The sequence below is a fragment of the Vidua macroura genome, chromosome 4 (assembly GCF_024509145.1).
Source record: "Vidua macroura isolate BioBank_ID:100142 chromosome 4, ASM2450914v1, whole genome shotgun sequence".
Classification (NCBI taxonomy): domain Eukaryota; kingdom Metazoa; phylum Chordata; class Aves; order Passeriformes; family Viduidae; genus Vidua; species Vidua macroura.
In genome coordinates, this window is record NC_071574.1 from 29,063,285 (window position 1) to 29,326,231 (window position 262,947).

Sequence of the window (262,947 nt, forward strand, 5' to 3'; positions counted from 1 at the left end):
GAAGAAGAAATGAGTGAGGTGAAACTAGAAATGTTCTTTCTCTATGAAGGCTGCAGCTCCCTTGCAAGCCCTGCTCCCCCATTCTCAGGGGTGAGGGGAGTACGCCCTGCAGGTCAGCAGAGGAGTGTCATTTGTGTAACAATGGTGACAGTCCAACAGGTCCTGGGCAGACAGTGTCTCACTGACAATGAGGGCTCACACTTGGCTCCTGCTCACACTCACCCTGGAGTGTACTTTCATAGCCTGCTTTTAAGCCCTGAGACATATCTGCAAAGATGAGAGAATGAGGCTGGTCAGAATCATGATTGCTCCCCACTGCGTGAATGCCAGTAGGTTATTTCACTCCAGAGCACTGCTAATCCCCTGGGACATCCCCCAGCTTGCTGTCAGGGGAGCTGCTCAGTCACTGGGTGCTCCTGCTGGGTGCCTAGGGAAAACAAAACCATTGTGTGCACTCTTCTGTGCAGCCCACGTTCAGTTCCACTACCTTTCCCTGCCTATTCCTGGCCAACAAGGACTACCTTACCCACAGTCACTGCACAGCATAGCAGGGCACCCCAGAGCTACATTTCTGACAGCATTTGGGGAGGTCATTCATGCTGTATGTACCAAAGAAAGATGGTCTATATGGAATTTTTTTTTTTTTTTTTGTTCTTGGACCATATGTATTTGTGATACTATGCTCAGGTTCTCTACTTGAGGAGAGTTTTGACAGCCAAGGCAGCTTGTTTTGTTTCAAAAAGAATTCAAAGCAGAATTATTTTAAAAGATAATAAAGCTACATGTTGGGACAGCCCCATGTATTTCCAGGCAGAGACTCCCACGCATTTTAAGAGCTTCTCAAATAGGTATATGATCACCTTTAAATCATGAGCCTTTAAATTTCTGTAGGCCAAATAAATCCCCACTACTGTAGTACCTGATGTTGCCCCCATCCTTCCACAGCCTCACAATATCAAAAAGCACTACCAACCAAATTGGAGACGAACATGAGGTCCAGAGGAAATCAGGGCAACCTTTTATGGCTGGACTGCAGCCAGCTTGAGAGAAGTCACACAGGAAGCACCTAGCAGAGCTAGGAAGCAAGGATTAGGCACACATATACTGATACATGTGTGCTAACACTATATTGCACCACCCCTCCCCTTCAGTGAAATATTCCATTTACTTTGTCTTCAGGCTCTATGCTTTGCCATATGGGGATTTTCACCAGGAAAGGAGCCTATGAGCATCCATTCACACATACAGAAGCTGTGCAGGTGAACATAGAATTTTAAAAGCACACTAGACATTACATAGCTTTAACTTATCAGAAGTCTACCATAGACCATGCTTTCATGCTCCTGCCAAAACGATGATCTGGATGCAGATCAGGGGCTTCGACTGCAGATGTTAGGAGTGCACCATTCCTAACAGATGCATAATCTGATTAAATATGAAATGCAATGATATTGTCAAAACCCATTAATCACTCTTTCAAGACACATTAACGTAGGCCTAACTGACAGCTGTGATGATTTTAGTGTCTCTACAGGTACTGTTGCTCATCGAAGTTACCCATTGGGTCTCAAAGAAGAAAAGGTATTCAGTATGCAGAATATTCTTCAGTGCACAGTACCAATATTGTTTTCATGAAAAGTGTTGGTATTGCTTATATTCCTGCATCTTTCTCTAGATTATTATCTGATTTCTATGTACATCTCCTAATCTGCACCTTGTGCAAAAATAGTGATAACTTGTCAAAAATAACTGGAAATTAGAAACGAGCAGCAAGCACGGCAGGTCCATAAGAGAGGAACACAGCAGGAAGAAGAATTCATAGGGCTGTTGTGTCAGCTGAGATAGCCTCTCCTTTAGCAGAGGCACCCAAATATTTAGCTTTTTGGCCTGGGAATGAAGTATGGCTGCTCTCCCTTATTTTATCTCAGTGGGTCCAAAAGAGACAGGTCATGAATCCATCTCGATCCATGCAAACTTCTTTTATTCTGGCCTTCCATGCCTGTGATGCATCTACCACTGTAAACCATCCATTGCCAAATATATCTGCATGCTTATGCACAACTAGAATTTATAACTACATCTGCTTTTAGCCTTTTTTTAGCTTCATTTGTTTGTTTCCAGCCTTGTTATAGGACTTTCTAGACCTCTGAAGTAGTTACATTGAATTCAGTGTAGGAGAAACAGCACCTCCCTGGACCAGTATACATTAGGAATGTCAACAGGAGATAGAATTTGGAAATAGTTGAGGGATCAGGTCCAACTGATTGGCACAGTAGGGACATGCCCATTTACTTTAAGAGTTTGGCCATGACAAGCTGCCCAAGAGCAATGGCTCATTTACAGGAATGACCAACTGTGTGTTGAGGAATAAAGGGCAATAAAGGCCAGTGTTTGTTCACAAAGCAAAACATTTTGGCAAATTTGACAGTAATAAAGTCTAGTGGCTACCATTACATTAGCATACCAGACTTCCCCAAGAAGATGATGACAAATAAAAAAGAACAGAATGATAATACTAAGATGTGCCATCTCACAGCAAAGACTAATGTTCCATAACAGGCAGTGGCTAGACATGATATTGGCAAACATAAGGGGTTAAAACTGGAGAGCAAAGTTGTTACTTCATGGCCCACTGGAAATTTGTTTCCCAATCCTGTGCCAGAGGAAACACCTCTCTCTAATCTCCTGCAATATCTTTTTATTGCATTAATTTGTCCAGTGACACTTTGAGCCCACAGAAGATTTCTGCATGTCCAAGTATCCTGTGGCAAGTACATCAACAGCTTAACTACCCATTGCATGACAGATTATTATCTCCTTTAACTCTCCCTTCACTTTTACCTACTAGCCACCTACTAGGTTACCACAATGCCTTGTAGCTCTAATGTTAGAACAGGCAACATCCCTTATTTTCATTCACCATATAATTCATTACTATGTACCTGTCACATCTTCAGTCATTTTTCAAATGTTTAACCATTGCTAAGTTACAAAACCTACTCCATCATTTTTGTTTCTCTTATTTCCACTGTACTTCTCTATTTCCTCCCATCTCAGCCATCTTGTCAATCTTGGCCTCCATTCTGCAATTTACAGGATCAAATAGAGGATAAATTAGAAGCCTGAGAGTTTTGGAAGGGACCAAGATTGGCACAGCAGTCTACTGTGTATTGTTGATCAAAGGAATAGAGTTTATATTGAAACTCTTCAAAGCAGGGATTTTTACTATGTATTTACCCAGTACTTGTCTCAGTGGGACCTTGCCTTATCTAGGACTCAGGGGTGTTGTTCAAACAAATAATTAATAAATAGCTCAAATAGGTACAACAGTGCTAGACAGGCATTTAAGGAGAATAAACACTTGTAGCTGTGGGCTTTCAGGCATGCTAAAACAAACATTAAGGTGGTCATAAGTGAAGGAAAGGACACAAGCATATTTTGTGAAGTGGCATGAGAATGGCTTTTGTCATTGAGATGTTTCAGGTCAGCTGCATATAAATACATATACACACATAACTGGCATACATAGAGACGGCAGTATTTTGTACCACGTAGGTTGGACAAAATCCTTACCAAAAAAACATCTTTCTGCACTGCCATTAATGCAAGACCATAAAGGCTTGAGAGAGGCAGCACTACACAGTACTGTCAGAAATAGTGGAGAGGCTTTTCTTAGCTTGAAACTGATGCATTGGGGACCAAGAACTGTTAATGGGGACCAAGAACATCCACATTAGCCTTATGGATTTATGAGAGAATCACTAAAGTGAAAACTAACAAAACCTGCCGTACAAAAGCTTAGCAATATTCTCTTTATACTTACCTCATTGTAATCTAAGATTCTGTTTGCCTACATGATCAGAAAAAACATTCTGGATTGTGGTTTCAAAACCACTATAGAAACTGTTACCTGACACACCACAGCCTGAAGAATTCCTAACACCACCTCCTCAGTAAACACCTCTAATGATGTTCCACAAAAGCAGAACAGAAATCCATGTGACAGAGCAGCTAGAAGCATAATAAAGTCAGAGCATTCTAGAAAAATTGGGAATTTTTTTTTTTTTTTTTCAGAAAGGATCCATTGGGAAATACTGAAAGAAATCATCCTTCTAGTCTACAATCTCAGCCATGGTCATGCTTCATTGGAACTGTTCTTGCAGTTTTGTTTTCCAAATTTGAATGTGCAAAGTGGAACTCTCCTGAACAAGTGCTTGCAGAAACTCACAGTAATGTCTGTTACTTCTAAGCAGAGGTTGGCATCCTGAAAGGCGCTGTGCATGAAGTTTTAATAAGAAATGCTGTCCCACAGGTGGAACTGAGAATGAGTTGTCTATGCATAGACAGTTTCTTAAATAATAATTTTGGCACCCATAAGTCTTCTTCTCCAGACCCTTCAGCATCCTCACAGCCATCCTTTGGACACTCTCTAACAGTTCAATTTCTTTTTATATTGTGGCACACAGAACTGCCCCCAGCACTGGAGGTGAGGCCACTCCAGTGCAGAGCAGAGCAGGACAATCCCCTCCCTTGCCCAGCTGGGGCCTTAAGTTTTAGCTTTGATATTTTTCAGATTCTGTGTTGCTTTCGTGTGTAGTTCTGAGCTTCATATTAAGCAAATACTTAATATGAAGCTCAGAATATATCTTATTAAGTATATGATACTTAATACTTCACAGAGTAGGTAGAGGAAACAATTCCTTTTCTAGCTTGGGACCAAGGACAACCAATCCAAATCTCAGGCCCAAGAGCATAAACAACATGGACTAAAGAGAGAAAACAAGAAGGATGGGACTTCATAATATGAAGCTGTAACTGGACAATTAACTCCAATATACATATGGACCAAAATTTACAAGAGTGAGAGACCTCGTGACCAGTCACCCATCTTGTGACCATTTTGGGTTCATCTTGGGTGTAGCCCTGGCCAGGCTCCTACACTGTCCAAGGTGTATCCATTGAGGTCTTTAAATAAATACTTACTTTATTCTTTAACTCTGTCTAGCCTCTGTTCTAGGCCAGCCTTCTCAAGGCATCAGTGATGCTGTGCCTGATGTCTCCCAGGACATGCTTGGCCCTCCTGGCTGCCAGGGCACAACAATTCATATTCAGCTTGCCATTGACCAGGCCCCCCAGGTCCCTGTCTGTGGGACTGCATCCACATTATTAATGAAAATGTTGAAGTGAACTGGGATGAAGATGGAGCCCTGCAGAACCCAACTAGTGACCGGTCACCAGCCTGATGTTACTCCATTCACTCTAACCCTTTGTGCCCAACCATTATAAACCATCTATTAAAATCACTGAAGTTAGTATGAGAATTTGGGGCTTTCTGATCTCCATCTCAAACCAAAAGTCACTGTAATGGTAAAAACTAGTACTCTCTCACACTCCACATCATGCACTAACAATGCCATTTTTTGCATTTTTATTCAAAGCAGCTTTCAATGATGGTTCAATATCAAGGAACATTGAAATAGATGTATTCTCCCTCTCTAGCTTCATGTTTCTTAAGAGCACAAAACCCTTCCACTGCAGAAAGCAGAGACACAAACATGTGATATTAGAATACTGGCTTTGTCCTTCATCAGGCCGCTGTAGTCTTGTAAAGGGCTGGAAGAAAAATCTTGCCTTGCTGCCACCTCTGTGCAGAGATCACCAGAAATAATATTTTATTGCAAAGTAAGGCATGACCCTAGCCTGGCTCAGGATAACGACACTGTGAATAGCACAGCTTGAGAATGAGCCAAAGCATACTCAGAGACTGCCAGTCTCTTCTCAAGCATCCTTAACAGCCCACATGTCTGAAGGTGAAGATCATGGTAAAGAAAGTATATTGGAAAGCCAGCGATAACACTATTTCCCACTGTTCCCTGTCATGGAAAAGTCATTCCATTATGCCAGCAGCTCCTGAGACATTCACCAAGAGTGGAACCTGTGGAAGGTTTTTCTTTTTCCATGTATTTACACACACAGTTCCAAGAACAGACATGTAACCATACTTCTTTCACATGGAGAAATATCCAGGCTCCCAGTGTCCTTTCCAAAAAAACAGGTTCTAAGAGGTTCAGCTTGTGAACTGTAGCACTGGTATTCTGGCAGGGACCATCTCCTCATGGTACAGTAGTCAGTACCCAGCTGAGGGCTGACTCAAACACTTGCTGGTTTTGGGTGACTCACCCAGTTAGGAGATGACTCATTCCATGAGGGTAGTGGTTTAACTCCCTCACGGACCCCAAAATCTAAAGCAAGCCTTCAGCAGCTGCATCCATCCTGAACACAACTCACAAACTGAAAAAAAAACTCAGCAGCATGGGTACTTTGATTTTCATTCACCCTCCTGGAACTCACTAGTCACTACTCAAACACCAAGGATCAAGGAATCCAAGGCATACACCTGTTAGCTTGTTTTCTTTTAGAGACAGCAAGTTCCCAAATAAAAAACGGAAGCTTCATGGAAGAGCAAAGTTTTATGCACTTGCAAACATATATCATGCTGGAGTAGAGGGAAAAGGACTCCCATAAGAGCGGGAAGCGATGTTACACTTAAAGATCTGTACTGGTTTGCACCTCAGCAAAAAACCTCTTCCACAGCAGGAGACTGCTAAAAACTTCAGCAAGTTCAAGACAATATTTTCTTCCCACTGAGAAAAATACTGACAGGATCAAAGTATAATGAAAACCTCTGCATCTTAGAGGGGAAAACAAGAAAATCCAGGAACAGTCTGAAGTGAACCTGTTAAAATAGAAAATCCCTGGAAGCAAAACCACTGGAAGTGTTTTTCTGGCCATTTTAAACTATACACCTGTTCTGGGATCAACTTGCAACAAGCTGAAGAGGAGGGAAGGTGCTGCTGTGTCACCTGGATGCAGAACAGCCCAGAGCTGCTATTTGTCCATTGTGCCTTACTGAACTAATGTAAGATTTTGGGAACTCACATGGACTGCCCATCAAATCCAAGGATTTAGGCTAACTTTTATGAAAGCAATTTATTGACTGGATTTGGACATAGCTAAAACATTTCAGGGAATCTGTGTGACTGATGCACAGCCTGAGAAAATTATTCTATTCTTTTTCACCCCATATCAAGATGAATGCATGTAGGGTTTGTAACAGGAGCTATCTTTCAAATATCAAATTTAACACATAACTGTCACAGAAAAACAAATAGCCCACACAGCATAATCTACTGCGATAGCTAAAATCTGCTTAAAAGCAGGGCAAGAGTTGGAACAAAAATCTCTGCCAATTGTTGGCATTGGCAGAGTACAGTTCCTGGAATAACATTGCATAAGCAGGAGAATTACTCACAGAAGATAACATGGTCTGAATTTTTATTATTCTGGAATTTGCTGAAACACACAGCTTGGAGAGGAGTAGCCAGGCTGTCGATGTGTGTGACAATAGCTGGGAACGTTGTCTGTATTTCAGAGACAACATGCTGTCCCCTTCAATAGCATCAGCTCCATATCTCCATATAATCACTCTAGTTTAAAATTAGAATGGGAGCCTGTGGCCAGAGAGTTTTATCACTTCTGCAGCACTTAAACAGTCAACATTTGGAAGAAAAAAATGGATCAGGTGATCCATAGTGCATGCACTTTGCTAGCTGTCAGGAGGTTAATGGTGTGCCTCAAGCACAAGGCTAAATTAGGATGTGAACACCTTAATCTGCAGTTGCAAATGCTGACAGCAATGGCACTTCATCAACTATTTTTGCAGTCTTATTTGCTGCATATCTCCCTGATTTCTCAAGCCTGTGCCACCAACCTTCCCTCATCTCCACATAAATTAGCTAAATGACCTCTTGTAGCCTGCTTGAAATGAAAATTGTCATCTGAAGGAGAAAATAGCTGTTCTAAATGTTTGCAGAGAATGGAGAGGGTGTTGAGGATTGCAAGATTTTCTGCAATACAAAACCTTCAAAAAGTCCTGTGCCAGAAATTAGACTTATCTGATATTCAGAGTCAAGTAATGAATAATTTTCCCTAAAAATAAAAAAAAAAAACAAACCAGCAGATCCCTTCCTTATATTTGAATTTAACATTTTCAGGTCTGCAATGCATAAAAAATCCTATGGATATTGCTTAAGAAAAAAATATTCTTGTAGCAGAGCTGAAATTTACATGTTTATTACATGGGCTTTATAACACAGACTGTGCCATACTATGGAAACTAATGGATAAGAGGTATCTGAGGAGCCACCATAAATGCACTGATACTATGCTCTAAAAACTTTATTGCAGGAGTGCATTAAACAAAGCTGAATGATAGAGACAGCTTCAACTGTATGCTGGCACCATTTGAGGGGGAAGAGAGATACTGAAATCACAAAATAGAAATTAATATATTTGCCATAAGTATAATACCAGCAATTCTCCAATTTCTTACATATAGCCCTGAAAAGATTAATTTAAGGGCAACAACAGAAACAAGTAAAAATGAATTTATCTGGAAGTGAATTTTCTCCTCCAGGATAGCTGCCTCTGAAGACATGACATGAAGAAGTTTCGCCTAAACAGCAAAGTTCCTAAAAACCTTATCACAGGTCCTATGGCCCATCAGGTAGGAGAGGGGGATATCACCTCACTTCACCTGCTCTTAGGCAGTGACAGCAGAGAAATAGAGAGAAAGCTCTCAGGGTGCAAGAAATATGACACTGATTGTGAGGAGGATTATGAGAAGACCTATGGCTAAACACAGTATCTAAATATTTCCAATGCAGTATATAATACTCTAAAGGTTTATATTATAAAGTAGGTTTGGCTAGAAATGTACAGATTTGCAGTCTTTGGCCCTGCAGAAGTCACAATAACAGAGCACCTATGGAGCTACTTTGGAATTTGATGTCTGTGTGTGATCAGTCTTAGAGCTTGCTTCATCCTCATGAGTGTTACCCATCTCCGGTCTGGATGTACCCTGCAGGCATCACTATCAGTGTGAGGAATACCCCTGGAAGCTGCCTGTAACCTTGGAGGGCCACTTTGCACAGTTAGCCCAGTCTCCAGCAGCATTTTATACACTTTGGAAGGGTGATGTGTACCAAAGTCAATTGCAATCCCCACAGCTTCCTCATCTCTGCAATGCATTTATTACCTGAGCATCCAGAAAGCTCCTCCTGCAATTCCCATCTGGCGCTCTTAGGACAATTACCACCTGGTATTCTTATCCTGGGACAATTCACACTATCCATCAGGGACAGGAAAGGGTGAATATGTGGGACAGGATACAAGAGAAAACCTGACCACCTTTCCTTGCCTGCAGCCACAACAGTTCAAGATGCCAGTGTCCTTCTCCACTTCCAGGGCAGATATCTCCCCCCACACCCAGTTCCTCAATAACTCTACCAAAACTTGAGAGCCTTAGGAAACTGCAAAACCATTTGCTCTGGCAAGCTGGGGTATTGCCTTGCTTATGCCTGCTTCCCCAGGAGGAGGGGAGGCTATACAGCAGGCAGCATGGGCAATGGAGAAATATAAAGGAACATGATTGCCCTGACAATTCTCATATTCAACTTACTGTTGACCAGGTCTCCCAGATCCCTTTTCACAATTCTGCTCTCCATCATCTTGTTCCCCAGTCTGTACACACATCCAGAGTTGCCCCATCTCAGTGCAGAATCCAGCACTGGCCCTTGATAAATTTAATTTCTTTTTATATATTATGGAGTGTCCCTATAATGCACTTATGCAATTCTATGCAAACCCAAACTCCGGGATGCAACACAAACTGGGTTAAATTTCATCCTTAGCTGAGTCATAAAACCAGACACAATGGAGAAAGAAAAATATTCATGTACTCATGGTCACCTTTGTTCAGAAAGGCCATTAATACAAGGTTGCTAAGCAAGTAGTTACATTTATGCCTGAAGATTCCTTTCAAATAATGATTTTCTAGATTGAAATCAAATAAAAAAAGAAAAAACATTATTCGTGTCCTGAGATTCTAAGTATAGCAATACCCAGCAAAATTTAAGTGTCCTACAAGGGAAAACTTTCTAGTGTAAATTTAGAGTACTTCATCCAAATAAATTCAGAGTACACCCGCCAATTGCTAAGATGTTTATTTTTGCACACTTGCCGCAGGGCTATTGCTAGCACCTTTTGCACTGAAATCCTTGGCCTCATAGCAACTCAGTTCAGGTAGCCCTGGCCTCAGTATTCACTTGTTTTCAGTAAGGCCTCATCAGTCAGAGAGGCAGTGTTCCCAGACCCCATGGAAGCTTTAGAAGGGACTGTTCTGCACAGCCATCAAATCTATTCTCTAGTTTTTGCACACACCTCAGAGGGACCCATGGTTTGAAAGAACTGGGACAGTGATTCCGATGGTTTTCATTACTGTCCCAGAGACTGGTGAGATGCTCCCAGAATCACCCTCGCTAATTTCACAGAGATGCAGCAAAAGAGAGGTTTCAGAGAAGTAAAAGATTCATGTCTTTGCCTAAGCAGCAGAGAGTACTTCATCAGATATTTCCCAGACTAATAGTGAGGGGCTTGTATTCAGAGCAGTAACCACTGGCAAACCTCCCACAGCAGGTTTGCTGAGTATTTTGGTGCCAGAGAAATTTTCATATTTTTGGTGATTCCAGACCAGCAAGCAGAAGATGTAAGAAGATAACTTTCATTATTACAATTGAATGTTTTTTCATAGCAGTTGTTACCCCATTTGGAAAATACTGCTTGATATCCTGCAATCCCTCTGTATCTGTCATTTCAGTTTATTAGTTTCTCAAGTATATTCAAAGCTGTAAATGGAGAAACTGAGCTGTCCGTGTTTCAAATTGAAGATGGGAGACAACTGACAAAATACCATGTAGCCGTTCCAGTTTAATAATCCCACATGGACAGACAATGCATCTACTATTTCTTTAGAAGCTTATTTCCCAAACTTGGTTATCATGCAGATGGTAAAATCTATTCTTTGAGGGTCAGGATTAAAGCCAATGGAAAGTACCATGTAATTCTTTGAGGAAAAATAGCTATTACTGCTACCTGGAAGGTAATATCTATTTCCAATACAAAACACTCTACATTTTATGACAGCTAACATTTTCCCAAACCTTCCTAAGCAGCTAAACTTTAAAAAATAATCTAATTTCAGACACGGCACAGAAGCAGCAAACAAGTAAAGGTCAATATAACCACAAATGCTTTCCATGCTATATAATCCAAATAAACAGATGCCCTTACACGAAGGCCATTACCTCTCTTTAAAATCCCAAATGCCTCAGCACCCAAAGCAGGACTTGGACACCCAGTCTGCCAAAACTCAAAAGTGAATGAATAACTTCTGCACATGCCAAAGCCTTCCCAGCACAAGAAACCAAACACCTTCTGTGCCCAGCCTTCACAAGGACTCAGCACAGGTGGAGTCATGCCTATGGCCCGTGAAGGCTCCTGGCATCCTTCCTCTGGCCAGAGAAATGGACATATTCCCCAGGGCTCGCTGACATGATGCGTCAATCAAGCAATGCAACTGATCTAACAGCTGCACTAGAAAAAAATGCAGACCCCTCTGTGGCATCTCTCCAGCATGCCAGAGCATATGTAAAAATTGGCTAATGGTCTAAAACCAGAAAAATATTATCACAGTGTGTCTTAGAATAAGTTCATAATATTTATTACTTTGGAAATTATTATTTCATATAGATGGTGCACTTTTATTTTTACTGCGAAAAAAAGGCATTTATTTTAACCCTACCATTAAAATACACTTGTTAAATGCAGCAGCAGTGCATTGTTGAGGACAAATGAATTTAAACATGAGCCTGACTCTATAAAACATCAGAATCACCCTTCCAAAGCAAAAAATGCTTTAAGGACATTTAAGTCTTTAAAAACAAAATTAGTCAGTGACTTAAAACATCTCTTCGTCACAAAAAAAATGCAGTTCTCTAGCTCAGCTGTATTTCTGCTATTTATATACCTGCAAAACACGCAGAGGCCAAAGTTCCACTTTTTATTATTCCCCTCATCTACAGAACTGGCTAACGCTCAGTTTTACCTGAAGGAATTTGCAGACTTAAGGTGTGACCTGCTTGCCTGCTCATGGAAGCAAACTGTGATTATCAAAGGGAAATCCATGGGGCATTCACCATTAAAAACTGAATTAACAAGACATTCTGCATTTCCTCTGTAGAATTTTCTTTGAGGGAGGATTTAAGGGGTGCTCTGAACGCGGTACCTCAATAAATACATTGCTCTGTCACAGCAAAGCTTCCAAAGCACATCCTGACCTACACATTGGCACGGTACCACACCAAGACAGGCATGTAGCACTTGCTAGCAAGGAACAGTACAATGCAAGACAAGGTCCTAAAGTTCCTCAAAATCTGGACCTTGGCCAATTTGTTTAGATAAAACAAACGCAGCTTTGAGCAACAGACAAGGGCGATCTTCTACACAGAAAAGCATCAGGCATATTTGCCTCCTACCCCGCCCCAAGAAGCTCAGATTAGACCACAGCCCTACTTTGTCAGGTCTCAGCAGGGAGAGGTGGAAGCATCAATGAGGGGTTTCCCTGACATTACAGCCACAACACTAATTTCTACTGTCAGGGAAAGTTTAGAGTCTGCTGGGGTGGAGGTGGGGGGATTGGTGGGGGTTTTTGTACAATACAGCTTTTACCCGAAAGTTAATGCACTCCTCACAGACCTTTTTGGCTAGAAGGTATCATGTTTTAAATCTACATTCCCTGTAGAGGGATACACACTATCAATATCTTTGAGCAACTCACCACTGCAGACAGCAGGGAATTCTGCTCAGAAAAGAAATCAATGGTATAACCAAGCCTATGGTTGTTGGAACTGTTTTATATATATTGTTTTATAGCTTTTAAATGAATCCTGACATTGATCCTCAGAAAAAATAATGAAAAATTAAATGAAAAGGAGAAAAAGATGACAAAATACTGCAACCAAAAGGCTGGTAAGGCCAAAGACAGTAACATATTGTGCTGCTGGAATATTAAATGTAGATTCCTGGAAGTATCATAAAATAACTTTGCTGGAAGCCCGGCAGGTGTTTGTGGGATCTGTCTGCATACTTTAATTATTTATTGTAGAATCAGTCTTTAAAAATAGAGTAGGGCTACCACTATCAGAAGTGAAGGACTACAGAAAGCTAGCCAAAGGGAAGATATTTGACATGTGGAATCCTTCAAGAACCTCTCCACTTCTAAAAGGAAAGGGACCAGATTTCCTAAATCCTTCAAGTACATGAACAATCTTACCTATTCTGTGCAAAAAAAACTAGCCAAGCACAGAAGCTTTGCCAACATGCCAGTCCCAGAAGCTACAAAAAGAAAATCCAATTTTACTGGCTAAGAAGCCACCCCTACCTCTCCAAGCTTTAATGGAGTAGTGATTAATTGCACCAAAGTGGATCTGGCCCAGTCCTTTCAATGCAACACTATTGATTTACTCCTGCAGCACACGTAGCCCACCAGATTTTGACGTTGAAATATGATCTCCTTTAATGACGCCCACTCTTAGTAATATCTTCCAGCTTTCTCTGTTATTCATTCTGGGATTTAGATTTAATTTGGATGCTGTTATGTTGCATATACTTTTATTGTGCTCTGTTTACAAAATGATTCTTGCAATTAATTACAGTAATGAGATCATGGCTAAAAGACTTGCAGAATGCTGATTAGATATTTAATGATTGGTTGTTTTTTGTAGCATTTTATTGAATATATACTCAGGGTTGGTCTCTCCCCTTTCCTTTTTTGGTCTTTCTTGCCTGAGTTCTAATAGGTAATTGAATAAATGATTAGTGGGAAAGTAGATTACATGAATCATATTTAACCCCTCGGCACTTAGACAGGAATCCAGAGTAATATAACGTGAGGAATATATGAAATCAATTTCTTTGGTATTTTCACTGTAGTAATTACAGGCTGAAAATAATTTTAAATCAGACATTAGTTCAAAATTGTCAAATAGGCTGGACCCAACATAAGGAGTCTCTCTGTAGAAGCAAGTGATATTAAAATAGTTGCCTGCCAGCAAGAACAGGACTGATCATCCTGAAAAGGGGCTGGCCAGGACAAAGCAGAGCTTGACCACTCAAACTAACATGGCCAAGTTTACAGTCAAATGGCTGACCATGAAAAAACATTTTGTTTCTGGGCCTGGAATGGACAGAAAGGATCAGGTCACCCTTCCCCTACTCTCAGTAACCTCCTGTGAAACCTTCAGCCATGCCAAAAGGCCCATTGCTCTTCAGGGCCAAGACATACCACAGGCAATAACACTACTGCCAGGAACTGGACGATGAACTGGCACAGTCAAATTCTAGACTGATCAAAACCACACATCCAAATGCCACTGACTCAATCTGGTTTGCTTTCAAAAGACTAGATTGACTAAAGGCACAAAAGTGAGCACTTGGTCTGTGCATATATGATGATACAGTCTAATTAAGATAACTCCCATCAACTTCAACCTCAACATGAGAGTCAAACACACAGATCTCCAGAAGGAATATAGAAAATGAGGAACCTGTTTCCAGGCCAGCAAAGTAAAATTACTCCCAGCTGTCTTCTTTTGATCATGCTCCAGAGAGAGTCCTCTTCGTATCTTGGTACGCTTCGGACTTCATAGCAAAAACCAGGCTGTAGTTAGATAATTGGGCAAACTTCATTTGCAAAAATTAGCCAAAGGAAAGGGGCTGGGCAGACTTAACTACTATCTTATTGAAAAAGCAGAGCACATTTTCCCAGTTATTTGGCTTGTTTCTTTTTTCAAGTCTCAAATTTTTAATTAAAAAGGGTTGTTTTCAGAGTTTTGTTGAAGTGTTTAGGTCTTCTTGAATAGCTGAAAAGAATTGAAATAGCTGAAAGGAAAGCTAATCACAGTTTACTTTCAGCTTCTAATGTTGCCAACCAGATGAAATACAGAATAAGTCATCATGAGACACTGATAAATTACATTTATTTATGGGGACAAAGGTCTAAAAAGGAATTGTGGTAGTTCCCGAATATTCTGTAGAAAAAAACACTAAGCCATGATCAATCTTCATCTGTCCCACAATTACTTCCATGTGATTTTTAATGCCAATAAGCACACATAGCATTCCCAGCAAAACACAAGATCTGATACAACATTTGAACTTGGTCCTGCAACTGCAGGGAGTTTCAACAAGCCCAAGTGCCAGGTCCTGGCCTTTGGCCACGACTACCCCAGGTATTGCTACAGGCTTGGGCAGAGTGGCTGAAAAGCTGCCCAGCAGAAAAGGACCTGGGGTTACTGGTCGACAGCAGCTGAACATGAGCCAGGGTGTGCCCCAGTGGCCAAGAAGGCCAATGGCAACCTGGCCTGGATCAAGAACAGTGGGGCCAGCAGAACCAGGGCAGTGATTGTCCCCCTGTTCTTCAGCACTGGTGAGGCTGCACCTCAAACCCTGTGTTCAGTTCTGGGTGTCTCACAATCAGAAGGACATTGAAGTGCTGGAACTTATCAAGAGAAGGGCAACGGAGCCCTGGAAGGGTCTGGATCATAAGTCTGATGAGGAACGACTGAGAGACCTAGGACTGCTTAGCTTGGAGAAAAGACAGTTTGGGGGGGCACTTTCTCATTCTCTACAACTATCTGAAAGCAGCTTGTATCAAGATGTGGTCGGCCTCTTGTCACCAGTAAGAAATAGTAGGACAAGAGGAAATGGTCTCAAGTTGCACCAGTGAACGTTTAGATCTGATATTAGGGAAAATTTCTTCAAGGAAAGAGCAGTCAGGCATTGGAACAGGCTGCCCAGGGAAGCAGTGAAACACAATCTCTAGTCAGAAGAGTGTGGACGTGGCACTTAGGGACAAGGTTTAGTGGTGGACTCAGCAGTGCTAATGTTAATGGTTGGACTCTACTTTAGAGGTCTTTTCCTTAACAATTCTATGATTATTCCACTACTGAATCAAACCACCCAGACCACAGGATATGCCATGCCAATGTATTTTGAATACATTCTCAAACTGATTTAATGAACAAGGGTGAATTATCCTGTCTGCATATACTACCAAAGACACAGGCCTCCACAGATAAATTCCTACAAGACAGACCTATTCACTCATAGACAAACAGATTAAGCTATCGAATGCCTAAGGCACAAAACTTTCTCATCATCCTCCTGTATTTCTTCAGCTGTCAGCTCAGTAGCTTTCCAATGAAACACAGAGATCTTACAATTCATTTTCAGAAGAGAAATAAACTAGTAGAAGAAAAGTCAGCAAGTTCTCTCCAGCCATCATAAAAAAAGAAACATTACCAAGTGGGTAGGAGAGCCGTACATTTAAGGGAAGTTACATACTGCACACAATTTTTTTCTACACAGCATGATTATAGATAATTAGCATACATGATTGCTAAGAACACAATTTTAAGACCCTGGATAGAGCTGAATTTTGCCAGAATCCAATTCAAATCAGGGGGTATGAGGGTCACAATCTGTTCTGATTATATCATATGTTATAGATGCTTCCAATATGTTTAAGATGAGGAACAGGATCACTACTAATGCAACACAAGGTTTTTCATGAGCTACAGTAGCTGGATATCTTGGAGTAAAATCAAAGTCGAGCAACATTGCTTGTTTGGTGAGAATAGTTAACAACAAAGTTGCTCAAGATGCTTTTTGATAACCCACATACAGCACCTAACACCTGATGAGTCATTGCATTAAGATATTAAGGGATTAACATCTACCTTGAATGAGAAAAAGCATACAAAAGATTTGATTTGATTTTATTTATAACTGTCCTGCAGTGACACAACAGTCTGTGGCAGGCTGCTGGCAGCTTGCCTGCACTCTAACCACATTTATCTTGTACTCCTGCAAAGTAGTTTTTTGCATACAAGATTTGAATGACTTCTACAGCTCCCAGTTAAGAGCTAGACCCTTGCACTCACCTTAACTCACCTTCTGTGACCACTATGAATGAACTGCACAGCAAGCCAGAAGTACATTTGAGAAGGTTTTTTTAAGTTTCTGTATACTCTAGATACTGCTGTTGTAGAATACCTGCTTGCAAACTAGCAGAGAAACTACCGTAGAAGAAGACTCTGTGTCTGGCACTTCATTCATACAGTGACATTCAAAGAAAGCCATTGCTCCAGCATGGGTCCCTTCCATGGGATACCATCCTTCAAGAGCAGGCTGCTCTGGCATGACTCTTCTGAGGGTCACCAGTCCTGACAGCAAACCAGCTCCAGTGTGGCTCCTCTCTCCATGGAGCCACAGGAGGCTGCCAAGGAGGCTGCTCCAGCATGGCCTTCCAATGAGGTAACAACCTCCTTAGGGCATCCACCTGCTTCACTGTGGACCCCCAGGGGCACAGCTGGCTCACCACTGTCTTCCCCATGGGCTGCAGGGGAATCACAGCTCTGATGCCCACAGCACCTCCTGCCCCTCCTTCATTGACCTGTGTGTCTGCAGGGCTGTTCCTCTCACGTGTTCTCACTGCTCTCTCTGGCTGCATTTGCTCTTGCACAGCTATTTCCCCCCATTCTTAACTCTGTTATCCCAGAGGTGCTATCACCAGCACTGATGGGCTCGGCCTTGGAGAGCAGCAGGTCCATCTGAGAGCTGGCTGGCATTGGCTCTATCAAACATGGGGGAAGCTGATGCCCCCTTATCACAGAAGCCACCTCTGCAGCCACCTCCCACCTCTGAAACAGCCTGCTGGCTAAACCAAAGGCCAGTCACTTGCTCATAATTATAAACCCAGGATGTCGCTGAACTGCCTACCACAGCACACATGATCCAGGCTTCTGCTGTGAGTAAAGCTCAAAATAACTTTTAGTTCACCATATCTAGAATTCCAAATAGACAAAAAAATAAGTCAATTTAATTAAACCAGGAAGAAGATACTGTGGCTTTGGTATAAGTCATACATTTCACTACAAGCAGTCTCAGTCAGTCTTCATTTTGGAAAACCCCATGGGTGTTTGGGTCAGCCATTGAACAAGAGTGTCAGTCCAACGATTTGCCAAACTAATGTTTACATCAGGCAAACCTCTTAAGCCAAGGCTAACCTCTCCACTTCACCAAGAAGTATATTATACAGTTAACCACTGGCACTGCAATTTCCCTCAAGTTGGAGTATATAGTTTGGGGAAAACCTGTGAGCATTCTCACCATCTGAGATGAAAGTTGCTGAATATTTTGCCCTGAAGCCAGACTGCAAAGTGCTACAGAAGCAAGAGAAAAATCAGAAACTTGACAGGAGAAAATACTTGCAGCTAGTTCTTTTAAAAAGAACCCTGTACATCACAGATACCACGATAGCAACTTCTGTTCTTCTTAGTTATAAAACAGGGAAGCAATGCTACCTAAATATTCAGCCCACTTCCACAAAGCAGTTGAAAACACCTATCATTCCTGGACATACAACAACCTCAATCACACTACTGCTTAACTACCTGCTCCCTCCCTAGTTGCAGTCACACCACTTTGGTCCCATGAAGGACAGTTAAACATAACATAAAAGCAGATGAAATAGAGCCAAACAGTCATATTAAACTGAAGAGCAGGACTTCAGCTGAAGGATGCAGCTTCCCATCCACATATGGCAAGTGGATGTACCAAGTTTGCTTGACAAATATCACCTGATTTTTTTTTTTTTTTTATTTACTAGACATTTGAGATGGAAATCCTACTCCTTTGTCCTTATATACACTCAGGTCTAAATAGAAGATATTGACTTAGGTGGTCATTTACATCAGAACTCAGAGTTCACATTCACAGGCTATGAGGCATTTCCATGGTCTGTGCCATGTCTGATGTGATGAGCTAACTCCCAAATCAGTATTTCTTACTTTGATTAATAAGACATAAGGTAGACCTTATCGGCACACTACAGGAATTAAATGCTTATTTTATAATTATTTGCCTGTTGACACACCACATTTATACTAGCTGATACAGCATTAGTATGAGGAAGAAAAAAAACTTGAAGCCCTAGGACCAGTACAAAATGGAGAGACCATAAAAATCAACTGGCCATCACAGCTATATGCTAAAGGAACATTATTCAATCAATTATCTTTTTCATTAGAGTAGCATCTATAAAAGAGATTTTTTTCAGGTATTAATTACTAATTTAAGAAATACTATAGAAACATTACCAAGGAAAGTAAAATTATCAAAGGAAAACCCAGGCATGAGTTCAGTTTCTTGAAGTTAAACTTGTGAAGGGGTTGAGTTTTACAGCATGAACAAGCACTTCTAGTGAAGTGAAACTTTCCTCAGATGCTGCACATTACAGAGACAAAGGCACTAAAGATCACTTTTAAGATGTCCGATGTAGCTTCTATATGTTACCTTTCTAAATCCTTCAGGTAGATCCATGTTTGTCTTTTGCAAGTTTCAGAGAATTTTCCCATTGGAAGGCCTTAATTTCACCTTAATTTCAATTCTAGACTCAACAGCTAAAGAGACAATAACTCTTCTGAAGTGCATGACAGTTGCTTTCTGTGCTCTTCGGTCTCATTTAACATGAATATGTACAGTTAAGCAGAAAGAATCCATCTTTTCTATCCTACAACCTGCATATATCCTATTTACCACTGGTGAGACAAACAGATTCATAAACCCCACATTTGGCTAAGAAAAAGTTTTCCCTGTTGGGGAATTATGAGCCCTATCCTTTCCACATACATATCACTCACCCTCCTCATCCAGGAGCATATAACTCATGGAGCAGTTTAAAGCACTTACCAATTATTGTTAGCACAGCACAAATCCTTAGGGATCCTGCCAAGAAAGCACCTTATCACACACACCACATAACAGGAGCAAGGAATCAATCACTAGAGACTTTGTCAAATGCCTCTACACACATCTAGATGGAGAACTTGCTATAAACAGATCAAAACCAGAATGAAATTAAGTGAAAGGGTTAAGTGTTATTGAACAGGTTTACAAAAATAGCACACTAGTAGCAAAAGGAAAGCCATTCAGTTCTGTGCAACTGTATCTGTGAGAAACCATTTCCAAGATTTTATTTAGAGAAGAGCATATGTGAAGTCTTGGTGGCAGCCCCTGCTCTACACATAATAAACCCCAGGAAACTGCAAGTCGATAAACAGACCATCAAAGATTCAAACAATCCTTTCAGGCTCATAGGTATGACCACATGCATCTTAAGACTCCTCAGTTCTGCTTTAAAACACCAACTCACAAACAGAGAGTATGAATGAGGTCCCTAGACCATATCATAGTATGATAAACAGTCTGAATCAAATCTCCAGACCTTTAGAGGAACAAAAATATACATCAGTTAAGCTAATCACATCAAGCATTATCAACAAACCACATTTCTTCGGCACTCCCAAAGAACCAAGTCTCTTTCCTGTGGTTTCTTGCATATGCTTCATTTTATGCATCTGAACCAGCACCAATACGTCTATAAAATTCTCCTCACCATGAAGTTCTGTGTATGCTTAAGTAGAGAAACAAATCTTGATCAATATATTAGCAACTCTGGATAGAAGCTCCCTGCATTGAGGATGAACCTATACCTAGCAGGTAAAGCTTCACTAACAATTAGGGTAACAATCAGACTGCCCAAGGAAGGCACAAAGTTTTAACTACTTTTCTGAAACAACAATTTTCTGAAACAACTAATTTCAGCAGTCACCCTCTCTCTCTCTAATGCCCCAGGGAAGAAGAAATAAAAAAAAAAAAAAAAAAAAAAAGCCTGTTCTTATCAGAAAAACACAAAACTGAATAGAGAATAAACATCTCTGCTTTCTAGAATATGAAAAGGTTTCTTTAGCTCCCAAAACTGAGAATCCTTATTGTCCACTTTATGTTTTAAACATGCTCTAGTATCAGAGCCCACCTACACAGGTGAGAAGCCCCAGGCTACTCATGAACAACAGCTGCTTATGGAGAAAGCCCAATTATTTTGTTGACAAAAAGAAACCAAAGGGCTATTAACACCATTGCCACCAACCACAGACCTCTTGTAAAGGTTTCCCTACTACTTAAAACCATAAAATAGATATTATCTACTATCTATTGCTTGGATGCATGATGGAAGCTCTTGCTTATTCTTGCAAGAGAGTAGTAGAGTAGAAGGTGACTTGTAGCCTTTTTTTTTTATTTAATTTTGGGATAGGTTGCATTTGTTAGCTTTTTCAGTGTCTGGAAGGAAAGTGCTAGTTTAAATTCAAGTCTTTGAATTCTGTTGACAACAGGATTTCAGCACTTTGATTTTATTCCTTTCATTTCATTCCATTCCTCTTGTATTTCTCCATAAGGCAGAAGACTGAAGCTGTTGATTGTTTCTTGTGGAAAAGGCATTGCAGGCATATGGTTCATCTAATACTGTAGCTTCATGAGTGCATCCCAAAGGTATGTTATGTTATTAACTGATATTAGCTTTTGATTGTGGAGGAAAAGAAGCAACTTTTAATTATGGGTTATATATAATATGTTTAATTCTTCTAGTGGTTTTACTTACCTTTTTTTTTTTTAACTTCTTGCCTATACCTCCAACAGGCTTACAGAATCATTAATAGCTTATTAAATATTCATAAAGTGAATTTTTTTTTCAGAGGACTGAGTGCTTGTTTAAAATGAAAGTAAAAGCCATCAAAAGTTGTTTTCAAACTTAATCTCTGAAATACCTCAGTTACTTTAACATTTCCTTTTATAGTTCTAGTTTTCTAATTAAGATTATTAGCCAATGTATTAATTAAAATTTTAATGAAGATTGATATTTTCCAATGTTGGAAAATGAATGGACAGGAAAAAAAAATGTTCTAAAACTTGGCCTTATCTGGAAGACTGTTATTTTTAAAAACATAATTTTAATAATTTTCTTGAGAGTCTTAATTTTAGTCTAGATTCTAGTCTTAATGGTATTTTAAATTACTCAGAAGAATTAATGATAATTAACTGGTGAAAAATTTTATCACTGTTTTAACATTCTGAAAGGATCAGTCTGAATATCTCCAGGTCTACATGAGTAAGATGCAGACAACAATTTTGTAAAAGAATCAGGACCTTTTTTATTACATTTGTGATAGCAAAGAGTACTAGAGGAGGTTTAAGTTCAAGTAACAGCTTCTTGGTCCATAACACATTTGCAGTGTACATGTCACTAAATTTCAGCTTTGAGCAGAGTCATAGTGATGCCAAGATGATTTCTTGCCTTTTCTTTTATATACCTTTTATGTACCCTCAGTACTCCTAGCATGCCTATTTGTAATTCCTTAAGTCTGATAACTTAGCATTGTCCTAGTATTTTGTTAGGCCAGGAGACCAAACACCCTGAAGGCCTCGCAGCTGGAGCCTGGGAAGCCCTCTGCTATCCTGAGAAACCAAGGCCCCTCTAGAACATATCCTGTAAACCAGAGGTTTGGCCCATCCAGGGGGGATTGCCTCGGGATGGGAGGATATCACGCTATTCATTCAAGCCTCTCATTGGGGCATCCTTGTTCGATAGGCTAATTTGTAAGGTCTATAAACTGTGCACGTGATTTATCGTCTCTGTGCATTGTAGCACATCCCACCTTAGCAAAACGGTGCACAAGGATCCTTATTAAAATACTGAGGTAGAAATCCCTTATCCCTTAACCATGTCTGGCTCTCAATTTTTAAGACCAGGAAAAGACATCAATAGCACAAAAAAACTTTCACTAGTTAGTGATACACGTGCTTTTGTATTTACAGTGTTTCTGGTTCTTTGATGTTTTAACACTAAATAGGACATTTTTGTAAATGCAAAAGGGAGAAGGACTGAAACTGGCAGCTCATGGTTGACTCCCTTGTACTTGAATGAGAATCACACTTCTCCTAGCCTAAAAATGATGATGCTTTTCCACGTTCTATAACTTTAACCTGGTATGCCTGTGCAATGTGCCTTCCAGTTTGCTGGCAACCCATCTTGCTCAGAGTGGTTGTAAACAGTGATGCTGGTATTTTTATTGGCTAATTTTACAAGCTGGCATCTGCTGTCAGCAGCTTCATGTAAACACGCTCCTGCCACAGCATCTGTTCTGCTGCATATTGCCCTTACCTTAGTGCTTGCATGGAGCTGAGGAGGGAGTGATAAAGCTCTCTTCTGAAAGGAGGTATGTGGTGGGAAACAGGAGCTGAATAAGACTTCCTCCTGGGACAGAGTTTCTAGAAACAGACTACTTGAGTCAATTCAAGGACACTGTTTTTCAAATGGCTTTGAAACCTTCACTTAGAGTCCAGCCCTGCTCAGCATGTGAGCAAGCACATGCTTTCCTAATATAAGGCCAGGAAATATGATAGCTATCAGAACAGTGGTTTTCTGTAGTGAATGAAAGTTTTTTGTGAATAAAACTTGACTAAGATGACATGACTGAATTGCTAGCTGAATGCAATTAAACTAAGATTGATATTGTGGAACCCAGCTATAACCTAGTCGGGTATGAGTATCAGGAGAGAACAGATCACAGTGAAAGCAGGGACTCTTGTGCAAGGAGCTGGATACATACATAAACACAAACCTTTGTTCTCAATGGAGACAATAAAAGATAACTATGATCTGCAGTTTCCCAATAGATTCTCAAGCTATCTACTTATAGCAATGTATGTTCTAAGACCAAGACAAATCAGTAGCAATGCCACAGAAAGTCCAGCTTGCTTTGGTCTCAGGACAAAGAAGAGACCTAGGTAAAATCTGAATAGTTGTACACAATACAGCAAGTTATGACATAGTACCATGACCTCGGCATCTTTTGCTGCTTTTCTAGTGTAAACACAGTTCCTTTGAGTGTCTTGGATTTTTTTTTTTTTTTTTTTTTGTGTGTGCTTGTCACCATTAGCTTTTTTTTTCCAGCAGAGCACTAAGGGATGATTCAGATAGAGGTGCTAGAGAAAGAAATTAAGGAATCAGCACTGAATTTTTTTTGGAGGTGTTGAGGGCTTTTGGGTTTAGAAGTTCATGTAAGGTCTTGAATCGGTCCTAGGAAAAAAGTCAGTTGCAGAATGGAGAGAGCTGTATTGATGTAGAAGTGTGGCCTAGGAAGTAGAGGTCTTTTCTCCCGTGTTCAACAGTGCCCAAATGAGATCTTATGGCTGGTATAGCTCTCCTGTTCCACTCAGTGTGTCTTTCTGCCTCCAGGGTTTGTGGAGTGGTAAAACCCAAATACTGAAAAAGTAGCTACTAATCTAAAAATAAACTGAGCCTGTTCCATTCTCCTGGAGGTGTGGGCATACCTGCAGCAGCCTCTTCTCCATGTATGTGACACGATGTGAATGTCCCATCTTCTGGATTGGGGGCTAGCTCAGACACAGAGTAGGTACCCAACGCAGAGGTGCCCAGTTCCTGGGGTGGTGGTTGTGAAAAGCATTAATGGGATGGAGCTTGCTGTAAACAAAATGGGGAGAGCCTGGTATGGAGAAAATTAATATGCAACACCCACCAGCAACAAAGCAGAAGAGAACAGAGGTTTAGCTGCTACACTGTGCACAGAATTTTAGTATATACTCAGCTTTTGTGCAGATGCCTGTGCTGGCCAGGGGATAATGACTGGTGCAAATCCCTGTCGTTCTGAGATGCTCCTATTTTCTGAATAATTGTCATTTAGTTAGGGGGACTTGACCAGAAAGGAGGGGCTGTGGATTTGATGTTTCCCTCAAAAGACAGAAAAAGCTTATTTAGTATTGAAATGTTTGTTTGGAATAATTCTATTTGAGTTGGTTCAGAAATATAAAACATAAATGATCAACTAGTTAGTTTAACAAGATAGAGAGGTAGAATTGCATCTCCTCCTGACTGGACTCTTCTCTTTCCTGTAAATGCTTATTTATCTTTCTATTCTGTGGACAGAGTCACGTTTGTCACTTGAAATATGACAAGCTAACTTGTCATACTTAAACACAACTTGTTTGTTAGTGTCAAAGTGTTTCTGAGCAGAAACAGCAAGAAGCTCCCAATGATATAATGTTATTTTTTTAATTTAATGTTGTATTGAGATGTGTAAGGGGTCTGGATACTGTGAAAACAAAATAGAAGTGAATATACTGGTTCTTGATTTAACTTCTTTAAATACACTGATCCTGCAAAGGACAATGTGTGTCTGAGATGGGATATGTTTTGAGATGGCTTTTGCTCAGTGAGTAGTTCTTGGATATGGATAAGGCATTGACCTCACCAAGGGTGAGCTCTCAGTAAATCTTTATGTAAGTGGCCTGATATTGTCTTCTGCTCACTTCCCTATGTCTGAAGTCTTCACTGTCTAAGGGAGCTATGCAATCAGTGCATCTGTAATTGTTTTATTAAAGTTTAAATGTTTATACTAGGCTCAGTATTTTCTGAAGTAAATGTCTTTGGGTGACTATGGCACTCTGGGTAAAATGTCTATTATGTGCCCTGGACCAGAGACCCATTATAAATTCACATTATGAAGAATTGTGCTCTAGGCTACAGCTGTAATCTGATTGCCACTCCTTTCTCAGCTTGCTGTGCATGTGTCCTATCTCCTTCACCTCCTGATTGAATGAAATTGTAATCACCTACTCTTCTGTTTAGCTGGGGGCAGAATTAGAGGCAGAAAATGGAGAATTGTCTGGGACAGCACATGCAGGGTGAACTGAGTGGAGACTGAGCAAAGGTGCCACAGCCCAGATCTCACAAGAGACAGAAAGGGAAGTAATGTTTAGAGAGCAAAGAGAAGTGGCTATAAAAGAGAAATAACAGGAAATAAGCTGCCAGTTCTCATTTATAGGCATGTCATGATGCATGGTGTATTTACACCTCAGTACTGTCCAGTAATACCTCAGTGAAATCTGTGAGGAATACAAACATTGTCTGAGCACGCAGAGATGATGTGAGAAAAGCCAATGTCCTACTGGAATTTGATCTAGCAAGGGATATCAGAGGTCATGAGAAGGACTGGCTTCTCTGAGGACCTGAGTGACAAGTAGGGATGGACAATGGTTATCTTGAAGGGCAGTTGTGCTTGAAAGAGGAGGCAAAGGGTGTGTGGCAAGGGAATGGTGCACTCAGAAGAATAGGGAGGTATTTGAGGCACACCAGTGATAGCAATCGTTGGATTTGTCTTGTCAGGATACTGCTTAGAATCATAAAATATCCTGAGTTAGAAAGGGGCCAGAAGGATAATTCAAGTTCAACTCCTGGCCCTTATTGAAGAATACTTTTGGTCCAGAAAGCTTGGTTTGTAAGCTACAGTGCCAGCTCTGGGTGGGCAGGAGCTCAGGCAAGAGGTCCTGAGCTGGTGCCAACCCTTTGCATAACAAAGGGCACAGGGACCTGTGGCTCAGCCAGGTAACCGGGCACTCGGAGACACAGCAGGAGCTGGTGTCTGAGGAGGAAGAGCAGAGACCTTGAGGGTATAAAAGCCCAGGGATTCCATTGCTGGGGGTCCTTCTCAGAGGCACCAGCTCCAGGTGTTTCTGTGTTACTGTGCCATGAGTAAATGGCTTTATGGAACAAGACATCTGAGACTCTGCTGTGGGAAACCTGGGGTCAAGCCAGTGAGGAAACCTGGTCTGACTGTGTGTGAGTGAGGTGTGCAGGGAGTCACAGGGGGCACCTGTTGGGTCACTGGAGCCACCCACCATGAAAGGGCTTTAGTCTCAGCATTTAAAATGTCTGGTAGTAGGAGTGTGACTGCCAGATTCCCATGAATAGTCAGACAGGAAAATTTCCTTAACACCCTGCAGAGGACAATCCCAAGAATCACACCATGTGCCTGACAGAGTTGTTTAGGTTTGGTGTTGTGACCAAATCTCTGGAGAGATGTTCCAATGTCCAACCACCCTCTGGGTGAAGAGCGCTTGTTTAACATCTAACCTAAATCTCCCCTGACACAATTTCAGGCCATTCCCTTGTGTCCTGTCACTGGTCACCAGAGAGGAGAGATCAGTGCCTGGCTTGTTAAATCATGCTGACACCAAACATTAATGAAAAAATGCTACTGGGATAGTCATGGTTCAAGAGTCAGGCTGGCTGATAATCCCTTTCAGCCTCACCTCGGGTCTAATGACCCTTTCAGGCACATGTCTTTTAACAGGGTATTAATTACATCTTGAGACCATGCCACTGAGCATTGAGAAAAGGGTTGTTCTCAGCTGAGAAACAGCTTCCTTGGGATTATGCAGGGTGTCTGTGTTGGAAGCAAGACTTACATCAATGCATCTGAGTCTTATAGCTTGATTGCAATACCACCTAATTGCTCCAGCTCTTCTGGTGTGGGCACTTTATCTCGTAATGAGCAGAAATCTGTCTGGAAGACTTGGTCCTTTATGGTAAGTAAGCCCTCAATTTGAGAAGTTCGTGTCTGCACGTCCAGCCAGTTGATGGCTGGATTTCTTTCCTTTTCTTTCCATTTTTAAAACTCTAGCTCTTTTCAGCAGTATTTTGTTTGTGATTCTAGGGTGGGATAAGGAAAGAAACACTGAAAGCTAAGAGTGACAGTAGGAAACACATGGTATGTCACTGTGCAATATTTGTCAGAATTTGTCACATGAAACAGTCTGTCCCAGAAAGGTGGCATTGATCCTACTTTATCATTCTGTTGTTTAAAAATTACTTAGCAGACCGCATGCCAGAAAATTATTTATACTTACTGAAGTAGTTCTCTGAGTAGACACTGGAGTTTTGCAAGTGAAGGATTTCTGAGTTTGGAATGGAAGACTTACCTAAAGGCACAACTTGAGCACTGCAGAAGAAGGAGAAAAATAAATATGCTCCTGCATTTCACAAACAGTTGCAATTAACTGATGGAAAGGACTCAAAGACGATAGCTGTGATTCAGATGGCATCTCCCAAGAACATAAATTAGTGTGTTGGCAGCTGAAATTACTAAGCATTTGCAAGTATTTGAGATACGATGTGATTGACAATGATGTGATTTATTTTGGAAATCATTTGGGTTAGATTGAAATCAAGAAGTCAGTATCAAACAGTTCTGCTTGGAGGAGCGAGGTGAGATGAAAAGGATTTGCTTTCCTAAAACAAGAGGAAAATAGACATAGTTGGCCTCAATGTGGAATGCATGGCAGTGGCTGAAGCTAATGAAACTAGTCTGCCTATAATAAAAAAAAATTCAGGGTAGCCATCCAGCCTGCTCTTAGAAATTAAGGAACGCATTATTGACCTTATGAAACATAGTTCAGAAAGGAAGTGGGTTCTGGATAGTACTGTATGCAGGAGATTAATGTAGTTCACTATTAAATGATATACTGAATTTCATCATTATATCCATTATTGTATTTGTGCCTTGAAAGAATGTGCATTTAATGAGTGAAGTGCTGAATGTGAACCCTACAGTAATGTCTACATTTGATAGCATAGATCCTGATCCAAAATGACATGCTGGAAAAGGAAAAGTGAGAATCAAAAGCAAATGGATGCTCTAATGTCTTTTCAACTTGATTCAGGTCTGCCACACACCTTCCGTGTGACCTTGAACAAGTTATTCAAGGGCTAGACTTTCACAGAGCACTTCGGTACTTGCAAATGCACCCAAGTCACTGGCACAAGGTTGTGCAGAGTCTGCTATAGCTCATGACTGAGTGTCCTGAGGAGACAACCCAGTTCCTTTTAATATTGCTGATTCTTATTCTGATAGAAGAATAAGATAACTTCATTAGTATTTAGAGAACATTGTTCCAGATCTAGAGAAGCCATAATCAATTCAGTAATGTTTATCTGAATCTTTAACATCTCCTTTGTCTCTGTCTATCTGTGCAGTAGTAATGTTCCTCTTCCTCACAGGGGTGGATTGGGAAGACTGGCTCAGGAGTGTGAGGTGCAGAGCTACTGCAGTTAGTGGATGCATGTAAATAGGTTATGATGAGAAATGTGGAAGCAAGTCCATTATTAAATTTATACAGGCCTAACAGTGTAATCAAATTAGCCTTTGCACTTTCTCCTGTGCTCCACTTTCTACATTAGAAAATCTCTATAAATCTCTGCAAAGCCATTTCATTTGTTCCCTTTAATGCTCTCCTTTGGTGTGATGCAAAGAAACACCTCAATACTTACTAAGTAGAGGGTGGGCTGCAAGTGGTGCCAGCTGTGTCTGCTCCTCTTGGTGCTCACAAGTGTATACTTCCATATCTGACCTGGAATATTTTCCTGATCAGTCTAATCCACATTGGCATGTGAAGTGAAATACACTGTCCCCTCGGGGACAGGGAACATTCCTCTGCCTGCAGTGGTCTGCTAACACCTGGGATCTGGCTCCATGGGGGTCACTGTAAGGCAGTGAGAGGGAAGCAGTGACACAGCATTTGCAAAGGGAAGAGTGTGCTGCCAGGTCATGGGCTTTTGGAAGGACTCTTATCAGGACCGAGGGCTGGTGATGAAGCACTCCAAAAGAAAATGCCAGGCTGAAATGTCATGCTTTCTCCAAGCCTTTTCTGACTGAAACAAATATTCACATGTTTTTCCCATGTATTTTCACGGGTTTTGATCTAATTTCAGGCTGTAAATGAAGTGAGCAGATTTTCCTTAGTGCACAGTTGCCAAGAGCTCCTGTGTCTTGTGGGGGTGGCAAAAGATAAATCGGCGCTGAGACCATACAAGTGACTGGGTTGCGAACTTGCACAGGCAGTGCTTTATTTACCACTTGCTCATTTTTCTTCATGCAAATTATGAGTGTGTTGGTGAACATCTTTCTCCACACTGCAGAGTAAAGATTCCAGCAGCCCGAGGGGCACAGTCACGGACATACTTCCTCTGGCCAAGTGGCGGCCCACCTGCACTGGCTCTGTAACATTCCTGTCCCTGCTGCTCCTGGCACTGATTTGTCTGTTGTCCACTGGGGCTCTGGCGATTGCTCTCTGCAGCCTGAAAAGGCTGCTGTGGTGTGAGTTGAACAACAGCCATTTTGTGTTCAAATTGTAGTTGCAGTCATGGTACTAATCCAAATATATCTACTATGCAAAGCTGCTTAGCTGCTCCTGGATTGCTTTTTCTTTTAATATGCATCTAGTTTTGGAACAGAAGGTAATTCTTCTGTTTCAAAGAGCTTGTGGGGAAAAAACAAAAAAAAACAAATTACTAAATTTCATTAGGGTATTCCTTAAAGGTGTTGTCTTCTCTGACTCTTGAAAGAAAAGGACTTTTCAAAGGAAAGTGGAAATGCTTATATGCCTAACTAATTAAACAGTTTGCTGCATTACAGTGGGTCTTCTATTCCATTACTGCAATGAACTAAAGCCAATGAAGACATGCCTTTAGTGGGACTGTTTACACTTAAATTTAAAGTATGAAACTGAATCTTTTCTCAGATGAAGGCCATGTTGAATATGGAGATGTAATAAGTATTTTGCCCTTACACTTCAGTAAAGGATAATGATATAGGCAATAGATTTGGCTGGCAGTTTTTGGTTGCTGAAATAATCTGAAGGATAGACTCATTTATTTTTCAAGTGTATCCTGTTGATGACAGGATAAACAGCACACTAATGAAATGAATTGGCAATGCAGAATTAGAAGCCAGTCAGAACACAGAAATTATATGAAGGGAACTACCTACACAAGAGAGAAAATAAACTTGGAAATAATGAGCTTTTGCATATCTAAGTGGAAACAATCAGAAATGCACTAACTCCAAAGACGTCTGGTTTAATAAATAGTTTAAAACACATGTAATAGCTGATAGCAGATTGCATGTGAAGTGGCAAGTTACACAGGGTAAAGCTGTCATTTCAGTTTCAGATACTATATTGAAAAGCATTTTAGAGACAGCTGTTTATTATGGCACTAGTATGACTACAATTCTGAGCAAAATGTTATGATGGAGAAGCTGGGAAAACTGGAGGGACTTTGTAGTATAACAGCATTACTATCACTCTACAGGAATGACTCATGAGAAAAAGATATAAAAGATGAAATATAGATCTTAACTGAGTGATGATTAAGAGGAAATGCTATTTGCATAGGTGAAAAGACACAAATGTAAGGGGCAGGAAAAAGTTAATGAGGTGCAGGGAGAAAAAAATTGAAACTTAAGACAAAATATAGGCTAGATATGGGGAGAAAAGGCATGATTCTGAAATGGTTTAGGTTCCTGAATAGTTTGCAAGGTGATCAACCCCTTGTGATTTCCACAGTAAATTTGCTCAAAGCAATAGAAGATACACTCTTCGATGGGAAATAGGAAGGGATCCCATGTGATTGTCCAGTTTCTCTCTGATTACCCATCAAGGCTACCTGGGAGGCTGCAGCACTTTGCTAGAATTTCTGTCCTCTCTTTAAGAGCCTGCTGGGTGCACTGATGAGGCAAAATGTGGGTGGAGGGAGTTGCCTGCTGCAGATTACGAATAAGATTAGTGGCAAAACCAGGAGGAGAGTTTTAGAGGACTGAGCTCCCAGCAGATGCGCTATAAGGTGCATAAAATTGCACCTTATATCCTGCATTTGGTAACAAGGCACTACTCCCTTTATAAGGAAGTATTTCCTTTTTTTATCAGTATTCAATGATGTCCAGTGAGATGAGGCGGGATACTCTTGCTGTGTGACAAGCAGGGTGGGGAACAAAACAAATGTCATGGACTAGGATTTTGTTTCCTGTAGGAGAAAAAGAGGCAGCTAGAATGAAACGTAAAGCATGGTGGCTATTCTTAAATAGCTTATGAATCATACGAAGCTCATCTCAGTGTTTCCTAGAAAATTAAGATGTCACTAACATATCATCTGAAATGCCTCTAAATTATAAGTCTGGCAGTCCAAACAGCAGTTAGTGACTGTCAAACAGCATTGAAAATCGGGAGTACACAGCAATTTGACATGAGATTCTGTTAAGAGACTTGTCTAACTACAGCAGCCTTGCCCCTCATCCAGCAGAGGTGCCCATCCAGCTTGCCATTTTACTTGTTCTTTGTCATCTGATAATTTTTACTGTGCTAGCAAGGTGTTTTTTCTGGTATCTTTTTTTTTTTTTTTTTTTTTTTTTTTTTTCCTGCATTGTACTGATTTCTGGATGGCAAAACTTACCATTGCTTTTATGGATGGCAAATCCCTAGAAATTACTATACTCCATGGTGCTACTCTCCTCCTTAATCTGATGCAGGGCTGGGGTCAGACATTCTCAGCTGTGATTTATTACAGCTGAGGATCCAGTTATTTGCCATTTGTGGTGTGATAGCAAGCCTCCTTTCAAACTTTGGACTAGGAGGGTATTCAAATAGTGAAGATCTGAGGCAGTGCTGTGAAGAGATGCATGCCACGCTTTATATCTGGCTGGCAACTCTACTGTTGTACCTCGTGTAAAGTAACAGTCCTTGCCTTGTCCTCCTGGTGGCAGTAAAAATGTTGAATAGCTTGAGGTAGAAAATCCTCTTGCAACAGGAGCCAACACTTTTGAAAATAATACGCGTGAACAGCTTAGGACAATGTTTATGGAAGTAGCAGAGGCGTTTATATGGTGTAAAGGCACAGAGAAATATGCTGTCCAGCTAATAAGGAATAAAAGATGAGTAGTCAGTGTAGAGGGTTGTTATCTGAAGTTCCCCAGCTGAAAACTACTTGTCCTCTTCAAATTGGCTTTGGGGATTGTATATTTTAATTGCAACTTGCTTGGGACCCTAGTCCTGGACATTGCACCTTGAAGACAGAGGGAGCCTTTTGCAGGTGCTCAACCTTTGCTTAACCTTTTTATAATATAAATCAACAGGGGTGAAATGGAGAAGGCAGCATGAGGTGAGCAGGGCTCTGGTTAACCTTGTCTTGCTGCTTATGCACCTGCAAGGCTGGGTTTGGTCTTTATTGGCTCATCTGGAAGAAGTTTCCTCAAGCAAGGAACCAGTGTGAGTGAATAAACCTCCCAGAATTAATTTCTTTGGGGGATTATTTTTTTTTTAGAGAGATGGCCTGGGTGACACATAGGGTTCTGAGAGGTAAGAAACATCTCAGTGTAGAAGTGTTTGAACAATTCTCTCGGGCACATAGTGTAATTCTTGGGAAAGGCCTTGGGCAGGGCTAGGAGTTGGATTTGATTATCCTTGCGGGTCTCTTCCAATTCAGCACATTCTGTGATTCTCTAAAACTAGCTGTGCTGGATTCAAAGCTGTGCTCTGGTGGTGGCTCGGGGTAAAATACACCTGAAACTCATCTTTCTATCGGCTCCATTACAGAGTTTGTGGCATTTTTGCTTACCTGGCCAGGGGTGAGCCTTCCTCTCAGGCTTGCTAGCCTCGTGAGATCGCGGCTTTCCCGGTTCTGGGCTGTGGTGTGCGTGTGTAGGTTTTGGCACTGTGACCGGGGGCTGCTGCGGGGAGATGTGGTGTCCCCCGTCCCCCCTGAGCGGGCTCGAGGGGCGCCTCGCAGGGGCAGCGCTGCCGCCCGCTCCCTCGCACGGGCATCGCGGGCTGCGACAGACGTCCCTCAGGGCGGACACTCGCGGAGCGGTACCCGGGGCTCCCCGGGATCCGGGAGGCGGGGGGGGGGCGCCGTCCCTCGCACACGGCGGCGACGGCGGCGGGTCCGCCCCGTCGGGGGCGTCTCCGCGGCGGCGCGGGGCCACCTCCCCATCCCCGCCCCCTGCATCCCCAGTCGCGTCGGCGGCTGGACGGGAGCGGAGGGGAGCGCGTCCATCCGCGCTGCCAGCCCGCCCCGTCCCGTCCTGAGCCGGCCCGAGCGGGCAGCGCTGGGGGGGAGCCGCCGCCCCATGCGCTGAGCGGCGGCGGGATGGGGCCGCGGGGCACCGGCGGCTGGGCCGGCCGCGCCGGGGCGCCGGCTCCCGGTCGGACGTGCCTCCTGCCGCTGCTGCTGTGCGCCGCGCTCCGGAGCCTGCGGGCCAGCCCCGGCAGCGAGGGTGAGCGGACACGGGGCGGCCGGGCCGTCGGGGCAGCGCCCACCCGGGAGGGTGGCTGCCCGGCGGTGCGCGGCTTCAGACTCGGCGGATTCAATTTTGGGACATTTTGGGGGAAGTGGAGACGGGCTCTGCCCGCGGGAAGGCGGGTGCCGCGGCGGGGATGCGGGCGGCGCTGCCGATGGGGCAGGGGGCTCCCGGCGAAGGGAGGCGGCGGTGGCCGCGGGCGGCAGCGCCGCACGGGGCGCGGGCAGGCTGGCACGGGTGGGTGTGCACAGATGCCTTGGCACGGGCGCGTTTGGCGGCGGGTGTTCCCTTTTTGCGGGGGGATGGATGTGCGCGGGGTGGGTGCCTTTGCGCGGGTGGGCGCGCACGGCGTGCCTGCTCGCGCTTTGCCCCGGGAGTCGCACAGGTGCATCGGAGCGGGAGGGTGCCGGGGCTGGCACGGGGCAGTTCGCACGGAGCAGGGAGTCAGGCGGGGCTGGCCGGCGCTCGGCGGGGCAGGGGAGGCTCCCGGTGGGGAGCCCTGCAAGCGCTGGCCGCAGTGCGCTTACTTCGTGGCTTAAAATACACGTATGAAAAGGAGAGGAAGCCGCGGCGGTGGCGGTGTGTAACCCGCAGCGGAGCGCGGCCGCTGGGGACGGATTTTTTTATGCCTTTGATCTCTGCGAGGCCAGTGGCCGAAAACGCGTCCAGGCTTCTTGTCTAGCAGGATGCTTCCAGTCTTTGAAATTGGACTGGGATTTTTTCTCCGTGCCTGGTGTGGGCACTGCTTGGGGCTTTCTAATATTTTTGGATCCGCGGGCAGGCTATAATGTGAAAGCAATGGGTGGAGAAGTTCAGCATCTGCAGGAGATGCCAGCGGCTCGAAGCAGGCTGGCGTCGTGATGCACCGTAATTATTTGTGAAACTCCTTTAAAGGAGGAGGAGGTATGCAGGGCTCAGTAAAGGAAAACCGTACCAGAATTTCAAAGATGTGGCCTGAGGTAACCAACTAGCTGTAATTTATTTTCGAGAGCGAGAATAATGTGAATTGCAGTTTTCTTAAAAAAAAAGTGCAGGGAAGGGGGAAATACTGTTCCTCTGTGTACAAAGATATCAAATGTTCAGGAAGTACATTGGTTTGGGAGATGATTGAATTGGTTTGGCTTTGCCTTGGTGAGATAACAGTGGGCCCAATCCTTCTGCCCCCATGCAATTTCAGATGATTTCACCCATGGGAGCAGTGCTGTTGAGATGGCATGGCTGATTTAGAAGGGCTTTCCCCGGTTACTCACCTTCGTTTTAGGAAGCACGCTGTCCTGTGTGAGCTAGTCTGCCATGATACCGTGCTGAGAGACCAGCAGATGCTCCAAGCCCCGTCTCAGTCATCCTTGCCAGTTCTCGGAAAAGCTGGATATTACTGACTGAGTGAACGGGACCATTTGCTGAGCACAGAGGTGTCTCTGCGTGAACAGGCAGCTGCAGAATAGGACTTCTACACAATAGGAAACTAGTGGAAAGGATTAATGAAGCTGCCTGGCAAATGGGTTTAGTGGCATCTTTACAGGGAGGTTGCAAGGGAATATTACAGTAATGACGAGCAGCGCGAGCGCTTGCTTCACGGTGTCTCTGCTGCTACTTTTCTGACTGCTGCTCTGTAATTTCCATCTTCTCAGTAAATGCAAAGCTAAAAGGCTGCTGCTAGGAGGGGTCTGACTGTGGACCTGAACTTTTTTTTCAGGAAGTGTTGTCCTTCGCTGCGAGGAGATTTATTTGTAAACAAGCGTTATTTGACAAGTGCTTCTCGCAGCATGTCTGCTTTGCCAATTGCTACGGAGCAGCTCCGTGCCTGGGAATGGCTCACCCTGCAGTACGTGGAGCCCAGTGCATGAGAAGCCTCGGGCGCCGAAGCCTTCCTGCCTGGCGGCGTGCGAGTTGTCACTTGTCGCCGGTTTGGGTTTGAGCTTGGCTGCTTCTGGGCTCTCATGAGGGGGCTTCTCCCCTGGGGTTGATTCTTCGGCTGGTTGGGAACTTTATCTTTGCTGAGATGGAGGTAGCCATCTTAGACCAGTGAATAATGATTTCAAAAGTTGGTGGTATTGGGTTTTCTGGGTTTATTTTTGATTTATTATCACTCATCCTACTCAGCGTGGGTAAGCAGCTAGCCAATAACCTGTGCTGTGTAGGCATGGAGCACATAAGTAGTTGCATAGATGATGACAAATTCTTAAAATATTTTTTTCTTTACCCCTGCATAGTGGTTTTCGTTTCTCTAAACCTTACTGTAACCCACAATGACTTAGTGGGATAAAATACATGCAGTTAACAATTCACAGTATGTGATGCTCTATTTTACCCTCTAGTGGAGGGAACTTAGGGGAAAATGCTTTAAAAAATCTAACTTATGATTCAGAGGGGGAAACAAAGTAAATTCATTGTTTTAGTTCTTTATCCTGGAAGTAGCTTTTTCCACGGGCAGCTGAGTGTCAGAAGCTCCTGCCATTTTTATGGAGAAGTATTGAGTGCCCAACCTATCACAAATCTAGTCACCTTCATAGATATCTTCAAAAATGAATTGAAGGATATACATTGGGAAAAATGAATTAATTATTCTCCAGCCTTTCCTGTAATAGTGAAATAAACCAGATTTTTATTTTAATCACCTTCCCTCAGTTTATGTATTAAAAGCAAAACATGTAGTGAAAGATGAAGGCTCAATACAGTTTCATGCATTTTCAAGTGTTGTTTAGCCATTATTTTTAACTCTTTAACAAAGTTCATTGTTAAAACCAGATGCATGCTTTTTGCTTTGTGTAATGTTAAAAATTCAGAAATTAGTCCTGATAAAAATATTCCAAAGAGTACCCTGAAAGTATCACGCAGCTTTGTGAAGTGCTGGTATTCCAGAAGTGCATTATTGCTTTAAAATGCACTCCCTATGATCATACAGTCTGAGAGGCAGCCCTGCAAAATGTGACTGGGCTTCCTGCACTGCCTTTGGTTTAAAAATGCATGTGTTTTAAATCTTTCTGTTGTAAGTACTAGGGTTTGGGAAGTGGCTTGTATAAATTATTTACGTGAAACACAATGAATGACGGATTTGGTTGAAGACTCCCCCCCTTCGCCCTAAACTGTATGATTTGTTACACATCGCCTCTGGATTTGAAGAGGTTTGTGGATCACGTTTGGTCATGACTTAGATGACCTTAAAAAGTGTCATATGGGCAAATTATTAAAATAATGGAATGTGTTATATCTGATTGCTTGTAACAAAGTAATTCCACAAGATATTTGCATAATTGTAATTAAATACAAAGTATATTTCATTTTAGGGCTTTTCAGCAGAAGTGCTGATGAGGCAGTGCTTAACAATGAAGTGTACTGTTAAGCAAATCAAAAGAAATGCAGTTTGAAAGAATAACATTGGCTTAAATAGACAGAGGTGGGAAAGACAAAATGGATCTTTGGTGTGTGTTGTATTTGTTTTAAGACTAGAATGATATTATTATTTTTTATGAACTTCTGCTTTGGTCCTTTCCCTCTTAATTGTTTCAGGGCTTTTTGAAGCTTGTTTTATCTCAATGTATCATTTGTTATTTGAATGAATGAATAAATGAGTACAATTAAAAGGGTGGGTCTGGTGCTGGCAAAAGGAAAGGAAGGTTGTAATTTGCAAATTATTCATGCCAGAGCCTGAAATGAGCCTACCTGTTCTCAGTGTGTTGATTTGTGTGTCGAAGTGTTGTCTTATAGTGGTATATAATTTCTGTGTCATAGCACAGAGATAAATGCATATTTAGCTATAATATCACAATGTTTATCTTTAATTAGTTACTGAAGCCTTTTGCAGGAAGTTTTTTTTTTTTGTGTAGTAAATGCAGGTGGGAAAATAGTCTTAATTTTCATATCTATGTATATAAATTATCTAATGTATCAGATAAAAATACACACTATCAGAACATTCTGCTTATTAGGTTGTACTTTGTAGCTTGGCTTAGTATGTCATGCATTCACACAACTGTAGCATTTTGTGCAATTCTGTAGGTGTTGAGTGCTGCTGGCATGCATATGCCTTGTGTATGCGGAACAGGTAAGTCTGGACACATTTCAGTGTGCTCACAGTGCCTTAAGGAGGCTTTAAAGTTACCAGTTCTGTGTTTGGTGTATTGGAATGGTTCCCTGTGTGCTTTCCATGAGAGCAGAGCATAGCCTCAGTGCCATGTGTTTATTTTACTCACTGGAGTAGTCCCATTAACTTTTAAATTTACTGCAGCGGAATTACTGGTATGAGGAAGGACAGCTCATGTCTAATGGTCTTTTTGGGATCTGTCTGATGTGTGATTTATGGCTTTTCAGGGGGTTTAGAATGACTCAGTCATGGCTTTAAAATGGAACTACTATCCTTTTGACAGTAAAACAACATTTGAAACTCAGCACTTTTAAGTATATGACTAAAAGCTTTGCTGCCTAATGACACATTTTAAAAAGGGGAAATAAACAATAGCAAAGATTGACTCCAAGATAGTGCCTGTTTCCTTTTGAAGCTCATCTTAAAAATTGTGATGAATAGTAGAAAACAGTCAAACTGTCTCAAACAGTAACTGACTGCTTATAATGTGGTAAATGTTGATGCTCTAATTTGATGTATAAAGCAGCTATTTGCACATCAATATACAGAGAGGTTAACTGGCAGCTAGCATGGAAGGAAGGGAAGTTATTGGGCTTGTGTGACAGATTCTTCCCCCTCCACTGTTAACTCTCCCACCATTGCCTCACTTTTTAGCTCCAATATACAGTCTAGTTCCATGTCTGCTGTTCTCTTTCTGCTAAATAAGAAAATCTTGCCCATGGTGAAATGTTTATTTTTTGCACTAAAAAATACAAAGCTTTTTGAAGCAGGCTTGAAGGAGGCAGAGGTGGTGAGATAAGAGCAGGATTTCATAAACTGTCCCACCTTTTCAACTTCTGCTATATTTTATGACGTGGTACCCTGCACTCTGTTCTTGCTGGTTTTATGCTTTATTGTTCCAAGGATTTCCATGCTCCTTCTACAGGAATCCTGGTGCTGAGCAAGCTCAGAGCCCTTGACCTGGGAAAGTCCAGCTGAATTAACACAGCTTAGTGATGTTGACTTCAGGGTCTGAGCAGACTGGGTCTGCTAGATCTGGGTCTGTTAGATCCCCCAGTCTTTCTGACTTGGAGCTAAATTTCTAGTGGCCCATTCCTCTAAGTGTGAAAGTATGCATATACTTGAGTAGAGATGAGCTTTAGGGGTTGCTCAGGGATGTCAGGGATATTAAGCCCTGCCCCAAAATAAAAAGAAAACAAACTTTTTTTGCAATTTAAAAAAAGATTCTCGCTTCCTCTTCAGGAATAAATTGAAGTCTGTATATGGAATAAGGGTGAAATGAGAGGAAACCCAAACACACACAGATTGGTCACTTTGTAGAAGCACTGAATTTCTTAGTTAAGTGCTTGCTTTTATGGAGGAAAAAGTACTTGGCTCTTCAGTAGATACTCAACCTACTGCTGTCCATTAAAAAGGTTTAAAAAAGAACGTTGTTCTTATAGTAAAACATGTAAACACATAATTGAAATCTGTCACAAATGCACCTTTCTCAGTGACCAAAAGTGCTGCTGAGAGATGAGACCTCATTTCAACCCAGATGGACTTGAACTAGGTATTTTTCTTTACTCAGAGAATGTTGCAGAAATACTGTGTTAATTACTGCATTGGAATGAACAATTTTTTTTTAACTTTCTCTTCACTAATTTGGGTTTCTTTGATCTCTGCTAGAAAAATTTATGTGTATTTAAAAAGCTTGTAGAGAATTCTTTTTTTCCTCTGAAAATATCTTTTATTCTTAAGATGTGCCTGGTTTTTGGCCCAGGCAGAACGGAGAGCTGGATTGTCCTTTATGTTCACATTGTGCCTGCCCCTCGTTCTGCTCTGTGACTAGCTGGACATTGAGGTGACAGGTGAAAGCATTTGCTGCCCCACTTGCTTTCACAGCCAGCTGTATTGGCAAACCTGAGTGCTGGCCTTCAGTAGCTTAGTTCTCTCTAGGGATTTGTTACCCTTTGAGTTGTCTCTTTGACCTATTATATCTCTTACAGTCTCAGTTTTGGTATTTGCTATCTCTTTGGTCAGTGCATTATCTGAACCTCTCCCAAGGTTTAATGCACTTATCCTCTTGGAGGTGGAAAGCAATTATCCCTGTCTCCTGCAAGGAAGCTGGTCCAGAGCAGACAATCAGGAGGAGATGCAAGCTCTGTGATTCACAGCACCTGGCTGCTCCTGGGTATGGTAGGTGATGGGTGGGTGGCTGTTTGCAGAGATGCAGACCATATTGCCTGCTTTGGGAAAGGGTGCTGGGAGTTGCAAGCTGCCCTGGGCTGTGTGTATGAGCACAGCTTTCCTGCTTCTGCCTTGCAGAGAGGGCTGAAGATGCTTTGGGCCAGAATAATTGCCATGGGAACATTTCAGCGTGTGCTGTTTCACTGGGAGTGGTATTAGTGGGAAAACACACTCCTTATCTCTCCCTCTTCCTTGGCGTTTGAGTTTTGCAGCAGGTGTGTTAGGAGCTCTCTGACCAAGTAGAGCTGCTCAGGTGACCACTGGCTGGAAGGATGAGTGATGCCTCCTGGTGAAGGTGATGCTATGACAACAGATCTGGGAGTACCCCTGTGAGCTCATCTGGCATCCCTGAGGACAAAGGAGATTCCTGCCCCTTGTCTTCCCATTGGCAAGCTCCTGAGCATCGATTCAGCAAACTGTGCCTTGAAGATGTGCATGGACAACAAACACTACCCTCAGAAACTGAGAGCTCCTAGGTTTAGGTGGCTGTGTAGTAGGTCCTGAACCTGTAGGAGAGAGGCTAGAACCCTGGGCTTGCAGGCTTTTGTGCCATTTTGGTGCAGGGGGCAGTATTGAAGTGTTTTGCCAAGGTGTTAACTACAGGGTTCTCTAACCTGGATCACTTCATGTTAGAAAGAGATCAGAACAGCCAGTCTGAACTTTCTAATTCCCAGAGGGAATAGAGGAACACCTGAGAGAAAAATAAATATTCAGCATCAGTAATGAGCATTTCTTGATGCTTCTGAGTGGACTTGTATTACTTCTTAAACTATTTTTCATGTCCCAGAACAGTCAAACTACTTGGGGAAATTACCTGCATACTTGCTTTTGTAACATAATTTCTAAAAAAAACCCAGTCATTTTGGTTAATCCATCATTGCTTTACTAATACTCAAAAGCAATTTCTTACTAAAATGTGTTGACCATGTGCTGTTCCCACTAGCAACCTGCACCTTCTCCATCAACAGAAATAGAAGGGATAAACTGTCAACCCCCCTGTAGAGCCAATAGATCATTTTAAACATTTTTTTTTCTCCCAAATGCTTGCTAAGCATTATGTCAGTTCCTTTTATTTTCTACTTGAATGAATTCAGTGGCAGCAGGGTAGTCATTATTTTTAACAGGAAGGCTTTATTGGTAGTGGACAGTGAGGTCTTTCAAGTCCTCCTTCACCACTCAGGTGGTGAAAACTGACAGCCTTGCCAGGTTTGCATGTACCTGTGCCAAATTTCTTCAGTTTAGTTACATGCATAACAAAAATTGATCTCAATGTCTTTTAGGACACCTTTTAGGAACAGAGACCATAGAGACTGTATTGCTTTTACTTGTTAATTTAGGGAAGAAGATGAGATTTCATCTCAGCCCTGCTAGCAGGTGTTTTGATTGCACTGAGAAAGTGTTGGGGTACTAGTATTGGGCTTGACTGTGTGTGTGCTTGATAAGGTGCTAGCTTTAAGCAGGGTCTTGAAGAAACTGCCTCCTTCGGTGGCTTGCAGATGCTTTGACAGTGGTTGGAGGCCCTGATCTGCAGAACAGCACTGGTGTTTTGTTTCTCCATGCAGGCTGGTTGTCAAGTTGCAGGTGCTGGTTGCATGTTGCATTCAGTGGAAGCTTCTTTTTCTTTCTTAGTGGTAAAGTGATACTTGCCCAGATGGATACCCAAAAAACTGATGCTGCAGCCAGCTCAGAAATCTGCTGTTGTGTTGGTACAGTGTTGTTTCCAGTGAATTTTATGAGGGAGAATGGAAGCATTTTCCTGGCTTTCTTCACAGTGAATAAACCTTTTTCAGTTAAATGGTGATTTTGGTGGGAATAGGAGTGTTTACCATTAAAGAAAAGCAAACCATTACTGGAGTTTTTAAGTTCCAGGCACTTTGGTGTCAGGCTAATCCAACCACTTTCTTCCTTTAAGTAGTGTATGGTGGGAAGAACAAATGACTGCCTCTTGTTTTGACTGGAAATTTTTGAAAGGAAAAAATTGGCAGTTTTCTGGTTGTTTTAGTGGATCTGGCTATCAGAGTGAACTTTGGGTCTCTCTCCCTGGTTCTATGCACATGGGGAAAAATGCAGCCAACCTGAAGAACTTTGTCAAAGGGCAATATCATTCCCTTGTAAACAGTGTGTTCAAGCAAATTACAGATGTAATGCAGAAATTACTGGATTAAATTCTCTAGTTGATGTTATGATTGCAATTGTCCATCTGGCCTTAAAAACCTATGAATCTGTGATGCAGATTCAAGCATTTTGGCTCCTGCTATAGAAGGGAATCATGGTAACTTGGATCAGAACGAAGCCAACATAATAAAATATAAATCTGCAGTTAATATTAGTTTGCAAGTTCATTAAGTAGTGTATACTTTCCTCCTCCAGTGGGCTATAAATAATAGGTTCTGCTAGAGCTTGCACTCTGATGTAGCTTGTTTCCACTGATGGAAATATTTCAGAGGTTCTTGCCTCTGTGTGTTTTATCCCTACTCAGTGTAGCTAATTAATTCAAGGCATCTACTCCCTGATGACCTTGATTTCTTTCGAGAGTTAGATTTTTCATTTGTTTTTGCTTTCTTGGGTAATTTTTGACTGTCACTTCTTGGAGTACAGTGGATATATACTTTTTAGAGAAACACTTGGCACAACAGGGAAAACTGTTGGAAAATGAATGAACTGCAGCAATGAACTGCAATAAAATCAGTGCAGATTTATGAAGCAGAAAAACTTTGACTCATGATGATGATGATGAAGATTCCTCTGCTCTCCATGTGTCTTGGTAGTGCTGTGACCTCTGGAAGTACTGGAGGAAGGATGGGGGTGTATGCATTGTAAGGAGAAAACAGCTCTGTTAATGATGATGTTGGCAGCTGTGCCCCCTCCTTTGGGTAGAGGGGAGTAAAGGCATGAAGCTTGGTGGAAAGTCTGTGATGCTATTCAGGAGACCTGATGAAGTGCAAAGCGCTGCTGTCACATCTTGTCCTGCACCTTGACCCCCATCCAGGAGAGCATTTCACCTCGTGCTTAATTGTCTTTGACTGTTCCTGTAAGAGGTTTCTGTAAATGTTTCCCACGAGCTGTGAGTGTTGGGTCAGAGCTGGGGCTGCTTTGACCACCCACAAAAAGGTTGGAGCTACATTGTGTCCTGCAGCATGTCTGCAAAGGGGGCCAGGAGCCTGGAGGAGGATGTAGGAACATGACCTTCTTTCACAACAGACTTCAGCTTCAGGCTTACCAAAAATAATGTTCAGATTCCTGTTCGATTTGTAACAATTTTACTAAAGACTAGTTGTTAAAATATTTTTATTTAAATGTTAACTTTTATTTAAGTTTAGTTAGTGTTAGTTGTTTAGAAAGGTACTTCTTTGGAAATCATGTAATGTCTTGAAATATTTTTGCAGGCTTTAAGGAAGTTTTCTTTACTCCTGTTTGTTTTGTGATAGAAGGTGGTTTTTAGGGTTAAAGAAGATTTTCTTTCCCTCCTGTTTTAGGTGTATTTCAGTGAGATAAAATAAAAAGAGATTATTTTGGCTTTACATATGGATTTATCATGATATAAATTCCATCAGCTTTTGCTATCCTGACCATTTTGCCTATTCTAGAGCTCTTAGTTAGGGTATACTTTGGTAGAGGATGCCCTGTGGGAAACCTTAGCTTACAAATGGTGCTACTGAAGAGCAGGATTATTCTAGTGTATGATGTATTGGGAATTAGCTCAAAGACCATGGCAACTCTGAAGAGTTCAGTTTTTGTATGCCTACAGAGACTTTGCCCTAGTGTATGCAGTGAAGGATTTCCTGGAAGATCTATAGATACTGAAATGGCAGGAGGATGTGTAGCTGGTAGGATCAGAAATACTCAGTGTTCTAGACTGTTGGTGAGGCATTTTTGATTTTTAGCTTGGCAATTTTTTCCCACTTGAAATTGGAGTGAAGAAAAAAAAGCTGCTCCAGATGATCCTGCTCCAGCCCAGAGCCAGAGGAGCCATCTCGCTTCAGTGGTGTAATCAAAACAATCCATGAATTGGTGGCTTCTACTTCAGGCATTGTACCATCACGACAGGCCTGTCCTGCTTTCTCATGGGCAAGCTACTGCTGCCACATGTTTTTAGGTGGCTGTCCAGGTGGGGAGCTCTGCTGTGCTGGGGAGTGTGGTTTAGGTCAGTGTTCAATTACATGTGCTTCCTCCCAGCCATGGTCCCTGTGTAGCCATGGTTAAGCTGCTAAATGCCAGTTGTATGACCATGACAAGGACATTTGAGTAAAAAGCTATATCCAGGCTCCCTGACAGAGATTCCCAAGTGAAAAACCACTATTAATTCACCAGCTAGAGTTCAGGGCAAAGGTTTAGATCACGTTTGTTTTTACTCTAACTCGATTGTTCACCTGTAGTAACCAGCCTGTCTGAGAACAAGAGCGTATGCAAACTCTCCAGGCTATTATTCTGTGTTAAAAAAAAAAAGGGGGGCTGTGGTATGACTTTAGACTTAATCATCATTTATCCTACCCTGAAGGCATGGAAGTTAATGATGATATAGATCTGTGTGGTTTTGTGTTCCCCTTGACTGAGCATTAGAAATAATTAGGGCTTGTGGGATGGATGCTCTGATGGTGGAGATGAGCAAAAAAATAATATATATTATCTTCCAAGTTTGCTGGCAAAGATACAGGTGCTAAATGTGTGCTTACAGGGTCTGAGGTTTCTTGCTTTTTTGTTGAGGTAGAGCTAGCTGGTGCTGACAAGAAATGAAGTGGGAATAAATGAGTTCTGTTATTTTGGAGCCTTTTAAGATTATGAGCCAAGCAGAATTGCTAGTAATTTCTGAAGAGATTTTTTTTCAACGTGGTTAGCTCTGCAGTATCCAAAATGCTCCTGAGTATAGCTCTGGGTTATGCCTGTGGAGTAGGCAGTGCTGGGGCAAGTCCAGGAGTCACCAGCTACACAGGAGCTGCTGGCGCTAGACCTTTTGACACGTAGCTGGTGGTGTTCCTGAGTATTTGGATTACTTGGTTATTAAACAGCCACAGCCCAATACATGCTGACAGTAATCATGGGTTGAATAGAGAAGAACTGGTTCTGTTCCTGTGTTCCTCTGTTCCAGGTGTCTGTTTTACCCGCTGCTTGCTCACTGATTCTTCCCCAGCCTGGCCAAGTAGCATTTCTTTTTGATAAAAATAATTTCAGCAAAAATAATGTTCCTTCCAGGCTGGAAGCTGGTGGGAAGAGAGGTGATGCTGAGCCTGTCTGGGTTCATGTAGTGGGACCAGTGTGTGTTCCAGTGACCTCTGTGGCGGTGCAGGACAGGAAGGCTGCCTCAGAGAGCATCCCCAAAGTATGTGTAGCACCACTGCCACGGGGAACTTCTGCACCTGAGCTGTTGGAGGAGACACCCCTCCCTTGGAGTGGGGGATGCTGGGGCCCTGTTTTGAGGCTGCATTGGGGTGGGGTAGTGACCTGCAAATGATGCAAGTGAAGGACAGACATACTGGAAGTGACTGAGGGGAGGGTGCTGATGGGGAAGATGCAGACACCTTGTATCTCGATGGAGCAAGTGATAATTTGTGTTTATATACTAGAATTTTAGGGCTTCTCAAAGCAAAATATCTCTGTTCTTGGAGGTGGTTTAGGTTACTGGCTAAATATATTCACCAGAGCAGATCGATGCAGTGCAGTGCTTCAGTTGCTACATTGTGGAATCAACCCTGAGCAGGTGCTTTATGGGGCACTCGGTGTCTGCTGTGCCTTACAGCCCCTCAGAGCTGTCAGAGCTGTGCTGGGAGCCCCTCTGGTCTCCCCAGCAGCCCAGACCCGGGGACAGCTTCAAGTCACTTGTCAATTTTGCCTTCCTGGCACGTGAGTTTTGAGTTACTGCATAGTGCCTGTCAAAAGGTGTGTTCTATCCTATTTATTTTGCTCTATGCAGAATGCAAGAAGATACAAGAAGAATTGAGTATTTTCTAGCTGGGGATTTAGTATTCATCTCTGCTACTGACTTGACTTAGAGTTGAATGGGCTGTATTATCTTTTCATATGCAGAAAATTATTTTGAATTGGAAGTTAATAACAGCAATTTAAAAATTGTAATTGATAGAAAGATAATACAATATTTAGTTGTATCATGTTCTTTTTATGATCTGATGTTCGAATAAAGCACTTTTGCTGCTTTTTCCTTAATTAGCATGTCATGAAGAAGCTTGTGACATCAAACACAGCATCTAATTACATTCATTAGTAGCATCTCCAGGACAACTTTTAATTAAGTTGTACAATGTAGATCAATACTTGTTTTGCATCCATTGCAACTTAACGACAGGAATATACTGTTCTGCACAGTTTAATTACAGTGATTGTAATAGAAGGAATTTGAGTAAACCTGCCATTTTAGTAACTTCACTGCTGTCTCTTGCTTTTTAAAATAGTATACAGTTATAATGCGGGACATGTTATTTATGTGTGTCTTATTTTGAAGAATATTTTGGAGTCATTCTTTTTATCCCAAGAAAATACAGTGTAGTTCAGGAGCACTTGGATGGTAGTGCTTGGCTTCAGCTGAAACAGGAGAAATTAATGACCATTTTACCTGGACTTCATAAGGGGAAAGACTGGGCATAACTGGGTGATCTAGTGGTAGGTGATAGCAGTACTTTTATTTTGCATGGACTCTGGAGTGGAAAGCCACCTGATTGTATGTTTACTTACAGTGAATATAGTCCAGTGTAGTCTCTGAGTATTGCTTCCACCACATGTCCTGCAGTTTGGTAGCATTGACAGCTTCCAACTGTTTCTGCTTTTGGCAGGAGAAAGCAATCCAGAAATGAAAACCCTGAGCCACCAAATGTGTTTTTTGCTCAACATAGCAAAAATATACTTGACCAGGCAAAACATGTCTGCCTTGTGACAGTGTCCTGCATTAATACTTGCATGCATTGTGAAAATATCTGGATAGACAAATCACTTTTAAGATAAGTGTTTGCCCAATCTGAGAACTGTGTTGTATTTTTTGTGTTTTGACCTGGTTTTGTGTACAAGGGACTACAGCAGGCAGCCTTCAGTGCACTACAGTGATAAAGACCAAACTGATTTAGAGAACTTTGTTTTTTTTTCCAGACTAAATCAGTGGCTTAGCCTTCATTTGTTTTTAAATATTCCTTAATATTTTAAAGGAGCAAGCTTTGCAGTGTAGTACTTCTGGATTTTCTTACTATGCGTCCGTAAATGGTGTAACCCTGGGGGTTAGTTATGATACATGCCTTCTTCAAATTTCTGCATACAACCTGTTTGTTTTTTTTTTGGTTTTTTTTATTTCTGTTACAATCTTTAAGTACCTACATCGTTGCAATTCTAAAGGAAAGAGCACAAAACCTCAGCACCCATTTCAGGCTTGTTCTTGGTCTAGATAATCATGTGCTAGATAGTCTTGAAAGTCCAATTACCAAAACTTCAGTGAGATTTTTAACGAGCAGACAGGGTGGAGGTCAGGAATTGAAGACCCAGGGGAGTCACTTCCTTTTCAGGCAGGACATGAGTACAAAAAAGTGAGGTCTTATGCAGACAAATATACTGAGAGGAGTGATGTAATCTGATGAAGTGTGCTATTAAGATAGACAAATTTGCTCCTTAATTGAGAATTTGGATGACAATTGATGATTCAGAAAAAATCTTCTGCCTAGGAGATTTAGAGCCCTGGGTGCGGAGGTAAAAGCTCAGCACCAGAAGCTGCTACTGTTTTTCTTAGTTGAGTTAAGTTCGTGTGGATTTAGTAATTTTTCAGTTTTTACGCAGTGTTTCAGGTAAAAAGAGAGAAAAAAAATGTTACAAACTTGGGAATAGGGTGGGGGTTTTTTTATGTTTAATGTAAATTGTTGGTTGCTTGTGTGACTTAAAACTATTCATGAATTTTTGTGTGTAGAAGAAAAAAAGATCCCTTGCACAGCTTATAGTGAAGATGTCAAAGACTTGGAGAAAAATGCGGAAGAGGAAGGAAATTATAGATTGCTGATGAGATTAATACTTGCACATATAACACTTCAAAAATTAAATTCTTGTTTCATTTCTCTCCTAAGGGCCTGATTATGCCAAAAAATGCATGCCACCTTAGAAGAAATGTGTGTATAAGCATGCATAGATATTTGTGAGTGTATATTTTTACCCATATACTGTATGTCTTACGTATACACGTAAACACACAGTGTGCATGATGTATTTATTCCCCCCAGAAGGTCAAGGTCCTAAGAATGTGAAGGATCTGGATTTTGCAGAAAAGTTCAGTGCATTTGCAACTTGGTTTCTGTGGCAGATCTCAAAGGAATAAGCTAATGGATAGATAGAATTGTTTTCATTGTATGAGCTCACTGTTAGAGGGGTTACTGCATTGTTACTTTGCTTTACAGAAATCCAACTTCCTTGGTTAATTATAAACAATCTGTTTACCAGAGCCATCCATACCTGCAAATATCTGCTGAAGTTTGTAATCCATCCATCTTCTTTAACAGTTTTTTTCTTTTATTTTCAGTGAATTTGCTGGACTCACGTACAGTAATGGGGGATCTAGGATGGATAGCCTACCCAAAAAATGGGGTAAGTCTCTGCTGTTGTTTGCTTTCTCTCTCACAGATTATACTAATCGTTTCCATTTGGAAAGTAGACTACTGGGTTTAAAAACCCTCTAGAGTGATTTGTCGGCAATGAAGAGAAAAAAATAAAACAACAAGCTGTGACTGAAGAAATGGAGCTGTGTGGCTAGGGGATTGATTTATTTATGCAGCAGAACCAGCCACAAGTATTAAAAAAATAATCATGAGTCAGCCTCCTCACTCCTCCCCCCTCACCAAGAAAATCCATGAGGTTATTTAAATTTCTCTTAAATTATAAATTCTTGGGTTTTTTTCTTGAGCCTTTGCGGTAAACGTGGAAAATGATTTTTTGGAAGTTAACTTCTGAAAAGCAAGATCTGGAAAATGACTGTTAGCTTTAAATGAACAAGGCTATTCACAAATACATCTCAGATTCATGGTAAAGTTCTGGGACCTGATAACACCGAAACAGGAGCTGCATTCTAAGCACCTTGAAGAGCCTCTGTCCCTTACCATTACCTATATTAAGAACTGTTCAGCCTCAAGAAGAGGCAACTGAAACAACAATGTCTGTGAGTGAAGGGAGGGTGCCAAGAGGATGGAGCCAGGCTCCGCTCAGTGGTGCCAAGCAATAGAACAAGAGACAAAGGGCAGAAACTAATGCACAGGAAGCTTCACATGAACATGAGGAAGAACTTGGTTATTGTGTGGGTGATCATGGGTTATTGTGTGGGTAACAGGTTGCCCAGAGAGGAGGTGGAGTCTCCCTCACTGAAGATACTCAAGAACCCTCTGAACACAATCCTGTGCCATGTGCTTTGGGGTGGCTCTGCTTGAGCAGGGAGGTGTGACAAGATGTGGTCCTTTCCAACCTGACCCATTCTTGTGATTCTGTAGCTGAAAGAACCTGGCCTCCTAATTTTATACTTGAAGTGAATGGTGGAGTTTAGATGCATTAGTACCCCTGAGTGTATATGCTTGACCTGACTGCATCACACGAGCAGTCTTGGCTATGACTTTTGGTCTTTGGTTTGGGGCATCCGCAATGCTGTGCTGTGACAGAGATTTGGTGCAGTCTTGAAAGGTTGATTTCTGCACCATGCTGGGTATTCCTGTCACTTCCTGAAAGCCATGAGCGCTGTGTGAGGTGAGAAAGCATCCTAAGTTAGAAATGCTGCATGACTGAGCCCTCCAACAGAGCAAGTCTCAGGAATGTGTTACTCCAGAGTTTTAGTCACCAGATGAAACAGACTGCATAATTGTCTTGGACTCCAGTTGGATTGTTATATAGATGGTATTTATATAAAATTCGGCCAACCTTTTAAAAAATATATATTAGACAGTAAATGAAAGTCTGGGTTCCGTATATTCTGTGTGGATGAAAGGTTGTGGAAATTGCAGCCTCACTTGGACAAGCTGTGTGTTTGCAGGCGCTGATTACAGCAGGGATGTGAAAGCTACACAGGGATCTGATTTTATTTTCAATTCATTTCAAGATCTAATCCTGTTAGGGTTAGTCTATAACCTTTTTTTTTTAATCTATTGATTTAAAGCTGAGAATAAAACTTACTCTGCTTGCTTGTGTGGGCATCAGAATGGCCGGTGCCAGATATGCTGGCAGAGCAATATTTTGGTGCCATGGTGCACCATAAAGATCCCAATATCCAGTTCTTAAAGGATGGTTTTATTTGTTTTTTAACTTTCTGAACATCTTCTGATGTTTTTCCTATGATATAAAGCCCAATTCTGGTATATCCCAATGTCCCTAAAAGAATATCAGTAAAAAACAGGACTGAAAAGTTCAGAATACTTCTGAGTCTGTATGTATAGATGAGTGAATCAAAAGCTAGCTATCCTATACATAAGCCACAGTTGTATCTTTTCATTATTTAGGGAAACATTTCTATATTTACAAGCTCAGTTTCCAAAGAGCACATCGAAGTACACACAGGAATGCTAAATTAAAGGTTACTGATTCAATAGGGAGATTTTTTTTTTTTACCTTAATTAACTTCTGCTTTGTGTTTAAAAGTGAATTAAGCAGTTGGTTTTCAAATTTCCAGAAATCTCATCTTAATCTTCTTTGTTTTCATGGGACATTATAAAAATCCAGGTTTGTCCAACTGTCTTTTTTTTTTTTGACTAATATATTTGCAGTATTTTATGAACACTAAAAAAGGTCTTCCCAGAGTTACTTCTCTAACTGCTATATATGCTCTGCAATCAGCTACGCTGCAGTTACACACTCTTTGCTTAATTGTTTTTACAGGATCTACCTAATATAAGTATTTAACGTTAGTCTTGCATCAGGATTTGAATTTGGAAAAGGAGGGAGCTTTAATTAGCATCCAATATAGGGATTCTCCTGTGTTTTGGGGCTCTCTCATATGAATTTGTTATCTCAGGATGTTCTCCCTGGGAAAATTTTCAAGGTCCCTGTATCTGTCTGCACAGTCCCCCATGAAGGAAAGTAGCAAGAATGTGAGGATGTGTCACACTTCACAATGCCAGAGTGTGTAGATACAAACCATGTTCTGGAGTAAGCTTTTTGATGCATGGTGTTTTACTGTTGCTGTGAACAATATCCTGTGGAGTGCAGTCACTTCTCAATGGTGGTGCAGTTCCAGCTGAAGATACATTGGTTCTCTTCCAGTGTTGCTGCTTCTCCACTTGATGTTTATTATAATCTTAATGGAACTTAAATACTTTTCTTAGAATCATAAGTACTAGAAGTAGGAGACTGTAGTGAGGCACAGTTAAAGAAAGCAAGTGTTTAGTCTTTGGCATTGTATGGGAGTGCTTGGGAGAAATTATCTTCATATCACAAAGGCTCGAGCTGGTAGGTTTTGAAAACAGATTTCCACATGTAAAACAAACAAAATCCCACAAAAAGCCCCTACCAAGAAATTGGGATAAGAGGACCAGGCAAGCCAAATGAACTTGCTTTTGGCAGATCCTTTATAGATATCATAGTCTAAACTTCTGTTACAGCTGTGTGCCGTGTTAATTTTCGTATATTGAATATTTAAAACATTTCATGCTCCAGAAAGGTCCAGTTGCCCTTGTTTAGTCTCTTGTTCACCTCATTTTTGCTGAACACAATGGGAAAAGGTGATCTAACATGGGAAATGAAAGCAGCATTGTATGGGAAGGAGGCTTGGAAGTCTGCTTTCCAGACTCTCCAGCCTGGAAACAGATCAGGAATAAAGGTAGGCCTGTTTTGTGCTCGTCATCTCAAATGAAGAAGTGCTGTAGCAGCTTAAGTCCCCACAAGATCAGACCTTGATCCACTGCTAAGCAGTGTATGCTGGCTCATCTTGTGAGAAGTGCGTTTTATGGGAAGGGAGACGAGCACTTCAGTCAGGGCTGTCCTCTGAAGCGCTGTGTATGGCGAGGCACTTATTTGGTACTGGTTTGGGTGGTGGCCATTATCCTTGCAGCCTGGTTGGCCTTCATATTCCCCATGCACGTAGAAGGTAAGGAAAAATCCCCCTCTTCCTTCATATGGAGTACTGAGGGATGCATGGGAATGCGATGACTGAAATATGCTATGGCCAAGTTGGGCTTTGAAAGAATGCCTCCTGGTGTGAAGAACCAGCTATTGACCAGGAGAAAGGGCTTTCTTATTTCTGCTTCTTTTCCCTGAAGGCTAAGTAAATTGCAGTAGTGTGGCTTCCTGGCTGCCCTGTGTGGGTTCAGCAGCTTGCAGCAGTTGTGCAGTCAGCTCTTAAACCTGCATTTTATCTGTTAAAGCATGAGCAAAGTTCCTGTGAGGTCCCTATGGCCATGGAGCTCAGAAAAGGGACTCTCTCCCTGACAAAAGAGTATGGTCAGCATGGAAAATGCTGTCCTTTCTGTACTCAAGTTAGGACTTGATCCTGTTATTATATGCCAAAGGGAAAATTTTGACTTTTTTTTTTTTTTTGCAGCTCCTGTAAGTTTGTTTTAACTTGAAGGAGGTTATTGTAATTATCAGAGGCTGTATCAGGAAAGTCTGGTCCCTCTTGTGCAGTAGGAAGCCCTCCAAGCACATGAACAAAACCAGTCAGGTTTTCTATGAAAGGCTTCTACAGCAGGTCTGCAAAACCTTTTGCCTCTGGGCTGATTGCTGGGGCAGTGCTCAGGATTGCCCAAAGTGGGCACATCAGAGGTTTGTGTGTGCATTGTACATGGCTGAGACACTGGACAGCTCTGACCTGCAGGAAGTGCCTGTACTTCTCTGTGCTAAACATACGTTTTTATCATACGGAATCTCGCCGTGGTAGGAACAAGAGTAAGTGCTGTGACAGAAATAGTCAGGTGAAGTCAGGCAGTGTTTGTAGGCTGCATTGCATCCTCTTCCTCCCTTGATTTGGCAGGAGGCTGTGTCATGCATTTCAGCTTGCTGCAAAGCCATAGCAGGAGCTACTGAGCACCCTGCAAACCCATGCTGTGCAGTTTTACTTGGTCTGGCCAAGTGAAAACAAAGTTGCTGATTAAAATAAAATCTTTTTTTAGCTAGTTTGATTTATTCAGCAATTATGTCTAATTTTTGTTCCGGTGGCTCTTACAGGGCTGATTTACTTGTTTGACCCTCCTTCCTTTCACTGTTACTTTAAAACCTCTTTATTTACAGATTAGAAGTACTCTTTTTTCTGTCCAAATCAGAGTGCTGCACACCTGCTTTGCTTTTGCATAAAGGGTTCTCTTCCATCTCCTCCACCTCACATTGATTTCCCTGAACTTCCCGTAGCACAGAACAGAAAAGTCTCTGTGGTCCTTGGGGTATTGGTTCTGTGCTGTGGCTCATTGCACAGCTCCATGTGATGGCTTTTTTCTTCTTTAGGCTCAAACTGGAAAATAAACATGTAGTGAAGAACCTGCTTCTGAGGAGATGTTAATTTTCTGCAATGAATAAGGAGTTGTGAGGGAGCTAGATGATTTCTTGCATGTGGACAGCAAGAAGGAAACAATTGCCCCTCCTTGGGGGGGTTAGTAAGGCCAAATATTGAAAGTTGAGTAAATTGAGCTAGACTGATTCTACAAGTTGTTTCTAATTTATGTAGAATATTGGTGGTGTTGATTTTTTGTTTCGTTGGTTTGGGGTGGGGTTTTTTTTTATTTGTTTTTTTTTGTTTGTTTGTTGGTTTTTTTGTTTTTTTTTTTTCCCAACCAGCATTTCTGGCTTATTTTTTTGAGGACACGTATGCTAGGGTGCCTCTTTAAAGTTAAAAATAACAGCAGTTTTAAATTACTCAGCATAATTTGGGAATAGATTCTGTTGCTCTCTATCAGTCCTAGTTCAGATAGAGATTTAACACAGGAATCCTGGATTGGAGGCTTTGCTTGCCCTCAGGGATAGAAATAAAATAAAGGGGGAGGGATGGAGGGTAGTGAAAGGAGAAGGAGGATTCTTGGCACCATTGAGCTGTGTCATGTAGTTATGATTGTAATTGGCATTTTCAGGGCAGTACTTTTGGCAGCCTGTGGGGTTTTTTTCCTGCAAATGCTGCTGCTCCTCTGTGACCAGTGTAGAAAAGGAATTCAGAGGGATCTGCTCTGTGGTTTAACCCCAGCCAGCAGCTAAGCCCCACACAGCTGCTTTGCTCCTGCCCCTCTCCCCAGTGGGATGGGGGAGAGAATCAGAAGGGTAAAAGTGGGAAAACTCATGGGCTGAGATAAAGGCAGTTTAATCAGTAAAGCAAAAGCCACGTGCACAAGCAAAGCAAAACAAGGATTTCCTTGTCCACTTCCCAAGGGCCAGCAGGTGTTCAGTCATCTCCAGGAAAGCAGGGCTCCATCACACAAACTGTGACTTGGGAACTCAAACGTCATCACTCCGAATGTCCCTCCCTTCCTTCTTCTCCCCAGCTCTATATGCTCCATATGGTGTGGAATATCCCTTGGGTCACCTGGGATCAGATGTCCCACCTGTGTCCCCTCCTAGCTCCTTGTGCACTCTCAGCCTTCTTGCTGGTAGGGTGGGGTGGGAGCCTTAAAAGGCCTTGACTCTATGTAACCTCAGTAAGGAAAACATCCGTCTTTATCAACACTCTTTCCAGCACAAATCCAAAGCATAATCCATACCAGCTACTGTGAAGGAAATTAACTCTATCCCAGCCAAAACCAACACATATGCTAACATGCAAGAATGCAATTTAAATGTTAGCAGGAAGCATGATGGAAATAAGTAATACCAAGTAGCTGAGAAAATGTTACTGGCACCCCAAAAGCCTGCAATTTGGCTGCTTTGTTTATATGTACACATTTCTGTGCATGCACGGTTTAGTAAGAAACAATACTGCATGTCTAAGGGTTTGAAGTAAACTGTGTAATCCAAAGCCAAGCAGTAGTACTTAATGTTTTCTGTTATATGCTGAAATAAGGAATTTTACATGAACCATGTGTAAGATGATGTTGAGCTCAAGAGTTGAAACATATGGGGTGTTTTTTCCCCGCTGGGAATTATTAAAGTAATATGCAGTATCTATCTATCTATCTATCTATCTATCTATCTATCTATCTATCTATCTATGTATATATATCTATGTATATGTATAAAAATATATATCTGTCCTCTGTGACTCTCCTTCTGGTACTTCATGTCCATGGTCATTTTTACTCAACCCCTGGGGCCATGATGATGTGTCTTCTTTTGGTTGTGCTGCATGCTTAGTGGGCCAGAGTCATGCATGCTTGTTTTGTGTAGTATAACTCAAATAAAAGAGCTTAAGATTTGGGTTGGGGAAGATACCAGAAGTTAATAATGCAATTCTATGAGGCCCTTGTGGTATTTAACTAAACTGTGTTTTAAAACAGAGCTGACTTCATGTTCCCAACTCTGAAAGCCCCAGGGTGAGAATAAGATGCTGGAGTTCAGTGGGAGTGGGGCACTGCCATGAGAGGTAAATTTGGCCAGCAGACTGCTGTCCAAATTGGTGGATTTCCCTGCTGAGTTGGTGGTACTCACAGAGCTACATTTGTTTCACAAAGCTTTATTATACAAATCCAAATCTAAAGCGATCAGCTTTGCAATGGGGAATTGCATCTTGTGTGAGAAGGCTGATGGAGTTGGGTGTAGCAGAGTCTTGGACTGCCCCACAGCCACCAGAGAGGAAGGGAAAAAGCTTTCATCCAGACTTGCAATGGGTAGGACAAGAGAAGCAGAATTTGTTTTATCTAAACTGGTTCCGGTTAAATTTGAGGGAATGTGACTTCTAATGGTTAGTATGTGGGGCAGGTGTGGGATTTCTGTCACAGGACGTTTCTGACAGCAGGTCAGACTATCTCTGCTACTCTGAGCAAGTTGAGTTTGTCTCTTCTGAAGGAACAAACCAGGTGGTCTGTTCATCAGTTCTGACCTATTGCAGCCCTAAGTCTGAAGCCCTTCTGTCTGAAAGCTTGTCCTGACTCTGTCTAGGATGAGATCTGTTTTTGTTTCCCTCTGAAATTTGGTGTGCCTTTTTTTTTTTTTTTGGGGGGGGGGGGTTGGGTTTTTTTTTTTTGTTATTATTTGTTTGTTGAGTCTTTTTTTTTTTTTATATTGGCCTGACTAAAATCAGGTTAGTTACTCATGCATCAACCTGCATTTAAGATCCAATCTTGATACCTGCAACATATTAGCTGCATTATGTATCTGCTTTTAAAGCCATTCATGCTAGACAAGAGTTCTCATTGTATAGCCTTACCATTTAATTCATGTCCTTTCTCATATCTCCTTTTGTATCTGAAGTCTAATCTTTTCACTCCATTTGAGACTGCTCTTGTTGTCCTGTCCTCTCAGCTGGCTGCCCTTTGGTTTGTGTGTTGTTGACATAAATCAGCATTTATTTAGGAGCAGCATCTGGCGAGGTGTAGGTCTTATTAAAGGAGATCTAAAATGCCGAGAGTACTCTTAAGGTACTGTAAAATAAATTAATACTAGTGAGATTAAGAATAAAGCAAATCTTTATCTTGGCTAGAACTGTATTACTGGAATAATATATTCTACACAGGAAAAAATAAAGGGTGATCTTTCCGTATATCATTTTGTAAATACTGTTGTCAGCATTAGGCTCCTCCACACAGACTCATTGGGCAAACAATAATCTCCTTTCATGCTAAAATGTCTTTTTTTTTCTCTAGTGTCTAGGAATTACATTGGGGGATAAAAAAGCTTTGAAGAGCTTTATCTTCTAAAACCATTGTTTTCTTTGTTACTTGTGTGCCAATTTCAGAAATATTGGTATCCAACAGTTAGTAACCATACAATTAAAATGTATTAATGTAGTGCTGTCATGGAAAATCTGAAACTATACAGAATAAAATATTACCATTACAGAATGCATATGCAACAGCCCAGGGTTTTCAAAACATGTATTAGGATTTTATAGCTTATTTTATGAATTTTTGAAGTATATTTCTTACTAGTTCATGTGCCAAATGTATCTATCAGTGGATTACTTATCACTTAATTGCATAATCCTTTTATAAGACTTCAAATGCACTGGCCCCATTTGACAGCATATATTTTTCCACAGGTTAATGGCTTTTTTTTTTTTTTTTTTTTGTAACTAAATTGCAGAAAGCAGTCCTGTTTGATTTTTTTTTTTTTTTTTTTTTTTTTTTTTTTTTTTGTTACTCATTCAGGAAAGCCAGCCCAAAAAAAAAAAAAATTAAAAAGGAAGAATGCTAGCTTCAAAAAGATAAACACATAGTAGGTGTGCCCAGAAGGAGAACATTTGAAATGCAAAATTCCTAAAAGCAGTGTTAAGATGGAAGCTGGTATTTTGTGTTCATGGCAAGCTGTTGCCTTGTGTATACACTGTGAATGAAGGCAGTAAAAATTAAAGGGCTAATTTGAAGACCCTTCACCTGGCTGGAAACTTGAAAGAGCTTTCCAATTGACTGTTGTGTTGTTGCAAAGTCCTGATATGTGATTATCCTACTATTAAGAAACAGTTCAGAAGCTGAACATCTAGGATTGTTAGAACAAACTTCCATTTTTCAAGTTATTAATGGAAGTCGTTCAGGATTTTCTGTTTGCTTGTCCTGATCAGAAAAACAGGATGTTTTTTAGTTGCTGAAGGCTACATGCACATATGAAGGTGGAAGGTGGGACTGGGTTCTTGGCCATTGAAAGAAAATGCCGGTGTTTTATTTCAAAGCTCTTCTTGTCCTTGTAATATTTTGGGTTAATAGTCTTAATTTATCTTTAGACATCTTCATTTTGAGGGAAAAGGCATACTAAACTATATGATTTAGTGTATGCAAGTAAAACAGTAGCCATGAGGTCTGTTGGTTTAATACTGAAAATACTGTAGCAAAACAGATTGGAGATTAAATATGAGCAGTGCACATGGATCACATGGATGCAAATCATGCTGTGGAAGCTTTTGTGTTAACTCTGCTCCAAAGAAAAGTGGTAGCTCCTTCTCTCCAGCCTTTAGGCTCTTCAACATGAGTGATGAAGCACTGTTGAGGAGAATGTGGGTGACACCTGGCTATCAGTCATCTCTGCGATACCACTGCGATATTGTATGCTGTCAGGCCACTGTGATTGATTGTCTGCACCCCATGGGACAAACAGTGAGTAGAAAAGAATTGCAGAACATGGTTTGGCTGCTGCTTCCTCTGTCAGGATTTGGGTGGGGGGCGGGGGGGGGGGGGGAAACTACTGAAATAGTCTCAAAAAAAATAAAGACTCTGCCATCCTGAGGGGAGTTGTGAGTATTTAGGGTAGAGAGCAATTATTTCTTCCATGTGTAATGGGGCATCACCGATTCTTGATTCTCTTTCAAGATGATTTACTGAAGCCACATGTGTGATGTAGTAGTGATTTATATGTAGGAGTGAATGACATCTTGCATGTTAGTTTGATCCTCACCTACTCCTGTATGATCTTAGTGGTCTTAGTAAGGAATAATCCATGGATGAGTTGCCTGTTAGCTGCAGGGAGGAAGCAGGATTGGGCCCTGGGGTTGGTAAGGATGCAAGCTCCCCTGAGAAGAGTGGGGAGTGTGGATCAGCATGGTGTGATGGAAGAGGAGGAGAAGAAACTGCCTGCTGAGCTGGGCATCCCTGGGACAGCTCAGAGAAGGCTGATGATGGCAAGGAGTAAGATTGCTGGTGGCTTTCTAAAGCCTAGGTCTGTCAGATCAGGCTGAAATCTCTACACAGTCCTTTATTTGCTTTCTTTGCTGCTTTCCAAGAAGGAAAGTATTATTAGGTACTTGGTTCTTGCCAAAATGCTTTGATAAGCATTTAGCTTATGTATTCTTATTTATTTCTCTTTGTCATCATTATTCAAGCAAGTGCCAGGCAACTCCTTTGATTAGATTTAATTCTTGACTTTACAAAACAAGGAGTCAAAAAAATCAAGTTCAAAAAATCTTGTCAAAAAAGTAGATGCATTTAAATCTTTAGAGAAGTTCCCCATTACTAAAGCCTGAATCTTATTGTCTTCCATATATATGAGCTACCTCTATATTGAAGCATATAGTGTCCTGAAGATCTGTTACTTTTGCTGCGCTAAGATAAACCAGAGTCATATAAAGATGTGTGTTTTCTGTGGATAATTGCTCTCCTTGGGATGCTTTCTTGCAAAGATCAGAACTTCTGGCTCTGAAGTAGGGAGGAGGACTGAACTTTAATGCTGCAGAAATTTGCATTTGACTTCAGCAAAAATATTTTGGGACAAGTGACCTGAGCCCTGTCTTCAGAGATCTTCCTATAACCCCAATGATTCTTCCCATGATATTGACAGTATTGAATGAGGTACAGAAGATGCAGTTATCAGGAGATGATGGCACTGAGTGTTTCTTGCTATTATTTGAGATATCATTAATCTGTTTTCAGTTTTGTCTCGGTTGTGAGAAAGAGTTACTTGGTGTTCCTCTAGTGCCAGTCAGCCTCTGCCTCACTTAGGCTGTGAGCTAGACCAAGAACAGGTGAGTGAAGGCAGGGTGGGAGAGGAGGTGATGACAGGACTTCTTAAAATATTTATTATTAAAAGTGCTCTTTAGAATTAATTGATTTTTTTGGGGGTGTTTGAGTTTTTCTGTGATGCACAGGTGTCACTCCTTCTGGGATGATTAACTCCAAGACCTAATTGTACTCAGCAGATACCAAGTGTGGGGGTGAAATTGTCTGATTTTGAAAAGGAGGATTTAAGAATTTGTTTTGTTGTTTTTTTTTTTTTCTTCCGGCTGTTCAGAAAAACTAGCACTTTCTGTCTTTGTTGGCTGCCTTTTTCATTGGGACCTGATGTTATAATTTGGGGGAGTGGGGGTGGGACAAGGGCAGGGGGTCAGCCTGCAGACTCCAGGTTACAGCACTGATGTGATTCTCCTGGTTTCCTGCTGGAGCCTGGAGATCCCTAAAGTTTGTCACTTAAAGCTGAGGCTCATCAAAATAACTTGTGCTCTGTATGATGTCTGCTCTGTGTGGCTTGCTCCCAGTTCAGTCAACAGTAAAGGACAGCAAAAATGACCTTTGGTCTTCTGTTCAGAAGCTTTGGGGGTGTTGAGGTTTGTTTTATTTTAGCTTTATTTGCTTCAGAAATTGAAAGATACACTTGAGAGCTTTGCCTTGGTTTGAAACCTCCAAACTGAGGGGCTGTTGGGGGCTCCTTGCAAGACATAATTTTAAGTGGTTAGAACTGTAGGGCATGTACTGACTTTCTTAGTTGATTGCAGTGCAAATGTAAAGCCAGCCCATAAATTGTAGCCAGTGTTGTGATTACAAATCATTACAATAATGCAAGATTATTCCGTTTGTCACAAATCCTTCTAGACTACACCATTAAAGTCATAACCACAAATATAATCCTGTAAGATAAAGTTACTTCATTACACAATCTCTGTCTGGTTTACTGTTTGCTTTTTATTTTGATGACAGATTGAGTAACTGAATTTTTCTGTGTAGTTAACTTAAGTGGCAACACACATACTTTTAATATCTCTTCTAATTCTGGAGTTAATTTTGCATTCTTAAATTTATTGATATTGATTAATATAGTAATTAGCCAAATCCTTGATTTTCACTCTAGTGATGGCAAAATCAACTTTAAAATGATGACGTTTTAGAAAAAAATTGCTAGTTATGTCCATCACTAGACCAGTCTTGTCACATGATCAGGAAATAAATGAGTTGTGATCACTGGTATGTTGTTGGGTAGGTGACTGGAAGGAGGTTGGTGCTTTCCTGCAAAAGCAGTGACTGCTGTCAGTCTGCAGAATTATAGTGAGGCAGAGGACAGCTGCTGAACAGGAACAAAATGAATAGTTTACTTGGGAATGGATTTCAGACCAAATCAAAACTTTTTGTACAGGTTCAGATACTCATCTCATTTCTTGTGTGGTACTTGTCTCTTCCTGCTATTGGATATCCTGATGCTTCCAGTGCAAAGGAAACTCCAGTGGGCTAAGGAGTGACTCGAGCCTGTCAGCCAGAGCCCAATGACTCAGTGTGTCAGAGTAATTCTGATAAATACCCAGACTGAGATAATCAAAACCCATCCAGGGATTTGGTTGTTGTCCTACTTATTAATTTTAATTATAATTGAATATCCATGTCGATTACTCAGGCTGTAAGCTCAGCTTCCTGAGCCCTGTGTATTCAGTTTCAAAACACTGCTTCTTCAGAGTCTGATGTACTTAAGTCAGAGGGTGGTCTCAATGTGGACAGGCAGTACAGATAGGCAGGAGCTACTGTGTCCTTTGGAGTCACAGTAAGTAAGTCTGGCAGAGCCTGTTCCTCAGAGCTGCATAAGTGTATTGACCTGGCAAATGTCTTTAGCCCCCAGGGGATTTGGTTATGATGCTGCCTGTGTAATACTTGTAAAAGGCTTTTGCTGTGAAGGAGTTGAAGAGAAAGCAGGGAATCTTAAGCAGCCCTTGCTCGGTGTTTGCAAAGCTGTTTTGTTTCATGCCAATAGCCCAGGTAAACCTCTTGGACTTCTCTGTTCTTTGCCCCTTTTGAGCAAAGCACTACAGAGTGATTTTTTGCTTACAGGGCTGTCTGCTCCAGTGCTAACTTGGGGTGTTTCTCAGCACTGCAGTTTGCAGAGGCTGACGCTGATGAAGCTGGATATGCAGAAGTCCCTGTTTATCTCTCCAGGTGTCGCAGAGGGTCTATGTCATAAGCCAGAATCTATATCGAATTTTTTGTATGAGGGGAGCTTTTCCCAAATGAGTTCCAAATGGGTGCTTCTGACCCTGATGGAAGACTCCATAGTGTCCCCATTGATCAAGGGTAAAGCAAGCAGCTAAAATCCAAAATGGGAGCTAATGCCATAGGTGTCCTGTGTTTTCTTGAACTGGGAATGACCTAAGTTAGCAAAGTCCTTGATTACTGCCTTTAAAAAACAGATTGTCCCCTTCCTTTTTTTTAGCCTTGTTTTGTTTGTTCAAAAATAAAGCAGAAAAGAGACAAAATAGAGTGCAAACATCTTTTTACACACAGTGCTGTGATCAAAGATACTACTTGGGAAATTTCCTTCCTTCTTTGCTCTGCAGAGTTTTAAAACTGAGAACTGTTTTTTTCCTGTATTACAGTAAATACATAAGGAATCAAAATTATATTAAGGAAGAAAGGCAACACCCTGCTGCTCAAATATGTTGATTGCAAATCATTGACATTCTAGACATGCTATTTCTGTTTGTTAGCGAGTTACAGTTACAGTGCTGGTGGGGTAAAACAATTGGTTGGGAAAAAGCACAAGATTATAGTATTTGCTAGTCCTTACAATTTAAAAAGAAGAGCAGATCTGTGAGTGTGTGAGCTGAAGGTAATGGTGGTGTGTACCTTCCTAGGATTTAAGGCCATGGGGTCTGTTAACATTATGTAGTTAAATCTCTTCTGGAACGTATGGTGTAGAAACTTGTTCAAGGGTCCTTGTTGCAGGACTGTAACCTTGATTTGGCCCACAGTGCATCTTCTGGAGAGAGGTTTCTTTGAGTGAGTCATCCTCTTCTGTTAAGTCCATATCCCATTGTAGCTTGTGCCAACATCCATCTGTCCTTAATGTAAGACAAATGAATCTTTCTAGCTCAAATTGGTCAAACTTCAGTTCTCAGTCAATGGGTCTTTCCATGCCTCCTCTTGCTAATTTTACAGGTAAATACTACTCCTCTCTCTCTTCTCCTCTCAACAACCCTTTTCAGGCAAAGAGGCCACAGGCAAGTTAGCTACCTCCCAGCCTTCTCTAATTTTTTAATGGTTTTTTTATGCTATAAAGTAGGGCTTTGATCTCTTGAGTAGCTGTGGACTCTCTTGTGGGTTCTTTGCAATTTATTCTAGCTGAAGTGATGCCATTTGAAAAGAAAATGGCTTTCTGAAAGTGGTATTAGTAAATTGTTGCTGAAATTAATTCTGAAAGTAAATTAGTAAATTAGTGTCTTGTTTGCTCCATGAGGCAAATGGGAAGAAAATCATCCTTGTGATGGAAGCCAGGTAAAAGTGAAAAGGAAATCTTAGTGGCTGCTCAGCTGGTTGCTGTGGCAGGTAGGAGTTGCAGAACAGTGCAAGATGCTGTATTACATGAAAATGTGGGCTAGAGCTGTGCTGAAGACTGTCATTAGGGAGCCTGTGGGATGGCTATGGGATGGCCTGTGGTAAGGGGAGTCCGTGGGAGATGGATGTGCTACTACATGAGTGCACCTACACAGGTTTTGGTAGGAAGACAGGTTCCTGTTACAGTGGAAGATACAACCTTGGAGCCTCTTAAAGCCCTAGGAAAGGCAGGATTCAGTCCTGTCTCAGCACCAGCTGCTGTGCAAGTAAAGGTGGTATGCCTGCAAAGCCACACACTTTGCAGCATCTCAGGACTCTGCATCCCTGAGCAGAGAAGACAGACCCAAAATCACCTGTGTGCCTGGGTGGCCCGTCTGATTGCTTTAGTTGACACTAATATGAAAATTCCCCTTTTGTGTGTATGAGTGGTAGGGTTCTTCTGGGCCTGGTCCAATGTCACTTGCTCACAAGACAAGAGGAAGCTATTGAGAAGCAAAACCAGGGTTTTGTGTCCTTCCCCTAAATGGCTAATCCCTTTTCTTGGTCCCACATTTCTTTCACTGCTTACGGTTTTAAGTTTCTTTGTGCACAATAATTTATGGATGACAGTAAACATTATTAGAAAGCTTTGTGTGTTGTTCACTATGGGGGCAAACATTTCAGCATCAGAGTACCATTTCTTCAGCAGTCTTCTTCAGCAGTGAGTATGCGTATTGGTAAGAAGAATTATGTCAATTAACCACATAACCTGTAGAAGTGCTGTTTCCTATGCTAATTAGCTCTTCCTCTGAGAACGGTACTTTAAATTTATTTTTCAAAGTACATTCACTCATCCTTTTCCTTTCAAACTTCAACTCTTTGTGAAATATGCATCCAGGTTTGCTGAAAGGCTCTGAAGCTGACGAGACAAAAATTGAAAGGGGAGTGATTTAATGGTTTAATTGCTAAGTAATGATGAAACTGTGGTTGTAATTTCCTGTTAGTGTGAAATGGCCAATCAGTCCATTTTGTAGAGTGAGCACAAGGCCTAGGATAGGCTGGATAAATAATCATCTGTAGTTTCTGTGCCAAGTGGTTCCTTTCAGGGACTCCTGAAGATTATGTAAAACTTTTTTTACCAGAAAGTCAGGTTCCAGACAAGACTTATCTTGCCTAGCAGTAAAATGCTGTTGCTGCACTTGAACTGAGTTCTGTCCATAAGCTGCACAAAACTGAGAGAAGGTTTCATTCAAGGATGACCCTACTGTGAGAATGTCTCTTTGATAAGCAAGTCCAAGTCACAGGCCCTTGCCTGTGGCTTTCTGACTGGCCTGCTGGGCTGGCAGGGGAGAAGAAGTACTGAAGGGAAGCACCAAAGCCTGGGGCTGTGCAGGATGGCAGATCAGAACGTTCAAGGTAGCCAAAATCCAGCAGGTCCATTGCCATACAGTGTTTACAAACTGTGATCTCCCACCCTAGCCCAAATCTGCTGGAGGAAGGGTTGGTTGGTGGCAATCTCTATTCTCATAAGGAAATGTAGCCCCTTCCAAAGTCCTTTTGTTTACTTCCTCTTTCTACTCTGCCTCTCCAACTTCTAACCTTCCATTAATCCCAGTGTACCCTGGATAGAAAATAGCAGTAGTAAGAGCTTGTAGCTTAACTGAGCAGCCAGAGATGTAGCAATAGACCCATTAATTAATTTTCTATTTAAACTATTTTTGATAGTTTGTTCTTTGAGGAACTGCATGTCCAGCATTTCAGTGTTCTTCACTTCTGTGCGTCAGGGACTTGGGTCTGGAAGAGACTCTTACTGTAACCTGGTGAGAGCAATATACCTGAATCTTAATTATTTATGTACCCACTCTCTCACATGTCATAGGCATGTTGGTGCTAGCTTTAACCCATCTTACTTAGGTGACAAATATACGTGGCTCATCATGGGCTTGGCTACCTGATCAGATACTTTCTTCTGAAACTTCCTTGGATCCCCCTTAAAAGTTCTGAATGATGGTTTGACTCCCCTGGCAAGTTCTCACTGTGGTTGATTATGCCCTGCCCCCCAGTAAGAAAGTTATTTTCCCTTCTCTTCAAAAGCATTCAATTTAAATGCCAGGATCTCTTCTTGGTTAAGCAAAAGCAAGCTAATAACAGATTTTTTTCCTCTGTGTGTGTGTTGCAATATTACCATCAAGTTAAGCCAAGGTTTACCTCTTGGTTAAGAAAAAATTTGAGTTTTTTCAGTTTCTTTTGAAAACTTCAGCAGCTTTCCTACACTTTGCATTATCACAGCTGATTGCCGAAACAGCATTTATTTTTGCATTGCAGACATCTCAGCTGAGGATTTAGCACATGATTGTATTTGCTTCCTAGCCATGGCATGTTGATTGTCAAGTGGTTCCTCAGTGGTTGCCATATTCCAGGAGAGTGTGGAGGTTGCAGGTATGAAATGTATTCTTTGTGAAATGGTTAGGATATAGGACATCCATCACAAACAACTGAGCACATCTGTGTTTCTTCAATTCCAGAATAAAAGAAACACTGAGGTCTGGGTTGCACCTTTGTCCAGCAGATTTACACCTGTGTAATTCTGGTGCCTTATTTAAATAGTAACATAAACCTGACACAATGGGAATTAAATCCCATGGAATAAAAAAGTAACTAAAAGTTTCATTATGTTGTGGAATAAGCATACGAGGCATCCACATGTATAATTTATTACCTATAGTGGGGTAAGTACTTAACAACATTTATAATAAACCCATTCTGTTCATTCATTTTTACATCTTAGCATACTGATTCAGACCTTAACCGAAAGTGAATATACAATCAATGTCAGGCTTTTTATGCAGGTTTAATAATGTAGGCCTGCCAAGGTTCTTTAATTAAATAATTATTCATTGTTCAATCAGAATAGATTGTTTCACTATAGGGATTGTAGGCAAGTACATGCAAAATCCACCCTGAACTGATCATGTTTTAGCTGCTTTCTGTAATCCTGAGTGATAATCTGTCACACACAAAAAAAAAAAAAAAAAAAAAAAAAAACCAGGGAGAAAAGTTGCAGTTAGATATTAAAAATGTAATTCCTAATTCTGAGGTGATCAAAGAAAAGCACGCTAAGGTACAGTTTGGTGGTGCTGTGAACAAAGTTAGAGCGTCTGACAAGTGAGAAAAGTGGGTTTTGTAGATGGTTCAGATTCAACAGAACTGTTGCCAAACCCAAAGTAAGCTAAGGTGTTCAGCATGTGGGGAATCAGGAAATCTGGTGTGGGATATTTGACTTGTAGCCCCCCACATTCAAGAAGTGGCAAATGGAGCTGGTAAGGGGAAGTGCAGTAAATTTCACGTTGTGTATGTCTGCTGCACACGCCAGTTCCCATAGGAGGGTCTGCACAGGCAGAGCAGCCTTCTAATTTCTTCTGAGAGTATTGGAAATGCAGAAAATCTGCTTGTAGCATCGCACAAGGCTGGCTTCAGATGGCCCCTGCTGCCACGGCATGTCATTAATGCAGCTCACAGCAGCTGGACTGAGAGGACTTCAGTGTTTATTAGGGGAATATAATCATTTAAGCCTGAATAAGCTTCAAAGCTCTAATGTGGCTGTTTGGCCAACAGAAATGAGATGTAAATTTGTGCTGAATAGCCACTGATTACAGAAAGATGATTAATGTGAGGTTTAAAATTGATTTATGGGTGCAGTTGTCAAGGCCTAAGCCATGAATGTAATATTATCGCTATGAAAAGCTTTGGGTAGATTAGAGCCCAGGAAGCAGTGGCAAAATAATGCATTTGCTGGAGGGTCTGATATGGTTTATGGGCCGTCTGTAGTCTAGTCAAATTTGGTGTATGCCTGAGAGGTTAGGCTTTGCCAGTGCAGCACGTGGATAATTGTATCACTTTCCTGAAATACTAGAAAACCAGGAAGTTTAATCTGCTTTGTTTTCATTAAATGCACTTTTAGATCAAGTATTTTTTCTCTTTTACTGGAAACTCTTAAATGTGTACTCGCTTGCAAGAAATTCTAAAAAGCCGATGACAATGATAAAGATTAAGAATTTAGTTTAGTTTTTGCAAATTTTTGCGAAAATTGTGTGTTAAAAAGAAACCAAATGTGTTATTTCAGTTGCAGTAAACAATCACCAGGTAGATTTTAATTTATTTAAATATTAGGACAACATTAAAGTAACAAGGAAAACTTCCTTTCTTTCTGCTTTTCAAAGTTTTTCTGTGAACCTCTTGGTATCATCAGACGATGAGTAATGTGAATAATATCCCAAAAGCATTGAAAATCCAAGCATTTGATTATAAACCTAAAATTTACGTCCCACTCTCAGTCCTTCTGAAAATCTGGCTCTGTCAGCCTTCCAGTGTTAAACCCTGTGGTGTCAATACTGTTTGTTCTGGCCTTTGTTAAATTGCTCTGCAATGAGTGTAACATTAGGCAGTGAAAAATGATTTAATGGTATTGTGTTTCTTCATTGCTTCTTTCATGCTCATCTCCATTGTCTTTCCCTCAATGGCTGGACTATGATTTGAAATGGATGTTTTAATTCAGATGTACAGAGAATTTCAAACCTTTAAAAAAATAAACCTGTGGGAGGGGAGGTAGGGTTTCCAGATAGCACACTGCTTTGTTGTGGGAAGGGAGTCGGCACAGTCCCTGATTAGGCATGCTGAAGAGGGGCTGGTGCTCCTTTTCATTTCAGTTCTGCTAGTCTCCAGCTGGGTTCTCATTCCATTTGGATTCTGGTGCTGACATCTTTCATTGATCATGCAAATTGTCAAAGTCTGAGCTAAACTTCAGTCCCATTTTCTTTTTTTCCCCCCATGTATCTTGGTGTGCAGATTGAAAAGTCTAGGTGACTTTGTCCTGATGTTTCTCCATTTTTCAACACTTGAGTTGTGCAGGTTTCTGAACAGATGTTACATTTCATAAGATGTTCTGAAAATAATTTTTAAGGTTTTAATTGTTTTTTCTTACCCGTTTTCTTGGGTGGTACTTTGTGTAGCAAATTGCTGTTTGTGTTTAGAGATGCTATCACAGCTTTCCAGAAATCTGCATTGTTTCTCAGCTAGTTAGTGGTGCAGAGCAATCCAGGAATTGTCAACACTTTAGCCTTATAGGGAGTTTTGCTGAGAAGTCTCCTGCATAGCTGCTGCAGAAATGAAAGGTGTGGCAGCAAACCTTACATGCATACTACAAATAAAAAAGAATATTGAAAAATTGTTCAAGTAGTAAATTCAAATGTTTACACAACAAGAGTTTATGATTATGAAGTTCTCCATGTAACTTTAGGTGACTGATAATGTCTTCACATGTAGGTCTTCTTGAGAGGAGCAGTCATGCTTTGTCTCATGGTTTCAGTGTGGGGCTCTCCTATTTGGTGTTTTCCCTCAGCTCTGAGCAGTGTGACTGTGTGAGAACCTTCCTTAGCATTACTTAATGCAGGAGGAGGATTTCTAGCAGTCCTGATTGCACACAGGATGGTGAAAGGTTGACCTGGGTGGAATTAAAAATATCCAAAACACTGTAAGATACTGAAGTATCCACCCAGATGCTTAAGCTCTCAGTTCAAAAACTTGCATTTTTTTAAAGCTGATGTCTGCTAACGAGCTGTTCTGAATATTGGAATGCACAGTTGGCAGCACTGGAGTTAGGATGGAGCATGGTGGTGCTGTGAACATTCACTCAGCTCATTTTCAGTGTAGTTTGGTTTTTTTATATAGTGGAGATAAAACATCAATTATCTCCCCATCTTTGCTATTCCCTCTCCTGCCCTTTGTCAAAGTGCAAAGCCAAATGTGAAACCTTGACACCAAGTGAAATGGAGTCTTGTTAACTCTTGATGCTGTGGGGAGTAGCCTTTAACATGAAGCAAGGCCCTTTGTCTCCTCATAGCATTTTTGCTGCCCACACATTGCAAGGGGTCATTGAGAAGCACATCTGGCAGTTCCTGTAACTCTGCCGAGGTGAGAATTTGCCCTTTTAGTGGGGGGTGGTAATGGAAGTGACTTTCTAAGTTTGCTTTCTGCTAGGTAAGTATCACATGGGGGCTAGGGAAATATGTTTGGCTAATATAGAATTGGAGAAAAAATATTCACTAGTCTGATGTGGCACATCTCAAAATCATGCTTTAAATTTCCAGTTTATGCCTCTTTGCTGTATTTGCTTCCTCCACTTATGTTTTAGTGTATGAAAAATTATCCTTAGTTTCTTGCTGGGAAATCTCCAGTAGTGATTGAGGAAACTCATATTTACTTCAGCTAATTAACCTCAGGATATTCTGAAGCTGTGTGTTAACTGGACTATGCAGATTAGTGACCAGAGTGGCATTGTAAGAAACAGCAGGAAACTGCAGTCCAGTAGTAAAATAAGAAGACTGGCCCAAAAGTAGCCCATAGCGTTCTTATTTTTGTTTTATTTTCCTGGTTGGAGAAATTGGGAGTGTGCCAAGCCACCAGAAAACATTAAGTTCCTTCTTCAGAAACTCAGCTTTCATTAGGCCAGATTTCTGCCTGAGTAGGGAGATTAATCAGATGCTTTCTGTCCTCTGTTATCCATTATGCTTTTTGCTTGACTAGTAACTGCTGTCAGTAGGAATATATATCTGTATGTATAAATGTCTCAGTTGTAAAATTGCTATCCAAATGAGGCTTGAGCCTCGGGTGGGGGCACTGTCAGATGTATGGAAATAGTAAAATCCCAGACAGTTGCAACTGCTTCTGGTATTTAAAGGTTTTAGTAAACTCTTGCCAAATGTTGTTTGCATAGAACTCACTGCAGTTTCTTTTTGACACTGGCTCCTGCCTTGAAAATGAGCTCCAAAGCCCCTATAACCATGCTGGGAAAGTGTAAAAATAGCTTCACCTTTTGCATTGTAAAAGTGGATGTTGGTATTGGAAAAGTTTGCACAAGTAATAATTTTTTTGTTGCTTGGTAGCCAAAATTTAAAAGTGTGTTTGAGGTTGAAAGAAGTAGTTTGTATTACTCCAGAGCTGTTTTTTCATAAATTTATCTGGCCTCTATTTTGTTTACACTCAAGAAGAAAAGATGGTAAAGACATGTTTTGTGAGGCTCTCAAAATAACTGGTTTCTCTTTTACTAAATTTTTTTGTTCCTTCCCCTTCTTTCATAACTTGATCCAAATACATGAATTGCTTTGGTTTCCTGATTATTTGTATTTCAAATTTGTGATTTACTGGAAAAAGTGATGTGGCTCTAGTTGGTGTCTTCTACCACTTGGTGTGGGGCAGGAGGGGAGAAGCTGCTGAGCTGTCCCTGTGAGCAGGCACCCTGCCCCAAAGCAGAATTTGGGCTCTAAAACTGTGTGGTTACCCTGGTACAAATGCTTAAAAATTGTTGCCCAAGAGTACTGTTTTAAGCACTGGTACTGATGGAAAAAGCTGGACAAAGCTATTTTGACATCTCTGCTCTGCTCCTTGCACTGCTCATCCATTGCAAAGAGCAGGGTTGCAAACAAACATGCAGCATTGTTCCAGGTTACTGCATTTTTCTGCTGCTGGAGGGTGGTTTGGATCACTGTCCCTTGCTGTGAGGGGGAACCAGGCTTCTCAAGCTCTTCATCCAGGTGCTGGTGGACTCTGCCACGATCAGTAGGTCATAGAAGTTATACATGTACCTCTTGCCAATGCCAATATTCAAGATGGAGCTCTTGCTCCTGCCAATCATTGCTGTAGATGGAGCTAAAAGTAACGTGACTTTTTGGATGCAATGTCTTTTGTGTTCTTGTTCTTTGAGCGAGCAAAACCCATTTAATGAAGACTGAAACACCTCCAGCAAAATCAGGCTCTTGCTTAATCATGCAGCTCCCGAGCTGAAAATCTGAGCAATACTACATATTGCAGCTTCTGTTGATAACACTGGCAATATTTGGTGGCAGGATTTGAAACAGGGACTGGCCTGTTTGTAAGTGCTGTTTTGCAATAGGCAAGATAGTGACAAAGTCGGCTTTAGTTTACAACTAGCACAGACCTGCAAAACCTTCTGCAGTGCAGAAGAAAAGATATGTAGTGCTCTGCCTGGCTTTCACTAGAGATATAGCGTTATGTGACCTCACTGAAGTCACAGAAACTGCGCAGAGGAAAGCCTGCTGCTTGTTTGCTTTAACTGTGTAATACGATAGCAAGTGGAAACCAGCAGGTAGCTAAAAAAAATAACAAACCCACAAGTTTTTGGGTTTTGTGATGGGAGGGAAGAAGCAGGTTGCAAGATAAAGTTGAGTAGCAGGAGGGAACATTTGTGAGGGAGCTAAGCTGGAGGCTATTGATTGGCAGCCAGGTCTTAACATCAGCTGCATAAAAGGAAATCGAAGAGTCTGCCCAAATGTTACCAGGATGAAAGGCAGGATAAATGGTACTGAGCTGAACACCAGGCTGGTTTGCCCTTCTGGAAGGGCATCAGGTGTCCCCTTTTCACTTGGCATGGGGATTGCATAGCACCATGCCACACTGTCTTCTGCACTGGTATGTGCTTGTGTGGCCTTGACAGCAGTATTTTGAGGTAAAATTGCCTTTCTGTGGGCAATGCACACAGAGTATCTTTGATGCTTTCACACATTCAAAGCCTGAGATCAGAGGTCTGTGCCAGACTTGCTTTCTTCCAAAAGAAAAAAAAGGTAAAATACGTAAATCCTTTTCTAGTTTTACGTCTTTGTGCCAGCAGATACCCGAGTAAACATGCATATGTTGCAGAGCTCTCTGTGGCAGGGTGGAAAAATTAAATAGGAGAGGATGAGGCTTCTTGTGGCAATGAGCCTGCGAAATATGTAGTGGGAAGAGAGGCAGATTCACAGCCCTTGGAGTGAGGGAGTCCTACCAGGAAGGTTTCAGGTAAGTCTTAGGAACACCTTTGTTTAGTGCTCTTAAGCTTCCTTTCCCTCTTTTGCTAAATGCCTAATTTCTTTTTCAGCAGTGCAAGGATGTGTGGAACTAGGAACAAGGCTTGAAATGTCTCTACTGCCTTTAGTGGATGCTAAAGAAAGTGAATGAGTCAGTGAAGACCAGTAACAAAAACTATTTCTGCAACACCCCCATCCCCTCAAAACCAAATAAACCAAAAGCTCTGAAATGTTCATCCCTGATGTCAGTGTTTGGTTTTGGGGCAGCAGCTTTTTGCTGTGCTGTGGTAGCAGATTGCACTCTTGGAATCTCTGAGATTAGAAACAAGCCTGAGTAGCAGACAGCTGGTGAATGTGTTTTAAAATTGTCCATTTAACCCAAGGCTGCTCCACTGAGTGCTTTTTTAACTCATATCTTTAGTTAGATGTGTGATATCTTTGGCCTTTCTCTAGACAGACAGCCTGTATGAAATGTGTGCTTCCTATTGATGGAGCTGCATTTTCACTTGCCAGCAGTAGTGTGCTGAAAATTTCTGATTCAGAAATAGGTCTTCTATAAATGATTTAACATCAGGCCATTGAAATGCATTTGTGTTTTCCTTCTTAGGGCTATTAAAGATGTAGAGAAAACATTTACCACCAAATTGGTTGCATTTTTGTTTTAATCCTGCAGATGGGGTTGATTTATATATCAAAAAATATGTGCTGCAGAGAGGAATTATAACATTACACAATTTTTCAGTTGTACTTAATTTTTTTCATGCCAATAATTTTCATCTCGATGTTGTCTCTTTAATGTGGTGGGATTTCTTTCTCATTAACTGTAAGGCACTGCATTTCATCCTGTGGTTTGTATTTCTTTGTTGGCTGAAATACTTCTCTGAGGTCTGTAGTGACTAGGAGGCTGGGACCAGGCAGAAGGTGCAGGGGCTCTTACTGCCATCTCCATCTCGTGGAGGGATGTAAAAGCAGAAGGGTGGCAGCTTGCCTGCAGTCTCTGGGGGGGAGACAGATCCAGCTGAAGAGAAAGAAATGGTGTAGTCCTACACGCAGAAAGGGGAAAAGAAGATTAAATGACAGAGCAGAGGTTTTGCACAATACTGGCTGCTTTGATAAAATCTGGTTGACTTTCCCTTGAGGATTATACAGAGATAAGCAGCCTTAGCTCATTAGCACCTCCCCTTTCTCATGCTCTGATGATTGCTTTAGGTTTGATGGCAGGTGGTGATGACAGGATTTGCTCTGATCTGGGGAGCAGTACTGAAAGTGCAGCACATCCTGAAGCTTGGATGTTAGGGCCGTGTGCCATTTCTTGCAGCTGAGATAAGACTCTAGCACAGTTCATTGATGTATTTATGCTTGGACCTTTATCCTCATGGTGTTTAGTGCTCTCAGTGCATGAAAGCAACCATTAGAATCACTGCACTTAGTTTTTCAACAAATGAACTTTGTACTCACTCCCAAAAGCACAACTTCTGAAGCAGCGCTGGAAATGAGCTTGACTGCATAACTCTGAGGAGCATCACGGTTGGGTCCTTGGAAATTGACCTGGCAAGTATGAAAAAAGTCAAGTGATGTTTTTCAGCATGCCTTCAAGTTAGGTCACTAATGATAGTACTGTAACATCACAGTCATTGTAAATGTCAACTCTATGAAAGAAATACGCGTTAATGCTCTGTAGATGGTGTACAGCACTTTACTGTGTACCTTGTGGCCATTCATAAATATCTCCACATGATAAAACTGGTCTGAGCAATTTCCAGTCCTCAAATGCTTTGCACCACTTCCTGTCAGAAGTTAACACTTCCTCATGTATGCTTGTTGATGTGAGCAGTTGTTCACGTGTTGTTCTAGTGATCCTCTGGCCTTCAGCCAGAAGAAAGCAAAGTTAAAGTCATTATGTCTTTCCTGGGCTACATTGAGATGTGCTCATCTGTCCCCTGGACTGGTTTGGCAGGGACCTCTCTGTAGATTGGGAGAAGTGGAGGGTTACTCTCCCTTTTCATCAAATGGAGAATCACTACCACCTAAAAATAGGACTTCACCTTTATATAGCGTCATGCTTTAACCCCATCCATCAGCTAAGCACCACACAGCCCCTCTCTCACTCCCCACCAGCGAGTGAGCAAATCAGAAGGGTAAAAGTGAGAACTCATGACTTGAGATAAAGATACTAAAACAGGTAAAGTAAAAACTGCACACACAAGCAAAGCAAACCAAGGAATTAATTTACCACTCTCATGGGCAGGCTGGTGTTCAGCCATTTCCAGGTAAGCAGGGTGGTATTCTCATTACAGTCTCTATCCATGGACCAGAGCATTTGGGGTAATGTTGCAATGAACTCCTCTCTTTGCCCCTGCTTCTTTTTTGGACTTAGCCATAGACTTCAGTCCCTTAGGATTTTATCTGCTCAAAGTGGAGCCTTATCTATGTGCCACAGTCTTTTCAGGGGTGTACCTGCTGCAACACTGACATAACCACAGCTACAGATACTTTGAGATGCACCTGTTCCAGCATGAATGTTCTACAGCTGCTTAAGGCTGTTCTCCCATGTGGACTAATCCCCAGGTCGCATTCCCATCAACTTGAGTTCACACTGCAGTTCCAGCATATCCAGTGTGGCATCACAGAAACATCAGTGATGGCCTGGGAATTTGCCAGCATGGTGCTTTGTCACTGCTGACATCAAGATGTTGCCAGGCCTGGCAGAGTAAGATGGTCAGCAGTTCAGCGAGGAGCAGCAACTACCAAGCACCAAGCTTTAGTGTGCAGTGAGGCAACCAAGCTCCATGGCAAGCCCAGGAGCCAGTCAGTGCAGAGCTCAACAACAATAACAGCTATAACTTCAATCTAGCACCTTGGAATCAAACCTGTCATTAATTCAAACCCTTCCAGCCCCACACTGGCCATCAAAAAGGACTGTGGTTTAACCCCACCTGGCAGCTAAGTGCCACACAGCAACTCATTCACTCCTCCTGCAGAGAATGAGTGAGAAATCAGAACGGTAAAAGTGAGAGAGCTCATGGGTTGAGGTAAAGGCGTTAAAATAGGTCAAGTAACAGCCATGCACACAAGCAAAGTAAACCAAGAAATTCCTTGGAAATGCCACTTCCCATGGGCATGCAGGTGTTCAGCTATCCCCATGAAAATAGAACTTCCTAACATATAATGGTGACTTGCAAAAGCAAACGCCATGATTCTTCCTGTCCCCAGTTCTTTCTTCTTGCCCCAGTTTTATGTGCTGAGCATGACACCATATGGTCTGGAATATCCCTTGAGCCAGGTGGGATCAGCAGTCCCAGCTATGTCCTCTCCCAACTCCTTGTGCACCCCCAGCCTCCTTGCTGGTGGGATGGGCTGTGAGGCAGAAAAGGCCTTGGCTCATCTAAGTGCTGCTTAGCCATCGCTGAAACATCTCTGTATCATCAGCAGTGTTTCTAGCACAATCCCAAAGGTAGCTCCATGTGAGCTACTATGAAGAGGGTTAACTCTATCCTAGCTGAAACTAGTACAATGCTAGACAAATTCACTTGGAAGTATATATGTACAGTATACTTATTACTTAAATTAACCATACTAGTTGAAGAATGGTGGTTTTCTGCTTTTAATTTCATATATCAAAACCTTCCTATTTACTGGAACATAGAAAATCTAGCTGCTGAATTATTCTGTGTTGCATCCTTTTCTTTTATCTTTTCTCAGTGACTCTCCTGGTAACTGTTAATTGTTTCTCCTAAAGTCAGGCATAAATCCTGCACAGATCTGCCTGGCTTTCACTGCAGACATGGCTTTGTCCAATTCTGTGGTGCTACTCAGTGATAATTACATCTTAATCACAATAGAGTTGCGGCCTGTTTAAGCCCAGAGACACAAAAAAAAGGTTAGAAATGAAAGTGCTGCTTGCCATGGCAAAAATATCTTTAGGTTAGATTCCTTACTTGGAAGACTGGTGGTGCATATAAACTCTGCATGTCACAGTGGGCATGTCTTCCTGTGCAAGTCCCTGCTTTCACATCCCAGGTTAGGGAGGAGAAGAAATGATTTTCTGATGATGGTGTTTGTAATTAATTTTTGACTGTACCATTGGGTTATGTTCTCATGTCACTTCTTGATGCTGTTTTACTTTAAAATGTAAGAACAACATTTCATTTTAAAAACATCTTCATTGACTCTGAGAGTGTTCTGTCTCAGCTCTGCAGTAATGGCATCTGGGCTGAGAACACTCTGAATGAACTTCATCTCAGGCTGTATTTCCAAGAAAATGTTTGGCCTTTGGCCATCAGAAGATATGCAGCTTGAAACAGGAGTACCTTTGAATTACACTCTGCGCATCTCCTTTGTGCTGCATCCGCAGCTGTGACCAGGTGTGTGCAGCAATGCTGAGCAGAGGATGGAGGAGGCATTGGGAATTAAGCCCTTGCAGATGAGTGGGTCAAAAGTAGAAGGGAAGAAAACTGAAACCAACACTGGCTCTCCTGGGTTCTTTGCTGCACTTAGATGGTTAATCTAATCTCTTAATGCAACACTAGGGTCGTCAAAAGCAGAGAGGAAACGCTGATGTGTATCTATGGTAGGCACAGTTGTGATGCTGCTGGCTCTGTGCTGCTCCAGGAAAAAGCATGCCCTTCAGTGATGCCCTTCAGAGCATGGCTAAAATAAAATGAACAAACAGTTGCTGCAATTCCCACAAAGCTGCAAAAAGTTGCCTGAAGCTCTGATTAAAAACCTGTGTAGCACATAAACAGCTCAAGATTTGCAGGTCCCTGTAACCTGTATTGGAAGTAATCTTCTTTTTGCATGAGCAAGAACTACACTGACTAGTGCACTTGGGGATAGCAAAAGCCCATTTATTTAGTATGTCACTCCACTGATTTTTTGGCATGCTGTTTGGTGGGGGAGAATAGCTTGTAGAAGTATGGTTTTCATTATGTGGGGCAATGATTTGAGGATGTGGTAGAAAGGAGCCTGAGGGAACTGTGGATGCATTGGAAAAGCTCACAGAAACGGGCCCATCTGCTTTTGTTTTGTTTTCTAACTGAATAGTAGTGGACAAACCCAGCAATGTTTTCCCACTTTTGAACTGTCTAAAACAAAGGGTTTTAACTTGCATCCTTTCCTATTTATAAAGGATCATTTATCTGACTTTACCAGGAATGTATCAAGCCTCTAGTACAAAAGCTTTTTTCCTGAAAGTCCTGAGTTCTGAAACCCAAGATGCTCTTTAGATGGGGAAGCTAAGAGTTGTGACTGTTTTAAAAAATACTTTTCCTTTTTATACAGTGGGAAGAAATTGGTGAGGTGGATGAAAACTACGCTCCGATACACACATACCAAGTATGCAAGGTAATGGAACAGAATCAGAACAACTGGCTTCTGACCAGCTGGATCTCTAATGAAGGAGCGTCCCGCATCTTCATTGAGCTCAAATTCACCCTGAGGGACTGTAACAGCCTTCCAGGAGGACTTGGGACCTGCAAGGAGACTTTTAACATGTATTACTTTGAATCAGACGATGAAGATGGGAGGAACATCAAAGAAAACCAGTACATCAAGATTGATACCATTGCTGCTGATGAGAGCTTCACAGAGTTAGACCTTGGCGACAGAGTGATGAAGCTCAACACAGAGGTGAGAGACGTTGGGCCCCTAACAAAGAAGGGATTTTATCTCGCTTTCCAGGACGTGGGTGCCTGCATCGCCCTGGTCTCCGTGCGCGTGTACTACAAGAAGTGCCCATCGGTAATCCGTAACCTGGCCCGCTTCCCTGACACCATCACGGGTGCGGACTCCTCGCAGCTCCTGGAGGTGTCAGGTGTCTGCATCAACCACTCGGTGACTGAGGAGGCACCGAAGATGCACTGCAGTGCAGAAGGGGAATGGCTGGTGCCCATCGGGAAGTGCTTGTGCAAGGCAGGCTATGAGGAGAAGAACAACACCTGCCAAGGTAAGGGTTTGAAGGGAGGGAGGGCACTGTGCTGAGCTTCCAAGGTGATGTGCAGTCTGGGCTTTCTTTTTCATGTTTTTTGTGCCTGGTTGAGTTGACAGTGGTGGGTCAGGTTCTCACTTCCACTGAGGTCCTTTGAGTAAGTGTTACAGCAAGAAGACAGAGGCCTGGGCTTGATGTCGTGGCACTTGACACCTATGTGCAGGTGCTTCTGGTGCTTACAGAGCTGCCAACAAGGAGAATCTGGCATTCTTCTATTAACTTTGGAGCACTGTACTACTGGGTCCATGAGACAACTGTAGTCTTATCTGTTATTTAGAGATTTATGTTATTTTTCCTCAGTATCAGGGTTTCCTTATGAGTCTTAGAAGCCTGGTTTCTTTTTTTTCTGAACTGTACCAGGGAATGTTTGAAGTTAATCTCTCTGTAGAAGATGCATTTTGTTTTTGTATTTGAAGGAGTGTGTTTTCTGCCTTTATCACTCAATGGGGGGCTGGGTATTTGATGTGGTGTGAGTTGATTGATTTTCATCTCTGGTAAATAATTTAATACAAAGCTGCTCAGAGTTAAACTTAAAGTCCCACTGATAAAAACGCTTCCATGTGTGCTGAAGTTTTCCCACAAGTAGCTAGCTGAGGTTCCCAGGTTGCTGGTCAGCATAAGTCTCATGAATCATCAGAGGCCTTGTGCAAGAGATCTAGGGTACCTAAAGCTCAAGACCTTAAAAAAACTACTTTCAAAGAACAGTGTACTCTGAGTGTATAATCTCATGGTTTGCTGTATTATACTTGTTTATAAAATTTGCCCTTCTGTTGTAAATACGTTACAGGTAGCCTAAAACAAATTTGCTTGTAAAAGAGAAGGGTAAACAAAGATTTCAATACAGTTTGCTCTTTGCAAAATTAATATATATTGGTTATCAGTTCCATCTCAATTGGCTTGTCTTTGCAGCCACTTAATAATGGGTAATAATAGATACTGTGGGGAAGGCAGAGGAATTCCACTTCAGCTGAAGTCTGTGTTGCATTTTCTCTTCACCTCACTCCAGACACTGATAATTGTTTGCAGTGTAGTACAAAGAATAGATCAGTGCATATCCACAGCAAACTGTGGTCTTGATCCATTATTCCTCGGTCACATCACGGTGACCCTGAAGATAGTTCAAATCTCTTCAAAGGTTGACATGGAGAGAAAAAGTAATGTTTGAGAGAAATGTTTGTGTTGGAGAAACCTCTACTAAACAGCATGTGGAGTGGTATTTTTGAGAATAGCTTCCTTTTTCTACAGATGTAGTCAGTACAGCAAAATCTGTCTTGGTTTTGCTTTTCCTCTGCTAATAAAGATATTTCTTCTTTTACGAGGGGAGAAGAGACTGACTCAATGTTTGATACTGTACAGTGGGGGAGCTAAGATCAACATTATCCCAAGTTGAGGAAATACAGACGGCCACAGACAAGGGATGTTGGTCGATAGATCAGCAAAGTTTTGCTTAATTATGGCAGAAAATACCATGTAACAAAGTGACAAGACATAGGTTTGGTGCTAGGTCTAGAATTTTTGGAGGAAAGGAGTCCTCTATTAGTCACCTTTCAAGTCCTGTCCTCTGATGCTACATTTCTCGAAGCACACTTAGAGGTCTTACCAAAAAACAAACAAACAAAAAACCCCAACCAAACAAAAAAGACAAAAAAAACCCTAACCAAACAAAAAACCACTATTAAAAAAAACCAACTATGAACCCATCCACCAAACCCAAAAAAATACAGATATAACCAGAAACCTGAGACCATCATTGAAGAAGCTGGGCTGCCTTTAGAGGGGTTGCAGTGTTGAGATAGCAATCTGGGGTGTGCTTTCAGAAGACCTTAGTGATTAAAGGCTGTACTTTCCATTTTTAGGTGTAGGTTGGGTTTTATTTTTTAATTTGTTTTTCTTAAGAGGACAGTATGTGGCCTCTCAATTTATGACTGTGTTGGGTAGGGCTGTGATCATAATTAGGAAGTGTAAAGATGCTTTGTGGTGGTTTATCCCTGCCCTATTCCTAAGGTATGTCCACAAAAACTGCTCTTTACCTTACCTACAGCCTACACCCTCGACAGGATTTTTATCACTTTATTGCTCTAGAGGTGTTAAAACCAGTAATTCTTTTTTTGTGGCCTAAATTCCATCACCAAATCAATGGGATTTGAATGCCTATGGCACATTCTGTTTGAGGGCCCCATTTGAATGTCCCGTGTTTAACCCAGGTTATTGTGCCAAGCTTACCCTGCTGGTTGGCTCCAAGATGCTCTGTTGATAGGAGGCATTCAGCCTTAGGCAGTTCAGGAGGTCTGTATTCCGCATGTATGGAAGTTCATGTCTATATCCCATGCGAGTAAAACGCTTTCTGGTTTGGTTATTGCTACATTCACAAAGATGAGATTGTCTTCTATTTATATGGGGTATTAAGTTAAACTTTGCATCTCTGAGCAGAGTAAATAACACCAAGAAAGGTCCTATGCATTTGTAAATACTGAACTTTTTTTTTACAGTCTGATTGATGCTAAGGAAATGCACTCCATGCTCTTGGCTGACATAATGATAATCTTGGCACTCTGCTGTGTAGCTTTCACAAACACCTAAATAACTTCTGACCTTTGGTTTGTAAATTACTTGGGTGCATCTTGCAAGTGGTCTCCCAGTTTGCTTTCACTTACTAAGCAGGTTTTTTGTGACCATGCTTTGGGAAACATTTTCAACCCAGAAGAGCCTGGCTTTGTTTATTAAAATTTCTACTGCAAAGATGACATTTTCCAATCTCTAGTGTCACGTCTGGACAGAGGAGGCTACACTCTTTTATTAGAGGTGATGTAAATCCCAGTCATCCTCACAAACATATGGGAACTATTGAAATCCCTTCTGCCTACAAATCATTAATTGGCAATGATGTTCTGAATTCATCATCTTGTCAGCAGGGTTCCTGTTTGAAGAAGGCACTGACAGTAACAGCTGAGCAATTTCTCTCACTGGGGACTCTGAGGTTGTAAATATGACATGGTCTAATCTCCTTATATAATATGCTCACTCTCTCAATTAATATAGGCAGCTAGGTAGTAGTTACTGTAAAAAACCCAAACTATTTGGATTTTTACACCTCTGTTGGCAACATAGCACATTTATCAGCAACTGCTAGGGACAGCTAGAGGTAAATTGTGACTGTGTTAGGACATGTTTGTAAGGACCAATGTTAAAGTTCATTATTCACAAGAATATATTGCTGTGCTAGTTACTAAGAGAAATTAGAGCAGTTGCTCTGTGAATTTCTGTGCTGGTTTCCAGAGTGGTGGTTTGATACCACTAAAGGACTGATGGTTATGGGCTTTGCCTCAGTTCAGCTGGTGCTTTCAAAATGGATCCTTGAGGAAAATGCCCGCTTTCAAGTCTGCTTGGCCAGTTTCAAGTCTCCTAATGGTGGTCTCTGCCCTAGCAGGCAGTACTCAACCGAAGCTGAGGGACAGATCCTAAAATGCTGTAAAAATTGGTGTAATGACACTGACATTTCTCCCTTTACGCATTCAGGGGTTTGACCAAAAAAATTTGTCTGCCCAATCTCTGCTTTCCTTCTTCCTGCACTGGCATAGGTGAGTTTTATTGTAACTTCAGTTTTAGTTGCTTACTGTAAATAGCAGCACTCACCATTGGGGTTTGTGTAGGAAATGCATACCATGACAAGGGCACTTCTCTTTGCATTCATCCTCACCTTCAGCCCAATATGTTTCCAGTGAGCAGCAAGAAGTACTTATTTTTATGCCTTTAAAGACAGTTGAGCCCGTGCAACTGGAAGAGAGGGGATGTTGACTTGTTAAGCTAATGAGAGCCAAACACATTTGCAGTGGTGAGGTCCTGCTAGTGTCCAGTGGGCTGCAAATGCAATTGATTTTGCAGAGCCTGATCTTTTTTCAGATGACTTTAGAGCTGAAGCACAAATAAATTAAATATTTTAGTAAAGAAAAGCTGGAAGAAAAGAAAAACTGCACAGAAGGAGAGCCAAAGTGAAAAGGTGAGTAATGAGTTCCGGAGGTCATGACACTCTCCGAGAATCGGTGCATGCTGCCACTTGAAGAGACATCAAAAGGAGTACAGTTGTTTTTAGCTAGCTAGCAGATATAGTCAAGCTTACAGGTGTTAGAGGTGGACAAAATAATGGTGGAAAACTCAGTGATATCTTTCTTCACCTTTGCTGTCTTCTGAGGAAGAACACTGAAACTGAGGGCTTGAGGAAAGATGGGTTGGGGTATAGTTTGTGGTTTTGGAAAGGAGCTGCTGCCAGAAAAAATAACTGGATTTTTTTTAAACACCTCTAGAATGTTCAAGCCCTTCTGCTGTCTTAAATATTGATGTTTGTTTGATTATTTTTCCCTTAATCAACTTTGCTGAACATACCTCAATGCATTTACAAAACCATATTTATTTTTGCTGATTGTTCATTACTTGTGTTGTGATTCAGCTGAGCTCTTGCCAAGAGAAATGAGTTTCTTACAGAAAACAAGGGCTGCAGAAAAATGTTCTGTTCACAGGTCATTTATTTTGGACTTAATTAAAACTAATTGACACCTAGCTTATGTAGTTTAGAAGTTTACCTGCTGAATCAGTTCCTGGATGATTTTGTTGCTGGCTGATTGGAGGTGAAGCAGAGCTACTCATCTTCCTCCAAAAGCAGAGCAATCAGTGCAGACTGTTCGAAGGCACTTTCCCAGAGCAGTGATTGCCATCCCGTTGATGAGCCACTAGAAGGATATTCAGAGGCAGTTGTTTATTTACAGCTGTGCAGGAGCGAGCAGGCAGAGGTAGTGACCCTTGGCTGGTGAGGAGCAGAAGGACCATCTGTGGAGGGTTGGGAGACAACTGAGGATTTACAAATGTAGTGATGGCAGAGCCATGCTTTACAACTCTTGGGTTTCTGAGTCTGCACAGCGGCTATCCCAGAGGCCTGAGATGTGAATAAAACAGTTGATACCACAATAAAGAAAACCCTGTGTATTTGCATATTATGTGTGGTTTTCTCAGGTGACACAGTGCAGGACTTCGGCTATTGCCTTCCCTATCCCCTTATTTCTAGAAATGGAAACATGTTGCTGCACAGGTAATCTTATTTTAAAACTTAGTCTTTTGCTCCCGAGCAGACAGTGTTTCTGTTTTTATGCCTTATATAGTTGCAGCAGGGGGCAACTTTTCTTCAGTCCATTCCACAACTTGCCTGCTTCTCTGCCTTATGTTGGCTGAATTTCCTCTCTCTCTCTCTCTCTCTTTCTCTCTCTCCCTCCCTTCCTCCCTCCCCTTCTTGTTCCCTATGCTAGAAAGGCAGCATACTGCTAAATCCTGCCTGTGTTGTGGGAAACTTCCCAACTGAGACTCAGGTAGATAAGGCAAGCGTGCTTTTACCTTTGTAAGAGAGTGGAAAGCAAGCAAAGTCCAGAGATAAAAAGAAATGAAAAAAAAAAAATCTCTTTTTAATTGTTCTACTGGGAGTTGATTACATGGCAAGAACAACAGTGATGGAAATATTTGGTATATGGAAAATACTGAATCTGGAAATACAGTTGCCCCTCCAAGGAGTTCTTTGCCCATCATTCATACTTCTTGTGCATTTTTCTGATTAAAATCAAAATTGGCTGGGAATATAGCATGCTAGGTGTTTATATAATTATGAGCTGAAGTACCTAGTTAATTTTAATTAGTCACAAACACAGCCAGTGTTAGAATAGCTGAATTTTTGGCCATACAGTGTGTATTCTCTTTTCAAATATAAAGAAAGTCACTTGAATGCAAAATGCAGTTGTGATTGGAGGGAGAATGGGTTTTATTCTGTAGAGAGGTGTGTGCATGTGTATATTTTAATGTTTTGTTCTGCAGCTGAAATAATTAACAAGAGCAGGGGAATGTTTTGCACAGATCAAAATTGTATTGCAGCAGGAGGGATTAAATATTACTCTCTTTGTTTTGTTTTGTGTTTGTATATTTGCTCTCCTTATTATAGGAGGCACAGTGTCTACATACTATGTGCAGTACATTATGCTTTACTAATGAGCTGTAACTTTCTGCACTACCTTGTATATTCATAACCCCAATGACTGAAGATCTTTTCCTTGTTCTGCAGCAATGCTTTTAGGCTACTGTTTTGACCAACTTAACATTCCTGTTCTTTGCAATCTGGCTGCTGTGCAGTCACCTTTCAGAAGGACAGTTAAGAAGTACTTTATTCCCTTCACAAAGTATAGATTGAGCAGTGCAAACAAAATAAGGTTTGTAAATGGCTTCAGCAGTGTGAACTGTGAAGGTCATGTTTGCTTCTTAGCCATAAGGTATTTTGGGACAGATCTTAGGGTATGCTTTTTAGTCTGGTCCTAGATAACTAAATGATATTTACTTGAGTGGAGCCTTTGTTTAGTTTTATCATTCTTGAAGATACTGTATCCACTGGTAGATTAGGGAATTTGTTAAATTATGGGATGGCAGAGGTGTTGCAGGACAAAAGGAGTGTTGGCCATGGTGTGGTTAGATTCCTTTGATTGCCTGCTTTGACTTTGAATGGCTTGGAAACAGCTCCCTTATTAATTGTGGTTTTTAGAAACAATTAAGGACTCTGGAAAACCACTAAGGACAAAGTGCATGAATGCTTGTTGGCAATGCAGTGAATTTAATTGCCTTGATTTAAGATACGGCTGTCCCCAGCTGCCCACTCTGCCCCAGTGCTGGAAGCTGCTGCTGGCTCTATAAAACCTGGATAGTTTGCCCATGACTGATGTGATCAACGGAGTGCTTGTCTTGATGTCCTGGCCTGGGGGCACTCTCCCTAGATGGTGATCTGTAGCGGAAGGGTGGCTGCAACCACTTGAACTGCCAAGGGTCTGCTAGAGCTCGTTTGTCAGAACCCTCATTCCACCTAATTTATATGGGGTATTAAAATGAAGTGGTACTATTGTTTTGCTCATAATTTGGGTTTTCAGTTTTGTATTTCTCATTTAGAAACACTTAGCAGTAGTTAATGATGTGTTCACATTTCAATAATAAGCTTTCCTCTCTGCATGCTTTACATCTTGACCATTTTCACTTCCTCTGGGTTAAAATTGAGGCTGAAATCCAGGCTCCACAAAAGCAGGCTACAATTTTGCCTTGTATGGACCGATTCACAGCTTATATTTTATTTCTTTAGCTGAAACTTGTGTCCTTTACAAGGTAAGTCTTCAGTAGAATGAAGTAAGAGCAAAGACACCATGATACATATGTCTGTAGAAAGAGTTGAATCTGCTCTTCATGATAAAAGAGATACCCATTTATTTTGCTGGAAGATTGTTCATTTTTTGTCACTGAATAAGTTAATCTGGTATAGACAGAATTGTGTATGAGCAACACAGGGTTAAGATTGTATTGAACATGGTTCTGATGAGCTTCCATTTTTTATTTCCCTCAGGGTGGTTAAGAGGTTTTTAATGCTGGAGCAAACTCAGAGGGATAGGTGTTACATAAACCCCAAAATGTATACACAAAACAGATTAGAGAAAAAAAAAAAACCCAAACTAAGACAAAAGAGGCAATTCAAGGCTTGTGGATGTCCCTTACTACCTTCATACACCTGTCTTTATAAATTTATGTCCTTAAAAATACAACTGAAGTTTGAAGAACTGGGATTTAAGATGACAACTTTCTTCTCACTGTAAATGACAGTCAATCAATTTAATGCCAAGAAAAATTCTACATCCCTTCTCCTGAAAACTCAGGCTTTAAGAGCTGCAGGTAAGTGGCAGTATCAGGACAAACTCCCTGTCTGGGGGGTTGAAAGAAGACTGTCCCTGCCTGCATGTCTCCTTATGCCACCCACAGTTATATTCCTGGAAGCAGGATGTGTGGGAGGGGATACACATCAGCAGAACATCTTCATCTGCATCTTCATGGTCCTCATTGATCCTGCTGTGGTAGTGATGGTGGTGGGCTCAGCTTCCCTGACGGGTTTGCGTGACCAGTGTGGCACTGGGGGTAAGTGCTGACTTGAGATGTGACCCATTCTTGCAGTGACACTTGGAGAGGTATCCTGAGCCAAGTCCTCACGGTAGCTTTTGACTAGCTAATGAGTACTTTTGCTGCCACTTGAGAAGTGAGTGTTTCAGTGTGAGGAAAGAAATAGTTAATGCAGACTATTAGAACTGCTTCCAGGTCATATGAAGGGCCTTCCTCTCTTGGATCTTGAATTACCCACTTCATGAAGTAGGTCAGAGTCGCTATTCCAGGTTTTACAAACAACAGCCTTTGCCTGAGTTATTCAATGCCATTCAGAGACTAGAACCTGAACCAGGATTTTGGTATCAGTGCTGTGCTTGATCTCGTGCACTTTTTTGTGCTCTTAAACTAACCTAAAACCCTTTTAAGATAATTCATCTCCAGGTGGATTCATTGAGAAATAACAATGAAATTAACATTCCTCTAGAGATGGAATTTGAACAGAAATTGTCGTTTCAAAATGCTTGCTTCTGTACCTCAGTTAGATGCTTTCTTTCCAAAAACCACTTGGCCTGGATGTGCATTTTCTAAGCAGGACTCTCACATCACCTAGAGGCTCTACCTAGTGTGGCAGCTGTGCCAAGGAATCTGTCTCTACCCAAGAGTCCATTTCACTGCCAAAACATCAGCATTATTGACTACCAGACACTCTGCATATATATAAAAAAGCGTCCCCTGCCCCAGCAGACTGTCCAGTCCCTCTGCATGTGTGTGACTGGTATTACTTGAATAAAACGAGCCTGTCTAGGGAGCCAACATGACCTTTGTTGAACTCCAAGTGATGGCTGCTCCCCAAGTGAAATTGCTGTCTCCTGTGTGGCTGAAGAGTTGCTCTGGTACAGTACTAATTCCACAAATAATACATTGGAGGGCACACCGGGTTGGACAGTCTGCTATCCCATTGCAGTGGTGACGGGGTCACAGTGTTGCCTTCAAAATCTGCCTGGAAAGGAAGGTTTTTAATTACTGCAGAGCATGGGGAATGTGCTAATTTGTAATTTGGCGGAAGCAACCTGCGGGCTGCAGCTTCCCAGCTCCAAACTGCTGCTCAGATAGCTTGCAACCCAGGCAGTAACAGAGCTAGGACTGTGGACTTCATTACTGCTGGGGCTCTGCGCAGGTTCAAGAAGTGACAGCAATGTTGGAATCTTGGGACAGGAGCCAGTGTTTTATTAGTATAAATCCAAGGCAATTGGGCATGTTAATTACTGGAAGAAATTCACAGCAGGGAGGAAGAGGTCCAGGATCATGGGGAGATGCCATATATAATTGCCAAGGTCCACAGATGCCCTGTGACCCTGTGCTGCTGGGATTTCCTGCATTGCAATGGTTGACTCGTAGCAGATTGAGTGTTGTCATTGCAGGCTGCAATGTCTTAGAGCAAAGTGCCTGCAGAGGGAATTGGAGACAAAAATAGCTTAAGGCTCACAGAGTACTGTAGCAAAAGTAATCATGGGACCCTCCAGTACCAAGTCAGATGTTGGTCAGGGCACATGTAGGCACATGAGTGTGCTGGTAAGGGGTAAGCAGACAGGTGATGTGATTTTACTCTTCCTGTCCTACCTGATTTTGGGTCTGATTTTTGCTCGAGCACTTGATGCTCTTTTACTGCCAGAGCAGTAAAGCAGAGCAGTAAAGCAGAGCAGATGATCAGCAAGAGACTCTTTATAGAAGTGAAATGCTACAAACCTATGAAGAAAAAGGCAGGTGTCTGTCTTGCAAAATAATCTTTCCCTCTCTGCCTACCTGAAGTCCTCAGTCAGGCTCAGATAAAAGCTTTTCTCTCCTCCCTGGGCACAAGACTGGCCCATATTATTTATTTATTTGTAAATTTTTTTTTAGAAGAGCTTTTACGTTATTTTTCTTTGCTTTCACAGTTCAAGCATGATTTAATGTGTCAAAACTAGTTTGCTTAGCTGGCCTTGATTATCTTCCATACTTCCACTAAAACAGGGCAGTCATCCTTCCAGGCATTGCTGCTGCCCAGACAAATGAAGTGTCACAGCAGCTAGGATCTGCTCTTGTGTTGTGACAGCAGTAGCATCCTTCAACAAAGCCATCAGTAGGGAATTTAGATGAGGGTAATGCCTACAGATATGGCTTGGGTCAGGGCAGTGTGGGCCCACACAGGCAGAAGTGGAGACAGCCTTATGCTCAAAAGACTTAATCGATCATTCATGTGCAAAGGCATTTTGGTCCAGATTGAGAGTCTAGCTAGTACTAGAGAGAGAAAGAAACCATCCTGTGGGTGCCTGCACTAGTGAGCCTGGCAGAAATAACACTGAGAGACCTTGCTGCAGGGTAGTGCTGCCAGACTGATACATCTGGTTGCAGGTTTCCTGGCAGAAATGAATTGCAGTGTGATCTTTTGCATTTTGTAGTCAGTGGGGATTTTGTCATTGATTTTGGTGGGAGGGAGATGGTAATCCTTTATGATATGTTAACTAAATGATTTCCTGGCTTAGATCTTTATTAAGTGTCATACTGGTTGCCAGCAGAACACAGCCTATAGGAAAGAAATTTAGTTCATGATAATTGGTACAGCTCAGACCTATTTGTCAGCAAGTGGTCTGATCCTGATCTCCTCCAAACTTCCCAAATATCAGTTTCTGGCATTTTGTGGTTGTCTTTTTCTCACGTAATGCAGGGGGACACAGGCTAAAATTCATCCACCTGTTTCTGCACTCTTCTTCATTGAAGAGAGTAAGGAAGAAATTTTTAGTTGCTTCTCACTCTAATTAGTTTAGAATGGCATAGCAGCCCTTGAACCTGGCTGCAGGACATGGTGCATCGTAGGAAGCCTTCCCTAAGGTGCTGCTGTGTGCTCAAAGGAGCAGGAGCTCTGCTCTTGGCATCCTCATCACTGATGTCTTCAGGCTCTTTTCTCCTGGATGCATCAGTTACACAGTACTCAGCAGTCAGGTCAGACATCTCCTGGTGTGTTTTTGCTGGGGTGTGTGGGATGGCAGCCAGCTGGAAATCTGGTGCTCGGGGACTAGTGAAATCATTGTGTGAGTCTGTTATTGACTGAGCTCTGACCATGGCTAATGGCATTGACGAGTTGTGTCATCCTGATCGTGAAGGCATTGGGTCGTGCACTGGCTCTGAAATGTAGCATGTTAAGTGCACTGGTAGATGGGGGGATGTGCTCCCTGCCAAATCCTGCCCTTCCAAAATATTGTGTGACTGTTTGATCTGGTAGCCTCTTCTTTTCTCCTGTGTTGTTTGTTTTGGGTTTTTTTTTTTTTTATTGTAGGTTTAGTTTTTTGTTAGCTTTTTTTCCCAATAAAAGACTATGCTAGACTAGACATTGGTGTGTAAAACACTGGCCAGTGTTGTCTGGAAACTTGATTCCATGACTCTGTAAACTGACACAAAAAGCATTTATCAAGATACCTGTGCATGACTCCTTCTATGTCTGCAGTCATTCAGGTATGTGCAAGTCATTTTGCTGTTCTTTGTGGGCACCATGCACACAGCTAAAAACACGATGCCTCTAATGTGGCATCTGTGTTTAATACCATGTGTAGCTCTCAGCTAAGAAGAAAAATGAGTATTTTACAAGAAAAGAAAAACCAAACTAGAATGAATGTTTTCAGATGGAGGCATTTGCTCTTAGGCTGGAGGCATAAAAGCACCAGTTTAAAGTTCTAGTGTTCATTTTCACTGAGCTTACTGTAAGCATTTTGCCACTGTGGTTGGGAAGAAGCAGAGGCAGCCCAACAGTGGTGCTGCAGTTCTGTCGTAGGACTGAGTGATGTGGGATTTAGTGGAGGCACCATGTTACTGCTTGTGTGCTGCTGGCAGGTGGGTGAGGGCCCGTGGAAAACCAAGCTAGAACATTTCTGGTTGTGGAGTCACCTTCAGTGTTTTGCACTGTGTACATGCATGAAAATAGCATGGGCTGTGGATATAGAGAAACAAAAACACTCCTGAAAGTTTACTGAGCAAAGGCTTCTGGTTTAACAAATTCAAATTTCACATGTTTCAAAGACTGATTTCCAGATGCCATTGGGAAGAGTGTCAGGCCACATTCAGATTAGCCTTATTGTTCCATAATATCTTACTGGAGTACAAGGTTAATTAGTACCATAGGCAATATGCATTATTCATCACAGCAATCAGGCTTTTCTTCTGTTGGTCTGTTGTATGCTGCAAATGTTTTCCCTTCCAATAACAAATCCTTGATATATCATTTTCAAATTTAATCCTGCCATATCATATTTGTGATATATAAATTATCTGGGCACTCTAATACTGAAAAATATTTCAGGTGTCAAAAGTACTATAATTTTAATGTTTAACTCCTGGCATGCTTTAGCATAAGCCTGAAGGACCATGGGAGCTACAAGATTATTTTATTGATGCCTATCTTCAACCTGCCCCAAACTGGGGATAGCACTAGTGACAGAAGTAGTGCAGTTGTTCATAGCAGTACTGTTTTCAGTGCTAATTATCAGCAGTATTCCATTGCAGGCGTGCAGTGCTGAAGTTGTGTTGCTGCTATGTACTGTGGCTGCTTGCAATACCCCAGCACAGATCTCAAGCATCTCGATTCCCACCCTGACATTTGTGGCAGGGGAGGGCTCTTTGTAGTAGGGCTCCTTCAAGCAGTGATGTGAGGTGCTCTTGGCTACTTTGCAGTGCCAGGGTCCCTGCTTCAGGGTACCATGTGGGCTGCAGCTTTCAGCACTGGCTGACAGGTTTGCAGAAGGTCTAGCAAGCTGTGCTTTTCACTTGCAAGGTGTGTTTGTGGTGCAGAGGGTTTGGCCTTTCTTTCTCAGTTCAAGAATCCAGCACTACCTCATCCGCAGGGTAGTGTGTCCACTGGAGGAGAGTCAGGCAGGAGGAGGGGTTACACAGTGAAGTGATTCATCTGATCCTTGCTCATTTTCACCCCTGGGGTCCTGCTGCCCTCTTTGTCCAGCATTCAGGAGTCTGAGCCAATCCCATATCCTGAGATTATTGTGCTGAAGATGCCTGGCATAGCTTCCAGAGCAGCACTTGGAAAACATGGTGATCCCTCTCTGCCACCACACCTACTGAAAGAATAATACTAGTCTGAAAGATCTCTGGGACTTGTTTCACTGCTGCTTTCAAGCTCTGACATTTCACCCTGGCTGCCTTCTGGAAGAGTTTTCCAGCCTTGTGTCAGGTGTACGTATGTGCATTAAAGTGTATGGATAGGTATTAGGAGGGAAAGCTGAGACACAAAAACTGTGTGACTTGCCAAAGGTCACACAAACCAATTTTGATTGGTGGCTCAGGCTTCCTGCTTCTTCCATCCTGGCTTCAAGATGATTAGCAATTTTTCTCATTTCTCTTACTGTCCTGAAAGGATTTTAGCATGAACTTCCTTTCTAACATAAGATGGGGTAGCCTCCTTGCACATCTGGGCGTGTCTTGCAAAGTGATGTTGTACTGTCAGGGCCCCGGGGGAGTAACTTGAACTGACATGGCTGGAGGATAAATATGGCAGATTTCTACCTTAAATAGCCTGTGGCAACAAATCCACTGCACAAGCAAGGAATGCTTGAGATTCCTTTGTGTTCACATCTGTAAGTAAATATTTTCCGGAACCCTGACTCACTTCCCTTCTGCCCCTCTTGTTTTGTATGTGCATTGTTCTCCCCTCCTGACTCTCCCTTTAGGAGGAGCCAGCTTAGGTGACTGCTTTTCTGCTTGCCTCCTCCCAGCTGGCATGGAGGGGAATTCCAAGGGCAGGATTGTCACAGTGGAATGCAGAACACAATGTTGGATTTGTGTCAGATAACAGAAAAGGAACACATGCTTTGAAAGCGAGTACCCCTGGTGTGTCCGGGGCTTTCTGGGACAGTTTGGAAACAGCTTTTTAGCAAGAACAGGCAGGTGGATAAGTGCCCAAATTAGACTTATCTGTCAAACAACTAGCAAATATCTGTGGTCTTTGATTTAGATGCTGTTGTGATATAAACAAATGAGCAGTCACAGGACTGTAAAGAGATGATGATGAGTATTATTCTTTTCTCCTGATTATTACCCACTGCTTTGAAACAAGTAGTTGAGATTCTTGTCAAGATCTCTGCTCTTGTGTAAAAGTGCATTTGTAGAGCAATTCTGATTGCTTCCAGTTAAAAAGGAATACATGCAATGTTTCCTTAAAAGTTGGTTGTAGGCAACAGAATAATAAGTAAAATGTACCTAAAGTATAATTATGTAAATCACCAAAAGTGGAATGGCTTTATCAGCTTAGTCTTTAAGAGGCACATCAATAACTTAACGACCTTTGATAAATGTACAGTGTATAGATCCTACTTTGTAGCACACTCTTACAACATAATGGCAAAGGAATCTAATTTTTCGAATAATTTCTGAGGACAAACCCAAAATTCACAGCATTCAGCAGTGTGTGATTTTGGTGTTGTGTTGTAAATCATCATGGTTAAAAGTGTTAATGAGAGAAAATCTTCTGTAGATGCTGCATCCACAGATCTCTGAAATAGCTTGTGGGGGCAAACACTAGACTATGTGTCTGATAAATAATAGAAGAGTTTCACTCCCTCTCCTCCTCTCCTTTTTACATGACATGAGCACTGCTTGGAAAAAATAGAATGGCGTTCAGGCTGTACCAGAATGTAACAAAAGCCATAGTTTTTCCAGAGAAAAGTTATATTTCTCTTTTGGAGCAGTTGGTCTATATGTGTGTGAGGCTGAAGGCAAGAAAAAGCTATTTATTGCCACAGCTGTCTGACACCATGAGTAAAGAAAGAATGATGAAATCAGGGAGTATACATGTGAAGGGAAAAAGCCCATCATCTTTGCTTCAGCCACACAGATATAACCAACCACTTGAGAATCTGCCTCTGTTTCAGATGTCCTTAAACATGCAAACAGCACGTGTACCTGAGGCTGTGCCCAGAGGAGGGGAGGTCTGTTCCACTGAGCAGCTGCAGGTTTGGGACATGGCACAGCCAGCAACCTACTGGCATTTGGCAGGCGTTGTGGATACTCTGTTGTATCTTTCCCTTGTATTTGTATCTGATACATTTTTCACATCTTCTTGTTAAAAAAGGATGTGGTGCTGGTGCTAGGTGGAACTGAGCTGTGATTTCCTGAAAATTACCCCATCCTTTTTTTTTTTTTTTTTTTTTTTTTTTTTTTGGTTTTTGTTTGGGTTTTTTTGTTTGTTTGTTTTGTTTTGGACTCTGCTTTGATAGTTTATTTTCTAATGGCAGCAAGAAATTAAAGTCTCCTAGATGCTTTTAAAATGACCATGTTTGGAAATATTTTCTTATTTCATTTCTTAAGGAAAAAGTATCAGGTCCTGCTGTAAATAACTTGTTTGTGTTTTGTAAAAATCAATAAGGAAATGTAGGATTTCCTGGGCTTTAAAACAGCAACAACATAAATGTTAGTAGCACTAACACATGTCTTCTTCAAACACAAGGGAGTTTTGTGGGTGATGATGAAGAAAAAAGGACTGAGCAGTCAGTCTCAGTTATCCTTCTTGTATACTTGCCTATCTGAGATAAAATTTCCAGGGTTTTTGTCACCAAATCAGATATCTCTTGTACCTTTGGGATGTCATTACCTTCATTTGGTAATGGGGAGCAAAACAAAGAAAGGAATTGCCAAAATCATGTATCATTCAGTGGAAAATCAGGCTTCCCAATCTCATACTGTACTTTCTAAACTGCATGCCTGTGCAGATACATGACTGCTATTCCTTCTCATTAGTGAGTGTAGGCATGTGTCTTCTGTATTTTAGCTGATCTTAAGTGACTTGCTTTCCTGGCAATAGCTTCAGTGATGTGATCCGTCATTCACAGTTGAGGGGTTTTTTTTCCCATATATGTAGGCCAGGATTTCAACTGTAGCTCAGTCAAACACTTGATTACATTTTGTATTAGATGTTCTTACAGTCTACAGGATGTTCTCAACTAGGTTAGGAATGCTAGAGGCAGGACAACATCATCAATATATGAGTATTTACTTTGTTATGTCTTAGGCTATTGGAGAAATAAGAGATCTTTAAAATGTAGAAATTCCAGTACAAAGTACATGGTATTACTGAACTATCTGTATCTTCTCTTCCGGACAAGGCTGGATTAAATATTTTGCTCTTTGCTGACTTACTAAAAAGGGTAATTTGTGGCCTTTTCTCTTTTGCTGAAGCACCAGATCTGAATATATGTTTCAGTGTTTGCTTTAAAATAGCATGCCACTGTGCATGGTGTTTCAACATATTTAATTATCTCTTGAAAAGAGAGTGAAAGTGGATCCGTGCATGTTGCCTCTGTGACAACAGATTGCAGAGATCTCTTCCCCCCAAGTAAAAATGAAAACAAAAGCTCTTCCTGACTTAGTGCAAAACTGGCAATCTACTGTTTAGACAAAACCTCTCAGACTAGCAGCTTCTGCAGCCAAAACATACAAGTGCAAAGTCTCCAATAAGTGATAATTAATTAGCGTGTACAAGTGAATCCTGCTGTGAGCCTTCCGTCCCTTCAGTTAAACTGTTTTATAATGTAATGCTATTTCATTGTACGCAGAAATGCTAATATTTCATTGTACACAGAAAGGAAAAAAAAATCATAAAATATATGTTCTCAAATTCCCATATGAGGGTGAGTTCCTTTCATTTATCAGGCTGGCTGGTGTGCCTCCAGAAATTTTCTCCAAAATGATGACTAGTTCTTTAATTACACTTAGAGCTGTGTTTGTTGGTGGTGTTTGAAACTACAGATTGAATTTAGTACTGTAAGTGTCATTAATCTGGTGAAATAAAAATACTGAGTTTTTAATAAGGTCTCAATTTAATGTTTTTAAAAGCTCTGAAGAGATTTAATGCTAAAACAGCCAATATAAATCCGCTTAGCTCCTCTGTCTCTCTCAAGCATGTACCTCTTTTCAAGGCAACTTGGCTGACACTAATTGCAAAGCTGTTTACTGCCTGCATGAATTTGATGGACTCTCACTTTTAAAAGTTGTTAACATCAGAGGTGACCAGGAAACTGATGTGGCAGAGTCTATACATGGTATTAATTGCCCTGTGTTTTCTGTAGGACCACAGGAAAACCCCAGCCTTTCTGTTGTGCTCTAAATGTCTACAGCCTGTCTGAAAGAGTTCATGGATTTGACTCTTACTCTCTTTTAAGCCTTATCTGTGAGGTTTTGGCTCCTGTTTTGGTGGACTTGGCTATATCCTTGCTTTTTGATCTTGTCAACATGGTGTATCCATGCCCCTGCTTGATATTGCTGGTTGCAAGGCATTGGGAGATGGAGCTTTGTAGCCTGGCACATAGAGGTATCACACAGTGCTAGATGGAGTAGAAATATGCCATTGTTTTCATGATTACAAATGTTTATTCTTAAATAAGTTCCAGTCTTGTTTGTTTGTTTTTCCTGTGATATTTTAGTTTTCCCTCTTTTTAGCCAAAGGTAGTTTTTATAGCAAGTAATCAAACTAGTAGGTTTCAAATGAGGAAGGGAGAACATTGCTTGATGGGTGTTGTAATTTATATATATGAAACATGCATGGAAATCTTGGTGACTTCTTAATTAAACTTTGTTCATTCAACTTCTGTGGACCTGTCATCATTTATACTCGGTGCACAGTGGGTCCATCTTCCTCCTTCCTTCCTTGCTAAGCTTCCGTGTATGGGAGAGCTGAGGGGACCTTGCCCCTAGAGTCAGGATGGAGCTGCCTGCATGTCAGTACATGTATTTAGCCATCCTAATAGTAAATATTGTAGTTGAGAGGCAGTGGTATTCACAGGGGAGCTGTATCACTGCAGTCGCTTCAGAGCAACAAAGAGCGGAAACTGCGCCAGCCTTGAAGATGAATCAGTGCTGCGGTGATTAAAAAGATATACATTTCCCATGCTCCACGTAGGAGTCGGCAGTGTTTTCCCGAGGGATTGTCGTCAGTCTGTAAATAAAAGATGCTGACAGTTTCCTTGGGGAGCAGCTTAAGGACTGAGAACATTGTTTGCCATTAGATACTCCTCATTAGTCAGTGGCTGACACAGCTGGGTAGGGTGCTGAGCTTCGGCATTTTTCCTCTCCCTGGCATTATCACCCCTTTCTTTTCAGGGTTTGGTCCCACCATCTAGCTGAGATGAGGATCGTAAGATGTTTTGGGGGGTAGAAGTGAGAAGTTTCCTTGGGGACTCAGTGCTGTGTGAAGTTAGAGAAGTGCAAATAAATACTGTGTCTCTCAGCAAGGGGCAGGGAGCCCGTGTGCTTGCAAGCACGGGGCTGGCAGGGCACGGATGCTCCTGAGTACCACAGCGCCGTTAATGAGCGCTGCTGCTTTTCTTCCATCGATATGTGAGCAGCTTGGCAAGCAGGCCAGGGGAGATGAAGGGCAGCTCATGAGCCCAGTTACTGTCCTGCTCTTTAATTATTACTGTTTTCAAATCCCTTTCAGTATTCACAGCTCAATTTATGTGCTAATTGGCCCTTTTAATAATCAAAAGACAGAGACTGCAAAAGTCGGTGTGTGCGTTCTCTCAGCAGTGCCACTGTGTAGCTATGATAAATTATTTGTGGCAAATGTTCTGTTGCTTTGTGGTGCTTGGCCTCTGTCAACCAGCACGTTTCTGCTGGTTCTGGTGACCTCCTCTATAAAAAAATCTGGTCTGGGAAGGAAAGAACTGAGGGGAGAGTGGCTACAAAGTGCTCTGGTGCTGCTGGAGCAGAACAATGCTGAGGCATAAGAGAGGGGATGATGCTTCAGGAAGGTTTTCTGCTTTGGGGATGGTGATAAAGGAGTGGAGACCATGCAGCTCCTCCCCTAGATGGTGTGTGAAGAGCTCTGCACCAAGTGCATCTTAAAGTGAATTACCCATAGCTCCTCTTAAGGTACAAAAATAGGATTCTTCATTTTCACCACCTCCCTTGGCTTCCTGTGTCCGCCTCCTGCCCCTGTCCCCCTTGAGATCCGAGGTGGAATGAAACTCGGCTTCCTCAGTGCCTCTGGCTCTCCTCTCTGCTGTCACACACACCACCGCGTTTTGCTGGAGCTGCTGGAAATGCAGCTATAATTGTCGAGTACATGTCTGCTCTCATTCCCTCCCACTCACCCTCTGGTACCTTGTGCCAGGCTCTGCTTTTTCCTGAAACCCCCCCACTCATTCCTAGTATTTCCACTGCCCCTCTCCCTCCTCCCTGATGCACCAGGGTGTGGAATAAATGCCTTTCTGCACACTACAGCCCTTCCTATGCACTTCTAAGCCCCTAACAGTGCTGAAGTTTTTCTGTGGTATTCACATCAGGAAGAGCTAATGTGCTGGGATATAGATTGCCTTTTGCCCTGGGATCAGGTTTACAGTGTCACTAGGGTCCCTTGCAAGTGGAATCAATGCCTATTTTTTTTTTTTTTTCCTTTTTTTAATTTTTTTTTTCAACAGGCAGTTTTGTTCTGTGTATGCGGGAAGAAAGGAGATGTAACACCCTTCCTGCTCCCAGCAGCATCCCACGCAGCTCGGATGGGTGGAGTGGCAGGACTCAGCATCTGGGCTCCCTCCCATGAGCAGCTGAGTGACTGGGCCTGGAGAAAACTCCAGTCTTCCAGCTGCTGAGGAGGAGGTGCATAATGATATGAGCCTCAGAGGGTGATGGAGAAAAGGGACAGCTTGAGTTGCATGAGGAATGGATTATATTATAAAGCATGTGAGTTTGTTTTTTCAGAGTTTTTTTGCAGGTACATGTGAGAGTGAGGAGTGTGGGTGTGGTCTGGGCCTTTTTGGATGCCTTGTCCTCTGCTTCGTTACAGAAGACATTGCTTGTAATTTTTCCTGGAGTTGAGGAAGTATCCATTTGTACCTTTGAAAAAGTCAGCCTTTTGGAGGGAGCTATTTTGTTGGTGCCTGGCTTTGGAAAATATTACCAGGTTGCTTGCAAGATCGTAAGATGCTTTTTACTTACTGGGTGTTCTCCTTCCAGTGGTAACTGGTCAGTCTCTGAGGCCAAGCCTTTTAAAGAGAAGTCAAACATATCCTGTGCATTAATTTATTTTTAAACAGTTCTTTCATGTCATCAGCAAGAGACATTAACCTTGAAAGAAATACACAAACCTTCTTTTCACTGTTCACAGCAATAAAATTGATGAAACAGCCTTGAAGTTGAAACTGTTTTCCTTATTTCTTGGTAAGTTTGTGGAAAGGAAAGGGAAGGCTATCTGATTTGTTAACAAGGCCTGGAAAACTCCCTTGGGAGATGTTGCTATCCATTATGACTGTGAGTCAGTGCAAAAAGAAGAGTTTGCAAAATAACCTGATCCACCTAGTGCATTGAAAACAACAGTCATGATACTGCTTTGAATAATACACTACTGCGGGATCCTGCTGGAGGTGAAATAAGATATAGCATGGGAGAATCAAGAGTAAGTCTTGAACACCAGGAGGTTGCTAGGTGCAATGTATAATTACTTTAAAATATCTTCTAGTTTATCTTCTCTGCAGGCTTTGATTGACCATAATTTTCTGGTCTGTTTTTAAAAGCAGTAATTTTCTTTTTTTATTTGTTTTCATGGAAAATAACAAACTGAATACAAGCTGATTTGTTTCAAGAAAGCCTGCCTTATTAACTAGGGACATAAAGAATTCATGCTGAAAATGTTATAAGCCTGAGTTGCATATAGCTTGCAGTTTTTGTGTTAACCCATGCTCTGGCTTCATCTTTCTTCTGGTCGAAAGGATGTTGGCAGGAGGGGAAGATGTTCACATCCCTAAAACTATGCATGGTTCTTAGTAGAACAAACCTGATAAATTATGAACAAGAAGTATTTGTCAAAAGTGGTCAGTAAACACATAGTTCAGTGGGTTTTCCCAATCTCCCTGGAGGAAGGTGGGCATAGTGACTGGGGAAGGGCTGGTGTATGGGCCAAGCAGCCAAAAGGGAGACAGCAACATCCATGCTTGGTGAGAGATATGACTCCAGACATGGGCTTAGACATGTTAAATATAGGTTCATCTTGGAAAAGAGTAAGTTTCAGACTACATATTCCTTCAATTAGTGAAAAAAAAAATTGGGAAAAGCCTTGGGATTTAGCAACTTGTGAGGCTTTTCCTCACCTAACCTTTTTATGTTGGTGATTTCACAGAATGCAGTCTGTGAAATGGTATGGTTTTAGGGGGTTGGTATTCATTTCCCGTTGATAAGTCCCAGTTTGTCTCAAGTCAAGAGTTACCAGATGTAATTACTATATGATGGCCATATATAGATGTGGAAGTGTGGGAAAAGAGGGAGAGATGAGGAAATGTGTAGAGTATTGGCTGACTGTGTGGTGTTGGTTCTTGCAGTTATCAGCATCACAGTATTGCAGATGTGTGCATACAGAAGTTGTGCAGTTTGCTTGAAAATCATGAATTTTAAATCCTACTTATTTGTTGAATTCTTTGATTTGCCTCAGAGATTTTGAGCCTTTTGTTTTCATTTTAAAGCTTTGCTTGGCAAATGCAAAGTCTGCAAACCTAATTAGAAAAAGAGGGATGCAGATTGTGATTCAGATGGGTCATTTAGTGTAAAATACAAAACAGGATGAAGATGAGAGTCCTGTCAAGAGTGGCAGCTGATACCAATTGCTCCGTGCTCGACTGAGGGGGTGGCTCCAGGAGTAACTGGGTTAGGTTTTCTGACTTGAATTCGCTACTAGGTGAGGTGAGATCAGTGTAATGAAACCCATTTGCCTTTAACGTCTCAGTGCTTTGCGTCTAATGTCTTTTTCATCAGAGGGGCAAACAGCGGTACCCATCTGAAGATCAGTCCTGCTGTCTGTATCAGAGACTATAATGTAAATAGGCTCTGAGAGGACTTGAAATAATAGAGGTGAGTTTTGGGAATACATACTGCTTTTATCTAGACTAAATGAATTCTCTGTTGGAAAAAAACAAACGTTAGTCCCTGGTGCTGCCATTCTGTCACTTCTGTTTCCCAGCAAATTAAGATATTACCCATGGTGTAGTAAATTATTTAAGATCAATACACTTGGCGAGTTCTTATCTTGTCCAGTAGGCTGAAGATGAAAAATTATGCTGCATGTTTCCAAACGAAGTGTTTCATACATGATAAATAGTCATTAAATTGTGCCTCACAGATGACATCATACCTAATAATACATTAGGGGTCTTTGTATCTATGCAGCTCCCAGGAGTCAATTATTTTGTCAGCTAGTGCTGCCTCATGAAAATAGGAGATTTTTTTTACCAAGGCCAGGCAGCTAGCCACGAAGGAGTAACTAAAGCAGATGTGGTAGTGGAAAATGTGGCATTGCAAGGCCAGTGTAGGTGAAGTGAATACTCAGAAGCTGTAGAAAACCTTGAGGCTGTCGCATTTTTTTTCTCTTTACCTTACTGAGAGTATTAAATGACCAAAGTGCAGAAACAAATGTTCAGCTTTAAAAACAATGGGGAGCAACTGAAATTTTCTAAATGAGGACATGCACCTCTAAGTTGAGCACAGGCCTTAATGCCTGTGTAATGATGCACCTAGAAGGAAACTTTAGGGTTTTTTATATCTATTATATTTGTTACTAAAGCTGTCTACACGAAACTCCAAACTCAGTCCATGTTAGAACCTGTTCATGAGAAGTTGAAAGCTGCTTCCTAGTTGTAGTACTATTTATTTATGTGCTGAGGTAGACTTCATATATATCAATGCTGGCATTACTCTGCAAGCAGTCAGTATACCTATTTGTATCATATATGGCATGTATCATATATGCCTTAACTGGTTTAGCCTTGGCTTAGATGTGGTTTTCTGCTTCCTGTGAATAATAGTATGAAACATGTCATTATTTTAGGGAGTGATGAGCATGTGTGAATTGTAACAGTCCTGTATGGCCTTTCTTTGGAGCAGATGCAAGTCCTGACACAACTGGTAGTATTTCTTCATAGCTGTAGCTCTTCCCTGAGCTCTGATATATAAATGTTTGACCACTTCCTCTCCTCCCTTATTGAAAATTCCAGCTTTAAGACTTTATTCTGAAGTAGAGGTGGTCTCTGACCCCTATTCTCAAAGCTCACCTATGCCAAACCCTGGAGATGCCGACTGTTCCAGAGGTCTGCAGCACAGTCTCTCCTGCACCATTTGCACGATGGTGCACTGCAGCTGATAAAGGAGCCGCAGGCACTTCATCAGCTTGAAACCCTGTCTCTCATCGGTCTTTTATTTGGTGGGAGTTGTTTGCAAAGTTTCCTCCAAAAAGTGAACCTAAGATTGTTTCTGCTTTTTCTGTTTCCTTGAACATGATAATTAAGGTGGTGGCATCCAGTGGATATTGAGAGAATTATTTTCTTTACTTTCAATAGATTCAGAACTTACTTGAAATCCTGACAAAATTGATGGTGGTTGGATCTGGTACTGATCTGGCATGGGTGAAATCATGGAATACCTGTTGCAGCAACAGGCCCCTGGCTGGGTAATAATTAGCATTGACTCCATGATTCAAAGAAGGCTGATTAATCCCTTTATTATTCTATTCTTATTAAGAAACCCATTGCTTTTATAGACAGTTACGATACAGCTGGACCTAATTGGTCCTCCAATCCAAACACCATCACCATTGACTAATTAAGAAACCACCCTTTGGTAAACAAATCTCCGTAACATGTTCCACATGTTCACAACAACAGGTGCAGCAGGTTAAGATAAGAATTATTTATCATTCTTTTCTCTGATCTTCTCACATCCTTTCCCAGAAAGGCCTGAGAAAGGAGTGTGTTGCCCTCTATGGTCAGAGACCTGCTGCCACAAATACCTACCTTTACATGGTAGGGTATGGCCAGCAAATGTCCTTGCAAAGAACACTCTAAAATGGGAATTTCTTATGACAAACACTTTTCTTTATTTAAGCAAGAATACCAGTTAAAAGCATTTGTGACGTTAATGACCTTAATCTCCAGATTCAGTTTACTGTATAGAGTGTTTAAAATGCCTAAATTCTTCTTGTCTTTCACAATAAAAGATGCTGGATGCCTCAGTGGTACTGGAGGCTACCCAAATCAGTCTTAAGACTGTCTTGAGGCTGGTTGTGACATGACCTAGAGAGATCTCTGCAGTAAATTATCTTTCTAAGAGGAACCCAGCAGGTTTTCCTGAAGCATCCTGCTGGGATGAAGGAGAATGAGAAGCATGCAGTGCTCAGTGATGCGCAGGAGGACCATAAGGTGATGAGGAACCATGCTTGTGGCATGAGCAGCACAGGGCAATGGGGTGATTGTGGGAGTGGGCATGACTAACCAGCAGATGCTTCTGGCCATTTCTGTGCCATGGTCTTTCCTAGTTGCTCCTGCACTGCTGTGAGTTAATTTGGAGCAGAATTGTGCTGTCTGTCTGATTTTGCTCAGAAGAACAAAGGTAATTGTGTTAAATTAGTCTTGCAAACGGTGGGGAATGATGGCTTCTGGTTTTCGTCTTCCCACCTTCACCATTCTAAGACCTGTGTTTCTGTGAGGATGTCTTGGAGCCCTGACAGCTATCACCCAAGTTCAGTGAGTTACAGTTTTAACAGTTTTGCCTGCTCCTTAATGCTGTTGGAGGGTTTCCATCCTGATGGCTCTGCTTTTGGGTGCTCTGTCAGCAGTCAGCTCCATGTTCTGGTGATAAAGCTGTCCAAGGAGGTGATATGCTCCTGAGGGTTTTTTTTTTGTTTTGTTTTGTTTTCTGTGGGCTTGCAGGACAGACACAGACCTTGGAAGGGAAGGACTATCTGAGACTGTCCCCAGCCTCTTCCTTCAAGCCAGTACTTGATGTTTTATGGTGAAAGGACTTGGGAGTTGGTGTGTTGGAAGTGCATGGTGGTTGTGTTGCTGGACATTAGCCATCACCTTATCCATTTGTTCTGAACTTACCTTACTATGTGTGACTGGAAAAGCTGATCGAGACTTCTTTGCTTTAGCTGTCTGATTCAATCATACTTATAAAGTACTTTTAATCTAATTCCAGCAACATGCTTTTGCTCTCTCTCTCTCTCTCTCTCTGTCAGGGTTTTTGAGTCTTTTTGTGCAGAAGAAAGGGCAAAAAGAGGAGAAGGGGAAGGTGTGGGAGCTGAACCATGATTGCAAGCCAAATGGAAGGTACATTTTGAAGAGGCAATTTTGGGACAAGAGGTGGGACAGTCTCAAGTGATCTCAAGAAACCAGTAGAAAGCTACCTTTTAGGTATACTTGGTTGAAATTTCAGGACTGTTAGGGAAAAAGTATGAGTAATAGTGGCTGGTATGGTAGGAGTTAAGAAAGTTTTGTAAAGCAGCTTTTATACAACAAAATAAACTCACTACCTAAGAATAAAGCTAAAACACCATTTTACCCGTTAATACATTGCATTTTGAGTACCCATGGCTGGATTTAGTTCACTCCAGTAGTGTTTTTAAGCATATAAGAGTACAGCGTTATAGGAATGTTATGGCTATCACTGAGTTTAGATATGACATCTACTTTCTTGCAGTATTGCTGATAGTAATAGAAACTGTTTTCATCATGTGTAAACCCCATGATTTTTCTAGGTTAGTGTGGAAATTGTTTCTATTGCTTCAGTGCTAGCAATACAACTATGAATTGTGTTCAGAAAATATGTCCTTGAAATACCCTTTGTTCTGCCTCTTTTTTTCATGCGTAGTGTGCGCTACTACTCTTTCTTTTCCCAATAACCTGATTTAGGGAAATTATGTATAAGGCTCTAGAGCACAGATATCACCATATTCTTCTTCTCCCTGTGTGCTTATTTTATATTTTTCTATTGCAATGCCCAAAGCGTGTCAGGATATTATATTAATTTTCATATTGTAATTAGTTTCTTCCAGGATGGATGTGGGTGTGGGTTTTTGTTGTTGTTGTTGTTGTTTGGGTTTTTTTGGGGTTTTGTTTGTTTGTTTTTTTGCTTGTAGATGTAATAATCTTCTTTGTTCTGAAAATGTGGTGCAACAATTTGTAGTGTTCTGAGAAGGAACTGGAGCCTTATATCTGTTCATATATTTGAACTTCATGCTCTGTGTTTTGAGAGAAATCACAATGGACCCAAACCTTTGAGAGCTCTTCAGAATCCCAGCTAGAGGGTTCTTACATGTGACCAGTCTCCTATTGCAAGCAGAATCCCCATAATCAGAAAATTGGAACTGGTCTCAGGTTCTTATGTTGGCCTCTAAAAGACATAGTTCACAGTTTCTGCAAATCTTGCCTCTCTTCCAATTCAGCCCAAAAAAACTCAGCATTTTTTCCTTTGTTCTTTTCTGGCTAGAAATTACCTATACCAGGTTGCTCCCTCTATCTGCACCCAAAGGAAGCTAAGGGTAATTCGAAAATTGCAAACCAGATATTAGAAACATCTTAGTATTTTGTAATGTTCATGGAGTTGAAGAGCTTGTGTCAGCATGTGCATTAGGCCTTTGGGGATAACTTCACTGTGTTGCAGGGAGGTCTTTGAATACCTGGGCAGAGGTTTATCTTGTCTATGCTAAATCATCTGTGTGCTTTGGAAGCATGGACTAGGAATGGGTAGGGGCATGGGTTCTCTGGCTGTACTTGGATGCTTTGTCTGTCTGAGCAGATAAAGCCTGTGCTGGGTACTCAGCCTCATCTTGTCCATTAAATTTGGTAAAAGTGGAGGTGTTCTCCCTTTTCACTAAAGGGAACCTAAGCCACATTGTTCCCTGCCAGGCTGGTTAGGGAAAGGGGAATCATTATGTAGGGAAAGAGGAAGGAGGCAGATCATCATGTATTTCTGTGGTTACTTATACCACATGTGTTTCCATATGCTGAAATGCAGTTAGTTATCAAAGAAAATTTAAGTAGTGCTGAGTGGGACAAAGAAAAAATTCTGATCTTTTCTTACCCTTTGTGACAGGCAACTGGAGAAGTAGCTGGAGTATTCAGAAGAAATACTGATCTCCATCAGGGCAAAATATTAAACAGTAGCTCCTCTGAGACACCTATATCCATGTTTCAGCTCCTGTACAATTGCCCTGATGGTCAGACTTGGTATTGAAGTGAGTAGAAGTTGAGAGAGCAGAAGGGGTTTTTCTACTTGGGTGACTTATGCAGGTGCCCAAATAAGTGTTGAGAAGACTAATTTCAAGTGAGTCTTGCAAAAGGCAGTGTTGGGGACAAAATTGCATCTCTCTCTGAAAGTTCAGGCTTGTTCTGGAGATTTATGACTCGAATGTGTTGTTGAGTGTGCATTTTTAGGAAGATGCACAGCCTGATTTCTGAGTACTAAACAGGAAGTGCGTGGGATTGATGTAAATCTGGGGAAGGCATTGCAGTGTCCTGTGAACATACCCATCTCTGCTCAAAGAGTAGAAGCTGGGATATTTAAAGCAGTGCTTCTGACCTTGGGCAAGTCTTTTTTTTCTTCTTGTTTCCACCTTCTTGTCAGTTCAGCCAGATTTTACTGTCTTTTGGAGTAAAGTATACTAAATGGCACAGATATTTATCTGGGGCATATCAGCACTGCTGTATTACACATAATAGTGTGCTTGGCACTTGGTTTTTGCATACCCATCTGTTTGCCCTTACTAATGCTAGCTATCAATTGGGAGTCCAAGAGCATTTCTGCTGCATCCTGGATGCTTATATGCATGAAAGAATTAGTGATGAGAAGGGACGGGGGATGAGCTGTTGGAAAAGAAGGATTGCAATTAGTAGGTAAACCTGGAATTTGCTGGAACTCCTAGGAGATGGTCTGACCTGCACTCACGCATGTGCTCCCCATGCAGAGCACACAAACATGTGCAGCGTGGGCAGCCTGGGTGGCTAATATTTATTGAAAATGAACAGCCTGTGAAATCGCTCTGGAAACACTGCATTGTGGAAAGACTGTGGAGAGACCCGAGGGCAGCTGTTGGGACGATAGATCACAGATGCTCCTTTGGAAATGGGTGATTTGCTGCTGAAGAGCTGCCTGGCTTGTTTGTGGAGCATGCCCTCAGTGCTGCCCAGGCAGGACAATCCACTGTGCTGGCTGCTCGTGTTGCAGCAGGATAGTGCTGACAAGTTAATGCTTCCCCTTGGAGTGCTTACAGCAGGACCTCCAGGTGCTGCCCAATGCCAAATCGGTGAATTGATAGTTCTGCTTAACTGTGTTAGGGAAAGCCACAATGACCTGAATTTCATTGCTTCTTATCTGTCCTTAATGCTGAATTTTACAATTCAAAACTCAGGGAAAAGGAACAATTCAAACTTCCTCAGATTTTAGTGCAGTCCAGAAATTTGCTTTGCTTCAATAATTTAAAAGAGGTATAATAGACAAAAAAGCAATAGTTTGCAACTGGGCATTTTATGACTTGTTAATAAAGCCTTAGCTGAATTGGAAATCAAACAATTTTTTCCTAATCCTCTTGAGATACTTGAGTTTGAGAGTTTATAAGCCACAGCAGGAGCAGGTAGATGCACTGACCTGAGCTATGGTCATCAGCCTGATTGCTAGCCTGTGGTGCAGGTGCATTCTGGAGTCTGTTGGCAGATGGAGTCAAATCAAAAAATGAATGTCACCATCTACAAAGGGACTTGGATTTCAGCCCTAGAAGACTATCCACTATTCCCCACACTTTGTCCATGTGGCACTGTCATACTCTGGAAGGACTAGACCTTGTTAGATACCTCTGACTTAAACTGGTGGGAGAATGGAAGTGCTGTTTGGGGGGCACAGTCAAAGGAACTTGGGTTCTCTAATTGTGTTTCTCTCCTTAATATGTTGGGATTTCTTATATGTTTAAAATTGATGCATTTTGAAATTTATATTGTTCAATCTTGTGTTAGGTTTGTCCCTAAAATAGCTCCCTCTCCTATACTGCCTAAATAGCAAGTCACTCTAAATTGTAGGACTATGGGAATTTCTAGAACTGTGGGTAGTTGTAGTATCTTTTAAAGATCTGCTTTACCAGTCCTGGCTTTTTTTCCTCTTTTGGTTATTTTGATACAAGAAGTTTTTTCTGGAAATGCTTGGCTCCTTTTCGCCATCTCGTAACTGTAACTGCCCAGGAAGCATTGGTATTTCGTGCATTTTTGCCTGTCCTTGGAAAAAGTCTGCATCAGTTAGAAAGCACACTGCAGGTAACTAACATCTCTGCATATTTGCAGTCAGTGAGTGCCACAGAAAGTTTGCACCTGAGCTACTGGATGAAAGAATAGCTTGTTAAAAAAAGAAAAAAAAAGAAGATGAAGCATTTTACCTTTTACAGAACTGTGTTTCTCATTTATTTAGGTCATTTGTTATGGGAAGTGGGGGAACTATTACTCCTGCTATCTTCATGCTGCTTGTGATTTATTTTCAACTTAAGTATCATGCTGGCATCACACAGGACATTTACAGTTCTGAACTGAGATGCCTCTCTCCCTGCCTGGTGGTAATACCCTATCAATTCCAAATGGCAATTAATGCTGTTTCCCCAAAATGACTTCTGAAGAAATAAAGTGTAATTGGAAAGTAGTTGCCCATTACAGTGATTTATCTTGTCAGTGACTGATTTGTTATTTAACTCTAAAACATTTTATTGATGTCTTTGGAAAGTGACTACGTGACCTAAGTAAAAATGTTAAACTTATTAATCATGGTAAGTTTTCTCTGCTGGGTTTACCATATACATAAATTATGTAGCTTGTAAAATAGGCTGTTTATTATGCTAAGAAAATACAGTGCTGTACTACAGGCAGCACATAGGTTTAGTTTTATTAGCTTTTAAAATAAAAAGTTCAGTAGATAAAAAGGTTAAGTGCAGGTTACTTGGTTCATTTTTTATAGAGTCCCTTTGAAGGTAAAGATAGTGGGTCCATGGTGAGTAGTGTTGTAATTAATTTCCAAAACCTGAAGTTCTTATTAAGTTGCAGCTGAGGGGAGGATCACCTCTTGGCCCTGAAAGCCCTAGGCGTGATGGATTTCAACAATTCAGACACTTCTGAGCCTTATAGATTCCAAAATTTTTACAAACATCTTTAGTATAAGAAAATAAGCTTTATTATCCATTGGATTAATTTACATGAATGGTGGCCAGCAATATGACTAATAACACTAACTCTCCTCTTTGCTGCAAGACTAAGAACTCTGAGGGTTGGTTTTGAAAGCATAAAGCCTTGACTGAGTTGTGGCATTTCTCACAGAAGCAGGAAGAGTTGAAGAAAAAGATTTGGAATGTTTCTGTAGAAAGAAAATTAAGCAAAGGAGAAGAAATACAGTTCTGCTTGTGATGAATCCCTTGAGATGCTAGAAATGAGCAAAAGGACATAGTAGATTCCAGGAGGAAGAGTACCTGTGTTGTGGAGGAGGACCTGAAGGACAGGGTCTTCGTCGTGCCCCTGTTCTCCAAGGTAGTGTTAAGCTATGAGCAAAGAGGAGTCATCTTAACCTTAAAGCAATTTTCCCCTCCACTGTAGCATTTTCTAGGCCTAAGAGGAAAAGATGAGCTCAAACCAATTCATTTTGTACATATGAGTGCTTTGTGCAAATCTCTCCTTTGCAATTCATTCTCCTCAGGATAGAAATACTGAATCTTTTTTTTTAGCAGAAGTTCTGTCTTTAAATAATATAGAGCAAAGTTCTTGATTAAAAGCAAACCCCATGGTGACAAAATCACTGTATTTTTCCATGCTGTAAGAGTTGCTCCCAACACTTCTTTTGCTGCATTGCAATAGGAATGACCATCACACCATACCACAGTAAAATTTCTTTGATTTCCATGTGTATTCTGAGAACAGACAGAAACTTGGGCTTTATCAAATTGGTATTTATTACCTGTTTATATTTTCCATTGCTAAACAGTTTATTTACAACACTGTCCACATCCTCTTTCTCCTGCAAGTCCCCTGTGTCACTGCAAGTGATAAAAAGATGCTCTGATTTAGGTCTTGAAGACACATGTGTGTGTTAATATCCTGTTGAATAAAAATGCAGCTCTATAGAACTCCTTCTAATTTCCTTCTATGTGCAATGCCCAAGATATTCATTATATGATCTCATTTCATTTTATTACCTTACTCGTTTTAATTTTTATTTTATTCATAACAAAAACATAGGATAAGCAGAAAAGATGAAGATCAAATACAAGACTGCCAACAGATAAAGAACTTTGTCGCATTAAATAGGAAATTTCATGCTATTAATATTCAATCACACGGGAAGCAGGTAGGGTGAGTCAGTCAGGGGGAGACAAATCAAAATGATGTGGGATAAGCCCCAGACTTGGAAAGGATTCTTCTTCCTGGGAAAAGAGTCTGAATCATGTGATTGTCCTTTAAGCAGCAGAATAGCTGGGACTGATGAAATTTACTGACATTTATCTTCACTATGGAAATCCTTTATCCTGTTTTTAACTGGGATGACAGTCAAATAAACCTTTTCCTTTTAAAGAAACAAATGCCTGGGGAATTTGGTCTCCTGGCTTCCTGCTGCAGATTGGGGAGAGTGGAGTGTTGGCTGGACAAGGTTCACAAACTGCCCTGCCTCATTCCTTGCCCATAAATAATATTCCATAAGGGATGTTTTCTGTGCAAGGTGTGCATTTGAAACTACCAGCTCATATTTTGTCCAAACGGGTGCCAGTCTGTGATATAGGTGGGAAAGCCAAGCTGTATCCCAGCTTGTACATCAACATTGGGATGGGCTTGGAGCATGGCGTGGCTGGTTTTTCTCTGAGGGAAAGCTGTGAATGTCTAATGAGGAAGTAAAATGTTAAGGTTTTGCATTGCATAGAGCATTTGTGAACTGGACAGCGATGATGTGAAATAAGTCTCCCAATTCCTGCTTCTCTCTGAGTTGTCATGTGATCCTGGAACACAAAATTCATGGAGATTTGGTAGTGACAAGAAAAACTAAACTTTATTATTACTTACATATCTGCATTTAGTGACACCTGCACAGACTTTTGACTTAAGCCTTAATCCCCAAATCTACATTTTGTGCAGTAACCACTAAAACAAAGGGATTTCAGGGTATTTTAAAGTAGTATTGGCTTATTTATTAAATTCAGAACTGTTGCTCAAGACGTTGGAGGGGGTTACTGACGGCTGCTTTGGTTTCTGGCATTTAAAATTGGCAGGTCATGGCTGAGGAGGTCTTTTTCTGTTGTCCATCTGTAGTGTGTTTGTGAGATTTTGCTTTATCGGGGTTTTTTTCTGAACTGATGCTCCCTATTCCTTGGGGCTCCTTATGGTCACCTTGTCAGCAGTGGATGGTCCTGGCCTGATTGACTGAGTTTGAAGGAACTCTTGGCTGTGTTTGAAGGAACTCTTGCCTGTGTGCCTGCTTTGGTAAGACCACTGAAGTCAAAGTCAAGCAGTAGTTGCAAGGCAGGGTGGCAGTGAAAGACTGAAGGACATTGAGATGGGTGCTTTTCACAGACTATTTGACATGCTGTAATCCACTTTTGTACTTTAGTGGTTCATTTCATTAGCTTGGCACTCCCTGTCTAAATATAAAAAATGCATGCTGAAAAATCAATTACTGTCACTTGTCAGTGTGCCTCATTTACCCTGCCTCAAGTGCCTGGGGATAATTGGCACCAGTGGAAAAGTTTAGCAGCCTCCAACTGTCAGCAAGGTTGCAAAGGCACAAAACAAGCATTCCTATCATGACATTGGCATGTCAGCTTTGTGAGGGTTTTGAAGGTGGGGTTGGAGGGTTGGTTCCCATTGTAAGCTAATTCTTGCTTGGAAAAGCCTCCCTCTCTGAATTGCTCTGTGGGACAGACCATCCCTTTTCCCCTGGTCTGCAAACCTGTCTTAAACAGCTTTCTCTGAAAGTCAGTTCAAAGAGCTTGAAGTGCTACTTAGGGAAGAAGCCTTCTTGGGGCTTATAGCTCTGAAATAAGTCCATATGTGTAAGTTTTCCAGCTAGTTCCTCAGGTTGCACTTGCACTGAAGTTTGAATGGAGTCCCAGGACATTTTCCTGAGGGGAGGTAAACCCTGTGAGCCTGTACTTCTTGGGGGTACTTAAATTTTACTGCAGCCTTTCTAGTTGAAGATGTGCTTTCAGAATAACTCCTAGCAAAGATCACAGTCTCTCTAGAGTGCCTTGTATTTTAATCCTTCTAATCCATAATATTTCCAGCTTCTGCATATTGATTGATTTCTTTTCTTCTTTATGGATGTTAAGGATAATAACCAGAATGAAAATCTTAGTACAGGGCATCTCTGCTGAACTGATACGGTTTTTTATTCCTAGTTAATCAGCAGTAAGTCTCCGGGTGTCAGTGGGTGGTCCTGCATATCATCAGTTATTACAGCTCTGTGGACCAACCACTGAAGTCCTGCAGTTTCAAGTGTATTACTTGATGGAGCAGCTGAGCTTTTGCCCTGTCATTTTGAATGATATTCCGTAATAGTATTTAATGTGATGTTAACTTTTAATGGGAGCATGACTAAACACTAGAAATTAAATTTTTTGACATTTGTGTGTTGTTCATTATGGTTGATGTGCAGTTTGTCATCCTTTTTAAGTAACACTTCATCTAGCACAGATAACATGCTTGGAACATAATGAGCTGTCAAAAGATTGTAGCTACAGAAAGGTCAAATAATCACTTAAACATGGTTAAAAAATAATTCCTAAAAACACTGTTGGGCTGTTTCTTCATTGCATTTAGTTAAAATATTTAAAGAAAGCCCCTAACTCCTATAGTTCTGTTTTCCTGAGATAAATATAACAGACGTAGATAACACAGCGAAAGAAGAAAACCTTCTATGTTTTAGCATCATTTTAGAGAAATAAAACTAAGCAGCCTGACTTGACAGGGAAGCACTCTCTGAACATATTTTGCAAGCATATTTGTGTCTCAGTGCAAATTAATTACTAATTGCCTGTTAGGTGATGTGTTGAAATTAGCTCTTTCTTTCTTATCATAGCTTGAGACATCTTTGCCTCCTACTTCTTAAGGAGGTCAGGGCTTCAGCCTCCTCTGGAATCCCAAATGAGATTTGTCAGTCAGGCGTAGCAAAATCTAATCTTATCCAGAGAAAAAGAAAAAAAAAAGACCAGAAAATGATCTGATTTTCTGATTTCATGGCCAAGGTTACCCCGGAAAGTGGCATTTAAAGCCCGTAACTAAGGTGGCATGCCAAACTAAGCACTAATAACAGAGCAACCGTGTGGAAAGATATCGCTTTAACAATTTTACAGTTGCTAAGTGTGAAAATTGTAGTGTGGGCAAGCTCCTGGAATCTGTGGCAATTGGTTCAAAGAGCTGGAATTGATGCTCAGTGAGAAAACACTCTCAGCCCCTGTAAGTCTTAAACACTGATGAGGTCGGCTCCTGCTTTTGCTTTTCAAACATGAGGCTGAACAGCTTCATTAAGGAGATTTTTTTTTTCTCTGACCATAAAAAAAATAGCAACAACACCGCATAGTGTTGGTTGGTGACTTGATAAGATGGTGTTATCAATGTGATCTCTTGCCTCACAGACCTGAAAGAAAAGATTAGGTGGCTCCACTTAAAAGATGATGTATTTTTTCTTGTTCTAAGTGCTGTTCTGCTTTTGCTTCTTGGACGCACATGCTTCTCATGCATGTGCACGGATGCTTGCCCCCCTCCCCTGAGCTATGCCTGTGCACAGCTTTATTCCCTGAAAATATCTTGCTGATGCAATACATGAGGCACTATGCATACGTGTCCCTGGGATGGGAGCTGTGGGGTGATGTGTATAAGGAAGTGTTGAAGGAGCAGATTGAAAGGAAGTGTATGTTCATGTTTCTGACGTTATCTCTGGGCTGATTTGCACTAGAGGTAGAAAGACACCTTGGAGGAATAATCTGTTGAATGAGTTTGTATATCAAAGGCTGACTATTATCTAACCAGATATTAAATGAGCCAAAGGTCACTGCATGTCTTCTATAAATCATCAGCCAGCCTTCCAGTCCCAGCACAATGGAGTGTTCATACCATGGACTGGATGTAGTGAGGGCTCGTGTAAAACTCTGTTGTCAGACCTCCCTTCTCTGGCAGCAGAGGTGGCCCTTGCCATCTTACACAGGAAATGCACAGGGACCATCCCAGGCACGTGTGCAGTGACAGACCCGCCCCACCAAAGATGGCCAGGCAGCCAAGGTGCTGCAGCAGCAGGAGGCTTTGCTGGGACTGCAGGAGCTTTGCAGAGGTCATGACAGCCCTTCAGAGAAACATGCCTAGAGGGAGAGTTGAGGAGAGCATGAGGAGATTTCTTGCCTCCTGTGGCTCCAGGGTGTGCTTGAGCTTGGATGAAGGCAGTTTTGGACAAGCTGCAGCTGTGCTGGTGGTTGATGGGCTGTCTCTAAAAGGTTCTGGGCAGAAATTGCCATGAGTGTTGGGCACGTGCCCAGAAGTTCTGGTTGCAGTAGTCCTTCCTGCGAGCACGGGAGGCCTGAGATGATGCCTCCTCCTGGCTGATGCAGCACCAGCACCTTTGCAGCTGAGGTCCTTTGAGCACCTAAATGAGGCTGCAGGGATCAAGCTCTAGGTAGCTGTTAGTTAAGGTTGTGGCTCTTAATCAGCTGGCATTAGTGAGGCTTGGGAAATTACCCCAGTTGCTCTTGAGTTTGGGGTGAGAATGTTAAGCCTTATCTATTTGAGAGCATATTTATAAGCTGCCCTTGAAGGGTTAGTCCTGGCCTGTGTGAAGCACATCTGGGACCTCTTCAGGACCAGTGTATATTTTGTGAAGACTTTGTCATTATGTTTTCTCCCTTCTGTATTTCTACCATTGTAAGCCCCAAGGTTCTGTGTGTCCTTTTCTCTTAGCTGGCTGTAACTCTTGCCTTTAAAAAGTGAAGATTCCTATGTGATAGCACTTGGGAGGCAAAATGCGTTAGGGGTTGACTGGGCTGCAATAAGCTATTTTTGCACAAATTTTTTGTCTCTCCTCATGTTGTTGTCAACATGTCATGTTTCCAGAAGCTGAAGTCTAAAGCAGCTTATATTTAACACTCTCCAGAGAGAGACTGGAACCTGGCATGCTCATGTGGAGTAATAAGTTCTGGTCTTTCAAGGACAACCCATTTGTGCCATGGGCTGCCTGATGCAGGCAATGAGCATTTGGGTGAGTGAAACCCGCTCTTGCTGGGTGGGAGTGAACAAATGCTCCAGCACAGGCTTCTGCCTTAGCTGCAGAGCCTGGCAGCAAGGGCCAGGAGATGGCTGGCTTGGCCTAAAGGTTATGAGTTAGTATTTCTCTTCTGGTTTGAGCAAGAAAGCTTAGAAAGCAGAGGACTGAAAAGCAGAGAGGACTTCCACTGTTCTCGTGGTAGTCCTTGTCTGCCAGAAGCACTAAGTCATATAATCCTGTCCATAAACTCATTTTAGCATATTTAGTGCACCACCTGCTCCAAATAAACTGGAGGTATGGTTTAAACTCATTTGGAAACAAAAAGCTGAAGTTTAGACTTTCTCCATATGGAGACTCCTTGTGCAGTGAAGGAAAATCAAGGGAATTGCTGATTCAGCTCTTTCTGTAGATTCCTGTCTCACTAGCCTCTCTATTTTGGAAGAATTATGAACCATAATTGTGAACAATGAATTCATAATTATGAACTGCTGCCAGCATGCCAAAAGGAGAAGATTTTTACAGAGAAATTGTGCATGTGCAGAACCTGAGCCTCTGCTCCTGGGGACCATGTCACCTGCTTGTAATGAGAAAAATAAAGCAGTCCCACAGTGTGTCTTTGCAGCCCATCCCTACCAGCTCCTCCAGGCATGCTGAGGCTTTATAAAGAGACTGAGAGAGACAGAGAAGAGCTCTCTCCTTTTGGGGAGCAGCCTGAGCAGCTTCTGATATTAGGAGTGTCAGCATTCAATATGGGATTGGGGTGGGGGGTGGCTTTTGGGTTCTTTTGTTCCTCTTTTTTTTTTTTTTTCTTTTTTTTTTCCTTAACCCAACACAAGATTATTGATAGTATTTGCAACAAGGCTGTATTGTAGTTATAATCTATGACAACATTGCACATAGACTTGTCAGATCCTCCATATTTATCTTCTTAAAAAATTGTTTCGAGTTGGCTCAGCCTAAAGATGCTACAGATACAGTTGTTTTTTCAGTGCGTTTCACAAGTAGGTTGTCTGACTGCATACTTAAAACCATATCCACCAGCATGTACTGCAAGCTTTTATCTGGTGCCTAGATTGCACATTTACCAATGCAACTCTGGTTTCTAAAACATTTTATAACTTCAGCCTTTCACTCATGTGGTTTACTGCATCACCCATGTTTCTTGCAGCCAGAGATACTTGGACTCCTGCCTGTCTACTTCCTAAACGAATACATGTGACCTCATGCATTTAAAGTGACACATGGGAGATATTTCTGGGATTATCAGTAATAGAGGGCAAGAATTGCTTACATTTCTACCTGACCTGTTTGGGTCAGGGGGGAGGAGAGTTGAGGAGAGGTATCACCATACTCAGTGATTCAAGCTGTCACATGCCTGAGTCTGAGATGTCACTGCTGGCTGACTGCTGGTATCTCTGTGGGTGGCAAGGCAGCTGTTAAAGGTGGTGGCTTTATATCTCTATTCACCCTCTAAACCATAAGGAAAGGTGAAACGGGAAGTAAATGACTGGAGCATAAAAAGCTTCCAGCCTTGGGAGAAGTCAAGAGTCCATTGGGTTCAGCCCTTACCTAGTTGGAGAAGGGGGGGAGGAAATGATGTTATTTCTGGAAGACATTATTTCACTGTCAGTAGGCTTTGAAAAAAAGAAGGCACCCAGGCTGCCCACTTCCTTCTCCAGTGAAGCAGCAGCACAGCACTCCTAAGGTCTGGACTTCAGTTTCCAGCCAGGCAAGGTAGTTCCTCCAGGTTGTCTCCTCTTCTGAACTGACAGCTAATCTACTAAATAATGAGCCTTTCTTTTTTAGAAACCTTCAAATGATGAAGCATTAGCTTCTAAACAACCTAGGGAAGCAGCATCTGGTGTGTCTATTAAGCCATATGCACTCAAATTCAATATAGCAACAGAAAAAGACAGGGTGAACATTAATTAAGAAGTCCACTGATAATAAGAACTGACTCCTGTAGAGATGATCTGTAGTTGAAATGCAGTTTGATTTTTAAAAAAGAATAGATAAAAAAACGAATTGACAGAATCTGAACTTTGAATATCCTTGAAAACGGCCCACAAAAAAAAACCCTACAAAAAAATCCCAACACATTTGGGCTGTGGATGGATGTGTGTTTAGGTATGTGTGTGTCTGTGAAGCTATCTAGTATATATTTAAGACATGACCTCTGAATAATCTTTCACAACTAGGCAAGGAGATGAAGATCTAAATACGGATATCTGGTTGATAAACAAGTGTTGTGGAGCGGTGCTCTGCAGGTGTACTGTGGATTTAGTACTGTGGGTAGAAGAGGGGGATTTCAGACCTGAGGTCAAGACACGGTGGATTTCTGTACTGGGGTACGTTCTGTTCTCTTGGTCATTTCTGCAGGCCCAACTGCAGGCAGGAAACCTCTCTGGACTAAGGGAGAAAAATCTACCAGTCTCAGTTTAGATCAGCTTGGCTAACAAAGGGAGTGAACTTCATTAGTACACTTGCACAAAAATAAAGAACCATTAATTTGCCCTGGTATCTGCTGCAATTTGATGGCCAGTTGTTGCAGAGTCAATTGGAGGATGTTGTGTTTTTTATGAAGAAAAAAGGTTAATTTATGCTTTGTAAGCTGTTCTTATGATCTGGCTTTGTTTCAGCCCTTGTCCCATTCTCCCTTCTGATGTCTTCTCCAGAGGAATTTTGACCAAAAGTCCCAGATGCTGCTGTAAATTAGCCGGAAAAGACAGCCATGGTGCTGTATGGGAAGAATGTAACCAAGTGTTTTGAGGGCATATGAAGTACATGCATCATCAGCAAGGCTTAATGCTGTGCACATAATTATTACAGCAACTACTATGTGTTTTCCATGAATGTTTCTGAATGGAATTAGAACCTTTTAAAATTCTTCTCATAACTTTGACTAAGATAACCTTTTGCAGAATGAAAATACCTGAGCTTTGGACAAGAAGTGGAAATTATTTAAACATGTTAATTACCTAGCAATTATTAGAGGAAAGAGCATTTAGAAAAAAATAGTTTCCAGTGAAAAGTTGTTAGCAACCATAATCATAGGTGCATCACACTGTTTGGCTGTAAGAGAATCCAGATGATGAGTAACTGGAGTGTGTCCAAGTTCCCCCATTGCCCATTGTCCCTCTTGGCAAAATAAACTCATGGGTTCTAGTAACTATTTAATAAAAGTCTAGCAATTTACAGATATGTTGGAGACCATTTTTGCCTGCCTTTTTCGCACATGGAAAGTCCTTCTGTGCTAAGCAGATCCTTTTTACCAAGTGTTGTATTATGAAAAATAGTCTGAGTTACTTGTCGTACCAAAGCCAGAAACAAAAAGCAGGAAACAAAACCTCATCTTCCAGCACAACGAGATACAGAAAGATGTAACTAACATCTTGAATGGGAAAGGAGTGGTATCTGATGCATATTTTTTAACATGTGCATATATACATGTATGTACACTTGTGCATTTGTGTAGGTATTCTGATTTTCAAAGGGAGGAATCCTGAAAGTGAAACAAACACTGGAAAAAAAATAGAACAGGTTTTTTTTTGTTTGTTTGTTTTTTTATCTTCCATTGGACTAGTTCATTGAATTGTCTTAATATAAATCTGTGTTATGAGTCCTCACGTTTGAAACGGATGCTTTTGCTTTGTGAAGTCAGCATAGTGCACCAGACTATTCCATTCTAAACTCAAAAAAAAAAAAAAAAGCAGAGAGAAAATAAAAGTATTTTTAAATAGTCCCTGCATGAAAATGCTTCAGCAGCTCTCCCTTGGATACCAAAGATACCACAGTGCACATTTCTGGCAATTTTTGCAGCCCATGGCAGAGAGCGATTGCTGCTCTCATGTTCATGGGGACAGCTGCTCGCATCTTCCCACACATGAACAGCATCAAAAGAGCCTCTGGTTTGTGATAGTAAGTGAAATCATCAGTAAGTCTGAGTCCTGATGCTTGGAGATGTGCAGGATGCATGCAAACTGCAGCTTGCCTTGAGATGCACGCGTGTTTGCTCCTGAAAGGTAAATGAATTTATCTCAAAGGCAGGGTTGTCCTGTGAAGCAGCATACAGTAAAGGCCAGGAGGTCTGACCTACTCAGCAGGACCCTGTTCAATGCAAGTGTGATACAGAGGTGGCCCATATATTGGCATTCAGACTGGGAACTGAACTACATAGGCTCAAGGGACTAAGCCAGCCTTTCTTACTGCATTGCACTCATAGGAGCTGGCCAAAAACTGACATCTTGAATTTGTTTGCTTTGGTTTGTTGTCTCTGCCTTGTCTCTCCCTGATATGCATGGTTAAAAAGCACAGCCCTTCCAAGTCCTACCGTGGAGAAGTCAGGAGGAGTCTGTAGGTGGTGTTTCAGACTGGCATGGCTGCAGCAGAACCATGCAGTGAACCTAGAATGACTTGTGCTTAGCTGTGGCTGTTACCAGACTTGGTAACATTGCCTGATGATGTGAGCCACTGAGTTACATACTGCTGATTGTCACTGTTGTCAGTATTAATCTTATTTTGTGATTTCCATTGCCACAAGTGTCCTTGCTGTTTCACTTGCAGAAATTAATGGAATAGGTAGTTTTGGGAGGGTTTTGTCTTTGCTTCCGGTAATAGGCTCAAATACACAAAAGTAGTCCTCCTGCATTGTAGAGAAATACACTCCTACCACTGTGATGGAGTTTTCAAGGATAAATCTCTGCATGACTTTTCCCTGCCCAGAAGGCTTACTTATTAGTCAGGTAAGTGGATTTGCCTTGAAAACATCCAGCAAATTCAACTGTTGATGGTTTTAAACTCCATGAAGCAAATCCATGCATCTACAGGAGGACTCTCCTGCTTCATTCACCTGGAAGCAAGGCTGAAAGATTAAAAAGGGTCAGAAATGTATTTGACATCTGTGGCACAAACACACTCAAATCTTCATCTTGGGGGAGGAAGGGCCTCTAGGTAATGGGATTTGGGAAGTTTCTGTCCTCTTTAAGACCTTGTTAGGTGATGTGATTGCCTTTCCACCTAGTAGCACGCCAATAATGAGACTTTTGATGGCTGTCACTCAGCAGGGAAGTGAATGAAGTTAGATGATGGTGATAAATTGCTTGCCATGTTGGCTGCAGAAGGGGTTAGGACAGGGCAATTGTCTGCCTGAAGCAATGCGGAGCAGGTGCACTCACACCTTTGCTCAGTAATGGGAAGTGCATTATATTAGACCTAATCTATGCATGCATGTGAGAGCAGGTGCTGCAAGGTATTCTGGGGTTATTATTGTAATAGAATCCTTAAAAAGCAGGGGAAAAAAGCTAGGTAGTAAGCAGAAATATCTTAATTTGTCTGACACAGCCAGTAGAGTTCTAGAGAACAGCACTGCCAGCAAGTTCCTGGCCCTACGTTCTTTTTCTTCTACGTTTAATTTTTTTCCCTAGTTTTCTCTGTGGAAAGTTCTTTTGGCTCTCTCAAGCAAAAGCTTCACACCTTTTCATCATGACTTTCATTCTCTCTTACTATGGATTTTTTGCTCTTTTCAGTGGCTCCTTGCCTGTGAGTACCATAGCTGATTTTTGTCCTGGCCACATCGAGGGTGGGCATGCTGAGCGTTGTTGCTCAGGATGGGGTGATGCTCCAGGGGAAAACATCAAGGAAAGAGTATTCCCCTAAGAATGTAGTGCACATAGTGGAGAAAAGCTTGCCTGGGATGGTTCAGAAAAATTATACAACTATATAAAGAAAATGCATCCATCCTGTTTTTTACCAGGAATTATTCTTGGGGCTGGAGTTGGAGGATCCAGCTGAACTTTTCCTGACTGAGTCTCTCTTATCAGTAGGATATTGTTTACTTCCCTGCTTTTCATTGCTGGACAAATTAAAGAACATGTTATTTCCCATACTGCTGAGATACCAGAAGTGGAGTCTTTGAGCTACATCCATGCCACCCTCAGGATGAGCTGAGCAAATGTACTCCTTGCTTTGGGTGTTGGCTGTAGCGCAAAGAATGCAAATATTCATTTGTTTTCAATTCATTTTTGAGCAGAATTAATCCTGAGTCAAACAAAATTATAGTGCAAGCCTTAAAACAGGAAATTGTCTTCCAGGCTTTCATGCTGACTCCTTAGAAGTAGCCACTCAGCTGTCTGTATTGCTGTATAGCTACGCAAGTCTGACTAATTTTGTTTTCCTCATTAAGCCCTTGTTGGTTGTTTTGAATTTTTCGAGTTAGATTTCCAAGAGAAGCAAATTAAAGTTAGATTTCTAAACCTATATCCAGGCACATAAGTGAAAGATGTGGAGTAAAGCCTCTATCCCATTGAAACTAATGGTGAGGCTTTAATCATTCCTGGTTTTCCAAGAGCATTTATTAAGACCCCAGGAAAGACTAGGCACTTAGAGTACAAGACAACACCCCACATGCATTTCTTGCTTAAGTGTAGGACTTTTCAAAACAGTTAGTATGTTGCTCACCAAATTGTTGAAGATTGGGCTTTTATGAGTGTACACACAGGACTTTTGAAAACCCAGTTCTGGCTTTGAAAGTTTTTATCTAGCATCTTGCTGGAGTAGGTTATTGTTTGCAAAGGATGCTAAGTATTTGCTAAATTGGAACCTTTTTAGTTTTTAGAGGCCAAATGTTGCCATTCTCTGGCTAGGAGGGAGTGAGCTCTAGTAGCAACCCAGTAACATCCCCTAACTGAATCAAAAGTGATCCAGAGAAATTTGCTGGACTTGGATATGGAAAAATAAAAAGCCTGCTTAAGCAATATCCTTGATTAAATTTGAATTTGTAGCATGGGATAAAAAAAGGTCTCTCTTCATAAGGGGGTATGCTTGATGAATCAATTCTCTGTTGCTGGTGGTTGATAGAGACTTTATACAGAATGTGTGCTTAGGAATTTAGTTTGGGCACAAACACAGCTGCAAAAATACTGCCCAGCAGCAGAAATTTCCCCATGTCTGTTTCATGCAATTGTTGCAGGAACATATATGTACCCTCATACCTCAGCAGCAAATGCTTGCATAGAAAGGAGGTGGCAAAAACAATTCTTCCCCCTGGGTGCTTTAAAGAAATATTAATTCCTTCTAGAGCTAGAGACAAATAATGGAGAGAGTAAAAAGGCAAAGGAGGGGCTAGGAGGAGGTTGAGATCCAAATGTGGTGTTGAGCTGAAGGCACTCTTAAGACAGAAAGCCATGAAACCCACAGGTAAACAGCCAGTGTCCTAATAACAGATGTTGTCACCACACAACAAAAACAGAATAATTTTGTATGCATATGTCTGGCTAGGACCCTCAATTGCCTGCAGCCCCTCAATTTCTCAGTTCATCTGAGTGCCAGTGGGTTGGATCCTGGTTGTGGGGCTCATCCAGGGGCTGTGGGGTGCCAGGACTCAGGCATAGAAGCCTGGTCTGCAGTTAGCACTGTGTATCTCCTGAGATGTACCTTGTGATGATCAGTAGATTCAGTAACATAATCAAACAGAAAGGATTTTAAAAATACCTTGATTTTTGAATTGGAAATTGCAGTGATTTTTTCTTTAAAGCAGGTGTTCTTACGGTGTGAGAAGACGTAGCTGGAGCAGCAACACAAAATCTTGCAGTGCTTGTAGACCAGCACCATTTCCCATGCATATGGATGAAAACAGAGGAACTATTTGTATTTTCCCCAAAAGACTCCACCAATGTCTGACATGTTACCGCAGGTCTTCCAGCAGAATAACAAAGAAAACAATAGTTTTCCTCTGTGGTCTCATCGACTCTCTTTAAGAGTTCTGGCTTGGTATTAACAAGTAAACAATGTTTGCTTCTGCTAGATTGCCTTATGCTGCAGAGATAAAATAAAATTACCAGGAAGGGAAGGTTTTATAAATGAGTTACTGGGGTTTTTTCCCTTTCTGAAAACAATCCAAACCAAATGCTGCCAACTGAAAGGAACAAGGGGAGAAGTCACTGAAGGAGGAGGTGATTAGATATATATTTATTGCATTTGTAGGAGTACATTATTGCTGATTCAATGAAATAAGAAAATTGTTTAGGCTTGCCTGAATGAGCATTACTTTATCTAATCAACCTTTTCTAAATTGGTCTTAATGTACTTCTATAAATACATTATTTCCAAACCCCAGGTTGTGTGGGCAGTATCAATTCTGCTCTGGCACTGAAATATGCCCACCCTTTTGTTCCATGTTGGAAACATTACACTTTTCCCCACACACACCCCAGAAAGAGAGGTTTGGAAATTGGTTGGAAGGATATGGACTATGTGTGACAGGGAAGAATGGGTTATTTAGTGGTGGGGTGCCAGCCTTTCTGTAGGCAGGCTGCTGAGCACAAGCCCGGGCTGCTGTATGTGTAGGGCTGATTTTGGTAACCTGCTGGTAGCTTTCTTACATCTTTCAGGCCAAGAGGACTTGGCATCCTTGTGCCCACAAGGTCTCTGGAGTAAGTTTCTTTTCCTGGGGCATGGGAAGCCAAAATTCTTTGGCATTTAAGTCCTGAGAAAATTCTGGGGCCTGGGACACAATTGCTGCTAGGCTCAATTTGGGGCTTTTTAGAAGATAATCTCCAAAATGTGACCCAGAAGGCTGATTTCATGAGGAAAAATAAGGATACTCTGCCAGAATTTAGCATAATACCAGGAGGAGCTGTGGTGGTATTGATTTTGGTGTGAGAAAAGGAAGAGCTGCAGTCAAGCCCTGAAAGAAGCCGTGTGAACTTTGCCTTGAGGAGCTGGGATCCGGGACTAAGCTCTCATCCTGGTGCTAGTGGGCAGAGAAGTTTCTGTCTAAGCAGCTACAGGAAGGTTTGAGCACAGGCTGATGGTTTTTGCTTTGCTAGCACAGCACGCTCCTACCGGAAATTAAGCTGGGACTGTTCCCTTAAACACATTAAGTGCTTGTAATTGTGTTGTTATTAATCCGAGGTGATATATCTAAATGTCTTCATGCACGGATCATGAAAAAGCTAAATAGCGTTACGGGGCTGGGAAGTAATAAACCATGGATTCATGCAAAAAGAAAAAAAAGCCAAACCAACAACCCTTGTCAGTTTTGCCTTTGATAAGCAGTTAATTTATCTCAGAACTGGCAGAATTCCCTGTAGTTTGTGCAGGGAATTTCCAAGTTGTGCTGTGAATATCAGAGTAATATTTTGTTATCTGAGTCAACTGACAAGTGTTGGAGCATGACAGCTATTGGGAAAGCAAATTCCAAAGGCAGGTTGAGTCTGAATATATAATAAAGGCTGCTATAGGTGTGTATTATGGCAGAACAAAAGGCGCAATTGTTGTAGTTAATGACAGCTGAGGCTCTTTCTGCATTAGCAGGTGGGATGATGTCTTGGGAGTGGATTCATAGGCTGAAGCAGAATGCTGTGAATCTTTCAAGGCCCCTGCTTTGTGCTGGCTCTAGCTTGGCCCCTTTGAAAAACCTAGAGTAGGCACTGTGAGCAGCGGTGCACTCCCAGGACACAACTTCAGGTCGAGTTTTATCCCCTCATGAGCTGATGGGTTGTGTTCTAGGTTATAGGCCCATAGGATGCTCCATGTTCAAAGAGCAGACCCAGGTAAAACTGTGACTAGACAAGGTATTGTGGCACACAAGAGCAGCTCATGCTGCTGGGGGACCTGACAAGCAACACAAATTAAATCTCTAACTTGGCAACTCCAGCTGAGGAGCTCCTTGCTATTTGTTTAGGTGCTAAACTGCCTGTGGGGCTGGGGATCAGAAGGAGAGGTGCTGCAAGGATGGCAAGATAAGGTCTCTCAGGGGCAGACAGGTGTGCAGGGCAGTGTTAGCTTCTGCATTGTGGGGTGTGGCAGAAGAGAACAGAAGCTTAGGAAATCTGACAACAAACTGACTCTGATCCCTGCAAGGCAATAGGAGAAGTTTAATGCATGGCCTTTTGCAAAAGCAAAAACATCATCGTTTGTAACCTTTCAAGCATCAGTCTCATTGAAGGGAAATAACAGATAGCAATCTGAATTTTTTATTTATTTGACGTACTTCAGAATAAAGATGAGAGCTAGTTTCTACATTTGTTCATCTTTGGAATGACATACAGCTCTCCAAGTAAGCCACACAAGTTTCATAGACTGTGGTGGTCTGTTTTAGTTTTTTTTAAAAGCTATCAAGTAAATCCAGAGACGAGCAGATAATATACTCAGCTTGAAAATGATAAGCATGGAGATATGAAAGACATTCCTTTCTGTGCTGTTGAAATGGAAAGATTAGTGGAAATGTCATGGCTTAGAATTCATGAAGCAATGTTTCCCTAATCAAGTATCAGAATAAATTGCCAGAGTACAGTATATTTCTTTTACATGAGAAGACTCTGTCTGAAGGCATGCTGAAACAGGTGCTATAAATATATGTAGAAACCCTTATACATAATGTTCTGCATTACAAGGCTTATCTCTTAATTGTGTTATGCCTGTGATTAGCTGCTATAAAACAGCTCAGCATACAACTTCATAAATACTTGCCATGACAGGCTCTGCAGGAGGGGCCTGCCCAGGCATGGTGCTGCCCATTTATCTTGGCTGGGGGTATGGCCCGTGGGTGTCTGGTGGTGCTGCATCCTTTGACTCTGGAGCAAGGAGGACCTAAAGGCTTGCTCTTGCTTCAGAAGAGGTCTTGGCAGTGCCTGCAAGTGATTTGATGGTTTCAAATGGTGAGTGGCCATATCCATATTGTTTCTGCCATTCTTGGGAGATGTGGAAAATGCCAGCTTTAGGAAGAATGGCAGATAGAATTTGCCTAAGTATGTCCTATACATATAAATGTAAAAATATGTATATACACACACACACGCCCTGCTGCTCCTGAGCTGGAGGTTTCTGCCCCATCAGGTCTGGACAGTAATTAGAATGAGTGACTTCTCAAAAACCTTAAAAATGTATTTAAATTAATGAGCTTGCTTCACTGAAGCAAGTAAGGGAGTGATCACTCCAGGTGCTCTGCTGACAGATCATCTGACCAGGAGCACAACTGGCGCAAATAAACTCTTACCCCATTAGAGCCAAGTACAGGAAACGAAACAGGTGCCCCCAGCACTTCCCAGGATGGTGTGATCTTTATGCTTCCCTGTTCTGTAGAGGGAGCACGTTGGAAAATTGCTCTGCTTTCTTCTGAAGATGCTGTGTGACCAGAGAGAGGAGTCTACTCCCTGGTAAAGAGAGGTCTCGAGGTAAGTATGAGATGAGGGGCATAAAGCAGGAGAAGCACAAAACCTGACGGAGCAACACAGGATAACTCGCTACTTACTGACCTTGTAATGTGAACCCCATGGGCCCAGTAAGTGTGCCAAAAAATATTGCATGCTATTTTGAGGTTATATTACCTTTTTTTATCCAGCATGGACAAAATTCATGCTCTCTGTTCTGGGATGAGATTTACAGCAGTGGAGGATATTGGTACTTTTCCGATTACAGAGCTCTGGCGGAAGGAGACGTTCCTGCATCCCTCTTGCTGCTAGAAGGCTGACAGCCTGTGCTTATGCCTGCATGTGTATTATCAAGGGTTATTCATTTCTTTTGGATGCAAAACTAAAATTAGCGTCCCTTGGCTTTTTCCTAACTGAAAATGGCTTTTTGAATATGTAAGAATCAGAAATCATTTTTTTGATACCTGGGTCCTTTCCTGAGTCTATCATTCACATGATCATTTGTCATTAGGCACAGCGGGCAGGAGGTTAATTGTAATTGCATGGTCATCTGGACCATTGTGTGATTTGAAGCAGAGTTTCTCTGCTGTGTCAGGTCCAGCAGTATATTATTTGAAAGCATTAGTGCCAGGTTGCTCTTTAAATCTGCCAGGGGGAACTGAGGAAGAAGTGATTTAAGCCTTCGATTTAGTGCTCTCCTCTTGCTGTCCGCTTCAGGCCACTTTACTAGTGATTGCAGAATGTGAGCAGAATTAAAATACAGAATTTTTAAATAAAATCAAATCCAATGTAGCAACTGAGGAGGTGGAACACTTCATCATGGTAACTTAATACCATGTATCTTTGTTGACAGCTCTATATGTAAATCACTAATTATCCTAAACTATTCAGTTCCCCTCCAGGAAATCTAGGCTTCTACATTAAAGGCTGGCTATAAGGAATGAAAGCCTTGCGCCAATTCCCCGCAGGTTTTATTAAGCTGCGGAGAAAACCCAAGGTTTTTTTTTGCATTGTAAGTAACAGTGATAGAGAGATCAGCAATTTACCTACATCAGTGGAGATTACTGGGTTTGCAGCAATAATTGTAAGCACTTTACAGCTTCAGTAATACATATTTTCTGCCTCGCTGGAGCAGCAAGGTAAGGAGGACACGACTGGCTCAGCTCAGCTGAGATCTCCTTTCATCACTTTGTGCCAGAGATGATGTACAGGAGTGCTGTGAAGGTGCAAAACTCCTCAGGGATGTCTGTCATGGGTTCTTATTGACACAAACTTATTTCAAGCCTTCCCTTTTTGGGGAATGGCGGTCATTTGCAGACTTGCCTGATGTGTGGGACCAGATTTGGTGGCTCTGGAGGTGTCTGGCCCAGCTGTGGGTGTTGTGGTTTGGTCCTGCTCCCAGGCTGAGCTGTAGGTTGATGTGTGTGTGGTGGTATGGTATGTGCCCTCCCGTAGCCATGGGATGCCCAGCTCTCGTGTCCATCAGACAGCACCCAGCTGGTTCTGTGTGAGCTGAGGAGTGGCTGGGTGCTGGACTCGTCCTGTGATCTCTCATATGTGCTGGACCATGAAAACTGTCTGTTCAGCTGCATGGCCTTGAGAGGACAGGGCAAGAGGAAGATGCCTCTCTGCAGCCTGGTGTAGATGTGGCAGGAGCAGCTGTCATGCATTCTGGAGGAGGAAGAGGCAAGCCCTTGCCTGGTTGTGCAGCCTGTAGGCAGCACTGCTGTGGCTGATGCTTTGTAGAGGTACATTTTGAAAGGTAAGGTATGGTTACAGCCCCGCTAATTAATACCTTTTTTTCTGAATTTTAACTGGAGTTGTGTATTCAGCGTTGCTTTTAAACCATGCTTGCAGAGATCACCAGACTATGAAAATCCCTTTCTTATCTTTATACACCAGCCAGTAACCATAAATCTCTAAACTCTGAGTACTGTCTTGTTTAATGCTTCATTCATTTTCTGTTGTTTCATCTTTGTAGCTATTTTGTACTCTGTTTCATTGTAAATCATTTGCTTGCTTCTGGTCCAAAGTTCTTTGCAGGGAAAAACAAGCTGAAGGCTTTTAAGTTCCTACATTATCCCTGGAAGAGACAGCTTCATCACCTTCTGCTTCTTTCCTCAGGCTGGAAAAAGGCAGCCTTGGAAAGCAAAACTTCCTATTTAGATTTATTCTTAAATCTAATTTCTCTCGAGGAAATGAAAGCATCCTTTTTTTATCTCTCTTTTTAAAAATAATTAAGACTCACCAAAAATCTTTCTGTGGATGAGTATACAGTGATCCTGTGCCTTCTCCAGCTCTCATCTTTTGTCTTCTTTCTCCTCTGCCGTCTATTTATGTTATTCTTGGCCACCTTTCTCGAAGGAGCTATTGATTAAAGGATGCAAACTGTCTCAGATCCTGCATATCAAACTGCTCTTTTTTTTTGAGTTGCTCTGTATGTGAAAAACATCCATTTTTGCACTGCAGTGCAGCTTTACCCAGATACCTGGTTTCTCCATCTCTTTTTTTATTTTTCCTTTGGCCTCCCATCCTGCTAAATGGACATCTTGTCAAATCCTGTTTGTACAGACTGACAGCTATAGAGGTCTTGGAGAAAAAGCCAGATCCCTGCACATACACTCTAACAAACAGAATCAAAATGTCAAGGCACAAATGAAATATATCACTGTGCTTCCCTGTCAGATTTCGCTAATATCACCTGGCTAAATTGACAGAGGAACACCTGCAGCAAGTTAACCCGGTTTTATTAGCTGTTGTTTCACATATTTATATTTGCTTATGAATATAGGGACTGCTAGGGAGAAAGCTTTAAGTTATTTCCTCACAAGATGAAATACCCCAATTCTTCATGCCAAATACAGTCAGGGCGGTGAAGTCACTTTCAAATAGCACAGCAATTAATAAAGAAAGAAAAAATAATTTCACAGTCTGTTGTTAAATTAGCAATTATTTAGTGTCTGGAGTTTCTGACAGAATTAATATGCACACAGAAGCCTTGGGCAGCCTTGGTGCATTTCATTTACCCAACAGCTGTAAGAGCCAAATGCAGAGACAAGGAGTGGTGCTTGATTTCAAGGGAAATACTGGAATTATCTGTCTAGTAATCATTTAGCAGCCTTGTTCACAAATAATCAAGAAACGTTTGGATTTAAATTACATCCCTCATTCTTTCAAGACAAATGTAGGAGAAAGAGTGGCTGGAAAATAATGTGTTAAGTAACATGGGTGAAAAAAAGGCAGGGAGCAACATACATTTGAGCAGGGAGAAGAAAATATACAATAAAAGTGCAATAAATTTCCCATGGATTGAAGGGGAGTATTTTTATAGCAGCTTTCTGCAAATTGAATGCATCTACATAAATAATGTAGCGACACATTTAATTGCAACTATTTATTTTTAAATTTGGCTGGATGATGAGAGAATTTGCATGGAATAATGAACCTTGTACTTTTACCACTTGCACAAATTTGAAAAAAATAAATTGTAAATGGTATTTGGGCTAAGTGTCAGAGCCACAGAAGTTTCTGGCTGCTCTCTAGTGCATCTGAAAAGAACCCAACATCCATATGGAATGCATGCTAGATACTGGGGGAGGCCAAGAGATGACAGAGAGTCATCAGTCCATTACCAGTCCATACTTGAGTCCAGTAACTCCTATTTGGTCTTTCAGTGCAGAGTGTTCTTCTTCAAATAAAGTAATTAATACTCAACGTTTTCATTTGCCTTCTGCTGGCTTTGCTGGTGGTTTTCTCATTTTCAGGCTTTTTTCTCAAAAAGTTTCGTAACCTCTTTTTCCCACTTGGGTTTTTTTTGGGCCTTCTTTTCCTCATGACAAGACTGATTCTTCATGTTCTCCTGCAGTCTCTAGACTTGAGGGCTGCTGAGAGGACAGGCAGCACCTTCCTGTGCCACCCTTTTCTGCTGGGTATCACAGGACAGATGCCACAGCCCTTGACAAGGCTTTGGAAACAAGGTGTGGAATTGGAGCTGGCAGTGAGGAATGGCAAGCTGTTGAGGATGGTTGTGTATGAGACATAAGACCAGCAGGTCTTTTTTCTTTTTTCTTGCAAGGCATAGGTATGCCAAACCAAGGGTGTAGTGCCCTTGTACCCATGCCAATTGCTCCCTTTTCTCCCCTCTTGGCATCTTCCAGTCTTCCCTTCAAGAAATCAACATGAATGGTTTCTATAAAGCAGAAGGTTTGGTTTGGGCCTTTTTTTTCCCCAAGCTGCCTTAGAAAGACTGTCCAGGTTGATGCAATGCAAGGGTGCAGAGACGCAGCAAAAATTACAAATTAATGCAGTGCTGGTTTCCAGGGCAAACAAGTTCATAAAGGCAATGCTTATTTCTTTCATATAGCTGGAGAGCGTGAGCTACAGGTGAGCAACATGTATTCCTTTAGAATAGTTTGAGAATTAAATCTCCATAAATCAAGCTTTGGCAGCTCACAACCTTAAATAAAAAGCCTGTGAGAATGCCAGCGTTGCTGCTGCAAAGTGTGCTTCAGGCTAGTACTTTACAGTATGAGGAAATGGATTTGGCAGGAAGGACATCATGCTAAGGCTTCATGTAGCAAGAGGGAAGGCAGTGTTTGTTTTGCTTTACTTTTTGCTTCATGTATGAATTTCTGGAACAGCTGCATATGTCAAACAGCCATTTTTGGGGCAAGAACAAAGGCTTTGAGAAGAGGCAATGGACAGGGCTGTTAGCAGGATGTCTCCTCCCAGTAGATGCTTTTGTCTTAGAAAAGTATTGTTTGTACGCAAAATAATGTTTATGTTACATGGAAAGTAATATTTATATGTCTGATAAAACATCATCTTGGGATATAACTGCATTTTTTCCCTCCGGGCTTTTGGGTTTTTTCTGACTGGGCTGGAGTCATGGCAGTTCTAGCTAATTCATGGCAAGGATGACCCAACTCCAGCATCCAAAAGCCATTAGGCTCCCTGCCCAAATAGTGTTGAGATTGGCTTCAAAACCACTGGGTTTAAAGTGTCAAGTTACATTGTTTTATCTTGTGTTTGAGCATGTTTTATATGCGGCAAGCTTTCCTCCAGAAACAGGAGAGATGGTACTGAAATAAATTCGCTGATGGATTGCAACACAGAAGAAAAGCTCCCAGTATTGTCTGCCTGGCATGGGAAGAGTCAGCAACGCCTCAGGTTGCCCTTTGTTGAACTTGTTCCTAAAGAGGAGCTGTTTGGTGGAGTTACTTGGCAAGGCAGATGATCTGTAAAGTGTAACAGTGTTCATCTGACCCAAAGGGGTATTTTAATCAACTTAACAAGTAATCTCAGTATTTTTAAGTCTGGTTCTAATTAACCAGTCAGCCTGGTTAATTAAACTGAAATGATGAAGCATTCTATCTACATGTGACAGGATAACTGTTTGATGTTTCTGCACTTGGCTGTGTGTTTAGAGCTTGCTCAGCTTTCCTGGTTAAATTTCTGAAGGTATTCATATTTGCCATGTCGTCCTTGAACACACTCCTTGATTTGTGGCCTTCTAACAAACCAGAACATCTTGCAGTATGCATATCAGGGCAGAATTTAGCTCAGTGAGACCTCCTTTAACTCCAACCAGCGTGCTCCAGTGCAAAGGCCCATGAGCTTCTATGGAAGGAGGCATGATTGAAGGGAGTTGTTCCCCAAGAGATATGTCCATGTTTCTTTCTGTGTACCTCTCAGCTGCCTGCCCACGGCAAAATTGGCTAGCATCACCTTAAATTTGCAATGACAACAAAATACCCCAACAAAAACCACACACCAAGAAACATCACTTCCCCAAAGTCATTGTTCTGTGCATAAACCCATTTAGCACACTTAGTTCTGTCAACTCTGGATAAATCCTTCCTATCTTTTTTTGGTCAGGACTATAAAAGATCCATCTCCGTCGCCCTCTGATGGAATTTGAATAGATGTGTCTGGAGTGACATATGTTCAGCCATAAATTACAGAGGAGCAATTTTAAACCAAATTGTCTACAGCCAATCCTGCTGAATTTACCTCCTGAGACAGATGATCATAAAGCTAGAAGCAAACAAGCCCTTAAACATTTGACGCCAGCTTTAAAAGGATCCTTTTGCGTAGGTGTTAGCATTACTGTAGACTGGTGGGATGCTGACTATTTGGTCCAAAATAGGCAAAAGAGGAAAGGCTGATTTTATACCAGCAAGAAATCTTGTTCACACAAACAAAGTTAAGCAAGGTAGAGCCAATTGGAGGGAAACATTTTAAGAATTTTTAATTTTCTTTATTGTCTGCATATGTACAGTTTATTAGTTCAGGCTAAAACCTTAAAATGTTGGTAAACACACATGGCATAAATCATCAAAATAAATCCTCCCAATCATCATATTTCTTAACCACAGTGGCTTGCAGTTGTCCAAACCACAACATAATTAAAGGATGTTTCTTTCTTTGCCGGTTGGGCTCCAGATCCTTATGGCAAACTGAGCCATAAGACTAAAACCTTTTCATTGCAGTATTGTGCCAGCAAACACGTAGCTTCGAAGAGCCCTATTTTCCAGGAGATTTTGCCAACTGATCTTTGCATTACTGTCTGTAATAGGTGTATACAGATGGACACGGGGGTTTTGGCTACATCATTTTCAAGTTTGATCCTGTCCCCCCAGCTGCCTTTAGGGACGATGCTTGTTATTGCTATTCAGTCAATGCTGCTGTCGAACTCGAGGGAGTTCTGTGGCTTGTCCATCAATCCTCCCCTCGCTTACCACGGCACTGCAGCTTGAATGTTTAAGTCGCCATTCGCATAACAAAGGATAACCCGGGTGTTTGTCTTTGTGTGCAGAAACCCCCAAAATAGACTCCTGTGCCTCTTGGATTATGTGTTGAGCCAGGCATCTTAAGTTACGTTTACAAGCGTGCAGAAACAACTGTGTCTCTGCTGTCTTCTGTGTCTTAAATTGTATTTTTCCTTTAGGTGCAGCATTGTAAATCATGGCTTCCTCTGTTTAAGGGAGTAAAATTATTTCAGTTTGTCTTCATTAAAAAAAAAAAAAACACAGTAATTTGGGAGTAATTTAAGTGCTTCTTTGTCCCGTACATCAGAGAACAAGGTGAAGATACACAGGTAGATTTTTATGGACATAGAGATTTGTGAAGATACATAATTTATAAATACAATAGGCAGAAAAGCTGCAGCAGCAGGATGTGAACTTCCTTTTTTAATTGTAAGCCAGATAGTTGGGGTTTAGTGAGATCAACCTGGATCTGTCCCTTGTAGCCAGAGAGCAAGGAAGACTGCAGGTGCTGCCCATGCTGAGAGCTGAAGGAGCCCTTGCACATGCTTGCAAAAGCACGCAGCTGCTGGTCACAGAAATTTTGGGTTTGCTAGGAAATGACACTTCACCTTAAGTGCTTTCTCTAGAAATGTACCGGTTTCTCTCAGGTTTTTTTTGGACAGGTAAGTTTGGCAAAAAGGAAGACCCCACAAAACCAAAGTACAGCTGCCTAGCCCTGCAGTTGGCACAGCCTGAGGGAGCAAGCCTGTGCAATGCTAAATGCTTTTGAAAAATCTTCTGTTTCCCCTAAGAGCATTTATTTTCCATAGCTTGCTTTCCTTCTGCGAAAGCAACCCAAATGATAGTGTGGGTTTGCATATATGCCAGGATAAATCTCTTTCCCTGCTCCTCCATCACACTGCTGAGAGTTTGGGGTTGACTCAGGTTTTGCCTCATTGATTGCTTTAAAATCTTCTTTAGAGCAAAGTCAGAATGTGCAGAAATATAGCCCATTAAGATACTAATGTAAGCATGAGCGTTTTCAAATGTGTTGTGTTCTAGGTGTTTTTATGTCTTGCAAATGTAGTTTACTTGGGAATTTGATGAATTTTTCAGAGCGATGCCATGTGATGAAGTTTTATACCATTTAGAAGAAAGGCATTAATGTCATTAGTGGCAGTTAATTCTTAGTTTTCTAGCAACTACAGTTATGTCATAAATTGTTGTGTGACAATTTAGTGAGCCACGTGCTAGAAAAAAGTGGTATTTCAGAGGAAGGAACTGAAAGCACTAACTTATTTATATTCTAGTTTTTAAGGTTGTTTTTGTATTCAGAGCTAGAGCTGATTTCAATGCAGAGTGGAAATAATTCAGCCTGAGTTAATGTGGGGCTGGGCAGGAGAGCATCAAAAGACAATGTTTTCTTAGAACAAAAGAAAAAAAGCTTTAAAGAGTATTTCCCTTTTGAGATACATTAATTGGTTGAGATCCAAGGTAGAGGCCAAGTCTCTCTTTTCACAGTGCAGAGCCTGTAGATGCCTCACTTGTCCAGCAAGCTCCAGGACATCATTTAAAAGGACCTTTAGCAGCTCTTGGACTGCAACACTGTGTGCTGGGCTTCCTGAAAGATGCTGGCAAGTCTGCTGGATTGAAGTGAACCAGCAGCTTCGAATTACAATGTTTTATTACTGGGTATTTATTTAATTCCCTTCAAATCCCTAAGGCATACTACAGGAAGCAACATAGCACTATTGCAGATAGAAGAGACCAAGCCTAAAGGAGATATAATCGGGGCATTTTACACATTTTTCTGTAGCTTTGGCAGCAATTTCAGTGTCAGCCTGCAGTTCAGGAAAGCTTATAGGGAGGGCTGGATTAGCTCTTGGGAGCCTACTTGTAAATTCTGCAGAAGGATGCTCTGTAGTGGGTGGCTGTAGTTCTTGAAATACTTTTTAGAAGAGCTTGGCATTCATATGTTTATGCTTGTTGGGAGACACGAAGACAGTCCATGGTGGTTTTCTGTTTTGTTTTTTCTTGTAAGTAAAAGAGCGTGTCAGGAGCACAAGCTGAGGCTTGGAGCCTCTCAGCATTTTAATTGATTCCACATTGTAAAGACTGTACCTCGCTAAACCCTTTTATAGGTTTTGGACACATCTAAGAGGCAGCAGCACCCTCTCCTCAGTGCAAACACTTCAAGGCATGGCAGCTCCAGAGAACAGGGGTTGATTTATTTGTAGCTTGTTTTTGCTCAGATCCTTCAACTCTCAAGGCATATTCCCTGCATCAGAGCAATGTGCTAATGAAAGCAGAGCTGATGAGCTACAGAGCTGAAAACACACACACACACACACACATGCACATCCCTCCATATCCTGCTTCTGTTTCAGCTGAGAGCTGCCTCATTGTGGACTATGGGTCTGTCCATGGGGCAGAGAGTTTTACACTGTGCTTACTTTTAAAAGTTGTGACAATTTGAGCTGTGTGTCCCTGTCTGAAGAAGCTGGTGATCTGGAAAGGTAGATGGGACTGAGGATGTGAAGGAGAAGCCAGGGCACTTTCCAGGCTGGAGAGGAAACCTCAGGTTCAGCCGGATAACCTGTGCTCCATCTAGGGCAGGCATCCTTATTCTCATTAATTTTTGTTGGATTTAGTCCTTTAGCTTTATTTATGGATTAGTGGCACTACCTTATGAGTTACATTTGTGGTTTCTGATTACTGTGGAGACTAATTTGGTGCTCTGCAAGGGAGACAGTGTAATTCCTGTTTGAGTTTTATATTCTGGGACATACGAAAGGTCACTTTACTGATCCTAAGCACTTAAGTACTGTGAGCTTATCCTCCCAGCATCACAAAAGTGTGAAGAGAGTAATAAGTTGGACCTTTTTATATATCCTGGGGTTTCAAGGATTATAGGGTCACGTTTCCTTGCTTCTCTCTCTACAGGGACAAAACTGGAATTCCCACTAATACTAGTTCTAGGATAAAGAGACCAAAAGAGTATTCTGCAAGCAGTTGGCTGACGTTTCACATTATCCCTTGTTCTTGTGGGACACTTTTAACTTCCTGAATGTCTGCTAGGAACTCAGCACAGTGGAGAGGAGGCTGTCTAGGAGATTCCTGGAGTGTATGGAGTATTAACTTCCTGACACACCTGGTGAGTGAGCCTACGAGGGGCAATGCCCTGCTAGACCTGCTGCTTATGAAGAGAGTAGGGCTGGTGGGAGATGTGGTGGTCGAAGGCTGCCTTGGGCGTTGTGACCAAGGAATTACAAAATTTTCAATTCTTGGTGAAGTAAGGAAAAGCGTCTACAAAGTCTGCCTTGGACTTCCAGAGGGCGGACTTTGGCCTGTTCAGGACACTGGTTCAGATACAGTCCTTTATAACAAAAGGGTCCAGGAAGGCTGGACATACTTTAGGAAGGAAATCATCTGCCTGGCAACTGGTGACAGGATGAGAGGAAATGGCTTTAAGTGCACCAGGCGAGATTCAGATTGGACATCAGGAAGAATTTCTTCACTGAAAGGATTTTCAAACACTAAAACAGGCTTCCCAGGGAAGTGGTGGCATCACCATCCCCAGGAGTGTTCATGAAATGACTGGATGTGGCACTTGGTGCTATGGTTTAGTTGACATGGTGGTGTTCAGTCAAAGGTTGGACTCTATGATCTTGGAGGTCTTTTCCAGCCTTAATGATTCTGTGTTAGTTGGGTGGTTTTACTGACATGGCCATGTGAGTAGGGAAAGCCTCGGATGTGGTCCCTGCTTCCAGCATGTGTTGCCTTGGGTCAGCGTGCAGAGAAGGCATGGGGCAGCTGGAGAGGAGAGTAGCCCTGCCTATTGGCTGCAGTCTTCAGCCAAAGCTCTGGAAAGGGATGGTTACAGGGATGCAGACACAAATCATTTGATGTTAAGGCTTGCAGAAGATAGTCTGGCAAGTAGTCCCAGCTCGTTGGTGTTACTGGCTTGTTCTCCCACCTTTTCCTTTGTCTCCTCACTGGTATTCACTGTCTCTAGTACTGGTATAGCACATTCAGCATGTTGTTCACAGAGGCCAGTTTTCATTTTAAGAGGACCAGTGGTTCTACCTCCATCCACCCACATTTCTTCCAGGAGCTGATGTCTTTCAGCATGGCTCTTGTGGGCTCCCCTCTGCAAGGTACAAAGACAGTTTCTAATCCGATTGCTGTAGGTTTAAGGGATCAGCTCATGCCATTGCAATCCCAAGATACTCTTGCTGCCATCCTTCACCATGGCCATCTCTCTCTAGCGCCTTTAAAGAGTGCAGCAAGAGGCTGCACAGATGTTAATGCTCTGTGCATGCCACATTTTGTGGTTGCTATTAAAAATAAAAAGAGTGAAATTGATTTGCTAATAATGGATGTGCTACTAACAGAAACACATCCCACTTGTACCTAACACTAGCAGGTTGTTTATGGCGTATTTGCTGTCTCTAAAAATAATAATTTTTTTCCAGCAACTGATTTAATTTAAAGACTATTTTCACACATCACTGGCTGTTAATCAGTTAAAGAGTTTTAATATTAAGAAGAAAGAAGCAGATCTCATCAACAGCTTCAAACTTGGTCTCATTTCTTTTCAGCTGGCTTGCAGCAGATTATGGAGAGCCTTAAGCTCATCTTATTTCTCCTGCTTTCCCATCCCCTTTAAAAGAGAGATAGCGCCATTATCTGTATGACTGTACTGTGCTAGTCCTGTGTATCCTTTTAATAGCTGGTGAATTGGAAATACTGAGATAAAAATATAAGAAGACTAAAATAAGATTCAATTAGGAATTAAACACCAGACACCCATGTAATTTTAAATAAAGCCATGTATACTTCATGAAGAGATTATAAGATTGACTGTCAGAAGAGGAATGGTAAGATAAGAGACCAAAACCCGAGATCCATGCAAGGTAAGTCGGTTTTGGCCCTGTTCTGCTCTGAAACAAATTTGCAAAATGTCTGAGATATTGCCCCCAGTGGCAGAAAATGGGGAGGGTACCAGCTGCTGCTTTTGGCTGTTCAGCTCAGCAAAGACTGTGCTCCTGGGTCAGTTTTCATCTAAACAGGGTCTGTTCCATCACAGCATCTCTGTTAAACGATTGCTGCTTGAATCATCTCACAGGCTGTCCCTCCTTTGTGTTGTGTACAAAACAAGCACAGGAAAGGATACCGAGGGAGGTGTCGTAGTAGATACAAGTTGTGCCTGAGACGCCCATGCAGCTATAGCTGCTTCTGTTTCCTGGGCATGGTAGTGCAAGCGTGGCTTCCATCAGGAGCTGCTGGTCATGAGAGCCTGGAAGACTGTGCTGGGGAACCATGAAAATTCCCCTGTCCTCCCCAGAGCATCTGTTTCAGGTGTGTGGATTCAGCCAACACCATTCACTGTGGCACTTCTTGCATGTATTTTGATTTTCTATACTCCCCTTTATTGCATAACCCATCTCCTGTCCCTGAATTCTTCCTGTCTGACACAGGAGTATTTCACCTCAGTCCAACAGGATGCTGCTCTGCTGCCTGTTTGTTTTGAGAACTCATGCTGAAATCTTCAGTGAAACGTAATGCTCTTGAGCATTTCTCCTAATACTTTTTGAATATAAATGGGACTTATCTGACCCATGAGAGCCTGCAGTTTATACAAAAATTAGTCTAGTTCAGTTCTATTTCACATTTCTCATTAAAACATGGGTTATTTGCCTTGTGCATATCTTGGCTCCATGTTTATGAAAAGCACACATTCCCTTTGAACTGAGCTATGTATCGTACCATCATCAACAAGCTACACCTCGTTTAAAATCTGTCAAGGAAAACTGACTTATTTTGCATTTGCTGCTTTGCAGAAAATTGAAGCACAGTAAACTCTTGTGCTGTAATGATTTTCTGTCTGTCTTGATAGAACATAATGAGATAAATTCAAGTCCTTTTTTGAGGGCTAATTACATTGAGTACACAATAGATGTGCACTGCTGTCATTGTATGTTGCACATTTTAGTGCTTTCATTTCTCCAGCTCTGTTGTCTGCGTGTGCAAGGGTGTTTGACTTGGCCTTGAAATACAAACTGTGGGCTAGAGAGGAACCACTTGGTGGTCTGCTCTCCCAGAAGACTCTCCAGAGACTGTATAACAGTCCTTGCTGTAGGTAGGGCAGCATTTGAAGGTGATTGTAAAGTCAAAGAATTTATGTGCTGGAAACTGAGGGATATGCCATTAAGCATGAGGGCAGCTTGTGGCAAGTCTGCTAAAAGCCATCAAGAACAGATTCAGCCCTAGATCTGTTTTCTGGTCCTGGTGTCTGGGCACAAAGTAGAACAATTGCACCCTGCAGATGGATACCACAGCCTAGGAATGGAACACTAGTTGGATGGTGAGAAAATTTGGAAAACGGGCTTTTAATACCTGTAAATCCCACTAGTCAAAGCAGTTGTTCTCTACATGTGTTGTGGGAAGAAAGGGAAGCTGTGGAACGGAGTGGGAGGGTGTTGGTTTGGGGAGGTCAGAAGGGAGATGATCACCCTGTACAGCAGGGTGGAGAGGCTGCAGATCCATGGGGGTGAGCTGGCAGCCTGTGTGAGCCTGGGACCTGCTCAGGGCTGTGTGGTGCCTGCTGTGAGAGGTGCGTAGTGCGGGCAGGGCTGTGGAGGTGGGTTCTGGGGGAGGCCTGTTGGATGCTCTTGAATCACACATTTGATGCATGAGTGATCTTCATCACCAAAGACTGTTCTGCTCTGGGAGTTGGGAATTGATGTGCAAGTGTCTCACCTTTGGTGAAGAAACTACTGACGTAAAAGGGAAGATGTCAAGGGAGTTTCTCTGGTACTGCAGGAAGTAGAGCCAACTTTAGAAGCAGTTGTCCTAGTTGGTCCATTAGAGAAAAGGGATCACTAGTAAAAACCTATACTTCACCTACAATGAAGATGAATTCTGTCATCATTTGCTGAGTTTTAGCACATGCTGTGATTGTCTGGGACATTCCTGATGGGATAATATTAGTGCTTTTGCTGTGAACTCATTTCCTGTGCAAACTAATTACAGCTCGGAGAGTTTGAATGCAGATGGAAAGGCTCTGGGATTTCCAGGTAACTTCTTCAAGTCTGCTGGCAGATCTGTGCATCATTAATATCATACTAGGCAGAAATATTTTAAAGCAATTCAGAAGGAAGAAAGGTAACAGCACTTTAGAGCTGCTTTAACATGCCTCCATGTCTCTGCTCTTTGAGACAAACAGAAAATCAACATTTCCTCCTTTTGCTAACAGTGCATTTGTAATTCTGTATATAATGGTATGACACAGAGCCGACTGGGTTTTTTTCCTAAAAAAACACTTGCAAACTGTGGCTATCACTGCTTCTGGCTGAGTGTGCACACACAGGTGAAGTGCAGAGAGCTTTGCATAGGTGAAAAAGCACTTGTTTCAGGAGGATGGAAACAAGATATTACTGTATTCATTTCAAATTTCTTAAAAAAAAAATTCCCAAGCTACCCATAGCCGTGGTTTTGTAAGAAAAAAAGTAGCTCTCAGATCAAGTCCTTGTGCCTCGTCATGAATATGTATTGGAGTTGGAAGAATTATCTTGTATGGTTAGCATGCCTGGTTCAGACTATACCCAGAATAGCCTGTCATATGGAGCACTTTAAAATTCATCACAGGTTTGCAGGGGGAAAGACCCTAGGGAAGTAGCCTTATCACAATGTCTTAAAGATGTCGATCTTGAGATCCCCTCCACCACTGTGTTGCTGTTTGTTTGCTGAGACATTGATTTCTGGGTGTAGAACATCTTAAACAAAAAACCATGAAATGTATTTTACCTGTTTTCCTAAGACTGAACGAAAAAAGAAAAAAAATCACAGTAATGTTTTCTAAAGCAGAGCCTAGATGATGTTTCCTCTAATGCATTCAACAAGGAAAATAAATATCCAGCAATGGCAGATGCTAGGGGAAAGAAATAATCAACAAATTCACATTCTCTTTTCATGCAGATATTTAAGTATGCACTATCTGCTAGTGGCATAGACTGTTTTAAAATATGCAAACTAAATAGCTCGCAAGTATTTGTCTGTTTTATGGCTGAAGATATGGGGGTATTTTAAAAGGAAATGTGAAGAGATTAATTTTATGATGGGAGAGCTTAGCCTGTGGTTCTTCTTTTCACAGTATGCAGACCTGGGTTCTTCAAAGCTTCACCCCACAGTCCATCCTGCAGCAAATGTCCCCCTCACAGCTACACACTTGATGAAGCATCCACATCTTGCCTGTGTGAAGAACACTATTTTAGGAAGGAATCAGACCCACCTACAATGGCCTGTACAAGTAAGCATGTGCTTATAGGGTTGTTTTTTTATCTTTTCAAGCTGTTCCTGTACTGTGACTAGACATTATAATACTAAAAAATGTGCTTTTTCAGGCTCTGCACTGGAGTCTGAACTAGTCTTGACACACTTGTAATGTCACTGTCTTTGTCCATCGTACTTCCGGTTACACGAGAAGAGGCTCGTCAGTGCTTTTTGCTTTGAAAGCTGGCATCCAAGCCAGGAAGAGTTTTTGTAATGAGCAAATGCTCCATCTGTCCCCCTGCACTGCTGGGTGGACTGAGCCAGCAGCAGGGCATTGGACATCTGTGTCGGTGTGTGCATGGGTGCCAGCGTGGGGCACGCACGCGGAATTAACTACGGGTAGTCCTTGCCAGCAGTAGGCATGGATGGAATCTCCATGCTTGGTGTCATCCCATAGCTCATTTTCAGGAAACAAGCTGGGAGAGAGCCCTATCTTTCCAATCTGCCTGGTGATGGTCACTCTTCTCAAAAGTCTGTGAGGGAAACTGCTTCTCCAAAATGTAGAACTTATCCCCTGGATGTAGGGGGTGGGCAGTATAACAGGCACGTTGGGCTACTGGGACTCCAGGGTGGGGTTGATTTAATCAGAATCACTAATTTTACCCTTCTCCTGCCATCCATGAGCTGTCCTGTCAGCTGTACCTTGAAAGTCCCTTGTTCAGTTTATGTTTCAGATACTTTAGGCCACAATTTCCATGGCCTCAGCTAGTCCTGCTGAGTATAGCACAGATCTGAGCTGGGACTGTCATGCTCCAAATGTAATTTTTGTGGTGCAGAAGTGGTTGAAAATTACTGAAATGGAATTGAACTACTGGTGCAGGAGCAGTTGGGGCTTCCAAGAAACTTAAACAATGGAGGAAAAAGTAGATTTATGACTCCATACACGCTCAGAGCCACTGGACAGTGGTGCAGTGGTGACTTCCATACTGTAGGGAAGTACTTTGCATCGTGTAGGGATCGTAGCGTCTTTTGTGCCTTTCCCAGTGAATACAGATGTCCTTCCTAGCTCCCCAAGTTTCCACTTCAAAAAGAGAAAAAAAAAAGTCTGTTCCTGTTGGAGACACACTCTCTCAAAGGAAACTGCCCTTGGCAGCTCTCTGCTTGCCTGCAGGAGGCACTTGGAGCAGAATTGGGTCCCTTGAACTCTGCCTTTGATTTTCACCAGGCAAAGGAGCATGGCCGTTGGAAGCTGTGCTGCAGGGAAGGAGGAGGCAGCCTTAGGCAGCATTGGAGTCACTGGTGCTGTCAGATCAAAGAGGTCTGGGGGGTGAGTCATGCAAGCCCTTCCCAGTTTATTAAATAGGTGTGCCAGAGTCTTTTGGAGGCATAGCCAGGGTGGGTTATAGCATGAAATATCTGATACCAACATTTCTTTATGTTCATTTTACCCCTTGGCCTGACTTAAAAAACTCAGATAAATGTGGTCCAGCATGGTATTGGGAAACACGCTGAGCTCTGGAACTCTCTTAAAGTAGGCACAGAACCAAAGTCAGGAACTGAGAGAGTTATGCCAGCCTGGTGTCCTCTGTGCCTCCTGCCCACCATCAGTGGTGTTGGTCTCTGCCCTTCTCAGAGTGGAAAGGTACACATCCAGTCTGTCCTGCTGGACAGGGAAGGAGCTGGCAATCCACAGGAGGATGTTTATGCATGCCTATGGCCTCAGCAGCATCAGCAGGGTTCAGAGAGGCACAAGCAAGTTAGTGAACAACTCCTGTTAAAAAGAAATGAAGTTCAAGAGCCTGTCTCTCTCAGGTTTCTTGTGCAGTTCAAACCTTTTAGGTGAAGGCTGTAATTTCCAACTCTGCAAATGCCATGGGATTTTCTTTTTACGTTTGTTTGGGGATTTTGTGCTTATTAATGGGTGGTGACTGTCTGAGTTTGTTGTCTTTTACTGTTTGGGTGGTTTTCTTTCACTGTGGGTTTTACTTTTGTTTTGAGAGCTTACTGTAAGCTAGTTTAAAGCCCAGACGTGGTGCCTGAAGCTGTGTTAGGATATGGCTTGGCAGGGTACCAAGTCCTTCTGGGGCAGATGAGAAGTTTAATACCCATCAAGGCACAGCTCAGCTTCTGTTTCCCTCTGCAAACCCCAGAGCCACAGTTGAGGACATTGCAGCACTTCTGCTGGCCTTCACACCTACCACCCCAAAAGCAGGGTGGAGTATCTGAGCCTTCTCCACTTCTGTCACCCTCACGTCTCCATTCAGCTTTTCTTAGGATTTTGCCCTAATACTGCTCTGTTTGTGCTGAAGGTGATGAGGAGGGCCCCATGTGCTGCACCAGCTCAGCAGCAGAGGTAGATTTTGGCAGGGGCTGTAAAGAGTAGGTAGCAACACTGGTATTTTAAACCAGTCCAGTTATATCTGGAAGGCAACAGCTCATCATGTACTAAAACACAAGTGAGAGAGACTTGAGTCATGAGTGGTAGGAAAATATTGCAAGGGTTTTTTTTTAATGTTTTTATTATTTATTGCCACAGAAGTTAATAATATTCATAGGATTCCTTCAACAAGAAATGCAGTTAATTTTAGAGAATACATCAATGTTTGTTTCCACATCTACACCTGCAAAGTCCCCTTGCCACTCAGTACAGCTGTAAAATCACATTTTCCTAATTTAAAGCGAGTGTTTTTCAGTTCCAAGCTGCATGAGTCTCCCCACCACCACCACCAGCATCACTAAAGAAAACTAGCTGCTATATCACTGTCACTTGCTCAGTTAAGTACAGGGTGAGGGAGGAATACATTTTTGTTCAATTTTTCCATTTTCTTAAGTATGTTTTATAAGTAATGGTTGGTAATTTTGAAACTAATAGTGCTGTGATAGAGTCTGAAATAATTAGTGCTCTCAGACAAAAAAAAAAAAATTTGGTCCTGATGGACATTTGATAATTCTCTTAATATTATTATGTATCTTCCAGGAAGTAATTGCATTTTATTTCTTCTTAACTAAGTAATCCTAGCTTCAGTTCCTTGCACAAAATCTCTTTAAAACCAAAACAGTTCCACCCTTTTCTTTTCTCCTCATGTCTCTAACAAATAGCCTGATTGTTGCTCAGAGCATGTTGGGGAAATATTTGTAGTAATATGACATATGGGACAAATTGAAGACTTTATTGTATTTACTGTAATAGTCTACTTGCAAAAAGTTTACAGTTAACTTTGAGTCTTTATATACGTATATTTCTATCTTGAGAATAACTTCTCTCTTAGGTTATATTTTTAAAATATGTGGATCAGTAAGCAACAGGTTTGCTGTCCATCGAGGAAAATACCAATATTTTTGTTTTCAGAAAATGTTTGTCTCTTGTCAGAAAACTGTGGTGCAAAAGGAGTGAATCTTGGGATATAAAGTAGCAAATTCAAAAATTATATATATCTTTTTAAAAATCAGTAGACTAATATCTGTGCCCTTGACAGCAAGAATTTGGAAATTAAAGCAGACCACCTTAGCAGATCTTACCCCCCTATTCTGAAGGTAAAACACTTTTTTTGTTCTCCCAGCTGGGGTTTAGTCAAGTTTTATTTGGGTACAGCTGCAGGATTCTACTGAAGACCTTTCTCTGAGGTCCTGTGAGCACACTAATTTTATAGGTTACAAAAGCCACTTTTAAAGTATTTCCACTGAAACTGATGTTTTTAAGCCTTCAGGAAGAGTAGCTGACTTTTCTGTACAAAGCAAGTAAAAACCTCTGGTGACTTTACAAAAGTAATAATTTATCCCCCATTAAAGACACATTGTCCAGTAAGTGTTTCTTGTGCCTGAGTTCTTTATTTTTTCCTAGAGTACTGGCATCAGCAAAAGGGCATTCATCCAGTGGAAGAAAAAATAGGGCAATTTAACCAGTAAAAAAACATATAAAAATCCTCAAGTGCAGTACATATAAATCCAAACAGCTCCAGTGATCAATTCCACAGTTTCCATTATATTAATAGAAGTATGACACTGCAGAAAATAGTCTTGACTTGGGCTGTATGTTGGTGTCATTAGCTAAATAGTGCTGGATCCCTGGGGTGCAGCTTGGGAGTGGATTGCTCTCAGTTCATAGGGATCTGAAGGGATCACAGAACAAAACAAAGATGATCTGGCATTTCCTAAGCTAACTTGGCTTTTTTCTTCAACTGCTTTTCCTTTGAAAAACAAAAACAAAACAAAACCAAAAAACCATCAGAATTATTTATTTCCTCTGGCAGCGAGTTTCTCATTGAATCAGAACAGCTTGAGTCGAAATCATTACAGTGTTTCAGTTTATCAGTGTTACAAATTTTATAGACTCAGAGAGCAAAATAGAAAAAGGAAATGGAGGAGAATGCTTCTGGTTTAAAAGGTGATTTCATTTCTGCAACACTGCCTGTTTTAAATAACTAATTGAGTTTAGTTATCACAACAAAATGAGAAGATGACAGCCTAAGTCAGCCTGTTAAGATTCGTATGGATGTCTAGCTAGTGAAGCTACTTGTTGGACCTTTTTCAAGGAACTGCTTATGGGTTTCAACAACTCCATTCAAGCCATAGAGGAGTGTGTTGTGTTGCCTTCCCTCGCAAAAATCCCAGCCTTTGCTGTATAGTCTCTGGTGGTGCTGTGACTAAAATCCATCCTGGCTTGCTCTGATAAATTTCCTCTTTCTTCCTCATTCATTAGCATTCTCTGCATACTTAACACAAGGATATCTTGCATGAGACTCCTGCTTGTCCTTTCACATTGTCTTCAGGGTGTATCTGCAGCTTGCCCTTCATCTGCAACACAAGCCTGTTCAAAGCAAAAACCTTGCAGCACCTTCAGCAAGGAAGCAAGTCTTGAAGGTGCCTCCAGGTGGGCTTTGCTTGCCCAGCCATGGCCTTTCCCACCAGGATGGAGAGAAGCAGCCCACTTTTTGCAGGTGCTCTGGTACCTCTACAGCAGCTGCTCCTCCTTGGATAGCCTTGCCAGTGCCATGCTGGCATCCTGAGCAGGGAGGCTTGGCAAAGTAAGCAAGTGCGGCATGGGTAGCCAGCCGTGCCACAGCCTGGCGGGGACCAGGAGGGCTGCCACGGAGTGGCTGGACACTGCTGTGTTTCCAGTGGCCTGTGTAGATCACCATCTGCTTTGGGCTACATCGAGCGTCTCACTTTAAGAGTGATTTGGATACCTAAGCTTTGGTTTCACTGCTGCCAAATGGCTGATGGGAAGAGGTGGCTGCATAGAGAGGAAAGATTTGGCATCTGAGTTGAGTACCTGGGTGGTGTGAAAACCCCAGTGGGTCTCATTTTTTTAGGACCTAGGGGTTATTGGTACAAGGGCAGTGGGGTGAGGAGGAACAATTTTGCCCCTGTTGAAGCCAACAGGAACTTCAACAGGGCAAAGACTTGCTAATCCCTTCACAGGAAGAGCAAAGAGACCACCAGCGACAATGCCCCAGGGTGAGGTGCTCCTCCTCTTGGGTTTGAACCAGCCGTGTGTCCTGTCCTCTCATGCAGGTGACTGCATCCCAACACAGATCTCTTGAGCGAGGTGAGAGTGCTCAAAACAAATCCATTTTCCCAGTTCTTCAGGTGTTGTTGCAAATGATCGCCGTGTACTTTCTGACACATGAGCAAAGGGGCATCTCTTTTCAGCCTAGAGAGTAGTAGCGAGCAGGATGACTGATGATACTGTTTTTACCATGTGTTTTTCTCACTTTACAAACCAGGACCCCCCTCTGCTCCTCGGAGTGCCATCTCAAATGTTAACGAGACTAGTGTCTTTCTGGAATGGATTCCCCCTGCTGATACTGGTGGAAGGAAAGATGTGTCTTATTATATTGCATGCAAGAAGTGCAACTCACACTCGGGTCTGTGTGAGGCGTGTGGCGGTCATGTCAGGTACCTCCCCCAGCAAACCGGCCTGAAAAACACCTCTGTCATGATGGTGGATCTGCTTGCTCATACAAACTATACCTTTGAAATTGAGGCAGTGAATGGAGTGTCCGACCAGAACCCCGGAGCCCGGCAGTTTGTGTCTGTAAATGTAACCACAAACCAGGCAGGTAAGTGGATCTTCAACCTGGGGGAATGTCTGGGGTTGGGAGCCTGAGCCAATCAGACCCAGTGCAGACCTCCCTTTGGAACGGGTGGAAGTCTCCAGGATGGAGGGCTGGACTCTGGCCTCTTCAAATATGGGGGGTGGGAGGTGGGCAGTGCTTGTCCCATAGGATATAATTACTGCAATCTTCAGTATGTTTCCTTTCAGCAGGACACATTTTTAGGATTTGTGACTTCTTCCTTTTACACTAAGCTATTTGGAGATACCTCCACTTCTTTGCATGTTGGTGTATCTGTCCACTAAACCAGGAAAAAAAGGGCTGTCTTTCCTGTTGGGAAGGGGAAATTTCTGAGAGTCCATTTTGATTAAAAATAGCTAAAACGGCTAAACTTTACAAACAGTTACCCTAAGAAAATTGTTTTTAGTGACTTGGGGAAATTTAATCCCTCTTCTACACTGTGATGTTAAAGTGACTGGGCTCAGGCTGATGAGGTATGGTATGTTGTCACTGCTTATCCAACAAAGTAGGCCTAGGATTTCACTCATACTGTGTTGCACTGTACAGAGAGAGATCATGTAGACTGGTTTATTGCTTTGTCCAGGGCTCTGTTCTGTCTGCCCTTCCTTTGCCCAGAAGTTGAAATGACCTGTCACTTTGGACACAGGCATGGAATTGCCATTGTCCTCTGTCACTTGGAGGTATGATGGGGCGCAAGAACATGATTACATCTCCTTCCATGTGCATCAACACACCAGGCACATCACACAACTTCTGTAAAGCCCCGGAGACTGACCTATCCTTCTCTTGTTCCTCATGCTTTGTGGTTTAGGGTCTCTTCCTTTGCCTGGCTTACTTCATGCCATTTAATTCAGGGCTCCCCAGTGGCATTTATCCACCGTGAAGCCCTTCCAAGACTGCTAACAGGTGGCATTTGAGACTGTGAGGACTGTGCTGCCAGGTCACTGGAGCCACACTCTGCCTTCTCCAGACAAGGTTCAGCCAGGAAACCTGGTGGGCAATTCAGTGTGACAGCTGGATGTAGATTGGCAGATCCTCACTGTGGAACAGAAAAGCACTAGCTGGAGCAGGGCTGCATCTCATTCCTGCTACCCAGGTGTACGTGCACAGGCTTGGCAGCCAGCATCAAGGAAGTGCAGATACCTGTCCTAGTAATTAAACTGGATTGTTGAAGTGTTGGACAGATCATTCATATGTTTCTTGAGGAGAGGAAATAAAGGCATGCTGGGAATGCTGCTGATAGATGTGGCATGGAATCTGCTGGAGGAATATTAGAGGACAGCAGTATGATACCCATTAAAGGCACCTGTTTAGTGCAGATCGGTGGGTGTCACGGTCCTAATGCTGTTTACTGTTTTCCTGTTGTGAAGGCTGCTGCCAGTAACTCTGCTGTTGGAAGAAGTATATTTTCCTGTTAGTGGGTTTGCATTGGTATTTCATTGCTGCTACTGGATTTTTGCTGATGTGTGGCATTAAATCCACATATATCTCAGTAAATGTAGCTGTGCATGAGGAGATGATACCTCACTGATCAGTGCAGACAGTGAGGCAAAGGTCCTGGTTTGTGACTTACATCCCAAACTCTCCATAGCTGCAGCAGGATTTATCCACATAGCTGTGTCTCTGTGCATCAGGCCAAGAGTAACTCCCTTGCACAGTTATCACTTGCAGCTTTGTATTGGAAGGTCTCTTAGAGGAAATAGGAAACCTGTGACAAATGTGTCTCATGCTAAGGACAAGTGGGTAAGTGTAGCTTCTGTTTATCTTAGTGGAGCCACAATCACAGGAGATACTAGTGGGTCAAGCCATGGGTCTTTGATACACTGTGTGGTGTTGAAATTGCATCTGTGTGCTTGATGTGCACAGATGCAGTGGTTGATTCATCTGTGTGCTTGATGTGCATGGTTGATTCAACAGGAGGTTCAACCAAACTGCAGTGTAAAGAAAGCAGTGGTGACTGTGTTTCACTGTCTCTCTGGCTGGTCCCAGCATGTGTTTGTGAGGTGAGCCAGGCCTGTCTGCTGGAGCTGTAGCATCAAGTGGGCTTCCCAGTAATGTGCTCTTTCAGCACTCCCCTGGGCCATCATCGGTTTCCCCGTGCCAGAAATAAAGCAGATGGAAAAAGGGACTTTGCAAATCAGACTAACTGCCAAGCATGGAAAGTGAGTGTCTGGTTTTTTAAGGGGCCTCCAAAAAAATGTCCTTTGAGGCAAGTAATGGAGTGCTCCATACCCAATGATTCTGGATATAAAGACTCATTTCAACAGTCCTTTCTCAAGTAAGAGTAGGCAGGGCACGTCTGGCTTCAGGGAGTCTCAGGCCACCCACCTTCCCCCTGGAATTACCTCCAAGAGGTGCAGCTCTTGTGTCTCACCTTTTCCCTTGCACAGGTTTTCTGATGGTGATCATATTTTCACAGAGGCTGGTTAATGAAGTTGAATCAGTGACACAAGGCCAGCTGAAGCAATAGGAGAAATCCTGCTACAAGATCTGTTGGCTGCAGGAAATTGAAAAATTGGATACCATGGGATAGGTCTGGCTGCTGGAGTCCTGCTGGCACATATTCAGTAAGGCAGCACTGCGGAGAAATGCCAGGGTCTGTTTTGTTGGTTTGGCTTTTGTCCATCCCAAGAAGACCATGCTCATTTCAGAACTGCAGAGAATGTGCAGACAGTGAGTCCTCATGTACACCACCTCTTCTGGGTATGGCAGCTTTTGGCAGCAGAAACTACATCTGGGTTAGACTCTCAAAGGGATTACTTCCTAGGGAAAAAAAAAAAAAAAAAAAGGTGGTTCTCTCTCCAAAATAGTTTGTCTCTCTTCCTCTCTCATCTATTTAAATAATGAGTAAAAGAATTGGGGCTCACAATCCATCTGGCATTTTTAGACTGATGTAATTTTACTCTGAACCTTTGAAATCAAATTTGGAAATACAGAGAGGGAACAGTAAACTTTTGTGCACAAGAAGAGGCTGATTGCTAATCTCCATTGGTGACCCCAGCATTCTTCTGTTCCTCCAGTCCCTGGAGACCTGGCAATACTTGGGATGGGGCTGATCCATGCAGGATGTAGTGGCCTTAGGCTCCAAATACAGGACTAGTTTTCCTGTAACCGTTTTGCAATCTGCAAACCTCTCTTGGTTCTGTGGGATTTTGCTGGTGTTTTTCTGCTGAAAAACATGTGTCTAGAAAGGATGAGCAATGCCACAAGCCATGAGAGATAGAAATTGTGCTGGCCTCCGTTGTGGCTACCCTAGAGGTGCAGCAGGCAGACAGAGGACTTTCTTCCCTTTGTAGGCACAGGAGTTGGCCCAAGTATGGTTTTTCCCTATGGCATTGCTGCAAATACATGTCCAAGGGACTTCCCAGCACAGATGGCAGGGAGCCATCTGTAATGCAGTCTCAGAGTGTGTTAAAAAGTGTGTCTCGTGCACGGGGGCTGGAGCACAGTGAATAATTCATAAGTGGTAACGATAGGATCGAGTTAGCCATCCTTCCCTTGCTCATGGTTTTGCTCAAGTTTTCATATTTTTGAAACCTCCACCTATTTAAATGGTTCCCAGAGAGCAGTCTGTGTGTACTGCTAATACTGAAGTTTGCTCTTCAAGTGACAACAACTGCATGACTTTTTTTTTTTTCCTCAGCACTTTCACCAAGCTGGATGATTAAGGTATGCTGTCGCTCTGGACAGAGATGTGCATCTCCCTTGAGGTCTTCCATCTTATCTGCCCTGTGTACAGAAAGCACCTACCATGGCGTCCTGGTCAGAGGCGTGTCTCGTAATAGGTCCGTAGGGAGCAAGCAGTCTTGATTCATGGTTGCCTACGCGGCCGTTGTATCATCGCAGGAGCACACTGGAAAGATGCAATGTTTGAAACCTTTCTAGGTTTAAAACCTGCCGGGAGTATGCACTTTAAGCCCGCCTAAACAGCCGAGCAATTTTCTTTGCTTTTGATGTCAGCAAGTCCCATGCTGGGTATGGCTTCAGGCACAGAACTGGCCTGGAGGTGGGGGGTATGAGAGTGGGGCAGTTCTCCTGCTGGCATCCCAGATGCCACTGACTCCTTTGCACTTAAAGACCTTCTCTGTGTGTGTTTTTAGATAAACGCCCTGCCTGTTTTCTGTTTGAAAAGTCAGAAGCCAGTGTTCATTCCCCTTCTGTGAACTGTATGATATTTTTACCCTCCTTCTGGGCAAGAAGGAGAAGAAGGGTACAGATGTGCTTGCTAACAGAGGAGGAGTTAATATGTCTAATGCCTCAAGGAGTCTGTGTGCCTGAGGCCAAACCAGAGATAGAAGTTGCATCCTGTGGAGCAGCAGTGCTTTTTAAGCAAAGGTGTTGGAGGACAGAACCTGGCAACCTGTAGTGCAGTCTGGGAGGCATGGCTAGGTTCTTACTTGACCAAAAAACACTAGAGGCTTGGAGCAACTAGAAGGCTCTTGGAGCAGGGAAGTGTGCTGAAAACCATGGTCCTTCCTTTTATTGTGCAGGCTGGGATGCTGCAGTGGAAGGGAGCAAGGGAGAAGGTATTTTCCGTAGCAGTCAGGATGTGTACATTCTTTGAAAATCAGACAAGGGCAATTTGAAAAGGGAAATCTGCAACACAGAGCTTGCTGCAATCTTACATCAGTATCTGCATGCTCTTGAAACCAAGAGACTGCAGCCCTGCACAGTCTGGGAAGAAAACATCAGAAAATGAGGCAAGAGATGGGAGCCACATTTTCAGAGATTGCCTTTGGGAACTGATGGGTTCAAGTCCTGGGTCTGATTCTTCCATCTTTGAAGTCTTCATATGTTTGTTTGGTTTGGCATGGGGAAGGGAGCAGTTTACTTATTTTCTTCAGGAATAAGAGAAAATTTTCAAGGGGATGCTTCAGTAGAGGCAGCATGTTCCATCATCTCACACAAGAAGCAAGACTGGTCTAGCAGCTCTACTTTTCAGACAGAATTGCTGGCCCAGGGTCTGCAAAAGCTTAAGCAGATGCTTTCTTCTGGAAAACTGCCTTTCCACAACCAGCATGTTATGCAGGACTTGCCTTTAAACATCCATTGTAACCGTACTGGATCCACTGGGCTGCATCACCTTCCCAGCAGTGGTCACTAGTGGATACCATACAAGGGATAAGAGCAGGAAGCACACATGTCCCAGTGCTTCCTTAGAGCGCTCTCCAGCCTCTGGGGAACACCTCTCTTGCTTTATAGCCCTTAATGGATTTTTCTTGCATGAATTTGTCTAATTATTTTATAGACTCTGAGAAAATTTTAGTGGCTGCGGGCAATCCTTTATGAATTTGGTATGTCTGGTAGTTTAAATTCTGCTTTAGATTCACACTGGCCAGAGAGGAGCTATTAGTGGCATAAATAGAGGTTTTAAGGTTTGCAATTGCCCATCTCTGTGGAAAGCACGGCCATTTAGAGATGCGGCACTGGCTTCCAGTGTGTTAACCCAGGTACTGCAGCATTTAATCTAGAACAATGTTATCTTAAAAGCAGAGAATGTCTTCCATACCAGTATGGGTGAATATGCAGGTAAACTGTACTGCCTCAAAGACCATAGTCTCTTTTTAAAGCAGAGTGCACCCTGCACTGCCCCTTGCAGCAGGATCTTTCTGCTGGCTGTGAACACCCTTCATGTCCAAGGAGATGTGAAAATTAGTGTTGAGCTGGCAGTGAAGGTTCAGCCAGAAAGAGAATAATTTCACTTATGAAGTTCCATGCATATGCTGGTAATCAGCTTCAAGAGGTATTTTGGTATATTTTTGAAGCGTGGTCTCATGCAGTCGCAGGTTGCGAAAAGCCAACACACTGGCAAAGTAAAATCTGAAAGCCAGTGCTGTACAAAAGGTTGGTTGCTTGAATTTTTTGTTGTTGTTTTTGGTGATGGCTGCTTTTATACTGAATGCAGAATCTTCATCCAGCATCCTATTCCGAAGTCACAAGTGCACCCCAGCCCAGATGGTTGGATGTCTGCTACCAAATGAATTATGGATCAGATTAATATTTTACACTTTAATTTATAATTCACCTATCAGTAATTGCTACTTTTTCATAGTTGTTATAAGTCTTTTTGTTATACTTCACATATTAGAAATACATGCTTGAATACTGAGATAAGTCTTTGGAATGTGAAAAAAATCCCCAAATTACAATATGACTTCTAGTTAGAAGTCATTTTTTTTTCTGGAAGTTGGTGAGACAACCCTGTGGCTGATATATAAGGACATTAAAAGATGAAATAAAAACCATTTTCCTGCATCTGCAGACAGACCTTTCAATTTTGACGTGAAATTAAAACATCTATTTATAGATGAAAATAAAAATAGTAAGAAGTAGTTGTCTTTACCCACCCTCCTCCTGAAAAAGGGAAAAAGAAGGACGCTGAAGATCTCATGATGAGATTCAGCTGATGACAACCATCGTGTATTGGGCAGAAGGGTGCAGGTTTTGCCATCTCCCAGGGACAGTGAGACAGACATCTTTATGGTGAAGCAATTAGTCTTCTTCAAGGTGTGCTACTTGTGAGGCATGAGGTACAAAAAGCAAATGCTGGGTTATACCTGGGGAAAATGAATCCTTGGACTGCACCCACGTGGTGCCATGCAGATGGGTATGAGGGAGAAAGGGCTGCCCAAATACTTGGATTGAGATGCTGCGACCAGCAGGATTGACACCGCTCTGCAACATCCCTGAGCCACCAGAATCCCCAGCAGTGACATCAGCTCAGGCTTGGGGTAAACTAGCAGATACTGGGCAATCTGACTCGAGGTTTTTAGAGGTGCATGAGTAGCAAATACTGTCTTTTTTCCAAATAGCATAGAGCTGGCATATTTTTAAAGAATTGCCAAGTAATCTTATACTAATCTAATTCTAATCCCCTTAAAACACATTCTTCAAGGCCAAGGAGTTCTCTTTGTATTGTGCTGAGCACAGTACCTGGCAGAGAGCAAAAGTAAAGCATCTGAAATGGTTCCTCTGCCCAGATAACATCAATTTATAGATTTTTTTTTTTCCCCATGAATGTTGTTTTTGAATTTCACTGCTGATAAAGTCCCATTCAGCTCTTTAATCTCAGTCTGCAAGTTGGTAATTCCATTGTCTCCTATGTTATTTCTCTGATTTTAGCATTAAAAGTAGTTTTACATTTTAAACAGTCTGCATAAATTATACTTCTGAGAGTACTCTTAAGACATCAGGACTCCAAAATAGTCAAAAAAGAATGTAAAAAATACTTCCAGTATTTTTCTGTTAGAGAAACAGCAGTGGACTTGCAGGCATTTAATATACAACTCACTTGTTCTCTGGCTGCAGTACCAAACCAAGTAATCTCTTTATAGTAACCTCCCTCAAAAGTTGCATATAACAGTGGAGGAAACAGAGGAGTTTGAATTTGCATTTCCGTAGTTGTGCACTGAGAGAGCTGTGCTATAGAAACACTGCTCAGGGTATAGCAGCTTCACAGCGCATTTCTCCTTTCCCATGCACCCATCACGCTGATAAAATGAGTGTGAAGGTGTAAGTACGTGGCAACGTGTGTGCCGTGGTTTAGTTGAGGTTTTAGGGCATGGGTTGGACGCAATGATCTTGAAGGTCTCTTCCAAGCTAGTGATTCTGTGTGCGTTTGTGTACGTGTATGAACATGAAGGACAGAGCACAGAGGTTACCCACCCTTGTTTTATGTGGGTATCTGTGACAGCTTGGTAAAGCTCAGACACTTTGGATGCCTTTCACTCTTCATGTCCTTGTGCCAAATTGCTGCCTAGCTGGGCCCACATTTGAAGAGGTGGCTCTCTGTGCTGCAAGGCCACCCAGCAGTTCTCTGGTCCCTTTCTCCTTCTGTCTGTTTCCTTTTGCCATGAGCATGACCCTTCTTTAATAAGCAGTTTGTAACATTTATTTGTTCATATGGCCAGACTTTTTTCCCTTGGTTGCTGTTGTGCCTGGTGTCTGCACCCACACAGCAGGCTGGCTTCTGTATCCCAGGAAGGATTTTGCTTTATCAGAACTGAGCTCCAGCTCTCAGTGTGCATGAATTACAGGTTCCCAGTTAGTATTTTACAGTATCAGGCTGAAATGCTTTTCTCCCCTGGATTGCTTCTCATTGGAGAGGTGTTGTTTCATTGAGGCTTGGAATGTTTTTCCACGTTTTCTGTTGTGGTTGCTATTACAATATATTTTGACAGCAAATCCCTTGCTCATTCCTTGAAAGATTTCCAAAACATATTTCTTTTGTATTTCTTGCAAAGAGCTAATGTAATAGAAGTGGTAGGACTGGCTAGTACTTTTTTCCAGATAACTGCCTTACTTTCCCCACTATGGGGAGGACATGGGGACAGGGAGGGGAGAGCTCTATCTGAAGAGCTGAGAGTAGCACTAAGGTGACAGACAACCCAGCAATAAATGATATTTCTTCCACAGCAGCTGGGCCAAAGTTCAGCTACATGCAAATACTACAAAAAAGCTCAAGAGTTGGAAGGTTTTAATTAAAACACACTTCAGATGTGCTCTTTTGCCAGTGTGATAGAATGCTTGCTGCATCTCCTGGTCCTGGAGGAGCAGTCCTGATCAAAAGCAAGTAACTAATGGGATTTCCAGCTAGATCAGTACAATAGAAATCACCAGAAGAAAAGTGTTATTATTTATTTATTTTCCTGGTTTTTTTGGGCTTGGCAATTTCTAAGAATACAAGCTCTGATCAAAAGGCCCTGTACGAATCAATGTGGAGCACCCGCTGGCTATGGTGGTGCTGGGTGAGGGTTTTTCTGCTGCCATGCAGGAAACTGGAGTGAGTCACTGCTCTTTGTGCAGAGGGGCTGACCACGCTGGACTGATCCTCTAAGTGCTTTGGCAAGCCTTGGAGAGAGCACTGGTCGGGGAAATAGATGGAAAAAGTAGCAATTTCTCTTACGCATTTTACAAAATCTTCCCTGTGGCTTTTGGCCAGAGATGGTGGGTGTGCAGAGTGGTACAAGGAGCCTTTTGCATCTGGCCCCTGGGCTCTGCAGAGAGAGGACGATGCCTCAAAAGCAAATTTGGAGAATTAGATGGAAAATGCCAGTGGAGGGCACTAGCACTGCTTACTGCCTTCCCAGGAATACACAGCACAATTGCCCACAGTGCTTCTGCATCCTGCTGTGCAAATCTTGTGCATCTTTGCTCTCTGCCCCTACAGGAGATAAAAGGAAACAAAGCTGAATCAGGTAAAAGCAGAAAACTGGGCTTGCCCTCCCTCCTTTGGTTTGCAAGGGTTTAGGGGACCCTGTGTGCCATTTCTTTGTAGCTTCTTTCCAACGTTCTGCAGTCTGCCTCAATCCAAGGAGAGAAAGTGCTGCTCAGCCAAGTAGATTATTAGTTATTCTATTTCCTGAGTTGCCTTCCACACAGTCCAGCATTAGTGTGGCTTATTACAGGGTGGGTTGATCTGCACTGCACCATTATCCTGTCATCTCCAGAGCTCTACCTTCCCCACAATGGGCTCCTGTTTTGGATCATTAAGCCATGAAGCTCCATAGTTCTGCCTTGTTCTCCTGAGGAGTGTCACCAAGAGCATGAAATTGTTTGCTGTCCTTGTTGGAGACTTATGGTCTGATCCTTTAAACACCTGGCCATGCAAGGACAGTTTCCACAGAGAGGTGCTTTCACCCAGTTCAGTAAACTGGAAGAGTGTCACTGCAGAAATGACTGGGTTATTTAATATATTGTACATCCCTCTGTCCCATGTGCAACTCAGCCTATGCAAGGACATGGAAAGGAACTGGAGGATGACTGGGTAAGGATGCAGATGAGGGCACAGACCCATCTCCACCTTTTCCAAAACTGCAGACAGCAACTAACAAAGCTGGGTGTGCATGAAGGACAAAATGCCCGGTGCCTTCCTCAGAGTATCTGCTACATATTGGCTGAAGCTTCAAGGGGGACCTCTGCTAGAGTCAAATAGCCCTGAGGGCTTTGTGTGCTATTTGCAATCCTGGCAGAACATCTCTATAAAGCAAAACAAATCCCCTCTAAAGTAGTCAGTTGATAATATTGTTTGTGCTCTAGTAATAATTGTGCATCTGTTGCGGCCTCACACTCTTCCTCTATCTTCTGATATTGCTATTTTAAATTTAGTTTGTACAGTGTCCTGTTCTTTATTTAGGACAAAACTGGGGAGTTAAATACATGGTCGTTATGCAAATTAATGCAAGTTGGTTCAGCTTTCTTGTATGCAGACCTGATGGATACAGCATCATTGGAAGGGATACCTAATTCAGTAAATTGCTATTTTGATGTCTAAAACTCTATGCATTGCCTTCATCAGGGAGGTTTTTCAGGCATCTGGTTCGTCGATGGGGGAACTGAGGCATGGAGGTGTGGTGTGACAGGCTAGAGGACACACACCAGGACTGGGACTCTTCTTGCTGCTCCTTGCCCCAGCTGAACTCTTCCCGTAGGGCTGGAGCCCTAAGATACATTGGAAATGTTTCCTAACCTGTTTGCCAAACTAACTTAAGAGCAGAAAAAAGAGGCTGGCCAGAGTCCACTGGAAATGGGCTGTTGGGTTTGGGGTTGCTTTTTCTGAATTGGTTTCAGTATTATTGTGGTTTCAGTTTCACTGCAGCGTTAGAGATAGAAATGTCAGACAAGTGTATTTATCCAAAGCATTTAGTGAGCTAAAGCATGCTGAATAGCTTGGGGGAATGTGTGACAGGGGGCCCCTTTGCTCCCAGTCTTAATTGCTTGCAATAGTGAAAATTTCCTCCTTTCCTCTTTTGCACCTTCTGTCAGGAGAGACAATCTTTGATCCAAGTCCAGCTGAGTGCAAGGTGTTGCCTTCAATACATCTGCTCAGTGAACTGTGCTTTGTCTTCTAGAAAGGGAGCTGTTAATAATGTGACAGTGTCCATTCCAAGCTGTTACAATTTCCACTGCCCAGGCGTTTAAATGTAACTAAAATCCTGCTCGTTTTGATTTGGTATCTAGCAAGAGAGCAATTGCTACCTGTTCAGTAAATACAGTTGAGTTTTATTTGGCCTCTGACAGTAATAGTATTTAGAGTGGCTTGGCAACTGTTTACTGATGAGGGTCCAAAAAAAGCACTTAACAAAATCAAGTGATAGCAGGAATAAACTGCTAAAGACACTGGCACTGTGTTTATCCACTTGAGCGCTTTAGCAAAGGTTTCAGGGGCTCCTCCCGGTTTTTCTGCCTTTCTTCAACTTTTTAACTTCGATCAGGAGCCCATCTGCCAGGGACTGGTGAGGTGGTTGCCTCCCAGCCAGGGGGTGTGTCAGGCTCTGGGGTCACACAGTCCTCTGCTCCCTGGTCCCCATGGCTGAGCCCCAAGCAGGTGCCCAAGGGGCTGTGCCAGGTGTTGGATGGGAGAATATCCAAATATCTGAAGTATGGAACTATCAGGTCTCCTGCTTCCCTGTCTCCATCTCCAGCTACTCTGCCTCGTAGAGACAATGATTCTGGGGAGGAGGCGTGCACATGGCTCATGAACCAGTGGACCATAGAAGTTCTGTGCACTTCGCCCTAGCAGGAGGAAAGCTTTGGCACACACAGCAGCCGCCTTCTCCCTTTGCCATGAGGGTGCTTGAAAACTTCAGACATGCTGCAAGTCAGACAATTTTACAGCTGCCGTTTGGCTGAGTATAGGAGTGTTTTCCTCTCCAAGAGAAGCAGCAGCTATTTTTCACAGAGCAAATGAAGCCACCTGTTGGGTTAACTGGGCTTTATTCAGTCCCCAGGCTGCCTTGCACAACCTTTAGGGCCCATAGGAGTCTTTGAAGTACCATTGAATTTCATTGTTAATGTCACAGTCATTTACTGTGAATGGAAAAGGGTATTTTTTTTTCACTCCCAGGCATGAATAAACTCTGTAGATTGCAGGAAATAATCCCTCTTAAAGGAGAGTTGAAAGTGCTGTCTTCTAATAGAAGAAACCTGGTACTGAGCAGATGCCTAGGACTGCTCCAGGTCTTCTCGAAAGTACTGGATTTTGCTCAATGATTAGAAACAGAATAAATTAAGTGAAAGGAAAGCAGCTGATGACAGGGTATGTGTCAGAGAAGGGGAGGGAGTGGTGAAGGAAAAGTACATAATGTGGATGACTTTAATTATGTGGAAGGTGGGAAGATTGACTTCCCTATCCTGAGTGGGGTGTGTGAGAAGATACATTAGTCACTATTCTAGCAGAGGTTGATAAGGTCTCCTCCGAAATGTTAGTAGTTACTTGGATGAAAAAGGGTGCACTTGCTGGCAGTATTTATGAGAGCTTTAATTACATTTCACAGACTGAGTTCCAATTAGAAGGGAAAGCAGGGGTGAAAGGATGAACGAAAAGATGTACAGCATGTTTTAAGAGCACAGTGATAAATCTATGGCTGAGGATTATGGTAAACAAGATAGTCGTACATCATGGCATCATTTGCACATATATTTTTAGATGCTTACTCCAAGTTCCCTTCCACCTCCCCCTGTCACAAGCAAAATGTGTATAAAGGGGTCAAACACAGGCCTCTGTTACTCCTCTTCCAATATGGAAGTCAAAGATCATTTGCAATTGCTGCGATACAGGGCTATTAGTTTTCCTTTTTTTTTTTTTTTTTTGCTAATTTGTTAACTGTGTCATAAAACGGCACTCCAGAAAAGGCAGACAGATCACAATGTTTGTCTCCATGCTGCATGAATAGTGGGAAAATATTCCTGTCATCAGCACATCCTTTCACATTGCTGTGGATTCTCGTGTTTAGAATCATAGAATGGTTTGGATTGGTTTGCATTATCCTTGCTATAATATCACCTAACCAGCTTCTTATGCAGATGACCATGATGCCTGTTATTTTTATGTCAGGAGGTAACTCAAAGGGGAGATTTATTAATTGGTCAGCACTGGCATAATTTCCTCTGCACTGTAATAAAGCAGGGACTCTGCCACTGACTTCACTGCAAGGACAGTGCCTCCATGTCTGAGTGGCATTGGCACAGTTCTCTCATTAGATCCCTCAGAAAGAAGCATCTCTGTACTCTTTACTTGTGGAGTAAGCTGTTTGCCAGTATCTTCACAGATGATGCAGGTAAGAGGTTTTGTCTAACAACATCAGCATTAGGCAAATGGGCAATACTTTGGATCTTGTGGTATTGGTAATTAAAGTAAAGGTAGGTCTGCAGACAGTTCATGACAAACACTGAAATTCTGGCTGGAGAATAGGAGGGATTAGCTAGTAAAATTGCTTTTGTTTCAGGTAACACTGTTCCTCCTCCTGATTCCTAAAAGGGTTAACAGTCTTTCTTAAACAGCAGTGAAATGGCTTCGGTGAAGCAGTGGCAGTACATCAGAAGTGCAATTTTTTTTCTCTTCTTTAATTCCATGATCACACTTGGTAAGCTACAGCAAAGCAAAGGAGAAAACTCCTCTTTCTTTGGTGATGCTGAAAACAAATCCTTGTTTATTTAAAAGTAGCTGTGTCAGGAGGAAGGTATGATGGAGTATAATTGCCAAATTCTTATTTGGTAATTAGTATCTTGCAGCCATCTCAGTGCTGTTAAAATACAGGCATAATTGCATATAGGATGCATATATTTATCATGGAAGTTGGCACTTCAGACCATTAGGAAGTATTGTAGCTTTGCTGTATGCTGCATATAGATTAATCTAGTTTAGGAGACATAAGAGCCTGTCAGAGATGCTCCCATCATCCAAGCATTTGTAACATCAGGTAGTAGGAGAACACTTGGAGAGGCACCAGATGGTTTCCATAGCCTTACTGCATTAATATTGTGGGTTCCTGATATTTGTGCATTTCCAGAGGTTTACCTGTTGCTGGTTGCAATATTCACCTCTGCCTGTTTTATTTACACACATTAAAAATAAAAAATAAAGTAGTCAGGTCCAGGAGGGCGGAGTATTGCATTTGTGCTCTGTTGTGCAGGGTATTTCTGCATGCCAGCATTAGAGGAGAGAAACCTTGACTCTTGGGAGCCCCTGAGAAAAGGCTTGTGAATTAACCCCAGATACACATCACAGGCATGGGGCTCTGCCACCTTGATTTAAAAAAAAAAAAAAAAAAAAGGTTGTTTGGAATTAAACATGTTCCTTTGTCAGCCCATCAAAGTATAGGTAGAAGCAGCATGTTGCAGAAATGAGCAAGTCTAGAAGTCATGTCTAGGAATAAGACAGGAACAACTTGCCAAGGGAAGATGATTTTCAGTAAAAGATCATAGCTAGAAACTCATTACTTGGGGCTTTTTAATTAAATATTTGGAAAGGGATGGGCAAATAAGATCTCAGGGGAGAGATTGTTTCAACCACAGGCCTAAGGCTGCCACCAAAGATGGCACACTCCAGTAGAAGATGTTAACTGCAAGCCTTGTAGTGCTTTTTGAGCAGCAGGAATGTCCCTCCTGCACTTGCATTTATAGGCTGCAAAAAAGAGTGAAGTGATTTTTCCCAAGGTCACCCATCAGTTCATAAGCAGGGCCAGGAAGAGACCAAAAGTCACCAGGGTCTAGTGGCACTATGCTTTGCTGGATTCAAGGTGGAGACATAAATGTAACTTATTTATTTGTGTCCTTCCTTTAGTCCTCATGTTTCTTGACTCCTTTTTAGAGCTCTACACAGGAATACTGGGTTAGGGATTGAATCTTGGTGTACATCCAAGTCCTTCCTGATGAAGGACTGAAGTAGAAGACTATAAATAGGATCCCTTCCAAAATGGAAGGGCAGATTTTCTCTGTGTTAACCTGCAGCTGACCCTAGGTCCAAGTGGTCTTCTGTTTCATTCATTTCTTTGGCTAATTCATACACTTGGAGGGATGTATTATACTTTGCCTTCCCATAGTGGATCAAATTCTTGTCTTGCTTGTATGGAAGCTACTTTTGATGAAGTTGGTGAGTAGCCTCTCATGTGGACAAATGCAAGGAAGGGCCTGATGTCTCAGGTAGGTTTGATCACACTTTTTTTCTCTGGATGTCTTCACAGCTGCTCTTGTGTTTCTGTTTGGGCTCTAGAAATTTTGGCTCTAAACATAATTTTTTTCCCCAGGGTATTGAGGAAGCAAGATTATCTTGTGCGTGAAAGTACCATCATTCTGATTTTTGTTATTTTATCAATACAGTGTCTTCCCCACATTCTGAAAACCCTTTTGCCCAGGTCATTCAGTATATAGTTGTAGTATATGATTTGACATGCCTTACTGAGGAAGAGATGAAGCAGAGAACACCAGATTTATTATTGGGTCACTGACTGAGATATTTTTTGAGTTCCCAGGGCTTTATCATAGTGGCCATCCTGGGTCTTGTTAGTAAAGAGATGATCTCAAGAATTAGATCACTGAGATGATAATACACTGCTGTGTTAGACAAGATTCATGGTTGAGAGAGGATATGGCATTTACTGGGCCTTTTAAATGTCACATCCAGACTTTAAAGGCCATAGTCTTCGAATAAACAAAAGAGAATGCAGGTAGCTCAAGCAGCTTTAAAATGAGCAGCATTATATTTGTGCAGCAGATATCAGACTAACCAGCCACTGGAAACCATGCAAGGATGATAGCAGTGTATTTCTTGAGATACAAGGTAAGAAGTGCCTATGTGGTCAGCATTCCCATCATTTAGCTGCAGAAGGAAGTAAGTAATATGAAGTTCATATCAGAGTGATGCACAAGAAGTTAGACTGGCAGAAGAAGAAGTTAATGGCTTGAGTCATTTTGGTTGGAGTACAGTAAATGAAGTGATTGAATACCACATGAAGTAAGCAGTCTCTGCAAGCAGTTGCTTGGCAGTTGAATGACTGGATGGAATTTTTTTTTTTTTTTTCCTGTTTTCTTAGCTATGTGATAGTTCAAGTGGATGATAACACTGGGCAAAATGTATTTCTTTCCTCAGATGCATTCTTCACTGCTAGAAACAAGCCCATAGGAGGGTAACCCACAGAGCCGAATGCTGTACACTGCAGTGCTATACAGCATAAAAATGCATGTGGGCAGTTCCCACTGATCAGATGTGATAGTTCAGTGTCTGCAGGCCTTGTAAAATCGGGGTTTTTTGTAATGTTTATGAACTGATAAATGTTGCCAAATTGCTTGGAAATTTATTGGCAGTCTTCAAGGGACATTCAGCTTTAAAAGCTACACTTGAAGCATACATCTTTTCTTCAGGCTTTTCTTGATTTTTTTTTTCTGTGTTGCTTATGGAAGTGTGCATGTGTGTATATCTGTATTTAAAAGTGTCCTTTTCTCTTTTGTTTTTCATGCTCTCAGACAGTAACTGTTGTATTGATTTTTTTTAACAAATTTTTTTCTTCAGTACTAATTTCTAGAACAAAGTTCAGTTGTCTCTTAAAATGTTTTATTCTTTTAACCAAGTGGCACAATAGAGCAGCAAGTCACTGCGTGGTGAAGTTTGGTAATCTGCCCTCAGGATTGAATTGTTATTGATTTAAAGGAAGATGAAAAGTCAGTAGTGTTTTGTGGGATGGCTAAATGATCTCTTTTGGCCTTAAGATCTAGGTATATTGATTTAAAATTATCTTGCTTTACCTGCTGCCTATAAATTTACAAATTCAAGTTAAATGAACATAAAACCCATTCTGTGTGAGTCCACTGTATCTGTATAGGGTTTCAGCGAAACCATTTTAAATGCTGTTCTTTTTATTAATTCTGCTTAGCTGTGTATAGCTCTCTTAGAGTACTTCTCATTTTGGGGGGTAGTCTAGCAACATTTGTATACTTCACTGTAATTGAATCCTGATGCAAATCCAAGTCTTTGTTATTCTTGCATTCACTGCAGTGACCTTGATAATGTGAGTGCTTCACCTTTGCTGCTCCTTGGAAGGCAGTCCTGTGAAATGGGATCAATTACGTGCATTGCTAGGATCCCATTTTCAATACCACTGAATTAAAAACAGTTAGAGCTAGTTAATGGGCTTCCCCCTTGTGTGAGGGAGGGGCAGGGGGAATGAACAAAGGAGAATAGAAGCTGAATTGTTTGAGAGGAGGTAATCTCTATTTTGTTTCTGCTATAGATTAGGAATGATCAATTATCATGTCAGAAGGCAGAGAAGCTAATATGCCCCAGAATCTACACATAGTTATTTAATCATCCTGCCTGATGCATAGCATTCATCATTCACGTTTTTAATGCCGCTTACTGTTATAATCTCACATTTATGCAGGGAACATTTAGGGAGAGAGAGCCATGCTAATAGGCAACAACCCTGGGAACAGAATAGTGGGGAACCTGTACAGTTTGATTTCTGTCTCTTCAATCTCAGCAGCCTGAGGCCTGGACTCATGCAAACTGTTGTACATGTCTGATCTTGAGATGATACCCCTGTGGATGATTCAAGGCATCGTCTGAAGGAAAAGCTTCATGAGGTCCCATCTGTACAGGGTGGGAAGTTCTCAGCAGTGCTGGAAGCTGCTGTTTTCCAAGAGCAAGTGGGAGCTAACACCATCACAGTGAAGGAGACAGGGAAATGCCTGTAAGCAGCTGGTGTTGGTTCAGTGAGCTCTAGTATCCATGCCATCCTGTCATCTGCTGTTTGGACTACTTTCAGATGTCTTCAAGGCACAATTGCAGCCACTAGATGCAATGAGCACTTGTAGCATAAAGGTTGGGCAAAGGAGATTCACAAATGTGCAGGGTGATGCCAAACAGGGAAGTGTTTTATGTATTGCATCTATGAAGACATACATATATGTATTTTAATTGTTGTAACCCTGACTTTTAAGATTTTTATAAGGCTTTCTGAGTTTACATTCTTGTAGAGAATTTTCTCACCTAACTTTCTATAAATAACTTACTGTTTTGTATTCTTTCATAGAGGTGGAGAAATTTGATATACTAGTAGTTTGTCCAGTGTAGTTGGAGAGGTGGCACGTTCACCCTCCAATCCACTGGCACCTTTTGAGAACTATAAATGATTGAAGTCAGAGGAAATAAATTAGTCTCTTCATCGTGACCATAGCTGTGGTGCGTCGTTTTTCCTTGTGTCATCTGGTGACAAATTGTCAGTAAATTTTTTTAATAAAGATGAAGATGAGAAAATTGGAAGGACTAGAGCACTTCCTTAGGTCTATCCAACTGGTCCAAGTTGGAGAAGAGAGGCAGGAAACCCTTCAGAAGGAGGAACCCACAGTGACTGATGTTGAAATGCCCTTTTCTCTTCTAATAGTCACAAAGCTGAGGGGAAGCAAGTGATCAGTATAAGGAGAACTTGCCAAAATCAAATCCTGTTAGAGTGGTTTTGAGCCCAGAGAGGAATCTGGATGCAGTGAAACTTGTCTTTCCTCCATCTTTCTAGAATGACATGGGAATGCTGAAAGAGATGATGTCACCAAAGCCTCAGGATACATTAGAGAGTGCATGTGCAGCTACCATATGAAACAGCTAAAATCTCTGTTGGGACCATTAGCTTCTGGATGGCAATCCCACCCTTAGATGTTCAGTCTGTTTTCCTGGTACCATTGCATTGCCCTGACCTCCACAGCCTGTGGTGACCCACTTAAGTAGACGAGGGCTTAGGACATATCCTGTCAGCAGTAAGGGGAAAAATTGGACTAGAGAGTCCCTGGACAGTCCCTAAATTGGGTTTTCACATTAGAAACGTTCTGGCATATTTTTGAGTTTGTCTCTAAATCCTTATCAACACCTTCAGAAACTAACTGGACTGAAAAAGCCTGCCATATTTTGTCAGAAGAGTCTATATTTGCTTCCTGCAGAAAAGTAATGCCTGTGCAGGGTGGGAGAGTCAAAAGCCATGCTTTCACATGCAGCCGCATTTATCCCGTTCGAAAGGTTGATGTTCCTCCTGAGCTTGTGTTGCTCGGTCGTGATCTCTGCAGTTTCCCCTCAGCAAAGCAATTTTGCACAGTGCTTGTCTTTAAGTACAGAACTAGCACTTCCACTTAGAAACAGAAGTTGGAGAGAGTTATTAAATTATGAAAACAAGCCTTTGCCACAAATTTCCCCACAATTTTCCTTTTTGTCACTCACATAGGGGTTGTGTTCCATGTGTGAGCTCAGTGTGACATCACCAAGTTGCTTGTGATTTAAATAGAAGAAGCCAGCTGTCAGAAGTAATGCTTGCAGGTTTCCTTCTTTTCTTTATTTGCCTTACAGCAGTGCCTGCAGGCCAAAGCAAAGATTGTGCTGGCAGCACCTGAATAGCTAGTTCCTGCCCCTCAAGTCTATACAGATAAAGGAATTATCATTATCTTCATTACACAAGTAACAGCACAGAAAGATAAAGTGACTTGCCTATGGTCATACTAGGAGTTTCTGGCAGAGCCAGAAAGCAGAGTATTGTTTCCTCTGGTCTTATAATGCTTTTATCCCAGTGCCATCCTTTTGTGTGACTAGCCATTTCCAGTAATTTAGGTTTTTCCATAATGTCTCCTAGCACAAACAACCCAGCTAGTAAATGGCACTAAATATATGTCTCTTGGATCTCTGCCTTTCAAGATTCTTTATTTTTTTATCACTGGCCTTGTGATAGCCAGGTGTCTGTGTAGAGCCTTGTGTCTGGAAGGATCTCAAGATGTGCTCATCTAACCTGCTTTAAAACTTCCACAGATGCCACAGGTTCACTGGGTGATTTTTTTCCAATGCTTCATTATTTTTGTCCTTAGAAAGCCATTCCTAAATTTAACACTGTGCATGTCTTGCTCCAGAGACAGCAGCCTTTTACTTATTTGGAGACTCATATTCTCTTTCATTCTCCTTTTCCCCAGGACAGAACAGTCTCTGTTCATAGCTTTCTTAACTTGTGGGTTTTCTCCAATTCCCTCTTGGATTCCATAAAAATGCACTGTATTATTATTCCTGACATCCAGAATGGGGCACGATCTGGAGCTGCTTCAAGTGCTTCCTCCTTCTCCCCAAGGACCTGATAAATCGCTTTGCCTACTGGGAAGCCATGGGTTGAAGGCTTGCCAAAGCAAACAGCACAGACAAGGTGCAACCTGTAGCAGAGCAGGGCATCAAGACATACGGGAAGGTTTACTGAGCCAGGGACACCCCTGAGGATTTCCAAGACCCACTAGAAGCCTGCAGCTTGTACAGGAGGGGTTGATGAGTTGGTGGGGCCAGGAGTTGCCACTGCCAAAAATAGCAGCCCCAGGGAGAACTGTGAGTGACCAGGAGGGGAAACAGGGCATGGTGTGATGGTTTGTGTGGGAGGGTGCACAGGGAGGTCACAGTCTGCTGACTTGAAAGGGAGAAGAAGAAGAAACTCGGTTCATCCCATCCCTACCAGTTTGATGTCAGAGCCAGCAAGAGAAAACCTCTGGCAAGACCTTACAGCACCATCCAGGGCCCAAAGGTAGCCTACAAGAAAACTGGAGAGGGACTTTTACAAGGGCCTGTAAGGATGGGACAAGGAGTAATGCCTTTAGACTATGAGAGGGTAGGTTCAGACTAGATATAAGGAAACAATTTTTACGATGAGGGTGTTGAGGCACTGGCACCAGCTGCCCAGAGACGTTGCGGTTGCGACCTTCCTAGAAGTGTTCAAGACCAGGCTGGATGAGGCTCTAGGTCTATTGGAAAGTGTCCCTGCCCATGGCATTAGGCTTGGAACTAGATGATCTCTGAGGTCTCTTCCAACTCAGACCATATGTGAAACTGCATCTTCTTCCTTCCTTCCAAAGGGGCATTGCATGCTCCCATGTTTCACACTGCAAAGGTTACCCTTTAGGAAGCTGAAAGTACACAAATTTCACTTGATAGTATGAAAAGGTGTTTTCCCAAGCACCTGTAGTAAAACTTGGATTTGTGCTGACTTTGGTAGTAGCTTCATCTCAATGTTTGGAACCTGAGATTTTAGGACTAACCTGCCTGTGGTCACACAAGTGCCAAAAGACTGGGCAGGATATCCAAGCTGGCAGCAAGGATGAGATCTGTTAGGTTTTTTTTGTCTGCCATTTCCCTTAAAAACAGTAGGAAGCTGAGCAGCATTTACTCTGATCCAGAAAAACCACTGTCAGTCTCAAACCAAGGGTTTTATATAATCACAGGTACATAAACCTTTCCATTTCAGCTCTAGTAATTTTGAGGTTTTACTGATACAGGGGGTTGATCTAGTGTTACCTGTTTGATATATTTTTATTTGTTTTTAAGAATTTTATTTCAAGTCTTCCAGTCTTCATTGGGGAACTCACTTGTGGAAGAGGTCTGGATTGTGGTTCTGCAAAGTTGTGGCCAGCCCAGGGTTCTGTGACACATGGTGGGCTTATACTTTTCTCCCATTTCTGAATGAGAGGTGAGATAAGAACAGTGATGGTATTCAGAGGAACCAAATACCACAGAAAATCCCAAAACAAGCTACAGTGGGAGTTAAGGACTTTGCCTATTCTTCACTCTGACCAGATGCACCTCTTCAGTAGCTGTTCTTCAAGTGGAAACATAAGGAATTAATTTGCCTGCCCCTAATTTCACTAGAGTGTTTAGTAATTTGGCTTTAATGTTAGAATTCATCAGCAAGACTGACTGCTGTATCATACAGAGTGGCAGGCTTGGCAGAGAAGGAAATATCCCACACAATTTAAAAATGGTCTATGAATTTGCTGGGTTTAGAGATTGATAACAGATAGAAAAAGGACACAGCAAGTCTTGTACAAAGAAAGGAGTCAATTTAGGAATTAAGAAGGTGAGACGGTGGGGAGCAGGAACATGCCCAGTTTACATTTAATTCAGTAGCTGTGGTTTGGCTTTGTTTTCTTCTTAATGGCATGTGGTTTTTAAAAGGAAGTTTTTGCTTAAATGCAAATCAGATATTAGATTACTAAAGATAGGGAAGACACTGCTTGCTAAGTGTGGTGGAAGCTAGTCTGATAAATGTACCCAATAATGAGAATTCTACAGCAAAATGCTGAGCCCTGTGGCTATGATCCAGCAAAATGCTGACAGTAGTGGTAGCGCTCGTGCACTTAAAATTAAGCATTTTCCAAAAATGCTTTGATGGATCAGAGCTGGAGTCCTTATCACCTTGCTAGGAGTGAATTTATGAGATCCTTGTAAGTCAATAGTATTAATTCTTAGGCTTCACAACTAAACCACTAATGGAATATAGGGAAATTACAGCTTTTCTATGGTGTGAAGAAATCTGGCTCTGGTCTTAACCACAATCTGTTCCCCAGCTTTCAGAAAAACTTACTATCTTGATTTCCAGAGGCACTAGAAAAACAAAATCAAGTATTGGAAATTCCTGTGGATCTGCACTCTTAGGAAGATATTTCTTCATGCACTCTTCCCTGCTCTAACAAATATTTGTCTCAGATACACATTGGCCTTGAGTGCAAGTACCTGCCAGGGACAGCAGGGATGCCTCTTTTTCCTGAGCCCAGGCAATCTGTGATGCCCTAATGTCTCCCTCTCCCTTCTGAGGATCATGATAAATTGCAGTTTAATAGGAACTGGCTGTGCAGGACAGAGGGCTGATGCTGCTGTAATTATGTAAAAAACGTATGTTAGGCCTGGCAATTGAAAAAAAGTTTCTCAAACAATGAGCTATGATCAGGGCCAGTCTAGTCAGGCCAATTTTTTTAATTATTTTTTCTAAGCAGCCTGTATCTGTATGATGGGGAATTTGGACCCTGAAAAATGCAGGTGAGCGTTTGCAAGCCTCCAGGTTTCAAGAGAAAAAAAATTACCTTGATTGATGTTACAGATCATGGTGCTCTTTGTAGCCTTCATTATACAGAGTCCTTAAAATTCCTTAAAACTGTTTTATACCAATATTCCTGCTAAGGACTTGAATGTGTTTGTTGATGAACAAGCTGGAGGTAATACTTCCCCTCCTTTGAGATGAGTGTGCTCAGTATTACACAGTTTTCTCTTGTGATATCTGGTCATGTTTTCTTCAGGCCTTGTGCTTGCAAGTTTTGTAGATCTGCAGGCAGCTTCCATTTTTTAAGAGTACACGTCTCTCATCCATGACTGGCAGGAGCTGAGAGCGTGTCTGTACAACTCTGTAAACAGAAAGCAAATGGCAAGAATCCAATTTATTTTTTGAAACCATGTGCTTTTAAGAGCCTTGCCAAAGGTTATGTATTTCTTTGAGATGGCAGTGATGTATGATAGGTATCATTAAATATTTTGGCTCTGTTCTATGTGGGGTGGTGTGCATATGAGGAATGACAAGGCAGTCTTACCCCAAAGGCTCTGTAGTTTAGTACCTAGATTTTGTGCTGTCTTTAGGCTCTGCTTGTAATCCTGTTGCAGTTTTAACATAGGATAGCCCTGACACAAAGTAACTTCCATATGGTAGATTTTTTAGAAATTGTTTGCTTGCTTTTGGTGTAAGCAGTGAATTTTGGAAACTTTCATGCAGTCAGCAAGAGAGAGGAGTGCCAGAGGTGAGATGTTGCTACACCTTCCTGGGTTGCCTCCACAAAGGTGGGCACTTAAGTAGGTGAGCCTTAGCAATATTCTGTTACAGTAAAAAATTTTGTGAATGGCAAAGCTTTCACTGGTTGCATCCACTGTCCTTTGAGGAATATGTGTTGAGTCCTGCTGTTTCACAATTAACAACATATTTTGGTTAAGAGGAAAAGACTACATAAAAACATTTAAAGCTATGGATTTGTTTTCATAATTTATATGTCAATAATCAGTACTTGGTCTTAATAACAAAGAATACTTTACAGACGCATTTTTATAATACAGATTATTGCAGGAAGGATTTCAGTAGTGGTTTTTCACAAGCAGCAAGGCGTTTGTTGCTATTTGTTCTTTTAATACCATTTTACAGGAGTAGCAAAATATCACTTGAGTGTTCATCTAAAGATTTACCATAAGAAGCAGTAGGTCCTTACGGGTGGGTCAGTTGATGTTAGCTTGTTGCTGTGGTTTCCTCTGTTTTCTCTCTTTGCTGATTCTCTTGCAAGCTTCTTCAGGAGAGACACAGAGAAAAGAAAGCTTTGAATTACTGAATTTAGTGTGCACAAACCTCTCTTCCCCTAAACACACTTAAGTTACCGCAAGAACACTGAATATTGGGGCATAGTAAATCTTGAGGCCTTAGACCACATTGGTGCATAGCCACACAGATCTCCTGAGCTGTTAAAAGAGATCAGAAGTAAGTGATGAGCCATCATCCCTGCACTAATGCAAATTGCATGCAGATTACTTCTGTTATTTCTCTAATGTGAGTATGAATAAGTTTTTCCTGGTTTGTGTTTACTAACACAAGAGCACTTCTCTGTAGTGGGATTGCTGGTAAATAAAAGCATTGGGTTAATAGTATCCATAAAACCACAGCATCCCCACTGTTCTCTTTGCCTTTAGCAAAGGGACTTTTCTGATGTCTTAGGTCCAAGGATAAGAAGCCTAGAGAGAAGTTACCTGAGGAAAGCTTAGTCAAAGAAAGAACAGGCTCTTCAATACAATAAGGCACCAAATGGGGTTTCACTTTTCACAAACCCAACCTTCTGTCCAGCTGGGAGGCAGCGAGGTCTTGGGAGCACCTTGTCTGTGACTAGCTTGGATGTCAAGTCATGTCCTGGTGTCGAGCTTAAGGAGCTGTGTTGAATCTTAGAGGAACCAGGATGGGAGCCACCTGAAAGATCACCACTTTCAAATGAGATAGATCTGGTTGATTGGGTTAGTCATGGATTCATATTACAAAAACGGGGCCCTGCCTTCTGTCAGGGCCATGGAGTGCTTCATTTGGGTTCCTCTCTTTTGTTTGAGCTGTTTTGTTTCAAGGTACAGGTCAGGGCATCTCAGGTTTCAGAGGCATTCAAAATGTCCATTCAGACTGCAAAGAGATCTAAGACTTGGCACCTCAGGGGTTCATCTTGGAGCATAGAAGTTGTAAAGAAATACTATATATTCATTGCCAAAGCAGTTTGAAGATTGTGCTCTCATATTGATATTTGATGCGTGAAAAGGACTAACATGGAAGTCCCCGTCTACACAGGAGATACTTTGAAGAATCATTCAAAAGAAAATGATCTCCATATATTAACGATGTTTTAGGATTTGGCTCCTACTTGGCAAAGTGTTTGGATATAATCTAACCCTGGGGCTAGAATTTACCACCTTACCTTCTTTAGGGCCTGGGCAGGATTGAAATCCCATGAAAGATCTCAGATAGAATAGAAATGGCATTTAATGCTACTTAGTACATGGACCTTTCATTCCCTGGACTCAGTTTTCAAAAACATTTGCAAGCACCTGCAAACTTGGGGCCCAGCCTGTTTGCCTAACTAGCCAAGCATGGTTTGCAACTCTTTGTTCTCAAGGGACAAAGAGTTTTGAAATCCATTATCAGACAGACTTGAGTACACTTTGCGATATGAAAAATTTCAGCACAAAAGACAAGTTATGACTTAAATCCTAAGTTCTGACCCAAGTGTAATATTCACAGTAAAAATACTCTTAAGAGAGCCACCGGGTATTAAGCTGCCCTAAAAGTTCCTATGTAGAAATGCAAAGGTAATACAGTGAAAGCATTTTTTTCCTTCCCCTTTCAGTGTTTCTATTTTAACTAATGTATCTATATTTTTTTTAATTCCTTTATTTTTAAAATTACTTTATTTTTTAGACACTGCTTGAAGCCATCTGCAGTTTCACAATGCCTTTAGTGTGACTTGCTGAATAAGGCAAGTCTTGCTTCAAACTCTGAAGTCACCAAAGGCCTGAGAAAGAAATTAGAAACGGAGTGAAAAATTACAATATACCAGGCTTTTGAAGTGAAACCAGAGTTACTTGTCTTGTGGTTACTCTTCTAATACAGGTTTTATTTTCTTCAATTATACCTGGTTTTTATTAAGTGCATTAATTATAACATAACTGTTTGGTTATATAATAACAGATAAAGGTTATGGCTTTGGGACTGAGTGAGATGGGGAGCCATTAGCTGTTGTTTCTGCCAGAGTGAAAAATACCAAGGCAAAAGTAATTTGCCTGGAGAGGGCATTAGATAGACCATGAAAAGTAGAAACTGGATTATTTGTTTTGTCTTGGTACAGTGGTTGTTCACCTGATAACATTAATTTCTCTTAAAATACAATTAGCATTTTATTCCACTAAGCATTATTCTATGTTAGATATTAGTGGGACACAGCACAGTATGTTGTAAATACGGCCTTTGGTGCCTAGATGGCTAATTCAGTGCTAATGTCATTATCAAAGGTTGCAGAGGAACAAATGTCCTAAAAAGTCTGTTCCTTGTGAAATCATTTCCTGTAGTTACTCAGATATGACTAATGATGCGTCTTCTGCAGAAACTTTAATTTTTTTATTTGGTATGCCCCCTTACTTTTCTTAAAAAATGTTAGAAACAGAACAAAAGAAAAGAAAAAAAGAAGAATCAGTTTTCTATGCTTTGCTTCCTGATTAATTTTTGGTCTCAGGAAAGCAAAAACGTACATTGGCAATTTCACACCTTGTTACATCTTCTGTTTGCTTTCATCACATGCATGGCTGTTTTCATAAATGGCAAACATAAGCATAAATTATGTAATATCCCTCCTTGGTCTTGACTGCATGGCTGAGAAATTAATGCATATGTGCAGAACATGAACAATTCACAATGTACACCCACCTTTTGTTGTGTCACGGCAGGGATTTGAACAAGACTTCTGTCTGCTTGCATAAGAAACATAAGATACTACAGCTTTATATATCTTGACTCTTACATGCGTTTATTTTTTTACATGTTGTACTCCAAATGGAAGGGCTCTGTGGTTTGACTTCTTTCTATTAAGAGGATGCTGCCCTTGCAGAAGCAGTGACCTTTGAAAAGCAAGTCTTAAGTAATCCTTTTATTTTTCTGAGATCATATAGCACAGTATCCAGTTGCAGGCTTTTAAGATGGAATGATTGCAGACTTTGTCCACTTGCCTGGATTGAATTACATTTTGTTTGACAAAGAAAACTCTAAAATACTTATACCTTTCTTCCTTCAGTTCAGAGCATCATAATCTCTGTGCACTGAGGATGCAGAGTGGTTGCTGTATCATGCCAGCACCGCTGGGATTTATTGAATTTACTTAATTGGACTTTATCTCACGGTTACACTTTAACACTTCTTTTGAAGGAGATTCAAAAAGGATACGGTTACTCCTCTTCCAATTTACTTGGAGAGTTGGGTTACTCATTTTCTTATCTTCCACCCGTTTCCCGGTAGAGCAGAGCATTCTGTGAGCCACAATTGAACGTTTTAGAGACTTGCACACCCAGAGATCTAAGTCCACAAAGCTGCTCACTAGCCAAGATTTTTGCACACGCTTTTTAAAGAGAATGCTCTGATTTAGGGGTGTAGGAAGTTTGATGGGTATGTTTGGGTTGGCTGGTGGTGCATTTTGTCTTGTACTATGCAGGTGCACATAAAGGAGAGCTAAATTGCCCTGAACCTCCTAGGGAAAGGTTTTGCAGCAGAGTTTGGGAGCACTTACATTGTTTTCTTGGCTGTAATGCACCTGTGAGCCTCAGTCCTGTAAACACTTCAGGAAACCTCAGTAAAGTGGATAAAAAAATCCACTATTTTATCAGGTGATTTTGATACTGGGAATTGCATGATTTTCACCTTCCTGAGAGGCATTCAATACCAGGGAGAAATGAGGTCTCCCCTCACTGCTCTTCTCAAGTTTACTCTTGCTAATGGGAGTTTAAAATGGTTTAATGCTCAGCACTGATGCTCTCTATCCTGCCAGACCTCTACTGCCAGCTCTGTAAGCATGAGATAGGCATTGCAGGGATTTGGGGGCATTGGAGATCAGTCCCAGAGGGCATAGGTCCCTTTTTTTGAGTATTTTGGTGGCTCCTCCCTGTACATGGTAGCATCTGAGTGGCTCATGATAAGTGATCAGTATCATTTGTTTAATGAGGATTGCACAATCTCCTTTTACTTGGCACCATCACCACACAGCGAGGTTTGTTATCCAATGCCCCTGAAAACTATGTAGCTCCCTTGCATCAGAAGGGGTTTCATTCTATTTTAATGAAGCTCCCTACTCTCTCTATCTTCTCTGAGCTAATATATCTGACAGTACACTTGTGAACAGATCTTGTATCTCAGATGCACAACTCAGTTTGCTGTGCACAGGTATGCACAGCATGTATTCAGGCACCTGGGTTGCGTAACAGAAATTCCTTTACCAGATTAGCAGTTTGTGTTTAGGTTGTTATTTGCCTTCACGTAGCCCAAAAACTTGTAGAGGACATCAGTCAGGGAGGGGTAAGGTGACTTTTGCAGATGAAAAATTGTTGGTGATCGCCATGCAGGGCCTGCATAAATAATGATCATTCAAATCAAGGTGGTTTTTACTCGCTCAGTGCAGCAGTTGTGAGCACAGTGGTGGATGCACAGTTAAAAAGCAAACACTATCTGTACAGCTCAATGCCAGCTCTCCAGCAGAAAACAGTATGGAAAGAGTCAGCACCTTTCAGGAGCCTTCAAGAGCCAAGTGGGGAAAGTAAACAGGAGTGTGAAAAACTAGGGCTGAAGCAAGACTGAGATGTGGCAACTTGCTGTAACAGAGAAGTCTTGCTGTTAGTCTTCAGTCCAAGAATAGTTGTCTGGAGCTCTTCCCTTACTTTTTGGCTTAAAATCAGGCCTGGAAAAATTAATGTATTTGTTGTCTTTATTTTACTTAATGGGTTTGGGTTTTTTATAGTGTTAAGATAATTTGCTAGTCTTGCATGTAGAAGAAATTGTTTTCTATAGTTCCAAACACATTTTGGAAGATGAAATGTGGTTGTTTGCTGCTGCTCTTTGCATTCCTTTCCCCATATGGCCAAAAAAGTTTTTGCCATGGGTCTCCTCAGGCCCCCTGTCGTCCTTGAAGGAGCCTGTCTGTGTGGAGGGTGAGTTAAAGTCCCTCATCCAGGCATGGCCTGTTTTTATCTCTGGAGAAGCTGCTCTTGGCCCTGCAAATGGGAGACTGAGTTTCTCCCATCCCCTTTCCTTCTCACTCAATTTTGTTTCCTAATCACTGGCATGAAACACCTGGGGTGTTAGGGTTGCATTGCCCATAGCAACTTCTGCTGGAGAGCTGGCAGGGGTGGCAGCAACCACAGCTTAAAAAGTCTCTGCAGACATCAGACTGAATACAAAGGATCAAGCCTGTTTCTGATGCACATGTGTGCTGCAAAGGGCAGATAACCTTTCAGGGCTGCATCTTAAAATAATGAGCAGAGCTTGTATGGCTGCTCTCATGCTGTGGCTTCCCCAAGCACACTGAGAACTTCCAAACTGTGATTGCCATTAAAATCTTTTGCCATTTGCAAGGAATTAGCATCACTATGTGAGCCTGCAACACCCCAGTGATATTTATGGAGAGCAATTGAATTATAAAGGTTGTAATATTCCTTGCTTCTGAAAGGAAGGGCTGAAAGATGCCTAGGCTTAAACTACTTAAAATCCAAAAATAGTGAAGGAGTCCATGTAATCTAAGGTCTTCTGAAAAATATATGCTTTGAAATCAGGCAAAAGGAAGCAAAGCATAATCAATATGTAATTCTGATAACGTAGACCCCTGACACATTTAAAAAGAGAAGGTGTGGGTTTGATGTGTTTGAAAATGGTTTGAAAAGATGGGGTTGATGTGTAAGCTGTGATAGTAGTTCATATTATTCCTTTGCCTTGGTTGTCATGCTACCACAAATCTGTGCAAGTCCAGTTGTTAAAAATGGGCAAATACCACCAAGGTGAAAATAGACTCCACTGATCTGCAGCAGCTAAGGATTGCCTTGTGTTTGAGCATGCACTGATGAGTTTGACTTTGGCTGAGGCAGACCATCTTACTAACCATGGTTTTCGTCTGTTCTGTTTTTCTCCTGTCTTGCAGCACCTTCTCCAGTCAGTACTGTGAAAAAAGGGAAGATAACTAAAAATAGCATCTCCCTTTCCTGGCAGGAGCCAGATCGACCCAATGGCATCATCCTGGAATACGAAATCAAATATTTTGAAAAGGTGTGATGGACTGATTGCTGAGCTTCCCAAGTACCTTCTCTTTATTGTTTTCTTCTTTTAGTTATTATTATTTGAGTCATGGAAGGGAATTGAGAGATTTTATGCATAAATCAATGTCAGATTGATTTTGCAGTAAATGATTAGGAAGACTTGAAATGAGGGTGTTGTTTTCCATTAGTGTGCCACTTCTCTTGAACAAATACATTAAATCCACGTGTCAGATTCCTCTCCAGCCTTATCACATTAAGATAGAGCCTGCTCATTTGTTAAAAATAGAAGGGGTTGGGGACTGAGCATCTGTCTCCTCCCAGAAACATCAGGCAATCTCTTGCCTTTGGTATTTCAATTTCTCACTAGATTTTCCATCCACTGTGAAAGGAGAGGAGAAGGGGGTTCTGGAGAGAGACTGCATGTGTTCTGATATGAAGAAGGGTGTCTTGGCTTAAAAACTTGCCTGGGTTTTCCAGCTCTTTCTCTTGGTTTAAAGGGAAGCAGTCTCCCCACAAAACTCACCTCTCCTAGTCTTCATTTCAAATGGTGACTTATCTTCCTGCAAAATTAATGTTGTTTAAATGAAAATAGTTACAAATGCACTTTATCAAAGTAGTGTATTTTGAGTGATAAGGCCTTAAATCTTTGGAAATCTTAGATTTCCAAAAATCAGGTTTTCAGGATTTGACTGAATTGCATTTTTTTGCCTTAGCTGGAATTGTAAGGTGTTCTTTTTTCCTTGGAAACATCCAGGCTTTCTACATGAAAACAAGAGGAAAATAATGAAATTGAGTCACAATTCACATTTTTAGGGGGATTGAATTTCTGTTTTAAGGAAGATATTCCATTAGCTCTATCTGTGATCCAGGTGAAATTGCTCAACATGGACCAGGACTAGATCTTTACTCCTTCTATCTTCCTTCTCTGACCATGGGAAGGACCTGCTCAAGCAGTCCATGCAAAGAGGGGAAAGAATTTCATAAATCTTCTCCATCAAAATAAAATTAACATTATTTTTTGCAGATGAGGGAGCCTGTGAAATAGATATGTGAGTGACTTAAATGGGGCTGAGAATTAAGGTACACAGCAAGAATCAGGTTATTTTGTTACTGGAAATAATCCTTTATTAATTGTTTTATTAACTTCTTTGAATGACTGTTGGGGTACATTGAATCTTTACCATGGAATGGCTTGGGAAAAACAGCTTTTAGAAACCAAAAAAAAAAGGCAAAACAAATAATTAAAGTGAAAAAAAACTGTGTATTTCTTCATTTTCTTTAGTTTTTTTTCAAACAAATTGGCAGGAGAGGGACTTAAAATGTTGTATTTGTAGTCGAGAACTAGTCTCAAATAACTTCAGCAAACAGTTCTTCAAGAGTGAGTCCTTTGTAGAGAGGTAGCTCCAGCCAGTCCAAGTTTATACTGTCTTGATTTATTATTTTCAGGCTGAGAGTGAAGCTTTGTATTTTCCACAGAAAAGCTCAAGAGTCCAAGTGTTTGCAGAAGCCAACAGTGTATTGAAAAGTTAATTGGCTGACATATGAGCGAAGATGTGACCTAATATTCACTTACTGCTTTTTAACCAGTAGTTGAGATAGGCTGGGGATATTGCCCTTAATCCTTTTTCTTTGTTGCTACTATAATTTATATTCTCTGGTTTTAGCCTTTCATAAGGGTAAATTCACATTCATTTCCAAGGGACAAGAATGATTTATATTAAATGTTTGGGAAAACTGAGTTTTGTCAGATTGCATTCCTGTAAGAGGGATCACTCCTTAATAAGAAAAAAAGGGCACATATATATGTGTGTGTGCGTGTATGTACACATTTCTCCAAATCAGGCTTCAATTGAGAAATTTTGTAATGTTACATTTAAAAAATTCCCAGCACCTTAGCCAGGCATATTGCTGTCAATGAGAAATTGGCCATTAAATTTAAAAGAAAGAAAAATGAGCTCAGATTCTAAGAGCTATCCAGAAATCTTGGTAAGGAACTACTAAAAAGTCTGTTTTAACTCATGATAATTTGGATCTGAGAGGATATGGTGAATAAAAAGCAGTTTCCAAATTTGTAGACCTTAATTTATGAGCTCTTGTCTAGATTATGTGTTACAGTAAATAATTCTAAGAGTAATTACATAGCATTTCAACAAAATTTTAATCAAAGAACTGGAACTGTTTCACATTAGAAACTGATGTAGATGAAGATTTATTTCAGCAATTTTTCTTCAAGTTCATTGCTTCAGAAGAACAATGCAAAAATTAGGTATTTTCCTGGCGTTTTAGTTTATTATTCTCTTCCCAAGGTCTAATTCGTGGTTGTAGAAATGCAGGAATAAAGTTGTATAGTGTGTAATATATTATTCTCTTTTAGGCCTACTTACACTACTGGGAAGCCATTTTGATGTAAATCAAAATCCTTTTTTAAGGTGATGGGACTTGTTTTATCTTCCCTGTGCCTTGGGATTGATCTTTGTAGGATAAAACTTTCCATTGCCCCAGGCCATGTACATCCCGAGCAGTGGAAAGCTGCTTCTACTGCAGATGCCAACTGTGTGCCTCCTAGAATCATTGATTATAAAAGAGAAAATCAGATCTCACAATTTGTATTGCAGAAAGGACCTTCAGAGAGGGGGTTTTGAGGAAGAAATCCGCAAAAACGCATACTTCAGGATTTTTTTGTCATGTTTCTCTGGGGGTTGTTAAGAGTCTGTCTTCTCTGAGAGCCACTCTGTGTGTGTTTGAACTTTGTGGTTTTTGGGGGGGCGTTGGGAAAAGGACCAGGAGACAAGCTACACCATCATCAAGTCCAAAGAGACGACGATTACGGCGGATGGCTTGAAGCCAGGCTCAGCGTACGTCTTCCAGATCCGAGCCCGGACAGCTGCCGGCTACGGGGGCTTCAGCCGAAGGTTCGAGTTCGAAACCAGCCCAGTGTGTAAGTGCTTTTAATTACTGTCAGCCCGTGTCTCTGCAGCGCTTACCTGAAACAAGTCAGGGGATCGATACCTCTGCAGAGAGCGCTTCCTTTTATTGGCTTCATCCCTTGGCTTTGGAAGCGTCGGGCGCGTCGTGACTCTGCACTTGGCATATCTGTCCTTTGCTTCTTCATGGTGGGGTAGGAGATCTTCAGGCTTCAGAAATTCTTGGCATTCCGTGCTTAGAAAAATCCTGTATTTACAGAGGCCTGGTGTAAGAGTCTTTCCTCTCAGGAGGGACAGAGGAGATGGGACCTGCTTTCAAAGGCTGGCTGCAGAGGATGTTGAGCTCTCATAAATACCTACATCTGGGAGTAAAAGCCCTGAAATGGTACCTCTCTGCAAGGGGAAGAGTTGAACCAGCCAGCATTAGTGTCTTTTGTGTTTTTTGGGGAAAGTTCCTGTCAAGTTAAAAGATTGTTTCTGTTGGCTGCCAAGGCCACAGCCTCAAGAAAAGGCGGTTGACTTGTAATCAGAAATGGTAAAAAATGTGCACTGCAGGTGCAGGACTTCTTCTTGGCCTGTTACATTTGTGGGTTTTCAAATTTTCTTTTTTTTTTTTTTTTTTTTTTTTTTTTTTTTTTTTTTTTTAATTAAACTAATCCAGGGCTGGATTCTGGAACAGATTCTCTGGCAGGGTGAACTCCTGAGGCACACAGAGGCTCAGCTGCTCTTTCTTCTGTGTTTAGGCACAGCTGTGGGGAAATTCTTTTTGTCCCAAATACAGAATTTTGCCAAGGTGTCAAGTACAATTTTGTCCACCAGAAAATATGTCTTCTCTCTATTAGTTTGTACAGCTGTCATTTATTAATTTTTATGCTGTGTGCATGGAAGAGGAATTTTATGGTGGAAATACTCTGGTAATTCCCATGGGGAAGGGACTGTTTTATGTATTTTCCTTGGAAATTTAAATTCATCAATACTTTGATTACTGTTACTCCAGTTTATTTAAAATTCGTCATATTTGAGAAGATGCCGAGTTGTCTTTTCAGTGCATGCTGCCTTTGAAGTCAGAATAGATTTTCAAGGAGTCATTATACATGTGCAAATGTAGCTGTGGAGCCAGTGATTAAGCTAATACAGTGAAAATTGCATCACAATGCAAACAATAATGCAGTAAGAACAGTCTATTTAATGTATTTCTTATTGTATTAACCATTAATTGTGCTCTATCAGCAACTAAATCATATTATGCCAAAAAATTATTCTGTATAGTTTTTCTCAGTTGGAAAGTTTCTAGCTTAGAGTTGTTTGAGTAATAGTGTTCTGGTCTATTAATGAGTAACACATGAAATACGTGCTCATGTGATCTATTACCTATGATCCTGGTCCAAAAATAATGGCACTTTCATCAAGCCCATCATGTAAGTATCCGTGTTAATTGGGATTTCTGGAGGACATCACATGGGAATATTTTTAAACACTAGAAATTCTGTGGGTCATTTAGTCATACCCACATCCCAGTCTTTTTCTGGGCATTTTAAAGGCAGAGGAATAGGTACTTCTCTGATATTAAGGAGTTGCTGGTATAGTCAGAGGAATACCTACCACATGGTCCCCAGTTAGGGAATGGGAATTGTTCATCTGTTGGACTCAAGCTATGGCTGAGGCCAGACTTAACCAGATACTTTAACACTTTATAGGATTGAAATATAATGTAAGCCTCAGTATCTTGCAAAAAGCAGCTCTGTTTGACATTTAAAACCTTATAAAAAGCATTTTTTTTTTCCCCAAAGTCCTATATAAAGTCAATATTAGTGTCAGGAGTGTGACCAGACTCCCACTTCTTTCCTGCACATCCTGACGATTTTCAAAGCAAGCACAGATTGAAATCTCACTGCTACATCAGAGTACAGATCTGAACTTCTTGTTAGAGCCAAAGCAAATGATTTTTATTCAAGCACAGATGAAAACCTTTCAGTGGCTGTTTTGAGAAACAATTTCCAAGTCTTTTGGACTGAACGACAGGCTTTTTTTTCCAATTTGCAAGGTTTCTGTAGTTATCTTTAATACATTTGGAAGAATTATACAACAACAGCCTGAGAAATGCAATGGAGAAGAGCTATAAGCTGTTTTGGACTTCCCTCTTTTTCCCAGATTTTGGGAATTTTTGCATACTTCTTCCTGCTTGTGCAATTCTGCAAAGCACCATGAGGCAGCCAGGGCTTCAGTTTTCAGCAATTTTTTTTATTTGAGTGGAAGGTGTTGCTGGGTGTATGCACTTGTTGCTTCCTCCTTCCCAAATGCCACCAAGTTTGTCTAGCCCTAAAAACTAACCTTGCCAAGAGCTGGGTTTTGGCTGGATTGGTGAGCTAATCTAACTGGTCTGCTGGGCAGGAGTAGGAACATATCACCAAGCTGAGAAGGGGTAATGCAGGGGTGTGTGTGTGTGTCCCTGACTTTGAATGGCAGCAAGCCCCAGCTTGGCTTATGGATTCAAGCTCTTCATCTGCCTTAGATCACAGTGGAATTTATCTAATTTCCCCATCCCTTGAGCTGTGCAAAAAAACACCAATCACTGCTTAATGTTCTCCTTTAAATGTTTTTCTTTTTAATTATTTTGTCAAGAAAGCAATAAAACACCATCTTAAGGAGCCCCCATAACTTCGTGAGGCTAATAAAATCTCTGGATGATGGCAGGGGTTTGGAGCAGTTAACATGAAATATTTAATGTATCAGGACCAATCCTTCTGAAATCACTTACACTGCTGTAGCAGGTCCACCCCGCTCACAGTTAAGCACCAGAGAGCTCCCATATGAAGAGCTGTTTGAAGCCCAGTGCAGATCAATGTTTAATGCCATACCTTTCTGTCTTTCCTTTCCTTTAACAATTAATATGGGACTATATTCAGTTATTTTATAGCCTTCATAACGTTAATCCTGTGCTAAGGACCCTTTTTTAGTTCAATCATTTAGTTAAAGGCTTCTTCAGTACGCAATCAATTGCTGCTGCTCTCTGGGGTGGATGAAGCTTCATCCTGGGCTGGCACGAGGTTAAGAGCTATAATGAGGTTTTCCCCCACAGAGCAGTAGTTCCTGTGACAGGGAGCTGGTTTTGCAGGGAGGATGTGAAGTTTGTACCCTGGGGTGGTTATATATGTGCAGATAAATAAGGTGGCAGCAAAGAGGGCAAGGTGAGGAGACTTTGGTTTCTGCTTGGGGAACCCCATATACAAACCCCTGGGGGAAATGGGCTCCTTTCCCTGCCATGTAAGGCAAATAAACAAGATACAAGTGGTATTAGCATTTCCATTTTACAGCTTACAGGAGCTTGTTCACTTGCTCTTATTTGACCCATGTCAAAACTCAGTTCTCAGTCAGCTCTCCTGACCTTTCTGCTGGTGTCTTTATCACCAGCTTAGTCTCCTTCCTTTTGGCAGGAGGGCTCTTTACAAGGCACAGACTGGAACAGTTTTGCTTCCCCAAGTTTTGGCCAATAAAAAGACCAACCACTGTACGTGTCTTAGCAAATTCCTGTTTTACAGAGGGCACTTTATGGCCATGTGGTAGAGATGCCACCAGGAGTTAGTTTATAATTATAGCTTCTTGAAGTGCAGGTAATTCTTTTTATCTTGTAGATTTTACTTGTGTCTGTTAGCAATAACATTCCATAAATGTTCTCTCTGACTGCTGGGTTTTCATCCAAATGAGAGCCTCTTGGGTTTTCATCTTTTATCTCTGATTTCTAATGCAGCTAACTCAGGGAGAAAAACTCAACTTCACAAACTCAAAGGCTGCATCCTGCAATGCTTTGGTTTCTGAATTCAACAATGAGATGCAATCTTGTTTGGTTTTTGGCTTAGTGTTGCATGTGGTTTTGTTTCCTTTCCAAACTAGAGACAGACAGCAAAAGGGGGAAAATACAAACCGTAAAAGAATAAACGAACTGGTAAGACTTGAAACCTTGCTGGCAGCCTCACTAGAAAAACTCATATGAGTGCTGACTGTCATTTTAACCCTAATCTCCATTTTCTGTTTCTCATCTCAGCAGTAGCTGCATCCAGCGACCAGAGCCAGATTCCTATAATTGTTGTGTCTGTAACAGTGGGAGTCATTCTGCTGGCTGTTGTTATCGGTTTCCTTCTCAGCGGAAGGTAAGAGAAGAAGCTGTGTATTTATACTTCTTCAACTTTTGTAATAACTTTTATCTGACCAGCTGATTAGTGTGATTTAGGCAAAAGCAGCATGTGAACAAAGCTGTCAAGCGGTAGCACTGTAAAACAGCACGAGGGTGGGCTGATTGATCTGTTTGGATAAGCAGGAATGACAAAGGCACTCTCACAGATGTAGTTCACTTCCCAATGATTTTCATCTGTCTATAAGCTGGCCCTGATTATTTCACTTGATTCTCACAGGACTGTTTTCACATTCCTTTAAAAGTAAGCAGAACATGTTATTACAGGTAAAATATCTTCACCCCCATATGTTTGTACTCAGAGCTTGCAACGGACTTTCCTCACAGAGAAAGCATAACTTCAGGAAAACACTTGCAAAGAAAATGAGAATAAAGCCACTGAAATGGCCAAATGCCCCACATTTTGGTCAGATCTGGATTTCATTTCTCATGTGTACGGTACTAATGTGTTCCCCAAGCATTAGTAAATCATACAGAGAGCTTCCCCCACAGAGGGAGACGCTCTGCCTCAAACCATCCCATTGACTTCTCATGTGCTTAAACATAGGCAAGTGATGAAAGCCTGGACTATACCATCTTTGACAACTCTAATGGAAGTTGATGGAATTTTTTGATGAACAAGAGATTGTGGTACTGGGGCAAAATCTGGCTTGTATCAGGATAAGTTTGTACTGCAACATTAAATTTTTTTGGCAGCCAGCATGGAAGGCACTTTTTTCATTTTCTACATGTATATTAGTACCTTTTTTTTCAGTGGCAGTAGTCAAACAGTGCGACGTCCTTCATGCATATGTGAAGTACGCCAAGCAACGTGAAGGACTCCACAAAGCAATGTGAAGTACATGTACTGATAAGGCTGAATTTGTTTTCAGTGCAAAATAAACATTTATGCTTCTAAGGTACCCATCAGCCCACGTTGCTTTTACTATACAGGTCTGTCCTAAGCTTAGGTCTAGCAAGGTGGCTGTGAGTTACAGGATATTGCAAACATTAAGAGATGCTATAGATGCAGAGGAACTGCACTGAACTTGTTGGTTGAGGGTCTTATTTCCCAGAGGAGGTAAGGTATCAGACTGCAAATGCAGAGCAGAGAAATCCTGCCAGGCTGAGCAACTCTGTCCCCAGGCATAAGGCATCCGTGGAAGGACACGGACACAGTTATTTCCTGTCTTGAAAGGTAAGTGTACTGCCAGACTCATCTCCAGTCAAGGTCAGAGACTGACAGTCTCTTCCAGCTCAGCTGCTTGAGCTCCTGTTGTCTGCTTTGACTGACTTGTTGGGCTTAAAAATGGAAAAGTAAATGCTCCTGTCTGCATGAGAAGCATGCAGCAGCAGAGGGAGGATGGGGTGAGGGGTGTGAGTCAATGGCTACAGGCAATTCACACCAGGGCCTACAGGAAAGCTATAGTCAAAAGACTTGGCTCTGAACACTCTAGGCAGAATTCAAGTCTCTCCTTAAAGGCTAGAGGTTATTGAAATTCCTCTTCAGTCAGAGCAGGTGGATGTGAACCTTGGCTTCCTCCAGCCTGGATGTGTGCTTGTATTGGTGCAAACAGGAGAATGCATGTGTGACTGTAGGGAAGCTGTGGATGTAACCTGGCACCTCTGCGAGGAAGAGGAGGGTGAGTGACAGCTAGAGAAATGTATGTCCCTCTCTGGCCATAGGGAATCACAGCTGTGTGGTTGCCAGTAGCTCCTGCTTTTCCCACAGTCACTGGCAAAGGCTCAGTATCCCTCAGAGGAGGATGTACCTTTGCAAAAGTCTCCTTTTCACTGCTACTCTCTCTAGTCTCAGCAAGCAGTTGCAAACCCTGAGCCATTTGTCGGCAGTTCTCATTAGTTACATCTTTCTGTCCTCTTGCCTATGTGCTTTCCAGGATGTGCTTCCTCTTAGCTCTTTATCTCTTGGCATGCTTATGAAAGCCCTTGTCTCCTTTGGCTAGAGTTTTATTGCTGCCTCTGCTGCTACCTTAATCCTCCTACCTTGTACTCACGCTTCCCTCTGCGGACCCCAGGGCAGCTGCAGGTTTTTGGGACATTTTCCATGGTGCCACGCTGGACGTCTGGGAAGGGTAGGCACAGGAGCTGAGCTCTTCATCCGTTTTTGTCTTTTCTACCTTTTCCCTAACTGAAAAGACCACAGTCCTTCATTTGGAGCTGGTAGAGAAGCCTCCCACACCAACGTTTGGTCCATTATTAGAAAATTGACTTCAAAACCACAGGACTTCTCTGCCAATTTGACTTCCCATGAATTTTAAAGCCAGTCTAGTACACTGAGTGACTTGTGAGAACGGCAAAATATACCCCAAAAATCCAGAAAGCTGACAGACAATTTGAAACTAAATAAAACAAAGAAATTGCTCTGGTTTGGAGGAAAGCAGAGATGCCAGGGAGATGTGTTACTTGTGCTGCTTTGCCTTGGATATGGATTCAAGACAATTTGTGGAGTAACGCTCCTGCTGTGACAGCAGGGACAATAAACATGTTCCAAGTCATGGGATAATCCCTTTCTGAAGCAGTTAACCTGTTTCTGGGAGATGTTTTCCTATTAAACCTCTGGAGTGATTGTGTTGTTCCAGTGCCTGGTTCCAGGGGGTTGCATTTTCTTTCCTAATTCTTTCCTGTATTTGCCATTAGGAAAACAGCTATTTTGAACTCCAGCTGGAATCACTACTGCTTGCCACACCAAGCAAGCTGTGTAAAGTCCAGGCTCTGTCTTTTCTGTTGATGTAAGAGAGCAGGAGAAGGAGAAAAACCATCTTGTTCTGCCGCACTGAGGATGTAGCCTGTCCAGCTCTTGCAAATAGGCTACATTGTGCTGGCTTCAGGGTGCTCCCAGGTCCCTGAGAGGCCCTCAGGACATTCCTCCCTAGGATGCTGTATGGCACCTCTTTGCACCTACCCTCCCAAGTCCCAGGCTGCAGCAAGCGCAGGCAGTTCTGTGGTGTGAAGTGATTGTCATCCTGCTCTTGGCAGCTCTGAGAGGAGTTTCCAGTCACAGGGCTGAGGAGTTTGCTGGAGTCTGCAGGCTTTTTATTTTTTGCTAGGCTCCCAAAGGCAGTACCACACCTTTTCCCCTTTTTTTTGTTTTCAAGTCTCTGCTGTTTTCTCACTTCTTTTGAATGAATACATGTAACAGCTTGGCATTTCCCGTTGGCAGCTGGCCCTAAACCAAAGGTCAGCTGAACAGTAGTCGTGGTGGCATTTCCACATGTCAGCGTCCATCTGTGGAAATGCACTTTGCGTCTGAAGCTGGAGATTCCTGGGAATTTGAATCTCAGTGTGCTTTGCCCTAAACAATTAAGCTGCATTTCAGAGCTGATTTACTTGCAGATGCTCCAGAAAATTTCCTGTAAATAACATGTCCTCTGACCAAGGTCATAAATGCCAAGCCAAATAGCTGATCACTTTTTTAAGTTATCCTCCTCCTTGCATCAAGGACATATTAATAATACAACAATTGCGATTACAAATCAAAGAGATTCACTAAATCAGACTGTAGTTGTCTCAGCATAAAAAAGTTAAGTGGATTGAAAATCTATTATTAAACCAGCTACAAGTATTTAATTAAAGAACACAGAGTTGTTACTATCTCTGTTTTGTTAGGATTATGTGTTCTCAAAAGTGTGGTGCATTTTACAGATAGAACAAATCTATAAATTTTGCTTTCCTAGCAATGTGTGAATTAGATGTCTGTTACCATTACTGTTCCTGACTGAAGTATGTATTAATCTAAAATCATTACTTTGTTCTAAGTCTGTCAGACAATCCAGTTACAAAGATCTTTGTACTCCGTCTCACAGGGAGCAGTAAAGTGCCTCAGTTTTTGTTGTGTGGCATCAGTCTCTTTCTCCCTACAAACTGAGGTAAAGAGCCAGATTTTCAGCTGGGGAATAGACCAACTGCTCCAGAGAAGTACCTCTCTTTTGTCCTTCAAACCCAGCCCTCTTTGCAAAACAGACAAGGTCTTAGGGTGAGTGTTAAGAGACTGCTGGTCCCTCCAGTCCCCCAAGCTTTCAAACTTCATAGCACTAAACAAAAATATGAGCTTTTACAGAGTAAAGTGGGGAAGATATTAGGTCAATGCTGTGCATGTTTGCAAAAGCTGTTCAAAACAGCCAAGTCAACTGTGCATTTGCATTTATAGCCAACTACCCATTATGGATGACCTTTCCATCTCAAGTGATCTTCCAAATAACCAGAGGGAGCTTTTCATAGAACTTAGGAGGGAAAAAAAATGAAGCAACAAAAAACTGTTCCTCACCCTGTGTCATGCACATACAGAAAGTCTCCTTCTGGCAAGGAGCTAGCCTTTGAAAGACAAAGCAAAGACAAATCTTGCCACTTGGGTATTGGCAATTAGAGGCTCTTACAGCAGCCTATCCATCCTTGACCTTAGTTGATTTAGACTTTTAAATATCCCTGCCTGTGGTGGCAGAGGGCTACTTTCTGGACACAAGTATGTGCATCTTGTTAAAAAATGACTTTCAGGGAATAGAGAGGATGAAAGACTGTGGTGTTTATCCCAGGTCCTGAGAGAGTGTTTACAACCTTCTGTGATGTGGAAGGTCAAAATGGAAGAATTTTTCCACAGCCTCCCCCCATCCTATTTTCCAAGTTGTGCCAGGGCTTAAAATAGTTTGCTTTTTCAATATTTCCGTAGGAAATGGGAGACAGTCTATAGATAATGGTTTTCATAGAGAATTTTTCCAGCATGAGTCACAATTTTTGTTAGTTGGGACATTTTAAAGGATTTTATCTCTACATTCTTGCCTGCTTTTCCTTCTTCCTGCAGGACATTGTCTCCTGTGATTTATAGGCACTTTATTATGCTGCCTACTGCCAAATATTCCCCACGATTCACCTGACAAGAGGAAGGATTTTGTTGAGGAAGCTACTGCTCTGCCAAGTCAAAATTCCCATCCACCAAGAGCAGGCAGGGTCTGGTCCTACTTCTGTTGTGGTCAAGGTTTTTACTACTTCCATCCTACTTAGAGCCTCTTTGCTGGTACATTTTCCCAGAGAGGAAATGGTTACACTGTGCTGGTGTACAGTAGTGCTCTCTGAAGGGAGAGTGCTCCAGTGCACCCTTCTGCACAGGGTCATACCTTCCTAGAGCCTGTGTGGAAATCTGCTGCCCATGGCACCCGTCTCTAACATCCTGTCAAGATCAGCTTGGCAAATTTGGCTGCTCCAATCCCTCATTCCTCTTCTATTCTAAACACTTTTTGGTTTAGTGCAAACTCGCCGGGCTCCACAAGGCAGTCTATGCTCTGCAGTCTCAAGACGGGTTTAAGGACCCAGGCTAATCTGCCTTTGGATGACTTTGGCCCAGACAGAAGGTGAGAGTTGACCAAATCTGTAACTAAGCTCCAAGTTATTTCTGAGTTCCTGTGGCAGTGGCCAAGGGAATGGGCTGGAAGGACTGTGATGAACAGATAAGCAACTGGCATAAGCTTTGTCTGAGCAGGGAAAATGGGGGCTAGTGCAGCAGTAAGTGACAAAACCTCCTCGCCTTCTTGCAGGTGATTTGTTTGATGGATTGTGCAAGTCCTGTTTCCACTTGGAGAAGGGAGCTGAGATGCCCTTCAAGCTGGAATTTGTAGCAGCTTGAGGCCTGCTGAGCACCCCTTGTGTATGTAATCTTTGAAAGTGGGATTTTACAGTGTCTTCTCTTGACTGTGGAGTAGGTAGAGAATGAAGAAGGAAGTCAGACTCTTGTCCTTCTGCACTTCTGAATATGTGGATGTTTCACGTGCTTTGAAAGCAGGAGCGTGACCTCTCCTGGGGCTTCACCATGTAGCGGCACTTGCCCTCTTGCCTAGGAAAAAGGTTATCTCTGCTTTCTTATGTCTTAGACATAGAAAAGTATAATTCCAAAAGTCTTTCCAAGTGCAATTCCTTTCCCTGAAGACATTGCTTTCCTTCCCCATGGTGACTGCATAGCTGTCATCTGCTTGGCCTTCTGCATTCTCAGTTTTTCTCAAACAGTGCAGAGAGACGTTTTAAAGTATGAGCTAGGATAGCTTATCAGGAAGAGCAGGTGACTCCTTAAACATTCTTATATTTTGGGACAAAGTGGGAATATATTCCTAGCAGCTCACAGTGTGTAATGGTACTTCTCTCATGTTTAGAGCAAGCACGTTGACTCTGGAATTGCTAGGTGTAGCGCTGGCCTCCTGACCTGGAGATGCAGGAAGCAATCATTACCATCACTCAAGGCTGTATGAAGGATTAGAAAAATCTTCCCAGGCACCCTCAAGTATTTCAGTCTCTAATTGCAAGCCTCTGAAGAACATCCCATTAGAACAGCTTATTAAAAGCAACAAATGAGACTTCCATTTATCATGATTCCAAGACTTCAGCTTATAACTCTTAAAAGCCACATCTATATATGGCAGAGCCTCTCTGAATTCTATCTAGCCATTAAAAATGTAGTTTAATTCAAAATGCTCTCTGGGTCATCTGCAGACTTGTGGTAAATTAATTACATTAATTGCAGGCACAGTTGCCGGGGCCCATGATATATATACATTTCATTAACCAAACCCAGGGTTTGAAACAATGCCAAGAGTGTTGATAAGTGCTTCTCGCACAGTTTTATTAAAGTTTGGGCTCTGGACAGTTGGGTTTGCAAACCATATAAGCTTTGTGGGGGTCACCTTATCTAGAACAGGAGGAGTGTTGTCTCTGTGTGCCTGAGATAGCTGAAAGGAGCAGAGTTGGGCTGGCCAGGGAGCAGGGCAATGTCAGCAGGCCACAGAGCTCCTGGAGGTGTCACTGCGGCTGCAGGCTCCTCTGCTTTTTTTTTTTTTCCCCATCTGCAGCCCTTTCCTTGAAGGCAGGGCTAGAAGCAGGTGTCACACCTTGTTTCAAGCAAGCCTGGCTTTCGGAGATGGTGTCGCCTCAGAGCCTGTTCTTCCCCAGCCAAGGGGATTTAACGCTGCAGGTGTTTTCTCAATAACTTTTGCTGTTACGTGGACATGTCATCTGTTATCCTGCAGAAGATCAGAGAGGCTCCTGACCAGTAGCAGTCCCCACTAGCTCTCCTCATACTTTGTGAGTTGATTCAGTGAGGTTGGAGGAGACTTTGCAGATAAAATTGATGTATGCAGTGCTTGGTTCAACTCTGCTCTCCAGTATAGGTCAGCTTGCCCTAGCTGTATTCCATACTAAAACCCTAGAGAAGTCCAGCTGTATTTCATTAAAAAGCATTTTAATCTTATCCATAGCATTTGATCTTGTGTGGAAGGCTTTTGTTTTCAGCTCCTCAGTTTCTAGACTAAGAAAGCCCTGCAGGAAAGGAGATGGGAACTGGGCCCCTCCTAGAAGCCTTCAGGCACCCAAATCCGATGGCCACAAGATGCATGATGGCTTTGCATGAGTTTAACATCAGTTTATTTGCCTCAGGATTTTTATCCTGCCAAATCAAGCCATCCTTTTAACACCAGTAGTAATAAATCTTCCTTTGTCCTGACTGTTCAGACCAATTAGTAAGTTCACTTACCTATCCAAGTGCTCTGTGGACCGGAAAGTGAATTTTATTGTCTGCTGATCCTGTTTAGTTTATTTCTAAGCACTTTAGATTTCCCCTAATGCTAAACCTCAGAGTACTTTGACCACAAGTGCACAGCTGATGGGTTTGTAGGAGCAAGGCTGCACTGAAGTACATTTCTCTTGCACCTGAACATTTGTTTTTTACTCTGTATAAAGAGAGTGAGATCTGAAGTGCTCTGGATTCAGTGCAGGGAACTGATTTCGTCTCAGAGCAGCCCTGTTGCTGATGAGGTCATAAAGAGTTTTCTTTGTTCAGGGAAACATTGAGCTCTTTTCATTTTAAGGAAGCAATTTCTTTTCAGGTTAATTGAACAGTTGTTTGGAAAACTTTGACTTTGCATGCTGAGTGGTGTGGAGGTGTGGGAAGGTTTGGTGGCAGCAACCATTAGAAAATGCCTGGGGGAAAAGGGCCTCCTAGCTGAAACATAAACTAAAGGGTCACAACCAGACTGATCTTCTGGAGATGCACCAGTTCCCTGCACTCAAATCCTGCAAAGTTAAAGGAAGAAAATGGCAAAATTGACTCAAGATATATAGCGCTTTGGTTTCCTTTGTGTACCTTTGTTTTGGATCTCTGGTGCCTTTGTTTTGGATCTACGGAGTAGGTTAGTGAAGGCTGATCTGCTTCCATATTAGTATGATTGAACAAGCTGGGACATTATGAAAAGAGAAAATATTGTTAATTATAGCTAGAGATATTGGCATTGCTGTTTAGAAAATTTTAGCAAGTTGTTTTGCTGATGCAAAAGGAGCTTAGAAGACATTCTTCACCAGTTTTAATTTAAGTAAGCACATAATCCAGTGTATAATTCTGTAAATCATTGCATGCCTGAAGTTATTTTGCATCATAATTTAAGGCAATGCAGTTGTAGAATGTTAATTTTGTCTAAATAAACTATTTTTATGTATTTAGGCATTGTAAGTCATACATAAAAATCTGATGTGCACAGGATTTTTTTCAAGAATGACTTGTTGTGATGACTGAGGAGAAACAAAGAGAAGAGATCTTCAGCTGACTTTAATTGGAGTATACCTGCACCACTGGGCTCCTGCTTGTACTGAAGTCCTTCCTGTTGTTTCTTCTGCACTATCTTAATAGATTTGGTAACAGAAAAATTGTCTGTGCAAGTTCTCTGACAAGGATAAAGGGCAATTACTGAGGTGCAGCCAGCATTGGGTTGAGAACTGATGCCAGGCAAACCTATAGTCTGATTAAAATAATGGCTGAGCAGCCTTCAAAGGCAAGCTGTGCCTGCATGGAGTGCCTTTCAGCTCACCGTATTTTGAGTTTATTTAGGCTGAATGCTCTCACAAGGTCCTGCTTCTGCAGATACCTAACGTGTGCAAAGCTTTGCTGACACAAGGAGGTGCAGAAAGGGCTCTGTGAGTACATGCACAAAGATCTGCAAAAGCAGGGCTCGTATTCATCCAGTGCTTTTCCTTTTTTAAAGGCAATTGTAATTGTACTACATGCACACTTGTGGAAAAAAATCACTTTGCCTGCTTCAAGTTTAAGCACATGGGTGGCCCCATTAATCCTGACGGTGGTACTCCAGTACTGGAAGCACATGGTTAATTGCTTTACAGCAGCAGGATCTAGACACTCTCCCCAAGGCATGTTTCACCAACAATAGCATATGCCATGACATTTTTGCAGCCCAGGGTGTTCAAGTCCAAATAATAAATGCAAATAAGAAGGAAGAAAATGCATATAGAAATGTTGTGAATGTATTTGCACCTTGCCAGGGCAGTGGGATTATTCCTTATCCTGGGCCTTTTTGTTTGCTTTTCAGTTGCTGCGATCATGGCTGTGGGTGGGCTTCTTCTCTGCGTGCTGTTGCCTATCCGAGCCTAACATGGTCAGTGTTCCCACCCGTGCTGGCTCCTACTTCGTGTCCTCCGTCCATGTTTTCTGTGCACAGTCTGCCTCTCCCTTCCTTTCTTGTATTGGCCTGGAAATCACTTTCTCATCTGATCTCTGTACCCAGCTTGTCTATCCCAACAACTGCAAATAGTGTGACCTGAAGCAGAGTGTATCTTCAGCAAGAGCAGGGATCTCGGGGGCAAAAGCCCGCTATGCTATGCCATGATCAGTCCAGACACTGCAGCAGGTGTCTGATAAAACACCATGTATGCTGGACACCCATCGAGTCCTGCTTCTTGGCATCCAAAGGGGCTGGGGGGAGGAAATGTGCCCCCAGAGGAGGCAGGCATAGGCAGGAGCAGAAAAGTATTTATTTGGTGGCATGTGACATGCATGTCAGTGGAATGAAGTGTATGTCATGGACATACATGGCAGTGTATGATATACACAGCAATGACATGGTGCTGCTTGCCCCGGATATGCTCCAGCAGCAGTGGACATATCTTCGCGGGTGTCCTGAGGTGCGTGTCCATGCTGCATGCTGTCTTGTTCTGCCACCGTCTGGGCTGCCTCACCACTTTCTGCTCTCCTGTACTCTCCCTTCTTTTCTAACTGGTCAAAGGAGGGTGATTTTAATTTCTGTTGGTTTGACTGGATGCAAATTGAGTTGCTTCCCAAAGAAGAATCAACTGTAATATTTGTGTGGGCAGAGATCTTCCTAAGTTTCCTAAGAGACACATGTAATCACCATCCCCATCAGATAGCTGATAGAGACCACAGAAGTTCTGAGACATCCCACATGCATTGTTAAGCTGGGAAATTTTCTCAGCATAGCTGGTGAGAGGTGTGGAACTCTTCTGCTGTGTTTTCTGGGGGATGCTGAGGCTTTGCATGGCGGTTGCTGGGTCATGGTGCAGTTCCTTGCTGTGGGGCACAGCAGTCACTAAGGTGGACCATTTTTGGGTCCTCCGGTGCTGTACTTTTTATTCTGGTGGAGGAGGAGTTTGGATTTTGGTTTTGGTTTTGGTTTTTCTCCCTGGTGGAGCGTTTTTTACTCGTTTTTTTGTGACTTTTCAGTGCTTAAGAGCAGATTTAGCAAGCAAGGATGCTCAGCTCCAAGTGTGTGCCTGTAAAAAGCTGCTCTTGTGTGTGGACCACTGTTTTGGCAATGATTGCTCTGAAAGAAAACCTTGCAGTACTTCTACTGTCTGTCATGCCTGTGGTACCAGTGCACGAGGCAGTCCCTTGCTGCAAGTCATGCTTCTAATGTCCTCAAGCAAGGCCCCCAACTGGAGGATGACTGCAATGGAAAATAGTTCTCAGAGAAGACCAGGATTGGACTGGATGGCTGTGAAGAAGAGAGACGCAAAAGGAAAACTTGGCTGACCTGGAAAACACCCTCTGCAGGTTTCCTCCTAAGGTGCAAGGAGACTAAGGTGGCAGCAGGCTGGGAGGGGGAAATGGGAGAAGTTACTTCAAGGCACAGATGCCACTGGCTCTGCTGTGGAAAGGCATGACAAGCTCTTTAGAGAGATTTATGGAAATCACTTCAGAGGAAGCTTCCTGCAAGAAGGGAAAATGGTATCTTGTTTAAAGTATTTTTAATTGTTCTGGCAGGGGTTTAGGAAAGCAGGGAGTCATTCAGTGCAAAGGCAGGGAAGGACTAAAGGCTAAAAATACCACTGCTGGATTTGTGAAACTTCCTTTATAGGGCATCCAAGTTAATCAGAGGTCAAATACAGGGCCACACAAGTGTAGAGGGGGACAGCAGTGCTGGGAAAGCAGCTAAGAAGATTGTGAGCCTGCAGCCCTTTGGAAGGGAATCTGCCCTGTTCCTCTCAGGCCAGTCATCTCCTGTATCTCCTGAACTGAACTAAAGGTCTTTGCTTGTCATCGCCAGACCTTTTATTGCTCTTTTGATCTTGTGCAAGAGGAAAGTGAACAGAAAAATGGAAAGCAACTTCCAGTATAGAAGCTGTTCCGTTTACACCAGTCCCTTGAGTATTCTCTGGTTTTGATACTGAATTTATCCTAGGATTGCAAGCAGCAAAGGCAAATGCTGAACACAGACTAACATCATGAGTGGTAGTCTTTTGCCTCTGGCTCTCAGTATCAGTGTTGTCTATTAAGGATAAAGCTATTGTTTCCACACATGAGCTGAGGCGACGGGATCTTGGCCAGATGGAGAGATCCATGTTTGTTTGTTCCTCTGCATGGAACACGATCCTGCACTGCAACACGTATGCAGCTTTATTGCTTTAACATCTTGGAACAAATAGTCTGAAATAAGCGCTAACCCCTTGTAAACAATAACCTTGCAGTCCTTGCAAACCTCCTGTAAAGTGACAGCTTGAGATGGGTTTGAAGCATTCCTCTAAGTTGATTTATTGTAAAAGACATGCTTCTGAGTGAAGGTGTCACTCCTGAAAAAAAAAGTCTTTTGTCTCTGTTTCAGAGAAGTGCATATGCTTCGTTTATCTCATATTTGAGAGATTAAATGCATGTGTAAGTCTCTGCAAGTCTGGGATGAGAGATTGCATGCTGCTTCAAGGCACAACCTGTTTGATGGTACTGACTGCACCTGGCAAGGTGAAGTCCCTTTCCTCATTAGGGATGTGTCAATGCTGTCCCCACCTGCATTTCCAGTAATACCTTGGCTGTGTGCTGAAATGCTTTGGCCTAGGGCTTGACATCCGAGGTCCGGGTTCACAGTCCCCTGGCTGTGTCTTGCCTGGGCTGTGACCAGAATGGTGGCCCTAGCTAGGGAGATGAAAACTCTTTCCCTTGGGCATTCTGTGGTTTTCAGGGGAATGCCTCGAGTGGCCAAAGGGACACACACAACCCAGCAAGGGTATCCTGAAACACAGGGCAGAAACAAAAGAATCTCCATCAGTCCAGGGAGAGCAAGCATCTTTCTGCCTCACTTTGTGAAGGATTTTTCTTTGTGAATTGCCTTCTGTCATGCAAGGTAGTGGGCATTGGTTTCCCGGCTGGATTGTTCATCTTTCTACCTGTCCATTTTATATTTTATGAACCTATATAGGGATCATTTTATAACTTCACTTTTATAATCTGCTCCATAAATATTTTACAAGCTGCCTGCCAATCTGCAAGTAGTTTTTAAATAAGACATGATGCCTTAAGAATATTTAAAGTATCACTTTTCTTTTTACCTCTGATACTTTTATTGAAAAACACAGAGCTCTGCAAGGAAGGCATCTGTTTTCCACATAGAGAAACTGGGACAAACCCACAACAGGAGTAAATGAATTGAGATTCAGGTGTGCTGCTGAATTACGTTAACTCTTTGGCTGAGTGTCTCCAGCTCAGTGGGAGATGAAGCGAGTGTCAGGATCTTTATGCTTCTGCTGTGCTTGATACAGAAAAGATATAGGAAATCTATGGTTTGTACAGTGATAATAAACTAGAGAATGAGTCCTCCATCAGAGCTCTTGACTCACAGCTTAGCCAATAAATATTAAGAGCAAATGCACATGCAGAAATGGATTATTCCACAAGCAATTGAGAGCTTTTTTTTTTCTCCCAAAATATATTGCAAAGCCGCAATATTTAGATACTGTGATTCACCAGTAAGATTCATAAAGTGACTCTGAACTGTTAACCTGAAATTACAGATTTTTATGCAATTTAGTTGGGAAAGAAAGAAGAAAAAATTGCTTGTGTGTGTTATTTAAAGCATCTGAAGGTCAAGAATGGAAGAAGCGCAGTTTGGCCCCAGTCAGCCATACTCTGGGTAGTTTGAGAAAGTGTGCGAAGGGCACAAATGATAGCAGGTTTTGCAGCAAGCTTTATTAGTGACACCCAACTGTTGCTTGACAGTCACAGTCCACTAGCTGCCATTTCACTTTGATGTGTCTTGTCAAGGCTTGTTTTAACGATGCTTCAGGCTCCCAGAGTGTGATTTCGTATGCTGATGTGATGTGCTGCTGAATGTGTTACCCAGCTCGAGAGAAAGGGCCAGCTGCAGCCAGCTGGTTTGCGTTGGCCCTTGGAGTGTGTCCCTGGGCAGTAAAACATGGACTGCTGTGCAGCAAGGTGTACTTGGATTACTCTGTGTAGGGGATGGCGTCTCTCTGTCGTTTATGGTCAAGGAATCAGGAGATGCAGGTTGTAGAAAGGATAATGTTAGAAAAGCATTTTTACAGGCAAAGTGCTCTAAAGCTGAGGAAGAGATAAGGGCATTTGCTCCAAAAATCAAAACAGAAGAAGTATCAGATATATGCTTTTGGTAGAAGGATGAATATTTGTAATATTTGTGTATTTGTAAAAGGCAGACTGAGTCATATGCCTCCATCCAGAAAAATTAGTTCTGCAGAAAGCTGATGTAACTTTGGCAACTTGCAGCAGAAAAAATTGGGGTTGCCAGAAGTGAGACTTGATACTGAGACTCATCTCTGTATTTAGTTAAATGGGAGGTCGTATGATGAAGAAGAAGAATCCATTCTCACCAAGGGTTTGTGAACACCAGAATGTGCTTTGAAATGACCCTTACTCCCAGGATCTCCATGTACACCTGGTGCTAAGGTTTTGAGTTAATTATGCAGGACCCCATCTCAGGAAATGGCGCTGCTGCTTTTAGAGCAAGGCAATGAGCACTGACACGCAGATAACTGAGCCACATGTCTGGGCACCTCAGTGCTGTTCTTGTGGGGTTTGCATTCAAAATGTTATGGTCTCAGCTTCGTTGCTGCTGCTGAAATCATGCCCTGCATGTATAGCCTGGCTGTTTATGAAGTGCAACCTCTTTATCTCCCTGCCTGCATCCCCAGACTGCCTGCCAGCCCTCCCTTGTCTTCTTGATCCATTCCCCCGTGCTTGCACAACCTTTGCAGTCTCTTTTTCCTTCCTCTCCCTGTAGCACGGGTCTCCTTTGTCCCCAAGGTAAGCTTCCTCTTCCCTGGAATAGCCCCAGAAGCTCATGTTGCTTTTCCCCTCCTCAGCTGTCCAGCATCCAGCTCTGCTCAATGAGTCCAGTCTGAGTCCAGCTCAATGGTGGGGTCTCATTGTGTCCGGGCTTTTGTCTGTAATTTTGATCATTTCACCAGTGCCAGAATCCTATAGCCGAAAGCTGCTTGGCCCCTTGCATCTGGGCAGACAGCAGTTCCCTGTAATAGGACTTCATGCTGAGGGCATGTTTCATGCAGATGCCTGTGACTGCCTCCTCCTAATTGCAGTTTTGTTCCTGCTAATCATATGCTTCTCCTTGCTGTGAGTGATGCTGGAGTGCTCACATGCCCCTAGCTCAAAAATCGCAGAAGCAATGGAAGAGAGGTTTCTCAGCTTTAAGTGGCTTCTTAGTGGCCTGAGGCTTTCTTTGAGGTGTGCCAGCTAGTGATTCCACTGCATGCTGGCTGGCTTGCAGGTGTCTGTTCCAGGTTTTTCATTCTACCAAGCAGTGTCCCTCAGTCTCATGTTCATGCAGTTGTCTGTAGGATGATCCAGTTCCTGTGTCCAGTTACGTTATCAGGTCCTTGGAAAGACAGGCATATATATGTGTATCCTACATATATCATCCTGTATTTTTAAATGTGTGTGTAGCAATTTTTCTTGCCTCTGCAGTTGTCCTGGGGCTTCCATGTGGTTGTCTAAGTGAAGCAGATCTCAGAAGTGCCACCAAAGCAGACAGTTAATGCAAAACTATCACCTAGAAAACCAATGAGAAGAATGAAGAGTCAGGGAAGAGCAACCAAAAACTAATAGGAGATTCCCTGGGGGAGAGAGAACTTCCATACAATTGTAGTTGCAACTCCATGGTAGTATTCAGAACTGTCCTTGCACTGTCTGGCACTAATGTGGGAGCAGGATAGGTCAGGCAGCTTGCCTTCTTCCATCTTTTTTCTGCTGGGCAGAGGAGATTCCATGAATGGCAGCTCCCCTGTGGAAAGACAGGAGATGTGCATGAAATGCTGTGCAGAGCCAACAATATGTAGGAGACACCTGAAGGCAGTGAGGCAACAGGTTTGGTTTTGCTTTGTTTTAAGCCATTATTTTGCATGTATGTAAGATGTTAATGTTTACACAAGGCCATTTTCTAAAATACTGTAATTTAAAGTTCTGTCCAAATGCACAGTGGGTGAAGGGGAGCATGCAAGACATACAACACAGTGCCTGCAAAAGCTCTGCAGTCCAGGAGATTTTGTTTCTGCAATTCCAGTGTTTCATCCCATTCCCTTTCATTGTCCTTCCTGTTCCTGCTTTCTTTTCTTCTTAAAAATAGCTGCATTAAATGTCAGTTAGAGTGGAGTTTTTTAGAGCATCTGTGGGATTTGGAAACACAAGTCCAATTGAAAATCTGTGGGCCTTGAGCCCTGAATCCCATTAGGAAAACTGCAACCAGTCTGATGAGCTAAAACTGGGACAGCAGCAATAGAGCCACTAGAGAGGTTGGGTTCGTCACTGCTCTGGGTTTTTGTGCACTGTATGATTCAAAGTAAAGAATGGAGTTCTGCCTTACCAAAGACAAAAATACTCTTCTGTTGTGTTTGTTGTTTTTTTTTTCCCAGGCGATGTGGCTATAGCAAGGCTAAGCAAGATCCAGAAGAAGAAAAGATGCATTTTCATAATGGCCACAGTGAGTAAAGGGCAAACATATATATGTGGTTTTGGCTTTCTGTGGTAATGAGAAATTCAACTGAGAGGTAGTTTTCTAAAAAAAAAATCTGCTTTTGCTGGTAATTCACAAAAGAATTGTTTGTGCAGTAGGTCCCCACCTGCCCCTGCTGCAAGCCCTACAGGGAACTGAAGATTTGAACAGTCCTTGTATGTGCTGAGCTATTCACACCTGTATGTTTGCACCAGATCATTCTAATGAGCCATTTCGGTTTGTTCCTCTGTCTTTGCTGTGTGAACCAAGACGTTATTAATTTTTTCTGCTCAGCACATAACAACTCAACATTTTTGTGGTCTGGATGCATCAGTCCAAAATACCTGTTTGAAACCTTTGCTTCACCCCAGGCAGCTGTGAGGACCGAGCCCACTGCTGCTCTTCAGCTTGGATGCCTCTTCAGAGGTGTGAGGAATAACACCTATTTCCTGCACCTCGGAAGCTTTCAGAAATGTTGTGTTAATGCCCTTGTATAGAAAACCCCTCTGCAGTGATGCTAGAAAGTAAATCTCGTGGTTGCTATCAGTCCTTCCTTCATCAAGAGCTGTGGGATCTGGGAATGGGTAGCAGTGAGGTGCCTTTTGGGGTGGAAAAGGCAAACACATTGTGAGTGAAAGTCAAATTTCCATTAGTGCTATGTAATGAAGGCAGCAGGAAGCAAATCAATTAAGAGCCACAGTGTAATGTAGCTGTCTCATTAGACTGATGAGCAATTCTTCATGTGAGTAGCCTTAATGATTGTCAAAACAAACTTATAATATGGATAATGAAAATACTTTTTCCCCTCTCAAGTCCTGGAGAAAAAGCCAGCTATTGATTATATTTATACTGATGCAACCCACAGGGTTTGTACTGCAAATATGCAGTTCTTTTAAATCTCAGTAACTCCATCTGAAATAACGTGGGCGATTGATTAGCTGATGTGTGACTGCTAGGGCATAATTTATTTCAGCTCTCCATCAACCCCCATCCATGCAGCTTGCTTTGCAAGTTACTCCTGTAACATTTTGCTATTTGTACTTTTCCTCCTGGTGTATCCTCTCTAGCTCCAGAAAGGAATTGTTCTACCAGACGCTGGACCAACTCATTACACAGCACCAAAAGGGATTTTTAGCTGCACATCATTCCAGCTGAGCACTCTTGTGCTTTTCTAAATATGCTGAAGTTGCACATATGTCACATATAAACTAAATGTCATTTTTCAAGAATGATACTCATTTTCACAATAGAAATAAATTTCCAGCAGAGCAGAGTGCAAGGGACAGGAGTTGTAATGCCCATTTTCCATGATGTCATGTGCCATTAAATGTGCTTAATTTGTGTTTGCAGTTAAGCTGCCTGGAGTGAGGACCTATGTTGACCCCCACACCTATGAGGACCCTAATCAAGCTGTCCACGAGTTTGCTAAGGAAATTGAAGCTTCATGCATAACCATTGAAAGAGTTATCGGAGCTGGTATGGAGATGCATTTCATGACTCTTTGCAACAAGAAAGGATTGGCTTTCTTAACATGAGAGATCTGGGAAGGGCCGTGAAATATTTGAACTGTTAGGTACCCTGCAAGTGAAGATGAGCATTTCCAGCTGAAGCTTGGGACAGACCTGTCATTGTCTGTGATTTTGAAATTCAGGAACTGAATTGAAAATTCAGAAAATTTCAGAAAATGGTCCAGAAAATGATCACAAATGGTCAGCTGAGCTATTTCAATGAATGCTAAGGGAAAGTAGTCACTTAAGTTTCACATTCTTTTTACTGTATGAGCCTTCTTCTCTCCCAACAAGCAAAAATTAAAAATAAGAGGTTACCCGTGACTTTGAAAAAGTACAAGCCAAAGTCCAAAGCTTTAAACTTCCTTGGTTAGAGGAAGAAACTCCCATTTTGTTTCCAGTAAAGCTGTTTGTTTAAACTTGCATCCAACCTTAGGAGTATTTTCTATCCTCTGAAATGGGGGATTTGGACGTGATTTAGTGTTCATCAGAACAAAATCCATTTAGGTTACTTTTTGGGAAAGGTAGTAATAAAATTGTAAAGAGTTTATACTCTATAAAAATAAATGTTACTGTGAAAGGCTGACAGTTTTCCATCTATGTAACTTACCAAAGGAAGGTTAAGAAGCAAGTGGTTTGAGTTTTACAGCTATCCACAGAGGACAGTGGTATAGGATATAACAGACTCTTTCATATAGTAGACAAAAATATTAAATGAGAAAAAATCCCAGTGAAATATAAAGCATAGCTCTTTAAATAATTGAGGAAAGTTACACTTTTACTCAAAGTTTTCTTGTGCTTACGAATTACTTGGCTTGTGGTACAGTGGCTGTTTGAGGTAGTCACCACTGCAATGTTCAGCAGTCCATATCTGCGAATGCAGGGCAGCCCTTTGTGCTTTTCATCAGCCAAGGCTGTGCTGAATCCTGTAGACACAGGCACATCATGTGTTCCCTTGATGTGGTGTGATCCAGTTCTTCCTCATTTTCTTCTGCAGGTGAATTTGGAGAAGTCTGCAGTGGGAGGCTGAAGCTGCAGGGAAAGCGTGAGTTTCCGGTGGCTATCAAAACCCTGAAGGTGGGCTACACAGAGAAACAGAGAAGAGATTTCTTGGGAGAAGCAAGCATCATGGGGCAGTTTGACCACCCCAACATCATCCACCTGGAAGGTGTTGTCACAAAAAGTAGGTACAACGTGCTGTGGACTGCTCACTGTGAACTCTGGCCATTGGGAGAGTAGGTTTAAGGGAGAAAGACTTAAGTGATGCCTGTTCTGAATGCACTTTTCATCATTTCTCCAAAAAAAGTTTTCCTTTCCAGAAGCAGGGAAGAAGAACAGGACAATAGGTGAAGATGTCAGGAATGTATAAAACCATAATTAAAACAAGCTCCCTCTGGGATCTGCTAGAGATGCCCTGGTAATAGTTGCCCGTGGTGCTGGCGTATGGGGATTGAGGGCATCCCAGCATGAGAGTTACTGAGGTCTGACTGCTCAGTTAGCAAAACAACCTTCTGTAACTTTTCCAGCCCAGTTCTTCTCCAAATTACAATATGCACTAAAGATAAGGGCAGGGAAAGGGACAGCACATCCAAATGTGCCCAGCACAAGGCTGTTGGTGCTGTGCTGAGCCAGTGGAAAATGTGTAGAGTTGTTGTTACTCGTCCATTTTAGAGCCTTGGAGGATCTACATTATTGGCATCAAGGATTATTTTGCTAACTAATTCTAAATTCTAAAATAAATAACTACATCTTTATTTCAATATGTGTTTTAAGTGTAGAAGCACCAGCCTGACAGGTGTGAATGGCTGTCTCCCCTCTTGCCTTCATGTTTGGCAATGTCAGAGCTTGCTTAGCTGTTGTTCAGATGGTGGCATTTGGGGCCGTGTGCTGCTCTCACTACCATTTGTCATTCCTCAGCGGAAGCGTCTCCAACATCAGTTCTTTTTCAGAGCTGCAGTAGAGAAGGTACAGAGGCTCCAGCTGTTTGTCCTTGTAATCTCCACAAAATCAATGCTGTTTTGTAATCAACAGCCTTTTCTTGCATTTTTCCTTAAAATTGCATTTCCTGAAACTTCTAAGGAAAAAATAACCAAAATGGATTTCTCCCAAAATTTTAATAAATACCAAAATCTCTCGGGGACACCCTGTGTAAGAGCTCCAATTTCTAGCCCTGCGGGAATGTGGAATACTGGGCAGGGAGCAAGTGATGATTATACATCCATGAAAGCTGCTACTGGCATTGGCCTGAGTCCTTCTGGCTGCTGGGGCCTCAGAAGATGGTTGGAAATTCCACTTTCAGTGAGAATGTGCCTCCCTAGCAAGCTGCCTTTATATAAAGCGGCTGTCTGTTCTGAAAGCTGTGGAAACACAGGGAGCTCTGCTTCTAAATTGGACTTGGAGCAACTGGAGTTTGGATTCAGTACGCACCCAGAGCTTCTCATTAGTTCAGTAAATATTTGTTCACTGTACTCAAAATTTTTTTCCAGCAGACATCTGTAACATCTTCATAGGTTTTTCCTTTTCTTTTACATGGACCAAAACAACTTTTATGAATCTCTAGGTATTTAACTTCTTTTACTCTTCATTATCTCAGTCATTGGCCTTCTGTATAATCAGATCTTTAGGGTAAAATGTCATTGCTGCATCACGATTTATTTTGGAAGTAAATTAGATTAAATTGAATTAGGTCGTTTTTAATTCTGAATGAGAATATCATTGTATTTAACTAATATAATTCAAATGCACACCTTAGTTAATTTGGGCTAATCATGTTCGTTGTCCTCTTGCAGACAAACCCTTTGCTATTTCTGCTTTACAAAGGTAGTGACAGTTTTCATTTGCATCCTATTTGGGTGCACTGTTGCAATGTGTACACCACTGACATGAGTGCCATCCACATATATTTTATGACGATGCAATGCCAGCAGAAGGAAGCCCTGGTGACACAGAGAATCAGCCCCGCACTTTGGAAGGGTTGATGTTTACTTTTAATTTACTTTGTTGAAAGTTATCTATTTGTGTCCTTATTTCCATGCTCTTGGAGATGGGGTTAATTTATTCCATGATTGCTGCCAACCTGCAGCAGTCAGATAATGAAATGTAAGTGCCAGAAATCTTACTGTTTTTTTCTCTGATGGCATCCAAAGGCAGGAGTCTGGAGGAGGTCCCCCAGGGTGGTGGCATAACAAGACACCATTCTCACTGCAACACCGCCTTGAAGTGTCAGAGATAACAGACTCCATGCTACAGTTGGTTGTTTAGCTTTTAAAAACAAAACAAAACAAAAAGAACATTTGAGATATCCCTGGAGTTTTCTTCCCTGCAAAGCCACTGACATGTTTGCCATCCAATAGCAATGGCCCCTGAGATCTCTCCTCCCTCCTATGTTCAGTCCATGCTGTGCGTAGACAGATGGCTGTCATCCTTAAAAGTGGGGCCCATCTTTCATTTGGGATTCAGCAATATTTTTCATGGTCCCAAGGTGCATTTCTCATATCAAAAGTAATATTTTGGGCGTGTTTCAAGCTTGGGCAACAGCTGTGAGAGTAACGGAAAAGAATTGATGCAGCAGCGGTCCTTCATGCTGCAAAGGTAATATTTGCACAGCAATGAGTATTTTGATTGACAAGTTCACAATTACCTTTGTTATGTACATAATTAAGCAGTAAATTAGGCAAAATAATTAAGGAAATCAAAAATGGGAAAATTGAGATCTATCTAAAGGGTAGGACATGCACTGATTTTTAGTATTTACCTTCATGTGCATGTTATGACACACGGCAGCTCTTGTTGATCATTTCTATAAAAGACATTTATAATGCACTTTACAAATAAATGACAGCTCCTCTTTTGTCTGTGCTTCGTGCTAGCTAATGGAAATTGATTTAAATAAAAAATAATTTACATGTTCTTATAAGATTTCATTGAATTTACAAGGACTGGAGCACACCACATTAATTATTGCTACGCCATTGTGGCAAGCTAGCGAGAAATTAGATTTAAAAACTGAGCAAAAACTATATATAATTACCATTAAAATGACTCGGGCATGAAAATTAATCAAACAGATTTGGAAAAACATTATTATTCCTGTCAACAATAGGACACCAAGTCTTTTGTTAAGAACTTTTACTTCGATTTCCGCTTGCACTCATTCCACACTTAATGAGCTTTTGTTCTGCAGTGTAAATATTCCTTCTCTTACTTCCAGATGTGTTTACAAGGGTAGTCACATGGAATTACTTGAATTACAAGGAATGCAATCCCATCTTTTCCTCGTCTCAGTTTTGGTGGCTACCAAGCCCAAGCTTCAGATCGTCCTTGTTGTTCTTGTTGGGCTCCTGTTGTTACTTCAGGGTGTTGAAGCTTGAGGGAAGGGTCCAAAGACTTTGCTGTGTGCAGTTTGGCCTCTGCAAGCTTTCAGCTTGTTGGTGGAGACAAGAACAAGGCTGCCTAGGTTCAGCTCGCAAAGTCCTTCTCAATCATTATCTAAACAGTCTAGTGCTTGGTACCCCACCCATGATATGGTATTAATTTTTCATCCCCTCCTCCTCAATTTCTCTACTTCTCTGTATATTCTGGGAACAACTCTCCTCATTCTGCTGGGATGGTGGTGTCATGGGTAGATTTACTGTTGCATGGCTGTATATCCAGGTGCAGAGACACTATTAAAAGACTTTTTTATTGCTCATGGTTTTTAGATAAATTCCTAACAAACTCATGCACTTTTTTATTCTAGGCAAACCAGTAATGATAGTGACAGAATACATGGAGAATGGCTCTCTGGATACATTTTTAAAGGTATTACTTAGATCCTTTTTCCAGGGGGACCTGGGGACTTGGTTAAGGTTTGGGTTCTTTGTAGATGGTTAATGTCAATGAAAATGTTTTCTGGCTGTTGGTGCTGTCCAGAGGCAGGAGTAGCTCAGTTGTCTTTTTGATTTGCATTTACACAGCATCATGAAGGACCTGGGGCATGCAATGATAGAAACAGGTAAGAATAAATTGGAGGATATTACATTTATTTTAGAAGGCAGTGGAAGGTATTAACTTAGCCTGCAAAATGTGGTGTGGCTCAGGAGCAGACCAATACTGCAGCATTGCAAACCCCAGACTTGTCAGAGTTTTTCCATTACATGTAAGAGCTAGAGAAGGGAGAGTGAGGGAAGCGGTTAGAAATGTAATGTGGCAACATGAGGAAGAGCCCCTACCCCCTCATGTGTTCATGAACCCATAAAGGTAGGATTTCCATGCAACTTGGTGCCATTCAGTTGCCTGACTGAGAAACAGCCCAGCCTGGTGCCCTTATACACCTTATATATGTGTTCACTCCAGTCACAGTCTCTCTATCAGTCACCAGTAGATGCAGCTCGCTCCTTGATCTCAAGTTAAAAGAACTACATTTCCTTAGCTGTGTCTCTAGAGATCTTAATCTAAACAGTGAAACTTAGAAAAGCTTCATGGTCAGAGCATGAGAGTAATGAATTATTAATTTTCATGGTTTCCTTCCTTGGAGACTTGCCTTTGCGTTTTTATTCATGCACACACAATGCTGAGGGTGCAGAGGTTCTCAATTCGTCAAAAGCCTCCTTCCTTTTGCAGAAGAATGATGGGCAGTTCACCGTCATCCAGCTGGTCGGGATGCTACGAGGCATTGCCTCAGGAATGAAGTACCTGTCTGACATGGGTTACGTGCACAGAGATCTGGCCGCCAGGAATATCCTGATCAACAGCAACTTGGTCTGCAAGGTGTCAGACTTCGGCCTCTCCAGAGTCCTGGAAGATGACCCTGAAGCAGCATACACAACCAGGGTCAGTTATGGGGATACCAAACTGATTGAGCTCAAGAGAAATGTATTTCTTGCCACATTTTGGTGTTCAGGCTCTCTAGCAAAGATTTTCTACGAATCCAGAGCCTCTGAACTGTGCAAGAGGTTTAGATCAGGTGATAACAGTTAATTGTCACCAGATTAATTTTGCACATGCCTTAAATTTATACTGGGGATGGCCAAATAACGCAGAGTTTAACTAATAACTGAAGTTTAAGTTGAGTACACAAGTCAAATAGCAAACTTGGCAAAGTTGCCGTGCTTCCAAGCTCTACTCTGTCCTCTTTGGTGAATACCAAAGGGAAGAAAGAACAATTATTTTGCTCAAGCACACGTCCTGTGATGTAAGCTATGGTCTTCTGAACAATTTGACCCTTTTAAAACATTGTTAAGTGTGTAATGAATGCCCACTGTAAACAATGCACATTGCCCTCAGCATTACCTGGTTGAGAGTAATTTATCCCAATCCAAGAAAGAGCTTTTTCCAACATCAGTGCTCTGCCCACATGACACTGGCACTGGAGGGAGGGGGTGGGCAGGACCCACCTTCAACAGCACACACTTGGAGAGAGCCTCCAATATTAAAGGCAGTGCTTGGCACTCCTTGGGCATGTCTTATTACTGTGTTGTTCCAAGGGTATTGTTTGGTGGGTGGTGGGAGCTGTCTTGAGTCATGTTCCCTGTTCCTGTGGACATCTTGGATCAGCTTTTGTCAGTCATGGCCCCGTGATGGGACTCAGTGCACAGCTGGACTGGCACTTCCCTGCAGGCTGAAGGGCTCTTGGCCAGCCCTGCTGTGGCTCCCATGTGCTGCCATGTGCTAATTGGCACTGCTGAGAATCTGGCCCTTCACTTAAGGCATGCGCTGCTGAGCTTGTGAATAAGTAATTATGGGAAGAAGAGACTTCTAAAAAGTTGCTTTGAAAATGTATTCCAAATCCTGTCTTTTTCCAATAACAAACACTGTTAGGGGGCATTCAGGGAGACCTTCCAATATTTCGCTCAACACGTAGAGGAAGGGACTTCACAGCAAAATATTTTTTTGTATAAATCAAGAGAGACAGCTCTTTAAACCCAATGAGAAAAGTATTCCTTAATCCAGACTCTCCTTTCCCTCCCCCTTCCGTTCTCAGAGCTGATCTGAAGTTTGATTTCTAAAATGATAGAAATGAGAAAAGGAAACAGCAAAGCACATTTGACAGCTGTGGCATCATTTTGAGTCCCACAGCAGAGGCCAAGCAGGCTGGTCTTTGTGCACACAGATTTCTGTGCCTGCTACACAGATCTCTCTGCAGGACCAGGACTGCATTAAAAAAAAAAAAAAAAAAGAGAAAAAAGAAAAGAAAGGGAATTACTTCCGCAGCAATTTGCATGAAGCCCTCGTTAGATCAAAGTCTTCCTCAGCTTCAGAGCTGTCTGTTCCTCCCCCGCTCACTCTCTGAAATGGAGAAACTGTATTCCCCTACCAACCCGTGCAACATAATTGAGATGTTGATCCTATACATGTCCCAGCATTCAAACAACATTCAAACAACAAACCTTCAGGACAGCCAATTAGTAGGCAGCCTACAAATGCTTATGGGCTGAGATAATGTGGAAAGGGGCCCCATGCTGTCAAACAGATTTACTTTAAAATTCGATGTCTCTTTCCAGAGAGAAAATAACATCCCTTGGTGCTCTGAGAAGAGCTATTTTGACTTTTTTTCTCATGTTCTCTGCCCTTCTCTGCAATCTATTTTTTGGGGTTTTTCTCCATTTCTTTTCCGTTTAGGGAGGGAAGATCCCCATTCGATGGACAGCGCCTGAAGCGATTGCCTTCCGCAAATTCACATCTGCCAGCGACGTCTGGAGCTACGGCATTGTGATGTGGGAGGTGATGTCCTACGGCGAGAGGCCTTACTGGGAAATGACAAACCAAGACGTAAGCACGTGCCAGAGCTGCTGTGTGATGGGACTTTGAGGGCTCAGCACTCATTCTGCTATCAGAGAGGCAGAATGGGGACTAGAGGAAGAGAGCTGCTGTAAAAATGGCTTTGCTCCCCCATGCCAGACAGAAATGATCCTTCCCTTTGATGCTCTTTTTTTTTCAGCAACCCAGAACAGGCTATGCTCAGAGGGAAATGTGTCTGCACAGAGGCAAGCCTGCTTCCCCCAGCAGACCGCTGGAGCTTCACTAATGCTGTTAGAGCTGGAGCCTGTCCCTCCTCTGCTTAATGACAAAGGCCTGCCAGGGGATAGATGCTGATAAACCGGCTGCATTTCAGTTGTGTGTTCAAACCCCTGCTGCCACGTAAAGCAGAAACTCAAGAGAATCGTGGTGAGGGCTTTGTTTCCCAGCAGAAAAGCTGGGTGATTTGATCTAGTGACAGCAGTCCACAGAGCTATACCTTGGTTGTTCTTGCATTGCTAATCTCAAAAGAACAGTTTTGCTCCAGTTGTGAACATTCTTGTAAGTTTGTGCTTGCCCAAGCTCTCATTTATTTGTATAGTACCCTTTAAGTTGTGTCCCCTTGAGTCTCTGACCTTGAGGCCACCCTCTGAAGCATCTCCAAACAGTGAGATGCCTGGGAATACTCTCTCCCACCTGTCTGCAGTTCAATCCCAGCCTGGGTAAGGATCTTTTGATCCTACTGCAGGGCTGCATTCTACCCTGAGCTCACCATCAATATCTATCCTTCTCTAAGGCTAAAAAAATTTAAGCCTAGGGTAGACAGATTTTCTAGGTCCCTCCTTCCTCTTCACATCTCTAAGAACTATGATTTGCAAAGGTGTCTGAGAATGCCAGCTAGTCATGAGGTCAGATTCACCAACGGGGCATGTGGGGCAGCCCTGCTACCTGTGGAGATCCTACTGCTGGATGGGTTTCCTCTGGTCACAATACTTGGTGTTTCATCCTTTCTGCTTTTTTGAGCAGTGTTCCTATTCCAGCAATTTTCTTCCATTTCACTGGCAGCAAGGGCTCTGGCTGAGCATTCTACTCTTCCTGAGTTTTGTTAGCAGCCTTTGCCATCAGTGGATGTTACTACCTGTCATGCTGAGCTGCTGTCTCATCTCACTTTGAGTCCAGGCGTGGAAACGACTGGTACCTTTGAGATGGTCACGCCATGCTTCTTGCCAGGGACCTGAAGGCGCTGTTTGGCATGAATGCCCCACTGCTCCTGCATTGCTGAGGCTGTCACATTTGCAGGAAGTTCAGTAAAGCAGCATGTACGTACACAGGGATTTATCTTAATCAAATACAGGGACTTGCTTTCATAGTCTGTGCAGAGAATGCAGCAGCTGGGAGCCAAGCTTTTTCGTTCACACTGAGCACTGTAACTATCTTTAATGCTGATGTACTGGCATAGCACAGATGTTGTTCAGTAAATGCCAGGCTAAGATTGAGGCTGGTGCCAGTGAGGTAATGGTCTGTGGCCAGGGGAGTCCCTTGTCTGAATCATAACACTATCAGCGTCCACACTTCACAGAACTGTTCCAAAAGGCCCAAATGCCTCCACATTCTGTGGGGCACAGACTTACCTGGAGTGAAAGCAGAAAACAAAGAACTACTGAGATGTTTATGAGCACCAGTTCCTGCTTAGGCTTTGCTTGTGTAACCTCTCTGTTACTTGCCTCTGCCCTTTGTGCAGATGGTAAGTGTCTGGATGGTGTTGGCATAGGAACTTAATTCAGTGCTGTGGCATATTTCTCATGCAATTCTTCCTCCTTCAGCTCCTGAAGGCCTCCTCTTCTTTCCTCCTCTGCTTGTATTGACAGAAGAGTCAGTGGTGTTAGATACAGCACTGGCTTTTGTGCAGAGAAAAAAGGGGTCACATAAATTTTGGACTCTGTTGCACAAGAGCTTCTTGTTGTATGGCTTGTAATTAAAGCACATCATTTTCAAGCACAGCTGATGATGAGCAAAATTATTCTCACCCTGTTACAGATGGCTTGCTTTAAAGGAGGTGAAGTGCAATAGGGCAGAAAAGGTTTGAAGGCTACAAATCACATTTTAAAGTCATGGTGGTTTCTGGATGGCCCTCTAAAATATGCTTTGGCTTGACCACAAGATAAGGCTTTGATGCAGGAATTATTGAGAGGAATATTGTGGCCCGTGTTGCACAGGTTGATAAGCTAAATAATCACGGTGGTTGATTTTTAGTGTTCAGACTGGTGAATCTGTGGAAACATCACTGAGTGGTGCTTTGGTTTTCTGGAATAGACTATCCCAAACTGTCCTCTCCTAAACATGCAGTTCAGTCACCCCCATCCATAACTGAATAGTGCTCATGCAGAAGAGGAAGAGAGACAAAAGTGCCTTCTTGGTGCAAATTCTAAACCTTCAAGTCTTAAAAAGCAGTGCACACCACTGAATGAAGCAGCAAATGTCCCATTTTCTTATTTTGTAATCACTGTGGTGGCTGCAAGTGACTTAGTCTTCATTGTTTCAGGTTTTTTTTGCTCCTCTTACTGCTAGACGCCTGAAGGCACCTTCAGATGCAAGAGTGTATTTCAGCATCCTAGCTTCTTGCAGTATTTTGATACCATTTACATTGTATCACCAGGACGGATGACATCCTGTAAATTGAGTTAACGCTATTGATTGTGATGTTACTGCCAGGAATATCCAGCACATATAACCCCACTGCAGATATAGTTCAGATATTCTGATCTGGTGCCAGATGGTCTGCTCCCTGTCTTGCTACTATTTTCTTTCTGCTACAGTTGGAGGGTGACCCATTATTGTTATAAATACAGACGTGGACACAGCAAATAACATTCTCATGGCTGTGCCACACTGAAGCTTTTTCTTTATAGGGCAGCTGCAAATTTGGTATCAGAGACCAGCTGAAAAGCATGGTGTGAAGAACAGAGAGTATAAATAGCACAGTGTGGTGGAGCTGGTGGCAACAGCCAGGCCATAGAAGAGATTGCCTTCCGCATGCAGGTTGGGTGGAGAGTGGTGCAACTGCTCCACTGAAGGATGAAATCTCAGATGGGCACAAAAGGGCTGCCTGCACATGTTGTGGCCCAGATCTTCTGATGTGCTTTTTACCCTTGGAGGAGATGGTGAAGACTCACCTAACTGCTTCTCTGCTATGTACATCCTCAGAGAGTTTGAGGTTCCCACTACTGTTGCTCAGTCAGCCTGGCTCATTCCTGCAACTCTTACACTTAACAAAGCTCTGTGATGGAGAACAATTTAAAAACAATCCATGCAGTCCTGAATTTTGAAGCCTTCTGAAGTGCAGTGCTAGCCTGTCACAGCTCATCCTGTACTATTCATCTAGCCACTAAAGACCAAGACAACAACTTCCATGCTAATCACAGAGCCTTCTTTTTCAACACAGGACATTTTCAAATTGTGAAATGAATGAATGAATGACAGTTAAGGTAATCTTTGGAATGGACAGTGAAGCACATGTGGTTTTCATGTGGTCATAGCAAATATCTGCTTCCAGCTTCTTTTCATCAAGGAATCTTGGGAGTGGAGGGTGTGAAGATGGGCTGCCATGACTCCCTTGGCACAGACACAGAGCCTTGTGGCTTGAAACACGAGCTGCATTCTCCTGAAAATTGTAATGCTTCACAATGGGGACTGCTGGGCTTAAAGCCCTGCCACAGATCTGCCCCAAACTGGGGAAAACAAGTTGCCTTCTTCAATTCTGCCCTCATTTATTCATTTCTGCTTTTCAAGAGGACAGGCAGCACACATGCATATCACTTGTTTTAGATACAAAACTATAGATGGTTTGTATTTGAAATCAGTGCAACAACTCTGCTGGTTTTAATTTACATACTCTTGGGCTGACATTTTAAATTCCTGGCAGAAATGTGGCCACACTAAGAAACTACTAGACCCAGACAGTATTGAATGATATATGAGATGGTTGTTCTGCCTCTGCCTTGAATCCATCCATCAATTAGCATTCAAAGTCTCTTTTGAAATACAGTCAGACTTTTATTACTGTAATACAAATTTGTGGTCTAGCACATGCCTTTTCATTTAAAAAGAAGCCAACATCTGAATAAACAAAATCACTGCACTCCAAGAAGATGCCAGAAAGCCCTGTAGGCTCTTTTTCATGGATTTAGCATAGGCTCCAGGAGTTTCCTGGTATATAACATAGAGACCACAACTGAGCTTTGAACAAGTGCAACCAGGCAGTCTGGCCCCCTGGTTGCAGCAGTGCCTTGGCTATCTAGATTCATTTTACAATGACTAAAAATAAAGTTATTCAACTAATCCCATAGAAAAGATGAAAGATAGAGGGGCTTACTGAGTTTGACTCTCGTGTGCAGAGTTGGGGGTGGCAGGATTTTTTGTGAGCATATTGCTGATCCCAAAGTTCTACATTAAAGTCAGTTTGCATTTGGGAAAAAGATGAGGGGAAGAAAAGCCTTGCGTTTTGTGTCCTGTAGGTGATTAAAGCCGTGGAGGAAGGCTATCGCCTGCCAAGTCCCATGGACTGCCCTGCTGCTCTCTACCAACTAATGCTCGACTGCTGGCAGAAAGACCGCAACAGCAGGCCCAAGTTTGACGAAATTGTCAGCATGTTGGACAAGCTCATCCGTAACCCCAGCAGCTTGAAGACGTTGGTTAATGCATCAAGCAGGTACAGACTCAGCCCAGAGCCATTTCTCAGAGCAAGCTCCTTGTCTGAATACCCACCCCTAGGGTTGGATTCCCTCTGATTATTTAGCCTGAGTGTGTTCTTGGGGGAATTTTCCTTCAGCTTTGTTATGTCCAGGGGAGTTGACTCATATCAACTTTTTCTGTTGCAGTTGGCAGCCAAGTGAGCAATTCACTCACTCCAAATGCAGTGCTGCTACCACAAAGAAAATTACCGTGGTCTGTCTTTCAGAAACAGGAGTTTCAGCAGTACTTTGTCTGTGACAAAACTACCTGTGCTCTACTGCAAGGTTAGAGAAGGCAAGACTTGAGTGCACGAGTAAATACTGCTAGATAGTAAATCCTGCTCCAATTTTCTGCCTGTTGACTTTATCTTGGTAATACAAATGAAGAGTGTCTCTTGGGGAAACTCTTAGGGTGTGCAAAGCTTATGGATGTCCAGGTACATCCTTCCACAGCTATTCCCAGACATGCTAGCCACCACTACAAGGCGTGAGAGTCGTGGCAATTGCAAGAGGAGGTCTCTGGTTACCAAAGTACTGTACACAAACCCTTTGTTAAAACCACATTAAGTGAATAGAACAGCCAGTTTGTATTTAAACATGAATCTGAATAGCTACACAGCTACAAGTAAGGTAAACACAATCAAGAAATAAAGCTGCACCTGGGGAGAAAGAGCTAAATAGTCTTGGAGAGGCTTTTTCTATTTTCACTGTAAGCACACATTTACTTCTGAGCCATCAGTGTTGCTAATCACACAGTCCCTTGCAAGGTCATAAAGAAGGTGGTTTTCTATATATATATGTATATGTATGTATGTATATGTATATGTATATGTATATGTATATGTATATGTATATGTATATTATTGCTGTTTCACTGATGGCAGTGGAGTTCCCCAGATTAACCATGGAAAAGGCCCTTCAAAAAAGTTTATCCTCAGAGGAGGGACAAAAAAAGATATGTTGTTTTCTTTAAACGGGAATGAGGGAGATAAGATTAAATTAGACTGGTGGTATGGGCCAAAACAGATGTACTGCTGTGAGCTTATAGTCATTTGTCCCCACACCTTCCAAGTGAGCCTTGCACAGCTGCATGTGGTACATCTCACCTGCTGCAATTGGGCATCCCTCTGGTGGCATGTCCCTGTGCATGGCATTTTGTGCACTGAAAGAGAAGAACCTGAAATTTCTGCTAATTTTTAAATACAAGCTAGATCTGGTTCCTCAGGCTATTTTGCATGTACCATTTACCATCTGAAGAAGAAATTATTCTTATTAGCAATTAGATGTAACGTCAGTGCCAGCAAACCTGCAGGAAAAGGTTTATGACAGCATAAAATATGAGAGGTTTCTCTTTTATTTTCAACTCAGAACAGTTATTTTCCAGGCTTGTTACATGGTGTTTCCTGCACTCTTTTATACCAAACTGTTATGCCAGACGAGGAAAATAGGCAGGAAACCATTTCCTTGAGCTGCTAAGCACTTTGCTGATGTTTTATTCTGTGAATGGGTCCATACAATTCCAAACCTCTCCTTTTCAGAGCTGCTGTGGATATTTTTGATATGGATGAAGTAGCCTGAACAGTCAGGCTTTGGGGCTGTGTTTCTATTGTCATAGATTGCTGTGCCCAGACCATAGTAATTCCAAATGAATCATAATTTCAATATAGAGCAGCTGTAAAGGATTTTTTTTAATATATGTAATGTGTTCTTTATGGAAATTCTCATTAATGCAAATAAGGGAGGAAGTCACTCTCTACATTACTGCGTGTGCTATGATATCACTAGGTACCTCCTGACATTAGTGATGAAAATCCACTTATCATTATGATTACTTAGGAGTTTTGAATTTCTCATGTGTATAAAATGTTATGGGAAGCCATTATGTTCTTGGTACTGCAAGTATTCACACTTTATTAGACCCTTCAGCATTGCTATTAAATAAACAAATAATACTAATGTGCTCATAAAATATATGAAGATTCCTGAAGTGCTATAATAATATAATATCCCAGCTCTCCTTCCAGCTGAAAGTCTTTTAAGTGTAATAGCCACCATCAGAGGCTGACCTGGAAAGTGTTTTTTTTTTTTTTTACCTGTGGGTAAAAATCTTTACGCAGGGCTTGTGTTAGCTGTATGTCCCATTTTACAAAGCAGGGAACAGATTTGGTTTCTTTCCTGGCTGACCTTGGACAAGCCCTCTTTGCTCTCTGCACATCATTAGTTGGGTGGTGGACCCTGCTTGTGCCAGGTACTGTATCAGTGCTCCAGCTGTGGTGAAGGGTTATTATTTGCCTGAATTGCTTCTTCCGTGCGTGGCATAGCTGAGCAGGGAGCAGTTGCCGTGGCAGGCTCTGGAGTGAGGCTGTGGGAGCAGGAGTGTGCCTCTGTTTGCAGGGCTGGAGCATGGCTGGAGCATTGCTGCTCTCTGCAGGCTCGTTGGATGCGTTTGGCATCTGAAAACCCCCCTCCCCTGACTCTGCAGGCGCAGCCCCTGGACTGTTTAATGCTCCCTGGACTGTTAACAGCTGCCTGCCACTGATGGCCGCTGCTGGGAAATGTAATTTGGGTTTCAGCTTCCAGGCTCTGCGCTGTCTTAAGTAAATTATGAGCTTTAAAGGTGGAGGAACAGAGCAAAGCAGGAGTCATCAAAGCGAAGACTTTGAATTAGGAATGACTGGGGGAGCCTACTTGTGGCCAAGAGGTAACTGGGATGGATGCCACTCCTCTCCTCCTCTTTCTGCGTGTGGTGAGGACTGGAAATGGCAGGAGCTAACTCAAGAATGGGTGAGGTTGCAGGTGAAGTGCTGTGTTTGCTATATTGCATATCAAGCCTGCTAGGAGGATTTAGGCTGCAGAAATCACTGAAAATGGAACAAAAGACTCATCTTTACCATAAAAAAATGCAAGCAACTTGAGTCATGTTATGTATATCTCAATACTGATTCTGTTTGCTTCTTTGTTTTTGCTTATCTTTAGAGTGTCGAATCTGTTGGTAGAGCACAGTCCAGTTGGGAGTGGTGCCTACAGGTCCGTGGGTGAGTGGCTGGAAGCCATCAAAATGGGCCGATACACAGAGATCTTCATGGAGAATGGATACAGTTCAATGGATGCAGTGGCTCAGGTGACCCTAGAGTGAGTAGTGTCCAGATCATTTTCACCTCATTTCTTGGAATTGCAAGGGGAGGAGGGAGGAGAAAGACAAACCATTCAGAAATATGAAAGGATGAGGCTGCAGAAAGGAAAAACGTTATCCTGTGTTTGCAGCCAGCAGTTTCCCTTGCAGCATCTCTATTGATAACAAGTGCAGGCAAGACTAAAATTTACAGTCACTACATTGACAGCCAGTATTTTGTCTCCTTTACTCACAGAAATTAATGCATGAGTTTCTGTAATTGCCAGGCCACCCTCTTGACACAATAGCAGTCGATTATTTGGGGTTACGAACAAAATAAACCCTCTACCCTACTAGTAAATGTATAGGTCCCTGCTGAGACATCCTGGCTTCACAGCAGATGAGCTGGTTTCACGGCTGATATGGATATAACCAAGTGAACAGCGAAGCCCAGTAAGGTGTGGAAATGGTATTCTGCATAAACAGAAACAGATAAGAGCTGATGCCAGTGCAAGAGCATCAGCAACCCGCAGCTCTAGAGGACCGGCTTCCTGAACGAGACCCTTTCTTCTGAATGTGCCCGTGGTTTTTTGCACGTGGGTGTGACAGCAGTTGAGGCAACAGACTTCAAATGACTTGGTAAATGCCTCAGGGCTGCTAATTTGCTATGCTCCACCTTTAATTGCCTGCCTTGCTTGTGTAATTGTGTCAGTACTTTCCTACTGCTGCCTGCGCTCTCTCGAACTCCCCTCAAAGCCTGCCTTTCTAGCTGGGTTAATTCGAGCTTAGTTTACTGCAGGCATTAAGGCAGAATGGGAAGAATTGTGCTCTGCTGCTTTGGAGAAGGTTGTGTCTCCTCTGACCACATGCAGATTGCCACTGCACATACAGAATTGCTTCTGAGAATTAAGAATAAACCAAGAAGAATCCCCCTACCCCACAGAGCTGCAGCATTTCCTCCTGTCTGCCACAGTGCTTGCTGTGGAGCTCACTGTAGAGCATAGGAGTGTGATGCAGGTCGGTGACATCTCCATGGAGGTCAGTTTTCCATTACATACAAGGAGGGAGTGCAGGAGCGTATCTGCTCTCACTCTGATTTTATTTGCTCCACTCACACCATCAATATTTGCCCCTTACAACTGGACTCATCCAGTCTTTTTTCAGCCATTCACATTAAAACCCTGAGCTAGGGATGAAGTCCTCTCCAGCAACTGTCTGGGCAATCAGGGTGCATGGATTCTTACCTAGATCCTCTTTTCAGCTCCTAAGACCCCTACATGTTGTTCCCCAGCCTTGTCCTGCAATTATGTGTCATGTTACTTGGGCTTTTGAGGACTCCACAGTTCAGACTGATAACCTACAAATATTGATTAAGGAAGAAGGCATCCATCCCCAGGCTGGTCAGAATCCACATAGCAGAAAATAGCTAGCCGCAGGCTGAGTGGGAAGAATGGGGATAAGATGAAGCAGTTATTTATGAGAAAAGGAAAACATTGGAGCATTCCCCTCCACAGTACCACCCAATCTGATAACCAGAGCAACTTCTGGTAGAAAATGCAGGTTGTCTAAAATCCATCACAGATTTATTGCTGTTTGGCTTAATTATTAATATCAAAGAAGAAAATTAGGCTTCTAGCTTGTTTCTCTTCAGAATTTTTTGCAGTTTCAAGAGCTCTACATGAAATGCTCACAAGTAAAATGCTTTTGTTTGGATCACAGAAACTGTTAACTTGAAACCCAAATTAGTGGATGTTTTCAACAGCAAATTAGAAGTTTACTTACTTGTATAACTTTAAACAATCTTACTATCCCTCCTACACTGTCTTAGCATCCCATGCTACTGACAAAAGTATTCCTAACCTCCAAATTCCCAAAGTGCAACATTTCAGATTATGAAGTAAGATCCTTAATTTAACTTTAAAATTTAACTATTTCCCTGTGTTTACTCTTTAGTATTCCAGAAATTTCAAAAATGTCCTCCAAAATATTTCCAGGTGCTGCAAAAACTGCTTTACAATGTTTTTTCTGATTGGTAATTAGAGACCCATTACCTGCACAGCTCTAGCCAGAAAGGCAAGTTGGTTGAAAGTCTTTAAATTTATAGCTGCCAGAGATGCTCTGACTCTCACCAGCTGCAAACCTCCTTGAAGGCCCTCTCACCAGGTCCCAGGATGTCCTCTATGGCATAAATGTCATCCTGCTGGTCCCAGTGGAGACAACATGTCTGAGCTGCTCAGCTTCAGCTTTCTTCTGGGCTTTTAGAACAGCAGAGCAGTGCAAAGGAGCTGATGCCTGGCAGCCTAGAGGAGCTTTTGGGTTTGGTTTTTTTTTTTTTTTTTTTCAATTGGAAAGAGGCATTTCATAGATCCATCTTCCATTCCAGTTGAAGCTGAAAAAAAGGTTGAAACCTATTCCAGGTAGCTATCCATGTCAGCAAATGAATTCCCCCTCCCCACCCCAGCTGCCTGTGGACACAGGTTCTTGCAGAGATGCCTTCTTGGTTCTTTTCTGTCAGTCCACACACCTTTGCATTGCAGAGGTGGCTTGGCAAAAAGGCTTGACCCCACTCAGGTCTATTTTTGGAAAACCTGCGGAAGATTAATCAAAAGGCCAAGTACTCATCCAAATCAAAACTTCTCTCATTCCTCTCAGAAACAGTAAAAAAAGAAAAAAACAGCAGATTCTCAGCTGTTGAAAAAAGAGAAACCATTATAGCAGCTTAAGAGGAAAAGTGTTGTGTATTGAAGTCTTGAATTCAGTCTGATGTAAACTGGCAGACTGCCCTTAAAAAACAAAGTAAGGGAGAAAAATGGCTCCTGGTGGGCTCAGCTGAGACTCTCATGGGTTCTCCAGAAAATAAATACCAGAACAAGCAAAGTTCTTTAAAGGTTGATATACTGAGAGGGGTTGGTTTTCTGGAGGTTTTCATGGGGTTTTTTTTCTCCCTGTAAAAGAGAGCAACAAAACATTTTGTACTCTACAAAGGTGAATTCAGGTTAAATGTTCCTTGTCATTTTTCACAGAGGCAACTGTTCTGTATATTCGAGAGCTGGGACTTGGGGGGATTGGGTGAAAAGATGATCTGAACATCTGAAAGTAGCTTGCTTCCCCAAATGACATCAGTAAAACAGTCTTTTCAATTTAAGAGGTTGCCTTCAAATACAATCCAAAATGATCTTTACCAAATTCAAACTGTGCAGGAGACAGATGTAGAAATTAGGTGGATAACTGCTGCCGGAAAAAGCAGGACAAAAACATATGATAAATGTAAAGAATTTCTAAAATCTAATGAAAAAAAAAAAAACCTACTAGTGCTGTAGGAGGAGTTGGCCATAACACTGACAGGACTGGTAATTTTGGATGCCCAGCTGTGCCTTCTTTACAGGACCTGGTTGAGATAGTTGATGTTCAGCTTTTTTTTTTTTTTAAACCTCCCTCCCCTGCATGAAAAGCAAAATCTTGATTACCATTCTGATTCTTTCAAACTGATGGCTTGATGCATTTATTCCAGAAAAGAGTAGCATTAGTGACAAATTTCTGGAAGAAAAAGATTAAAAATCTAAGGTCAATGGATATCACCCCAAGTCCTAAGCTCTGCGTACTTAAGCAAAGACCTGAAAATGTATGTGTTCAAACAAAGAGTGATTTCTACATTTAGCTCTAATTCTTGCAAAGGGATGAATCACCTTGTGAAAAGTGGAGCCTCACCCTCCACCCTCTCTTTCCAACTGGATATCAGACTTGAAGGGAACCTTTCCAGTGGACCAGACCTGCTCTTTAAACTTGTGGACCACCTAGTGACTTTGAGTGTGTCTGGAGCTCTTTCAATCCACTGCAAGAATAACTTTACCAGGACAATACTCAAGAATAGATAGATCCATGACATGAGTTTCAGTCTGACCCTTGACTGGACCAATTACTAACCATGTGGACTACATATTTTCACCTTTTGAAAGATCTGTACTCACTGAATCTCAGGACACCCTGTTGTTTGTTATTAGATGAAGAGCTCTGAATATTTGTAATAATATGTGTTGTGTTGCTTTGCATTGTATATATTTTTCTTCTAAAATAAAATAAATTATTTATTAAAAGTTATACTGGATGAAGAACATTTAAGAGTTCACCTGCTCTAGATGCTTATTCTTAACCTGAAATCTCAGTCCTGGGATTTTGATGCTGTGTCTGCTTCTGAACAAATTCTCATCTTGTAATCAAGTAGAATGGGAATTATGGGTAAGAGCAGATGAACTCTTAAAACAAAAATTTTTAAGTCCTCATTTCACGCAAACGTCCCTAGCAAGCGGATTCCTCTCTCTTTAGCATCGTCTGAAGGTCTTTGAGGTTCTTCTTGTTTCCCCTCATTCAAACTCCATGAGTAGTCCCAGTCTGCATGGGCAGCTGTAGTTACACCACGTGCAGAAGAGTGGTGGGATCTGCCCTGGATGGGAGATGAAATGCAAAACACCTGTGGTAGGCTGACAGACGCTGACCACGGAGATCTTTCAGGACTGTGGCCCTTTTGCTTGCATGACTAAACCAGCTGGTGAGGGGGTTGTATTTTATGTGGCAATCCAGTCCTAGTCTACGCTGTGTTTGGCAAACTGGTCCATGGTGTATAAGTAGTTCTATTTGTAAATAAAATGTTTTAAATCTATTTCTTACAACATGGAGACTGTGAATTCAACCCTTGCTATTACACAGAAGGGGATACTGTGTTCTCAAGGCATGTTGCAGCTGGGCTTCCATTCAAGGCAGTGGTAAGAGAGCAGCATGCATGCAGCTGTGTACAGGCTGCTTGGGATGAGCTGACACCAATTTTCCCCTTTATTTTCTTGGCCTTTTGGTCAACTTAGGTACACCTTTCAATACCTTGTTGACAAGTGATTCAAATTCCTGCCTGCTTTAATTTCCAGCCCTGTATGAATGAAAGAAGTGAAAAGATAAACCTCCTCCCTAAAATAAGAATAAAAGTTGTCTCATGCCTGGGGAGGCCAAGTATTTTGAAGCAGGGAGACCACGCAGCACATGGGTGCACGGATCTCCACTGCAGAGGCACGCACAAAACCCAGCACCAGGGGTCAGGTCACTTCCACAGCAAGGAGCAGCCTGGATCCTGATCGCAGGTGCCCGCAGGTCTCAGTTGTGCCTTTTCCTGCAGAGAACGCACATTTTTATTGTAAAGCCCCAGTGGATTTCTGCACACATCTCCTCTGCAGAGCTGAGCCCAGTGAAATTTCCATTTGGCTCTAGTAACATGAGCCAAGCAGCTCTGGACTGGAGCTTAAAGGCAGTTGTTTTCCAGGCACAGAAGTTGTTGGGGATTTTTTGTCCCCAAACCAGCTGGTTTGTGCACCCAATTCTGTTCAAAATTGTCTTCTGCCTTACACTGCTTTAAGTCCTTCAGCACTGGATGCATGGGAGCATGCAACGTGCTGTAAGTCATGCTTGACACATTGGAATTAAAGCTCCTATATTGTCTAGGCAGTTTTCGGAAAGTTTTGTTGTCTTTGCTGTGTGCAAGGTGGCTTTTGAATAAACCTGCTGATTTTTATACTTGGCAAGCATCTGGTTCAGGAGCTGTGTCTTCTGGTTCATCTTTGCTCAGGTGCAAGACCCCACAGTAATGTTTTTCCCCGCTCTGAGGAGTCCCCCCATGCTTTTGGCTGGTGGCCTCACATTTGAAAGAATTTGATATTTAAAAAAAAAAAAAAAAAGACTGGATCCCCTGGTGAGCAGTTAATGTATTGAAACCAGAAACTCTTTTTTCTTCTTTCTCTCTTGTAAATCAATGAGACACTCCTCAAGGATATTGAGTTAAGGGGATACTATATGGGGGGAAAAAAGGGCTGTGTAGTGAACTGGGTGGGGGATTTATTGGACTGATGGCGCTGTGTGTGAAAGGCCAAGACATGCATGCTTTTCTCCGAGTTTGAGGCTGCTTTTTTCCAGCATAACATGCAAGAGTGTCAGAAATTATACATCTGTGAAATACGTGGTACTGGATTTTCAAAAGAACTCAGCTTGCACTTTAGATACCCAGAAAAAGAAAAGCTGATTTTTCAAAAAGTGCCAGCAGAGCAGAACTCAGCAGGGGGAAGATGGATGTTGTCTCTTTTAAAAATCAGGTCCTAAACTGTGTTGGTTTTGGGGGTTGGTTTGTTTTTTGGTTTTTGGTTTTTTTTTTTCTTTTTGATCTTTGGTGTGAACTTCCAACTGTGCTGTGTACATAAAATAAATTGCATGTAACAATAGCATTACTTCATTTTCCTTCATTATTAAGATGGCTTGCTGAACTAGTTTCACAATTCAGTGGAGGCAGAAATGAAAGCATGTTCCCCTGAGAAGGTAGACACCTTTTGCAGGTGCTGCAGCCTTTTCTCTGCCAGGTAAGGAGCACTGCTGATGTGTCTCATTGACCTCCTTTGCTCTGTGCCCCTTATGTTATAATTTCCCTTTGCATCATCAAGAAGCATTGCTGAAAAAGGGTACAATAATGAAATTATGTGTTTAGCCTGAAGCAAAAAACTTGGTATTTTCCAAATCAAAAGGCAGAAAACATGACAGTCCTTGGAGAAGTACAGATGTAGCTTTTGGCTTCAGGTAGTTTATGTGTTCATGTATTAGCCTTCACTCAAGACTGCTTTTTATTCAAAGCAGCATTCATCTGTGTAATTTGTGGACGTGGATGGTTGGTTTTACTTGCACAGGAGTTTCTATCCAGAATGCAAAACTGCTGAGAGAGGCACACCTTCATGGGTAGCTCATGTGAAAATGTTTTGGTGTTCCTCGCACACACTCTCCAGCACACAGCCCTGCTGTGAACTGTAGGCCAGGTTTGCAGTAATGTCTCAGGTGGTGGTTGGGCTCCCAGGTGTTGCTGGGGATTTCCAGCCTTTGCATGAATGCGGCAGCATGGTTTCCAAAAAGGAGCTGCGTGTTCAAGGTCACATCTCAGTGGCTTTTGGTGGAGAACTCTCTCCTAAAAGACTTGCACACAGGGTGTCAGCAGCTTGGGGATTCACAAGTGTATCGCCAGGACCTTAAGGCACAACTTGGAAACATCCTTAATTCACTCCAATTGGGAGGTAGAAAGTGAGGGACTGATATTTTTCTATCAGTGGAAGTCTTCAGACAAAACACCACATCTCTTATAGTCAACCTGCTTCTCTAACAGCTTCTGTGTTTTGGGCTGGAAACATACATGCAGCTGTCTTGATGTTTCTGCTGAGCTTTTATTCCTACAATTTCTTTGTTAACACTTTTCTACCCAGTAAGAAATTTCTGCAATTACACTCTGCCGTAACGGGTGGCCTTATCTGGCTTAGAGGTGTCATTGATAACTCAAGGTCCTTCTGTGCTATCTCCAGGTGATTATTTGTCCCACTCCAGTCTTTGGATGGGATAATTCTGTACCCTGGAGGTGTCTCTTAATGCCATTCACGTGAATCACGTGAAAGTGATTACCTTCATCTATACACCTGAATTTTGGAGGGTGGAGTTGATGACAAACAATGTTTCCTCCTGGTCCTGCATTTTACATTAACTGTTTTATTTTACACCTTTCCTGTAGTGGTAGCCCAGTAGGCAGAATCAACACAAATGCCCTTGGCATCTAGAATTTACCTCTTCAAAGCAAAACCAAATGTGGGTTTATGGGAAGATTTGCAAAGACCCAATGGGAGCTGCTTTGCTAATTCTTGTTGACTTTAAGGAGTCATCAGGATGGTGGCCGTTCTCGAGGCTTTTGCCATTTGTGTTTCTTTGGCTTTCCCTCATCTGAAGAGGAAGAAAGCACGGATTGACCTCACTCCTCACTGCTCATATCCAAGATCAAATACCAGCCTCTCCCATGAGAAGAGGAAACAGCAACATGGCTTTCTTACATGGCTTTTCTCTTGGAAATAGGACTTTTCACGCCTAGCAGAAACCTTGGCCAAAGATGATGCTGACACTTTGCTGTCTGGCCTTTCTCCTTGGCCAGTGAGGTGATCTCATTCAAATCACACCACCTCTCTGAGGTGCTGTCAGCCATAAAAAAAAAAAAAAAAAAAAAAGAAAAATTTACAAATGGGGAAAATAAAACCTGCAAACTAAACTTGGCTCTGGGAGCTGCCAGTGATAACAGGTAGGCGCTGGCAGCAGCAGCAGCGCATGCGGCGCGTGGTGTGCGCGGCGACGTGTGCCTAAGACGTCCATGGAACCAACGTCTGCTTTCTCCCACAGGGATTTGAGACGTCTGGGAGTGACACTTGTTGGTCACCAGAAGAAGATAATGAACAGCCTTCAAGAGATGAAAGTCCAGTTGGTGAATGGGATGGTGCCGTTGTAACACGGTTTTTAAAGTTGCTTCCTCAAGTGGGTCGGTCCTGCACTTTGTACTCTAGCCCTGAGATTTATTTTGACTAAAAAAACCCAAGAAAAGATAAAAAGGGAAATTCAGTGGTTTCTATAACTGAAGGAAATTGGCCTCTGCTGCAGCATTTCTAAAGCAGTGTTTGAGTAAAGTTTTGCTTTTCTTCCTATTTGTGTCCTCATTTTCATGAAGTCAATGTAAGATGCATGGAACGTGGAAACGAATCTGCTGTACATGAGGTTAACCAGTCTGTTAAGCTTCAGCGGTGATGACAAGCCTTCTACCACGTGTTGTCTGTACATGGGAGGTACATATATATATAGCACCTTTATATACTGAATTACAGCAGCACATGGTAATGCTTCCAAGGACTGACTTGAATGGCAGATTTTTGTGGCCATTCATGGACTCCAAATAGCTGCAGTTTGCTGAAGTATAACTTCGAGTCTTACTTGTCTACAGAAGTGTATTGAAGAGCAATATGATTAGATTATTTCTCGATAGATATTTTGTTTTGTAAATTTAAAGAAAAGAGAAAAAAATGCTGTTACACAGCATTAAGTTATAGAGAAGACTAGCATATAAACATGTTGCTTGCTCCATGGCAAATACAATACAGGGTGTATATTTTGTTTTCCTCCTTCTGTGTTACCAAGTTCTTTTTGTTTGCTCATTGGGGAGGATAATACATGTTGAAGATGTATATACTGTACAGTTTGCTACGCATCAGGTACAAGATTGGAGCTGTATCCTTGGTTTGTTCCTTCTTTCCTCCCTCTTTTACTTAGTCTCCCTTTTGTGTTACCCCTATGCTTTGTATGTTTGCTGCAGTTTGGTTTGATCAATACATAAAGTCTTCAGGAGTTTTGATTATGTGTATGAGCTAGAAGGAAGTTGCTTAAATAAAAGATGTTGCCCTCCTCTTCCTTTACACCATGGGTTGAGGACATCCAGAAGAAGAAGTAAAACATCTGGTTCTTGATGGCCTCCAGCAACAATGTGGCATTGATTTTTCTGTGTCCTGGCCAAAAATGGCATGGGATTGCCTCTGCACAGGTGCTTTAGCCCAGTAGCCAACACGCAGTGCAGCCATCGCCTCTGTTCCTGGAGCCCAGGAGAGAAAGCACAAGATGGTTTTAGCTGGAAGGAAGGAATTTCGTTGTTCCTTTTCTGATGATGTGGGTTAAGCCCTGGGGCACAGTGTAGAAATGAGCCTGTGACCATCCAGTGTGGAGATGTTGTAGTATTTCCTCCACAGTGGTGGGAGTGGGATTATTTTTGGAACTGTACTGTCCCAAGATGTCTCTCAGCAATCTAGGTTTGTTGTGGACCTGGCCACTTTGTGACACAGAGCACAGAGGGGAGGGAAGAGAAGAGTAGCCCAACATGGTCACAGAGGTGGCATCCTGAGGACAAGGAGATGCCATTTGTCTGGGGCTGGTGCAGCTCAGATCAGGATTTGGTTGTAGCTTGGCTCAGTGTATCCATTAAAACCCATGGCTAGTATTTTCAGAGGGACCTGAGGGCAACCCAATCCCCTGGGAATCACACCATTATTTTGGGGTTGTCCTCCTCTTTTTATTGTAGATAGGATTAAACAGCACAGTTAATTTGGTATTCATAGGTTGGGCTTTTATTTTGTGAAGACTTTGATGAGGATTTTTAAGCAGCTCAGTGGATTGGAAGGGTTTGTTGTTTCTGTAAATGTATTGCTTCCTTAGAGTTTGCATAGCATCTTGTGGCATCCTTCCTTAGCAATAACATCAATATATGGAGTTTCTATAGCTCCCTCTGTCCCCAGTGCTGCAGAGCCAAGCCCAATGAGCTCAGACAGCCAAAAGGAGGCCTGTGTCCTTCATGTCTTGCAGAAACAGGTGTTGCAAGGCATCTGAAGCTGTTTCAAAATATTTCTTTCATTCCCCCCAGCCTTTGGATGAGATTTGATACACAGAATGTTTTTTTTTTTAAAAGAAGGGAAGCACCTAGGAGAAGAGATTGAGTGGGTTTTTTTTTTCCTTAGCAGCAGGGCTTTGTTGGCTTACAGCAGGGCTTCTTCAGGCAATATTTGCCTGTCCTGAAATGGCCCCCTCCACCTCTGCAAGCAACTGCTGAGTTCCTCAGGAATCAGGAAAAATAGAGGGAAAGGAGCCACAGCGAGGTCTAACAAATCTTGATAGTGTCATTTCTCATCCCGTTGTTTCAGTTTGGCAGCCACCAGACCACAAAAGAGGAAGAGGGTATCAAGACATAACAATTTCGGCACGGAAAAGAGATTTGTCATATAATAAATAAGATTATTAGAGCTGTCAGCAGAAGAGTCTTGAGATTATTTGTGCCTCCCTGTCTGCAACACTTGGGAAAATACATGTAGGAAGACAGAAACAACTCATTTCATCAGGAGGAATCGTTCATTCACCTGCATCCATTGGTGGCACTGAGATGCTATGAGCAAATATGTAGCATTTTCTGCCCATCATCTCCACTCATTCCTGTCCAGTTGGATCTGTGGGAGGAGTTGAACTTGGTCTTTTTTTTTTTCCTGGCCTCTTAAAAACAAAATCCTCTTTTCATCATTTGTATTGATGGAATACCTACCAGATGCTGGAGTAATGTTCAAAATGATAAACCAGTGGAAAACAAAACTGTTCTTTAGCCAGACTGCATTTGTAAATAGGGCACCTGTTCTCGCTTCCTCCAATAAATAAATAAATAACTTTTTCTATTTATTTCAAGAGCTGTTCTTGCTACAGATCTCTGTATAATAGACTTTGTCTTGGAGCATAAAAATAAAACGTTGTTTTAATGTGTAGGGTCCAAAGGTTACAGCTCCTGTGTCCATGAGCAAATTACAGAGACAATGGAGGTTTTCAATTCCCGTCCAAGAACTGAAAGAACTTTGTTGTGTGTTGGGCATGATTATATGTTTTGGGGTGCAGCAGAAGAAGATGACAGCAACATTTGGCTGGTGATCCTCTTGGAAAGGGCTGTAGGTGGATTTCCTGCCCATGGTAAGTCCAAACACTTTGCTTTTCCAGCTCACTACTGCTGCAGCTGAGCCAAAGGATTCTGTTTTTTCCAGTATATTTTGCTGGTAATTGAGAGGGAGATATTTCAAAGGATTCAAAAGGTAGACAGGCTTTTTTTTATTACAGTTTTTCATTTTGGGAGAAGGAAGTGTCCCCAAGAATGGCTTGTGTAGACTGACGCCCTTTCATTGTGTAGCTACCACTTGGAAAAACTACTTCAGCATTAAAAAGGAAGACTGATATAAAAGGGAGAAAAACTAGTTTAAAATTTTATTTATTCCTCTTATATGTTAATAGTGAAAAGAATAAAAAAATAAAGGTCAATATTTTTTTTGTCTATTCAGTGTTGAATATAATGTAGAAAGTTCCAGTGCTCAAGAAATTGTGACTCCTGGACTGCTGTGGACTTGAAATTAGATGTTAAGGCAGATGTTAAGTGTTAGTCTTAAGACTAACACTTAGTTGCCAATCCTTTATTGTAGTTCCTTAGAGCGGGTAGAGCAGGAGCTGGTGCATCCAGTGCTGCCAGAGCTGCAGCATCTATCTCAGCTCCTTGCATCAGTGTTTTAACTCATAGGAGACTGTAGCATTGCTGTATTTATTCCTCCCTTTTCCCCCTCTTTGGATGCTCTCTGTGCATTTTGTTTGTGTACATGGGGTTTTTTTCTCGTGTAAGATGCAAAATTTTCTATTTTTTCATAAAAATAAAAACGTTTGACTAACAGCAACATCCAGTTGTGGATCACACATACACTTGACCCCTTGACTTTCCACGAAGCATCAGGATTTCCCCCCATGGAAAGCAAATAAATTCTCTGTGTTTTTTCTCTCCTAAATGCAGATTTTGGTGCTACTCTTGTGGTCCCTGAGGGAAAGAGAAGCCTTTGGGATGAGTGAGAGATGTGGACCCACATGAGTGCATCTGCCCTTGTTACAGGCTGTTCCCACTTTTCTCTGTTTTGGGGGGAAAATACGCTTTTTTAGTCTAGTTTGTGGGCCAAAGGGCCTGTCAAAGCCCCAGATCAGTCCCTCACCACATATCCCTCAGAAATACCTTTTTTTTTTTTTTTTTTTTTCTTTTTTTTTTTCTTCCCAAGATGTGATTTTCTCTGAATTTTTCTGGGAGTGACCCCAGCCAACCCATGATCCAACTGGAGTACCCACCACCACATGCCCTGCTCCATGGATTTGGGGTCAACCACATGCTGCAGAGGGGCACGGGCCAGCCTTAAAGAGAGGTGAGAAAAGCCATAGGTGGGAAAGGCCGAGGGCCAAGGGGGAAAAGACTGACCTGGAAACGTCTTAATGGAGGTGGTGATGGGCAGCCACCATCTTCTTGTCCACTGCTAGAGGACAAAGGGAAGGCGTGCAGAGATGGATACTGAGTGTCCTGACATGACAGGAAGCTGTGGCAGATGAAGGGTAGTGGTACATTCACAAATTAGCCAGGAAAGTCATGATAGGCTGGGACAGCAGAGGAATTCTGCCTTATATATGAAAGGGAGCATAAGGTCAATTGGGTTAGCAAATTGAGGTTGTCAGCAGCTTGGATAAAATCTCCCTGAATTGACGTGCCAGTCCCCACTCAGTGTACTCTTGTTCAGCTTGAGGTTGTCTGCTGCTGGACCACGATGGCGGGAGACGCTGCAAGGAATCAGAGGGGCTCTGAGGACAGAGGGAAGAACTGTTAATTTACTCATATAGACAGCATCCTTGATAGCTTCATGGAGGCAGAGAGCCTGCTAAGGGGAAAATACAAACATGGGGAAACTTTAATTAAAGATCAGAGTTGGTGCAAACTCTTTCCACAATGTTCCATCTTAAGTGAGAACTAAAGAATTAGGCAATTTCCATGAGTCTTTGTGCTCAGATTGGCTTGGGACCAGCTCTTAAACAAATTTCAAATCACTATTTGCCTATTGTTTTCCTCTGCTGGGCTCAGACTGAGAAAAGGCATTTGCACTTCATGGGCACCAGCTAGTGAATTTACCTGCACAGAAAGGTAAAGTGCTTCACATTCAAAATGGGTCCTTAAGCACATGCCTGACTTGTTTTTGGGTGGTTCTTCTGCACAGCCTGTGTCTGGTCCCTGAACAAATGCGCAGCTGCATCTCAAGTCGCAAACACCAGCTCTTGTGAATGCTTAACAAGCTGTGCTCAGGGTAATATTCTCTGCATCGCTCTTGTTTTCAGTAAAACTGAAACAAACTGCAAGGCAAGATGACAGCTGTGCTGGAGACATTGCAGGGCAGCTAAACAGCAACTTGGACTTATTTTCCTATCCAATAATATAAAAACGGGGCTGAGGGGGCTCTGAGCCTTTCCCCTCCTCTACCAACCTGGAAGGGTTCAAACCTGTAATGCCAGAATCCCCAGAGGATTCTGAGGCCCCAGGGCAGGAGCAGTGGGGAGGCTGCTCCCCATCACCCCATGAAGCCGAGCTGCCATGCAGAAAGCAATGCAAGATTTATGAAGCTGTGGGGAGAAAGAGCGAGGGACTCTTCATGTATTTTTCATGGGCTGAGCTGCATAAATAGCATGCAATGCATAAACTGTGACTGGATACTTCCACACAGAAAAAAAAAAAAAAAAAAAAAAGGTGGGGACCAGGAAGCAGAAGAGATGAAAGAATGAGATAGATTTATTCAAGTCAACTGGGCCTGCTCAAAGTCACCCTCAGGTGCATTAAGAAGCAGCCAAAACAGCACAATCTCATCCCAGAACAATTCCTCTTTGCTGGTATGTGGAGGGACGTGGACCCTCAAGGACTGGAGAAGGGCACACATCATTGTGCTTGGTAAAATGTGTGGATGGCAGGACAGAAACCACCTTATCCACAATGCCTTGGATGTGGTGTAGGACTTATGGAGATGCTAGGACAAAATACTGCACCAGGAGATAGGTCAGTGTAGGAAGTGAATGGCACTGGGGCACAGAGAGACAGCTCAGAGTGAGGTAACACTGGAAAAAGAGGATGCCACTGGAAAACTCAGTGCAGGGATGAGTGCTGAAAATGTGGTATTCCCTGTTGCAGTTCCCTCAGCAGGTGCATGTGTGCTTCCAAGTATGCAGTTTTAATAATGCATGTGCTGACAGAGCTTAAATGTCATGTACATGAAGACAGGTATCAAAACAATCTCAGGCTGAGATTGGGTAGGAAAAGAGAGCCAGAGCAGCATGGTGGCCAGCAAAAAGCTTTGTCCATTTTGCAGCCATGATAGCAGACCAGGGTGTGTTTGCAGTTATTGCATGCCATAGGGTTTCCAGGGAAAAAAGCCTTGGAGAAACAGGTCTGAAGTGTATGATGCTTACTGAACACACCCATTGTCTCTATAATATGACTGCCTGTGGGATCCTCTGGTGCAATTAATTCCTTTAGGAGCCACTGGATATTGGTGGCTGCAGGCCCCAGCAGTGACCTTTGACAACCCATTAACATATGGCTCATTATTTTACTCCCATAAAGTCCTGTGAGCCAGCCATGGGGGAGAAAAAGTCACCCATGTAGGTGATTTTCTTACCCCTTCATTTCCTCACCTCTAGCTGGGGTCAGGTCAGTTGCTCATAGCATCAGCTATAGTAATATTCAGCAAATTGACTGTAAGAAAAGGAGGTACTTTCTTACACTGGTGTGCTGCTTTCATAATCCATTAAGAGCTCTAACCAGGTTTTTTTGACCCCAGAACTCTTCAAGCTCCCCCTTAAATGGCTAGCGGATGCATTTGTGCTGGTGAAGATGACTTATTTCTCTCAAAGCTTATTTTTTAACTAAAAAACCAAAGGAAAAATCTTCCAAGCTGAAAAAAAAGGCAGAAAAACTGCGAGATAGGCTGCCTGCTGTTTTCTTGGTGTGCTCCCAGTAAAGACCATATTTATTACAAGAAAATAGAAATCCTATGGATTTCTCTTCTGAGGTCTGTGTTTCAAGCTTGACATTTAAACATGAAACTACGGGCTCTAAAATTTAATCATTTGCTCCTCAAGAAATATGGTGTGTGAAGCTGCTGAGAAAAAGGGCATGCAAGGTAAAAATATTTCATTGGGAGAAAAAAAAGGAAGGTAGGGAAATTATATGTTCATTAAAAAAAAAAAAAAAAAAAAGTTAGGGAGCAGCCTCTCTCATCCAGTGGGCAAAATGCTGTCAAAGTGGCAGCCTGTTGTCCCTTTCCATGAGATGTGTAGGAACTCAGGACTTCCTCAGGGCTTGCAAATATCTTTCAAATGACATAAGATTCATGGTTGGACCCAGTTATTGGAGGAGGAGGGAGAAGGAGGCATATATGTTTGTATGGAGATATATGGAGAGAGAGAGAGAGAGAGAGAGAGAGATGCATGGCTACATGTGCACACATATGCAGAAGCACTGGGTGATCACCTCTTAATTAAGACAAGAATTAGGGCATGGTTAATAAATGGTGAATGGCAGCAAACAGTCCAGGAGTGAGACTAGATTGGGCATAAAAGAGAGTTTTCAGCCAGACAGGGGATAGATGGAGGTGATCAAGGTGTGGCACTAGAAAGGATTTGGCCTTCATTAGTGTTCCTGTCACAGGAGGAATTAATGACCCAGCTGGGAGAGGAGGGAGGCAGTGCTAGGGTGGCTGCAGAAGGGATGGGTGTTCTCATTAGTGCTAAAATACCCGAAGTTCTATCCCACTGGACAGTCACCAGCCATCAAAGCAGGGAAGGGCAGATTGAATGGACTGGATAAAGTGGCTGGGAACATGCATTTGGGAAGAAATGAGGAGAAATTAGATGGAGGGGAGCCACAGGCATGGCTTTCATTCTGGCTTGGCCATTGCTTTTGGGCTTGAAAGTCACTCACAGACCTAAAGATCAAGCCATGGTGCCCAGGTTGGAAAAGAATATGTTTATTTGGCTTGGAAACAATGGCTCTTTTGGGGTGTTTTAGTATTTTGGAGTGGAAAACCAGGGTTTCACAGCCAGAGTTTGTGAACAGCTGAGTGCACACTGAGCCCTCCACAGGGCCTGCCTTGCTCAGCAGCAGCTAAAACCTGGGTTTGGGTGACTTTAGGTCTTGAACATGCCCATGTGAGTCCTTCCCTTGGCCCAGCGAGGGGAAAGGGAAGCACCAGTGGTCCCTTCATCCCTTTGAAATCCAGGGTTTGGAGAACAGGGCTGTATAGTCAAAATCTTTTTGTAGCAACAACTACACGTATCCCAGGAAAAACAATCAAATAAATTTAACAAATAAAATAATTGTAAATATTCTGTGTAGGGAAAGGTTGTTGGCTTTGGCAGAGGAAAAGTTGGGCTGTCCTTTGGGAGGGAAGTGCTAGAGTTGCAGTGTTCCAAATCAACATGAAAAGTTGCTTCAGGGCACAGAAATCAGTCCTGCAAAAACCATCCCACTCCCATCCCTGCGAGCTGTGCTTCATTGCCTCCCATTTTATGCAGCAGCCAAAAAGACTCTGAATCCTTGGCCCCTGCATTTGCATCCCCTGCACCAGGGTCAAAGCCCTCATGTGCTGTCCATCCCTCCCTAGGACCTCGAATTTGTGTGATTGTTTAATCAGGGAAGGCAATTAGCATTCAAGTGCTGCTGTTAGCATAATCAGAAAGACAAAAGGCTGACAGCAATAGCTGCAAAGCCAGGGCCCTGGTCAGAAATTTAATGGAGAAATAAATTATGGCAAGAGAGCGCATTCAGATCCAGACTTGGGCTGCAGAGGGTATGAGGGCAGAAAAGAGCCCTGCCTCCCGCTAGTTTATCATCCACGCTCCAGAGATCCTCTTGGCTGTAACTGATGAGCAGCTGACAAACAGCTCCGCTTCTTCAGGACCAGAAGCATTCCTGTAATGAGTGGCTGAGACCCCCAGGTACCAGCCAGGGGTACTGTGAGTCCTCTTGGCACCGCATCCTAGTTCTTTAAAGCCAGACCTTTCCCTTGAAAAACTCAGCTTATTTCAAAGGGCCGTTATTTACATCTTTGTGAGAGAGGGGATTTAAGTGCCCCAGGGTTTCGCAAGCCAAGGTCTGGGAACAGTCACATCCCAATACCACTGAAAAGGGAGGGAAAAAACCAAAACAGAAAAAACCTGATCACTGGAAGCAGGCTTGGGTGTAAAAATAAGACTTGAAAAAGCCAGGTAAGTATCCCGGTGATACGTGTACATTTGGAAACTGAGTACATTTGGGAAGAGAAGTACCCGGTTGTGGCGCTTTCTGTGCAGCCAGACTTGAGCTCCCCATGAGCTAAAAAAATAATAAAAAAGCAAACAGACAAACAAAAACAGGCAAAAAAAGGGGAAAAGGCAGCAAGGTGACATGCATCCATCAGTGATGGCATTGTACGGGCATCTGGTCCCCGAGGATGGCACTGTTATCTCAGTGTAAGCTCCTTTTTCAATATTATTCACCTATTCAAGGGGAGGCGAGATCTTGTTGTCTGAAAGAGACATGAAAACAAAGGTTGCTGTGCTCAGTGCAGAAACATCCCACTGATGAAGCAGTGACTTTGGAGGAGCTGATAAATCAGGAGTCAAATCAAAGAATGGGTTTTTTTTTTTCTTTCCTCAGCCCTGTGATTTGATTTGATTGGAATTACCTTCATTAGAATCTGACCCTCTGCAAAGGGTTTTACATTCACCAGAAGGTTTACCACAGGGCAGTGCAAATTTCCCAGCTTTGAGACATGACAGCATGAAGGGAGGTTATAAAAATATAGGAGAATATTTTTAAATATATAACATATATGTATAATAAAACTAAAAAATGCAAAAGCCTTTATCAAACCAAATTTAATGCTCTAGAAATATGATCTTGTGCTTCCCCCAGACAAGAAAAAGCCTAGAATCACTCCAGATGGGCCACACTGAGGACTTGTATTTGTGTGTGTGTCTGAGGGATGCAGAAAGGGAACCAAACTTGTGCTAATAAGCAGCTACTCAATAAGCTTTGATGAGTGAATATATTCAGAGTCTATAGAGAGTAAAGTGTGCTGCAGCAAGAATGGGAGATGATTCCCCTCATATGAATTTGCCCAAGTACAGAATAAACATCTATTTTTTTCTGCTTTCCCCCTTTTTCTAAAGCCCAGCTGTCTGTTAATGCATATAATGATGGTCCCTCCAGGGACCAAGCCTGAATTCCCATTCATATGCAAAAATCATAAGTGAGAAACTTTAGGTTTGGCCCAAACAACAGTGTGCACTTCTCCCAGTGAAGGAAATTCCAGCTTGCCATATTTTTCCTGCTCAGTGCATGCCAGATGTCTAAAAAAAAGGGGGGATGGTTATTCCTGTGTATGGAGCCAGAGCTGGCAGCAAGGAAAGGATGCTTTTGGCACATCCGTAACACACCATCTCCACACGGGTGGGAACGTGGAGCAAGGGAAAGCCAGGGGGGAAATTGCCTTGCTCATGTGGCCACGTTTGTGTTGAACACCAAACCTCTCCTGAGGGTGTTGTGCTGACCCTGTGAAAGGCAATGGCTGTGTCACAACAGGATGCATTTAGGGAGAGAGAGGGGGGAAACAAAGGTCTGAATATGACAGCAAAGGGGCTGAGGTAACTGGGAAAAACAGGTATTTGTGCAAAACCAGCTCCTGAGTACTCTTTTTCAAGTGGACAGCTCAGTGTCAGCACTGCCCCTCTGAAGCCCTGCCTTAAGAGCAGCCCCTCCAAGAGCCTGCCAAATGTTCATATTATGCAAAGCAGAGACTTAGAAAGCTGCTTTTAGGCTTCACAAAATAATTTGGCTTTTAAGGGAGGGCTCTGGCATGGCGAGAGAGACCATCCTGATCAGAAAGAGCGAAGCAATGCTTTACAGTGAAGTTTTGCTAGAGGCAAAGCATTAGAGCAAGTACTGAGGCTCATCCCTGGGTGATGGGGATGGGGAATGATCTCATTTTGGGGAGAAATAGCTGGATTGTTACTGGAAAACCAAAACCTCAGAATATTCATCCTTGGGAATATTCTTCCTTGGGAGGAATATTCCTTGGGAGGCTCAGGCATCACTGGGGGATGATTCTGGGGGGACTGTATAGGTCATGCGTGACAGGCAAGTCATTTTTCATGCTGGATGCCTGCCCTGGGGGATCATGTGCTTTAGAGAGAAGAAGTGATTTAAGAGGAAGGTAGTCAAATTCATGGGGTTTTTCTCTTTACCCAATAAAAAGAAAGGGTCTGGAGAATATTCCTTCCCCACTGTCTCAAGATGAGTCAGGGATTTGCAGTGGTGAGGCAGTGGTGGTCTGTTAAGAGCCTGGAGGATTAGGGATGGCAGGTGGGCTCTACTGAGCCTCACAGCTGGTGCAGGTGCATTTCCAGCCATAAGAAGTAGTAACAGTCCCAGTGGAAACATTCAGCTGTGGTAAGTGTAGACAGAAATCTATTATCCTTGTGAATGCAATGTCAATATTTACAGAGAGAGGTCAAAGAAGAGAGCTCGGCTCAGGAAATGTCAGCTCTGAAGAAGGAGGAGGCATTAGCAGCATTTGCATTTGTGCCACAGCAATCCCTGCAAAACTGAGGAATATTCAGGAGGATTTTTCCTTCCAGCCCTGTTCCCTCCATCTTCTTGTACCATTTCATCATCTACTGCAGCAGCTTAGGGCACATCAGCAATGCCTGGAAGCAATGCTGGATGCTTCCTCCTCCTTGGGGGTTACCAGCATGAATGTGGGTGGTGATCCAGCCATGGTGGCTGCAGACAGCTTTCCTTATCTGGCATTAGAAGGCTCCTTTAGAGAGAGGCAAAGACAAGAGGAACAGAAAAATGGCACAGAGCAAAGAACACAGGGTCCAAAAAAATCATTCAGGCTGATCCAGGTTGGTGCCTGCAGCTAAGAACTCTTGCCAAAGACTTGAATTCCTTCCTCCATCTTTGGGCTTAGATTTTGCCTGTAACTCTATATATGCTCAATGAAAACTTCAGGGGCTGGTGGCCTGTGAGGATGTGGGATGTGCCAAGTTCTGGTTTTCACTGGGATTAACGTGTACGTGGCCAAAGAGATGGGAAACCACCCGGTGAGAGAGCCAGTGGTGTAAATATCAGAAACCTCTCATTGCTTGCTTCGGCACTGGTCGCTTTGCCCACGTTGGACTGGGCCCAGGGGCAGGAGATCTGGAGACCTGAGGAGGTTGAAAGTGGGAATTTCCCTGCCACAGCAGTGAGTTCAGCAAACAGGCCAGCCTGTGGGGTGCAGAGCATCCCGTATCTCTGTCCCTGTGATGGCAAAGGACAACTCTGGCATGGAGAAAGCAATTTGGGGCTTTCCAGCTCCCTTCAGATTAAATGTTACTGCATTTGGGCAGGATATTTTGGAGCTGTTTCCCTGCTGGCCATTTCACTCCAAACAGTTTAACTAAAAAACCAAAAGTCCTGGCAGGTTTATGCTGTTTGGTATTTAAAGCCAGATTATGTGGATTTATTCTGCATAGGATCTTGTGATTTGTTCCGTCTGCAGTGTCAGACAGCTGTGATTGAGTTGATATTAATACTGATTAGGAAAAATAATGCTGTGTTCCTTCCACCTGAGCATGGAGAAGGATATCACCTTGGGCACGCACGTGTATGTGCCACAGGAGTTCTCTGCAGCCAGCAAAGTATCCAGAGCCGTCTCGATGAAAATGAAGCCGCACTAGCAGCACCCCTGGTTCCTAGACAGCCTGCAGACGCCTGGGCTGTCTCCCAGCTTGCCTCAGCGCCCTGGCAAAAGCAAAGCTTCTTTCGGTACGGTAATTCCCATCGCCCGCTGGAGATTCCCCGCCCGCCCCGCTCCGGCTGGCCCGCTGCCGCGCCCCGCGGGGCCGCTCCCAGGGGGGCCGGCCCCGGCAAAGCGGGACAAAGCGGGACAAAGCGGGACAAAGCGGGGCCTTCTCCTCCCTTCTCCCCACACCGTGCCCGCCGGGATTCTCAGGACTGCTGGTCATGCATCGGTCGGTGCTGCCTCTGCTGCCACTGCGTGGCGTCCTGGGTGGATTTTTCAGTCACACCCTGGCTCCCGCCCGTTCTCCTGGGGAGAAATGGGATTTTCTGGCGTCTCATCCCTGTTTCCTCCCGCTCCTCCTGGGTGTGGATGTACGGCACGAGGGAGCTTTTGCCAGAAGCACTGGAGAGGGGCGAGGAAGAGCTGTCCGTGCTCGGGAAGCAGCAGGGTTTGGAGGGGCTGCAGCCCCAGGGGCTCCTTGGACTGTGCTGTGCCTCAGGGAGCTCTGGCAAGTAAATACAGAGAATAAAGTAGACAATGACGGTTCATGTTAGCCTGGTTCACTAGAGGTCCTTGTCCGTGGCTACTGAGAGCCGAGGTCTCCCATGCTTTTCTTGCAAATTGAGAAGTCCAAATCTCCAGGGGTTTAGAGACCTTGACCCGAGTGTGATGAGTCCACTCATGTCCAGCTGTCCTGGCTGCTGTCTCTGCCGTCCTGGTTGGATGTTATGAACAGCAAGGTCCAAAGGCAGCATCAGTGCTAACTGGCCTTCCTGTTCAAGCCCAAATGACCTCAAATATCCCCTATCAGGGACACCAATGACCTCAAGTCAGCCCAAAGTAACTCAGGTAACCCCTGTGAACTCAAGCACTCCCTGATGTTCTGCCCCCTCAGCTCTCAGAGAGGAGCAGACTGAGCACCCCACAGCAGCACATCAATACCAGGCTGGAAGGGGCGGGGATGTGAAGCAGACTCCCCCACAGCATCCCTCCCAGCCTGGTCCCTCCATCCATCTTCTTCTCAAGGAGTTGGCCGCTCAGAAGCAGGATCTGAGCAAGCCAGAGGACTCACCTGGCTCATGGTAGCCCTTCAATTTTGCTGCACACAGTCAGTACAGAGGTTAAACTGGGTTAAAAAAACCCAAAAACTATGACTATTGTTACACAGAGAAAAAGTATAAAACAATCCATTGGACACAAGCCAACTTACTGTTTGTGTCTCATTCTTCCCGGCCTCTCACAACCCTGCACAATGTATTTGAAGGGAATGGGCAAAGACAGCTACGAAGACAACACACATAGTGGTAATTCACATACACACACACATTCACAAATAGTGGTTGAATAAAATGCACCTGCTCATCTTTCCCACTTATCAAAAGAACATTTGAACAGTTGTACCCCCTTTGGCATAAAATTCAAATCAGACAGAGAAGTTCCTGCATCTACTAGGAAACACACTTGGTGCAGCAAGGGCCCCAGTGGGGCGAGCCCCTGGTAAAACAGATCCTGACACCCTTAACAATCTGTTTCTAATGTTCCTTTTTACAAATGGCACATTCATTCCTTCCCAATTGCTGTCCTGCTGGCTGCTACCTTCCCTTTGGTGCCTGGGCTCCCTTCGCTTTTTCCCATCAGGGGTTGTAGAAACTATGCCATTATCCTTGCCTGTGCCTCTAACTTTTGTTCATCCCTTCTTTCATATCTTTTATGTACCTCTCCTGGAAGCTGGGAATACAAAAGACTTGCAGTCACTCCCTTTCAACCAATCCTTTCCCAAACCAACACCATATTGTCCACTCTGGGCATGGGTTGCTGAGGCCCTTTCTCAATGTCTCTTATTGCCCCCTCTGGGTGTCCATGTCCTTAACTACCTCTGGGATAATGTGCAAACCATCTCAACATTCTTCCAAAGGACCCTTCTGAAGTATTTTGGGATCATCATCTCTAGTGTTGAGACCCTTTTCGACTTTCTCTTGTTGCCCACCCTGCGCATCCTGCCATGTTTTACTCCTGGAAGCTGTACTCACTGGTGAGATTTGCCAAGACCCTTTTCAACTTTTCCTTACCACCTCCTCTGGGCATCCATATCCTGTGGACTCTTCATGGATTCCCCTGGTCTGCCTCTCCTCTGTCTCCTGGACAGTCTCAGGAAACCAATCAATCACCCAGTGCCAGCCAGTGCCAAAAGGAGCTGGTCACCAAAACTGGGGGAGGTGCACCTCCAGCTCTCTTGCTGTGTGCTGGACCCAATGGAAGGATCGTTGATGAGGGCCCAGTTGTCAGGAAAATCCACAAATACCAGAGGTTTATGTCCAAAAAGGAGACAGAGGAGTTCTGCAACTTTATTCAAATAAAGGGAGAGTTCACTGGGGCACACGCCCGCAGGGTTTTCTCTCTGGAGGGTTCAGAGGGCACAGCCTGCTTTTATCATAAACTCCTCTTCCTTTCCCCATTGGCTGAGGTACTCGGAAGGTACAGCCTTCCTGAACTGCCTACCACATATTCCCCCTTGTACCTACTATTTCACCCCAAAGCTCAGAAACTCCAGCTTGTGCAGACCCTTGTTTGTTTCAGGAGCTAAGCTGTCTGGGCTCTGCAGCAAACCCGCTGCCCAAAGTTAGCACAGACATTAAGACCCATTTCAAACATATTAACACCCATACCTTCACCCAGCAAATTGTTTGTAAAGACATTAGCTTTCCTCTCACTCTCACTGCTAGAACGGGAAACTGAAATGTCCTTGATTTAGGTTAAGCACTACTGAGCAACAACTAAAACATTAGTGTGTTATCTACATTATTCTCATATTGAATCCAAAACACAGCACTTCACCAGCTACTAGGAAGCTGAAACCAGGACAGATATGTCTCAGAAGACAGAGTGAAAATTGCAGATACAAAAAGCTCCTTCAATGAATAACTAGTTTCACTAAGAATTAGGATAGACATAAAACACATTATTTGGCACAATATTGAATAATTATTTCCCAAAAACAGGCAGAGGAATTGACTAAACCTGATGGCTGACTACTCTGCTTGGGAACCAAGATGAACATTCCTGCGGCCACCAGCTTGGATTTGGATTTAGGATCTCCCTTCATCTGGCTCTACCTCTCCACTGTGACAGACCTTCAGAGCCAGGAGAGCTTTTGTTTTTATCAACCTGCACTGGCCTTGGGAAGGCCAAATAGAGTAGAAGAGAATCATAGAGACACAGAATCATAGAATCATAGAAGGTTGGAAAGGACCTTGAAGATCTCCAGCCTCTCTACCAGGGGCAGGGACACCTTCTACTTGACCCCATCCAGCCTGGCCTTGAACACTTCCAGGGATGGAGCATTCAGCCTTATGTTGGCACATGAGTCCTAGAAAACCAAAGTGAGAATTTCTCTGACATTTTTTTCTCTTGGTAAATAAAGCATATTTCCCAAGGTTCTCTATAGATCATGATCATCTCTCACACAGCAGTGCAGGTTAAAAAGGTCAGCCACCTTTAAATAAGTCCTAATTGACACTTACTTCCCAAAATGAGGGTTATCAAAGTTTAAGGTACAGTTCCCAAAGCAGCCAGTGACCTAATTCTAAACATCATTCAACTGTTTCACTCTGAAAAATAGCACTGGCATTTCAAAAATCCCCCTACCTTAAGGGTTGTTGCTGCTCTTCTGGAGGTTGCCCTTATTGGATTCCTTTGCCAAGAGTTCATGTCACTTCTCACAGCCACTCCTCAGATGATGTTGATGTTCAGCATTTGGCTCCTTCCACCCCTTGTTTCTGACCCACTGTGTGCAGCGGCAGGGAGCACAACTCCTCTTCCTCTCACTTTGCTGCAGGTCAGCTAAACCTTATCAAGTTCCCTTTTGCACTGCTCCACCTGTTCTCAAATGGTTGGCAATTTCTCACTTAGAGTGTGGGTTTGAGAAGCTCCTGCTCTGCTCTGGCACGTGCAGGGAATGTTTAGGCTCAGGTAAAATTTATGGGCAATGACTCACTTGACCATAGACTGCACAAAGGACACTGTTATTCACAAGCCCTTTCTCTGGCACTTGGCTCCTCTCTTCTCTCCTCCTCTCCATTATCCTGGGATGGTGCAGGACAGCTGCTTTGGGTTCATGTCTGAGTCAGCCTCTGAGTTCATGTATGTCCAAGCAGACCTGCCCAGTGTGCTGCCCGAGCATAAAAGCTGTAGTGACCCTCCTGCCCCAGCTCTGCATGAGTCTCCTCTGCAAGCTGATACAGCAAAAACTCAGACCCTGGCATAGTCAATAAGTGACTTTCTAGCTGGTAGCAGACATCCTCCCAGTTCAGTGTCCCCAAGGATTGTCATCCCAGATGTTACTGCTATCCTTGACTAGATCCATTTAGCAAAAATCAATAGTCTAAAACACTTTAGTAAAGGAAAATAACAAATAAAATCATATTTTCGGGTAGGAGAAAGCTATTAAAAGCTATTATGTTAAAATATTTTCTACCATCACAAAATAAGTTTGTATAATATAGCTGAGATCTCTTCTGTGGTACAACACTGATTCTGTTCAAGCTGAAACCATGGGGATGGGAGGAGAAAGTGCTGTGTCTTTCTTAGCTGGTATCTCACCTGCTCTGTCACTGTCCCTGGGAAACCTGATTGAGCAGTGTCTGGAAAAAAAAAGAAATCCTTCTATTGGTAAGGCTGCTTCTGCCCTCAGCATCTGTGGAAGCTTGGGAGGGACCAAGAGCTCAAAAAAACTCAAATTGCTGAGGAAAACAATTTTTCTTATTCAATTCATGTGATTTGAGCTAGAAGGGGGGGTGTTCTGAACATGGTTGGGTGCTGTTATGTCAGCTTCCAAATTTTCTGCTGACCCAGGCATCACTTCCCCTGGCTCAAGGGAGAGCCAGCAACACATCATCTGAGACCCTGGAAAGGGAACAGCATTGCCTCTGCATTCCCTAGCAGGAAATACCTTTATGTAAAAAGATCTCCCACAGCCCAGCTATGGCATGAGTAGGGGAAAAAAATAGATATTAACAGGTGAGATACTGAGCAGTGTTTTTCCTGTATAAATTGCTTTATTCTGAGTCATTCCAGTAAAACAAATGGGGAAAGAGAACAGCTTCTCAATGTACAGACATGGCTGGAATGTGCTTTTTGGGTGTATTTTAGAAATGAACTCTGGTAAAGAAAGATGGAATTGAGTGATGTGGGAGTAATAGTGGGGAACTTGGGAAGAGGATCTTTATTATTTTGTTCTCACTTGGATAGCCTTGCTAATTAATATTAGAATTGTAACTTGGCAGTTACTTTATATGACTAAAAGCAGTGTTTTCTACAACATAGTCTGAAACATTAAAGCAAATCATTAGCAAACAGTTTATCCAAGACTCAGGGAAAAAAAAAAAAAGAAAGAAAAAGAAACTAAATAGGAACATGAAATATGTCTTCTAGCAAGTCCTGAAACAGGTCTTTCAGGCCACGGTGCAGATATTTCAAATGTGTCAAGAGTGGGCTGACATTTCTTTAAGTCAAAAGGAAAAAGAAATGGCTATCATGGGAATCGAGCTGCACCATTTGCCTCTTCATCACCCTGATGTACAGCAGAAAGCTGAGGCTTATTTACAGGAAGCTTGAACTGAAATTGCCAACTTATGTGTAGCTTATCGACGCTTTGCTTCTCTCACAGGAGGGAGAATGCCAACTTCCCCAACACCCACTGCTGTGGGCGTTACTGAGCTGAAAGTTAAGAGAGGCCTGAACCAGACCTCCCCTTATAGCGTGCTATTAAGCTGATAAATAGTATTGATAACAATCCTTGGGGAAAAAAAATTTTTATAGATAGTCCTCTGCCTGTTTTTACCAGACCTAGATTAATACACAGCTCCAGCCATTCATCATTGATGGTGAACATCTTGACACAGAAAATCTCAATTTTGCCATGTTACATCAGACCTCATTCATGCAGCCTGCAGAGAGCACATTCACTAGTCTTGGGCTATTAGGATCCAAATTAGTGCACAGACCTGCAACCCCAGCTGAAACACGGGCTAGAAATAAAACAGTTACAGCTGAATTTAGGCACAATTTAGGATTTTCCTCACCTAGAAGGTGTTTTAACAGGGCGGGAGGTGTATGCTGCAGTGCTTGCCCCAGGACTCTCTGAGAAGTGTAAGAAGGTTCAAAGTCCTGCTGTGCAGTCACAAGTAGGGCAGTATCTGATACACCTGCTGTTAGACTGAAGGTGAGGATTCATAAAGAATACCATTTAAGAAACAAGGACGTGTTAGTGTGGAGCAAAATGCACTCCTTGTGCTGGTGTTTTGGCTAAAAACAGGCCAGAAGTGTGGATTTCTTTATCCCACCCTCCAAATCAGAAGTGTTCCTGTTTTGACAGCTAGTTTTCCTAGCAATTACTTAATTTCAGTCTTTCATTTTAACAGCAGAGAAGAAGCTGAATCCATCTTTTTCCCAGGGCCTTGTTGAAGTGATCTGCTTGTGCCAGCAGAGCTTCGAGTGTCTTCTGTGGCTTCTATGCCACAGAACTTGGAGTTCAGAGTCATCCTAGGACACAAGAGCACTTGCCCACCAAAAAGAAACACGCTGGCTCTCTTGTCTTCTTCACCTTCTTAAAAAACTTTCAACACCTGTGTGAAAACCTTAAATTACTGTGAGCACAAATATGCTCCATCCTCATAAGTCTAAACTGGTGTACACTTTAAAGTCTTCTTAATGTGCACCTTCCTTAGGAAGAAAAAGGTGTAAATCAAAAAAAGAACTACATTTCTTCAGTTCTTAAGGCAGCATACCAAATGTAACAAGGGCTGCACAACACCTGCACATGTAATTAATATTGCAAACTTGCAAGTTTAATTCTAGGAAAAGAAGGATTGCAATATTCTCTGGCTTTAGTTTTCAGCTTGCTTCTGATCATTCCTAAACAGAAGTATTGTGGCTAATTCTGTAGATACTACATGAAGTGACAAGATTAAAAGGAAAACATATATATAAGAAGATAAATTCTTAATTGTACAGTATACCTTAATGAAATAATTATTATTCATAAATTTAATCAGCCTGTGAAGTAATTTGCCTGCAAGGCACACAATTAAAATAATGGCAATGAAAAAGACTCCCTGGTGCATGTGCCCAGCACCTCTGACAATCTGGCCACTTCAGCTGAGGACAATAGTACCAAGCTGTGAAATGAGCCCCAAGTGGGCTTTTATTGCAATCATTTGGTTTAGGTATTCAGCACTTGAAGCCAGCTGTGCTGTGGTTTTTTTAAGGAAAATATTCTTCCCAGAGGACCACAGGCTGCTGTCCTGTTGTTGGATGGACTCGATTACAGCTTTGGAAAGTTGGAGGCAGAGCAGCAGTGAGGTCTGCTCAAAAGGGGACAGGCTTGCAGTCAAGGGAGCCAAGAACCATCTGTTCTGTTGAGATTGGACATCACTTCTTACTCTCATTCCTCACTTGGTGCTGAGCATAGAAAAGGTTTACACCTCAGCAGGACTTTAGTGGACCTCAGTCATCTGCAGGAAGCTTTTTTTTGAAGAAGGTTGCTACTCTCTTGCTCATTTGTATATCTCCTTAGGGATATCCCAAGGGTGGTGACTGGTTTGCATTTGTGAGCCTTGCTGAAGACAGCAGGGTGTCCCAAACGGTGATCCAGGAGAGGCAGCCTTTGCATGCCCTACTGCCCCAGAAGGGGCTTGTAGAAAAAACACTATTTGGAGCTAAATTTATTTAGCTCGAGTAAGAACTAAGTGATCTGTATGTGATCTTTTCACATTACCTGCAGCATCTGATCTACTGACCTTCCAAAACATAAATGTTGTAGGAGAAGTTAACTCCCTGCCATAATCTTCTTGATTGCTTTTTTCCATTTTCCGACCCAGAATACTTTTTAGCCTTGTGTAGCCCTACAAGAAGATGTCAACAGTGACAGATGACTAACAATTATTTTTTTATTTTTCTTTCAAATGTGAGGCAGGTGATTCTTGGCTGCTGAATCTTGCAAAGCAGGACTAAATACCCAATCTGAGCTTTCTGAAAGAGTGAAAGGAAGATTAGGCCAGCTAAAGAGGCAGCTTTCTTTTAGTCTTTAGGGAAAAGTTAACCCATACCTCTGTATTTCAAGGCACAAACAGATGGAAGAGCTCCAGATGAGTCACTAATTCTCTAAAAAGGCTCAAAAACAAGGTATTGGATCTCCAGCTGCACAAAGCCACCACTGAGGGTAAACCTGACCTGGTAAGACCCAGCTATGCTCTGGTGCTGCAGGATTTGGCTCAACACCAAGAACCTGGCTCCTCAAAACTCTGGATCTAATTCTTATCCTAGCTGAGTCACCTCATGCTCTCAAGATCCTTGATGCAGATATCACCCACCATTTGATTTACAAATAAACTAGAAATGCCTATAATTTTTTATCCACCTTATTTTCCAAACAAGGCTAAGGTGTGTTTTTTTTCCTTCTTCTTGTATGGTACTGTAGAAGGATCACCCAGAATCTTCAGTCCCTTCCAGACTAAGGAAGGACTTTTCTTGAAGTCTGGGGATGCTTTTCTTTTTCCTCTTTGTTTTAGGCACCTGTATAATACAGGGAGATTTTATGACTCACATGTGCACCAATTTTTAAAAATACCCTGAGACATTCAGGAGAGAGGCTCCTTTGAGAAAGTCTCACAGCAGCTGCTTTAGCTTTGTCAATGGCATTTTTGCAACCAAAGGCTCCCATCTGAAAAATGAAATGCCCACAAATCAGCAAGATAAATACTGCAGCCTTTCCAGTTCTCATTGGCAGGATACTTACAGAGCCAGCCAACTGCTCTAAGAGCTTTCCCGGTATGAGTGCACTCATGGAGCACTCTGCCAGAGCTCAACAGGCAAAAACCAACATTTAATCATCTTAGGAGAGTGGCTGGCTAGGCTGCTGTGAAGTGAAATTAAATACTTACAGCTTGAACATCACACCATCAGAAAGCCAACACCCTCCAATACCAGTGTTGGTAGAAATCTGAAAAAATGGGCCTGCCCCACGGCACTTTGCTGGCTGGAGAGCAGCTGGGCACAGCTGGAAGTGCACATCATTCTTCCATGCTGCAGGCATCTTCTGAGCCAAAAGAGCTCAAATGCTGACTGTAGTGTGGGAGCATGGGAAAGGCAGTGAAGAAAACTAATCAAATTACATGACTGCTCTGATATTACATTTATGTTTTGATAGTACTTTCTATGGTTTGGAAAAGTCTGCTGCAGTATCTGATAAATTTTTTCTTTCTGAAATTCAATACTCGGAATTCTCGATTTCCCCACTGTATTTAATAGGGAAGATACAATGCTATGACAGATCTCTAAATCAATATTTTCTTTTGTACTAGTGAATTGCCAAAGGCAATAGAAACAACCAGAACAGGAGGTAAGACTTCAGGCTAAAAGCATGCTCCTTTACAATGTTCATGTCCCCCTGTCTTGACTTTCATCTTGATGCATGAAGAAATTTTAAAGATCTGTCATGCAGCTTTTCTCCATCTCTCTAAGGTTCGTCTGCTGGCCTTGGCTTTGCAGTCGTCTGAAGTCAAGATGAAGTTGGTGAAGTTATGACCACCTGCAGGCAAAAACACAAAAAAAAAAAAAAAAATAGGTGCTTGTTCATGAAATATTCATCTGAGGTTTGAAACTCAGGGTTAAATTCTTGTCTCTCCTACAGAATCCCAATGGATGGCTGGGCAAACCAACTCAGCTCTGGGTCTTGGAGCTGGACTCCTTTTCCTTGTATAAACCCTGCCAAGTTTCAGGCCTTCTGTGTGTATCTCCCAAACAAACAATAAATAAAGATCTTGCACAGCCTGAATTCTCCCCGACTCTCCTTAAAGCATTGTCTGTTACTTAACTCTGTGAAACACTACAGCATCCAAGTCCTAAGGTAGCACCATTGCTGCTCTAAAACACATTGGTGGAGGCACTCTGACCTCTGAAAATGTGGCTGAAAGAATGAGATGTAAAGCACTGGGTATCAGGTTTATACCAGAACACACACCAGAGTTATTGTCCAGAAGAAGCTGATGAGAATCTGATTATATTTCTCTATTAGGCCTCTATATTGTCCCTTTGCTTTAGCTATTTGTCTATTAAGCAACCTCCTCAAGCAGATGACTTCTTCCTGCCTTCTCCCATCCATCTCCACTGTATCCCAGCAACAAGACTCATGGGCTACTGGTGAGGGTCCAATATCGGTTGCCTTCTTTCCCCACACTACGTTTATGCATCACCTGCATTTTCCACTTGTCATTCACTTCAGTGCAATGCTTTCAGTCAAAGGCTGTCCAAGGCCAAATGGGGAGTGAAAGGAATTGATGTTCTTGACGTGAAGCCTCCTGTTTTGATGCATTTTTTTTTCAATTTACCATTAATGTGTTGGAAATTGCTCTCTTGGACAATCCATTTGTTTTCTCTGCCAGCAGAATGGAGAAGCAGCCTTTCATATCATGTTCAGATAGGGCGAAAAAACAGGCAAAACCTAAAGTCACTTCAATTTTTTTCCTTTCCAGATGTGTGCCAGGTTTGTGCTGAATAACTATTTTGATTTTCCATCCACAAGTCACACAAAGAAATTTCCAAAGCCATATCATGTTTGTTACCTATAGCTATTCTCCTACATCTAATTATATTAGCAGGCCATTAGCAGGTACATTTTAAATAGTGAAGCTGAAAAGAGAGTCCAGTCCTGAAGATGCACAACCCTTCTTTTCAATATTTCAGTATCTCTTTGTATATTTGCCTATTATGGTTTTGCCCCATTGCATATCTACTGATTTCGTGACAGTGCATTCATCCTGACACTACAGTCACTCACATATTTCACAAGTACCTTCCAACTATGGAGACACAGAAGTGAAGCAGAAACCCTGTAGAACAACTACAGGATAAATCTGTCAAGGTGCCTCATGCAGTTTTGCATATACCCTGAATATCATTATTACTGAAGAAAACGACAAGGTCCCTGACAAGCTGAACTTTATTTCTTCCTTTTCCACAGGAAGTTCCACTTTCTTTGCAGCACTTCTAGATCACTCCCTTGTTTCCTTCTCCACACCCCTAACATCCACATTGGCTCTTGAGACAGGGCAATTTTATGGGATTCCCTGACACTCTCTACTGGCAGTGCCTCGTGCAAGAAGTTACTGAAGTGACAGGAGCCTCTAGACCCCAGAGTCATAAAAATAATGATCTCTGAGCAGCGCTGCATGCCCTGCATCAGTCTTGCCCTGGAGATGTATAACTAGCACCTTCAGTTTGCCAGCCCTGCTTGCTGTTGTTTTTTTAACAGGAGAAGCCAGGTGTTGGAAAGAAACAAAAGCCAGAAGTCAAGGGTGACCACAGCACAGGCAGAGCAGTAACCTCACCAGCCAGGGAGCAGCCCCACAGCACCAAATGGGGTAGACAGAGCAGGGAGCTGGCAGCAGGTTTCTCTAGCAGGCAAAGTCACAAATCAGTCCTGTGGACCTCTCAGGGGATTAAGACAGGAGCAGCAGAAGATAAATCCAAAGACAGGACTAAAGAAAAGTATACCCACGGCATGACCCAGGAATGGGATGCAAGGCCTGAGCTGAATTGGAGTTCCAGGAGCCATGGGCAGAGACAGTGAGTAAGAATCCTGGGAGAGGCTGGTAAAGACAATTAAGATCTATGAGTGGCAGCAGGGCTGCCCGCAGCCCATCCACTCCTAATTTAAACAGGCAATATGTACAGCTTGTACGCTGGATGAAAGGAGGTTTGTATGGAGACAGCAAAGCCTGGGATGCAGATATTTTTCCAATGAGAGCAGCACTGTAGCACCTCATGTTACAATCCACCCCTGAAGGCAAGGTAAATGAAATTCTTGTTAATAGACCCCTTGGGGCAAATTAGAGTGAAATGTCATTATGTCATTGAATGACTGATGTATATATGTATATATATATGTATGTATGTATGTATGTATGTATGTATGTATGTATGTAGAGTTTATTTTAGAACAATTTGATTGCATAAATCCAGAGCTGTTCTGCACAACAAAATCAGGGATGGATGGACAGGGATGGATGTCAGCTCTTGAGCAGAGAGAAGCAGCACACAAAGTGCTGTGGCAGCAAGTACCAGCACAGTGCCTCTGCTCTCCAGGCATTATATATTTAAGGATGACCTACCAAGGTACCCAGCTGGTGTGAAGTGGTGATTTTCTTTTTGTTAAAGAGTAACAGATATTTAAGTGGATCTTTATAGGCTGCTTTTTAGGTGCACTGAGTACATACCTGAAACACTCCTATTTATATCTGGGGGCTTCTGACAGATCCTATTGCCAAAGCAATTCCTCTTGTCCTTACAATTTGGATATGACAGCTTTATTTCTGATACATATGTAGTGTTCTGGTGCTCCTCTCTCAGCACTACACTGTAAGCTGTTTCTAATCCTGAACTAACTGCAGAAGCGTGTGATTTGAGCTTACACAGTTCAAATGAGAGGTGGATCTGTGATCAGAAACATGCAGAAATGGGGATTTCATTTGGCTTAGGGAGGCTTTCAGGTCCTAGCAAGGACCAGAAGTTGTTTAGTTCTTCTGAATAGTACCTCAGTCATACACAGAGGAGGATAGTTTATTTAATTTTGCCCTTGAGGAGGTGTCAGATTAGATGAAACTAACTACACCAGCTAGCTTTTAAAAATAATTTCGGTTCAAGCTTCATTAAACGAAAAATTCTTTGTTTTTAAGAAGATCAGGCATAGGTTTCCACGCATGAAAACCTCAGCAAATACTAGGAAATGGTTACAGCAGACCTGTTTTGCCTCTGTTAGTCAAATCCTGGTCTAGCATGGGAAACTTGCAAGATTCCACCTCCAGGGAAAACAAAAAGTCTGATGTCAGAGATGAGAGTCTGGGGAAACTCTGGGCTCAGGGACCTGTGGAGGCTGTTTCTTAGGCAGTAGATGTCTATACACAATATTTTGCCAACACATGGGCTCAGATCTGACAGCAGGGTATTGAGATAACAAGCCTCGATGAGAGGGAGAGCAAGCAAGCTGGGAAGCAGGAGCCCACTTGGGGCCATGTGAACATTGTTCACAGAGCTTCGTATCAGTTTGGAGCAAGTGACAGAGTGGCTTGCATCTGTTTGTAGTATATTTTGTAGTCATATCCCCAGAGAGCTTGGAGAGGCAGCTTCAACCAATATCATAGGGACACATTTTCAAGAACATCTCTGCTGAAAGTAAGTTCTAGCAGCTCTAACTGTGACATACTTGGCTGGACTTGCAATGAAAGCCACTGTGAGAAAAACAAGAAAAAATCCTCCCTATTTTGGATCATGTTTTTAAAAGTCCATTGCATTTAGCCATGGTTCCTAAAATGACACCTACTGTGTGCAGAGGACCTTTGCTGACCTGCCTGTTAATAACAATAGTAGAAAGTTAATCTTCCTGAAACCTCACTCCAGTTCAAAGTGCATTTCGGAAAAACTGCATTTATGTGCACACTAATCAAAAATATCAACCTGCCCGTAGTTTTATTCCAAAAGCAGGGATCACAATGAACTGCTTAATTATACCACTACACAAATTATTAATTCTTCCATAAAATAGCCTGGATTCTTATGCATGGAAAAACTATAAATGGAGTTGTTCACTAGTTTGCTGATCTCCTTATTTTATTATTTCAACCATTAGCCAAACCTGAGACACTTTGAAGTATCATCTGTGATAAGCTGTTTGACACTGCTGTCAGTGTCATTCCCAAGATGTCATTCATTATTCCCAATGAAAAGTGGCAGTCCTGAGATTAAACTATTATTTCATTATAAAGAAGAGGAGTTGCATTTACTTATAATTAATATGCAGGCTTTGACAGGCCAGACATTTGTAGCAAAATTTCAAATTATCAGCACAAAAAAAAAAAAGACTTATTAACTGCAAATTAATATTTATGAGGTGGGTGAGTAGTTAAATCTTACTTCCTTCAGTGGGAAATTGTTCTATGAAGGAATAGATGTCCTCTTTCATGGGAGAAGTATCCAAACCAAAGTTGTAAATACACGCATGGGGTTTTTCTGCGTCTGTTATGCTTGTTCAAACGCAGGGGGAAATCACACACTGTCAGAAGAGTGCTTTGGAGGCTGCTTTTCACAAGTTTATTTCCCACTAAATTGGTTAAACTCAGCACAGAGAAATCTCAGTCCAGAGATTAAGAGTCTGAGCAAGTCTGGGAGGCTGATTGGGCTTCCCACAGCAGGCAGGAGCTGATGAGAGCAGTCACAAGAGGAAGAGTTAATCTGGGAGCTGGGCCCAGCTCCCAGTCTCTGACCTGCTGCCAGTGTGGCAGTGATGCTGTTTGCAGCCTTGCACTGCAGAAGCAATTCCTTTGGGAAGCAGGATACTTCCCATGCTGTGGAGTGCAGTGAGCCACGCTGGAGAATGTTTCATGGCACACTCCTGTTCCCCCATGGGCCCTGTGGCATGCAAAGGGATGCCAAGACACTGCTGCACAAAACGCTAGTGACCTGGGAAAGCAGAGCCACAGAGAATCACAGAGGTAAACGTATGGACTGAAGTTTTCTGAGCCTCATGCCTGCACTTGAGTCTTTGAGGCAAGCAGGCACAATCCGAATACATCCAAGGAAACTTCTTTTCCCTTTAAACACAGTTGCAGTTTGAGAACAGACAGGGAATGAACAGGGTAATCATTCTGCCATGCACTATCAGCTGTTATTGCCAGCAAGGTCTTTACTAACCACTCTCATTCCTGAAATAGCTACAAGAAATGGGGTCAGTAAAGTACCAATTGTTCATTTAAATTGCAGGGATGGAATCCAAACTGTAACAATATTTGCAGAAACAAGCTTCAAGGGAGCACAGGTAACAATAATTAATTCCCAATTTCCACCAGACTGACCTGGATGAAGAAAAAGTAACTGATATATGAAAGAACAAAAAATTGTTTCTTCAAAAGCACCTCTGATGAGGTAAACTGTACTAGGAGAAGGAAGCAATTCTGCTCATTCTACCCACATATGAGAAGCTGATTTTTTGCTTCATTAGTCTGAATCACATCCAGCTTGGATAATACTGAAGGAGTATTTACTGGAGGAAGTCTGTTGTTCCTACACATAACACTTCCAAGGATGAAATACAAATTAGAAGCTGAAAGCAAACAAAGAGGCCTTTGTTGAGATGACACATCTGTACACAGGAAAGATTGGAAGATTCACCAAGCTATGTGGCAGTGCCATTCTTTTTTATTTGCTCATTCATGCAACTACAGCCATGATATTTAATTCATCACTTTAAATGCTTTTACCTCACACAAGTGATTTTCAGATAGTGGCAGCTAATTCATTCCATGCTGGATAGCTTCATCACTGAGATTCACTGCAAGTTACATGATTTCTTATCTTGTTCTCTGGAAAGTGCATCAAAAGTGTGCAGTTAAAAGTAAAGAAGGATCTCAAGGACTCTTCAGCTGCCAGCTACTGCAGTGGTTTGGAATCTTTACTCACTGAGAGCCAACAAGAGATATCCTGAAAATGACAATACAGAAGCTTTTTGGAATTGGTGGGCTAACTCACTACATGTGGAGAAAACTTGGACAACTCAGTGCAGATACTTTTATGACAGAAGCACAAGTTCTTCTGTGCTGAAAAAGAAAAATATCAACACTTACAGAACCCACAGAATACTCATAATAGTAGTAAGTGACTTACAGAAGTAGAAGTGCCATAAAATTTTGTTTTCCACCATGACTGCATCTCCTGAAAATGCTACAACTAAAAAAGCAGAGGTCAGTAAGCAGGTGCCAAGCAGGCATGAGCTACTGAACATTCATTTCATTTAGAGTCCTTTGTTGTGGCTCCCTCTTTAGATTAATTTCATGTAGAAGTTGCATCCGTAACTGTGCCAACATCAAAACTCTTGGGGGCTGAGACTCTGCAAGGAGCCTTTCCATCATGTCAGGGGTTGTTCTCTCTGGAAACTCTGGCTGCTAATTAGCTGCAACATTTCTGACAATGGACCGTAGCTCACCAAGGTCCTTTCCAAGTGCCTGTTTTCTTAGAGTTAGTGTATTTCCAAGGCTTAAAAGAAAAGTGACTCCCTTAACAGATTCTCCATTTGGCAGCAGTTTTCTTATTTTGCAGTAGCTGTATTTTATCAGGCATATGGTACAGTAAAGATTGGTATTAAAGAGATGATGGTGATGTTTAGGTCAGTTTTTAATCTTGGAACATTTTCTGTCAATTAGGGAGGTTAGCACATACTCTCGGACAGATTTTCAGTTGGAATTCGTCATAAAGTAGCAAAACTGTAACTGATTGCTTCTACTGAGAGCATGTATTTCAACAAGAGTAAGCTGATTTGCACTGGCAAAGAGCTGGTCTTATGTTATAAAAATTTGCTAATAGTCCTGTGTGCTCTAGAATTCACTAGGGTGCCTGGTACTTCTTGGTCCTCTTGTAATTCAGATCAGCATTACCATCAACTTCAGTACAGCATATATTCTGGAAAGGGCACTGCCATGCTCAGTTTGGCCAAACCTAACATTTTAATGTCTGCCTCCCCTTTCCCAGTGGAATACCATCTTTTCCTAGCATCCTTTGCATCTGGTCTCATAGGGAGGGGAGTGCTGTGCAACTCAAATGTATTTGAAAATATTTCTGTTAGATAGTGAGACTTCTTGACCTCTAGAAAGAAGTTTTTTAAACAACATAAATGTTAAAAGAGTTACATCTCCATCTCAAAACATGATTCCCCTTAAAGGTTATTTTTAAATAATTGGTCCTTCAAAAGCTGTCTGATTTTGACCAATATTAAGAATCTGCTCAGGAAATAAGGATCCTTCTTTTCACAGAAGCTCTTCACTCTAGTGTTTAAGTTGCACTCACATTAATGACACCTCCTACTTATTTAACATAATAGTTCTCCCTTATCACTGCTTACAATCACTGTTGCAGTCAGGCATTTAGAGAAATTTAAAGTTTCATTCAAAATATGAACCACCTTCTCTAAAATGCCAAAATCACTGCTAAAAGACAATTTAATTCTTCCTTGAATCAAGGCAGAAAGAGATTCTTTCTTATGTTTGGTACTAAACACTCTCCTCAGGATTACTCCAGTAAAAACATTTACCAAAGAGCTGCAAGATTTGAGTGACCTCACAAGGGAAGGCAAGCTGAGAGCTGAGGATGGCAACAGCATGAGCAAGGCAGTGACCTGAGTGGCTGGGCATGGCCCTGATGTGTCTGAGCTGGGCAGCCCAGGCAGAACAGAGGCAGTGACAGCTTCTATCAGCAGTCCAGAAACCATAAGGGAAAGTAACAAGTCATGTCCCACTGTCAACCCAGGAAATCCAGCAACAATCTGGGAGCAGAACTGAAACAGGGACACTTAGAACTTTGATCAGACCAAGACTGAAGGTCTGGGCTTGAGATTGCATGGAGCTCCTGGACAATGAGCAGCCAGTAAGGATGGAGGAACCTGGTCAAGTCTCTTGTCAAGGGAGGGGATTGTCCTGCTCTGCTCTGCACTGGGGCAGCCTCACCTCGAGTCCTGTGTGCAGTTCTGGGTGCCTCAATATAAGACACTGAAACTATTAGAGACTGACCCAAGGAGGGCAACAAAGATGATGAAAGACCTTGAGGGGAAGCCATATGAGGAGTGGCTGAGGTCACTTGGTGTGTTCAGCCTGGAGGAGAGGAGACTGAGGGGAGACCTCATTGCAGTTATGATTTCCTGGTGAGGGGAAGAGGAGGGGCAGACACTGATCTCTTCTCTGTGGTGACAGTGACAGCACCTGAGGGAATGGCCTGAAGTTGTGTCAGGGGAGGTTTAGGCTGGATATCAGGAAAAGGTTCTTCCTCCAGAGGGTGTTTGGGTGCTGGAACAGGCTCCCCAAGGAAGTGGTCACAGCACCAAGCCTGACAGAGCTCAATAATCATTTGGACAGTGTTCTCAGGGATATGGAGTGACTCTTGGGGATGGTTCTGTGTGGGGCCAGGAGCTGAACTCAGCATATTCTGTGAGTCTGTAATTCTGTAATTAGAGATCATTGTTATACTCTGGACTCTAACAAAATATGAAAGAATACAGTTCTTAATTACAGCATGACCAATCACACAGTATGAACAACAGATTCAAATAAAACTTAGCAATTATTTCCTGTAGGCTGAAATATAGCTGAATAAAATGGTTTTTTAATAATTTAGAAAGATGGAGAAAAATAATCTTGTTTGCAAACTAAACAGCACAAAAGCTTAAAGGGGTTAAATTAATCAAATAAATTATTAATTACAATTAGCTCATCCATTAGAGTGGTGCATCTAAATGTACCAGCAAGCATCAGGGTCCTTTACATTGGTCCCAAAAGAGACATTTCAAAATACAAACACCATCCTATAGGGACTGGAAGAGAGGATCTCCTTCAATTGCATGTCTCACCACCAGTTTTCAAAGCTCAAACTACTCTTCTCCTTACCTGGCCTAGTAAATCATTGTTTTCTACAAGTGAGACTATTCCTTCAGTAAGACTGACTGTGAATCTTGCTTAGCAAGACCCTGCAACCCTGAGGTTAGGCACATTCTGGAAAGTGGAGAGTGGAAGAACGAGGGGAAGAACATTTTGGGCAAGATCCAAAGTGAACCAAGACTTCTTCTGTAAAGAATTTAACACTGAAAAGCACTAACAGGATAGGACTTGTGGATTGTTTTTTGCCCTGAATATTCTCTTTCGGAAGAGAAGGAACAAGCATTTATTTTTCAAACACTAATATGGGGAGTGGTAAGATGTTCCCCAGAAGCAGTAAGTCACCCAAGTCCTATGAAGGTTGGATTCATAGGTTGATGGTTATCACCCCCTTCCCTGCCCTGTGTGTCCAATATATGCAGGTGGGGGATGGGATTGTACATTGTGTCCATGGAAAGAGAGAGCACAGGTCTCAAAGTGGGTATTACAGCACTCAGCCTGGAAAAACTTAGGTCAGCAGCTTAGAGTTTCAATGACAGAGCAAGGACCAGAGTGTAGGTCCCACAAGTCACAATCCAGTGCCTGATTCACTGGACCACAACCCAGATTGCTTAAAAAAAGGTCTTAAAATATATGTAGCATGAAACTTTTACATGTTACTCTATCAGGATCAATAGGACAATTCTGCAGAACTATGTTCTACTAAAACTCAAAAGACTGATTAGAACAAAAGTTTCAATAGTATATTTTTGTGATACCATTTATTATCCTGCACAGTTTGACATAGTGTAGTATATTGCACCTATAAATCAGTTGCAGCAAATTATTTAATGGTGCATTAACTGTGGAATTTCACATATATTACAGTTCTTTAGCCAATGTTGAATGCTTTTTCAACAGCTTAATCCATCCCTGAAGTACCAAGCAGGCATATTCATTCATCATCAGGGTGCACATAGTCTTCTCTTTGCTCTTTTTTATTTTATTAAAGCCCTCGATCTACAAGCATGACATTAAATAATTCCCCAGAGCCTTTTCTTCACAACATTCCCACCACAATCCTCACACTTTTATTGACGAAAAAAAAAAATCTTTTCATTCACTATGAGGTTCTTTTTGTCCTTTGGTACAGGTTAAGCCTGGCATTGACTTGGACAACACTATGGAGAACTCATAGATAACTCACTGGTGCCCAAGTGACAAAAGATAAGAGAAGTGGAGTTACTCAATGGCTTCTTTGCTTCAGTCTTTACTGCTGAGGCCAGCCCTCAGGAATCCCAAATCCTAGAGGCAAGAGAGAAAGTCTGGAGAAGACAAAAGCTGTCCTTTGTCAAGGAGGATTGGGCTAGAGATCATACAGAAAAACTGGATACCCACAAACTCAAGGGTCCTTTACAAGTTACTCCATTTGGGGAAAATCTGTACAACCTTTAGCTGTTAGAATCACCTTTCCAAGCATCTTCCATTTCCTCCAGGTCCTGCATAAAACTACTTCAAATCCTGGAGAGCAATGTGGAGAGTGATGATTGATTTTTCTTCTGCCACTTGTCACTGCTAGAACAGGAAGAGAGAATAACTCACTTGTGGCTGTTCTTCTTGGCAATTGTCTTTCCTCTCCATTCACCTACAGAGATAAATCCTGCCATGGCAGAACATAGCCTTAAGGAATCTCTTCTGTACAGTATGGAATGTTAGCTTTGGATTTCATTATAAAACATTGGTTTTTTAAAGGTCCTCCCCTACAATATTAGTTCTAAATTTGCTATGTGTTTTTTCTTCTACCTATTCTTTGTGTCCTCACTCTGGTGGTAATTTGTGCAGATCCTGCCAGATCAATCTTTATGCAGAGTAACAATGGCACAAGAACAGCAAGTTGGATCATGTTGCTTTCTTTTCCTACTTCAGAAATAGAGCACAAATGTCTGAGGTATTACTCCTGGGTTTGGATAGCCTTCTTAGGAAAAACCTCAGGATACTGTTTGATAAATGGAAGCATTTTGGAAAATCAGTGTGGTTTCTAGGAGGGAAAATTGGGCTAGAACTCTAGAGAAAATGAGGAAAGCAAAAGCTTGTAATTCAACAGCATACAGGGAGAAAAGGTCACCCCAGCTGCCTTCCTAACAACCACTGCAGAAAGAAGGCAGAAGGAACAAGATCTGATTTCTGAAAATACAAAGCCTCCCTTTTCAGTGGAGTCAGGAGGTTGTCTCCAGCCAGTGCCTTATCCTAGCAGAATGTCTCCAGCCAGCATAGTGTCCCCGCACGAGAGACTGAGCTGAGCTGCAGCTGCAGACCTCTCATGTCACCTGTGCAGCACACACACACACACACACACCAAAACACCCTGTAGGAGGTAGGAATCAATGTTGTAGCATTGTAGCAACAACGTGAGAAAGGTCAGAAAGAGACTTTATAGGAAGGAAAAGTAACTTACATCAGCTCTCTAATGCCACAAACTCACAGGTACCAAGATGTGTGCATGCAAACAGGCTTTTAAGCAGTCAGGCACTAAGAGACTGAGAGTCATGAGAATGGTCATCATTCTCATGGTGACACAGAGAATGAGGAACAACGGCTATCCAGCCCACCTTAACATCTTAGGATGATGACCCATGGTTGGATTTTGATAAGCTTTTTTTTTTTTTTTACCCTGCAGGAGCTGGCAGTGCTTCCACCATTAAAGCATCTCACCTTTTATGCTCATATAAACAGTCAAGAAAATTTCCGAAGACAAAAAAATTCGTAAGAAAATAGTTGCCCTTGTATAACCATTTTTCCCTGATGCACATACTTGAATGAGTAATATCCAAGGGATCAGGGCTTACTTATTTGTGCTGAAAACAAAGCAATTGACAGCATTGCTTTTGGAGGCCCCCAAATCCTCCTGATACTCAGGTACTTTCCTGAAGGTCAACAGAAAATAATTCAAGGAACACAGTTTATAATCAGTCAAAACTATTAGTTGAAGTATTTTTAGGCAAATTATTCCTCCTGCCTCAAGGATTATGTTTTGCACCTTTTCAGGTGCTCCTGTCTTATCCAGTGAGTAATCTCTAACCTGACAATTTGGGTATTCATATCAGCTAAGCACATTTTCCAGTGTGTCACTGAACTGGTAATCCATCTCCTCCTTTCCTTATCACTGGGTATGGAACATTTAATAATTGACACCTTATACAGTCAGTATTAAATCATGTTGGCAGAACTCTTCATTTATTTGTCTCAAGACAATCCTTTTCTCTCCTTCCTGGTGAAAGAGGTAGAGGAGTAAGGAGAAAGGAGAAGTCAATCTCTTCCCCTTAGAGTATGTGATTTTCCAGTGAGAGGGTGGAAGAAAGGGGGAAAGCTGTTCTACTCTTGGATAGAGCCTTGCAAAACAAGTGATAGCAAAGTCCTGGTCCAGCCTCAGTAAGAGCAAGGCACCACTTGCATCTAGTTCAGTGCCACAACTTACTTCCTCTGGCCAAGGGTCAGCAAACTCAGGGCTGACTCAGACCTTTCCCTGATATGTATAGATCCACAATGACATTGTGCACAGGCAACAAGATAAAGAGCAGAGCTGAGCAGGAAAGACTAGAATACAAGAGCTGAAATTAGGATCTTGGCCAGTTTTCTGCACCTCCTGCTCACGGAGTGCAGTGTGCCAGGCCAAAGAGCTCCAGCTCATGTGGCAGAATCACAGAGTGGGTCAGGATGGAAGGGACCACAGTGGGTCATCTGCTCCAACTTCCCTGCTCAAGAAGGGTCATCCCAGAGCACATGGCACAGGACTGTGTCCCTTCACCATCGTGCCTGCTCCATTCATGCTGCTGCCAGTGTGCCCCCAGAACCAGGGACATCCCTTCCCTCCTGTGCTGGCAGGAGCACTGGCTCACATCTCGTTAGCTGAATAAGGTCAGTTGCTTTCTCCCCAGTTACAGTTGTGCAGACTGCCTAGCTATTTCAATTCTTGTCTCACACCTCTTTGTCCCTCTGTGATCTCTCTGGGCTGAGAAGTAAATTATTTTCACTGCCCACATAAGTTCTGCTTTGCCCATTCTCCCATTCCCTCACAAGCCTGTGTTCTGCTTGTGTTTGGTATATGAAGTAAATATCTTCTAGGCAGGACTGACATCATACCCTGCACCCAAGGCATCTCCTCTGTCCTGGCTGGGCAGTAGGTGCCCAGACCATGCAGGTCCTGTCTCTCTACAGGCACAAGCACATCATCACCTTCTAAATGGAGAAGTTCACAGAACAGTTCTAAAAATGGCACTGTGTCTAAAAGCAGAAGTTGTTGGGCACCTGTCTGGCATTAACACCTGGTTACCTCTGGAAGTCAGTTTTGAATGTTCCCCAGTGGATGTCCTCTGTTTGCTGAAAGCCACTGAGATTATTATTGGGAAATTTACCATTTGAATCATCTCTTTCCCTGACAAAATTGGCTCTATACTTTCGCAAACAGGAAGATTTATTTTCCCTCAAAATAAATATTGATAAACTTACTTCAGTCAATATTTACTATTTGGTTATGGGAAGAAGCAAAAAAGTCTAGCCCAAAGTTTAATAGAGTTTGATGTCTGTTTTTTATCTACACTACAAACACAATATCATACTGCTATCTTGGCAGAAGAAGGAAAATTAGTTTTTATTCATATTACTGAAACGCTATGGGGCACTTTGTAGTAGGAGAATGATAGGAGCCTGGGGCTTGTGCACCAGTCACATTTTTTACAGCCAGCAGCTTTGTGTTGGTTTCAATTATTTGGGGGGAATGCTGAGGTGTGAGTTAAATGTGACCTGTCACTTCTGTTCTAAAAGGCTGCATCTCCATAACATCTCCATAACAGAGAGGCTCTCCTCTTATTCCAGAAGTAGATGTTTCACAAGCATCCTAAACACCACAGTGCTTGCTTATGGAGCTCTTCACTGTGCTGTGTGAAAACATGTGCACTAATTTGACCTGGCATAAATTCATAATTCCTGACACCTAGAAAATGAACATATTACCTTATTAAATGCTGCTCACTCACAAATGCACAGACCAGCTGTTTCTTCCCTCCATTATTGAACTGTAGCAAGCACTTTCTAAAGGAAAATTAAAAGTAATGATTACAATCAATTTAAAAAATTCAATTTAAATTCTGCTACGTGGGGAACCACAATGTATTTTTTAAATGTTGTCTTGTATTCTTTTGTAAGTTCCTACATGTTACATTGGTTCCCCAATAGATATCTTCCTTTAAAAACACAGGTTTGTTTACTTTGGAGAATATGCATACATCTAAGCAGAAACAGAAAAACTGACTGGAGAAATATGGGACACCATGTGAGTGAAAGAAAATATATTCTGCTCTTTGGTGTGTGTGTGTGTGTGTGTGTGTGTGTGTGTGTGTGTCACACACTTGCACACACCCTCCCTTTCCTGTCCTGAGGGGCAATGTCATTTGTCCTAAGAACACCAGGTGTGTATTAATTATGTTCATGTAATTAATGCTTCCAGAGATGGGGGAGTCGAGAGGCTTGTGATTGACTTGGGTGCACATTGGCCTGCAAAAGGGCATAAAAACCTGATGGGCCAATGGGATAAAGTGGTCTCTCCAGGCTGAGAGTAAAAGCGCTAAGAGCTGGTCAAATACAGAGATAAAATCCTAAAACAGCTCTGTAGGTGCTTTGCTGCTTTTCAATTGCAATTTCTGCAAGGTGAAAGACTGTAAACCTGTAATAGATTAGTTGTTATTTAGGTACTGTATTATCAATATTTAGATACTGTATTAGCAATATATCTCCTCCTTAATATCGATGTAATCACTGCGTCCTACTTGTCCCACCTGGCTGAGACCCTTCTCTTGTCTACTCTGCTACACATTTCTCTTCCTAAAATATTCTGAAACTGTGTTGAAATATAATACCAACCATTTCCTCAGGCAGTGGATGACTAAGCTCTCCACAAAATGGCTGAAATTCAGCTATCTGAGGGCTCTGATCAAGTCATAAGAGAATTTGCAATATTCAAACAGTTTTGACCAATATAAAGAAATTACACTCCTTTGCTAGTTCTGGTAATTTTTCACAGTTCAACATAGAATATTTCCCGCACATGAAATACTTTACCTATGGCTTGCACTGAATTGCACCCAAAGAACATTTTCCCCTGTGCAAGCACGGGATAAACATAACTGCTTTGCAGGGTTATTGATGCAGGCAGGCTGCAGGTGTCATTCCTGCCCACACCACCCCCTGCTTTTTCTTCTTGCTTTATAAAGTATGGATTTTTAATGGATACTTTTCCTTTGTATTTTAGCACCTTTGACTGTAGGAAGCAGAAACCATGTCCTGATTAATATGCATTCTGCAAGAGCGCTTTACCTGGCAGAACAAATCACTAGCATTGGAGCCAGCACACAAATCTTGATTTACAACCACCATCAATGCCTGCCAAGTGACAGTTCTGATGGAGGCAGCCAGAACTACCTCAGTTCGTTGTTCTCATTTCAACACATCCTTTCTTCTCTCCTTTGCAACTTTCCTTCTGCATGGGTGTATTTGTCAATGTGCTTTCACTAAGATTTGTGTTCCAGTTACTTACTTGGTTTCTATCACACAGTGATTGCTGCTGGTCCACAAGTGACATCTTTTTCTGGGTGCTGTTCTCCCACTCGCTTGGCTTTAGGTGACCTTGGCTTCATTGGTATTCAGTCAGTGTCAGAGATGGGCTTGCTTCAGCTGCCTGGGCCTCGGTGAGCAGGTGGAGAAATGACCGGTTGAAAATGAGTTGTTAAGACCAGTACAGCAAAAAGATTGATGCAATTAATTTTTCATTACATACAGTGTCTGTGGATTGTAATCAGCTTGGATTGTTCTTCATCTGAGGCACAAATAAAATGCAAATGGTTTTTGAATGAAAGGAAACGTTCTTTATGAGGCACTGTACTATTCAGAACTGCAAAATGGCTTGAAATAAATGGGGATTATGAGGAATGTCTTATGAATCCACCTAGGAGAACTTAATGTTAAGTTTCATATGGGAAAACCACAGGTGAGTTTCCCATCAGATGAACATATTACTGCTCAAGCAACTGGAAACAAGAAAGAGCCAAAGGCTTTAAACCTTATTTAATGCTACTAATACCTAGCTCTTTCCAGGAGGAGATGTCAATGCTCT

At 42.2% G+C, this 262,947-nt stretch overlaps 1 protein-coding gene across 11 annotated transcripts; it reads left to right on the plus strand.

The window, feature by feature from the left end:
- The first annotated feature begins 33,689 nt into the window (after window positions 1–33,689).
- On the plus strand, window positions 33,690–228,393 carry EPHA5 (EPH receptor A5). 11 transcript variants are annotated; one of them, XM_053975281.1, is made up of 18 exons: window positions 33,690–33,764; window positions 48,599–48,663; window positions 77,249–77,912; window positions 139,988–140,143; window positions 145,833–146,168; window positions 175,965–176,089; window positions 178,858–179,017; window positions 183,046–183,151; window positions 192,543–192,608; window positions 199,138–199,205; window positions 200,568–200,693; window positions 201,723–201,908; window positions 205,464–205,525; window positions 206,327–206,536; window positions 208,325–208,474; window positions 212,956–213,149; window positions 216,148–216,303; window positions 224,510–228,393. In XM_053975281.1, the coding sequence occupies exons 2-18, from the start codon at window positions 48,625–48,627 to the stop codon at window positions 224,613–224,615; spliced, it is 2,910 nt and encodes a 969-aa protein (XP_053831256.1). In that variant the 5' UTR covers window positions 33,690–33,764; window positions 48,599–48,624; the 3' UTR covers window positions 224,616–228,393. The 11 variants fall into 11 exon arrangements, with proteins under 11 accessions (XP_053831256.1, XP_053831262.1, XP_053831252.1 ...); XM_053975287.1 differs by having other exon boundaries at window positions 183,049–183,151; XM_053975277.1 differs by lacking the exon at window positions 224,510–228,393 and adding an exon at window positions 219,942–220,649.
- Window positions 228,394–262,947: the final 34,554 nt, after the last annotated feature.

Excerpts from the sequence above, each read along its gene's own strand:
- EPHA5 (XM_053975277.1), top strand. The coding sequence starts at position 48,625 with ATGGGGGATCTAGGATGGATAGCCTACCCAAAAAATGGG. Across the intron at positions 140,144-145,832 it reads ACCTACAATGGCCTGTACAA|GACCCCCCTCTGCTCCTCGG; the intron begins GTAAGCATGTGC and ends TTTACAAACCAG. Across the intron at positions 192,609-199,137 it reads GCCTATCCGAGCCTAACATG|GCGATGTGGCTATAGCAAGG; the intron begins GTCAGTGTTCCC and ends TTTTTTTCCCAG.